This window comes from Engystomops pustulosus, chromosome 6 (genome assembly GCF_040894005.1).
Source record: "Engystomops pustulosus chromosome 6, aEngPut4.maternal, whole genome shotgun sequence".
In the NCBI taxonomy this organism is placed as follows: domain Eukaryota; kingdom Metazoa; phylum Chordata; class Amphibia; order Anura; family Leptodactylidae; genus Engystomops; species Engystomops pustulosus.
Genome location: NC_092416.1, coordinates 159,162,898 through 159,449,379, shown reverse-complemented (window position 1 = coordinate 159,449,379; position 286,482 = coordinate 159,162,898). Strand labels below are relative to the sequence as shown.

The 286,482-nt window shown below is 43.9% G+C and overlaps 3 protein-coding genes and 1 long non-coding RNA gene across 5 annotated transcripts; 3 read left to right on the top strand and 1 right to left on the bottom strand.

Annotated features, from left to right (window-relative positions):
- Nucleotides 1-45,437: 45,437 nt before the first annotated feature.
- LOC140066148 (BPI fold-containing family B member 4-like) lies at nucleotides 45,438-63,907 on the top strand. Its single transcript, XM_072113688.1, has 16 exons — nucleotides 45,438-45,555; nucleotides 46,300-46,786; nucleotides 48,212-48,316; nucleotides 49,144-49,287; nucleotides 49,367-49,430; nucleotides 50,077-50,137; nucleotides 50,669-50,760; nucleotides 52,387-52,572; nucleotides 53,408-53,461; nucleotides 53,567-53,737; nucleotides 56,063-56,130; nucleotides 57,398-57,440; nucleotides 58,677-58,740; nucleotides 62,069-62,145; nucleotides 62,312-62,340; nucleotides 63,804-63,907. Exons 1-15 carry the CDS (start codon nucleotides 45,438-45,440, stop codon nucleotides 62,333-62,335), a joined length of 1,758 nt encoding a protein of 585 aa, XP_071969789.1. The 3' UTR covers nucleotides 62,336-62,340; nucleotides 63,804-63,907.
- A 5,348-nt stretch (nucleotides 63,908-69,255) lies between these two features.
- LOC140066149 (uncharacterized) lies at nucleotides 69,256-146,793 on the top strand. The gene is made up of 17 exons (XM_072113689.1): nucleotides 69,256-69,312; nucleotides 80,205-80,321; nucleotides 92,818-92,944; nucleotides 95,908-95,988; nucleotides 107,675-107,782; nucleotides 108,864-108,998; nucleotides 109,434-109,485; nucleotides 110,175-110,232; nucleotides 112,021-112,112; nucleotides 113,522-113,662; nucleotides 116,200-116,253; nucleotides 116,338-116,484; nucleotides 119,911-119,978; nucleotides 120,258-120,312; nucleotides 121,477-121,540; nucleotides 121,626-121,687; nucleotides 146,665-146,793. Exons 2-17 carry the CDS (start codon nucleotides 80,213-80,215, stop codon nucleotides 146,683-146,685), a joined length of 1,374 nt encoding a protein of 457 aa, XP_071969790.1. The 5' UTR covers nucleotides 69,256-69,312; nucleotides 80,205-80,212; the 3' UTR covers nucleotides 146,686-146,793.
- Nucleotides 146,794-151,241: 4,448 nt separating this feature from the next.
- LOC140064824 (uncharacterized) lies at nucleotides 151,242-186,275 on the bottom strand. The gene is made up of 3 exons (XR_011847817.1): nucleotides 186,070-186,275; nucleotides 168,185-168,422; nucleotides 151,242-155,500 (listed from the first exon to the last, which is right to left on the bottom strand). It is a non-coding gene; the product is annotated as an uncharacterized lncRNA (long non-coding RNA).
- On the top strand, nucleotides 168,608-276,957 carry LOC140064823 (uncharacterized). Of its 2 annotated transcripts, none has more exons than XM_072112071.1 (16): nucleotides 168,608-168,732; nucleotides 234,617-234,732; nucleotides 241,655-241,772; nucleotides 247,224-247,325; nucleotides 252,159-252,290; nucleotides 253,456-253,528; nucleotides 257,498-257,561; nucleotides 261,077-261,162; nucleotides 265,439-265,582; nucleotides 267,438-267,482; nucleotides 268,398-268,538; nucleotides 270,883-270,947; nucleotides 274,200-274,242; nucleotides 274,525-274,588; nucleotides 275,050-275,174; nucleotides 276,721-276,957. In XM_072112071.1, exons 2-16 carry the CDS (start codon nucleotides 234,642-234,644, stop codon nucleotides 276,745-276,747), a joined length of 1,320 nt encoding a protein of 439 aa, XP_071968172.1. In that variant the 5' UTR covers nucleotides 168,608-168,732; nucleotides 234,617-234,641; the 3' UTR covers nucleotides 276,748-276,957. The 2 variants fall into 2 exon arrangements, with proteins under 2 accessions (XP_071968172.1, XP_071968171.1); XM_072112070.1 differs by lacking the exon at nucleotides 168,608-168,732 and adding an exon at nucleotides 226,159-226,182.
- The last annotated feature ends 9,525 nt before the right edge of the window (nucleotides 276,958-286,482 follow it).

The following is a 286,482-nucleotide window of genomic DNA, read 5'->3' as shown; positions in this document are numbered from 1 at the left end:
GAAAGTATGACACCATTCAGACTAGCACCATCGCACTCTCATTCTCCTCCTTTAACCCCTTAAGGACGGAGGGTTTTTCGGCTAAATTCTCGCTCTCCAACTTCAAAAATCCATAACTTTTTCATTTTTACGTGTACAGACCTGTGTGAGGGCTTATTTTGTGCGTAACAAATTTTACTTTCCCGTAATGTTATTTATTTTAACATGCCGTGTACTGCGAAGCTGAAAAAAAATTCCAAATGTGGAAAAATTGAAAAAAAACCGCACGTGCGTCACGTTCTTGTGGGCTCAGTTTTTACGACTTTCACTCTTCGCTCCAAATAACACGCCTACTTTATTCTTTGGTTCGGTGCGATCGCGGTGATACCAAATTTATATAGGTTTTATTGTGTTTTAATACATTTTCAAAAATTAAACGAATGTGTACAAAAAAGAAAAAAGAATTTTTGCCATCTTCTGACGCTAATAACTTTTTCATACTTTGGCGCACGGAAATGTGTGAGGGGTCATTTTTTGCGAAATGAGGCGACGTTTTCATTGCTACCATTTTGAGGTCTGTGCGACATTTTGATCATTTTTTATTTCATTTTTTATGTTATGTAAAAAGGTGTAAAAGTCGCATTTCGGACATTTGGGCGCCATTTCCCGCCTCGGAGGTCACCGCCGGCCGTAACCGTTTTTATATTTTGATAGATCGGGCATTTTGGGACGCGGCGATACCTAATATGTCTGTGATTTTTACTGTTTGTTATGTTTTATATCCGTTCTAGGGAAAGGGGGGTGATTTGAACTTTTAATATTTTATTAATTTTTTTTATTTTTTAAACTTTTTTTTTTCTTTTTTTTTTCACTATTTTTTAGTCCATCTAGGGTACATTAACCCTAGATGATCAGATCGCTCCTACCATATACTGCAATACTACAGTATTGCAATATATGGCGTTTTTGCAGGTCATACATTACAATGAGCCACTGGCTCATTGTAACGAACCTGCATAAACCATGTAGCCTCGTGTCAAAAGAAGACCCGAGGCTACCATGGTAACCGATCGCCGCCCCCCGATGACGTTCGGGGGTGTGGCGATCGAAAAAAAGATGGCGGCGCCCGCGCGCCGCCGTCTTTTAAACGCCGCCCGCGACTTTGCGGGCGGCGTTTAGAGGGTTATTAGCGGTGGGGGTTTTGTGCAAAATGCAAAAACCCCCACCTCTGTATGAAGAGGACTCAGCCCGTGAGCCCTCTTCATACATCCCTTATACCTCTGCGCCGTAGAGCTACGGCGCAGAGCGTTAAGGGGTTAATCATATTTGTAGCTGGAAGAAAATATGCAGGCAGATGGTGTGGTACGTTCCAATAAAGTTAAAATCTATTTCAATTCATTATACTCACAAGAGTCCATTAAAAATGTGCATATCACAAATTCACATAACGGGACGCTAGCTTTCCTATCCACCCGACCCAGGGTTTCACCGATAAAGGCTTCTTCAGGGGCGTTGCTGGCGAAACCCTGGGTCGGGCGGATAGGAAAGCTGGCGTCCCGTTATGGGAATTTGTGATATGCGCATTTTTTATGATGAATTGAAATAAATTTTAACTTTATTGGAACGTATCACACCATCTGCCTGCATATTTTCTTCCAGCTACAAATATAATTAAAGGAGGATAATGAGAGTGCGATGGTGCTAGTCTGAATGGTGACATACTTTCAGCAGGAGAAACTGAAGATTGGTGCTGTTCATCGTTGTTTTAAGATGGAATAATGAGGGAGAAGAAGAATATTTGGAGCTCCGGTCATAGTGAAATAATTTTCTCTATTTCTATAGTTATAACCATTTAAAAGCAGGTCTACAGTAAAACAATATAGTTTTAAACAGCGCCTGAATTCCGGTCACAATGATGAATCTGGCACAGCAAAAGACTAGTGTTGTCACATGTGGATAAATGGTCAAATGGTGCGCCAGCATATGATGTGATTTCCACCCACTGGCAATAGCTGTATCCATCAGGGGTTGCCCCACGGTTCTACGCCAGGTCTGGGTAGTGCTCAGGTACTACCTGGTAAACTCTGCACTGGCTCACTCAGCAGCCGGAATTCCATTTTACTCCCCTCCACATGCACTTGGTGTGGCATAAGGGGGTACATTACACCTATTTCAGGGCTATTATATACCAGAAAACTAACATACGAGAATCCTAATAACTTTCCCCCCTAGATTTTTGAAATGTTCTTAAATTGCCAAAATTTTCCTAAACTCACTCCAGTAACGTGTGGTGTAGAGACTGGTACACACCAACCAATTTAATCAAATGTCTTGTAACAATTTATTAAATTTGGTGAAATTATAGCAACTCTGATAAAACTGCCTCCTCTTATGACAAATCTACCCCATCAAGTTTTACTTCAATGTTGTGTGTCTAAAGAAGCAATAGATGGATCACTGCAATCCAAATTCTCAACACTTTTTTATTTGTAGTTGACTTTTATAACTATTTACCTTGGACACCTTACAGAGTACAATTCAATGTCCTGCCATAATCTTCTGTCATCACCTCTGATCATTTGTTTGAAAGCCCCGACAATCTCTGGGTATAAAAGGAACCCTCCGTTGGATGCATCTTCAGTGGAGAAGGAAGGAAGAAACAAGATTCCTTTGTAAGTTTCGAAGAAATTCCCACTCCAAGACTGAGCAAGGTAAGACTCACTATACAGTAGGTGCTAGTGCTTGATACAATATGGACCTATGCAGGGAAGAACCAGAACTTTCGGCTTCCTGAGGCATTCTATAGATTGGCACCCTCTCCTCCCGAGTAGTCATATATGTATTTTTTTAGTGTGACGTTCTGATTTGTAGCAGGTGACTTCTCTCCTGATGCAGCCCCCATTTTGCTGTAGGTGGTGGTGCTGCCTGAGGCAAGTGATTCAACTTGCCTCCTAGCTAGTGCTCCCCTGGGCAAATGGCAGCAACGTATCCACGGCTGTTTTGTCTTTTTTATCCTTTTTTTAATATGTATCAACTTGTATGTGTGAAATTTTAGTAAGTTACGCAAAATATAAATATTTAATATTTTTTCCTACTTCTTTTTCTAATGTTAAAAAATCGGTGTGATTTGGTCAATATTTGGTCTACTAGTAAAACTAATACCAATCTATCTATCTATGAATGTAAGAAACAGTAGAATGGCACTCACCCAAACCTTCTTTTTTCATTCCGGTTTATTGAGAAATACTCACACAAGAATCGACGTATCCAAAAAACATGACAAAGGGAGGGATGGACGTAGGGACTCACGATACAACAAGGTGCACGTCCATCCCTCCCTTTGTCATGTTTTTTGGATACGTCGATTCTTGTGTGAGTATTTCTCAATAAACCGGATTGAAAAAAGAAGTTTTGGGTGAGTGCCATTCTACTGTTTCTTACATCCATCCTATGTATTGCCCCAGAATCAGAGCACCACCATCCCGGACTACCCTATCCGTTGTGCATTCCTCATAGAAGTCTGACCATCAGAGACTGATATTTTTAGAATACGAAGTAGTGCCCCCTGTATTTTTCTTGTTCTGCCACTATCTATCTATGAAACAGCAGAACACCAATATAGTGCAAAACTGTGATGTTTAGTAGCTATCTATCTATGTATCTAACCTGTCCCTTAAGCTCTATCGACCCAAGTAGACCAGAGGTTACCAAATTTCCTTAGGCTGCACAACAGACACCCAGTCCCCTATTCTTGGACTTGAAGGGGGTTACCAGGAATCCTGAAATACCCCACAGGGCAAGATTAAAGTGTACTTACCTTGCTCCAGTCTGCCAGCTTTTTAAGGCAGGTACTTTTGGGTGTCGCAGAATTCATGGTCCCTGTTATGGTGGATATATGGTGTCTGGATTTGGCACCGATAAATTTAAGGAACACTCCAGTCTAAGCTAATTCATTGAATAATAATGGTGCAGGGCCTGAAGGGAGGAGCAGGACTCATTGTCATTGTATTCCTAGAACCTGGAGTCCTGCTCCTCCCTTCGAGCCCTGCACATGGTAGAATTCAATGAATCAGCTTTGGCTGGAGGGTTCTTTAAAATTCAAATTTGCATGAGATTCTGCAATCTCTCTATCTACACTAACAATCCCAATATACAATCAGACCAGGTTATGTCTCATTTTCTCAAGGCTGTTAAATCATAACTTGAATGTGAATTATTAATTGTAGCCTTGTGTACTAGCTATTGCATACTGATGACAGTGTGACATTGTGATTTTTGTACAGTGCCAAAGGATGATGTTTTTCTGGAAAGCGCTGCTTTTATGCAGCTTCGCCATTCTGTCTCATAATGTTGTATTTGCAAGACCAAAACCATTTGCCGCTGAGGCAGTAAAGGAATGGAATCCAGGTAAGGAAGTTTCTATTAGTGCCAGCAATAAAGTCATATAAGAGAGCAATGTTATGCCACTTGTAGCGGCTGCTTTCTAGTGAATTCCATGTGCAGTACCTAAAGTTACCTGTTTCACCATGATAGGTGAAACTGTTAGGATGGTTTCAAGTATCAGTGACTCCTTTGTCTTGATGGAATGTGACAGAATTGCCATATTGTAACAGCACATGACACAGATCCCCTGGTGGTGCTACCAGTTCATCTTCGGATCTTTTAGAGTCAGGCCTGTGGTGAATAGGCTGATTTTAAGTACTACCCTCAAAGTATTTTATAATGCTAAAACTGTGAGCATCTGCTTTACAACAATTTGAACAGTAGTATTATTTTTTCATATAATCTACAACAGATTTATCAAATTACTAATTGTTTCGAACAAACATGTTTAAATGTATTTTTTTTAATTTTACTATAGGCCATTCCACTACGACTCGGAGTAGTGGTATGAGAGAGGTGCCAGGTCCCACTTGGAGCACATCTTGGGTTTCATCAGGCGCAACAAATGGAGAATCAAAAACATTCAGCATGATTGGAGGGGGGTCTGATCCTTATGGATCAGGGTTGAATTGGAAGAATGGTGGAGGCTCTGAATCTCTAGAATCAGAATTTAGTTGGATCGGTGGTGGAGGTTCTGAATCTGTGGGGTCTGGAACTCACTGGCAGAATAGTGGAGGTGCTGAATCTCTGGGATCAGAATTTAGTTGGATAAGTGGTGGAGGTTCTGAATCTGTGGGGTCTGGAATGAATTGGAAGAATGGTGGAAGTGCTGAATCTCTGGGATCAGGGTTTAGTTGGATAAATGGTGGAGGTTCTGGTGAACTTGTTAGGGAATGGGGAGATAAATGGGGAACAGAATTAGATGGTGAAATGCAACAGCATGGTTTCAAAGGTCAATCTTTTGGGGGAGATGGAAGTACTTTTGTTATGTCAGGAGGAAGTGAATATAACTTGGCAGGTGGTTCAGCTGGTGCAGACCACAGCAAAGGGCACAGAGGCAAAGATCATAAGAGTGGTGTAGGAGGGAGCAAGCACGCAGACCATAAAGACTCAGACCATGTATCTGGTGGAAAGAAAGGTGAAGTTGTTATGGAATGGGGAGAAAAATGGGGAACAGAATTAGATGGTGAAACACAACAATATGGTTTCCATGGTCAATCCTCTTTTGGGGGAGATGGAAGTACTGAGTCAGTGGCTTTTGTTGTGTCAGGAGGAAGTGAATATAACCTGGGAGGTGGTTCAGCTGGGGCAGACCACAGCAAAGGACACAAGGGCAAAGATAAAAAGCATGACAGCAAGCATAAAGAGCATAAAGACTCAGAACATGTAACGGGTGGAAAGAAAGGTGAAGTTGTTATGGAATGGGGAACCGAATTAGAAGGTGAAATGCAACAATATGGTTTCAATGGTCAATCCTCTTATGAGGGACACGGAAGTACTGAGTCAGCAGCTTTTGTTTTCTCTGAAGAAAGTGAATATAACTTGACAGGTGGTTCAGCTGGAGCAGATCACAGTAAAGGGCACAAAGGCAAAGGTAAAAAGCACGACAGCAAGCATAAAGAGCATAAAGACTCAGAACACGAAACTGGTGGAAAGAAAGGTGAACATGGTAAAAAAGCCAGTGGTGGTCTTCTGAGTGGAATAGTAGGAGGAGTGATAACCAGTGATGGATTAGTTGGAGGAGTTGGTGAGGGAATGTTAGGAGGAGGAATATTAGAAGGTGATGTTCTTGGAGCAGGGCTTCTTGGACATGAAGGAATAGTGGGAGGAGTTCTCAGTGGTGAGGGACCAATAGAAGGAATTGTTGGCGGTGGAATATTGGATGGAATAATTGAAACTGAATTATTATCTGGGGGTGATGTCCTTGGACAAGGTCTTCTTGGAGGTGTTGAGGGAGTGGTGGAAGGAGTTGTTAATATTGAGGGAGCTGTTGAAGTAATTGTTGGAGATGAGGGACTAGTGGGTGCACTAGTGGAACAACTTCTTGATGATGATGTACTAGGAGAAATTCTTGATGAAAAAGTACTTCTTGGAGATGAAGGATTAGTGGTAGGACTTATTTCAGAGACTGAAATAGTGGGAGAACTTCTTTCAGTTGATGAACTATTGGGTGTACTTGATGAACTAGAACTAGTAGAAGAACTTCTTTCAGATGATGGACTGTTGGAGGTACTTGATGGAATAGAACTAGTGGAAGAACTTCTTTCAGATGATGGACTGTTGGAGGTACTTGATGGAATAGAACTAGTGGAAGAACTTCTTTCAGATTATAAAGTATTGGGTGTAATTGATGGACTACAGCTAGCGGGAGAACTTCTTTCAGAGGATAGACTGATGGGAGGACTTGTATCAGAGGATGGACTGATGGGATTTCTTTCAGAAGTTGAACTAGTGGAAGGACTTCTTGATGTTGATGTGCTAGGAGAAGGTCTTGAAGGTAATATGGTAGGAGGACTAATGGAGAATGGTGGGCTATTGGGAGGAATAACAGGTGGTGATGTGTTAGGAGGACTTCTTTCAGAGGATGGATTAGTGGGAGCATTTCATTTAGAGGAGGGACTGGGAGTAGTTCTTGAGGTTGTGCAAGAAGGACCTCTTGGAGGTGAAATGTTCGGTGGACTAATGGGAGAAGGTGGGCTAGTCGGAGAACTAATAGATGTGGATGGGATAATGGAAGGACTACCTGTTGATAATTTGCTTGGAGATGTCTTAAGTAATGATATGTTAGGAGTACTAATGGGGAATGATGGGCTAGTGGGAGGAATAGTTGACGATGGTTTGCTAGATGGAATAATGGGGGATAATGGGTTAGTGGATGGAGCACTTGGTGGTGGTTTGCTAGATGGAATAATGGGGGCTAATGGGATAGTGGGTGGAGTACTTGGTGGTGGTTTGCTAGATGGAATAATGGGGGATAATGGGCTAGTGGGAGGAGCACTTGGTGGTGGTTTGCTAGATGGAATAATGGGGGCTAATGGGATAGTGGGTGGAGTACTTGGTGGTGGTTTGCTAGATGGAATAATGGGGGATAATGGGCTAGTGGGAGGAGTACTTGGTGGTGGTTTGCTAGATGGAATAATGGGGGATAATGGGCTAGTGGGAGGAGTACTTGGTGGTGGTTTGCTAGATGGAATAATGGGGAAAGATGGGCTATTGGGAGGACTAACAGGGGAGGGTGGAATGTTGGGAGGACTACTTGGTGGTGATTTACTGGGAGGATTGATGGAAGGAGACATATTGGGAGGCGTTCTGGACACATTAACTGGAACAATAGGGTAAGTTTTATTATTATCATTATATACAAAGTTTCAATTACTATTGTAACTATATTACTGTTTTATAAGTAAACTATAATCATAGATAAATTACATTGTTTCAATATATTATTCCTCTCTAGTCATTTATCTATACAGATCATTTAAGAGTTTAGATTTGCTTAAAACAATAACGATAACCTTAACCAGGTTCATAATTTCCTGGTAACTCTACTGATAGAGCTCTATTTTTAAAAAAAGTATGTTCATCAACGACTATAATATTTGGAAAAAATTTACAGTTATAGCTTTTAGGATTTGGATTTTTTTATTACTTTTTTGCTTTGCAGTCTAAAAGTTGCAACTTTTTTATTTTTTAGTCAGTTTCCCTGGTTGAGGGCATGTTTTTTTTTTTCTTTTTTTTTCCTGGAAAGTAATTTTTTTCAGTTATTTTGGAGAACATAAGTTGAGTATCTTCTATATCCCCTTCCAGTCTGAAGATGCACTTTGAATTTTTAGCCATTCACCATGAGACAGAAATGACACATTGGGGCTCATTTACTAAGGGTCCGAACGCAGCTCTTACGTTGGGTTTCCCGAATATTTCCGTTTTGTGCTGAATTGCCCCGGGATTTTGGTGCACACGATTGGAATGTGGTGCATCGCCACCGGCTTTCACGCGACAGAAATCGGGGGGAGTGGCCATTGGAAAACCCGATGGATTTGGAAAGAACGCGGATTTTTGAAAAAAATTGTGTTGCAAAAATAGCACTCACATACACCGGAAAGAAGGAGGTGAATTCCAGCGAACTCCGGCGGACTTCAGCACAGCAGCGACACCTAGTGGACATCGGGCGTATGACCTTAGTTAATCCAGGCAGAACCCGAATCAGCGTCGGAGAACGAGCCGCTGGATCGCGAACGGACCGGGTAAGTAAATCTGCCCCATTGGGGCACATTTACTAAGATTAGTGCAAACTGCATTAAATGTGGCTTGCCTGTGTGTAATGACCTGGCCCGAAAGAGTGCACCACTTTTTTTAGGGTCTATCTTTAACATTGAGTGTGCGACACATTTCTGTTGGACACCCCTTAATTTGCAACGCATGGTGTCTAGTGCAGCTGAGACCCAAAACGGTTGCGTGTGACACATATGTGGCACGGACACTTCTTAAATACCTGTGCAAGCAGTTCACACATGCAAGAACATGCAAAGTCTGACAGAAAACTTGCGCACAGCCCTTAGTGAATGTGCCCCATTGTCTTTACTCTACTTGTCACTATGCATGCTTTGATACCACATTTCCATTGTGTCTTACAACTTTAGGACCGTGAAACACATTTTTTGGAAGAATTCATTTATTTTTGGGGTCTGTACATTCCATTCTGAAGGCCATAGCTTTAACATTTTTGGTCAATCTAACCTTATACAATGGAGGTTTATTTTTACTGCATAAGCTCCATATTTCAGAAGACCCATTTAAGGGAACATGGGACTCTTTGATCATCTACAATTATTTTTTGTGGGGAGGATTGTATGAAAAAAAAAGCCAATGTTTTTGGCTGTGTTTTGAGGGGGAGGGGGGGGATCATTCACTGATGGTTTCAGTAATATTATTATAACATTTAAGGACCATTACGATCCCCACAAGAAAATGAAAATTTACAGGATAAATATATAATCCTTATGGTTTTAGTTGCACAAGGGGGCATTACATTGGCTTCAGAGTGTTATATGTGTGTGTATTGTGTGTACCTGACAGGTAGCCAATTATGATGACATAGATTTTTTGGTAATCATAAGAAATACCTTAAAATATATTTTACACAAAACTTGATAAACAAACAGATCATTTTAGGTTGAAATATTCCTTTTAAAGTTAGTAGATGTTTTTAACTGCCATGTTAACTGGAAGTGATTCCCCTATCAATATATAATTATTTCATATCTATCTATCTATCTATCTATCTATCTATCTATCTATCAATTCTATCTATCTCATATCTATCTATCTATCAATTCTATCTATCTCATATCTATCTATCTATCTATCTATCTATCTATCTATCTATCTATCTATCTCATATCTATCTATCTATCTATCTATCTATCTCATATCTATCTATCTATCTATCAATTCTATCTATCTCATATCTATCTATCTATCTATCTCATATCTATCTATCTATCTATCTATCTATCTATCTATCTATCTATCTATCAATTCTATCTATCTCATATCTATCTATCTATCTATCTATCTATCTATCTATCTATCTATCTCATATCTATCTATCTATCTATCTATCTATCTATCTATCTATCTATCTCATATCTATCTATCTATCTATCTATCTATCTATCTATCTATCAATTCTATCTATCTCATATCTATCTATCTATCTATCTCATATCTATCTATCTATCTATCTATCTATCTATCTATCTCATATCTATCTATCTATCTATCTATCTCATATCTATCTATCTATCTATCCATCTTCATGATGTTAGTGTAGTATCTTTAAAATTGGCTTATTCAGAAATATGCGCCTATAGTCGTAATATATTGTAAACACATGGTCAATGGGATTCCACAAAACCAATGTCCCCTGTACAATTCATGTTTTTAGAGCCGTTGAAGTAACTTTCCCAAGTATTAAAGTAACCCCGCTACCTGAAGGCATTGGATTTCTTATCGAAGCTAAAGCTAAGGTTGCCCTAGGTGGTGACGCTGGGTAAGATGTCATATTATACATGTATGATTGTAACATGTTATGGATTGGGCATGCTCCTCTGTTGCATATTGTATATAACCCTGTTTAACAGTAATGCTAAACTATATTTTTCATACAGTTTTTGTCCTTTTCTGTTTTTCTGTTAATATGTTTCTTTTTTTATAGTGGATTAGGGCTGGGTTTCTGTGTTGAAGTAGATATCGAATTAATCGTACTTTTGGATGACAAACCTTCAGGCATGGAGTTGGTGGTCGACAGCTGTGAATGTATCTTTTGGGGAATAAAAATGAATGGAATGTAAGTTTCTTGGTACATTAAACCAAATCTGGCCCCATAAAAATTGCTTTTCTTAGTCTTTGGTTTATTGGTTCATTATGGTGAAGGCTCATATTTGGTGGAATGACAACAATCTATCAAGAATCTATGTAGGCAGTAGTATATTTCAGAAGACTCTCTTTCAAAATGGGCTACCCCATCTGGAGTTGGATACATTTTATGGAGAACCCACTGGTAATATACTTATTGTAGCAGATCCAATAGTCGGTCCCAAGCCGGACATACGACAGGGGTTGTTCTAATGGGAAAACCTTGGGAAGAATGAACCAGTGCTACAATAGGAAACTTTGGATAACGTTTTTTTAACTTTACAACCAAATTTAAAGGTAGAAAACAGCCTAAGATTAGTCTATTCAAGGTCACCCGCTTAAGAGAAAAATCTTAAAAACGATGGCTTCTTAGATCACTTTGATTGCTATGGGTGTGAACAAGATATTCTTGTTCCTTGGTCAATTTTAGTTAAAATTTATAATCAGCTGCTAAGTTATTACAATGTGGCCACTACAGGAGAAAACTAGTATATTATATCATGCGTACTAGATCAGCAGAGCCTATCCATCAAAAGCAAAAGCTGCTGCTTGTTGTTCACTCTTAGCTCTAGACCATGAAGTTATGTTTGAAGTGGGGGGATAAAGAAAGGGGGGGGTGGAATATTTTACCTGCTAGGTAGTAGAAATGCCACCCTTGAACTCATACATATTTTACTCATTAATCCTAGGCTCCTGGACATGGGTCAAGGCATTATTCATGGAATGGGACCCAGTCTTGTAAGTAAAAAAGAAAAATGTATAATAATATAATATATAATACATATATATATATATATATATATATATATATATATATATATACATATATCCTGCTAAAAAATAAGCGGAACGATCAAAAAAGGCATCCTAGATCGGAATGAATGAAATATTCTAATTTCATTTCTAAGTGTTGCCTTTATTTTTTTCGAGCAGTAATATATATATTACAAAGTATTTTGTTGTCATAGTTCTCTAAAAATAGCCTTTTCCTATTGTATTGTACTTAACTCAAGGGTATTTCTTGGGAGGGGCTGATAACTTATAGACCCCAATTGCTTGGTACGAATAGACAGCAAAGCATAATATGATTACTATCATTCTCATATTTAGGCCTTGTACACACAACCGTATTTGTATGCCGTGAGATACCCACAATTTGTGCCTTCTATTGCATTCACTGCACTGGAATGTGACAATTGTTCACATCGCAGAGCAGATCCCATTTCTTCCCAGATTTGGGGGCTGGTCATTTTCTAAAGGCAGTGTTGGGCTAAGTGGTGCTCACCTGCTGATGTCAGATGGGCCCCAAAGAATGGCACATGGCCCGCACAATGCACTGTTATGATCTCTATCCAGATGCCTTAAAGGGGACCAGTCACCACATTTTTCACAAATACAGCTAGAGGCTGATTCCCATAGAGAACTATTAACCAACTGACACCCTTCTTTTAGCTAAAAATTGTTTCCCTCAGATCCCATATAATCAACTTTATTATTTTAACTGGTTATGCAGGTACATCTAGGCACAGCAAGTCGAGGGGAGGCATGGCCTCCTCAGGCTGACATCATCACAGGTCCTTTAGCCTCTTAACAAAATATATCCCATGTATATATCTTATCAATGAAATTACAGCATGCCTGCATAGAGGCATGGAGAGGAGTAGAAGTTCATGGAGGCATGCTGTGATTTCATGAGATATATGCATGGTGTACAGTCTTGCCCATTGATAATGGGGTGTAGTCCAGCCCTATACACTACAGTTGTCACTATTTAAAAGGTCCTCAGTAAGTGGAGTAGTGGAGTAGTAGAGGCCAAAATTTTACTCTTGTGCTACCTAACACAAAATTTCTAAAAGCTGACACTTAAATTGGTTAATTTTTCAACAAATTTGGTTATCATAATTTCATATGTTATTGGTGATCCCCATACCTGAGGATAATAATAGAGCTTTGTAACTTTCTTTAAACAGCAACTCTTTCATATACGTGGTTATGTTTTTTAACCACAACTTTGCTCTATTTCTCCAAATACCTTATTTTCTCTGTAAAGACATTTTTAAGATTTGTGTTCAATGTTTTAAAAATTATTTTCTGTTTTTATTTTTTATAAAATAGGTGTGTCCTTTGTTTGAAACAGCTTTGGGCGTGCTAAACACTTTTGTTGGTGTTGCTGGTGGTAAGTTTGTTTTTGTGTGTTATGTGGAATTGAAAAGATAGTTTAAGTGAATTTTTATACTAACCCTATTAAACATTTTCTTTCAGGCCTTATACCTATGGGTGGTGATGGTGGTTTACTAGGGGGGTTACTTGATGGTGGAATTCTAGATTCAGTTACAGGTATAGTTGAAGGAGTACTCGATGGTGGAGTCTTAGATTCAGTTACAGGTATAGTTGAAGGAGTACTCGATGGTGGAGTCTTCGATGCAGTTACAGGTATAGTTGAAGGAGTAATCGATGGTGGAGTCTTAGATTCAGTTACAGGTATAGTTGAAGGAGTACTCGATGGTGGAGTCTTCGATGCAGTTACAGGTATAGTTGAAGGAGTAATCGATGGTGGAGTCTTAGATTCAGTTACAGGTATAGTTGAAGGAGTACTCGATGGTGGAGTCTTCGATGCAGTTACAGGTATAGTTGAAGGAGTAATCGATGGTGGAGTCTTAGATTCAGTTACAGATATAATTGGAGAAGTAGTCAATGGTGGAGTCCTAGATTCAGTTACAGGTATAGTTGAAGGAGTACTCGGTGGTGGAGTCTTAGATTCAGTTACAGGTATAGTTGAAGGAGTACTCGGTGGTGGAGTCCTAGATTCAGTTACAGGTATAGTTGAAGGAGTAATCGATGGTGGAGTCCTAGATTCAGTTACAGGTTTAGCAGAAGGGGTACTTGCTGGTGGAATCCTAGATACAGTTACAGGTTTAGTAGATGAGTTAGTTGATGGTGAAATCCTTATTGCAGTTACAGATTTAGTAGGAGGAGTATCTGATGGTGTTGGATTAGATGGCATGGGCTCTGGGATTGGTGAAGTTTCTGGCATCGGCAATGGCATGACAGATGTAATTGGTGTTGAAATTATTGAAGAAATTGATATAAACTTAGAAGTGATAGATGGTATAACAGAAGGGATGGGTGAAATAACCGGAGATTTTGGGCTTGATATAGAGCTTGATGTGATAAGTGTCGCTACAGATGAAGTGGTAAATTTTGATTTGGACAGTGTTGCAGGGGCTGTTGTTTCAGATGATTTGGGCTTAGCCATTGTAGATACTGTGATTGATTTAGTTGAAACTATAGTAGATTCATCTGATTTAATAGTAGACACGGTTATTGAAGTAATTGAAATTCCAGCAATTGACATTGCATCACAAAACGTTGGATTTGTTGATGTAAATACTTTGGGAGCTGGTGAAGTAATTGACTTTGACGTTGATGTTGTATTTGGTGCAATTACAGAAGTCTCTGAGGGTGCAACAGGTGGAGACATAGGCTTTGGTGGGTTTGGTGCACAAGAAGTTATTGGCTTTGCTGGTGATGTAGTCAGTGAAAGTGTTGAAATCATTACAGATGTAGTTGAAGGATCTGTTGGCGGAGGAGCCTTTGGTTATGAAGGTGGATTTGATGTAGATTCAGCTAGCTGGGTAGAGGGCATGTCAGGAATGTCAATTAGTAAAGGAGGTGGCAATACAAAAGGCATGAACGTTGGTGGTAATGGAGACTTCGGCATCTATGTAGATGGTATGTCAGGTATGACAGGTAATCATGAAGTTGGAACATTTGAGTGGACATCAGAGGGTAAAGATGCAGCTGGCTGGTCAGGTATGTCAATTAGTAAAGGAAATGGTAATGCAGGGGGCATGAAGTTCGGGGATGGTAAGGGATGGTCAAGTATGGCGGGTGATAATGGAATGGAAACATTTGAATGGGCATCAGGTAGTGGTGGCTTCAATATGGGAATATATGACGGAAATTCAGAATCTCAAGACTGGGAATGGATTGGAGGTACACCTGCAAGCGGTTTCGAATGGCAGACCGTAAATGGCGAGTTTTCAGAGAACTTTGTTGGAAACTCAGGTGGTCATAAAGGTTGGAAGATGGACCAGCTAGAGCAAATAAATAACTGACAAGAATTTCAATGAAGCAAAATCAACAGAATGGACTTATGAATTATCGAATCCTAAAATGAATGGAATAAATTGATTATACTTTTTCTGTAAATTAAATGTTTTGATGAAGCGTGTTAAGAAAACCACTAAAAACATATCTGTCCTTTTATAATTTGTGATTTAACTCTGGAAACTAAATTCATTTGTCCAAATTATATTTGCTGTGATCAAAAATAAATTTCACTTTCAATGATCTTTAGAGTTTTTACCATTATTGTAATGGAGGGACTGGATTCGGAATAGTGAAACAGTGAGCCCTGAACTGAGTTCCCAACATGCCAGCTTACCTGCTACTCCCTAACGGGAGGCCAGTTACTGCTTGACGTCCCCTTCCTATGCCAAAGTGAGGATATGAAGCAAGACTAACAAAACATAACACAAAAGAAGGGTCAAAGGTCAAGGCCACAGCAAAGAAAGAAAATATGACACAAAATAGAAATACAAAGGGATAGTCAAAATACGTAAGCAAAGATCAGATAACCATAAATACAGCAAGAGCTGACTGGAGCAAAGGCCTGTCCATCACAGCAGGTTAACTGTTGCTGGACCAGAGCTGAGCTGCAGAAGTACTGGGTGTGGTGTTAGTGGCGGGTTAGTCACTGGTAGCACAGGAGGGGCATACTTTTTCAGAAGGGACTTGTGAAAAACATTAAGAAAAGAATTTGATTTTGATAATCAGAGAGCCTGGGCCTGAGCTCAATAGTTGGAAGTTATTTCTGCAGAAGGATTAACCGGCTATGTCTCTAAATTATGAGAATTTGGTGTTAAAACCATAATTAACAGAACTGCAACATTTTAGTATAGGTGTTAACTCTGTTGTTGCAAATTCAGTAAATGAGAGAAATTACTTCCCTTACTTTGTATTGGAAACAAAGCACCTTAAAAATTTCTCTTACATCTCTCTGTCTACCTTTTAATTTGAGGGTGAAATTGAGAGGAGAAAGATAATAGTTTAGCACTGGGAAGTTTATGGGGAGGTACATAATGACAAATTTTAGGGAATCTATCACAAACCACCCAAACGACAGTTTTCCCCTTTGAGATAGGTAAATCAGTATTGAAACCCATTGAAATATTGGGCTAGGTGTTTTAGGCAGAAGTAAAAGTTGGAGGAGTCCCTCCATTACCTTCAGGGAAACTTAGTCCTGGCACACACGTCACATGCTGCTACAAACTTCTAAACATCAAGTAACCATGATGGCTGCCAGCACAACCTTTCTACTAGAAATTTAGTGCCAGTTATAGCAAGGTGACCAGTTCATACAGAATAATTAATCATTTCCAGCACACAGAGGCGCAGGTTGGGAGGTAGAAAAAATTTACCCACAGGAGTATTTCTAGGCACAAGATCCTGAGAGTTAGCAATAGACATGGCTAGATCATGATCATTAACACTGACAAGACTATCACTAACTAGATATACGACTCTCAAGCGGATAGACCTCAATACATCCTAATAGACAAAGAACAGTCAAAAACTTTAGTAACCGAGGAGCACCACAGGGCACTATACTATATATACTATATTGTTTACTTTATACACTTCTGACTCCTGCTATCACTCTGACACCTGTCACCTTCAGAAATTTGACTGCATTGGATGATTCAGTCATTGTTACCTGCACCCCGGAGGGTGATGAAAAAAACGTTAGGAAAGTCATAAACAAATTTGTGGTATGGAGTGAAGGTAATAACCTCCTACTAAACATGGAAAAAAAACAAAAGAAATGGTCATAAACCTATCGAGGAAAAAAATCATATCTTAATCAAAGGTAGAGCCATTGACCAGGTCCACACCTATAGGTATCTTGGTGTTGTAATCCAATATCCTACAGATGTTTTACGTATGTACTATCGCAAGCATTATACACTACGCCATTGTCTGCTGGGGAGGCTCAATCAAAAAGAAGGAATATAATAAACTGATAAAAAATCACCAGAAGGTAACAAGACATTGTAGGTGATCGCCTGAGCCCAATCGACAGCATTTGGCATGTTAGGAGTCGCAGCAAGTTTATTTCCATTGCATAAAATGCATTACACGCATTGTACCAAGTACTACTCCAACAAAGCACGAAAAATGACCGGTATAGGTAGATCAGCTGCCGAACAATGATGTTTCAGAACTCCTTTATACCAAGCGGCATCGATTTCTACAATAAATGGACTCAAGGAGCAGCCAAACCAACTTAATAACCCCCACTTGCCCCTCCAATGAAAGTACGCCCCCAAGCCATATCGTACCCCTATTTCCTGTGTTACATCTGTGTTCATGACTGACTATGATTTTTCTTTTGTGTACTCTAAATGCTAGAGCTATGTATATCACATTTCCTTAGGGATCATATCATATTTCCTTAGGGATCAATAAAGCTTTATTGTATTGTATTGTATAACAGCAATAACAATACAAGGGGGTAAGATTTTATCTGGAACAACCTCTTGGCTCCTGTCATTACCAAAAATGTGCGAAAGGGCATCTGCCTTAATGTTCTCAGTGCCTGGGCAATATGTAACAACAAAATTAAAACAAGTAAAGTGCCCGGCGAACCTGTCTGGAAAAAGAAACCTGCTTAGCGTTATCCAAATGGTACAGGTTTTTATGGTCAGTTTCTCTGTGTTTCACTACCTTAAAGGGAACCTACCACCACGAATCTACCTATAAAGGTAAATCGGGTGGTAGGTGGATCAATAGGATGTGTGGATAGCCCTTTTAATGGCTAATCCTCTCATCCCCGCACTTTTCTGATAACTTTTATTTTTGTCATATGTAAATTTTGTATAGAGGCTATTTGGGCGTGGAGTAGTCAAAGCTGAGGCTACACAGCGTGGCTACTCCACACCCCAATACCTTCCTTGTTCCTCATACCCGAAATCTTCGGAACGCAGCTCCTCGTAGCTACACGCCCTCGTCCGACGAACCTGCTGTCTGCGTATATTCGTGGTGGTAGCTTCCCTTTAAGGAAATGTCTACATTTATCTATGCCAATATGATGGCCAAAAGCTCTCACCCTCATAATAGTTTTTCGCTTAAGACAACTTCCTTCCTGTTATAGGGACAGGTTAAAATATGAAATAATTGCCATTATAATGGCACTCCATTAATGAATAGCATGAGTGCAGGGATATTCTAACTCAGTGATTTTCAACCAGTGTGCCGTGGCACACTAGTTTGCCGCGACACATGTTCGGGTGTGCCGAGGGGAAAGTTCCCCAAACTATGGTGCCACCTGTGTTTTGTTTCCCAGCAATGCGCAGCGATGTAAAATGAGAAATACTATAGTCATGAGGCTGGAGTACTACAAGTACCAGCCTATATGCTGAGTATATGAGCTGGCACTTGTACTCTGGCCTCATGGCCATAGTACTTCTCATTGTACCCCTTTATTTTGCAGTATATGAGCCACATAATAATCAGCACCATATACTAAAAACAGGGAGAAACTGAGAACTGTTGAGGAAGAGCTTTGTGTGTGTCTTTCCACCATTCCTGCCAGGATATCCCTTTTGTGTTTATCGAAACAGGCCCAGGTTTCACACTCACTCACTGAGTGAGTAAAATAAATTTAGAATCTATATTATTAACCCCTTCCCGACATTTGACGTACTATTACTGCATGGCGGGAGGTGCGTTCCCGCAATATGCAGTAATAGTACGTCAAACTTCTGGCCCCGGCTCCTGAATGGAGCCGGGGCCAGAAGCTGCGGGTGTCGGCTATATATTATAGCCGACACCCTCCTCTAACACCCGCGATCGGAGATTTCTCCGATCGCGGTGTTAACCCCTAACACGCCGCGGTCGCGCTGACCGCGGCGTGTTAGGGGCATTTAACTAGATTCGGACCCCCCCGCGGCGCTTACCGGGGGGGTCCCGCTCCTCTGATCGCAGCCCCGGGACTGCCGGTGCCCGGGGCTGCGCGATCTCCTTCCGGGGAGCCGGGTCCTGCCTCCTGGCAGGACCCGGCTGTGACACACTGAGCATGCGCAGCATGCTCAGTGTTTCACATAATACAGTGTAATACATCTGTATTACACTGTATTAGGTGAAGAATAGCTTGAACAAGTGAACAGTGGATCACTTGTTCAAGCTAACCTGTAAAAGTAAAGAAAAAAAGTTAAAAACACTGAATAAACACAATTTTTAATAAAAATAATTAATTAAATAGAGTTAAAGTCCCCTAAACACAAACATTCCCTATACACATCTAATAAAGTAAAAATACCTGAAAATCACCAAAACCCCCACATATTTGGTATCGCCGCGTCCGCAACAATCTGTACAATAAGTCAGAAACATTATTGGACCCGTACGGTGAACACTGTAAAAACAAAACCCGAAAAACTCGCCAAAAATATAAATTTTCATAAAATCCCTTGACAAAAATGTTCTAAAAAGTGATCAAAAAAAGTTATGTGCCCCAAAATGGTACCAATTGAAAGAACAACTCAACACGTAAAAAATAAGCCCTAAACTAGCTCTGTCAACCAAAAAATATTAAGGTTAAGTTCCCGAAAAGATGGCGATGCAGAAACAAATGAGATTTCCTCTATATTAGTTTTTCTCCAGTAAAATTGTAAAAATAAATGAAAAACGATATAAATGAGGTATCACCGTAATCGTAGTGATCTATAGAATGAAAATATTATAGTATTTTTAGTGTATGGTGTACGACCCCCAAAATATACAAAAAAAAGAAACCCCAAATTGACAATTTTCTTTTCCTCCATACATTAAAGAGTTAATGAAATCTCATCGAAAAGCTACAGATCCACTTAAATGAAGTATTTGTAAAGTGCATCTCATGTCGCAAAAAATAAGCCCTTATATGTCCAAATTGCCAAAAAAATAAAGATTGTATAGCCAATAAAAAGTGACAATGCATAATCTGCTCTGAATGGCGCAGCTTCCCTTCGATGCCCTGGCGTGTGCCCATACAGGAGGTTACCACCACATATGGGGTATTGTTATACACGGGAGAGATTGGGGATCAAATTTTGAGGAGAGTTTTGGAATTTTATCCACTGAGAATTTGTACATTTTATGAAAAACACATTCATTTAGCCAAATAAAATGTAATTTCGAAATTGCATCCGATTTTGTTTTAACCCCTGTAAACCAATTAAAGGGATAACAAACTTCATAAAAGTTGTTTTACGTACGTTGAGGGGTTTAGTTTCTATAATGGGGTAATTTATGGGGTTTTACTTTATTTAGGCCTCTCAAAGTGACTTGAAACCTGAGCAGGTCCCTCAATAGCAGGATTTTGCTTTTTTTATGAAAATGTGAAAAATTGCACCTAACGTTCAAAGCCCCATAACATCTTACAAAAATAAGAGTATGCATAAAAAACCATGGACACATAAAGAAGACATTTGGTGAATGTTAGTTATTACGTTTTTTGGTGTTATGACTCATGTGTGGAAAAAGTAGAAAATTTAGAATTTCGAAAATTGCTAATTTTTCCAAATTTTCACCAAATATCTGATTTTCTCATAAATAAATGCAAAACATACCACCAAAATTTTTTAACTAACATGAAGTACAAAGTGTCACGAGAAAACAATTTCAAAATCACTCGGATATGTTAAAGCGTTCCAAAGTTATAACCATTTATAGTGACACAGGGCAGATTTGAAAAAATGGGCCGTGTCAGGAAGTTGAAAAGTGGCCTCAGCGTTAAGGGGTTAACTATATGTATAATATGACTGTTTAGTGTCATTTTGTGCTATTTTGGTTGGTGGTGTGCCTCAGGATTTTCTAAGTATAAAAAGAGTGCCGCGGCTCAAAAAAGGTTGAAAATCACTGTTCTAACTGATTACAAAGGATTCTACAGCAATACTTGCAAAGAGCAGATAGGATTATTAGCATTTACTGCATCTAAAAAAGTCCTGTCCCTGTATTGTATTCAGCTCCATAAAAATCATCAGCAATCATACCTTGATTGCAAAGTTACTCCTTACAAACATGTATCAGAAAAGTAGTGTCCTCACAGAATAGCGCACATGAAAAAGTGCATCAGAAAAGTAGTGTTGTCAAAAAATAGTTCACACAATTACATGCATCATAATAGGTGGCTCCAGATTCATGATTTGTGTTGCCCGTTTTTCATGAATCTGACGCCCCATTCACTGCTCGATGAACCTATAGCACAAGTGCCAGAGGTAGCGTTTGAGTCCTCTCTGTGGGCACTCAGGCCGTTGCCCTCACACAGACCAGACAGGACTCATGGCCCCTTCCTCCACTTCTAGCCACAAACATTCTTGATTGCCCAAGACTGCAGGATGAGCAAGGAGGTGTGGAGAGGGCTGGTTACCATTGATTTTTTCTGTCATGCTACAATAATCCAAATTTCAACATTCATCCTGACTCGTATTGCCTTGTTATCAAAAATTATTTTATCAGATTACCTGGAATTAAAGATTTATCAACCTATTCCCCTGCATCATATCTTTTTTGATGAGCTGCTTAAGGATAAAGTATTGGATTACTGCATTTCCAGTCCACGTTATGAGAATTTGATAGGTGGATTACAATGAAGGAAATCTACTATTAGAATATATAACGGAAATAAGGTCTTTAGTCTTTACAACACAAAACCAGAAAGGTATAAAAGGCACATTTGATTTGTGCTAATCCCAGGATTACCAAAAAGGTGGAGTTTATCAGAAAGGTTTAAGGGAAGGGAATAAGTAAGTGAGTAAGAAATTAAGTTCTCCTTACTGAAACTTTGCCAATTAAGTCCACCTTGAAGGTATGTGGTGACTTATAGCCATTGATGCTCCACTAGACGATTCAGGGAAATACGTAAATAAGTTTTACCATAAAGAAAGTGAAAAAAAAAAGCCTATTTTGCTAAGTGTAAGGCAGCCCCCTTACCACCTTTGTGCCATTTTGGAACTTCTTTGCTCAAATGAGGGTACCCCTGCACTCTTCAAGGTTACCACTACATTTTTCTGAAGTCTATGTGGGGGATTCATCAAAAGTGTCTGAAAGCAAAACTGTTCTAATTGCTTAAGGTGAGCAATCAGAGCTCAGCATTCATTTTATAAAAAATGAAAGCTGAGCTCTGATTGGTTGCCATCAGAAACAGTTTTGCTTTCAGATAGTTCAGATATATATTCCACACTGAATGAGAGTTTAATTTAGAGACCAATGAATGCATATATGTCTCATTACTAGTGTTGTGTGAACCCAAACTCCCAAATTTGGGTCCATCCCAATCATAGCTGGTGGCATCCACGACCTTGAAGCTGAATGTTAGTCAGACAAGTGACAAGGCTTCCAGTCTCCCCACAAAGGAAGCGTCATTTCCTAATTGTTTGCCTATAAAATGCTACCATTCAGGCTGGTGGAGACATACATCTTTAAAGATCTTATGGTGGCTGCCATATGTCAAATGTCATCTCCAGCTGCTTTTCTCAGCAGAATATGCCCGCCATGCACCAACAAGTTGTGGACAAAGTCAGGTGTCACTGACCAATGTCGTTAGTCCCAAGGTGTACGTGTCAGGCCAGACCACTCAGGGCTCCAAGGGTGGGTTGCTGTACCAGCCAAGGAAAAGTTTTCAAAAAGGAGGAGGTAGATGTGGAGATTTCCTACCAATTTTGTAACACTAAGAGCAGCTCATAAGGCTTTGCTGGAGCATGACTGCGGGAATGAGGATGAGGATGAGACACTTCCCACCAATGACAGCTTGTCCTTTCCTGTGGGCAGCCTTGCTCACATGTGCCAGTAGATGATGCAATGCCTGTGCAATGACACCCAAGTTGCCCCGATAGTCAACAATATTGAATACTGGGGGACTCCTGACTGGAACCATGGTACAAGTAAAGCTTTACATTCTTCATTACATTAGCAGAAGAAGAAAAAATGGGGAGGGACTTTAGTGGTGGCGGTACTGTTGGAGTTCCCATCTGACATTGAGAGATCGGTAGCAGCACAAGGAGGAGAAAGTCTCCAATGCAGCAAGAACACCAGCACTATCTCTGCAGGGTATAGTTAGCATGACTACAATGTGGAATGCCATGATGTTCAGTTCTCCTCAACCTCCACCACCAACATATACAGTTTGTTGTACCAGGAGGCATGCTTTGACATGGTGGAAGATTATCTGTCAATATGTCTCTTGATACTGAAAGATGGGTCCTCCCCATTTCATTTCTGGGTAGGAAAATTGGACACGTGGCCAGATCTTGCTTTCTCTTGCCCTGCGGCAAGTGTGATATCAGAATGCGTGTTCATCACCACCATGAGGTGCCATCATCGATGTGCCAGAGCCTGAGTGAATGGCTAAAGATTTCAATGAAGTCAAATTCTGCATTTACTGGATTCAAAATTGAAATTGTTTTATACTGAAGTACGGTAGTTGTATTTTACCACAGTGAGAGGAAGGGTTGGTGGTTTTCCCATTGTTTCTTAACAAAATTAACTGGTGTCAGACCCAGTTAATTTTGTTAAGTGACATTGACAGCATTTTTTTTTAAAAAAATGTATTCATTATTTCTTTTTTTATTACATTTTTTAATTTTTTTAATTACTTTCAATAGACCATTTTTGTCAGGGCAACTGCACTGTTACTACTCCGATCTTTCAGCCCTCTATTCCTTACTACCCCCCGATTTACAGCCATTTTTGATCGTTAAGATACAGGTCCAATTTACTTCAATAGTGTTCTTTTTTGGGGGTCAATTCCATGCCTCAAACTCGAATTTCGACAAACCCCCTCATCAATAGTCTTTACTTATTTTACTGCGACTAGTTTGATATTAACTTGCCAAATTTAGAACTTGTCTAGCATCAGTGAACTTGGCGGTAAATGCCCTTTAATAATTGGAAATTAGAAAAATTATTGTATAATTATATTAAGGAAAATAATAAGGAAAATTATAATTGATCTGGATAAAAAGAAAATTGGACGCCATTAAAGATCTTTTATAGATAAGTTATCTTCTGTCTTACTAGGTATTTTCTCCGTTGAGAATGAAGTGATTGAAGCCCTAGACAGTATTCTGCCGTCATTGTGTGTAGGTGATAGCACTGACTACAGTCCAGAAATACATCCGATCTCTTATGTCGTAATCCACCTTCATTTCCCAGAAGTTTTTTGTTTAGGAAATGACAGGTGACCCCGATGTATTTATATTGTTCTCGCTAAGAGGGATTATGTGTTGCGGTTGGGTTCAGGATATAAGACTCTCTAACAGGTCAGGGCTCTTTGGACTAGAAGATGAACACAAAGACTTGTGAATTTCTTGCAAGACTTAAAAAAGGTAAGTAACAAAGAATGATATATAGCAAATATACTCTAGACCGCACTAAACCTGTTGGATACCCCCTAATGGGACTGCAGGTCACTAGGTATATAGAAAAATGCGATCAATGTAAATTCCTATGCACTACTGAATTCTGTTATCAACATGTGTTTAATCTATATAAATATACAAATAAAAATAAATAGTCTCGTTATACAACATATGGATGTGTTTTCTGTACAATACAAGGCAATCTATAGCCTTACAGCAGGTTATGTGGCAGCTAAATAACCTCAACATACATAGATAAAAAAGAAAACACTGATAAGGATATTAGTACATGCACATAAAATCTCATAAAAATGTCAATAAATGGAAAAACCAGGATGTGAATACACTGTGTAGTATATAGATCTACCAGACCAGGATGTGAATACACTGTGTAGTATATAGATCTACCAGACCAGGATGTGAATACACTGTATAGTATATAGATCTACCAGACCAGGATGTGAATACACTGTATAGTTTATAGATCTTCCAGACCAGGATGTGAAAACACTGTATATAGTATATAGATCTACCAGACCAGGATGTGAATACACTGTATAGTATATAGATCTACCAGACCAGTATGTGAATACACTGTATAGTATATAGATCTACCAAACCAGGATGTGAATACACTGTATAGTATATAGATCTACCAGACCAGGATGTGAATACACCGTATAGCAGGGATGGTGAACCTTTTAGAGACCGAGTACCCAAACTACAACCAAAATCCACTTATTTACAATGAAGTGCCAACATGGCATTTCAAGCAGTAACTTATTGCTACCTGTTCTTCAACATCATTCAATTGTAGTTGCTCTCCTAAGGCCATCAGTGCAGTTGAAAGAAGGTGGGCAAATTCAGACATCATTGTAGCTTTTCTCCAGGAATGTTGGGTCCAGCAGGACGACCTCCAAAGACAATGCAGCTCAGTCAACACGTTCTCACTTTTCCTGCAGTTTCAAACAGACAGTAAATTGTCACTTTAAAATAGCACTGAGGGCAGTATCTCTTAAGTTGCTTGGGACTGCAGGCAGATTTGGTGGATGTGGTCCTGTTTGGTGAAATTGGGGCGATGGCCTGAGTGCCCACAGAAAGGGCTCCGAGTGCCACCTCTGGCACCCGTGCCATAGGTTCGCCATCCCTGCTGTATAGTTTATAGATCTACCAGACCAGGATGTGAATACACTGTATAGTATATAGATCTACCATACCAGGATGTGAATACACTGTATAATATATAGATCTACCAGACCAGGATGTAAATACCCTGTATAGTTTATAGATCTACCAGACCAGGATGTGAATACACTGTATAGTATATAGATCTACCAGACCAGGATGTGAATGCACTATGTGTCATATAGATCTACCAGACCAGGATGTGAATGCACTATGTGTCATATAGATCTACCAGTCCAGGATAGGAATACATTGTATAGCATATAGATCTACCAGACAAGGATGTGAATACACTGTACAGAATACAGATCTATCATTCACTGCTGTTGTAGATAATGTTTATCTCAAGTTAATGGAAATAGGCTTTAGCCAACAAATTGTCCTGCTAATATTGCATATATCGGTATGGTCGACATTGTGGTCCTATTCGAGGTGGATGGAAATTGAGAAGCTCTGGTTGACCCCATATCATCCAAACGCATTTCTCTGGACCCCGGGGATGACACCATTTGAGGGCCCCTTTATTGGGACCCATAGCTTTCACATTAAATCTACTTTTGGTACCATACACCATCCCAATTGCATAAGATATTCCCCGAGTCCCCTGATGTTTGCTGACGCTGTGGAGAACCGGGGAGAACCCTGCAACACATTTTTTGGTCTTGTAAACTTATCCAACCATTCTGGGAGGAGGTTGGGGAATTATTACCTGAGGTAATAATGACCATGACCATACCCCTTGATCCCCTTTTTCATTTGTTTAATGTCCCGCTGCAACCTGTACCCAAGCTGTCCATAAAACTGGCATTGCATATTCTTAAAGCAGCTAAATGCCTGATTGCACAATATTGGAAGAAGATAACCTCTCCTGCAAAGGGGACCCTCTTGGCAAGGGTGAGAGCAGTGAGAGGCATGGAATCTATGACTGCATCAATGAATGATAGAGTGGACCTCTTCACTAAACCTGGGCCCCATGGGACACTTTCTGGGGAATGAGAGTGGGCCAAGACAATGATTGAGCCAGATGTGAATGCCCACTCTCGTTTACCCTAGTGTATCTTTGTCTCGTGCTCCCTTAGTGTTAGTAAGTGATCTGTTTTTATTTGTGGCTCCCAGTGAGCTTAATCCTTGTTCAAATTATGTTTTGAAAAGTGAAAGAAACACTATTTATCTGTTGATAGCTTTGACTGTTGCATTGAAATAGATTTACGGATTTTGTGTTGGCCCTTACTTTGACTTGTAATCCAGAATATGACAAGACGTGTAGAAAATGTATGAAAACTTTATATTCTAAATAAAAATACAGTTAAACAAAAAAATATTGCACAAATATCATCCGCAGGATAAGGGCTTAATACAGTCACCATCTAGAGACGCTGGGATCTCTCACTCCCTCTTCTGCTCCCAGGAGCTGTCAGCTGCAGGAGTATTGGAACGTGTAGTAGGAGTCCGCTGGGTCCTAGAGGTAGATTTAATGCTGTAGAAGAGTAGAAGCCGGCTTCCTTGGAGTTGATGTTGATGGCTGTATCACATGATTTTAGGTAGATGGCAGAAATATAGTAGCTGTAGGGTAGTAGCTTTCTGCCAATCTGTTTGACAATCCTGTAAATATGGCTATATGGCTGGACACGTTTCTCAATAGCTGTATACATGCTAAATTTGGCCTGGTATTTAAACCCACTATTGTTACAAAACCTGGTCTGGATTTAAGTCCATTTAATTGATCCAGTCCATTTTGTCTTTTGACAGACATAAGACTTACACAATTGGATGAAATCACCATATTGACAGAAACAAATATGTACTAGTTTTACATTACCATGATAACTATAATATCCCTTATATTACACCTGTTATGCTTATAGAAAAACCTAACCCTAAAAGGGTAGTAGTATTAATTCCTATTCTCATATATATGTACTGTCCTACATACCTCTGACCCAACTGTGTATATTAGATTAAAGATCGATATACCATAATATCCTTTTATACAATTCAATCTTTTGTCTAGGTAATAATTAGAGATGAGCGAACATACTCGTCCGAGCTTGATGCTCGATCGAGCATTAGCGTACTCGTAACTGCTCGTTGCTCGGACGAGTATTTCGCCCGCTCGAGAAAATGGCAGCTCCCGCCGTTTTGCTTTTTGGCGGCCAGAAACAGAGCCAATCACAAGCCAGGAGACTCTGCACTCCACCCAGCATGACGTGGTACCCTTACACGTCGATAGCAGTGGTTGGCTGGCCAGATCAGGTGACCCTGGGATAGACTAGCCGCTGCCCGCGCTGCTCGGATCATTCTCTGTCTGGATGCCACTAGGGAGAGAGCTGCTGCTGCTCAGGGAAAGCGTTAGGGTGTTCTATTAGCTTACTGTTAGGCAGGAGTGATTCTAAAAGAACCCAACAGCCCTTCTTAGGGCTACAATAACGTTATGATTTTTTTTATTTTTTATTTGCAGCTAGTACCATATTGTGAGGAATTAGCAGGGGGACTTGCTACCGTTGTGTTTAGCTCTTAGTGACACACATATCCACCTCAAACACCAAAGTGGGAAAATTTATTAGGGGTTTGAGTAGAATTAGGCACAGTCTGCCAGTTTCTTTTTATTTTACGTTTATTTTTTTCATAACTCAGCGTCATCTCATCTGGCATAGTAGTGTGCTGTAATACTTGGCTAGAAAATAGCCATAGGAGAATACAAACGTCTTAATTACGCCTACAGTAGCGTTATATATATTTGATTTCTGGTTGATCTGCTGGTGGCTGTACTTGCTGCAGTGCATCTACTATCAAATTGGGAGCAATTTGGAGTCAGACTTGCGACCACTGTGTTTTAGTGACGCACATATCCATCGCAAAGACCGAAGTGGGAAAATTTATTAGGGCCCGGGGTTGTATTTCAATTAGGCACAGTCTGCCAGTTTCTTTTTAGAGGTTCTTAGAAGTGCTGTTTGGGGAGTAGCCTAGAGACAGGGGCTTGGATTGGCGAAAGCTCGCCTAGCAGCGGAGCGCCAGCTCCATGCGCATCATGCGCTTCTTGCGCATCTGTTTACATTCCCCTCACCCGCCATATCCCAAACTTATAAGAACGCTACTACACTTAACTTGGTGCAGGCTGGGACCGAGTCTGACCCTGGGGCTGGTCATATACTGCCGACGCAGAGGATTGCGGGGCCTACCTCGGTCCAGGTCTCAAAGGCCTACTATACCTCCAAATCCTCCCACCCCTCCTCCACCTCCTCCTCCTCCGCAGGCGGTGCTCAAACTGCTGAGCCTAGGTGATAAAAGGCACACCGCCCAAGAGCTATTGCAGGGCATTCCACATCAAACTTGTTAACTTTGTCGCCACCCTGCTGTGTAAGCCACAAAATATACTGGAAAACTTTTTTCATTTACGGATATTATTTCAGCGCTTCTTGCGCAGATGTTTACATTCCCCTCACCCGCCATATCCCAAACTTATAAGAACGCTACTACACTTGATCTTATCCGAAAGGTTCTTAGAAGTGCTGTTTGGGGAGTAGCCTAGAGACAGGGGCTTGGATTGGCGAAAGCTCGCCTGGCAGCGGAGCGCCAGCTCCATGCCAAGAACCAACTAACATAGTTTTAACTGCAGCACCTTTAATCTACTACTAGTTCACTGCCTCCATACATCGTCCCCTTATCAAACGAGCTGTGTCAGGCAGAATTTTGGATTGTTTTCATGGCTTCCATGTTAACTTTGTCGCCACCCTGCTGTGTAATCCACAAAATATACTGGCAAACTTTTATCATGTACCAATATTATTTGAGCGCTTCTTGCTCACCTCCTTTGGTTCCTCTCTGCTACCCATTGGTTTGAAGCCTGAGTCCATTTAGGGTATGTCGCCATGCCACTCTCTAGCCTTCCGCTGCTGCCGCTGCCTCTGCATGCCGTCCCCTATAGTGTCAGGGTCAATTATTGGATGTTTTAGATGCTATCTAGCTTCATTCTGTCACTCTGTCATGGCCATGCTGTTGCCCATAATTTTGGCATAATGGTGCATTTAAGCAGCCTCAGAGGCATCCATGCATGCTGCCCCTGCTGTTTCCTGTCCATTTCCGTGGTGTTTCCATCCTTTTCTGAGGTTCCCAGGTGTTTGGCCAAGCTTCCCTGTGCAGAGCCTTGGTCCCCTTGAAAAATGCTCGAGTCTCCCATTGACTTCAATGGGGCTCGTTACTCGAAACGAGCACTCGAGCATCGGGAAAAGTTCGTCTCGAATAACGAGTACCCGAGCATTTTAGTGCTCGCTCATCTCTAGTAATAATCAATTTATAATATACTATTATTTAAACTATTCTAGTAGTGGCTAAATTTGAATTACACAAACCTGAGAAGACAATTAGATAGGGAGAATTTTTTTCATTGAAACAAGAACTACAGAAGGACAAACAAATAATAGACAATTAACAATTGACAGAACAAAAATAATATTACCATTTGATTCAAAATACAAACAAATAGAACGTATTATCACACAACATTGGCACTTCCTTCAAGAGGACAAAACGATAGGTCCACAATATAAACCACCGGTAGTCTACAGTAAGTCACCCAATATCAACTATAAAATAGCTCCAACCATTGAAAGGAATAAGAATTTGTCATCACATACTTGGCTAAATTTAAAAGGCTTCTATAGATGCGGCCTTTGTGTAAGATGTCGAAGTACAAACTTTCCCTGGAAAACAGATAAAGTCTCCTCAATGTGGTGTAAATTGAAGCTGATGGGCCCCAGTGCAAAGTCTGTGCCAGGCCCCCCAACTATAATGTATGGTTTATAGCAGTGGTGGCAAACCTATGGCACGGGTGCCAGAGGTGGCACTTAGAGCCCTCTCTATGGGCACCCGCATCATCACCCCAGCGCAGAGTTCGCCAGACAGGACTCAAGGCCTCTTGCGGTCCCAGGCAGCCCAGGACCATAGAAGGAAGCTACAATGATAATACAAGTTTCTTCTCCTCCTTTCTACTGTATTGGTGTCCTCAGGTGCCTATACAATTTAAACATGTGACAGAGCAGGGAGTAATGAGTTACTGCTTAAATTGTCGCATAGGCACTTTGTGAAAAATATGTGGGTTTTGGTTGTAGCTTGGGCACTCAGCGCCTGCCATCACTGGTTTATAGTAATAGTCTTCTCATATGGGAAAGTGAGACTTTATGGGCCCCCAAAGCCTCTTGGGCCCAGGTGCGATCACACCCTCTTCACCCCCTCAAGCTACTGTCTTCAACAGTAAATGAATTCACACTTAATATCGATGAACTTCTTACCTGTAATTCAGTGGGGGTTGTCTATATGATTCAATGCCCATGCGGAAAACATTATACAGGTAGAACCGTAGAACATTTAAAGCAGGAATAGGGAACACATTAGGAACACCACCAGTGGTTTTGAAAATCACACTCTCTCGAACCATTTTGTAAAATTTCACAACAAAGACCGCAAGAAACTACGATTCTGTGCTATTCAGTCAGTTACAAAGAATAGGGGTGGAGGAGACTTCACCGCCAAAATATCAAGAGCGGAGTCCAAACTCATTTTTGAATCTGATACATTGGGCCTAAACACTGAAATAGAAATATTTGTTTTTTTGTAGCGTGACTTCGTGTGAATATCCACCTGATTCACTTTAGGCTACTTACCAAGCACGAGAACCACTGGATCCCACCCCTAGACCCGTTATTTTTTATTATTTATCTTTCATTAATTTCATTTATTTATGTGTTATCCGTTGTCACTTAATATCAAAGGTAACGGTTTTGTTGTACTATTCAGCATGAATTCACATTATAATGCGAGTATATATATTTTTCTCAGATCTGTGTAATTCAAATTTAGTCACTAGTAGAATAGTATAAATAATAGCACAGGCGGTCCCCTACTTAAGAACACCTGACTTACATACAACCCCTAGTTACCAACAGACCTCTGGATTTTGTTAATTTACTGTACTTTAGCCTTAGGCTACAATAATCAGCTGTAACAGTTATCACAGGTGTCTGTAATGAAGCTTCATTGTTAATCCTGGTTCTTATGACAACCCAACATTTTTAAAATCCAATTGTCACAGAGACCAAAATTTTTTTGCCTGGGGTTACAATTATAAAGTATACAGTTCTGACTTACATACAAACTCAACTTAAGAACAAACCTACAGACCCTATCTTGTATGTAACCCGGGGACTGCCTGTATATAAATTGATTATTACCTAGACAGCAGATTGAATTATATAGAAGGACATTATGCTATATCGATCTTTAATATACACAGTTTTTTTTTTTTATAAATGCTTTATTAATGAAGTGAGTTACAGAATTTCCATAGCTTCACTATAATATTCACAAGATATGTCGTTTATAAATACTAATTAAGTTACATATACATAGAAAACATCAAATATATCATCAAGGTTTTCATCTATCCTGTCCTACCCGCCCACCCCTTGCTGGAATTGATCCGGAAGAAGGAAAGAAGGAAAAAAAAAAAAAACCCCAGACCATTAACGATTCCAATGGCACCACAAGTCATTAAGTTTTCTGCCCCTTCTGTATCGTTTTTCATATAAACATTCATATGACCTAATGCGTTCTACTAAATTTTGCCATTCCCTTACCGATGGAGCCTAATCCTTTTTCCAGTGTTTTATCAGCACCAGCCTTGCTAAGAACAGGACCTTTAGAAACAGATCTCATTTAATTCTAGATCCTATATTGCATGGGATATAACCCAAAAGGCCAAGAAGGAAGTTGGTGCAATAAAGAAGATAACCTCTGCCCTAGAAAAGGAGAACGTGATCCTAAAAACTAGATTGGTTCCTGGAAAAAATAGGCAAAGAGCAACTCTCTGACAACTTTGAAATAGAACGAGCACACAGGATACCATCGGTTCTAAAAGTCCCCGGTAATACCCCACGAACCATCATATGTAAAACTCTCCTTTCCAGGGATAGGGATATAATATTGCGACGAGCACGAGATCATAATGATCTCAAAGTTCAAGGAGTGAAAGTTGCGGTGTACCCGGATTTCTCCCGTGACACTGTACAGAAAAGGAAAAGTTATACTGAGGTGAAGAAAAGACTGAGGGAGAAGGGTATTATCTACTCCCTTATGTATCCGGTGAAGCTAAAAGTTCTATATCAGAACCAATCCCATTTTTTTAATACCCCGGAACAAGCATCTGAATGGATGGATTTAAAGGGGTTGTGAGTAATAGTTAACATGCTATAATTGTTGTAGTCAAGTCGGTGCTGGGGGGGGGGGGGGCGGGGCGGGTAAGTGGCTCTAGAAGGAGGAGTTCTACTATGGTAGGACATGGCGGTCGGGGGGTTGCTGGAATTGGAAGGGGGGAGGGGTTCCTTTTTTTTCAGGGGTTCCTTAGTAATGGGGGGCACTAGGATTATTTCCTGGAATATAAGAGGCATGAATGACCGCATGAAAAGATGTATGATTTTTGACTATATATGTAAACAACTTCCCGCAATTGTAATATTGCTGGAAACCCACCTTATCGATGAGTCTCTATACCGAATTCAAAGAAGATGGGCAAGCCAGATCTACAGCTCAGTATTTTCTTCCTTTGCCAGGGGAGTCACCATCCTGATCCATAGATCAATCGAATTTAAAGTGCTTGAATCACAGCATGACATAGATGGGAAATTTGTTTTCCTTTTCAGTATCCTGGAAGGCACTAAATGTGTAGTAGCAGGAATTTATATACCCCCGCCCTTTAGGTATGAGGTCCAGAAAAAGCTTTTACTGTTTGTGGAGAAAGTGGGAGAGTGTCCCGTGCTAGTCATCGGTGATTTTAATTCTGTATTCTCTGACAGACAGGACCGAATAGGGAGAAGACGATCTAACCAGTCGGGGAATATAGGAGTAGGGGATACCCCCTTTGCCAGATTTTGTCAAGAAGTAGGATGGATAGATGTGTGGAGGTCACTGTATGGAGATCAGTCGGCATATTCATGTTTTAGTCGTTCATTTAATTCCCTTTCTAGAATCGATCTTGCTTTGGCAAACGAATCAGCTAGGGGATGGATTAAAAAAATGAAATATGATAACCGCTCAATCTCAGACCATTCTCCGCTGGTGCTGGAATTATCCAGCTCAATTGAGACCCCACGCAGATTCTGGAGACTTAATCCACATTGGCTGTCTCTCATGGCGAATGAAGATAAAATAAAGAAAGAATTTTGCCATTTCATAGCCTCAAATAGATCAGCTGATAATTATGGTTTGTTGTGGGACTCTTTAAAATCCTGTCTGAGAGGGTTATTAAATTCCGAAGTCATATTTCTTCGAAAAGAGTTCTCAAAACAGGAAAGGCAGCTAAAGGAAGAAGTTATTAAGAGGGAGAGGGTTTTTCAGGAGAAAAGATCGCAAAGTTCCTTAGATAGCTATAAACAGGCTCAAGAGATGTATAATAAGTTTTTATCTAATAAAGCAATGCAAAAATTATTTCTTCTGGGCCAGTCTGCACATTGTGAGTGCGGAATATCATCCCAAAGGCTTATGCAGAAAGTCAAGAAACAGCAGGAGGTGAATAGAATAGAGGCGATTAAGAACAATTTTGGAGGAGTGGTACATAGCCAGAGCGAGATTAAGGCTGTATTTTTACAGCTTTTCCAAAATGTCTATTCCTCTGACCTGAATGTGACTGTTGACAGGATAAAACGTTACTTGGACGGCATCTGTATTCCTAAATTACAAGTAGAAAAGATTATCTCTTCCGATTACAGTCAAGGAGCTGGAGGAGACACTGCTCTCATCTAGGCGTAGTGCCTCTCCTGGTTTGGATGGGCTACCATTAGAGATTTATGATCGATTTGGCTCTATTCTTCTCCCATTTTTGGCTGAGGTATGGGATAAGACACAGGCTGCAGGTAGGCTCCATGAGTCCTGGTATGAGGCTGGCATTGCCCTGATAAAATAAAAAAATAAAGATCCAGTAGAGGGAGACTCATACCGACCGATCTCACTTCTGAATACTGATGCTAAGCTGATAGCTAAAGTACTGACAAATAGATTAAAAATAGTAGTATCATCTTTAGTACATAGCGATCAATGTGGGTTTGTTGGAGGCCGACATATTAGTACAAACATTAGGTGGCTCTTTTTGAATATGCAGCTGGGGAGAGGTGAAGCCCGCTCCATCCTGTCATTAGATGCCTCCAAGGCATTTGACAGGGTGGAGTGGGAGTTTCTCTGGGAAGTCTTATATAGATTCGGATTGGGTAATATTTTTGTTGAGTGGGTCAGATTGTTCTACGTTACCCCCAAAGCATGTATCAAAATAAATGGCGATTTCTCCTCTTTTTTTTCCTTAACAAGGTGAACCAGACAGGGCTGCCCCCTGTCCCCCTTGTTATTCGCTATGTTTATTGAACCTCTGGCAATAAAAGTTAGGGCCTGCGAGGAAATCACAGGAGCAGGTATGGGTGGCCCAAATGATAAGATTATGCCGACGATATTTTGCTTTGCTTGAAAGATTCAGGGACGTCACTACCAAAGGTTTTAAGTGTGATCAACGAGTTCAGCAGATACTCCGGCTTTGAGATTAATGTTCAGAAGTCGATATTGATACCTTGACTTAAAGGTCTCCCAATCCTTGGAGTATCTGGGTTTAAAAGTCAGTGCTAATGTTGGCGATTATATGATACTGAATCTGATTCCTCTCCTGACAAAAGTGAAACATAAAGTGAATACCTGGAACTCTCTCCCGCTGAGTCCATCAGAGAGGGTTGTATTAATTAAAAGTATACTAATGCCACAAATTCTTTATATACTGTGTAACTGTCCATGTTGGCTGGACAAGAAATGGTTTGGCTTTATTCGGGCTAGTATTAATAAATTGTTATGGGGAAGGAAAAAGGTGCGTATCAAACAAGAGACCTTAATGAGGGAAAAGAGCAAGGGAGGTCTTTCTCTGCCCTCTTTCTTTCATTATTTTTTGGCCGCCCAGGTTCAATTCATAGGGGAAAATAAAGTAAGTGGGCTTCTCGAGATACTAGCCAATTTGACTGGAAGAAGTTTCAATTCCATCTTAGCCCTATTGGAGTTGGGACAACTTAATAGTTTGGGAATAAGGAAGCTACCTCTAGCTAGATTATTGACAAACTCCTGGAGGGAAGTTAAGAAGATGCTAGGGATTGTGGGGGGCTTTAAATTTACACCTCTGTGGGTTAATCTTAATATGCCAGAACTTTGCAAAATGGAGGATGTTTGTTTTTGGGAAAATATTGGTATTACGTCTTTGGAGCAAATGGGTAAAAACGGGACACTACCTTCCTTTCAATTCTGGGTAGATGCTGGCATCCTTAAGGAGAGAGATTTATTAAGGTATTGGCAATTTTCACATGCATATAAAAAGGAAAAAAATAAAGACTTGTTTAAGATAGAGGGGAGTGAGAAACTCACAAATATTTTTGAGACAGGAGAAATCACAAAAAAATTAGCTAAGGTGTATCGTTTTTTGCGGACTTATACTGATCAAGAAATTAATCACAGCAGTCAAATTAAATGGTCAAATCAGATAGGAGGGATCACTACAGAACAATGGGGTGAGATTTATAGGAATGTTGTTAGGAGCACTATTAACTTAAATCACAGATGTACACAATTAAATATTATATATAGGACCTATTTTTCACCGAGTGTTATGTTTAGGATTGGGTTAAAGGAAGATTCCAATTGTATGCGATGTAATAGAGTTGATGCCGATATTCTTCATGTATTATGGGATTGCCCGGAGATAGGGAACTATTGGCAGGAGTTTTTTGAAATTACTGAATCTCGGTCTGGATGCTCTATTCCACGAACAGTCGCTCTTGGCCAATATACACAGTTAGGTCAGGGGTATGTAGGCAGAACATATTTATGATTATAGGAATCAATACTTCTACCCTTTTAGGTATTTCTATAAGAATAAAGGGTGTAATATAAGGGATATTATGGTTATTGTAGTAACGTAAAACTAGTACATGTTTGTTTCTATTAATATGGTGACTTCATTCAAATATGTAAGTTTTATGACTGCGAAAAGAAAATTGGATCGAATCAATTAAATGGACTCAAATCCAGACCAAGTTTTGTAACAATAGTGAATTTACATACCAGGCCAAATCCATGATATATACAGCTATTGAGAAAGGGGTTGGACACCCCGAAACGCGTCTAGCCAAATAGCCATACTTACAGGATTGTCAAACAATTTTGCAGAAAGCTACCACTCTGGAGCTACTATATATCTATGTCTACCTGAAATCAAGTGATATAGCCGTAGACATCAACATCAACTCCAAGGAAGCCGGCTTCCGCGCTTCTACAGCGTTACAATCTACCTCTAGGACCCAAGGGACTGCTGCTGCACATTCCACTGCTGCAGGTGACAGCTCCCGGGAGCAGGAGAGGGAGTGAGAGACCCCAGCGTCCTGCACCGAAGGGAAGACGCAGGTAACAGATATTTTACATCACAGCAACTAGCAAATTTGTTATTTGTCTTAAAACCCGGTGAGATATATGATTCACCATTTTCATTGTAACACTGGAAAATATATGGTGACTGTATTAAACCCTTATCCTGCGGATGATACAGTGTATTCACATCCTGGTCTGGTAGATCTATATGCTATACAGTGTATTCACATCCTGGTCTGGGATATCTATATAATATACAGTGTATTCACATCCTGGTCTGGGATATCTATATACTATACAGTGTATTCACATCCTGGTCTGGTAGATCTATATACTATACAGTGTATTCACATCCTGGTCTGGGATATCTATATACTATACAGTGTATTCACATCCTGGTCTGGTAGATCTATATGCTATACAGTGTATTCACATCCTGGTCTGGTAGATCTATATACTATACAGTGTATTCACATCCTGGTCTGGTAGATCTATATACTACACAGTGTATTCACATCCTGGTCTGGTAGATCTATATGCTATACAGTGTATTCACATCCTGGTCTGGGATATCTATATACTATACAGTGTATTCACATCCTGGTCTGGTAGATCTATATACTATACAGTGTATTCACATCCTGGTCTGGTAGATCTATATGCTATACAGTGTATTCACATCCTGGACTGGTAGATCTATATGCTATACAGTGTATTCACATCCTGGTCTGGTAGATCTATATACTATACAGTGTATTCATATCCTGGTCTGGTAGATCTATATACTATACAGTGTATTCACATCCTGGTCTGGTAGATCTATATACTATACAGTGTATTCACATCCTGGTCTGGTTTGTCCATTTATTGACATTTTTATGAGATGTTATGTGCATGCACTAATATCTTTATCAGTGTTTTCTTTTATATATATGTATGTTGAGGTTATTTAGCTGCCACATAACCTATGGATTGCCTTGTATAGTATACAAATCGCATCCATATGTTGTATAACGAGACTATTTTTATTTGCATGTTTGTATGGATTAAACACATGTTGGTAACAGAAGGATTTTACTTTACTATGTTGGTGCATAGGATTTTACTTTGATTTATAGAATGACATATGGTTAAACTCGGTTGATCTTTCCCATCATATTTTTTTTTAACTATTTATACATAGATTTTCTAATGATGTAAAAATTTCCTGATAATTGTATAAAACTATTGTCATCAAGTAATATTTGGTGTATTGTTTGGTGTATTGGGGGGTAGGGGGGGCAGAATCAACACCTGTACATAGAGTATCTAATATGTATCTATTCACTGGTGGTCCCACTTGCAACAATCAATAGAGTGTAGGTCCCATTTTGTGGGAAGGAGGGGGGGGGGCGGGTAGTTGTGCATGTTCTCCGTTACTCCAAACAAAAGTCTATGGAACTAACAAGGAAATACAATTATCTGTATCTATATCACTGCCACTAATAGCTATATGGAAGGAGCTGTACTTCTTAGTACTATAGCACTCACTTAACCGGTTTTCCGACAGCATTAAAAAAAAAACAGTCCGTGGCCCATGTAAACAAACAAGGGCATGGAAGCCGCGCTGCGTTTAGCCCCCATCTCTATTCCCAGTGTTGTATAATGTGGGATGGGTGGGATGGGTGGGTCGGGTGGTCGTGACTGGCCACCTTGGCCAGAAGCTGAACGCAGCGCGGCCTCCGTGCCCCTATTTGTTTACACGTGACACACACCGATGGCGTTTTGGGACATTGCGAGGGACCGCGGAGGTAAGTAAATGTTAATTTTTTTAACCAGCCCCCTCCTGGGCACCAATGGGTATTTTTATGCTTTCGGACAACCCTTTTAAAGTACATCTACCACCAGTAGCATGGATTGTAAACCAAACACACTTACATGCCGGTGTGTGCCCTCTCTTCTTTCAGCTTCTTATACCCTTGTTTCTAAAAAAAAAAAGTTACACTGTGCAAATTCTCCTATGGAGTGTGCAGCCCCGCAGGCTCATTTATGTAATTTTAAAACCTTTTTTTATTGTAAAAACCAAGGCGTAAAAATCTTTAAGGACATCTACCATCAGATTACTTGATGGTAGATGATTACAACTCGCCTCCTCGTCCCATCCATGGGTGCACTGATCTTCTTTTTTTTCTGTTTTAATAATTCTTTATTGAACAGATTGATATTTAACAAAACATAGATAGACATCATATGGGATTAGAGGACGTGCAGATCCACAGAGTATAGGACAATGCATAAGGAAGCAAATGTATTTTCATTGTATATAAAAAGCCATTAATATAGATGTCGAAACATGAACCTCAATAATAATCGACTAGCAAATTACCAAGCATATATGATGAGGTCAACAATAAACCAAACATGAAAGACTTTGACTGGTTAACAAAAACTACTCCAAAGTCTTTAGAGAAGTATAATAATAACAGGGGGGTCATCAGGTAGGAAATGAAGGGGAAGGGGAAGCAGGGGGATAGTTGACAATTTACTAGGGCAGTCCTGACGTGAATGAGGTGAAGGAGCACTTTTACGTAAAATCAGGCGATTGCCTAAAAGTGATCCAGGGGCCCCAGAGGGTTGTATTTGAAGTGCAGGTATTGTGTGTAACAGCAGTGAGTTCTTCTAGTCTTACAGGAGGGTTATTTCACCAAACCAGTCTGATATTTGGGGAATTCTGGTAGTTTTCCACAACCCAAGGATAAGGGATCTTGCAGCAATAAGCATGAATCCCATTAGTGATTTTTTGTCTTTAGTAATCGATGTGGGGAGCATTAAGAGAAGCAGGATCAAGGGGTCATCCTCCAGCTGGTGTCCCGTTAGTTTAGTGATAAGCCTACGCACCAGCGACCAAAAGGGAGGAAGAAGTTGGCAACCCCACCACAGGTGAATCATTGTACCCAGAGCCTGGTGACAACTCCAGCAGAGGTCTGAGCAAGTCAGGTAAATGGACCTCAACTTGGCGGGGACCCAGTACCAACGTGATAGTATGTTATAATTTGTCTCCTGGGACTTGTATGAGATAGATTTATGGCATAATTCGAATAACTTTGCCCAATTGTCTGGGGGGAAAGATTTTTCTAGTTCCCTTTCCCAGGCCTTGACATATGGGATTTCAACTTTACCCCATTTATCTAATAACAGGCCATAAATCTGTGAGATTGTGTGTGAGACTGGGTCGTGATGCATAAGGATTCAAAAGGCTTTAATTCCCTATGTAGATTTGCATTAGATTTAATGACACAATAAAAGTGTACCAGTTGGTTATATTCCCATTGAGCACAAGGAGTGCGGAGATTGCTAGCGTATTTCTCCTTGTAGGGAATGAGAGCACCATCCCTGGTGACTGACTGGAATCGTAGAGGGCCCTGATCGCATATCGCAACCAAGAAGTCTGTTGACATTCCCGGAGGGAACTCCGGTTTTCCAGATATTGGGGTTAGGGGCCCATCAGGGGTGAGTAAGTGTTTGGAACCAGAGAAAGGCTTCAGCGCTCTCAACACTTGAGCGGATATATATGGCAAATATCTACTAGACCAGGGGAGTGTTGTGAGGGGTGTCTTGGCTAGCTTTTCTTCCGGTTGTACCCAGAGCTTGTGGTCCCTATTGTGGAACCAGTCCAGTATTCTTGCTAAAGAGGAGGCACTGAAGTATTCCTTGAAATCTGGTAACCCTAGTCCTCTCTGTAGTTTTCTGCAAGTCAGGGTGGTTCTAGCTATACGAGGATGAGAAGATGCTCAGAGAAAGCGACTAAGGATACAGGTGAGTTTGTAAAGAAGAATTTGGGGATGGATAGTGGGATAGTCTGAAATAAGCAAAGGAGTCTGGGGAGTATCGTCATTTTAACGCAACCCTCTTTACCCACCCACAAGATTTTTTTGTGGACCATCTGGCGAGATCAATCTTAAGCGTTCCAAGAACGCTCCATAATTGAGTGAATAAGTTTTGGTTAGGTCTGATGGGATTCGAATCCCTAAATAGGGTATCACCTCTTTCCTCCATGTGAACGGGTATTGACTACTCAGGGATTGTACGGCCACAGGGTCAGTTCCGACCCCATTGCAAGACACTTTGAGGTATTAATCTTGTGGTTGCTGAAGAATCCAAATGTATTCAGTGTTTCCATTACTGTGGGAAGTGATGATAATGGGTGAGTGAGATAGAGGAAAACATCGGCCGCAAAAGCAGAAATTTTATGTGTGGTGCCCCCAACTCTCAACCCCTGTATAGATGGGTTATTACGAATTGCTATAAGCAGATGTTCAATCACCAGTGCATATAGCAATGGAGATAGGTGACATCCCTGTCTTGTACTGATGGAGATTGTGAAGGGGTCGGAGAGGCATCTATTCACCCTAATTTGAGCCCTTGGAGTATTTTATAGGGATTTAATATGTACCATTATTAAGGGACCTAGACCTATCTGATGCAATGTTTCCTTGAGGACTCCCCAATCTACCCGCTCAAACACCTTTTTGGCGTCAGTTGAAAGTGCCAGGAATGGCGCTGAGGATCGCTTTGAATAATGAATCAATGGGAATGTTTTGAGGGTATTGTCCCGTGCTTCTTTGGAGGGTATAAACCTTACTTGATCCGTGTGGACTAGGGAACCCACAAAGCAAGACATGCGAGATGTGGTCAGTTTGGTGTAGATTTTAGTGTCCAAATTTATTAGAGAGATTGGCCTGAGGGGCCTTACCTTCTTTTTGGGATCACAGTAATATGCGCATGTAGGAAGGGGGAAGGAAGAGAAGTCATAGTAGAGACAGAGTTGAAAAGACTGAGCAATGCCGGGGAAAGTTCAGTGAGTAGGGTTGTGTAGAAAACCCCTGTGAACCCGTCAGGGCCGGGACTTTAACCTGTTGGAAGGAATTTCATGACATGTTGTAATTCCTCTGGGGAAAATGGGGCTTCGAGTTGTTCAACCCCTAGGTCAGGAATGGTATCCTTTATGTATTGTTCCAGAGTCTGCATGGGGAGGGAAAGAGGTGGAAGGAGGAGGGAGATTGTACAGGGACTCTGGAGTTTATGTACCTTAATACCCATGTGGTTTCTAATGGAGGGGATATAAGTATCAGTCTGCACTGTAGTAGACAGGAGACCATGCTGGAGGAGGACATAGTCAATCCTACTGTATGAGTTATGGACCAGCGCGAACAATGATTAGTCTCGGGCATCGGTATGTTGGATTCTCCAAGCATCACACAGTTGTAGGGAGTGTAAACTTTTCCTAAGCCTACTTGTTCTTACTATATGGGACGGAGGATCGATTTGTAGATGAATCAAGGAGGGGGTTGAGGACCATATTGAGATCACCACATAGGATCAAGGAACCCCAAGAAAATGCACATAAGTGATCTAGGGCTTTTAACAGGAAATTAGTTTGTCCTGTATTTGGCACATAGACATTGGCGAGCATAGACATTTTGCAGAAGCTTGAATATCACTCTTTAAAAACATATCTAGCATCCGGATCTATGACATTGTCAAGTATTTTAAATTGGATGTTCTTATGTACAAAAATAGATACTCCTTTGGATTTTCCGTTCGGGTAAGTACTATGAAAGTGGGTGGGATAGTACCTGCTGTTGATATTTGGTTCATGACCTGCCTTGAAGTGCGTCTCCTGTATGCACAGTATATGAGTTCTACTTTTATAAAATGTGCATAAAACCTGCAACCTCTTTTCAGGCAAATTAAGGCCTTTCGCATTGAAAGAGATGATGTTCAAGACAGAAATATCAGATGTGAATGAGTATCAGCTCTAATAGGCTACAAAAGTGTTTCTATAGCGGATTGGGGGTAGGGGAGGGAATTAGGTAATACCGACCCTAGAGAGGAGTTGGTGGGTCGGAGCTCATCTAAGTAACTGATATGCAATTAAGCATAAAAGGAACTGTGATGTCTTATCACAGTTCCACCTGTTGGGGGGAAATGTGACAGGACCAAGAATGGCAAAACTCGTACAACAATTATTCTTCACCCGGGTGTAGAGGGAGGGGTCCGGTCCAAGTGAGTAACAGATTACAGAAAAAAGAATGTAACTGAGCAGCACTCATGTATAACATTGAGCGGGGAGATCGGGGGTATATCTATAGCACTCAGACCCATGACCCAATTCACAGCGGGCGTGCAAGCAGGACCCAATGGTTCCACATGCTACCAGCTATTCCGGGGGATAATAAAACCAAGTGGAAAAATAGGAGTACCACTCAAAAGATCTCAATAGCAATTAAATAAGTGTCAAAAACAGCATCACATCACATACGTAACGGTGGATGGGCCTTTCCCATCAGTCTTCCTGATGCTGTTCCCCAGAGGAATTTCTTCAAGGTCTCTGTCTCTGATGTCTCGGCGAGGCAACAAATGGAGAGGCGTTGACATTCCACTGGTTCTCTAATACCGGGGCATTGCAGTCTGGAAGCCGTAGATCAGGCAGGTCCAATGCTTGTAGAAAGACCCGGAGCTCTTCATGGTTAGCAAAAATCACTGTTTTAGTTCCCAGACGAGCATGGAGTGCGAACGAAAACCCCCATTAGTATACTATATTCCTTTCTTGTAGCAGTGACAACAATGGGCGGAGAGCTGCTCTCTGTCGCAGTGTCATCCTGGACAAATCAGGGAAGAGTGTAATCGTTGCATCGTCAAAGTCTAAATCGTCTTTCATTCTAGCTTTTTGCATGATCTGTTCCTTGACGGTGAAGTGATGTATTCTGCAAATTATATCTCTGTGATATCTCGGCCGTGATGGGTCAGAACTCTTTGCTCATAATGCTCTATTTGCTCTGTCCATTTCAATGGGCGTATCCACAGGGCGATTAAGTAAAGTGTTGAATATTCCCGTTAGCTTGTAGCCTCAGGCAAGCCCCTGATGCATATGTTGTTGCGCCTATTTCTGTTTTCCATCAGCCTTAAATGTTTGCAAATCATCATCCCTATCTTGTAACTCAGAAATCTCATCCTGGACTTGCTGGAGATCATGACGCAATGCCCCTTTCAGGTCAGCAGACAGCACATCCTTCTCCCTTTTGGAGAGCAAGAGGACCAGTAGGGCCTGAAGCTCCAGGTGTCCCTTGAAAGTATGAGTCGAAACCTCGGGTGGGGGCAAATCAGAGTGAAGGGATGCACCGTCAGCAGTGGCAGCTATATCTGATGGTAAGATATTAGTACCCTGCTTAGGAGTAATAGTAGGGCTCTGTGTGTTAGAAGCTGCATCACTAGACATGGCAGGAGATGGAGGAGCAGTAGAGCTAAAGAGAGTCCTCTTAGATGGTGGGCTGCGCGTGGTAGCAGAGTGTGCCCCTTTCTTAGAGGGTTTAGGTGAAGTGTTCACTTGTGGGGCGCTTTGCTGTGAGTCTCTAACCTTCTGTGGAGGCGCCATTTGCTCGGCTTCAGCAGGTGGGCCTTGGGGTCTTGGAAAGCTGACCGGTGAGATCACTGCCTGGGAGTCTGCTACTATTGGGGGTTGTAGCGATTCAATCTGGGAGGGCACAGACTGCAAGGTCTGATGTGCAGAGCGTTCACTCTGGGAGCGGTGGTCTTCGATTCGTCGGAATCCAATGCAGGCGAGCGGGGCACAGGCACAGCCGTGTCTCATGCCGCGCGGCAAGATGGCGGCGGCCCAGCTCTGAGCTGCCGGGAAGCACTGCCGAGGAGGGTGAGCGCTTCTGCAAGGGCTGAAAAATTTTTTGTAAATCGGGGTAACCGGTGCAGAGCCCTCTTGCTGGTTTTTAGTGGACCTAAGGTGGCCAGATCTCACCATTAATAGCTGGCATTCAGTCCCATAGGTTGGGCCGGATCGGAGCTCTTTTCACACGCGTCCTCTTTTTGCCATATAACAATGGGCAGAACATTTTTTTTTTCAGACCTGTTCTAGAGCTTATTTTTTGGGGGACTAGCTCTACTTTTTATCGGTATCATGTTGGGGTAAATGATACTTTTTGATCACTTTTTAATGGAAAATTAGGACTAATTGGATATAGTATTTAGTCTACCCATCAAAAATTGTATATAACGTAAAAGAAGAAAAAGATAAATGTGTATACAGGACAGCAAAGTTTTTTATTAGGTACTATTAAATTTAAAAACACTTAAAAGGCCAGCGAGGCTGGACACAATAGTTCAAAATCCACTCTCAGAATGTAATCAATATGTATACATAAGATAATGTAACCATATAGGTCCAAAATGTTAGTACATGTAGTAGTCACACCAAAAAACAAATTGTATAGTTTGGAGCAAGAATATAATACAATCAATTGTTTAGTACATAGTACAGTATGAAATGATATCAGCAAGTATTGGGTTACATTACCAAATTAGAATGAATACTAATTGGAGTCAGAGTGGAGAGATAACAAATATAAGAAGATTATCACAGTGATGGTGCCCGGATCTATGAGTAAGTGTCCCTTGACCTTGATGGTAGATGTCTTTGGGCAGTGGAGACTGATATATAGACATATATGTAATATATATATATAGTATATTATAATCTATAACATCTGTAATATCTATTTTAACAGATTAATTGATCCAAAGATGTTCAGACGGTGGCGTGTCAGCTTAGTATGTATATTGCTTATTCATAGTCTTAGTGGTACCGCAAGAGGAAACAGTGGGGCCAAGCTTCGAGTGTCAAAAGGAGCATTAAATAATGGTGAGAGCTTAAATATTTTATTGGGGGCACTTATAGTTCCTTTATTGGAGTATGAAATTACACAAAAAGATTCCTTACAACAATAGCAGTAATAGAATAAAATGGGCAGGGCCATCAGACTGGTCCATATTTACCATCTTTAACATCAGGACTCATGCTCTTAGTTTTGTTCTATTAGCGGCCTATTTCTTTAAAACTGGACCCACTAAAAACATAGCTGGTCCTCAGATTAGACACTCCAACGCTGTCTATTGCAATACAGTTCTTAAAAATTTTGAAATACCAGAGGCCATTGCTCGCTAAATTATTGTCCAATATAACATGTGGTCATGTTAATATCTACTCATTCTATGCTTTAGAGTCCAGCAGATGGGCCACCGAAGTAATAATAATACAAAAGGCCGCCTACAGGACTCTTAAGCATAGAATGAGCGGACGTGTTCAATGAATTCAATACAAGCTCTAATTATGAGCATCTGCATATCATTAGCATATTTTTAAATAATCATTTTGAGGAAAAGGATAGAATTCCATAAGTGACATGGCTTAATAAAGTATAAATGAGATCACAGATTTTCTTTAAACTCTTCCTGCTCTATGACATGATTCCTTCAGGTTGGACTGTATGTACAGTACAATGTTATAAAGTTGTTATCAATGTACTGACTTTTGATTCAAATCACTATTTTGCTATGCAGTAAGAGGTAGGATGCTAAATAAAATATGTTTATGTTTTATTTACAGCTGTTTCCGGCGAAATGAGAGGAAAAAATTCACAGAACAATATGAACATGCCTGCCATGGGTAGTGGTGGTGGTGACCTTGTTGGGGGTTTGGTTGGTGGACTCCTTGGTGGTGGGGGTGGAGGAGGTGGAGGCCTCTTGGGTGGTGTCCTGGGTGGTGGAAATGGTGGTGGCCTTTTAGGTGGTGTACTTGGAGGAGGACAGGGTGGTGGAGGTGGCCTTCTTGGTGGAGTCCTTGGTGGAGGTGGTGGAGGAGGTGGAGGTGGCGGCGGCCTGCTTGGTGGTCTTCTTGGAGGTGGCGGTGGTGGTGGACTACTTGGAGGCCTTCTCGGTGGTGGTGGGGGAGGTGGAGGCAATCCAAATGATCCTCACATTAATGGTGGCATCCTAGGAAATGGTGGTTTGCTTGGTGGATTGCTTGGAGGAGGAGGACTTCTTGGAATACTTGGAAATGGAGGACTTTTGGGAACAGTACAGGGTATAACCGGGTAAGAGTCAAACAACTCATATTGTGTTGCAATGAGACTCAATTGTAGGTAAAAAATTGTTAAAAACAAACAAAGATGTCTTTGGGATATTTTTTTTAATTTTATTTTGAAAATGACCTCTTCTCCAGATGGGAAAATATATCCATCCAGTGCCATCAATATTTATCTGTTCTCTAAGTTAAAGGAGATGACCAACTTTAGAAAAGTTTAACTGAGTAAGTTAGGGTCATCCATTTTTACTTTTCCTGTTAGACCTTTCTTGAATCCACTATGAGTCTCCAAGACTGGTGGGTCACATTGTTCCACCAGGCAGCAGTGCAGGGATTTTTGCTAGGTCCTGTTTCCTGTTGTTTCCACAAAGACAGTAATGAGTGCACAGCCCCTCCGTCTGCTGGAAGGCATCAGGAAACCCTTATAACGGAAACCAGCATTGCATGGGACATTGCAGGAAGTCGTGAATTTTCTTCCACTCCCAGTGGCTTCCAGCAACGTTTAAGAGTAAATCTATTAGGGTCACCCACTTGCTCTGTTAAAATTTCCTAAAGATGGCTAACTCTTTTAATATGTGACAAATAAAAAATCCTAGAAGCATGATATTTATATAAACCAAAGGGCACATTTATCATAGGCTGGCGCTTAATGCACCAGAGTATAATGCTACCTTTACCCCCCCAAATCCTGGCGGCTGGCAGCAATGCGTTGCACCACCGGAGCTCTTGTAAGCCAGGTATGACCTATAGGTAGCAACAGCCCATACACCACCCTCTTCCCTCCTAACTGGCATAGAGAGGGAAGATGTTGAAATTCCCGGAATGGAATTGCGACTAAATCACAGCTTATGGGGCATATTTATCAGGACCTCTGCACACCGCCAGTGGCGCAGAGGCCCTAAAATAATCGCAAATGCTAGCTTATTGCTAGCTTTTGCGATTATTTTCCCCAATCCGCCACCTTCACGCCAGTGGGGCGTGAAGGGGGGGGGGGCGCGGCCGGCGACTTTTCATAGGCCCTGTCTGGCATAGGATAAACGCTGCGCAACTGGCAGCCCGATACATCAAGAGGCAGAGGCAGAAGCCTCTTGATGTATCGGGCTGCAAATTCGCAGCGGCGGGGCGATCATACGCTGGCACTCGAGCGCCAGCGTATGATAAATATCACCCTATATGTCTGTGTTCAGGTGAACACGTTGTGTTAAATGTGGAACCAAATGTTTTGCTGTTTTGCATAATTTTTGAACATGAAACATAACTGGTAAGATTATATTGTTTAAATGTATCTTAACAATAAGAATCAACATCTCATAGAATTGATGTAATTGAGTTTCCACAATAAAAATAACATACAAACGAGTTCTAAATATAATATACTGTTTCTGATCCATAGTTTTGGGACTACATACAAGAGCTGTTGTATTATTTCTTTCAGATTACGAATTATAGACCTTACACTTCCCCAAGTGTCTTTGCATCTTTTGCCTGGTATTGGGGTCCATCTTAATCTCTACACAAAAGTGGCAATTAATGGCAATAGGTAAGTGAACCTATTTACCTGCAATAACTGTGTGATAATAAGGACATTTTCACATTCAGCAGTTTTCCAGCCAAAACAATCTACATCAGTCCATTGTATCAAAATTCACTATGCAACAATGATGCGCAATGAAGAAACTATTTACTTTAGCTGTGTATAATGGGACTTCCATTAACGCAAAGCCTTCATTGAGTCTGTCTGTGTGAATAAACCTACCATATTTTTTGGACTATAAGGCACACAAAAAAATCCTTTGATTTTCTCAGAAATCAAAGGTGCACCTTATAGTCCAGTGCGCCTTATATATGAACCGCACTTACAGACTACAGCTGCCTTGAACTGTGCACAGGTCTGCCACCTGCTGGTCATTCATCCTTATAATGCGGTGCGCCTTATATATGAACCTAGAGGTTTTAGCAGACATTTATTGATAGTGCACCTTGTAATCTAGTGCGCCTTAGAGTCCTAAAGGTATGGTAAATGAAAAACAGGAGTACTGTACGATAATGAAACAATTCCTAGAAATGGTTGACTGTAAGTCTCACCAATGACGTGCACCCTGTGTGAAGGTCACCACTGAGGTCAGTGATTGGTTCTACCTACAAATGGTCAGCAATTCCACAGCATAGACACGGGTGGAGCAGTACCCGTTAACAGCAAATTTGAGGAACTACAGGGAAGTAATAATTTACACACTTTGCTGCAAGTTTGCAATGGACAACCACTTCAAAAACTGCAAAAGAAAGAGATTTTTGGATAAATATAAGGAAAGTGTGAATTAAAAACTATTCAGGATAATGAATCCCGACTCAATGTGAAAATTTAAGTCTTCTAGGATTTCTAGATATCTTGGTGGAAGTAAACATAACAGCAAGGACAAGACTGACCCAGGAGTCATCAGGAGTCCCACGTTTGGTGATTGAAGATTGCCAAGCTCTACTTGGTGGGATAAACATCAGGCTTCTAAGAGGGTGAGGGACACAGCGTGCTTCTAAACATTTGAGTTTATAATGTTATAAAAACTAAGAAATAATCTATTCTTCACAACAGATTATTATCTGGAATCCTGGATGGGTTGCTTACCAACCTTCTTCGAAATATTTTGCCAGGAGTGGTAAGTTCTAATCAAGGACATTATAGGTCCAATGGGTACAATTTATCATGACAAGTTTGATACATTGGCCTTCATCGATTGCCCTCTGGCACCAGAGGCTCCAAGATTATGAAGAGAATCATGCAGCTTAATGATTTTGGAGCATTTCAGTTGCTCGATACTTCACAGTCTAAACTTTACACCAGGTATGGGCTGGTATTTACCTCTTATGTGCTCCCTTCTTCTGGGGCAAATACTGTTACTTCTGTTGGGTCATAAATAGAGTTGAAATGATCAGATGTTTCTGTTCAGATTTTGCTACATAAACGGAATTGGAAACATTGCCGGATTGCCGGGCACACAGTCAGTGCAGCAAAATTACACCCCTAGCAACTAGCCATGGCTATGATTGGTCAGGTGGTGGCCAATAGTAAATATGGCTAGTTGTTAGGGGTGTCAATTTACAAATCCAGCAATGTGTCTGGGTGACACGGCCCAACCCGTAATGTGAACATTGGGTCTCTCGTCTCTTATCTATAGCATGGGTTGTGGAAGAAGAGTAGAAATATGGACAAGCTCTATGTGAACTTTCTTCATCATATATAGATGATCTTCTAAAAAGATGTCGACTCATTTACCTAAATATCTTCTCACTGTTTCCCCCCAGTTGTGTCCAGTGGTGAACATTGTGCTAGACTTAACCAATGGCCTCCTTCTCACTGTAAACTGTAAGTTATTATGAATATGTGTACTAATATTTTTATTCCTGTATAATAAGCCAATCAGCAATATTACTACTGTTTCAATGAAGGAATCCTCAAATAGGGAATTGTATTCTATTCTAATCTAAAATACCAGATATTTTAGACACATTAGTAAAAAATACTGTCCCAGAGCTCTTTTATTCAGGGGCAAAACCACAAAACATGATAAATATCAGCTGTAATCCCACACCCTCTCCAACATTTAAAGGTATGAAATATTTTTAAATTTTTGAAGGCATTGCAAGTAAAATTTACTATGCAGGACTCACAGTGTGATGGACTCACATCAAATGAGTTGCATATAAGTTTATGAACTGATTTTTTAACATTTAGGGATAAGGGCAATGCTTTTTAATCATAGTTTTATTAACGTATTTATTTTGGGTGGGTGGTTGCATGGCAGGTTCTCTTTAACTGTTGGTGCCCAAACTCAATTAACTAAAAAATATTTTTCAATATTAACTACTGACCTATGTCCCTTCTACTTCTCTGCAGCGCTGGTCCCTCTTGGATTAATTGGCAGTATTCAGTACACAGTATCAAGTCTTCCAATAATTACGGGGCAATTTATTGAATTAGATTTAAATGTAAGTAAAATCACAGGTAAACGTTCTGATGTTTAACACTAAGATTCTTATTTGGGGCCTCAGGTGTGACTTTTATGTGTCTTTAGTGAGACTGATGATTTTAGGCCTCTTGATCTCTGAAGTCTGCTTTTACAATTTAGAAACTGCAAACAAGAAAACAATGCAGTAATTTGTATTAATCTGCTAGAAGGAAGAGGACATCTTCTGTATATAATGTCTTGAAGGGATCCTATATAGTCATGTATGGACAGACTTTGCAGTGTTCAGTGGATTTACTTGTAGGAATTTTAACTGGCTTTACTGCTAAATTAATTCATGAGAGAAATCACAAGGGATCAAGGGAGCTGTGGGCATCCCAAATTTACTCAGATTCAGGGAAAAGACAAGAAGAGGTTAGTCTCTGCCCACTTCACTGCTGCTTCATAACAGAAAATGCCATAATTTTGGAAAGAAAGGAGTGATACGCACAATATATCTACAAAAAAGGTCTATATTACCTCACTAAGACCCATTAGTCATTCTATAGTAAAACTTCACTTTTATTAGAAATCTTTAAAGAGAAACAATAAGTGTTCTTTTGATGTATTGTCGTAGAGTGATATACAGGTTTAAGGTTGTCAACATGGAGATTTTTGTATTTATTTCAAGATTTTATTATCCTTTATCAGCCCAAAAGGGTGTCTTTATTGCTCCATAGCAGTAACTCACTGTTGCAAATAGTATCTTTATTTATACCCTTTATGAGCCAGTAGATGGCTCTATTGTTACATCAAAGTTGCAATATTGTATCTTTGTTGGTGCCCTTTTTGAGTCACTAGATGGCTCTGTTGTTCCACAGTAGTAACTCACTTTTGCAACAAAGTATCTTTTCTAGTGAGGGATCTTTGCAACAGTGGTTATTGTATTACAGAGATTATTGTTTAGACACCTCTCTATGTCTACTTTTGATTCATCTCAGAAGTTTACACTGTGGGTATCTGAGTCAGTAATTGGGCATCAATCTACTCCATACCCATATCAGCTAAATTATTTTCCCATCACACTCTCTGGCTAACATCTACCTGACTATCAATAGTTTTTTCATCTCAATGACTACAATCTAAAAAGATTTTAGATGTAAAGATACACCCTTTTGGGCTCATACAGGATAATAAAAAAGATTGAAGATCTACCTATATACATAATCAGCCTCTGCCTCTCACACGTGACATCTTAAAATGAATACTAAAGTCTCCATGACTACATAAATTTTAACCTTTCACTGTAAATCACTCTATGATAACACATCAAAAGAAAACTTATTGTTTCTCTTTAAGGATGTCTAATAAAATAACTACTGACCTTGAGGTTATATAGAGCTTTTTAGTAAATAGTCTTCCGCACGTTTGGACCCAGTAATATAACTCATCCACAAAATAGTGTCAGAAGCACAATATAGGCATTGTTCTGTTTGTTTTTTAAAGGAGGCGGAGGTCATATATGACAAATTGATATTAATATCCATTTTTTTTACTATCTTGGGATAATTAATGAATTACTTATGTTCACTTTGTATAAGGTATATTTAATTAAAATTGATATATAAGGTACTGTATGTGGTTACAATGATCTTTTCTTTTGCCATAGACAGTGGTCAGCCAACTGGGTGGTGGCCTTATTGACTACCCACTCGGCCACCAAGAACATATTGTCTTGCCACCAATGAAGGAAGCTACTGAATCTCAGCTTGGTCTCTCTGCCAATTTCCTGGGATGTGTTTTAACCGCATTACAAAAAGAGGGGCTGATGGACATTGAGATAGGAAATGGAGATGTAAGTACATTCAGAACAGCAATCCTTAAATAAATCCTAGGCTTATAACTCCAAACTTAAGTTGTAAATGTTTTATTAGAAAGTTGAAAAGTCTGAAGACTCAGATGTAGAGCCGTAGGGAAATCAAGCCTACTCGTTGTCGGAAGATGGGGGGAATACAAAATTAATTTATTTACACATAGGGTAGGGGCACTAGAGGGAACGTATGCCTTTGTGAAAGAAGACCTAACTACCACTCTGTGTTATTCTATCTGGGCATCCGTTGGCTGCCTTGACCATCTAGGTGATACTAGATGTTTAGTAATTGATGAAGATAATAGATGATGATAATTTGAGGGACACTTTAAATAACTGTATTTATCATGATTTCCCAATGATAACTAATTATATTGGTAAAAGAGGAATTTGGAGGGTTGTAGTTGGATGCAGAAAGGCAAGTGGGGCATCTTCCCCAATTCTAATTGTTCAAAGGAGTCCAACTAGCCACTTTTATATGTTTGCTTAGAGGCCGCATAAAACCATTGAACTGTCCCAGGTGAAAGAAAGCCAAGCTACATCTTTGTAATACTCAAACTTACTATGTATGCCGTCAGTATATTAGTTTATAATGGGGCAGTGACTTCTAACCTCTATTGTACTGTAATACTCTATGTCCAATCCCACTATGATAGAAATACTTAAAATAAGATGGACACCGTGTTCTCCAACAGAGAACATCCAGCTGCAGGATAATTTTTAGCAATGTTCCTATTAATGAGTTGCCAGTAATAGAATAATCTTAAAATTAGATAATTCTATGATTTGCACTAATAATCTGAATCATTGAAATCTACAGGTTCCTGGAATCCCACCACTTACCACAACTGTTCTGGGTGGAGTAATTCCCAAGGTAAGAAAAGAACTTATAAATACCTTCTTGTAGGTCTAGCAGAAGTTAATAACGTGACTATCAGACATGATTTGCATTTGTCACGTCTTTTTCTTTTCAATTAAGGTGACAACCATGTTTAAAGATGAAAGACCATTACTGATGAAGATTTCTGTTCCTCGTCCTCCAGTTGTGAAACTGCAAAACAAAAAGGGTGTTGTGACATTATTTGTCAAAACGGAAGTCCTAACTGTCAATCCAGACTCCTCACACACCTCACTCTGTGTCCTTGGTGTTGTAAGTAAAACTTTTATTAGAACTCTTTGAGACAATAGTTGCCCATTTCTCCCACACCAATGTCCTCCTACCATCTACTGGCCCATCAAATATAAGTTTTTCCTTTCATGTGTGTGGCGCTCAACCTAATACAGTGCATATGATGTTGTCCATGAAGAGATTCCAATACAATAATCAATTTGTGAGGTGGAGGTTTTTTGCATTTTTAATTTTAGTCAAAATGGGTGATAAAAATGTAATGGAAAAATATATATCTCCATATATGTACACAATGGGGGTCATTTACTAAGGGCCCGAATCGCGTCTTTCCGTCGGGTTACCCGAATTTTACCGTTTTACGCCGATTTTCCCTGAATTGCTCCAGGTTTTTGGCGCATTCGATCGGATTGTGGCGCATCAGCACCGGCATGCACGAAATCGTGGGGCATGGCTGTAAGAAAAACCGACGGATTCGGAAAAACCTCCGTTTAAAAAAATTTTAAATTTAAAATTTTAAAAAAATTTTTTTTTAAAAAAGTGTCGCTTGGCACACGCTTACCTGCACCCAGGGTAGCTTGGTGAACTCCAGTGAAATCCGATGGACTTCAGCGCAGCAGCGACACCTGGTGGACATCGGGCGCACTACCTTAGTGAATCGCCGGAAGACCCGAATCCTCCACAGAGAACGCGCGGCTGGATCGCGACAGGACCGGGTAAGTAAATCTACTTAATAAGAGTTCTTCTAGTTGGCAAGAGAATTTGCCAATTAAGGCTGCCTTGTAGGTGTGTGGAGACAAATAGCCATTGATTCTGTACTTCGGGATTCTGGGAAATATCCAAATCCATGTTCCAGAATGGGACAAGAAAAACCACGCCTCTTTTTGCTACCCTGTAAAGCAGCTGAATTCAAGCATGAATTTCAAAAAGCCTAATGACGTAATGTAGGATTAACAGGAAACCAGTCTATCTGTTCCAAAAGGAACAGACTCCCAACTGTAACAAACAAATCAGACTTGAAGTAGTCAGGGAACATCCACAGGAATCCGGGTGCTTCACAGATGGATAAAACAAGAAAGATCGACATGTTTTAATGTTATAGCGTCTTAATCTTGATCTTATTCGGAATGCCTCACACAAACAAATACAAATAGTAAAACTTACCCAATGGGGAAGGAAAAAGGAAGAAGTAATCTGAAACTTTTTGGGTAATCCCAAAAATCTAACATCCATATCCCCATAGCATATCTATTCCATCTAACATAGACGGAACTACCATGGACAGCAGATTTCCGTGTCCCATGATCAATTCACATGACTCCTATCATATGGTATTTTACAGACATATGAAGACACCATCCCCCAGAACCACTAATACTATAATGACATGGCAGGGACATGTATATGAATAAAATTGTATAGAACCAGATTCTTGGAACAATAGATGGTACTGATGATATGTCAATTAAGAATTGGGTAAGTGGACTGTTTTTTCTTCTGTCCACGGATTCCCAACTGTAGACTGTGCTGTTTCAATGTGTTTGCCTAGAGAACTCTCTTATTTCCCTCCTTAGACTACAGGACTACAAAGGAAGTGATGTCCTGTGGTCAGATGAAGTGACAACAGTGGTCCAAGGAGGCCAGACATTTGGTGAAGTGGGTCCTGAAACTTCCTCCAAGGACATTAGCCAGACACTGGGGCACATTTACTTACCCATTCCTTGGAGTTCACAAAAAGTGTATTGCCAATGATCATGCACTCTGCCGCGATTCACTAAGATCGTGCACCTGATATCCTCCATGTGTCGCTTCCCCGCTCAGGTCCGCCGCAGATCACGTTCTTCTTCCTGGTGCATGTAAGCGCATTGTTTTGCAACAAAATTTGAATCTTTAATCCCACGCCAAGCAGTCAGATCAGATGGCCGCCCCCTGATTTCTGTGGCATGAAAGCCAGTGCAGCTGTGCCAAAATCTGATCACGTGCGACACAATCCCAGCGAAAACCCCTGTTAAATACCTGTCAAAGCTGTGCAAATCCCAAAACTGGTGAACAGTCCGACGAAAGTGCGATCCGCGACCCTTAGTAAATAAGCCCCACAGTGTTGAAAACCAGACCTGAGCCACCTAGGAACTGGAGCAGGATAAGTATGCTTTCTTTTCTAGGTTCCTGTGACAACTTAAGCTCATACCAATCCACAGTCCATCAATGGTGTAGACGTATTTACTATTACTTTACTCCTTTCCAGAATTAAGAGACCGTCAGAAATGTTTACCTGCGCTTTACTTCATACTCTTCATACATTTTGTAAGCTCTTTTTCTCATTCGACGACTGAACATATCTCATTCTAGGATGCAAATCTTGGAGCTCAGTTTTCTGTAGTTGGAGATAAGCTGAAGATTTCCATGTCTGTGGACAGGTAATAAATAAAGATATGATGGGATAATGTACATCTTGTTTAATCATGAGAAACAGATAATATCCTGTGGATAGGGGAAAACCTGTCTGTCTGGACATCCCCTATAGAATAGGTGATCAGTTTGAGATCAGTAGCCAGCATCCCTGCACTGTCCATGACGTAAGCTAAAGACTTTTACTCAGGCGGCATTTCCTCTTGCCAGTGGGGGCGGAAGAATTGAGGTGATACAGACAGATCGGTATTCAGTTCAACAATCAGGAGAAGGGGTGAAATACATGGAATGATATTGGCATGGCTACTCTGGCTATGTATTTTCTGTATCAAACTTGACAACATTCTCAAACTGGATGTGGGACTCTGAATATCTGATGTTAGGCAAGGAGTAATAGTTTGTGCAATAATTACACATTATAGTACCCTCCTGCCGCATCTACAGGTGGTGGCAAGGTCGGCGCCAGCACTGGGGATACCTAGACAAGTGCAGGGGCCCACATATGGCTGTACATAAGGAATCCATGGGGGTGAGGGAGCTGTTTCTAATGAATACATAGGGGGGGACTTTATATAAAATAACCATGAGGGGGCTTTATATAAAATAACCATGAGGGGGCTGGTTTGGTACCATAAACTAGGGAATATTTTAGGGAACAAGAGACTGTTTTAGTTTCTGAAATTTTAATGCTGCCACATGAGTTCACTGCAAAAGGGCCGAATGACGCTCAGGGGCCTACTGAAACCTGGAGCCGACCCTGGGTGGTTGAGAATATTTCTTTCTGCTCTCAGAAAAAAAAGGGTCAAAACTTTGCTAAAAAGTTAAAGTTGGTCCAATAGGTTGGCTCTCACTTTCATACTGACATTTATAATATACCTTAAGAACGTGTGTGTTTCACAGGCCACAATTTTTTTTTTCTGTGATGGAATCTAATCTGTTTTTGGTGATAAATTGATGATAAACAGATATATCACCTTCTAGATACTGTAGCAATATCATCTCTTGATTAAAAGAATAATCACTATAGAAAATCAAAACATTTTACACACAACCACTAGGTGTCAGGGCAAGCTAATGCAGATGTAGCATATACCTAGTCCTGATCACAGATTATACAGTGCAAGTGCAAGGATAAGGGATGGCACTATGGTCACTATATCACATCTCATGATAATGTGTATGGACAACAGAAAAGATGTAAATCCCAAATTTCAAAGTATATGAATCCTATCTCGTATTACTCCTATCAGTTGACGTTTCTCTCTTTTGTTCTAGTACACATGTTTCTTTACTCTCAACTTCAATTGGAAAATTTGATGTAAGTATTGTTTTAAACTAGGTAACAATCACTGTGTGTGAGAGGAGTAATCAGGACTCTCACTGCAAATCACTGTGTGTGTGGGAGGAGTAATCAGGACTCTCACTGTCAATCACTGTGTGTGTGGGTATAGTAATCAGGACTCTCACTGTCAATCACTGTGTGTGGGTGGAGTAATCAGGACTCTCACTGTCAATCACTGTGTGTGGGCGGAGTAATCAGGACTCTCACTGTCAATCACTGTGTGTGTGGGAGGAGTAATCAGGACTCTCACTGTCAATCACTGTGTGTGTGGGAGGAATAATCAGGGCTCTCACTGTCAATCACTGTGTGTAGGCGGAGTAATCAGGGCTCTCACTGTCAAGCACTGAGTGTGGGCGGAGTAATCAGGACTCTCACTGTCAATCACTGTGTGTGGGAAGAATAATCAGGACTCTCAATATCAATCACTGTGTGTGGAGTAATCAGGACTCTCACTGTCAATCACTGTGTGTGGGCGGAGTAATCAGGGCTCTCACTGTCAATCACTGCGTGTGGGTGGAGTAATCAGGACTCTCACTGTCAATCACTGTGTGTGGGAAGAATAATCAGGACTCTCAATATCAATCACTGTGTGTGGAGTAATCAGGACTCTCACTGTCAATCACTGTGTGTGGGCGGGGTAATCAGGACTCTCACTGTCAATCACTGTGTGTGTGGGAGGAGTAATCAGGACTCTCACTGTCAATCACTGTGTGTGTGGGAGGAATAATCAGGGCTCTCACTGTCAATCACTGTATGTGGGAGGAGTAATCAGGACTCTCACTGTCAATCACTGTGTGTAGGCGGAGTAATCAGGGCTCTCACTGTCAATCACTGAGTGTGGGTGGAGTAATCAGGACTCTCACTGTCAATCACTGTGTGTGGGAAGAATAATCAGGACTCTCAATATCAATTACTGTGTGTGGAGTAATCAGGACTCTCACTGTCAATCACTGTGTGTGGGAGGAGTAATCAGGACTCTCACTGTCAATCACTGTGTGTGGGCGGGGTAATCAGGACTCTCACTGTCAATCATTGTGTGTGGGCGGAGTAATCAGGACTCTCATTGTCAATCACTGTGTGTGGGTTAATCAGGACTCTCACTGTCTCTTAGGTCTCTGTCTCTTAGTCTGGCTAGAATTTTTATTTTTAAAACTCACTGGATATGTTCACCTTTCGGAGATTAGATGTTATAGACTTACATTTCCCTTCCAGGCTTCTGTAGTAGAGGGATTGGTTGGTAACACATTCAACCTTGCCTTCCTGCCATCAATAAACAGTAAGGATTAAATTTATAACCTGTAATAATTCTTACATTGACTTGTTATATGATAAACATGCCACATGCCAAATATATCTTCTTCTACACAGTCTTCCTATATAGCAGTATTTATGTGTGCTTCCTCAAGCAGCAGGGCTGGGTGTGACCGTCACCATTGATATGTTAGGGTCCATATATTGGCATTGCCCTATAGGTCTGCTTTGATTTTTAATATTTATGAAAATAACAAATAGCAAAACATCGTGGTATAACCTTATCAATATGGATATGGCATCAAAATATATCTTACATCGAAGACAATGGTAGACAGATTTCACACTGTTTTGTCTTGATTTACTACTTGATCCATTCATATTGTTAACAGGTTGCTGCTAGATCCATCTAAACCCAGCTCAGCCCAGATAGCGAACAATATATATATATATGTACATTATATATTTATGTATATATATTTATACCATGTATGCGTATACGCCGAATCGAGTATGAACTGAGGCACCTAATTTTACCACAAAAAACTGGGAAAAGGTATTGACTCAAGTATGAGCCTAGGGTGGGAAATGCAGCCACTTCTTGCTAATAAAATGTCCAGTAGTCTCCCCTCAGCAGTAAAATGTCCAGCAGTCTCCCCTCATGAATGAAATTTCCACAGAAGCCCCTCCAATTAATACAATGTCCAGTAGAGTTCCCTATTAATATAATGTCCAGCAGAGTGCCCCATTAATATAATGTCCAACAGAGTGCCCCATTAATATAATGTCCAACAGAGTGCCCCATTAATATAATGTCCAAGAGAGTGCCCCATTAATATAATGTCCAGCAGAGTGCCCAATTGATATGTCCAGCAGAGTGCCCCCATTTAAGTGATATCCAGCAGAGTAAAATTATGGGATGTATCAAGAGAGGAATAGATTCTCATGATAAAGACATAGTTTTGCACTTATACAAATCCCTGGTCAGACCACACATGGAATATTGTGTACAGTTTTGGGCACCAGTGTATAAAAAGGATATAGTAGAGCTGGAACGGGTGCAGAGGAGAGCAACCAGGATTATTAGGGGAATGGGGGGATTAGAATACAATGACAGATTACAAAATTTGGGATTATTCAGTTTAGAAAAAAGACGACTGAGGGGAGACCTCGTTACAATGTACAAATACCTGAACGGACAGTACAAGGATCTCTCCAAAGATCTTTTTATACCTCGGCCTGTGACCAGGACAAGGGGGCATCCTCTACGCCTAGAGGAGAGGCGATTCTACCATCACCATAGACAAAGGTTCTTTACTGTAAGAGCAGTGAGACTATGGAACTCTCTGCCGCAGGAGGTTGTTATGGCGGACTCTATGTACATGTTCAAGAGAGGCCTGGATGCCTTTCTGGAGAGCAGAAATATCACGGGTTATGGGGATAAAACATTTATTTAATTCTTAAAGGTTGGACTTGATAGACTTACGTCTTTTTCCAGCCTTATACACTATGAAAAAAAAAAGAGTGCCCTCATTATTATAATGTCCAGCAAAATGCCCCATTAATATAATAATAATATAATATGTCTAGCAGAGTGCCCCCATCATTATGTTGTCCAGCTCACACTGCCCAGCAGAGTGCACCCATTACTATAATATCCAGCAGAGTGCCCCAATTAATATAATGTCCAGCAGACTGCCCCATTTCTATAACGTCCAGCAGAGTGCCCCATTTACGTAATGTGCAGCAGAGTGCTGATGGCTGGGGACCTGAAGGCATGCTGCGAGTAGAGGAGGATGCTGGGAGTAAGTGCATGATGGTGAGTACTAACGTTATTTTCTTATACTCGAGTATAAGCCGATTGTGGTTTTTTAGCACATAAATTGTGCTGAAAAACTCGGCTTATACTCACGTATATATGGTATATACACTCACCGGCCACTTTATTAGGTACACCATGCTAGTAACGGGTTGGACCCCCTTTTGCCTTCAGAACTTCCTCAATTCTTCGTGGCATAGATTCAACAAGGTGCTGGAAGCATTCCTCAGAGATTTTGGTCCATATTGACATGATGGCATCACACAGTTGCCGCAGATTTGTCGGCTGCACATCCATGATGCGAATCTCCTGTTCCACCACATCCCAAAGATGCTCTATTGGATTGAGATCTGGTGACTGTGGAGGCCATTTGAGTACAGTGACCTCATTGTCATGTTCAAGAAACCAGTCTGAGATGATTCCAGCTTTATGACATGGCGCATTATCCTGCTGAAAGTAGCCATCAGATGTTACAGGGTACATTGTGGTCATAAAGGGATGGACATGGTCAGCAATAATACTCAGGTAGGCTGTGGCGTTGCAACGATGCTCAATTGGTACCAAGGGGCCCAAAGAGTGCCAAGAAAATATTCCCCACACCATGACACCACCACCACCAGCCTGAACCGTTGATACAAGGCAGGATGGATCCGTGCTTTCACGTTGTTGACGCCAAATTCTGACCCTACCATCTGAATGTCGCAGCAGAAATCGAGACTCATCAGACCAGGCAACGTTTTTCCAATCTTCTACTGTCCAATTTCGATGAGCTTGTGCAAATTGTAGCCTCAGTTTCCTGTTCTTAGCTGAAAGGAGTGGCACCCGGTGTGGTCTTCTGCTGCTGTAGCCCATATGCCTCAAAGTTCGACGTACTGTGCGTTCAGAGATGCTCTTCTGCCTACCTTGGTTGTAACGAGTGGCGATATGAGTCACTGTTGCCTTTCTATCAGCTCGAACCAGTCTGCCCATTCTCCTCTGACCTCTGGCATCAACAAGGCATTTCCGCCCACAGAACTGCCGCTCACTGGATGTTTTTCTTTTTCGGACCATTCTCTGTAAACCCTAGAGATGGTTGTGCGTGAAAATCCCAGTAGATCAGCAGTTTCTGAAATACTCAGACCAGCCCTTCTGGCACCAACAACCATGCCACATTCAAAGGCACTCAAATCACCTTTCTTCCCCATACTGATGCTCGGTTTGAACTGCAGGAGATTGTCTTGACCATGTCTACATGCCTAAATGCACTGAGTTGCCGCCATGTGATTGGCTGATTAGAAATTAAGTGTTAACAAGCAGTTGGACAGGTGTACCTAATAAAGTGGCCGGTGAGTGTATATATGTATATTAATGCTGACATAATGTTGAATATATATATATATATATATATATATATATATATATATATATATATATATATATAATCACATTGCTAGCCCCCAAATAGTCAGATGTAAATTTCCAGAATAAATATTAATGAGTGAGTGAACACTGTGAGCCTGACCGAGTTAACCAAAATATTTTTGTCACTGTTTAGCTGTTGTAGGTAATGGAATACCTTTACCCAAGCTGATGGGCATTGACTTTAGTGATTCAACTGTTGATATCCTGGATGTGAGTATTACATGGGATTATGAGTTGTATGGTGTCATTATTATACAAAGCTTCAGAATATTCTCTATAGTATTTACTGTACATACAATAGAGCCCACAGAATTATTAGGTCAAACCAAAGTATATGCAGAATGAAATTTTAATATTACATTTATTTTATTTTTAGAATCTTATTGTATTAAACTCCTGAATGAGGTAAGAAAGCAAATTACCGATTGAATCATCATATACAAAAATAGTCTGCATGCTCAACTGTTCCTCTAACTCCTGTAGAAGTGAAGGGAAAGCCCTGTACAAGATTATTTCCCTTCAGAATTGCTGATAAGTCCTTTCTTACCATTGACAAGAGTTGATTAACCTTTGTTGGCAATGCTGTTTTGTGATAATATAAGAAATTGGAGACCTTATTGGCCTTTCTTATATATATAAGTTGCCAATGTGCTTTTATTATAATCCCTGAATGTTCCTGATACTTACGTTTGTGCAGACTCTCTGTGATTCTTTGTTTACATGTGTGAGCACTGATGAATAGAAGGAGATGCAGCAGCACAGTATGACTCATCCTGCTCCTTCTCCTCTTCATGTTCCTGTCAGTGAGGACAGACAGTGAAAAGAGAGACACAATGGCAGACACCATGAGAACAGCCTAGAGCAGTGAGAGAGAGGAAGCTGTGTATATATACAGAGCCCAGGCAGAATTAGAGCCCTTGGCTGTATGAATATTATAGATCCTACATGTCTATAATTCACTTCCTACATATGGCACTAGAATCAGCTTCTTGGAGTATGGAGGATGCTTCCCTCCTGCCTGATTTCAATGTGCCAACCTGCGGTTTTAGGACCTTCAAAAATCCTGAAATGGCTCTTGTGAACATGTGTATTGAGTATGTGTATATGTATACATATGTATACATCATGTGTATACATAATGAACAGATGTATGATGATTTTATGGGTTGAGAGAAACCTACCATCATGGATCTACCTATGGTAGGTTGCTGTCTCTCATCCCCATAGTATTTTTGAATAAGCAATTTATTCAGTCTAACCAGATAAAAAATTTATCTTTGTCTACGGGAAATTATCAGCAGAGGCTACTGGGGCATGGAGTAGCTTCTGTTTAGAACTGAATTGTTTACTCAAAAATACTATGGTGACAAGGGTTGGAGCAGCAACCTACCATCAGATAAACCTTATTAGGTAGATCCGTGATGGTAGGTTTCCTTAAAGGCCCTTCACAGTATAAAATATGATGGATGGTTTGGGTAGCCATGGGCCACCTAAAACCTGCACAGTCCCTGGAGGTGATGCCCAACATAAATATGGCAATTCGGGACACTGAACCACTTGTCCATAAAGACCTGTGAGTGCTTTAGAGTCTCAAACTGCCTCGATAGGTTCCAAATATATTTGTCTATTGTGATATAAGGACCAGGGAATCTCAAAGTCCTTAAGAAGTCCTTATGCGGTCACTGTAAGGCCTCATGCAACTGGCCAAAACATACGGAAGAATAGGACCTTGCTGCCCGATTGAAGGGTATGGGGGCACAAGCTAGCCACAGAGTTTCACGGAATCTAGTGCATGCGGCCTAACAATTATGTTACGTTGATCCCAAATTCCTTCCTTCCTCTACTGACCGTTTCCTTTTTTTATTCAGATAAAACTTCATAATAATACTACTGAAGATGAATTACAGTCATCCCGAAATAAAATGTGCGCCTCTGTTCAAGACAAGAGTAGAAAGAAGAAAATATTGCTTTGTCTGTTGGATGAAAGAACAAAGACTGTCTAATAATTCCACCAATAAAGAACTCACAGTCTTTGATGTTTTCTTTAAAAGTGTCATTATTTTTATAAACCCAAATCCCTTTAAAGAGAATATACCATTTGCTTCCATGTATTATGAAGCAAACATACCTTGAGAATGCTGTAGTTACTCTGATGCAGAAACATATCTTGTTTAATCTCTGAGCTGAGAGGTTTGGCTGAAAAAAACAATTATACAATTATGATAATGAAGCTCTGTAGCTCCTGTGCCTGGGCTCGGCGCTTTTCCTCTTACATTAGTTATGCACTGCACCGGAGAATGATGTAATCACTGTGTTGTGCCTGAGAGGCAGAAGTAATCAATCACTGCACCATCTCCCAGCTGCTGTGTATGAGTGATCCAGCTCAGGTTGATTAGTCCTCAAACACTACAGATCGGATACCCGCCATTTCCCCCTGAAGTTCCCCATGAACTTCCTCTATCTCTGCAAACTGTGTCTGATGAAGGTCAGTGATTGACTGAAACGTCACGATTATATTTTTTTTGCTAAATAAATTATCATTCACTTTGGAAAAATCTAAATCAGTGTGACTGGATTCTATATTTTGTCTACTTATGGGATTGGGACCCTATCCAGAGCACCTGAACACAAAACCATTGGTGTGCGGCACAACAGGTTGATTAGTCATGTCTGGACAGCTCCGAAAACTCTGTGTTATGTGTTTATCAATGATAGGCTGAAGCAATCCAGCTTTCCCAAGGTACTGAAGGTTATAATTGTTATTTCAGCAAAACCACTCAGCTTAGGGATTGAACAAGATATGTAGCTATAGCAGTCTCAAGGTATGTTTGCTTAATAATGCATGAAATCAAATGGTAGATTTCCTTTAAACTATGTGGTATTAATGGACATACATCCACATGAGTATATGTATACATGAGTATATACATATATATACATGAGTCAAGGAGTTGGGGTTTTTCTATGTTACCCATAATGCATTATGAGAACAATTTGGATCTGTAGCAAGTGTCTTCAGGCCATTGGTCAACCATAGGTCCCAACTCCAATGGTGGCATCCCAGCCCCCATGGAAGTTTAGAAGATGAAGTAACTTCTTGTAAGTGCTTGGAGCCTTTCGAAAAACTCAAAAATGGGACCTGACATAGAATAGTCGGCCTCTTTTTATATTTGGCACAACTAGATGGAACCCGAATGCCTCTTGACTTTCGCGGACTTTAATATATTCACGCCCCTCGCTGCAAGCCTGCTCCTGGCCAGGGAACTAGGAGAGAGCAGAAGCCCGCAAAATCCAAACACAAATCCAAACGTTGAGGTTTGCGTCCGCTCATCACTAGTTAGGATGTAACCATACACTCAGATCATCCAGTCCAAATTTAGTGGCTTAGCAAATATTATTGTGTGTATAGCATCATTTGAAGGAGAATCCAAGGTCTGAAACCCTTCAATAAAGGACTACATGTGCGAGAATATACTGTAAACATTACTGAACACTCAGTAATATTTGCAAAAGCGACCAATAGTGACAGTAAATAGTGAGGAGGTAGGGGTTATATTCTCTATTGCTTCCGGAATTATGTGGGCTTGTGTCTTTATTGCTCTGAGAATGCTGCTGGAATAGAGAAGACTCCGGCTCAGATTTGCTGTACTTGACACATGGAAGAGGTTCAGGTAACAAAGTAAATTCAAGCAAATACAGTCAGTAAATATTGGCTGTCACATTTGCTTACTCTTTAGCTCAGTGATAAGATCAGGACTTGTTATCCTCAGGAACTCTCTGTCACTCTTTGTGCTCTAATTAGTGATATTTTTTCTGAGCCAACAGCTTCAATGTAACAAAGAGGAACTTACATGCGCAAATGTGTATCCAAAAAGAGATAATCCGCGCTCCCACTTCCCTTCTGTAAACACTGTCACACTCAGTGTAGGATTTAATATGTAATTCCAATTAAATGAAGGCAGACATTACTATTCAGCCAGGCTTCAACAGAATTGTTTTTAAAAATAAAACTTGTGAAGCAGACCTGGACAGAAATGATGGTAACTGTCTTCTGCACCTCTCAGTAAGTATTTTGGCCAAACTGCTCCAATTGTCTGGGGTGTGATGCTCAATAGGATTGAGGTCCGGGCTCACGTAATAGTGAGTAGTCCAATGTGAGTAGTACTACTTCTGGATGGTCCAATGTTTTCTTCTTAGCCATTTTTGGGTGCTTTTAGCTGTGTGTTTGGGTCATTATCCTATTGAAAGAACCATGACCTGTTACTGAGATCAAGCTTTCTAACACTGGGGAGCACATTTCTCTCCCTTGATAGTCTTGAGATTTCAATGTACCTTGCACAAATCCAAGACACTGTGCCAGAGTCAGCAAAGCAGCCCCAGAACACAACAGAACCTTCTCCATGTTTCACAGTAGAATCATTGTTCTTTTCAAGATATGCTTTGTTTATTCATTTGTGAATATAGAGCTGATGTGCCTTGACAAAAAGCTTGATTTTAATCTGATAGGACATTCTCACAAAAGCTTTGTGGCTTGTTAACATGTAGTTTTGAAAATTCCAGTCTTTCTTTTTTATGATTTGTTTTCAGCAATTTTTCAATTTTATTCTTTCTTGGTCATGTCCCATTAAGTCCATTTTGGCTCAAACAATGACAGATGCTGCAATCTGACATTGGAAAGTTGTGGGCCCTTGCCGGTCGCCCATAGCACCTATATGAGGATCTTGACATACTGCGATTTATCATGTCCCTTTGCTCACATTTTTTTTAGGAGAACCATCATTTCTGTGCAGGCCTGTTTCATGATTTATTTATTTATTTATTTATTTTTTTACATTATGCTGAAGCATGGTTGAAAAGCAGTGTCTGCCTTTCCTTATTTTTACTTTTGTTAATTCAAGTTATTTCTGTGACCTTATAGGTAGGTTGACACATATAGATATATATGAATCATTTTAGAGGGACAGCCTCATCCCTCATTACTGTATAGTACTAGTTTTGGATTAGAGGGAGGTCACAGTAAGGCCTCATGCACATGAATGTGTGTGCATGCTGGTTGAAAACAACTGGGCGCAACACAGGCAGGAATAGTTGTTCTGTGATTTGCGTTGCGTGCTCCGCAATGTGAAATGCCCAATAGAAGGCTACGGGGCGCGAGCTACCCACATTGTGTCTGGTTGGCTCATGGTGTCACACACAAAAGTTTGGAGCAAATTTTGCCTTGGGGCCCACAGAATAATAATCCTGCCATGTGTGCACAGTGAATTCCCTTCACCCTGGAAGGGAGGAGGATTTTTTGTGACTTGGGGACCCTTCTCCTCTTTGGGGCCCCCTGAACACATTAACACTAAACCCTACCTGATGGCGGCCCTGGACAAACCTACTTTATACAGTTTATTTTGCTGTTTGACTCCTTTGGAAACCTATATATACATGAGCCTAGGAGTATCTAATATGTTACCCATAATGCATTACCACTGGGAGGAAAAGGTTCTCATTTATTCTCAAGTGTCTTTCGGCCATTGGTCAACCATAGGTTCCATCTCTAACAGCGGCATCCCGCTGAAAATGTCATGAGGATGATCTAAACTTTTTCCCAGATATACTTGAAGCCCATGGAAAAACTCACAAAATGTATATATTCATTGATATAAATGGAACATGCTTGATTTGAATTCTACTTGTCCACAGACATCTGACATAAGAGAAGTGTAAGGATTAGTGATGAATGGACTTGTTGAGTTTTAAGTCTCGGTTCCAAACCCCTTACTAGTGACACCTATGATTGATGCTAGCACAGATTGCAGGTGTTAAAGTAAACCTAGTGTCGGACTGGCCCACCAGAGTACCAGAGGATCCTCCGGTGGGCCCTAGCGCAACCCATTACTGAACCCCAGAGGTACTGCAGTAAACACCACAATTTGGAGACTACTAGAGTATATTTCCTTGGGGGATAATGAAGAGTGGGCCACCAAATTGATTTTCTCTGGTAGGGCTAAGGAAACCCAGTACGAAACTGAGTAAACCTATGACCAGGAGCCCTATTTTTATCTCCCCCAAATCCCCACAGAGAATAATTTATACATTGCCAGAGAGGAGGGTCCTGACAGGAGCAGAGCTATGCGGGAGATAGATGATCCAAGGGGAAGAAGATTGGGATTCCACTCTCTCCAGACCGTTGGATGTAGAAAAAAACGGACTTTCTTCTGGCGCAACCCAATTTAGGTTTAAAGCATCTGTGATGCCGTTTATTATACAAAAGGTCGATGTTTAAAACATTAAAATAAAAGGGGATAAAAGACAACGCGTTTCGCGTCCTCACTGGACGCTTCTTCAGGTCTAAAATCTTTTTAGACCTGAAGAAGCGTCTTTTATCCCCTTTTATTTTAATCTTTTTAGACCTGAAGAAGCGTCCAGTGAGGACGCGAAACGCGTTGTCTTTTATCCCCTTTTATTTTAATCTTTTTAGACCTGAAGAAGCGTCCAGTGAGGACGCGAAACGCGTTGTCTTTTATCCCCTTTTATTTTAATGTTTTAAACATCGACCTTTTGTATAATAAACGGCATCACAGATGCTTTAAACCTAAATTGGGTTGCGCCAGAAGAAAGTCCGTTTTTTTCTACATCCAACGGTCTGGAGAGAGTGGAATCCCAATCTTCTTCCCCTTGGATCATCTATATCCTTCAAAGTACCGGAGACCCTTACTGCCGGTGAGGACTAGGCAGCACCCTTTATACTCTGACACAGCGTTGTGCCTGCACGCACAACCCATCAAGGTGAGCACACTACTGTATTTAAAAGGAACATCTCCTTAAGTTTTACCTGCACCAGGAAGCGCCTGTTTTTTCTCTTCTTCTACAGCTATGCGGGAGATGGAAGGTTGAATGATGCATGGGAGGGATGCATGATGGAGTCGTTCCCTGGGGGGGGCTGCTTGTCTCTAGTCACGCCCAGTTGTCAAGGGACTTGTTTCTTAAAGGTAGATAAGTTTGATCCAAACCTGACCCTATTCCAAACATCTAATGACCAAGCCCAGGTTGAGGTTTGGCTCATCACTAGTTAGGATGTAACCATACAATGAGATCATCCAGTCCAAATTTTGTGGCTTAGCAAATATTATTGTGTGTATAGCATCTTGTAGGAAAGAATCCAGGGTCTGACACCCTTCAATAAAAAATCTACATGTCTGAGAATATACTGTAAACATTACTGAACACTCAGTAACATTTGCAAAAGGGACAAGCAGTGACAGTAAATAGTGCGGAGGTAGGGGATATATTCTCTATTGCTTCCGTAATTATGTGGTTTGTGTCTTTATTGCTCAAAAAATCCTGCAGGAATAGAGAGGACTACGGCCCTGACACATGGAAGAGGTTCAGGTAAATTAAATTCAAGCAAATATAGTCTGTAAACCTTGGCCGCCCCATCTGCTTACTCTTTAGCTCAGTGACTTATCCACAGGAACACTTTGTCACTGATCTATTTATTGATATTTTTTCTTAGTCAACAGCTTAAATGTAACAAAGAGGAACCTAAATCCACAAATGTGTAAAACTGTCCAAAAAGAATAATCTGCACTGCCAATCTCCTTGAGTAAACATTGGCACACTCATTGTAGACTTTCATATGTAATTCCATTAACTGAAGACTAATGTTGTGAGAGTACGGCTGTGGTGTTGTTATCCATATGTAGTGATACTTATGGTATACTAGATGTAGATTCCAGCATTGTCTGCTCTTAGCTAAAACAAAATACAATTGGTTAACGAAAAGATATATTTTATATCTATCTATGTATCTATCTCTCACTGTATGTCACTCACTCATTCTCCCTGTCTGTCTCTCACTCTCTCTGCTCATCTCTCTCTCACTCACTCTCCCTGTCTGTCTCTGTCACTCACTTTCCCTGCCTGTCTGTATGTCACTCACTCTCCCTGCCTGCCTCTCTGTCTCACTCTCCCTGCCTGTCTCTCTGTCTCACTCTCCCTGCCTGTCTCTCTGTCTCTCACTCTCTCTGCCCATCTCTCTCTCACTCACTCACTCTCCCTGTCTGTCTCTCTGTCACTCACTTTCCCTGCCTGTCTGTATGTCACTCACTCTCCCTGCCTGCCTCTCTGTCTCACTCTCCCTGCCTGTCTCTCTGTCACTCACTCTCCCTGCCTGTCTCTCTGTCACTCACAGTCCCTCTCTTCCAGTATGTCTCCCGCTCTCCCTGCCTGTCTCTCACTCTCCCTCTCTGCCTGTCTCTCTGTCACTTACTCTCCCTGCCTGTCTCTCTGTCACTAACTCTCCCTCTCTCCCTGTATGTCTCTCACTCTCCCTGCCTGTCTCTCTGTCACTCCCTCTCCCTCTCTGCCTGTATGTCTCTCGCTCTCCCTGACTGTCTCTCTGTCACTCACTCTCCCTCTCTGCCTGTATGTCTCTCGCTCTCCCTGCCTGTCTCTCTGTCACTCACTCTCCCTCTCTGCCTGTATGTCTCTCGCTCTCCCTGTCTGTCTCTGTCTCCATTCATGTTAACTCACACATAAGCTTTAATAAGCTACTCATTGCCTATAGTTACCTATAGTTACACTTCTATGTGTGAAAATAGCAACCAATCACTGCTCAGCTTCTAACTGCCACAGCAGCAGCAGACAATGGCTTCTGTTTATGGTTTTTAATAAGTATATTTTGGAAAGTGTGGGGTGAAAAACTAGTCTATAGCATTTCCTGAGACATAGAGAGGGGCTGTGCAAAATTTAGTTACTGTAAATGTGATGGTTAACTTTAGTGGGCATACATACATACATACATACATACATACATACATACACACACATACACTCAGCTTTATATACAGGCAGTCCCCGGGTTACATACAAGATAGGGTCTGTTCTTAAGTTGAATTTGTATGTAAGTCAGAACTGTATACTTTATCATTGTAATCCCAGCCAAATTTTTTTTGGTCTCTGTAACATTTGGATTTTAAAAATGTTGGATTGTCATTAGAACCAGGATTAAACAATAAATCTTCATTGTAGACACCTGTGATACCTGTTATAGCTGTTTATTGTAGTCTAAGGCTAAGGTACAGTAAATTGCCAACATCCAAAGGTCAGTTTGTAAGTAGGGGTCGTATGTAAGTCAGGCGTTCTTAAGTAGGGGACCGCCTGTATTAGACAACAGAAAGTGGATTGCACTAAGCAATAATCAGTTCTTCATCGGTGAAGTTTTCAAAAGAAAATCATCACTCCCTTAGGTAAAAACAATAGCAATCTTTATCAATTGCAGTTCAAACCAAAATACAGTTTTGTAATGTTTCAGGCCCCAACAGGTCTTTCCTCAGACACAGATCATGAGGGAAGAGATAGGAGAAATAGCAGTAGTAACAGCTCTACAGAACCTCTGGAGCAGTTGTGGTGTCTTAAAGCTACGCTTGATGTAGTGCCCCTTTAAGCCACGACTACTGCTACAGCTGGCCTGTGGAACAGTTACTACCTCTAGTTCTCCTATCTCATGTCTGATCAAAGCCTTGTTGGGTCCCGAAACATTACAAAACTGATTTTTGGATTGCTATATGTCTATCAATGAATATTGTTAAGGTTTATACCTAAGAGAGTAATGATTTTCCTTTAAAACTTACTGACAAAGGATGGTACCCATAGATGGTGAAGATCGGTGAGTGCCATCCAGTCACACCACTTTTAATTTCTACCTCCAAAATTGTATAATACTGTATATCCATAAATAGCTGAATAGCATAAGCATGTTTCTATTTTGATAGCCTGGATTCGGTGGAGATAATAAAAATGGTTAATTCTACATAATACTATGATATACTGAGAAAAGTATTGTATGTGAAGTGAAGTCTCCTGTCTTTTACCTCATCAGCCAGACATTCCTGTCCATAAAATGGCCGCAGATAGAGGGTCACGTGATCTCTATCGCCCCCTGCCAAAACCTTATGTTAGTATTCATAAATGTCAAGGTCCTGGCAGGGCGAGTTGCAGGATTTGTGCAATATTTATGTAACTTTTCAATGTGATTATGCCAATAGGAACTGTGTAAGATATTGCATCATGTCTAGGCAGCATGTTCATCCAACAACAGATTTACTATTAAAGCTAACATACCGATTACAAAAGAGGCTTGATCAGGTTATTGGCACATAAGGGGAATGTAACAATACAGTTTTGGCATAGAAAAAGGCACAACACACTGGCCTGGATCATTTTTCCTCAATTTGCACAAAACTTAGGCTATTGGAGTCTGCAGATTTTAACATTGCTCATGCCAGAAACATGGCATGTAAGCTTGCAAGTCCCATGCTAGAATCAATTGTTGAGAGAACTGCCGAGGCTGTCTACCTAATTAAGGATGAGGCAACCCGCAGGGCAAGAAGACATATACCAGTCTTCATACATGCCCCAAAACCGTATCACTTAAAACATATTGGAACTCATTTACCATGGGTCTGTCAGACGTATTTTCGTCGGGTTTCCCGGCGTTTTCCATTTTGCTGCGAATTGCCCCTGGATTTTGGTCCATGCAATTGGATTTTGGCACATCGGCGCCAGCTTGCACGCTACAGAAATTGGGCTGTCGTTCAACCCGACAGATTCAGAAAAGCCGCAGAATTTAAAAAAGGAATTGTGTCACAATATCAAGCACTCACATGCACCGGGAAGGAGCAGGTGAACTCCGGCGGACCTCAGCGCACAAGCTTAGTGAATCGTGGCAGACCCGAATCCTCGTCGGACAATGCACCACGGGATCGCGACAGCTTTCAACAAAAATGATTCTTTAAAATGACTAATCAGTCATTGGCCATATTAGGGAGTTTGGGGAGTGAGTGACTGCTTCAGGAGCTACTTCACAACAAAGCCAACTCTTCCACAATGCAGCACAGTGATTAAATAACTAAAATAAACTTAGCTGACCCCTCCATTCTAGGATCAGCAGGTCAGGGTGTGTTTAGAAGGTCCCATGCGGTTCTTGGTAAGTAACATGTCTTTTAAGGGCAGGACTCTGGTTCTGCCAATCAGGCCTCAGTGAAGACCTCCGGACATGTGGTCACCACTTGGCCTGTCTTTTAAATTCCCTGGATGGTATTTTTAAAGGCCATTTTTAAAGACCAGTATATTTATGTATGGGGAACTACTGGGAAAAGTTGCAATTCTGGTAACCCTAAAGGCACCCTAATCCTGTGGCCAGTTATTTTCTTTAGCAGTGACCTGCCCTTAAATGGCAATCCGCTAACAGAACCTGGAGCTGGTCGTGCCTGCTGTGATCTTATAACATTATTTTTTCTATTTAAACTCTATGCTGCATATGTATTGCTTTTGGGAATCAGACATGGAGTACATATCCATTTGTTTGCTTAGAATTAATGCTTTGGGACTTCATTAGAAGTTTGGGCCAGGTTCAGCTCAAGTTCCACCTGTTGAATCTTGAAATTGGTGCCGGGGCCGCATGCCGGTATCAAACTGCTGGCGGCACTGGGCACCGGAGGATGGTTGCTCCCTGATAACTAGAAGCTGATGGACCCCAGTGCAAAGTCTGTTCCAGGCCCCCGACTATAATTTATGGTTTATAGTAATAGTTACTCCCCTGATCAAGGGCATTACTGGTTGGGGTTGGGCTTTAAAACCAAAACAGGATTTTAAAATTCAGATCAGGTCATCAGCGGCAAGCAGGCAGCAATGAACCTTACTCCGGACAGAAGGTGACCTGATTAGAAGATTGTAGTTACATTGGGAAACTTCCGAATGACGACTATGGGTGTTACTGGTTGGGGTCTGGGTTGAAGTACCTGAATAGGAATTTAAAATACAGATTTGGCTGAAGTTGGCCAAACTTGAAATTAACGGGTCTGCTAATTACACCAATTACAGTACATGCTAAAATAAAAGTGTTCTAGCAGGCTCAAGATATCAATGACTTAACTTTGAGATGAATCATCAGGATCAGATCACAACTGCGAACAGCTGAGTATGTACAGAGTTGTGTCATCGCTTATCTATTGTGAAAATAGTTAATCAATGTCGTTAACCCTATTAAGTTTTACTGATTTAATCTTCGTTCAACTTTTTAGCTCATTGTATACATTAAACTTTCAGAGATGAATTTGCACGCGTCTTACCATCTGTATATTGTTATTGCTGGTGACCAAGTGCATAAGCAAGAACAATAAGCAGGAGATAAATATGACATTTACTAATCTTTTTTCTTGGAAGAACATCAATCTCTTAAAGATAACAGTGTCTTCATATAATTCATACTTTACTGAACAATGGGGCCATTTTCATGCCCGGGTATATATGAGTGAAACAACCAGGGAGCCTTTTGATAGCGAGCATTGCACAAGACATTGGGACCTTCCATGTCAGAGGTACTTTGCTGTTGTATAATTGGTTATACCTTTTATCATCTATACAAATTATTGTCTTGCTATCTTAAAGATAAACTTTTTTGTAATCATAAGCTGTACATTAATCAGTTCATAGGAATTTGAATGAGAAATGCTTTTTTTTGAAGGATCAATGTTAGGGTCCAGTTATAGTTATTCAAGAACATCAGATAGACACAGTCATTGCTGGCAATGGAGGTAGTGGTTGGGAGAGGGGGGTAATAATAGGACTCCAGTTAAAGGCCTAGTTTGTTTTACAGGTTCTAGAGTCACAGAATCCCCTCTGATGACAACAGTGTCAGATATTCCGATCCAGTGTCCATTCTAGGATATAGTCAGAAGTCAGATTGATAGATCATAACATTGTATTTTTAAGCCATGTAAAACAGCTATTTCTGCATTTACTAAGAACAGTACAGTCTGTACTCCGGGCAGTTTGGCTGTGTAGTGTGCAGGTGGCGCCAGATTCAGGATTTCTACAACATGTTCTTCATGAATCTGGTGCCCTCTCGACTGCTCTGACACAGTGCACCACTGTTTTTGGTGCACCTTTAACATGGGGCGTGCAACATACTTCTGTCAGACTTTGTATGTTAAATCTGGTGCACAGTCCCACTGAGCACCAGAAATCCCCCCCCCCCAAAAAAAAAAGAAATCAGACAGAAAACTGGTGAAATTGCTTTAGTAAATGTGCCCCATTGTACCTATTTCCTAGCTGGCTTAGATACAGAAATGATCTCTGAGTTTGATTTCTGACCAGAAGTCAGAAATCAAACTCAGAGATCATTTGAGCTAGCAATCAAGTAAATAGAGACAGATACAGTAAATCTAATAAAATAAGAAACAACAAATGTGAATTGTAGAGACAAGCATTGATTGACTTTTGTTCTTATAGAAGGGAATTTAACAATTTCTTATAGTATATAGAATTTGATGTAGGTTACAAATACAGTACAGTATGTAGCAACAAAGTCAGAGGTCATAGACAGGTAACTGAGTAAGGTATCAGATTCAGAAGTCAGGTGTCATAGTCAAGAGGTCAGGTGTCAAACGTACCTTAAATATATCATTATATTAATTCTGACTTCTGATAATGTCCTAAAATATAACATGGACACTGAGCTCTGGTAACAGGTTTGGAGCAGGTACAGAAGTCCTGAACACCCAGTCCTGAACAGAAGCTTGTGACTATCACATCTCCATTTCCTCTAAAACTAAAGCAGCACCACATGTTTTGCACTGTTTATTTCCTTCAATCCTTCTTATAATAATAAACCTTTATTATGATAAATTCTATAATCCAACCGTATTTGGTATCCCTGTGTTTGTAACAACCTGATCTTTAAAATAAATCTACCATCAGGATACCTCTGGTATGATGTGCTCTTCATTTATCGTCTTACGCCCTGGTTTTTACTTAAAGAAAGTTTTAAAAATTATGCAAATGACCCCAAGGTGCTCTGAGTTCCATAGGTGTTAATGGAGCATTGAGCCCCTTGGGTTCATTTGCATAATGTATAAAGCCCCTTTTTCCTCAAAACAAGGACTTGTTGGAAGACCAGATCCTGCCTGAGGGGACACATACTTGCATGTCAGTGTGCTTGGTTTACAATCCTTCATCCTGGTGATAGATTTCCTATATAATTTAACCCCTTTAGTGAGCACTGTAAAAGAAATAATCAGCAAATAGTGTAAAACAGTGTTTTTGTCACCTTGTTTAAAATAAAATGTTTCCATAAGTGATCAAAAGTTCACACAAACCATAAATTGTACAATAAATATTGCATGATATCAGGCCAGCAAATACCCTAGAATCTGCCCTGCTTAGGACTACACACACACTGGGGTACATTTACTTACGTGGTAGCTGGAGTTCATCGAAAGTGCTTTGTCCTTGAGTAATTTATGTGCAACACCAATGCTCAATTACTACTTTAATTAAATGACCATGGGCAAGAAGGGAAAAAGTGATTTTTAGTGCATAAGATACAATTTAGCAGTGGGAGACCATCATTAGTTGTGCCAACATTTAATGTTATCCAATATCCACACGTAGAACCGCACTGATTTCAGAGCTCTTGTTCCCTTTCTTTGGGTAGGGGGTTAATAATATGGTGCCTTGGTCAAACCTCTTTAACCCCTTAATGACCGCCCTATCGGGATTCTACGGCGGTCATTAAGGGTACTTCTTCTGACGCGACGCCTACGGCGCCGCGTCAGAAGAAGATTTCGGGACATCGGGTCAGTTTAGTGCCGGTGTCGGGCTGTGATATCACAGCCCAGACCCGGCACTAACACCCGGGATCGGAAAAACTCCGATCCCGGGTGTTTAACCCCTTACACGCCGCGGTCAAGCATGACCGCGGCGTGCAAGTGTGTCCCCCGTGGATCGGACCCCTCCTGCCGCTGCCCCGGGTCCCGACGAGTGACCCGAGGCTGTCGGCTCCTCTTCTCACCGGGTCCTGCATCCTGGCAGGACCCGGCTGTAAGTAACTGAGCATGCACAATACAAGTGTATTGCAGTGTAAAGGCTTGAATAAGCGATCGGATGATCGCTTATTCAAGCCAAGAAGTAGAAAATGTAAAAAAGTTAAAAAAAAAAATTAAAACTTTTTATAATATAATTAAATAAATAAATAAAATAAAAGTCCCATAATCTCCCCAGTAACACATAAAATGCATATACAGTAAATAAAACACAAAAACATACATATTTGGTATCACCACGTCCGTATTAATCTGTACAATAAATCTAAATCAATATTGAACCCGCTCGGTGAACTATGTAAAAAAAAAACTCGGAAAACTTCCCATAATATACAATTTTTCATCAAACACCATCACAAAAAATGTTCTAAAAAGTGATAAAAAAAAGTTACGTTCCCTAATATGATACGACTGAAAAGAACAACTCTTTTCGCAAAAAATAAGCCCTCAACCAGATCTGACAACAGAAAAATACAGAAGTTATGGCCCTGAAAAGTTGTCAATAGTAAAAACAATGCGATTTTCTCCAATATTGGTTTTGCTCAGGAAAATTAAGCAAAAATAAGAAAAACTATATAAATGAGGTATCACCGCAATCGTAGTGAACCAGAGAATAAAGATAAAATATTATTTTTACATTACGGTGAGCGGGGGGAAAAAAAATGCTAACAATCCAAAATAAAAATTGATGATTTTGTTTGTGTCCCCCTTGAAATAGTTAATAAAATCTCAAGAATAAGCTTTAGACTCCCAAAATAAATTATCTATACATTGTATCTCATCCCATAAAAAATAAGCCTCATATGTTTGTATTACCAAAAAAAATAAAAATGTATAGGTCGTACAATGTGACAATACAAATCTGCTGTGAATGGCGCCTCCATTCATTCTATACTCGGCCGTGCGCCCGTACAGCAGTTTACCACCACATATGGGGTATCAGTACACTCGGGAGGAATTGGGCATCAAGCGTTGCAGAGCGTTTCATCATTTAATTTATTCTGAAAATTTCAGTTTTGGCCTAAATCTATGTATGTTCCAAAAAAATTCTATAGTTTCTAAATCGCAGGTCCATATTTTTTAACCCATGTGAAACACTTAAAGGGTTAATAGACTTAATAGAAGTTGTTTTACATACGTTGAGGGGTGAAGTTTCTATAGTGGGGTCATTTATGGGGTTTTACTATTATTTAGGCCTCTCAAAGTCACTTGGAAGCTGAGTTGTCCGTCAAAATGTGAGTTTTGGCAATTTTCATGAAAATAAGAAAAATCGCACCTAAAGTTCTGCACCTCATAACATCCTAGAAAAATGACCGGAAGCATAAATTATCATCCCAACATAAAGCAGATATTCTGTAAATGTTAATTATCAAACTTTTTGGGTAGTTTTACATCTTGTCTGGAAACCAGAACATTTTAAACTTGGAAAATGAAGAATTTTTACAAACTTTTGCCAAATTTTCACTTTTTTTCAGAACGAAATGCAAAATGTATCACTTAAATTTTATAACTAACATGAAGTACAATGTGTCACGAGAAAACATTCTCAAAATCACCGGGATATGTTAAAGCGTTCCGAAGTTATAACCAATTATCGTGAGACTTGTCAGATTTGAAAAATCGAGTCTGGTCATTGAGCTGAAAACTAGTGTCGGTGATAAGGGGTTAAAGATAGATTGAATCTTCTCAGTTTGATTCCAGTGCGTCATTGTACGTGTGTCTACCTGTATCAATATTGGTTAATTACGGCCATAATAATAAAGTAATGTTGCACTTTATGTTATGTGAAAACAGAAGCAAACGCTTTTATGTTTGCAGACATCAAAATTTCTCAAACAAATTGCATCGGGTAAAGCAAATAAAAGTGTTTGCACAGTGCAAAGGAAGTTACTGTTGTCAGTAAGAACAAGTAGCTGGGAGAAGGCTGCTTAAGGCTTCATTCACTTTTCCGACAGGGACTGAGAGGGGACTGGGTGGATCTCTATGATAAACTAGGGGATGACAGGGGGCACCTACTGTATACTGGGGATGACATGGGGCACCTACTATATACTGAGGATGACAGGGGGCACCTACTGTATACTGGGGATGACATGGGGCACCTACTATATACTGAGGATGACAGGGGGCACCTACTGTATACTGGGGATGACATGGGGCACCTACTATATACTGGGGATGACAGGGGGCACCTACTGTATACTGGGGATGACAGGGGGCACCTACTGTATACTGGGGATGACAAGGGGCACCTACTGTATACAGGGGATGACAAGGAGCACCTACTGTATACTGGGGATGATAGGGGGCACCTACTGAATACTGGGAAATGACAGGGGGCACCTACTTTACACTGGGGATGACAGGGGGCACATACTGTATACTGGGGATGACAGGGGGCACCTACTGTATACTGGGGATGACAGGGGGCACCTACTGTAACCTGGGGTTGACAAGGGGCGCCTGCTCTATACTGGGGATGACAGGGGCCACCTACTAAATACTGGGGTTGACAGGGGGCACCTGCTGTATACTGGGGATGACAGGGGGCACCTACTGTATATTGGGATGACAAGGAGCACTTACTGTATACTGGGGATGACAGGGGCACCTACTATATATTGGGGATGACAAGGGGCACCTACTGTATATTGGCGATGACAAGGGGCACCTACTGTATACTGGGGATGACAAGGGGCACCTACTATATATTGGGGATGACAAGGGGCACCTACTGTATATTGGCGATGACAAGGGGCACCTACTGTATACTGGGGATGACAGGGGCACCTACTATATATTGGGGATGACAAGGGGCACCTACTGTATATTGGCGATGACAAGGGGCACCTACTGTATACTGGGGATGACAAGGGGCACCTACTGTATACTGGAGATGACAGGGGGCACCTACTATATACTGGGGTTGACAATGGGCACCTGCTGTATACTAGGAATGACAAGAGGCACCTACTGTAAACTGGGGATGATAGGGGACATTTATAAGTCTGTTTCCATAACTGGTATGTGGAACTGCTTAGACCTCATGCACACAGCTGTGGTTTCAAGCCATGTGCAAGCCATTTCTTCAATGACTAGCACACTGTGCCCTCTCTTTCCGGGGTCTCATGCACACAGCCATGGTTAGTTTTCCATGTCCCCATGCATAAACCACCTGCCGGGGAGACCACAAATCAGAAAGCAGGTCTGATTCCTCCCTATGTTTGTGGCTTGGAAAATCACTTCTCCAATGGGTTTCATACAAAAGACTACGAGTCCAATGTTTAGCAGCCGGAAAGCACTCTATGATTATGCAAATAAGGCCTAAGGATTACTATTTCTGTGCATAAGTAAGTGATAAATCAATTGATTCATTGTTTTTCTTGTTTCATATAGCTGTCAAAATGCTGAAAATCTTAGTGATTGGACTTGTCTATAATGTCTTCCTCCTAAGCCATGCAGCAGGTGAACCCTTGGCAAAATTCCAGATTTGCAGCGATTTTTTTGCAAAAGGTAATTGTTTTCAATATTCTTATATCTGTAAATGTACAGTATATCAACCTTTATGACTTTTGCTCCTGTTCTTTATGGAAGTATTAGTAACATCTGACACTGAGGATATAGGTTCAAATCCTGCAATAACTTAACTCTTATATCATCATGGTCTGTGTCTTACTGTCAATGGGGTTATTCATAAATTCATATTTATCAGGACCTCTGCGCCACGTCAGGCCCTGAAATAATCGCAAATGCTAGCTTATTGCTAGCACTTGCAATTATTTGTTCCATCCGCCACCTTCATGCCAGTGGGGCGTGAAGGGGCGTGAAGGGGCGTTAAGGGAAGGGGCGTGAATCGGGCAGCCTGACAATACATCAAGAGGCGAGCTTCAAATATGCAGTCGGCGGGCCTATCATACGTCGGCGCACGATGGGGGACTCTGAATAATCCAATGCTGAGCAATAATTGAGGACATGAGCTACTTGTTCTTGTGACCACTTGGGTCACAGCTTTGTAATAACCAACAATTAATACCTATTCACCTGATAGAGATTTGTGGGATATACTCTTATGATGTTCTCAAAGAAACATTGAGGGAGATTTATCAGAAGTGCCTGAGAAATGTTCCAGTTGCCCATGGCAACCAATCAGAGCTCAGTTTTCATTTTCCCATTGCTGATTTTAAATTACAACCTGAATTCTGAATGGTTACCATGGGCAACTAGAACGGTTCTGTTCTCAGACTCTGCTGATAAATCTCCCCCATTTTATGTATCTGAATCTTTAATCACATAAATGTCCTGTCTATCATCATGGTATTCCTGTTCATTATGTATTCCAAAGGATCCAAATTACAATTGTTATTAGGATGTTAGACCATTATCAACGTTCCTGTCAATGTTGACACGGTTTAATACTGGACACAAGCTCCTAACTTTACTGATGACTGGAAAGTTGATAAATGTGAATGCTAACCTAACAGTCCATTGGTAATCGGTTTAAAATAGGCTTCAAGGAAAGAAAAATGGCCGACTTATTCAAGTCCTTTAAATACATATATTAGGGCACACACAAAGCGGTGTGGGGTAAAAAGTGAAAAAAGTATCACTCAGAGACGTTTCAAATAGAGATGAGCGAACATACTCGTCCGAGCTTGATGCTCGATCGAGCATTAGCGTACTCGTAACTGCTCGTTGCTCGGACGAGTATTTCGCCCGCTCGAGAAAATGGCAGCTCCCGCCGTTTTGCTTTTTGGCGGCCAGAAACAGAGCCAATCACAAGCCAGGAGACTCTGCACTCCACCCAGCATGACGTGGTACCCTTACACGTAGATAGCAGTGGTTGGCTGGCCAGATCAGGTGACCCTGGGATAGACTAGCCGCTGCCCGCGCTGCTCGGATCATTCTCTGTCTGGATGCCGCTAGGGAGAGAGCTGCTGCTGCTCAGGGAAAGCGTTAGGGTGTTCTATTAGCTTACTGTTAGGCAGGAGTGATTCTAAAAGAACCCAACAGCCCTTCTTAGGGCTACAATAACGTTATAATTTTTTTTTTTTTTTATTTGCAGCTAGTACCATATTGTGAGGAATTAGCAGGGGGACTTGCTACCGTTGTGTTTAGCTCTTAGTGACACACATATCCACCTCAAACACCAAGGTGGGAAAATTTATTAGGGGTTTGAGTAGAATTAGGCAGAGTCTGCCAGTTTCTTTTTATTTTACGTTTATTTTTTTCATAACTCAGCGTCATCTCATCTGGCATAGTAGTGTGCTGTAATACTTGGCTAGAAAATAGCCATAGGAGAATACAAACGTCTTAATTACGCCTACAGTAGCGTTATATATATTTGATTTCTGGTTGATCTGCTGGTGGCTGTACTTGCTGCAGTGCATCTACTATCAAATTGGGAGCAATTTGGAGTCAGACTTGCGACCACTGTGTTTTAGTGACGCACATATCCATCGCAAAGACCGAAGTGGGAAAATTTATTAGGGCCCGGGGTTGTATTTCAATTAGGCACAGTCTGCCAGTTTCTTTTTATTTTACGTTTATTTTTTTCATAACTCAGCGTCATCTCATCTGGCATAGTAGTGTGCTGTAATACTTGGCTAGAAAATAGCCATAGGAGAATACAAACGTCTTAATTACGCCTACAGTAGCGTTATATATATTTGATTTCTGGTTGATCTGCTGGTGGCTGTACTTGCTGCAGTGCATCTACTATCAAATTGGGAGCAATTTGGAGTCAGACTTGCGACCACTGTGTTTTAGTGACGCACATATCCATCACAAAGACCGAAGTGGGAAAATTTATTAGGGCCCGGGGTTGTATTTCAATTAGGCACAGTCTGCCAGTTTCTTTTTATTTTACGTTTATTTTTTTCATAACTCAGCGTCATCTCATCTGGCATAGTAGTGTGCTGTAATACTTGGCTAGAAAATAGCCATAGGAGAATACAAACGGCTTACTTACGCCTACAGTAGCGTTATATATATTTGATTTCTGGTTGATCTGCTGGTGGCTGTACTTGCTGCAGTGCATCTACTATCAAATTGGGAGCAATTTGGAGTCAGACTTGCGACCACTGTGTTTTAGTGACGCACATATCCATCGCAAAGACCGAAGTGGGAAAATTTATTAGGGCCCGGGGTTGTATTTCAATTAGGCACAGTCTGCCATTTCCTTTTTTATTTTACGTTTATTTTTTTCATAACTCAGCGTCATCTCATCTGGCATAGTAGTGTGCTGTAATACTTGGCTAGAAAATAGCCATAGCAATAGGATAGCATCGTTTGGTTTTAAAAACTAAAAAACACAAAAAAAAAACAAAAAAAAAGTTAAAAAAAAAATACAAGTTATAACTCTCATTTTCAAAATGTTTAACCCGAGGGCTAGGGGTAGAGGACGAGGGCGGGGACGTGGGCGTCCAACTACTGCAGGGGTCAGAGGCCGTGGTCCTGGGCGGGGTGAGACACCACCTGCTTATGAGGGAGCAGGGGAACGCCGCAGAGCTACACTCCCTAGGTTCATGTCTGAAGTTACTGGGAATCGTGGTAGAGCACTGTTGAGGCCAGAACAGTGCGAACAGGTGATGTCGTGGATTGCCGACAATGCTTCGAGCAATTTGTCCACCAGTCAGTCTTCCACGCAGTCCACCCATGTCACCGAAATATGCACTCATCCAGCTCCTGCACCTTAGCCTCCTCCCCCCCAGTCTGCCCCCTCCCAGCAAAATTTGCCATTTGAACCGGCATACTCTGAGGAACTGTTTTCTGGACCCTTCCCACAGTCACAAACCACTTGTCCGGTTGCTGATGAGCAATTTTCCGATGCCCAGGTTTTCCACCAGTCGCAGTCTGTGGGTGATGATGACCTTGTTGACGTAGTGGAAGAAGTGTGTAAAGAGGTGTCCGACGATGAGGAGACACGGTTGTCAGACAGTGGGGAAGTTGTTGTCAGGGCAGGAAGTCCGAGGGGGGAGCAGACTGAGGGATCGGAGGATGATGAGGTGACAGACCCAAGCTGGGTTGAGAGGCCGGGTGAACACAGTGCTTCTGAGACGGAGGAGAGTCCTCGACCAGAACAGGTTGGAAGAGGCAGTGGTGGGGCCAGACGGAGAGGCAGGGCCAGAGCTGGTGCATCAGCGCCAAATGTGTCAACTAGTGAAGCTCCCGTGGCGAGGGCTCCTGCGGCGAGGGCTAGATTTTCAGAAGTCTGGAGGTTCTTTAAGGAAACACCGGATGACCGACGGACTGTGGTGTGCCACATTTGCCAAACCAGGATCAGCAGGGGTTCCACCACTACTAGCTTAACTACCACCAGTATGCGCAGGCATATGAATGCTAAACACCCCACTCAGTGGCAACAAGCGCGTTCACCTCCGGCCGTGCACACCACTGCTCCTTCCCCTGTGTCAGCTGATAGTTAGGCCCCTGCCCAGGACCCTGCCACAAAAACCCCATTGTCACCTCCACGTTCCTCCACAGCATTCACCAGCGTTCAGCTCTCCATACCCCAGACGCTGGAGCGGAAACGCAAATATAGTGCAACCCACCCGCACGCCCAAGCCCTTAATGTGCACATCTCCAGATTGCTAAGCCTGGAGATGCTGCCCTATAGGCTAGTAGAGACCAAGGCCTTTCGCAGCCTCATGGCGGCGGCCGCCCCTCGGTATTCGGTCCCCAGCCGCCACTACTTTTCCCGATGTGCCGTCCCAGCCCTGCACCAGCACGTGTCAGACAACATAATCCGTGCCCTGACCAACGCCGTTTCTGACAAGGTCCACCTGACCACGGACACGTGGACGAGTGCTGCCGGGCAGGGCCACTATATATCTCTGACGGCACATTGGGTTAACTTGGTGGAGGCTGGGACCGAGTGTGACCCTGCGGCTGGTCATATACTGCCGACGCCGAGGATTGCGGGGCCTACCTCGGTCCAGGTGTTTGAGGCCTACTATGCCTCCTCCTCCTCCCACCCCTCCTCCACCTCCTCCTCCGAACGACCATCCGTGGGCATGGCGCCATCAGTCGGTAGCTCTAGGCACAGCAGCAGTGCCGTCGCTAAGCGACAGCAGGCGGTGCTCAAACTGCTGAGCCTAGGCGATAAAAGGCACACCGCCCAAGAACTATTACAGGGAATCACGGCGCAGACTGATCTGTGGCTGGCACCGCTGAACCTGAAGCCAGGCATGGTTGTGTGTGACAACGGCCGTAACCTGGTGGCGGCTCTGCAACTCGGCAGACTGACACATGTGCCATGCCTGGCCCATGTGTTAAATCTGATAGTTCAGCGTTTCCTCAAGACATACCCCAATCTGTCTGATTTGCTCACGAAGGTGCGCCGCATCTGTGCGCATTTCAGGAAGTCCAGCACAGATGCTGCCACTCTCAGGGCAGCGCAGCGCCGCCTCCAACTGCCCGCTCACCGACTGTTGTGCGACGTGCCCACGAGGTGGAATTCAACACTGACCATGTTATCCAGAGTTTACCAGCAGCGCCGAGCGATTGTAGACTGCCAGATGTCAACTTCCACCAGAACTGGTAGTCAGGTCAGTCAGCTTCCTCAAGTCTACAATGAGGAGTGGACGTGGATGTCTGATATCTGTCAGGTGCTGAGTAACTTTGAGGAGTCAACACAGATGGTCAGTGGCGATGCCGCCATCATCAGCCTCACCATCCCGCTGCTTGGCCTGTTGAAAAACTCTCTGGTCAGCATGAAGTCGGAAGCTTTGCGCTCCTCACAAGAGACAGGGGAAGAAGATTCCCTTGTTGATAGCCAAAGCACCCTTAGGTCTGTTTCTCAGCGCATATCGGAGGAGGTGGAGGTGGAGGAGGATGAGGAGGAAGAGGAGGAGAATGTTGGCGAGACACAAGAGGGGACCATTGTTGAGTCCTACACTGTTGAGCGTGTATGGGCAGAAGAAGAGGAGTTGGAGGAGTTGGAGGAGGAGGAAATGGACAGTCAGGCCAGTGAGGGGAGTGAATTCTTACGCGTTGGTACTCTGGCGCATATGGCAGATTTCATGCTAGGCTGCCTATCCCGTGACCCTCGCGTTCAAAGAATTTATTCCAGCACCGATTACTGGGTGTTCACTCTCCTGGACCCACGGTACAAGCAAAATCTTTCCACTTTCATCCCTGGAGAGGAAAGGAGTGTGAGAATGCATGAATACCAGCAGGCCCTGGTGCACAAGCTGAAACAGTATTTCCCTTCTGACAGCGCTAGCGGCAGAGTGCGTAGTTCTGCGGGACAAGTAGCGAGGGAGAGTAGGCGAGCAGGCAGCTTGTCCAGCACTGGCAAGGGTACGCTTTACAAGGCTTTTGCCAGCTTTATGTCACCCCAGCAAGACACTGTCACCTGTCCCCAGTCTCGGCAGAGTAGGGCTGATCTTTACAGAAAGATGGTGAGGGAGTACGTAGCTGACCATACCATCGTCCTAAATGATCACACAGCTCCCTACAACTACTGGGTTTCAAAGCTGGACATGTGGCACGAACTGGCGCTCTACGCCTTGGAGGTTCTTGCCTGCCCTGCCGCTAGCGTCTTGTCAGAGCGGGTTTTCAGTGCAGCTGGTGGCATCATCACCGATAAGCGTACACGCCTGTCGACTGACAGCGCTGACAGGCTGACGCTTATCAAGATGAATAAAGCATGGATTTCTCCTAATTTCAAATCTCCAGCAGGTGAAGGAAGCTCAACCTGAATAATTTATCCACTCCTCCTCCTCCTCATTTTCCTCCTTCTCCTCCTCTTTCTACAGTAAAGCAGAGGAAACTGGCTGTTTTTTGACAGGGCCCACTGGCTCTAGGTATAGTACTTTATGCATTTAATTTTTCTGGAGGGCCACCGACACGGTCCTCTGTTTTAAACAATTTTTGGGAGTGCCACATACAGGCACTCAATCTATTCAATTTTTCTGGAGGGCCACCTTTCCGGTCCTCTGTTTTAAACAATTTTTTGGGACTGCCACATACAGGCACTCAATCTATTCCATTTTTCTGGAGGGCCACCTACCTGCTCCTCTGGTTTGAAAAATTTTTTGGACTGCCACATACAGGCACTCAATCTATTCCATTTTTCTGGAGGGCCACCTACCTGCTCCTCTGGTTTGAAAAATTTTTTGGACTGCCACATACAGGCACTCAATCTATTCCATTTTTCTGGAGGGCCACCTACCTGCTCCTCTGGTTTGAAAAATTTTTTGGACTGCCACATACAGGCACTATCCAAATTGAATTGTCTCCATAGCAGCCTCCACACGTTGTCTCCATTGCTACCTCCAAAAGTCGTCCATATAGCTTCCTCCATACATCGTCCCTTTATCAAACGAGGTTTGTCAGGCCGAAATTTGGGTTGTTTTCATGGATTCCACATCAAAGTTGTTAACTTTGTCGCCACCCTGCTGTGTTATCCACAAAATACACTGGCAAACTTTTACCATTTACGGATATTATTTCAGCGCTTCTTGCGCATCTGTTTACATTCCCCTCACCCGCCATATCCTAAACTTATAAGAACGCTACTACACTTGATCTTATACAAAAGGTTCTTAGAAGTGCTGTTTGGGGAGTAGCCTAGAGACAGGGGCTTGGATTGGCGAAAGCTCGCCTAGCAGCGGAGCGCCAGCTCCATGCGCATCATGCGCTTCTTGCGCATCTGTTTACATTCCCCTCACCCGCCATATCCTAAACTTATAAGAACGCTACTACACTTGATCTTATACAAAAGGTTCTTAGAAGTGCTGTTTGGGGAGTAGCCTAGAGACAGGGGCTTGGATTGGCGAAAGCTCGCCTAGCAGCGGAGCGCCAGCTCCATGCGCATCATGCGCTTCTTGCGCATCTGTTTACATTCCCCTCACCCGCCATATCCCAAACTTATAAGAACGCTACTACACTTAACTTGGTGCAGGCTGGGACCGAGTCTGACCCTGGGGCTGGTCATATACTGCCGACGCAGAGGATTGCGGGGCCTACCTCGGTCCAGGTCTCAAAGGCCTACTATACCTCCAAATCCTCCCACCCCTCCTCCACCTCCTCCTCCTCCGAATTACCATCCGTGGGCATGGCGCCATCAGTCGGTAGCTCTAGGCACAGCAGCAGTGCCGTTGCTAAGCGACAGCAGGCGGTGCTCAAACTGCTGAGCCTAGGTGATAAAAGGCACACCGCCCAAGAGCTATTGCAGGGCATTCCACATCAAACTTGTTAACTTTGTCGCCACCCTGCTGTGTAAGCCACAAAATATACTGGGAAACTTTTTTCATTTACGGATATTATTTCAGCGCTTCTTGCGCAGATGTTTACATTCCCCTCACCCGCCATATCCCAAACTTATAAGAACGCTACTACACTTGATCTTATCCGAAAGGTTCTTAGAAGTGCTGTTTGGGGAGTAGCCTAGAGACAGGGGCTTGGATTGGCGAAAGCTCGCCTGGCAGCGGAGCGCCAGCTCCATGCCAAGAACCAACTAACATAGTTTTAACTGCAGTACCCTTAATCTACTACTAGTTCACTGCCTCCATACATCGTTCCCTTATCAAACGAGCTGTGTCAGGCAGAATTTTGGATTGTTTTCATGGCTTCCATGTTAACTTTGTCGCCACCCTGCTGTGTAATCCACAAAATATACTGGCAAACTTTTATCATGTACCAATATTATTTGAGCGCTTCTTGCTCACCTTCTTTGGTTCCTCTCTGCTACCCATTGGTTTGAAGCCTGAGTCCATTTAGGGTATGTCGCCATGCCACTCTCTAGCCTTCCGCTGCTGCCGCTGCCTCTGCATGCCGTCCCCTATAGTGTCAGGGTCAATTATTGGATGTTTTAGATGCTATCTAGCTTCATTCTGTCACTCTGTCATGGCCATGCTGTTGCCCATAATTTTGGCATAATGGTGCGATTAAGCAGCCTCAGAGGCATCCATGCATGCTGCCCCTGCTGTTTCCTGTCCATTTCCGTGGTGTTTCCATCCTTTTCTGAGGTTCCCAGGTGTTTGGCCAAGCTTCCCTGTGCAGAGCCTTGGTCCCCTTGAAAAATGCTCGAGTCTCCCATTGACTTCAATGGGGCTCGTTACTCGAAACGAGCACTCGAGCATCGGGAAAAGTTTGTCTCGAATAACGAGTACCCGAGCATTTTAGTGCTCGCTCATCTCTAGTTTCAAACTCCAATGGATAGTTTCTTGACAAGCTAAACTGTTTCTCACAGCTAAAAACATTTATGGACGCCAGTTACACAGTAACGTTACAGGTAAAACCTTAGTGTGGGAGGTGAGAACATTAATAATAATAATTCTTTATTTATATAGTGCACACAGATCACGCAGCGCTGCACAAAGCTTTGCCAAATCAGTTCCTGTCCCCATGGGGCTCACAATCTAAACAATCTACCAGTATGTTTTGGAGTGTGTGTGGGAGGAAACTGGAGGACCTGGAGGAAACCCACGCAAACACGGAGAGAACATACAAACTCTTTGCAGATGTTGACCTGGGTGGGATTCGGACCCTGGACCCCAGCGCTGGAAGGCAGAAGTGCTACCCACTCAGCCACCGTGCCGCCCTAACATTAACCATTCACACTCCTATATATGTACTTCCAAAACAGAAAAACATCATCTTCTTCATACTGAAATATAAACAAACTAAGGTTACATCACATAGACCCCTACATTCGTCTCACCTATATGTGTCTACAAGAAAAATGTCTTCTGCAGAGGGAGATGGAGAAAAATGCTCTCTATAAAAAGAATAGACTTGAAATACAAAAAAAATCTGTAAGCTTTGGATAGCATGACACAATGGCCATATGTGACCAGTGAGATAACATGTAAATTTGCACAATTGTGCCATATACAGAAAGTCCCATACTTAAGGACGCCCAACTTAAAGACGACCCCTAGTTACCAGGGGTGAACCTAGCCTCTCTGCTGCCTGAGGCGAACTATAAAAAAACGCCCCCTCCTGCGGCCAGCCAAATAGCTAGTTACTATGATTAGTGCAAACAATCAATTGGAACCCCCACGGATCACAAGAAGGAGGGTCCTTGTATTGCAAATTGAAAGAGCAGCTGTTCGCACATGCTCCCTGCTACTTTTCTCATCTCAATGGCACTGTTGTAAATATCCGAGTGCCGTACCCAGCCCTCTCCATCAGTGCCATAGACAATGAACAGAGCGTCAGAGGGCATGTCCTTTCTGGTGTTCCGTTCATTTGTTGTACTACAACCACCGTTCTCGTGGTCCTTGACCCCCACTGATCAACAAGTTATTCCCATATTGTGTGGGGAATCCATTAAAGGGGTTTTCCCACGAAGAAAAGTTAGGGTCTAACTTGCTGATCAGTGGAGTTTTAGAGCTGAGACCCCCACAGATCACGAAAACGAGGGGTCCAACGGGGTCCCATAGACCTCCGTCGGACCACTTGTTGCTCCGTCAGATTAATGGAGAAGCCGAATGGGCATGACGATTCTGCTCCATTAATCTCTATGGAGCTGACGGAGATCGCCGAGCAATGCGCTCACCGATCTCCGCCAGCTGCATAGAGATTAATGGAGCAGAACGGTCATGCGCAGCCGTCTTCTCCATTATCAATGTAGGATCCGACGGAGGTCTATGGGACCCCATTGGATCCCTCATTTTCGGGATCTGTTACTCACACAAGCTCTATGTATACATTACAGACACAAGCACTACATACATGTTACGTACACAAGCTCTATGTATACATTACAGACACAAGCACTACATACATGTTACGTACACAAGCTCTATGTATACATTACAGACACAAGCACTACATACATGTTACGTACACAAGCTCTATGTATACATTACAGTCAGAAGCTCTACTTATTACAGCTCTACATACAAACAATATTGTACACTTACCTCTCCTGCAGATAGTTAGAGGTGGTCAGGCAGCCAGTAAGGGACATTGTCTCTCCCACACTAGTATAAGAGTGCAGGCTGCAGCAGTAGGGGGGAGCACAGGACAGAGAAGACACTCAGAGCACTTCCTGCTCTTCTCTCTTTTCTGTCCCCTGACTCCCTCCTCCCCTCACCTCTGTTCCGTCTCCTCCAGCAGATAGTGTCATGCAGCAAAAGCTTCCTCTGTGAGAGGAGCTGCTTCCTCTGCACCTGAGGTGGTAGGGGACCCCTAGGAGCCACTGTCAGCACTTCCCTGGTACACAGAGGCACGGGAATTGTGGGCGGGGCCTCATCAATGAGTGAAGGAAGCGGAGGACCCTGACTGTACTGAGCTGTGCAGCAGCTTTTACTCCACCTGCAGCGCTGCACAGCACAGTTGACAGTTGACAATCTGTGGCTCCACACTAATGTTGCTCTCTATTGAGCCTGCTACCTCCTACTGACTAATGCCTAGCCAGGACATCCCATGGTCATGATTATTTTATCATGACACGTCCTGGCTCAGACTGGCTGCTCTTTGCCGACATCAGTGACCTGCATGATGCCGCCCTCATTGACCACCAGAGGGCGCCGCCTGAGACGAAAGTCTCAACTCGCCTCATGGGTGGTGCGCCCCTGCTAGTTACAGACGGACCTCTCTGTCCACTGTGACCTCTGGTGAAGCTCTCTGGATGCTCTACTATAGTCCCAGGCTGCAATGATCAGCTGTAAGGTGTCTGTGATGAAGTTGCTGCGTAATCTGTGTGCACTATAAACATAAAGGTATTATTATGATTATTATTATTGATAATCCTTGTACCTGTCATAAGAAACTAGCCTAAAAAACTACGACCAGTTTGTTTTCTAGCAGCTTTACACCTTACAGGTTATGTTTTTTCATAACCCAGCGTGATTCCATCAGCCAGAAAATCAACTTTGAAGTGAAAGGTAAACTGGTTGTATAAAGTCAAGGAGGCAGAGAGTTTAACACTGAAGTCAAGCTCTCCCTGCCTCTGAATGCCTCCTCTCGTGGCTTACATCATGCATCGGACTTCAGGAGATCTGGTTATCAATGTCTCTGGGTGAAAGACCATCAATTACAGTGAAGGCGGCTTTCTGAGACAGGAAAAGCTTGAATTCAGTGTTGAACTCTCCGCCTCCTCGACTTTATACAACAAATTTACACTTACTTCAAAGTTGTTTTTCTGGATGATGCCACCACCCTGGACCATGAAAGAAAGATCATCTGGAAGGTGTTTAGCTGCTTGACAACTTACTGGTAGTGGTTTATTAGGTTCCCTTTAAGGACAAACCTTGTATGTAACCCAGGGACTGCCTGTATGAGGGAGAAAATTAAATATGAATGAGGAATAACACAAAGGACACACAAATAGTCTGCCTAATAGATGAAAATAAGGTCTTTTTTTCCAGTTTAGACATTTTGGAAATCTGTTGTCCAAGTTGAGAATCCAAAAGGCTTCCCTTAAAAACTGTTTCTTGTCACCAAAGAAGGAAAAATATGTTTGGCCTTGGGTTTATTGTTAATGATGTACCTAATGTGGGAAACAGTAAAGCTTGAAAAAGAAATATCCAATGGAGTTTGGAACGCGTCACTGGGGATCATATACTTACCCGGTCCAGTCGCGATCCAGCGGCGCGTTCTCCGACGTGGATTCGGGTTCTGCCGGGATTCACTGAGGTGGTGCGCCCGATATCCAGCAGGTGTCGCTGCTGTGCTGAGGTCCGCCGGAGTTCACCTTCTTCTTCCCGGTGCATGTAAGTGCTGATCTTGCGACACAAATCGTTTGTTAAATTACACGTTTTTTCCGAATCCGTCGAGTTGTCCGACGGCCATGCCCCCTCGATTTCTGTACCGTGAAAGCCAGTGCCGATGCACCAAAATCCGATCGCGTGCACCAAAATCCTGGGGCAATTCAGCGCAAATCGGAAATAGGCGGGAAACCCAATGAAAGTGCGCGATTCGGACACCTTAGTACTGCTGACTGCCGGTCATAGAGTGCAGACATCGGTGGTGCTTTAGTCATAGATTGGATACAGCCAGCGATGTAGGGTGCGTGTTCAATGAACTAGGGCTGAACTACTGTCTTTTTTTCTAGCTTGTACCGAGGCTTCAAAGCAAATGAATACAGCATCTCTGAACGATTACTTTGAGTCTTACGAGACAAGTGGAGAAGGACCCAAAGGAAAAGCTCATGGCAAGAACAGCAAAGCATCAAATGGGAAGTATGTACTATAAGATGCTAGCAGTATCAGTATGCAAGGTGATTACCTGAGTATTCATGAAATGGAGGAATGAATCCTCTACTCACTGAAGTTGTCTCCTGTTAATCACCCTTTGACCCCTGTATGAGGATGTGCTTTTTGCTTCAGGGAAGCCACCAGGTTGCTTCCTCTTGAAGTATTCGCCATTCAGTGCCAGCAAACTCCATCAAGAGATGCAGAAACAGGCAGTTAGGGGACACAAGCCAAGCTCAAGGTATGCAGAGTCCAGGTAGAGGTCAGAGTATTTTGCACAGGGTCTATACAATAATCAGGCAAAAGTCAGGGCAGCGAGAGTAGGTTAAGAATTGTCTAACTCAAACATTACTCAGTCATGCGCACATTGAGAAGAAGCAAACACACTTGTAGAACAAGAGATACAATATTATCTAGGCACCATCCCCCTGTGTATGTATTGTGGGGAATTGTTCTGGTAGTTGCAGGAAGCAGTGACACACGCAGGTTTAAAGTCCAATTTAAGTGTTTATTCACACTTGCAAAACAGAACACAAATTCTGCCTTGGCTTAGGCACATGCAAAAACATTATAAAAGTAACTCCTGCCCGGCTAGGCGCTGTCTAATACATTTGGAGGACCCTAGCTATCCGGGTACCAGGCTGCCTGGCACACGCTCTTGGCCAGCAGCAAGACAGGAGACCCTCAGTTACCTTTGCTGTGAGAATGCAATCTCGCTTTCAGCTCTCCAGGTAGGGCCTCTCCTACTGCTTCTGGCCTGCAGACTAAATCAGGCCCTAACGAGACCTGTGACCCACACCTGTGGGCTATACAAAAGCCCAGGACCGAAGCCCGGGTGGAGTAGGAGTCCCACTACCAGCCTACCCCTACTCCATAATAAGCAGGCCCAGTACGGACATTACCAATGTGTCCATGTTAGCTAGGCCAACACAGACAAAACAGACTATTCCTGCTTATCATGTCTGCATTAACCCTTGGGTTACTGCAGACAAACCCAGGGCTTTTACCACACACCCTTCATCTGCCTGTAGGACAGATAGCGGTTTTCCCAAATGACACCTCTCACTTTCTCACAGTATATACGGTCGGTATGGAAAGTATTCCGACCCCTGTACATTTTTCACTCTTTGTTTCATTGCAATCAAGTTATACAAAGTTCTTTTTTGCTCATTAATGTACACGCCCCATCTAGACAGACAAAAACAGAAATGTAGATATTGCTGAACAAGAAAAACTGAAATATAACATGGTGATAAGTATTCAGCCCCTTTGCTCAGTGTTGAGTAGAAGCACCTCTTGAGCTGGTGCAGCCAGGAGTCTTCTTAGGAATGATGCTACAAGTCTTACACATCTGGATTTGGGGATCCTCTGCCTCTTCCTTGCAGATCCTCTCCAGTTCCCTTAGGTTGGATGGTGAACGTTGGTGCCATTTTCTCTTCAGAGATTGGGTTTAGGTCCGGGCTCTGGCTGGGCCAGTCAGGAATGGTCACAGAGATGTTCTGAAGCCTCTGCTTTGTTATTTTAGCTGTGTGCTTAGGGGCATTGTCTTGTTGGAAGGTAAACCTCCGGCCCAATCTGAGGTCCAGAGCACTCTGGAAGAGGTCTTCATCCAGGATATCTCTGTACTTGGCTGCATTCATCTTTCCTTCAATTGCAAACAGTAGTCTTGTCACGGCAGCTGAAAAACATCCCCATAGCTTGATGCTTCCACTCTTTACCTCTTTCACCAAGGCTCTCCTCACACGATTGCTTAGTTTGGCTGGGTTGTGGTCATTCCAAACATCTTCTACTTAAGGATTATGGAGGTCACTGTTCTCTTAGGAACCTTGAGTGCTGCATAAATACTTTTGTAACCTGGATCAGATCTATGCCTTGCCTCGGGGCGGTGGTTTTTATTTTTCTGCATGAAAGGGGGCCCCTATTTAAAATGCCCCCTTTTCCAGAAACCTGTGTAAAGGGGGGCGGGGGCAATGAAAATCTTCATGACTTACTCATTTGTTAACACAACACCATAGCCTGCCCACAAAGTAGAATACCCTATATTATAGGGAATTATAATTTGAGGGCACACTGAGGTGTGTGGTTAGTAGCTGGTAAGTCATGGGAATGAAAACTTTTGATTCACATCCTTTCCTTCACACAAGCTTTTTTAATGGGGACCAACAGAAAAAGTGCCATTAAACTAGGTGCAACCATTAAGGGTGATCATTATATAGGTAGGGTCTATATAATGAACACCCTTAGTGGCCGCACCTAGTTTTTATGTCCCCTTTTCTGTTGGCAGCCATTTAAAATGCCCCATTTCCTTTTGTGCCCTATTTATATGACTACTTTTCTCTAGCCCCCTACTTTTAATTTCCACCCCTTTTCGGAGCCCCTTTCCTGTTGCATCTATGATGTTCCCTTTCTTGTAGTCCTCATGCTTATGATGCACCTTTTTCTGTTAAATCCCCAACCTCACCCACCCTCCTTCTTTCCTTTTCTCCTATGGTAGAAGCAATAAGGGGGCACTAGCTACTTATCCGCATTGTTATAAGGACTAATAAGCACTAGTAATGTATCGGGGTCACCATTACTGTAAGGCAGCACTATTACCATCTGGACCAACTGTTTGGCACTTTTGTGAGGGCTTCATTATAGCTCTCATTGAATCCCCAATGAATGGAATAACGGGCTGTCCAATGATTTCTCTATGTAATTTGAGAATAGTCAAATAGTCATTTATTTCATGAGTCCTTAGAAGTAAATAAGTAGCATAGCATTTCCATTCTTTTGTAGTTCAATGGCCCCTTTCTCGTAGGAACCGCTAATTAGCAAATTGTCCTTGGCTGGAATAGCCCTTTAATGGGCGACAGAATAGGAAGGTTGTGTAGAGTGTGAAGTATAGGTAGAGAAGGTACTTTTAAAGTAGGGAGGTAAAGCTGTCTTTGCATTAAAATCTGCACCCATAGGTGGTGGCTGGACCTGATAAAAGCCTGGGCACAATGGAATCGAAACAAGAATACGAACTCCAATCAGAAAACAATTTTCCGGTGGGTATCTGGATGTAACAGCACTGTATAGACTTGTATGGTCTACAAAGTGTCCATTTACTGTAGAATTGATATCTGCCAGTATATTCTCACTGTATGTGATCTCAGTATGATGGCTATTCACTGACCAGGCAGTCCCCGGGTTACGTACAAGGTTTTTGTTCTTAAGTTGAATTTGTATGTAAGTCGGAACTGTATATTTTATAGTTGTGACCCCAGCCAAAATTTTTTTGGTCTTTGTGACGATTGAATTTTAAAAATGTTGGGTTGTCAGAAGAACCAGGATGAATAATAAATCTTAATTACTGACAACTGTAATAACTCCTACAGCTGATTATTGGAGCCTGGAAATAAAGTACAGTATATTACCAATTACCAGAGGTCCGTTTGTAACTAGGGGTCGTCTGTGAGTCGGGTGTTCTTAAGTAAAGGACCACCTGTATATGGTTAAATTGATCTCAATATCCAGGCTATTTCTTATTAACAAGATTACAAAGTAATGAGTGAAGTGGCACTCACTAGGTCAGAACCTATGTACAGGGCCGATCCTAGTCTTATTGCTGCCTCAGGCGAAAATTAAAATGCTGCCCCCTCCTTAACCTGCTGACGATCCTGATCCCGGCTATATTCTGCTGACTCCATCCTCCATGCAGCACATCTCCACACTGCGCCACTAAAAATACTACACCAATACTCCTAAATACCATATACTCACAACACAACGGACCACACTGTTTTCCACATATAAAACATCCACGGTGTGACCTAATGTATTAGAATAACTTCTACTCCCCTGAATAAATTAATATATAATACCTTTACTAAATTAATACGTATATGCAGGGTTTCATAAATTTATTATGCCATATCTGCTGGGCCCCTCCCTGGGTATTAGTACTGTATTTGTAAACGCAATACAAATGCAACTTGTGACCGCACTCTTAAATACCGTCCGCTGCTAATTTATTTCAAGGCCTCAATATACAGATCTGTCAATTAAATTATATACAACATCCATAGTTTAGTTAAAATAGGACCCTATATTCCCTACCTAGTTTACAGCCACTCTCTAATTTAATTATAGTTTGATTGAATACAATTTCAATATACAGCCCCCCCCTATTCAAAATTAATCAAAATGTCTACCCTCAATTACAGATGATCCACCCCCAGGAATAATTCTATAAAGTCCCATATACAGGTTCACCCCCACCCCCACCCTGGCCCTGTCACGATCCAGCGGAGCATTCTCTGTGGAGGATTCGGGTCTTCCGGCAATTCACTAAGGTCGTGCGCCCGATGTCCACCAGGTGTCGCTGCTGCGCTGAAGTCCGTCAGAGTTCACTGGAGTTCACTATCCATTGCTGGGTGCAGGTAAGCGCGAGTCAAGCGACGCTTTTTAAAAAAAAATACAGCGGTTTTTCCGAATCCATCGGGTTTTCTGACGGCCACGCCCCCCGATTTCCATTGCGTGTATGCCGGCGCCGATGCGCCACAATCCGATCGCATGCACCAAAAACCCGGGGCAATTCAGGGAAAATTGGCGAAAAACTGTAATATTCGGGTAACCCGATGGAAAAACGCGATTCGGGCCCTTGGTAAATGACCCTCACTGTCCTTATATGCAGATCCCCCAAGTTTTATAATATATCCCCCATTCTCCCATATAAAGATCCTCCAGTGTAATTATATGCAATATACCACATACAGTCCCCATCTCTACCAATTTAGTTAAATGCAGCCCTCCTCCTCCAGCTTAATTAAAATTCTGTCCCATATTAGGATTCCCTATGTATAATTAGTTCAATTTGCCTCCTATATACAGATCCTTCGATTCTGGTATATTGTACAGCCCCCAAATAATGTGACCATCAGTAAAATAATAAAAGTTTACTTACCTTTCCTTTCAGTGCTTCTGGCCTCAGTGCAGAGATGCAGTCCTTCAACATATATTACGTGGCGATGCAAACAGATGGAACTGTGTTGTTCAGTTCTGTCTATCATTTGATTCTGTCTATTATTTGATTATCATTCTGCTGCCTCCCTAAGGGCGCTGGGATCTGCCGCCTGAGGCAAGATTTTCATCTTGCCCTGTGGCAGATGCGGCCCTGCTTGTGTAGCAAACCCCTGCACTACTGCTCAAATAGAAATACATGTAACACATAGAGAATGCAGGCACTAAGGGTGTGCAGTAAATTGTGAAAATCATCTTTCTTGCTGTAAATCCTTCTGTAACCACAAATTGTAATTTAATAGCATAAGAATAAGGGAAACGCTATTCATATTGTGCTTACACACATATAATAACCTAAATGTCACAAACTAAAATACATGACATGCAAGTCAATCTGTATGGAATCAAGGGGGCTTATTCTTAACCTCTCTCAGATCGCCCACTGACTTTAGACATCAGCGGGTGCAGGTCCAAAGTCTGCAGTGACAGCTTTAGACACCGCTGCAATTTTCTACTACTCCTGCGCTAGCCGCTGGAGCAGGACCAAATCTCCGGGTGTCAGAGACACTCGGAGACCCTAGGGAGAAGCGGTTTTATTACCACTTCTCCCTTCTCCACTCCTCAGAGCATTGCACTGAAGTAATGCGATGCACGAAGTAACAGAGCCAGCACTCTAATTAGACCCAGTCCAGCTCTGATCAGCACCGCCATTAACAGGTGGTAGTTAGATGCCCAAGTTAAAGGGCAAAACTTGCAAAAGAAAAGGAATAAAGTAATATATTTTAGTTAATAGTCCGCAGTTAATATAATTAGTATAAGCACACAGCGGGATATGTCTGTGCCATACGTTGTAAGGACATGTTAAAATCCCCTCTGATGTGCCCTTTCAACATAAAGGCATAAAGCGTAATGTGAACCTAGCCTAAGCTGCGAATAACCTAGAACAAAGGCTCTTTTCCCATACATCATCTGGAGTTGTAAGTTGAAACATCTTTTATGCTTGTATATTGGATATATGCTTGAGACAACCATGTCTTATTACTATACACTGGGTACTGCTGACACTTGTATTGACACTTGACACAAAGGGGCACATTTACTAAGGGTACGAATCGCGTTTTTCCGCCGAATTGCCCCGGGTTTTTGGCGCACACAATCGGATTGTGTTGCATCAGCGCCAGCTTGCATACAACGAAGACTGGCTGTACTAATGCCTAAACCCCGCTTAAAATACACCAATCCCACAACCACAAAAAAGGAAAACACCAGACACCGTATTGGATTAAAAAAGGTGGGGGTCGGCCACAGCTTTATTGCTAACAGAAATCAAATCACAGACCTGTGATGAAATCCAGATCCTTTGCCCAAATTCTCCTTGCATGCCGGGCCCCGCCTCCGCGGGGGCATGTCCTAGTTGGTCTGTCAGGTGATTTGGGCTAAACCGAGAGGGTCAAAATTACACCACAGGCCCAAGCTGTGACTACCAACAAACTCCAAACATTAAAATAACAATAAACAAATAACATAAACTTGTAATACAAAATACAAAAATACAAAAAACTAGGGAGGGTGGGCGGGAGTCTCTTGAGCACGGAGTAGTCCAAAGAGGAACAGCGGGCCACTGCCCCCAGTGGCCAAAATGGCAACCAATCGGTGGCCCGGGTTAAAGGGCAGCAGGAGGGGCTGCGCTCCTACTGTATGGAGCACAGCCAGTCCTGCAGCCCCCCGGCTTAAACAGCCTGCGGGCTAGGCAAAACGGGGGGGTGGCCATCGGAAAACCTGACGGATTCGGAAAAATCACGCTATTTTTTTTTTAAAAAAGTGTCGCTTGACACACACTTACATAGGATGGTGAACTCCAGCGGACCCCGAGGGCCCTCTGCGCAGCAGCGACATCTGATGGACATCGGGCGCACGACCTTAGTGAATCACCGGAAGACCCGAATCCTCGTTGGAGAACGTGCCGCTGGATCGCGACAGGACCAGGTAAGTAAATGTGCCCCAAAGTGTTGTAAATGCAGTTTTTCAAGACATCTGATATAACTGTGTATGAAATATAAATCCTCACACTGACACCTTTGGATATCCATTATTGCTGATACTTGCAGCACTGCAATTGCACTTAACAAAAAGTGATGTAATTACAGTCTTAAAGGAAATCTACCACCAGGATGAAGGATTGTAAACCAAGCACACTGACATACTGGTGTGGGCACCCTCTGGCAGGATCCACTCTTCTCTTATACCCTTTTTTTTTTTTTTTTACAAAAAAAAGGCTTTTTTGGGCTGAGGGTCTTTGGGCTCCAAAATGTGAAATGAAACCTGAAGCCCCTCAGGCTCATTTGCATAATTTTAATTTTAGAGCATAGATGGTTCTGGGATTCCGATGAGAGATAAAGCTGTGGCCTGCAGGGGGAAGAGGAGCACCGGAGGTGAGTACCGTGGACTGGACCAGGTATTCCACGGCCCGGTTTTGGGCCGCGGCCTGGCGGTTGAAGACCGCTGCCTTAAAAGATTGTAAACGAAGCCCAGTGACATACTGATGTGCGCCCCCTCTGGCAGGATCCACTCTTCTTTAAACGGGGAATTCCCACTAAGACAAGTTTTTTAGATGTACTCAGGATAACAAAATGACACATTCTCTAATTCACTGACAAAAATACAGCATTTCACAGATATAATTCCAACCTGTCTCTATCAGTCCAGCTGTACACAACTTCAGTATTTTCATTATTATTTTCATTGGGCTGTGGACATTTCATCAGTAGGAGGCAGCTCCCCTGGGGACATTTTATGCTGGGGAAATTTTATGGGGGAGCACAGCTGGGGGCATTTCATTGGGGGAGGCACTGCTGAGGGCATTTCATTGGGGGAAGCACTGCTGGGGACATTACATTGGGGGAAGCACTGCTCGGGGCATTTCATTGGGGGAAGCACTGCCTGGGGCATTTCATTGGGGGAGCATTGCTGGAGGCATTTCATTGGGGGGAGCACTTTTGAGGGCATTTCATTGGGGGCTCTGCTGAAGACATTCCATTAATGGCGGGGAGGCTGCTGTGGACATTTTATTAGTAAAGGGAGGCCGCTGCTGGACATGATGTTAGTGCGGGGAGGCCACTGCTGGACATGTTATTAGTGAGGAGAGGCTGCTGGATATGTTATTAATGAAGGGAGGTCACTGCTGGACATGTTATTAGTGAGGGGAGGCCGCTGCTGGACATGTTATTAGTGAGAGGAGGCCACTGCTGTACATGTTGCTAGTGAGGGGAGGCCGCTGCTGGACATGTTATTAGTGAGGAGAGGCTGCTGCTGGACATGTTACTAGTGAGGGGAGGCCGCTGCTGGACATGTTGGACATACCTGGTTGATCCAGCCAGTAGTATATGCTTGTTTTAAAGATTAAGCCATGCATGTCTAAGTACTGACTATTCTTTACGGTGAAACTGCGAATGGCTCATTAAATCAGTTATGGTTCCTTTGATCGTTCAGGTTAAGTGGGTCCAGTAGTTTATGTATCCTATTGTGGCAACAATACCATAGGATACCGAAAATAGTGTAATTGAGCATGTTATGTCCTGGCATGGGGACCTTTTCATAAATAATAATTAACAGGTACCAGGACTTAACTAGCGTTGTTACGTTTATGTTGGTTGTCTATTTGGAGACAGTTTGTCTCCTTTTTTAAAATGGATTTATTAAAAGTTATTTTTTAGATGTTTCTACTTTTCTGTGATTTTTTATTTTTTTTTGGACATGTTATTAGCAAAGGGGAGGCCACTGCTGGACATGTTATTAGTGAAGGGAAGCTGCTGCTGGACATGTTAATTAGTGAAGGGAGGCCACTGCTGGACATGTTATTAGTGAGGAGAGGCCACTGCTGGACATATCATAAGTGAAGGAAAGACTCTGCTGGATATGTTATTAGTGAAGGGAGGTCACTGCTGGACATGTTAGTAGTGAAAGGAGGCCACTGCTGGACAAGTAATAAGTGAGGAGAGGCCAATGCTGGATATGTTATTAGTGAGGAGAGACCACTGCCGGACATGTTATTAGTGAGGGGAGGCCGCTGCTGGACATGTTATTAGTGAGGAGAGGCCACTGCTGGACATGTTATTAGTGAGAGGGGGCCACTGCTGGACATGTTATTAGTGAGGGGAGGTCACTGCTGGACATGTTATTAGTGAGGGGAGGCCACTGCTGGGACATGTTATTAGTGAGGGGAAGCTGCTGCTGGACATTTTATTAGTGAGGGGAAGCCACTGCTGGACATGTTATTAGTGAGAGGGGGCCACTGCTGGACATGTTATTAATGAGAGGGGGCCGCTGCTGGACATGTTATTAGTAAGGGGGAGGCTGCTGCTGGACATGTTAATAGTGATGGGAGCTGCTGGGACATTTTTTTTAGTGAGGGGGGGTCTGCTGCTGGGACATGTTATTAATTTGGGACATTTTATTAATGAGGGGAGGCTGCTGGACATTTTAAAGAGTAGAAGCTCCTTTTCCCAACTTAGGCCTATACTCCAGGCCTAGTTTTTCAATTTTTTTGGTGGTAAAATTAGGTACCTCCATTCACACTCAAGTCGGCTCTTTTCTCACAGGGTGTGGGGGTTGCGATAGAAAAGGGGGTATTATAATGTCCCTTTTTCTGTAGCCATTTTCTTATTAAGACATTGAAAGGGGGCAACAGAAAAAGGGGCACTATAGAGGAGGGCTACAGAAAAAAGGGCAGCTGCAGGAAAGGGGGCATTTTGGGCCAGGGACTGCAGGAAATGGCACATTATATGGATTGGGGTTAGATATGGACTATTTGCGGCGGACACAATTTTATTTTCCAGGCACCATGTTAAAAGGGTTACCCATCTCAGTCCCTGTTAAAAAATTTTGTTGTAGCCGGTCCCAGATACAAAAAGGTTGGGGAACACTGCTTTAAGGGACACCTGATATCATTGTGAATGATATCTCATTGTGAATGATATCTCATTGTGAATGAAGTGGTAATGCACATACCAATACCATTGGATATGTGAGCTAACAACTAGTACTTGACAAGTAATTGACTAGTTTTTAGAGCCCTGTCAACCGGTTTCTTTTAAGTATAAGCCCCCTTGGATCCTTGCATTATCAGATTGCAAATATTGTGACATTTAGGTCATTATACGTGTATTAGAACAATATACAGTGGCGTAACGATAGCCGTAGCAGCCGTAGCGCTTGCTACGGGGCCCGGGCGGCACAGGGGCCCGGGATGAACAGCCAAGACAAAACTTCTAAATGCTTACTGGGATGATGGGACCGCCATTGGACAATAATATGAGCCCCTGTGCCGTCCCTCTGTCCGCCCACCTCATCTGTGTGCCGACTGACTTGCCTCATTTGTGGCCATTCAGCCCGCCCACTTCTTTAAGCGCGACCGCCCCGACGGCACCAGCAGCGGCGGCATGGCATGGCCACTTCTTCTAGGCTGGCCCCGCCTGTTCTCTCCGCGGCCGCGTTCGCCAGCCCCAGTCTGTGTGTGGCTGCACGGCCAGCCTACTCCTTCTGCAGCCTAGTGTCTTCACGGCCCCCCGGGACGGTCCACTTCTTCTGCGCAGGGCCTAGTCCATTCGCGGCTGCCTGGCCGGCCCAACCTTCCGCTCCATCTGCGCCTGGTTGACTGAAAGGTTTACCGCGTCCGCGATCGCGATCGCGCAGCCGGCATACCTTCGCAGCTTCCCGAAGACACAGCCTTCCACTGCACAGCAGCCGGTCTTCAGGAAATGTAAGTAAGTCCATATGTATATATGTATAGATTGCTGTGTGTATGTATGTGCTGTGTGTATGTATGTGCTGTGTGTTATTATGTATGTGTGTATGTGCTGTATGTATGTGTATATGCTATGTGTATGTGCTGTGTGTATGTGCTGTATGTATGTGTGTATGTGCTATATGTATGTATGTGTGTATGTGCTGTATGTATGTGTATGTGCTGTATGTATATGCTATGTGTACGTGCTGTGTGTATGTGCTGTATGTATGTGTGTATGTGCTGTATGTATGTGTATGTGCTGTATGTATATGCTATGTGTATGTGCTGTGTGTATGTGCTGTATGTATGTGTGTATGTGCTATATGTATGTATGTGTGTATGTGCTGTATGTATGTGTATGTGCTGTATGTATATGCTATGTGTATGTGCTATGTGTATGTGCTGTATGTATGTGTGTATGTGCTATATGTATGTATGTGTGTATGTGCTGTACAGTATATACTTTATGTATGTGTGTATATGCTGTATGTGTGTACAGTATATACTGTATGTGTGTGTACAGTATATACTGTATGTATGTGTGTATATTCTGTATATGCCATATGTATTTGTGTATATATTGCATGTATATGCAGTATGTGTGTATGTGTATACTGTGTGTATGTGTATAAACTGTATGTAGACACATGCATATAAATATTTATATGTATATGGTGTATGTGTGTATCTGCTGTATACACTGTATATATGTGTGTATATGCTGTATGTATATGCATTGTGTGTATACACTATATATACTGTATGTGTGTATATGCTGCATATAGATTCAGTATGTGTATATGGTGTTTTTATACTACATGTGTGTGTGTATACAGTGTATACACAGTGGGTGTATACCATATGTAAAAGAATGTGTTGTATTTATGTATATAAATAGTATGTATGAAACTTTGATGTATATATACTGTATGTATATACAGTTTGAGTTTGTATATACTGTATATGTTAGTGTATAAATATATATATATGAACATAAACTTGTGCATATGAGTGTATACGTATGTATGTGTGTACGAGTATATAAAAGTGAGTGTAGAATGTTATGTGTGTGGTGTATTTAAGTGTATAAATGTGTGTGATAGTATAAACGTGTGTGTATGCATGAATATTTATTTAGCGGGAGGGGGCCCCATGCAGAAATCTGCTATGGGGCCCTGACTCTCCTAGTTACGCCACTGACAATATAAACAGCTTTTCAATCTTATTCTTTTGCTATTAAATTAGAAGTTGCTGTCACACAAGGTTTTATAGCAATAAAGATGATTTTCATAATGTATAGCACACCCTTTATGCTTGCTTTCTTTACATGTTACAGCATGATGATATTATCTAGACAATATATAGCTGTAATACAAACGTGCTTGCCTGTTATAGATATTGTATTGACTTAGTTTACTAAAAGCAAAAAAAATTATGGACATGTGGACCAACTGTATGTGGTCATGGCGTGATGTTATTATTTGCTTATATATGGTGGTATTATATGATTACTCTATGACTCTATTATTGAGAGGTTTTGTACATCACGGCTTATTCTGAAGACGAGAGGATGTGGCTGCCTGTAACTAGCACCCCACTTCTTCCCCGTAGTCAGTGTAGTTTGCTGTACAACATATTTTATTCAGTCACATCCTCTGCAATAATAAAAGCAACTAGAATAATGCAGAAATGCGAAAGTCAGACTTAACCCCTATAACATATTTGTTTCAACCATCCTCCCTACCTTCTGAAAAGTCTGTGGTAGATGTTTTATGCTAAATTGCTTAAATCGGAACCATCATTTCATTTATTTTTCTTATATGTGTAGGGCATGTGCTTTAACCCGTTCACGACTCGTGACGTAATAGCACGTCACGGGTCGGCCGCGGGTGCATGGAGAGGGCTCACGCACTGAGCCCTCTCCATAGCCGGTAAGTCTTTGCTGCATATTGCAGCAAAGGCTTACCGGTAACACCCGCGATCGGTGCCAGCACCGATCGCGGGGGTTTTCCCGCTGATCGCCGCCGACAAAGCTGCCGGCGGCTTCAAAAGGATTGCGGCGCATGGGCGCTGCCATCGTTTCGGGGATCGCCGCTCCCCGTGACGTCATCGGGTTAACCCATGCATTACAATGTGCTATCAGCACATTGTAATGTATGAGTAGTAAAATACACATATACTGCCATACTGTAGTATGGCAGTATATGATAGGATCGTGCAGACACCCTAGGGTTAAAGTACCCTAGGGAGTCTGAAAAATACTAAAAATAAAAATAAAAAAAAGTTTAAAAAAAAAAAATTATAATAAAAAACCCTAAAAACTCAAATCACTCCCCTTTCCCTAGAACTGATATAAATATAAATAAACAGTAAAAATCATAAACACATTAGGTATCGCCGCGTCCGAAAATGCCCGATCTATCAAAATATGATAACGGTTTTTCACTGCGTTTAATCTCGTAACGGAAAATCGCGCCCAAATTCGAAAATGGCACTTTTTTTGTCATTTAAAAAAATTAAAAAATTCTATAAAAAGTGATCACAAGGTCGAATAGTCCTAAAATTGATAACATTGAAAACGTCATCGAATTCCGCAAAAAACTACACCACCCACAGCTCTGTACACCAAAGTATAAAAAAGTTATTAGCGCCAGAAGATGGAAAAATCCCCCCAAAAAAATTTGTACAGCAGGTTTTAATTTTTTTAAATGTATGAAAACATTATAAAACCTATATAAATTTGTTATCCCCGTAATCGCACCGACCCAAAGAATAAAGTAGACATGTCATTTGGGGTGCACAGTGAAATCCGGAAGATCCAAGCCCACAAGAAGACAGCACAAATGCGTTTTTTTACCAATTTCACTGCATTTGGATTTTTTTTCCCGCTTTCTAGTACACGGCATGGAATATTCAATACCATCTCTATGAAGTGCAATTTGTTACGCAGAAAATAAGCCATAACACAGCTCTGTACATGGAAAAATAAAAAAGTTATGGATTTTTGATCATGGGGAGTGAAAAATGAATATGAATAAACAAAAAAGGGCCAGGTCCTGAAAGGGTTAAACATTTTAAGGAGGGTTTGTGAGCCTTACTTAAAAATCTATCCAGAAAGTTTCTCCTATCATGCTCTGTAAAAGTCAATTTCTTTGCAAAAGCCGTTCCCTTCCTGTGCTATACAGAATTAAGATATCTAACTGGTACAATCTATGTATAATCTATGTCTGCACTCTTTACAGATTTACAGATTTAGTAAGCAATCTATCATTTATTTAGACTTTTAACTCTGATAACTGACATCATTCAGTCACACACTAGCGATCTGCCGGGTGAGAGGAGAGCTGAACATTGAGTCATCAGGGATCACTGTGTATCACAGGGAAACTTTAGCTGTACTATAAAATGTCATTATAAATCTGACTGTGACACAAAGTGACCTCTAATGTCAAGCTCTCCTCTCTGTCGGCAGATCACTAGTAAGTGAAGGTTTTCTGAATGAAGATGTCTCACTGGTAAAATCTATTCATAATGTCTGCACTCTCCTTGCTGCTGCCTAGATGTATATTTACAGCTTAATCTTTCCCTGCATTTTGTAAAGTATTCTTTCTTTGTTTATGTAGACTGTCAGCTTTGATAGCCGACATTGTCACTTTGCACACTAGCGATCTGCCATAAGAGAGGAGAGCCGGCCAGTGCGTCATCAGAGGTCACTGTGTGTCACAGTCACAGGGAAACTAGATTTACTATGACATTTTATAGTACCTTGTTTGGGTAGCAACAGGGAAGCTTTCATTGTGTTTTTTAATTCAATAAATTATATTAGAAAAATGTTTTATAGCACTCTCCCTACACATGGGATAAAAATAAGTGAAATAATAGTTATGCTTTAAGATAGATTTTGGTTTTGTCATGAGTAACATAAAATTATGATTTTTCTGATTCAGGATTCCAATCAAAAAGGTCCAGCTGGAAAACATAGATAAAAGTAAAATCGTATCTACTAACAGTTTTGAGATAAGATTTAACTTCAGAGTAGAATATGGGGAAAAAACGTAAGTAAAATCATGTTTTATGTATTAAATAATCCTGCCCGAGCGTATGATTAAAACTCGGCTCTCTGACGGCCCCGGGTTTATCAGGAAGCTTTGGTCTCCCAATAAAGTTTGGTGATTCAGTCCAGTAATTCTTTTCCAGGCCTTGCATGGCGTAGAATTATACTTATAGTCTGGAAAAAGCTATAGATGCTCAGGCATTAGGGCAAGAACCCCCGGTGTTGGCCAACTCCGCCCCTCTTTTCCCACTTGGCATGAAGTTAGTGTAAATGGGTTAATAGTCGCAATTCCTGGCTGTGCACTAGGAATTGTGACTATATCAGAGCTTGTACACCTGAAAGCATACAAGCCCTGATATATCCGTCTCATGGATTCTGAGGGGCAGATTTACTTACCCGGTCCAGTCACGATCCAGTGGCGTGTTCTCCGACGCTGATTCGGGTTCTGCCCGGATTCACTAAGGTCGTGCGCCTGATGTCCACTAGGTGTCGCTGCTACGCTGAAGTCCGACGGAATCCACCTCCTCCGTCTCGGTGTATGTGAGTGCTATTTTTGCGACACAATTTTTTTTTAAATTCCACAGTTTTTCCGAATCCATCGGGTTTTCTGATGGCCACGCCCCCCATTTCTGTCGCGCCGATGCGCCACAATCTGATCACATACCAAAATCCCGGGGTAATTCGGCGCAAATCGGAAAAATTCGGTATACCTGGCGGAAAACATGCGATTCAGGCCCTTAGTAAATGTGTCCCTATGTCTATTGCATGTGCTAGATATTTATATTGATTGTATGTGTTCATTTACAAATGAAAAAAAGAAATCCTCATAAAATGCTTTTCCAGTGTATAGTCCCAAGTGAGTAAAGCCAACCCAAAGCAATCTTCTACCATGCAGTGCAGAAGCACCTACATAGTCTTATGCTCTCTTGCCACTACCTACCTCTGACCACTAGGTAACGGATCACAAATTACTTTCCCATCACTTTAATTTAACTTGGTACAGAGAATATTATATTATAGCATATTATATAGTTGTTCAGAAATGTTCTGCTTTTTATTTTCTGGTATGTTGAAAATGGAAGGAGAAAATCCGAAAATGCTTATCTCTTCCTGGATCTGGAAATAATCGCAGTGCTGCGCTTTGAGGTTACCAAAGAAAGACTTGTTTATTACGTGCAGGAATGTGACGTCTACCTAAGAAAGGAGGACACCAATCTGTAAGTATGAAATAACCTACTGAAATGTGTATAGAGAATATGGTCAAGGCATCACTTGGGCGGTGTCTCCAAACAATCCAAGTCACGCAATCCATGTTCCATCCTCTACATCCAACACCCCAACTGGCATAATAAACTTCAGTGCCCTAAACTTACTGTGACTGGGTAGGGCTTGTAAGTAGCTTAAGCTAGAGATTTGGTGGAGGCCATTCATGTTGTTACAGGAGGGGTGGCCATCACCTAGATGACCTTTTAACGGCAATATACATATAGCGCCAAGTGTATCAAATAAGCGATTCATACATTTTATCACACATGGGGTTTGTTAAAACATCTCTTGTAACCAAGTTTCCCTAGCGCTGTTGTAGATCTACAGGTTTCAGAAGTGAAATACGAAAAATACTATCATTTTTTCTGTTCAACTTTCTTTTTAAGGCCTGACTCTGATCTGGAACTAGGGGAAATAAGTGGACCCTTGAAATCAAGTGTAAGTCAAATTTATTTTAAAGGAACACTCCAGTCAAGGCTAATTCATTGAATAATACATGAAGGGAGGAGCAGGACTCATTTTCATTCTATTCCTAGAACCTCACTAGAACCTAGAGTCCTGCTCCTCCTTTTAGGCCCTGCACAAAGTGCAGTTCATTGAATTAGGGTGACTAGGGGGGGGTTTCCTTTAATACCCCTGTCATGAATCCATAATGTCCCAAATGTGTATATGGTTCTTGGAGCAACCATTAAGAGAGCTAAGAAGTTACTACATAAAAGTGCACCCTCTAGTGGTAGCTGGAAATGTGCAAAATTTGAAGAATATATTCAGATGTGTTTCAAGAAATTGGTGAAATATATTACTAATTCTCAAAAATAATGTAAAAAAGCACCAGTTTTTAGCCCTGTATATGATTCTAAATGATAAATCTTTTACATTATTAGCTGTGAAGTAGTCCAATTTTACACCTCCCATTAAATTGTTTATTTTGTGCCAGAAAACTGCACCATAAATTCAATGCATCATTGGAGCAATGGGGCACAGTTCAGGCCAAGTTAAATGAATCAAATGGGTTCTAAGCCAATAGTCTGTCGAAATAATATTAAATGTACAATTTATTTTATATTTCAGTACAAATTTTGTTCTACTTTTGTGGTTGCTAATTATAATTTCTTAATATATTTCAGTTGTGCCGCATTGTTCGCCAAATAACTCATCTCATGAATGAAAAGGGCAAGGGTTCTGGTAAGTAAAGGCCCTAGGGTATGGAAGGGTACACAATGTGGTGAGACATCAAGATAAATGACAAGTTTCCATAGCAAAAGAGTAAAGTTTTCTATATTACATAGGCCTGAAAGTGAACCTGTCCAATACACTAATTCAGTTAGTGAGAGGTTCCCAGAGAGACCTATTAACTAAATGCCACCCTTTTTTCCTGACCCTAGTCACAAGCCTCTCACTCAGCCAAACCAGTTCCACATTCATGTCATAAGGCTTCCTGAAGGTCATGCTTGATGTCAAGGGAGCTGCCTTACAAGGTAGCTAAAAGAGGCGTGGAATTCCTTACCCCATTCTGGAAAACTTTGTATATTTCCAAGTATCCCCTTGTGGAGCACTCATGGCTATACTCATGGCTATACTCATGACTCCACACACCTACATGGTGGCCTTAATTGGCAGTCTCCGTAAAGAGAACTCTTACTTTCATACCCCAGTTACTAGCCACTCACTCAGCCAAACCCCTTCCCTACGCTGTACTGAAGAGACGCAACCAGGTCGAAACAGTGCTGTCTACATTTGGGAGTCTGATCCTTCTGCAGTAGATATACTGGTTTGGTTTTAATTCCGCTTCAAGTCAGAAGGCTCCCTGAAGGTCATGCTTGATGTCAAGGGAGCTGCCTTACAAGGTAGCTAAAAGAGGAGTGGTTTTCCTTATCCAAGGAAAACTTTTCCTATTTTCCCAGAACCCTTCTTTTTCCACATCCCCAGAAAATCAACATATTGTTATCTCATCTGGCATACAGCCAGATTCCATCAACAATGCAGAGGTGGTGTGTCCTCTTATCCTCACTCACTGCTACTCCTCCCCATGCCTTCTTTTCACCATTTAGCACTTAATGTGATGCGACCATGGAGATCATCTAAGGTCCTGATATGTTTGCAAAGTCTACTCTATGTATTTATCTGATCACATGAAATCACAGCATGGATGATAGAGAGTAGTAAAATATCCATGGAGGCTGCTGTGATTTCATGTGATCAGATAAACACATGGGGGGTCATTCACTAAGGGCCTGATTCGCGTTTTCCCGACGTGTTACCCGAATATTTCCGATTTGCGCCGATTTCCCCACACGATCGGATTGTGGCGCATCGGCGCTGGCATGCACACGACAGAAATCGGGGGGCGTGGCCGAACGAAAACACGACGGATTCGGAAAAACCGCCGCATTTAAAAAAAATATAGTGTCGCGGAGCTTGCACTTACCTTCACTAGGAATAGGCTGGCGAACTTGAGTGCGTTCCGATGCTCTTCGGCGCAGTAGCGCCACCTGGTGGACGTCGGAGGAACTGCCTTAATGAATCCCGGCCGGACCCAAATCCACTGCAGAGAACGCGCCGCTGGATCGCGAATGGACCGGGTAAGTAAATCTGCCCCATGGTGTAGATTTTGCAAAAAAAAATGTTAGTGTGTAAAGGACCTTAGATGACATCACCCTGGTCACATAACATGAAGTGCTGAGATGGTGAGCAGGAGGCTTGGCGCAGGGGACATGGGGAGTTGTAAAAGTGAGTGAGGATGGGAGTGGCTGCTGGACTCACCCAAGTAGGGCACACCCCCTCTGACACGCTTCTGGAATCTGGCTGTATTCCATGGTTGATTTTATGGGGATATGAGGGGAAAAAATTAAGCTGAAAGAAGGGTGGAATTTAGTTAATAGGACTCTATGGGAACCTACTTGTATTTGTGAAAAAATGCAGTATCTAAAAATGTCCCTATTAATATATAAAATCCACTGTTGTTCATTGTAGATTATTTTATCATTGATCCTTCGGGTACTGCAGTCCTGGTTCTAGATTCTATCTCTCAGAACAAACCTGACTGCCTGGAATTATACTTTAATGTAAGTATGAAATGAAAACCTGATATTGCATCAGTGATATATCCTGTAAAATAGAAAGTGGATATTACTAGATTAAACCTCTTGAGCCCAAAGAACTAAATGTAATAGGATCATCAAATTACCAACAATGCAAGAAAAGCAGGCGGTTGGCACCATCAGACATCTGGACCTTGCCTTTTCTCAAAGTTTTACTTAAAGGGGTGTTTACTTAAAGGAATTTTAGCAAATACATATGTTTTCATGAAAAAAAGTAATACAATTTCTCGATATACCCTCTGTATCAATTCCTCTCAGTTTTCTACTTGCTGTTATTCTACAGGAAGCTTCATTGTTTACCCTCTGTAGATAAAAACCGGTACATGGTCATGTGATGTCACACAGGTGCACGGCTTATGATATTCCTGGTCATGTGATGTCACACAGGCGCACGGCTTATGATATTCCTGGTCATGTGATGTCCCACAGGTGCACGGCTTATGATATTCCTGGTCATGTGATGTAACACAGGTGCATCACTCCTTATATCGCTGGTCATGTGATGCCACACAAGTGCACGGCTTGTTATATCCCTGGTCATGTGATTTTACAAAGGTCTGTGGCTCTTTATATTTATGGTCATGTGATGTCACACAGGTGCACGGCTATTTATATCCCTAGTCATGTGGTGTCACACAGGTGCACGACTCGTTATATCCCTGGTCTTGTGATGTCACACAGGTGCATGACTCATTATATCCCTGGTCATGTGATATCACACAGGTGCACGGCTCTTTATATTTCTGGTCATGTGATGTCACACCGGTGCACTGCTGTTTATATCCCTAGTCACGTGATGTCAGACAGGTGCATGTCTTGTTATATCCCTGGTTATGTTATGTCACACAGGTGCACGACTGTTTATATCCCTAGTCATGTGATGTCACACAGGTGCAAAGCTTGTTATATCCCTGGTCATGTGATGTCCCACAGGTGCACGACTAGATATATCGCTGGTCATGTGATGTCACACAGGTGTATGGCTATTTATATGCATGGTCATGTGATGTCACACAGGTGCAAGGCTCGTTATATCGCTGGTCATGTGATGTCACACAGGTACATAGCTCGTTCCATCACAGATAGTAGAGCTGTATGTTATAACAAGCTGTGTACCTAACATGATTATGGATTTCCATCTACTGGAAGTAAACATAGAAGCTTTCGATAAAATGGCAGCAAGCAGAGATCTAGAGAACCGTGAAGGATTTTTACAAAAAGTATAATGCAAAATTTTAGAACTCTTCATTATACAGTGATTTTTATGTGCCGAAACAGGAACACCCCTTCAACAGATGTTGTTTTTATGATAAATTGTACAGCATAATACAAAGATCATATATGATTGTACTATTTTTTGTATTCTTTTCTAGCTGGTTGTTGCCAACTCCAATGTGGTCTCAGACCAAAAACATGACAGTTTGCAAGGAAATGGAATAAGCTTACTTCACTATTACTTGAAACATATGTTTTCTCCTTTTGTTGATGATGTCACAAAACTCAACAAAGACTTGGTAAGCTACAGTACTTGATCAATGGATACTGTTCAGGCCTGTTATAATAAGACACATTAATTCATCCTTCTATAGGCTCTACTTTTAAATCACAGGATGCCTCAGCATGGCATCACATGGGCAGCTAGAATAAATAACATTTCTGCTTGTTGGAGGGACAGCATCATTCTCCATAGTATAGTACAGTGATGGCTAACCTATGGCACTGGTGCCAGAGGTGGCACTCGGAGCCCTTTCTGTGGGCACTCAGGCCATCACCAGAGATGACTCCAGGTATCTTCCTGCAGTCCAGACAGCCCAGGACTTGCTGTGCACAGAGGTATTTTAAAGTGACAGGACTACCTGGGACTATTTTCTGCTTTATTGGTGTCCTCAGGGGCTGGTATCAATGAAAACTGTCACAGAGAAGGGAGCATAAATCACAAATTAAATTTCTGTGTTGGCACTTTGCAATAAATAAGCGGGTCTTTGTTGTAGTTTGGGCACTCGGTCTCTAAAAGGTTTGCCATCACTGGTATAGTATCTCTTTATTCTCTTAAAAATTGTTATAGACCATTAGTATTCTGGTCCGTTGTAACAGTGTGACAGGAGATGTATAATAATCAGGAGGCATTTCGAGGAGTTTTCAGAATAAAACTAATAAATTAAAGTTATACTAGCTTAATTATCTAATTGGCAGAATATGGACTAAAGGTAGAAAAAAATTCAGACAGTTGCTTTGACGTAGCCATCCACCTACCAGGTTGTCAACTTTGACAAGGACTTGAAGAGTAGGTCAAGATTTAAACACATCAGACAGACCAAAAAATGATTCTGAAGGAATAGGGTAATAAGGTGTTTGTGGTAAGTGGCAGGTCAATTGACACGTCCAAAATTAGGGTCTGGAAGTCAGAGTTTTTTCTTTAAGGAGACTTTGCCAATTAAGGCCGCTTTGCAGGCGTGTGCAGACTTAAAGCCATTGATGCTCCACTAGAGGATTTTGGGTAATGTGCAAATAAGTTTTCCAGAATGGGATAAGGAAAAGAATGTCTTTTTGGCTACCTTGTGAGGCAGTCCCCTGAAAATCAAGCATGGCTTTTAGGAAGCCAAATGACAAGATGCAGAATTGAAGCCAAACCAGTATATCTTTTACAAAAGGAACAGATTCCCAACTGTAGACAGCTCTGTTTCAATGTGGGTGCATCTCTTCAGTACAGTGAAGGGAACTGAGTTACTCTGGTTGGAAAGTTACCTTCAAACTCAGATAAACCAGTTCCCTACATTGTAGTAAAATGGCGCAACCAGTTGGTTATCCGCTCCTTTTGGAATAGATAAACTGGTTTTGTCTTTAATTTTGCATCCTGTAATAGGCTTCCTGAAAGTCATGCTTGATGTTAAGGGGACTGCCTTACAAGGTAGTCAAAATGTATTAATTTCTTTATCTATTTATGGAAAACATATTCACATATTTTCTAGGTGGAAATGTAAACATTTTGATGCTCATTTTTGTGTCAGAGCAAAGGGCCCAGTATCTAAAAAAGTAGTAGAAAATAAAGTTTGTGCAGCTCACCTGGTTCAATGTAGATGGTTGCTTGTAAAAGCCTGGAAATGAAAATTTTCATGTGTATTTGACACGCTGGGAGTGCAAACCGCGTTGCCTGCTAGGATTGCAGGTGTGGAGTAGAAACAATGAACAGAAGAGATCGCGGCACTTCCGAATAAAACTTGGGTCTTTATTTGATAGTAGAGTTAAAACATGGTAGATGAAACAGACATATCGCGATATGTCTGTTTCATCTACCATGTTTTAACTCTACTATCAAATAAAGACCCAAGTTTTATTCGGAAGTGCCGCGATCTCTTCTGTTCATTGTTTCTGCCCAGTATCTAACTCTGGCACCAGGGGTTTGATGAAAAAGCTAGATGAGCCATAGAGTCTTAGAAAACTCTAAAATGTAACTGCCCCGAAAATCTTCCTCCTTATAAGTTAAAGGAAACCTACTACTATATGCCACATATGCCAATTATAACCCACATGCCATATTCCGCTTAAAACTGTTTTATTCTTTATATTCCAACCCCCTTTCGGTGCATCACGATATGTGTTCGGCGCACCATGCGCGCGACCGTGCGTGCACCTTATTAGGAGGTGCCGGATAGCCGGTGACGTCACCGAGCTCTTGGGTACACTCGCGCCTGCGCAACTTGAAATTTTTATCCTGGCCGGCTTTGCACACGAAGTTGCGCAGGCGTGAGTGTGCCCGAGAGCTCGGTGACGTCACTGGCTCTCCGGCACCTCCTAATAAGGTGCACGCACGGTCGCGCGCATGGTGCGCCGAACACATATCGTGGTGCGCCGAAGGGGGGTTGGAATATAAAGAATAAAACAGTTTTAAACGGAATACAGCGGTTTCTGCAAATAGTGAAAATGTGTTCCGACATCAGCTCAAGCTGGTGCAAGGTATTTGTGGGTTATAACTGGCATTTTAAAGTTATAGGTTTCCTTTAAGTCTATCCCATAGTGAATAAAAGACATATTCTTTGTTCCTTCTCTTTAGGAAAATAAGAATATAATGATTTCACCCGAAACACTTGAAGCTATAATTCATGGTGTAAGTATCTACCTACTTTGTTACTTTTAGCACTAGCTGTATACATCTTTCTATAACCTTTAATGTAAAATTCTCTGTTTATAGATTCATGAAACAGATTCGACCACCGTGCTGATCACTGTCACAAAGATGCCAGAGCTTAACTTCAATGCCGAAAGAGAATCCACTATTACGATACATTTAGAAGGATTTTCTTCCAATTCACACAAAACGTTCTTTACTGTATTGTTTGTAAGTGACAGCTATATAATATATTATAATTCTGTTGTCTGGTTATTGTATCTTCAAGTAGATACATTTTAGTGAACCTGGAAACTGTGGGGCCTCCCGGTAAGTGGAGGTATTCCAGGATCATAGACACGGGGAACATGACGTGGGACTTTTTCCTCAAAGATTTTATTTGTCCCGCTGAACCCGCCTTAGGCCTCATGCTCACGACGATGTATCAAAATGGTCTGTGGGCCGTTTAAGCTGGGTGGAGATGGGAATGCTAACCACTCCTAGTTTCAAAGTAGCAGAGGCCTGGCATGGTCATGGTTTAGTGATACATGGTTTGCTCACCTTGACCGTGCCCACAGCTCCCAAATACGATCATATGTGTGAGGCCGTAGACTTAGGTAAGACAAGGTCACTAGTTGGGTTTCAGTTGGGGAACATGGATAGGGGGGCAATGACTGATCTCACTAGCCTGGTACTGAAAACTTTGATAAGAGGAAGACAGGATCGGTATTTCCAGGATAAAAATATTGCACAAATACTTCATAAATGGTTCACTGCTTTGGGTGAACAAGTGCCCTTGCATGGGCGCCGCCATCTTTCTGAGGATTGTCGCTCCCCGTGACATCATCGGGGAGCGGCGGTCCTTCGCCATGGTAGCCTCGGGTGTTCCGAAGACCCAAGGCTACTTCGTTTTAACCCATTCATTACAATGTGCTATCAGCACATTGTAATGAATGAGGAGTAAAATCCCCATATACGGCCATATTGCAGTATGGCGGTATATAGTAGGATCGATCAGACAACCTAGGGTTAAAGTACCCTAGGGAGTCTGAAAAATAGTAAAAATTAAAAAAAAGTTAAAAAAAAATTATAATAAAAAAAACCCTAAAAATTCAAATCAGCCCCCTTTCCCTAGAACTGATACAAATCTAAATAAACAGTAAAAATCATAAACACATTAGGTATCACCACGTCCGAAAATGCCGGATCTATCAAAATATAATCAAAAATATAACCCCGTAACGGAAAATCGCGCCCAAAATCAAAAATGGCACTTTTTTGCCATTTAAAAAAAAATTAAAATTCTATAAAAAGTGATAAAAAGTTCATTAAGTCCTAAAAATAAAATCAATGAAAACATCATCAAAAGTTGCAAAAAATGACGCCACCCACAGCTCCATACACCAAAGTATGAAAAAGTTATTAGCGCCAGAAGACGGCAAAATAATTAAAAAAAAAAATTGTACAGGAGGTTTTAATTTTTGTAAATGTATGAAAACATTATAAAACCTATACAAATTTGGTATCTGCATAATCGTATTGACCCAAAGAATAAAGTAGACATGTCATTTGTGGCGTGAAGTGAAAGCTGTAAAATCCAAGCCCACAAGAAAACACTGCAAATGTATTTTTTCACTATTTTCACTGCATTTGGAATTTTTTTCCCGCTACCCAGTACACGGCATGGAATATTCAATGCCACCATTATGAAGTGCAATTTGTTACGCAGAAAATAAGCCCTCACACAGCTCTTTACGTGTAAAAATAAAAAAGTTATAGATTTTTGAAGGTGGGGAGTGAAAAATGGAAACGATAAAAACAGGAACAGTTCATGTAATATATAGATTGACTTTGTATTTATGGTGGGCACTTCTTCCAGTCTTCCGTAGTATACAGAGTGTGGTGGTAGCAACACACAAAGGGGGTCATTTACTAAGGGCCCGAATCACGTTTTTCCGACGGGCTACACAAATATTTCCGATTTGCGCCGATTTTCCCTGAATTGTCCCAGGATTTTGGCGCACGCGATCGGATTGTGTCGCATCGGCGCCAGGTTGCACGTGATGGAAATGGGGGGGGGGCGTGGCCGTAAGAAAACCCGATGGATCAGGAAAACCCGCTGTATTTAAAAAAAAAAAAGTTCGCTTGACACGTGCTTACCTGCACCCGGCCTGGCTTGGTGAACTCCAGTGCACTCCGACGGAATTCAGCACAGCAGCGATACCTGGTGGACATCGGGCGCACTACCTTCGTGAATCGCCGGAAGACCCGAATCCTCCACAGAGAACGCGCCGCTGGATCGCAACAGGACCGGGTAAGTAAATCTGCCCCAAAATATCAGAATGGCCACGAGTAGTCTTGTTATGACTTTACCGTATAAGTCATCAGTGTGGAGCGGATTCGTTAAAAAACGAGAAACACCTACAAAACTTACTCTGAAAAATACTGCTGGTAAAATTTCCAGTGACATTAAAATCAATGGCTCACACTGACCTCATCAGGGAATGGCGATTTTCCCCAAAATTTATTGACTCAATCGTCTTTAAAATGTCACACATTAATGTCCACATTTGGTGCCGGCACCGATTCTGGGCATTACTGTCTGGGAGGGGTTGATCAGAACCCAATACAAACCCGAACTTTGCAATTTTCATGCGCACATCACTAATTATCATCTGTCTAATACAGTGATTTTCAACCTTTTTTGAGCCACGGCACACTTTTTATACTTAGAAAATCCTGGGGCACACCAACAACCAAAATAGCACTAAAACAGTCATAAAAGGCCTCCCTTTACTAATAAAAAAAACCCTAGCGGCCTCCCTTTACTAATTAAAAGACCCCAGCGGCCTCCCTTTACTAATTAAAAGACCCTAGCGGCCTCCCTTTACTAATTAAAAGACCCTAGAGGCCTCCCTTTGCTAATTAAAAGACCCTAGAGGCCTCCCTTTACTAATTAAAAGACCCTAGCGGCCTCCCTTTACTAATTAAAAGACCCTAGCGGCCTCCCTTTGCTAATTAAAAGACCCTAGAGGCCTCCCTTTACTAATTAAAAGACCCTAGCGGCCTCCCTTTACTAATTAAAAGACCCTAGAGGCCTCCCTTTACTAATTAAGAGCCCCTAGCGGCCTCCCTTTACTAATTAAAAGGCCCTAGAGGCCTCCCTTTACTAATAAAAAGCCCCAGCCTCCCTTTACTAATAAAAAAAAAGACCCTAACTTCCTTCCTTATACAAATAATTACCTTATATACTTACCCTTGATGTCTTCTTCCGCGTAACTTCTCTCCTAATGGCGATCCGCCCATCTTCTGTAGCTCCTGCACCGCGCGTCTGGTCACGTGACTTACGCGACCTGACGTCAGGTCGCGTCAGTCAAGTGACATGGGCCGCCCAGTGCAGGAGCTACAGAAGATGGGCGGATCGCCGACGCGGGACTTGTAAGTATGGGGGCAGAAACACGGGGGCGCTGTGGCAGCGCTACACAGGGGGAAGCATAGTTCGGGGAACTTTCCCCGCGGCACACTCAACCATGTGTCGCGGCACACTAGTGTGCCGCGGCACACAGGTTGAAAATCACTGGTCTAATACATCCCCAGGTATTTTCTAGGCTAGTGTCGTATATTGTTTGCATCATGTACTATGTGATTGTTTTCTAGGAGACAAAGGTGAAAATTGAACTTTTGATAATGGACGATAAGCTGCATTTACAATTCCGTGAGGCCGGGTAGGTGTTGATCATAATTATATTCCTCATCAATGTACCTATAGGAACTGTCATGGCCGAAGTATTTTAGTGGAGGCCATCTACTATAATCCATCAGTCATGTATCAGGTATATTGAGATGCAACATTACAACAAAACTATTCGAAAGTCTACGAGATTGTTTTCTCGAATTTTGTCATGTGATGCACCTTAGCCATGAGTTTATGAGGAAGCTATCCCTCTTTGTGGTATATATAACATACTGAAAAGTAGTTTAATATGAAATATTTTGTGTTTTAGAGAACCAGTTATTAAAAGCTGGGAAAGCAATATTGGAACAACCGGTGATCTTGATGTAAGTGACAATGATAGAATGATGTCTGGGCACGTTTCAGGGTCTTTCACTCTCCCAGATCAAACAAGAAGATCTCAGAGTGAGAATCACTGATTTCCTTACAGTGTAGCCTCCCTAAGACTAAACATTAAAGACAACCTGCCATGCAAATTAACCCACCCAAAATAAATACTACAATAAAAAGTATGATTTAAAACCATCACCCTTATCCCTAAATGGTTCCTTTCCATGGCTGCAATGTTAAAACTTCAGTGAGTAAACTTATATGCAACTGCCCTGATGTGAGTCCAATAATAGTAATGGGCTCCAGTATATGCAGTGTCCGGCCTCCCTAGTCCTGATTTACAGGTGTTACTCCTATGGAACATGCTGTGTGGAACTTTGAGAGAGAGCTCTGTTACATCATTGGCCCCTCCATGTCATGTGACGTCTAAGGTCCAAGTGTTACATTTGCACTCAGCCCATGTATGTATCTGATCACATGAAATCACAGCAGCATCCATGGAGGATGCAGAGGAGTAGAGGTCCATGGAGACTGTCCATGCTGTGAACAAGCCATGATACTGTCATGTGATCAGATATATGTATGGGGTAGATGTTGCAAAGGTTACTAGGTGAAGGACCTTAGATGACATCTCTCTGGCCACATGACATGCTGAGAAAAGGCATACAGGACATAGGGACTAGTAGATGTGAGGGGCAGGCCAAGCAGGACATCCCTCTGGCCGAGCCAGGTAATATAAAATAAAGTTGATTTATGTAAGGAAACAATTTTTGGGAAAAAAAGGGTGTCAGTTAATTAATAGGCTTCTATGGGAACCTGTCACTAACTGTATTTGTGAAATTGTGATGACAGGTTCCCTTTAAATGTATCTATAATGTTTTATCAGTCGCTTGATGACTCGGCACAACAAGACACTGGCAGCTACAGCCACTGCCATCTTTGCCTTCCAGGGGGACAGTGTAATCACTATATATACATATATATACAGTATATATATATATATATATATATATATATATATATATATATAAAGCTGCATAACATGTTTAAATTTTCACAGGGTGCATTTCTTGAGAACATTTCTGACTACCACTTAACTAACTTGTCTCACTGAGTCCAGGACGTCTTACATTTTTTTCTTTTACACTTTGTGTTTCTAGTATGAAAACCTTAAAATTCTCATAACACAAATTGACAAGGGCACGATTTTTCCGTCTTTAAATGGTAAGTTTGTAGGCATCATTTATTTTTCTACTCCCAACTCCTTTTACTACCAACTGTTTTTAAATGATGATGTTTCTTTACACAGATCTAAATCTACTTATCAAGATACCCTTCTACAGTCTTGGCTCAAAACTAACTGAGAACAAGGTAATGGGGTACATTTACTTACCCGGTTCTGTCACCATCCCCGATCCGGACTGTCCAACGAGGATGAAGTCCAGCGCGATTCACCATGATCAGGCGCCCGATATCCTGCATGTGTCGCTTCCCCGCTCAGGTCCGCCGGAGTTCACCTTCTTCTTCCCGGTGTATGTGAGTGCATTGTCTTGCGACACAATTTGACATGTTAAATCCCGCGCGTTGTCTGAATCCATCTGATCGTCCGTCTGCCCGCCCCCTGATTTGTGTTGCGTGAAATCCGGCGCCGATGCGGCAAAACACAATCCCCCGCCCATCCCCGAAAACATTGGAAGACCCGATGGAAATGTGTCCACGGGACCTTAGTAAATATGCCCCATTGTCTAGTGCCTTTGGCTAAAAATTCCATCTGCATATACAGGCGGTCCCCTACTTAAGGACACCCGACTTACAGACAACCCATAGTTACAGACAGACCCCTCTGACCTTTGGTGAAGCTCTCTGGATGCTTTACTATAGTCCCAGACTGCAATAATCAGCTGTAATGTGTCTGTAATGAAGCTTTATTGATAATCATTGGTCTCATTACAGCAAAAAATGTTTAAACTCCAATTGTCACTGGGGCCAACATTTTTTTTGTCTGGATCTACAATTATAAAATATACAGTTTCGACTTACATACAAATTCAAGAACAAATTCAAACACAAACCTCCGGACCCTATCTTGTACGTAACCCGGGGACTGCCTGTATTCATGTCCAGGAAGGCACAGGGTCATACAATTGTATTCTCCTATCCCATCGTATGAGCATTTTTAAGGGGTATATATACTGTAAACAGGCATAAAGGTAACATTTGGGTCAGCTCATCCAAAGTGTTGTATTCCAGTTGGGTCCACAGGAGAAGGGAAAGAAAATAAATGTGTGTAATGCCGGCCGTAGCCACAGTAGTGATTGATAACTCAATATAGAAAGAAAGATAAAGCTTCTGGCTTCTTTATCTTTCTTTATCAACCCATAAAATGATGCAAGGATACACGTTCAGTGGGTAAGACCTACGTGTTATCACCCTTTAAAAATGACAAGCCCCTAGTCATTGTCCGTGCCACACATATTGGGGCTCATTTACCAGGGGTCGCGCTGTGCACTTTCATCGGACTGTGCACCATTTTCGGGGATTGATTACGCGGCTTGCACACGTATTTAACAGGTATCTGCACTGGGATTTTGGTGCACGTGATCCTTTTTTGGCGCAGCTGCGCTTGTTTTCATGCATCAAAAATTACGGGGGCGGCCATCGGACGATCCGACTGTTTTGGACAGAGCTCAGGATTTAAGATTCAAATTGTGTCGCAAGATCAGCACTTACATGCACCAGGAAGAAGAAGGTGAACTCCGGCGGACCTGAGCGGGAAAGTGACACATGCAGGATATCGGGCACACGATCTTAGTGAATCGCGTCACCTGAAATCATGAATCTGTCCCTTCCCCGCTCAGATTTTCTGAATCCTACACCAGTCACCAATTGCTGTATGACAGGGGGCTGCATGAAAATTGCTGGCTGATTGAATGAACACAAGGAAGGAGCAATAATAATAATAATCTTTATTTATATGGCGCCATCAAATTCTGCAGCCCTTTACAAATCACAGGGGACATATACAAATATAATATTACATTACAGAATACAAACAGTCATATGGAACAATAGGAGTGACGGCCCTGCTCACAAGACCTTACAGACTATGAGGATGAGGGGGTGACACCAGAGCTTACAGTCTATGAGGATGAGGGGGTGACACAAGAGCTTACAGTCTATGAGGATGAGGGGGTGAGACAAGAGCTTACAGTCTATGAGGATGAGGGGGAGACACAAGAGCTTACAGTCTATGAGGATGAGGAGGTGACACAAGAGCTTACAGTCTATGAGGATGAGGGGGTGACACAAGAGCTTACGGTATATGAGGAGGAGGGAGTGACACAAGAGCTTACAGTCTATGAGGAGGAGGGAGTGACACAAGAGCTTACAGTCTATGAGGATGAGGGGGTGACACAAGAGCTTACGGTATATATGAGGATGAGGGGTGACACAAGAGCTTACAGTCTATGAGGATGAGGGGGTGACACAAGAGCTTACAGTCTATGAGGATGAGGGGGTGACACAAGAGCTTACAGTCTATGTGGATGAGGGGTGACACAAGAGCTTACAGTCTATGAGGGGGGGGCACAAGAGCTTACAGTCTATGAGGATGAGGGGGTGACACAAGAGCTTACAGTCTATGAGGCTGAGGGGGTGACACAAGAGCTTACAGTCTGAGGATGAGGTGGTGACACAAGAGATTACAGTCTATGAGGATGAGGGGTGACACAAGAGCTTACAGTCTATGAGGATGAGGGGTGACACAAGAGCTTACAAACTATGAGGATGAGGCGTGACACAAGAGCTTACAGTCTATGAGGCTGAGGGGGTGACACAAGAGCTTACAGTCTATGAGGATGAGGTGGTGACACAAGAGATTACAGTCTATGAGGATGAGGGGTGACACAAGAGCTTACAGTCTATGAGGATGAGGGGGTGACACAAGAGCTTACAGTCTATGAGGATGAGGGGATGACACAAGAGATTACAGTCCATGAGGATGAGAGGGTGACACAAGAGCTTACAGTCTATGAGGATGAGGGGTGACACAAGAGCTTACAGTCTATGAGGATGAGGAGTGACACAAGAGCTTACAGTCTATGAGGCTGAGGGGGTGACACAAAAGCTTACAGTCTGAGGATGAGGTGGTGACACAAGAGATTACAGTCTATGAGGATGAGGGGTGACACAAGAGCTTACAGTCTATGAGGATGAGGGGGTGACACAAGAGCTTACAGTCTATGAGGATGAGGGGATGACACAAGAGATTACAGTCTATGAGGATGAGGGGGTGACACAAGAGCTGACAGTCTCTATGAGGATGAGGGGGTGACACAAGAGCTTACAGTCTATGAGGATGAGGGGGTGACACAAGAGCTTACAGTCTATGAAGATGAGGGGGTGACACAAGAGCTTACAGTCTATGAAGATGAGGGGGTGACACAAGAGCTTACAGTCTATGAGGATGAGGAGGGACACAAGAGCTTACAGTCTATGAGGATGAGGGGGTGACACAAGAGCTTACAGTCTATGAGGATGAGGAGTGACACAAGAGCTTACAGTCTATGAGGATGAGGGGGTGACACAAGAGCTTACAGTCTATGAGGATGAGGGGGTGACACAAAAGCTTACAGTCTGAGGATGAGGTGGTGACACAAGAGATTACAGTCTATGAGGATGAGGGGTGACACAAGAGCTTACAGTCTAAGAGGATGATGGGGTGACACAAGAGCTTACAGTCTATGAGGATGAGGGGATGACACAAGAGATTACAGTCTATGAGGATGAGGGGGTGACACAAGAGCTGACAGTCTATGAGGATGAGGGGGTGACACAAGAGCTTACAGTCTATGAGGATGAGGGGGTGACACAAGAGCTTACAGTCTATGAAGATGAGGGGGTGACACAAGAGCTTACAGTCTATGAGGATGAGGAGGGACACAAGAGCTTACAGTCTATGAGGATGAGGGGGTGACACAAGAGCTTACAGTCTATGAGGATGAGGAGTGACACAAGAGCTTACAGTCTATAAAGATGAGGGGGTGACACAAGAGCTTACAGTCTATGAGGATGAGGAGGGACACAAGAGCTTACAGTCTATGAGGATGAGGGGGTGACACAAGAGCTTACAGTCTATGAGGATGAGGCGTGACACAAGAGCTTACAGTCTATGAGGATGAGGGGGTGACACAAGAGCTTACAGTCTATGAGGATGAGGAGTGACACAAGAGCTTACAGTCTATGAGGATGAGGGGGTGACACAAGAGCTTACAGTCTATGAGGATGAGGGGTGACACAAGAGCTTACAGTCTATGAGGATGAGGGGGAGACACAAGAGCTTACAGTCTATGAGGATGAGGGGGTGACACAAGAGCTTACAGTCTATGAGGATGAGGGGGTGACACAAGAGCTTACAGTCTATGAGGATGAGGGGGTGACACAAGAGCTTACAGTCTATGAGGATGAGGGGGTGACACAAGAGCTTACAGTCTATGAGGATGAGGGGGTGACACAAGAGCTTACAGTCTATGAGGATGAGGGGTGACACAAGAGCTTACAGTCTATGAGGATGAGGAGTGACACAAGAGCTTACAGTCTATGAGGATGAGGTGGTAACACAAGAGCTTACAGTCTATGAGGATGAGGGGGTGACACAAGAGCTTACAGTCTATGAAGATGAGGGGGTGACACAAGAGCTTACAGTCTATGAGGATGAGGAGAAACACAAGAGCTTACAGTCTATGAGGATGAGGGGGTGACACAAGAGCTTACAGTCTATGAGGATGAGGCGTGACACAAGAGCTTACAGTCTATGAGGATGAGGGGGTGACACAAGAGCTTACAGTCTATGAGGATGAGGAGTGACACAAGAGCTTACAGTCTATGAGGATGAGGGGGTGACACAAGAGCTTACAGTCTATGAGGATGAGGGGTGACACAAGAGCTTACAGTCTATGAGGATGAGGGGGTGACACAAGAGCTTACAGTCTATGAGGATGAGGGGTGACACAAGAGCTTACAGTCTATGAGGATGAGGAGTGACACAAGAGCTTACAGTCTATGAGGCTGAGGGGGTGACACAAAAGCTTACAGTCTGAGGATGAGGTGGTGACACAAGAGATTACAGTCTATGAGGATGAGGGGGTGACACAAGAGCTTACAGTCTATGAGGATGAGGGGGTGACACAAGAGCTTACAGTCTATGAGGATGAGGGGGTGACACAAGAGCTTACAGTCTGAGGATGAGGTGGTGACACAAGAGATTACAGTCTATGAGGATGAGGGGTGACACAAGAGATTACAGTCTATGAGGATGAGGGGGTGACACAAGAGCTTACAGTCTGAGGATGAGGTGGTGACACAAGAGATTACAGTCTATGAGGATGAGGGGTGACACAAGAGATTACAGTCTATGAGGATGAGGGGGTGACACAAGAGCTTACAGTCTATGAGGATGAGGGGTGACACAAGAGCTTACAGTCTATGAGGATGAGGAGTGACACAAGAGCTTACAGTCTATGAGGCTGAGGGGGTGACACAAAAGCTTACAGTCTGAGGATGAGGTGGTGACACAAGAGATTACAGTCTATGAGGATGAGGGGTGACACAAGAGCTTACAGTCTATGAGGATGAGGGGGTGACACAAGAGCTTACAGTCTATGAGGATGAGGGGATGACACAAGAGATTACAGTCTATGAGGATGAGGGGGTGACACAAGAGCTTACAGTCTATGAGGATGAGGGGGTGACACAAGAGCTTACAGTCTATGAGGATGAGGGGGTGACACAAGAGCTTACAGTCTATGAAGATGAGGGGGTGACACAAGAGCTTACAGTCTATGAGGATGAGGAGGGACACAAGAGCTTACAGTCTATGAGGATGAGGGGGTGACACAAGAGCTTACAGTCTATGAGGATGAGGAGTGACACAAGAGCTTACAGTCTATGAGGATGAGGGGGTGACACAAGAGCTTACAGTCTATGAGGATGAGGAGGGACACAAGAGCTTACAGTCTATGAGGATGAGGAGTGACACAAGAGCTTACAGTCTATGAGGATGAGGGGGTGACACAAGAGCTTACAGTCTATGAGGATGAGGGGTGACACAAGAGCTTACAGTCTATGAGGATGAGGGGGTGACACAAGAGCTTACAGTCTATGAGGATGAGGGGTGACATAAGAGCTTACAGTCTATGAGGCTGAGGGGGTGACACAAAAGCTTACAGTCTGAGGATGAGGTGGTGACACAAGAGATTACAGTCTATGAGGATGAGGGGTGACACAAGAGCTTACAGTCTATGAGGATGAGGGGGTGACACAAGAGCTTACAGTCTATGAGGATGAGGGGATGACACAAGAGATTACAGTCTATGAGGATGAGGGGGTGACACAAGAGCTTACAGTCTATGAGGATGAGGGGGTGACACAAGAGCTTACAGTCTATGAGGATGAGGGGGTGACACAAGAGCTTACAGTCTATGAAGATGAGGGGGTGACACAAGAGCTTACAGTCTATGAGGATGAGGAGGGACACAAGAGCTTACAGTCTATGAGGATGAGGGGGTGACACAAGAGCTTACAGTCTATGAGGATGAGGAGTGACACAAGAGCTTACAGTCTATGAGGATGAGGGGGTGACACAAGAGCTTACAGTCTATGAGGATGAGGAGGGACACAAGAGCTTACAGTCTATGAGGATGAGGAGTGACACAAGAGCTTACAGTCTATGAGGATGAGGGGGTGACACAAGAGCTTACAGTCTATGAGGATGAGGGGTGACACAAGAGCTTACAGTCTATGAGGATGAGGGGGTGACACAAGAGCTTACAGTCTATGAGGATGAGGGGTGACATAAGAGCTTACAGTCTATGAGGATGAGGAGTGACACAAGAGCTTACAGTCTATGAGGCTGAGGGGGTGACACAAAAGCTTACAGTCTGAGGATGAGGTGGTGACACAAGAGATTACAGTCTATGAGGATGAGGGGGTGACACAAGAGCTTACAGTCTATGAGGATGAGGGGGTGACACAAGAGCTTACAGTCTATGAGGATGAGGGGGTGACACAAGAGCTTACAGTCTGAGGATGAGGTGGTGACACAAGAGATTACAGTCTATGAGGATGAGGGGTGACACAAGAGATTACAGTCTATGAGGATGAGGGGGTGACACAAGAGCTTACAGTCTGAGGATGAGGTGGTGACACAAGAGATTACAGTCTATGAGGATGAGGGGTGACACAAGAGATTACAGTCTATGAGGATGAGGGGGTGACACAAGAGCTTACAGTCTATGAGGATGAGGGGTGACACAAGAGCTTACAGTCTATGAGGATGAGGAGTGACACAAGAGCTTACAGTCTATGAGGCTGAGGGGGTGACACAAAAGCTTACAGTCTGAGGATGAGGTGGTGACACAAGAGATTACAGTCTATGAGGATGAGGGGTGACACAAGAGCTTACAGTCTATGAGGATGAGGGGGTGACACAAGAGCTTACAGTCTATGAGGATGAGGGGATGACACAAGAGATTACAGTCTATGAGGATGAGGGGGTGACACAAGAGCTTACAGTCTATGAGGATGAGGGGGTGACACAAGAGCTTACAGTCTATGAGGATGAGGGGGTGACACAAGAGCTTACAGTCTATGAAGATGAGGGGGTGACACAAGAGCTTACAGTCTATGAGGATGAGGAGGGACACAAGAGCTTACAGTCTATGAGGATGAGGGGGTGACACAAGAGCTTACAGTCTATGAGGATGAGGAGTGACACAAGAGCTTACAGTCTATGAGGATGAGGGGGTGACACAAGAGCTTACAGTCTATGAGGATGAGGAGGGACACAAGAGCTTACAGTCTATGAGGATGAGGGGGTGACACAAGAGCTTACAGTCTATGAGGATGAGGGGTGACACAAGAGCTTACAGTCTATGAGGATGAGGGGTGACACAAGAGCTTACAGTCTATGAGGATGAGGAGTGACACAAGAGCTTACAGTCTATGAGGCTGAGGGGGTGACACAAAAGCTTACAGTCTGAGGATGAGGTGGTGACACAAGAGATTACAGTCTATGAGAATGAGGGGTGACACAAGAGCTTACAGTCTATGAGGATGAGGGGGTGACACAAGAGCTTACAGTCTATGAGGATGAGGGGATGACACAAGAGATTACAGTCTATGAGGATGAGGGGGTGACACAAGAGCTGACAGTCTATGAGGATGAGGGGGTGACACAAGAGCTTACAGTCTATGACAGTGATGGCTAACCTATGGCACTGGTGCCAGAGGTGGCACTCAGAGCCCTTTCTGTGGGCACTCAGGCTATTACCAGAGATGACTCCAGGTATCTTCCTGCAGTCCCAGACAGCCCAGGACTTGCTGTGCACAGAGCTATATTAAAGGGACAGCTGTACCTGGGACTATTTTATGCTGTATTGTTGTCTTCAGGTGCTGGTATCAATGAAAACTGTGACAGAGAAGGGAGTATAAATCACAAATTAAATTTCTATGTTGGCACTTTGCTATAAATAAGTGGGTCTTTGTTGAAGTTTGGGCACTCGGTCTCTAAAAGGTTTGCCATCACTGGTCTATGAGGATGAGGGGGTGACACAAGAGCTTACAGTCTATGAAGATGAGGGGGTGACACAAGAGCTTACAGTCTATGAGGATGAGGAGGGACACAAGAGCTTACAGTCTATGAGGATGAGGGGGTGACACAAGAGCTTACAGTCTATGAGGATGAGTAGTGACACAAGAGCTTACAGTCTATGAGGATGAGGGGGTGACACAAGAGCTTACAGTCTATGAGGATGAGGAGGGACACAAGAGCTTACAGTCTATGAGGATGAGGGGGTGACACAAGAGCTTACAGTCTATGAGGATGAGGGGTGACACAAGAGCTTACAGTCTATGAGGATGAGGGGGTGACACAAGAGCTTACAGTCTATGAGGATTAGGGGATGACACAAGAGATTACAGTCTATGAGGATGAGGGGGTGACACAAGAGCTTACAGTCTATGATGATGAGGGGGTGACACAAGAGCTTACAGTCTATGAGGATGAGGGTTGACACAAGAGATTACAGTCTATGAGGATGAGGGGGTGACACAAGAGCTTACAGTCTATGAGGATGAGGGGGTAACACAAGAGCTTACAGTCTATGAGGATGAGGGGGTGACACAAGAGCTTACAGTCTATGAAGATGAGGGGGTGACACAAGAGCTTACAGTCTATGAGGATGAGGAGGGACACAAGAGCTTACAGTCTATGAGGATGAGGGGGTGACACAAGAGCTTACAGTCTATGAGGATGAGTAGTGACACAAGAGCTTACAGTCTATGAGGATGAGGGGGTGACACAAGAGCTTACAGTCTATGAGGATGAGGAGGGACACAAGAGCTTACAGTCTATGAGGATGAGGGGGTGACACAAGAGCTTACAGTCTATGAGGATGAGGGGTGACACAAGAGCTTACAGTCTATGAGGATGAGGGGGTGACACAAGAGCTTACAGTCTATGAGGATTAGGGGATGACACAAGAGATTACAGTCTATGAGGATGAGGGGGTGACACAAGAGCTTACAGTCTATGATGATGAGGGGGTGACACAAGAGCTTACAGTCTATGAGGATGAGGGTTGACACAAGAGATTACAGTCTATGAGGATGAGGGGGTGACACAAGAGCTTACAGTCTATGAGGATGAGGGGGTAACACAAGAGCTTACAGTCTATGAGGATGAGGGGGTGACACAAGAGCTTACAGTCTATGAAGATGAGGGGGTGACACAAGAGCTTACAGTCTATGAGGATGAGGAGGGACACAAGAGCTTACAGTCTATGAGGATGAGGGGGTGACACAAGAGCTTACAGTCTATGAGGATGAGGCGTGACACAAGAGCTTACAGTCTATGAGGATGAGGGGGTGACACAAGAGCTTACAGTCTATGAGGATGAGGAGTGACACAAGAGCTTACAGTCTATGAGGATGAGGGGGTGACACAAGAGCTTACAGTCTATGAGGATGAGGGGTGACACAAGAGCTTACAGTCTATGAGGATGAGGGGGTGACACAAGAGCTTACAGTCTATGAGGATGAGGGGGTGACACAAGAGCTTACAGTCTATGAGGATGAGGGGGTGACACAAGAGCTTACAGTCTATGAGGATGAGGGGGTGACACAAGAGCTTACAGTCTATGAGGATGAGGAGTGACACAAGAGCTTACAGTCTATGAGGATGAGGTGGTAACACAAGAGCTTACAGTCTATGAGGATGAGGGGGTGACACAAGAGCTTACAGTCTATGAAGATGAGGGGGTGACACAAGAGCTTACAGTCTATGAGGATGAGGAGGGACACAAGAGCTTACAGTCTATGAGGATGAGGGGGTGACACAAGAGCTTACAGTCTATGAGGATGAGGCGTGACACAAGAGCTTACAGTCTATGAGGATGAGGGGGTGACACAAGAGCTTACAGTCTATGAGGATGAGGGGGTGACACAAGAGCTTACAGTCTATGAGGATGAGGGGGTGACACAAGAGCTTACAGTCTATGAGGATGAGGGGGTGACACAAGAGCTTACAGTCTATGAGGATGAGGGGTGACACAAGAGTTTACAGTCTATGAGGATGAGGAGTGACACAAGAGCTTACAGTCTATGAGGATGAGGGGTGACACAAGAGCTTACAGTCTATGAGGATGAGGAGTGACACAAGAGCTTACAGTCTATGAGGCTGAGGGGGTGACACAAGAGCTTACAGTCTGAGGATGAGGTGGTGACACAAGAGATTACAGTCTATGAGGATGAGGGGTGACACAAGAGCTTACAGTCTATGAGGATGAGGGGGTGACACAAGAGCTTACAGTCTATGAGGATGAGGGGATGACACAAGAGATTACAGTCTATGAGGATGAGCGGGTGACACAAGAGCTTACAGTCTATGAGGATGAGGGGTGACAAAAGAGCTTACAGTCTATGAGGATGAGGAGTGACACAAGAGCTTACAGTCTATTAGGCTGAGGGGGTGACACAAGAGCTTACAGTCTGAGGATGAGGTGGTGACACAAGAGATTACAGTCTATGAGGATGAGGGGTGACACAAGAGCTTACAGTCTATGAGGATGAGGGGGTGACACAAGAGCTTACAGTCTATGAGGATGAGGGGATGACACAAGAGATTACAGTCTATGAGGATGAGGGGGTGACACAAGAGCTTACAGTCTATGAGGATGAGGTGGTAACACAAGAGCTTACAGTCTATGAGGATGAGGGGGAGACACAAGAGCTTACAGTCTATGAGGATGAGGAGTGACACAAGAGCTTACAGTCTATGAGGATGAGGGGTGACACAAGAGCTTACAGTCTATGAGGATGAGGAGTGACACAAGAGCTTACAGTCTATGAGGCTGAGGGGGTGACACAAGAGCTTACAGTCTGAGGATGAGGTGGTGACACAAGAGATTACAGTCTATGAGGATGAGGGGTGACACCAGAGCTTACAGTCTATTAGGCTGAGGGGGTGACACAAGAGCTTACAGTCTGAGGATGAGGTGGTGACACAAGAGATTACAGTCTATGAGGATGAGGGGTGACACAAGAGCTTACAGTCTATGAGGATGACGGGGTGACACAAGGGCTTACAGTCTATGAGGATGAGGGGATGACACAAGAGATTACAGTCTATGAGGATGAGGGGGTGACACAAGAGCTTACAGTCTATGAGGATGAGGTGGTAACACAAGAGCTTACAGTCTATGAGGATGAGGGGGAGACACAAGAGCTTACAGTCTATGAGGATGAGGGGTTGACACAAGAGCTTACAGTCTATGAAGATGAGGGGTGACACAAGAGCTTACAGTCTATGAGGATGAGGAGAGACACAAGAGCTTACAGTCTATGAGGGTGAGGGGGTGACACAAGAGCTTACAGTCTATGAGGATGAGGGGGTGACACAAGAGCTTACAGTCTATGAGGATGAGGGGGTGACACAAGAGCTTACAGTCTATGAGGATGAGGAGTGACACAAGAGCTTACAAACTATGAGGATGAGGAGTGACACAAGAGCTTACAGTCTATGAGGCTGAGGGGGTGACACAAGAGCTTACAGTCTGAGGATAAGGTGGTGACACAAGAGCTTACAGTCTATGAGGATGAGGGGGTGACACAACAGCTTACAGTCTATGAGGATGAGGGGATGACACAAGAGATTACAGTCCATGAGGATGAGGGGTTGACACAAGAGCTTACAGTCTATGAGGATGAGGGGTGACACAAGAGCTTACAGTCTATGAGGATGAGGATTGACACAAGAGCTTACAGTCTATGAGGCTGAGGGGGTGACACAAAAGCTTACAGTCTGAGGATGAGGTGGTGACACAAGAGATTACAGTCTATGAGGATGAGGGGTGACACAAGAGCTTACAGTCTATGAGGATGAGGGGGTGACACAAGAGCTTGCAGTCTATGAGGATGAGGGGATGACACAAGAGATTACAGTCTATGAGGATGAGGGGGTGACACAAGAGCTTACAGTCTATGAGGATGAGGGGGTGACACAAGAGCTTACAGTCTATGAGGATGAGGGGGTGACACAAGAGCTTACAGTCTATGAAGATGAGGGGGTGACACAAGAGCTTACAGTCTATGAGGATGAGGAGGGACACAAGAGCTTACAGTCTATGAGGATGAGGGGGTGACACAAGAGCTTACAGTCTATGAGGATGAGGAGTGACACAAGAGCTTACAGTCTATGAGGATGAGGGGGTGACACAAGAGCTTACAGTCTATGAGGATGAGGAGGGACACAAGAGCTTACAGTCTATGAGGATGAGGGGGTGACACAAGAGCTTACAGTCTATGAGGATGAGGGGTGACACAAGAGCTTACAGTCTATGAGGATGAGGGGGTGACACAAGAGCTTACAGTCTATGAGGATGAGGGGATGACACAAGAGATTACAGTCTATGAGGATGAGGGGGTGACACAAGAGCTTACAGTCTATGATGATGAGGGGGTGACACAAGAGCTTACAGTCTATGAGGATGAGGGTTGACACAAGAGATTACAGTCTATGAGGATGAGGGGGTGACACAAGAGCTTACAGTCTATGAGGATGAGGTGGTAACACAAGAGCTTACAGTCTATGAGGATGAGGGGGTGACACAAGAGCTTACAGTCTATGAAGATGAGGGGGTGACACAAGAGCTTACAGTCTATGAGGATGAGGAGGGACACAAGAGCTTACAGTCTATGAGGATGAGGGGGTGACACAAGAGCTTACAGTCTATGAGGATGAGGCGTGACACAAGAGCTTACAGTCTATGAGGATGAGGGGGTGACACAAGAGCTTACAGTCTATGAGGATGAGGAGTGACACAAGAGCTTACAGTCTATGAGGATGAGGGGGTGACACAAGAGCTTACAGTCTATGAGGATGAGGGGTGACACAAGAGCTTACAGTCTATGAGGATGAGGGGGTGACACAAGAGCTTACAGTCTATGAGGATGAGGGGGTGACACAAGAGCTTACAGTCTATGAGGATGAGGGGGTGACACAAGAGCTTACAGTCTATGAGGATGAGGGGGTGACACAAGAGCTTACAGTCTATGAGGATGAGGAGTGACACAAGAGCTTACAGTCTATGAGGATGAGGTGGTAACACAAGAGCTTACAGTCTATGAGGATGAGGGGGTGACACAAGAGCTTACAGTCTATGAAGATGAGGGGGTGACACAAGAGCTTACAGTCTATGAGGATGAGGAGGGACACAAGAGCTTACAGTCTATGAGGATGAGGGGGTGACACAAGAGCTTACAGTCTATGAGGATGAGGCGTGACACAAGAGCTTACAGTCTATGAGGATGAGGGGGTGACACAAGAGCTTACAGTCTATGAGGATGAGGGGGTGACACAAGAGCTTACAGTCTATGAGGATGAGGGGGTGACACAAGAGCTTACAGTCTATGAGGATGAGGGGGTGACACAAGAGCTTACAGTCTATGAGGATGAGGGGTGACACAAGAGTTTACAGTCTATGAGGATGAGGAGTGACACAAGAGCTTACAGTCTATGAGGATGAGGGGTGACACAAGAGCTTACAGTCTTTGAGGATGAGGAGTGACACAAGAGCTTACAGTCTATGAGGCTGAGGGGGTGACACAAGAGCTTACAGTCTGAGAATGAGGTGGTGACACAAGAGATTACAGTCTATGAGGATGAGGGGTGACACAAGAGCTTACAGTCTATGAGGATGAGGGGGTGACACAAGAGCTTACAGTCTATGAGGATGAGGGGATGACACAAGAGATTACAGTCTATGAGGATGAGCGGGTGACACAAGAGCTTACAGTCTATGAGGATGAGGGGTGACAAAAGAGCTTACAGTCTATGAGGATGAGGAGTGACACAAGAGCTTACAGTCTATTAGGCTGAGGGGGTGACACAAGAGCTTACAGTCTGAGGATGAGGTGGTGACACAAGAGATTACAGTCTATGAGGATGAGGGGTGACACAAGAGCTTACAGTCTATGAGGATGAGGGGGTGACACAAGAGCTTACAGTCTATGAGGATGAGGGGATGACACAAGAGATTACAGTCTATGAGGATGAGGGGGTGACACAAGAGCTTACAGTCTATGAGGATGAGGTGGTAACACAAGAGCTTACAGTCTATGAGGATGAGGGGGAGACACAAGAGCTTACAGTCTATGAGGATGAGGAGTGACACAAGAGCTTACAGTCTATGAGGATGAGGGGTGACACAAGAGCTTACAGTCTATGAGGATGAGGAGTGACACAAGAGCTTACAGTCTATGAGGCTGAGGGGGTGACACAAGAGCTTACAGTCTGAGGATGAGGTGGTGACACAAGAGATTACAGTCTATGAGGATGAGGGGTGACACCAGAGCTTACAGTCTATTAGGCTGAGGGGGTGACACAAGAGCTTACAGTCTGAGGATGAGGTGGTGACACAAGAGATTACAGTCTATGAGGATGAGGGGTGACACAAGAGCTTACAGTCTATGAGGATGACGGGGTGACACAAGGGCTTACAGTCTATGAGGATGAGGGGATGACACAAGAGATTACAGTCTATGAGGATGAGGGGGTGACACAAGAGCTTACAGTCTATGAGGATGAGGTGGTAACACAAGAGCTTACAGTCTATGAGGATGAGGGGGAGACACAAGAGCTTACAGTCTATGAGGATGAGGGGTTGACACAAGAGCTTACAGTCTATGAAGATGAGGGGTGACACAAGAGCTTACAGTCTATGAGGATGAGGAGAGACACAAGAGCTTACAGTCTATGAGGGTGAGGGGGTGACACAAGAGCTTACAGTCTATGAGGATGAGGGGGTGACACAAGAGCTTACAGTCTATGAGGATGAGGGGGTGACACAAGAGCTTACAGTCTATGAGGATGAGGAGTGACACAAGAGCTTACAAACTATGAGGATGAGGAGTGACACAAGAGCTTACAGTCTATGAGGCTGAGGGGGTGACACAAGAGCTTACAGTCTGAGGATAAGGTGGTGACACAAGAGCTTACAGTCTATGAGGATGAGGGGGTGACACAACAGCTTACAGTCTATGAGGATGAGGGGATGACACAAGAGATTACAGTCCATGAGGATGAGGGGTTGACACAAGAGCTTACAGTCTATGAGGATGAGGGGTGACACAAGAGCTTACAGTCTATGAGGATGAGGATTGACACAAGAGCTTACAGTCTATGAGGCTGAGGGGGTGACACAAAAGCTTACAGTCTGAGGATGAGGTGGTGACACAAGAGATTACAGTCTATGAGGATGAGGGGTGACACAAGAGCTTACAGTCTATGAGGATGAGGGGGTGACACAAGAGCTTGCAGTCTATGAGGATGAGGGGATGACACAAGAGATTACAGTCTATGAGGATGAGGGGGTGACACAAGAGCTTACAGTCTATGAGGATGAGGGGGTGACACAAGAGCTTACAGTCTATGAGGATGAGGGGGTGACACAAGAGCTTACAGTCTATGAAGATGAGGGGGTGACACAAGAGCTTACAGTCTATGAGGATGAGGAGGGACACAAGAGCTTACAGTCTATGAGGATGAGGGGGTGACACAAGAGCTTACAGTCTATGAGGATGAGGAGTGACACAAGAGCTTACAGTCTATGAGGATGAGGGGGTGACACAAGAGCTTACAGTCTATGAGGATGAGGAGGGACACAAGAGCTTACAGTCTATGAGGATGAGGGGGTGACACAAGAGCTTACAGTCTATGAGGATGAGGGGTGACACAAGAGCTTACAGTCTATGAGGATGAGGGGGTGACACAAGAGCTTACAGTCTATGAGGATGAGGGGATGACACAAGAGATTACAGTCTATGAGGATGAGGGGGTGACACAAGAGCTTACAGTCTATGATGATGAGGGGGTGACACAAGAGCTTACAGTCTATGAGGATGAGGGTTGACACAAGAGATTACAGTCTATGAGGATGAGGGGGTGACACAAGAGCTTACAGTCTATGAGGATGAGGTGGTAACACAAGAGCTTACAGTCTATGAGGATGAGGGGGTGACACAAGAGCTTACAGTCTATGAAGATGAGGGGGTGACACAAGAGCTTACAGTCTATGAGGATGAGGAGGGACACAAGAGCTTACAGTCTATGAGGATGAGGGGGTGACACAAGAGCTTACAGTCTATGAGGATGAGGCGTGACACAAGAGCTTACAGTCTATGAGGATGAGGGGGTGACACAAGAGCTTACAGTCTATGAGGATGAGGAGTGACACAAGAGCTTACAGTCTATGAGGATGAGGGGGTGACACAAGAGCTTACAGTCTATGAGGATGAGGGGTGACACATGAGCTTACAGTCTATGAGGATGAGGGGGTGACACAAGAGCTTACAGTCTATGAGGATGAGGGGGTGACACAAGAGCTTACAGTCTATGAGGATGAGGGGGTGACACAAGAGCTTACAGTCTATGAGGATGAGGGGGTGACACAAGAGCTTACAGTCTATGAGGATGAGGGGTGACACAAGAGCTTACAGTCTATGAGGATGAGTAGTGACACAAGAGCTTACAGTCTATGAGGATGAGGTGGTAACACAAGAGCTTACAGTCTATGAGGATGAGGCGTGACACAAGAGCTTACAGTCTATGAGGATGAGGGGGTGACACAAGAGCTTACAGTCTATGAAGATGAGGGGGTGACACAAGAGCTTACAGTCTATGAGGATGAGGAGGGACACAAGAGCTTACAGTCTATGAGGATGAGGGGGTGACACAAGAGCTTACAGTCTATGAGGATGAGGCGTGACACAAGAGCTTACAGTCTATGAGGATGAGGAGTGACACAAGAGCTTACAGTCTATGAGGCTGAGGGGGTGACACAAGAGCTTACAGTCTGAGGATGAGGTGGTGACACAAGAGCTTACAGTCTATGAGGATGAGGCGTGACACAAGAGCTTACAGTCTATGAGGATGAGGAGTGACACAAGAGCTTACAGTCTATGAGGCTGAGGGGGTGACACAAGAGCTTACAGTCTGAGGATGAGGGGGTGACACAAGAGCTTACAGTCTATGAGGATGAGGCGTGACACAAGAGCTTACAGTCTATGAGGATGAGGGGGTGACACAAGAGCTTACAGTCTATGAGGATGAGGAGTGACACAAGAGCTTACAGTCTATGAGGATGAGGGGGTGACACAAGAGCTTACAGTCTATGAGGATGAGGGGTGACACAAGAGCTTACAGTCTATGAGGATGAGGGGGTGACACAAGAGCTTACAGTCTATGAGGATGAGGGGGTGACACAAGAGCTTACAGTCTATGAGGATGAGGGGGTGACACAAGAGCTTACAGTCTATGAGGATGAGGGGGTGACACAAGAGCTTACAGTCTATGAGGATGAGGGGTGACACAAGAGCTTACAGTCTATGAGGATGAGGAGTGACATAAGAGCTTACAGTCTATGAGGATGAGGGGTGACACAAGAGCTTACAGTCTATGAGGATGAGGAGTGACACAAGAGCTTACAGTCTATGAGGCTGAGGGGGTGACACAAGAGCTTACAGTCTGAGGATGAGGTGGTGACACAAGAGATTACAGTCTATGAGGATGAGGGTTGACACAAGAGCTTACAGTCTATGAGGAAGAGGGGGTGACACAAGAGCTTACAGTCTATGAGGATGAGGGGATGACACAAGAGATTACAGTCTATGAGGATGAGCGGGTGACACAAGAGCTTACAGTCTATGAGGATGAGGGGTGACACAAGAGCTTACAGTCTATGAGGATGAGGAGTGACACAAGAGCTTACAGTCTATTAGGCTGAGGGGGTGACACAAGAGCTTACAGTCTGAGGATGAGGTGGTGACACAAGAGATTACAGTCTATGAGGATGAGGGGTGACACAAGAGCTTACAGTCTATGAGGATGAGGGGGTGACACAAGAGCTTACAGTCTATGAGGATGAGGGGATGACACAAGAGATTACAGTCTATGAGGATGAGGGGGTTACACAAGAGCTTACAGTCTATGAGGATGAGGGGGTGACACAAGAGCTTACAGTCTATGAGGATGAGGTGGTAACACAAGAGCTTACAGTCTATGAGGATGAGGGGGAGACACAAGAGCTTACAGTCTATGAGGATGAGGGGTTGACACAAGAGCTTACAGTCTATGAAGATGAGGGGGTGACACAAGAGCTTACAGTCTATGAGGATGAGGAGGGACACAAGAGCTTACAGTCTATGAGGATGAGGGGGTGACACAAGAGCTTACAGTCTATGAGGATGAGGAGTGACACAAGAGCTTACAGTCTATGAGGATGAGGGGGTGACACAAGAGCTTACAGTCTATGAGGATGAGGAGTGGCACAAGAGCTTACAGTCTATGAGGATGAGGGGGTGACACAAGAGCTTACAGTCTATGAGGATGAGGGGGTGACACAAGAGCTTACAGTCTATGAGGATGAGGGGGAGACACAAGAACTTACAGTCTATGAGGATGAGGGGATGACACAAGAGATTACAGTCTATGAGGATGAGGGGGTGACACAAGAGCTTACAGTCTATGAGGATGAGGGGGTGACACAAGAGCTTACAGTCTATGAGGATGAGGGGGTGACACAAGAGCTTACAGTCTATGAGGATGAGTTGGTAACACAAGAGCTTACAGTCTATGAGGATGAGGGGGTGACACAAGAGCTTACAGTCTATGAAGATGAGGGGGTGACACAAGAGCTTACAGTCTATGAGGATGAGGAGGGACACAAGAGCTTACAGTCTATGAGGATGAGGGGGTAACACAAGAGCTTGTGTCACCCAGGGGGTAACACAAGAGCTTACAGTCTATGAGGATGATGGGGTGACACAAGAGCTTACAGTCCATGAGGATGAGGAGTGACACAAGAGCTTACAGTCTATGAGGATGAGGGGGTGACACAAGAGCTTACAGTCTATGAGGATGAGGGGGTGACACAAGAGCTTACAGTCTATGAGGATGAGGGGTGACACAAGAGCTTACAGTCTATGAGGATGCGGGGGTGACACAAGAGCTTACAGTCTATGAGGATGAGGGGTGACAAAAGAGCTTACAGTCTATGAGGATGAGGGGGTGACACAAGAGCTTACAGTCTATGAGGATGAGGGGGTGACACAAGAGCTTACAGTCTATGAGGATGAGGCGTGACACAAGAGCTTACAGTCTATGAGGATGAGGGGGTGACACAAGAGCTTACAGTCTATGAAGATGAGGGGGTGACACAAGAGCTTACAGTCTATGAGGATGAGGAGGGACACAAGAGCTTACAGTCTATGAGGATGAGGGGGTGACACAAGAGCTTACAGTCTATGAGGATGAGGCGTGACACAAGAGCTTACAGTCTATGAGGATGAGGAGTGACACAAGAGCTTACAGTCTATGAGGCTGAGGGGGTGACACAAGAGCTTACAGTCTGAGGATGAGGTGGTGACACAAGAGCTTACAGTCTATGAGGATGAGGCGTGACACAAGAGCTTACAGTCTATGAGGATGAGGAGTGACACAAGAGCTTACAGTCTATGAGGCTGAGGGGGTGACACAAGAGCTTACAGTCTGAGGATGAGGGGGTGACACAAGAGCTTACAGTCTATGAGGATGAGGCGTGACACAAGAGCTTACAGTCTATGAGGATGAGGGGGTGACACAAGAGCTTACAGTCTATGAGGATGAGGAGTGACACAAGAGCTTACAGTCTATGAGGATGAGGGGGTGACACAAGAGCTTACAGTCTATGAGGATGAGGGGTGACACAAGAGCTTACAGTCTATGAGGATGAGGGGGTGACACAAGAGCTTACAGTCTATGAGGATGAGGGGGTGACACAAGAGCTTACAGTCTATGAGGATGAGGGGGTGACACAAGAGCTTACAGTCTATGAGGATGAGGGGGTGACACAAGAGCTTACAGTCTATGAGGATGAGGGGTGACACAAGAGCTTACAGTCTATGAGGATGAGGAGTGACATAAGAGCTTACAGTCTATGAGGATGAGGGGTGACACAAGAGCTTACAGTCTATGAGGATGAGGAGTGACACAAGAGCTTACAGTCTATGAGGCTGAGGGGGTGACACAAGAGCTTACAGTCTGAGGATGAGGTGGTGACACAAGAGATTACAGTCTATGAGGATGAGGGTTGACACAAGAGCTTACAGTCTATGAGGAAGAGGGGGTGACACAAGAGCTTACAGTCTATGAGGATGAGGGGATGACACAAGAGATTACAGTCTATGAGGATGAGCGGGTGACACAAGAGCTTACAGTCTATGAGGATGAGGGGTGACACAAGAGCTTACAGTCTATGAGGATGAGGAGTGACACAAGAGCTTACAGTCTATTAGGCTGAGGGGGTGACACAAGAGCTTACAGTCTGAGGATGAGGTGGTGACACAAGAGATTACAGTCTATGAGGATGAGGGGTGACACAAGAGCTTACAGTCTATGAGGATGAGGGGGTGACACAAGAGCTTACAGTCTATGAGGATGAGGGGATGACACAAGAGATTACAGTCTATGAGGATGAGGGGGTTACACAAGAGCTTACAGTCTATGAGGATGAGGGGGTGACACAAGAGCTTACAGTCTATGAGGATGAGGTGGTAACACAAGAGCTTACAGTCTATGAGGATGAGGGGGAGACACAAGAGCTTACAGTCTATGAGGATGAGGGGTTGACACAAGAGCTTACAGTCTATGAAGATGAGGGGGTGACACAAGAGCTTACAGTCTATGAGGATGAGGAGGGACACAAGAGCTTACAGTCTATGAGGATGAGGGGGTGACACAAGAGCTTACAGTCTATGAGGATGAGGAGTGACACAAGAGCTTACAGTCTATGAGGATGAGGGGGTGACACAAGAGCTTACAGTCTATGAGGATGAGGAGTGGCACAAGAGCTTACAGTCTATGAGGATGAGGGGGTGACACAAGAGCTTACAGTCTATGAGGATGAGGGGGTGACACAAGAGCTTACAGTCTATGAGGATGAGGGGGAGACACAAGAACTTACAGTCTATGAGGATGAGGGGATGACACAAGAGATTACAGTCTATGAGGATGAGGGGGTGACACAAGAGCTTACAGTCTATGAGGATGAGGGGGTGACACAAGAGCTTACAGTCTATGAGGATGAGGGGGTGACACAAGAGCTTACAGTCTATGAGGATGAGTTGGTAACACAAGAGCTTACAGTCTATGAGGATGAGGGGGTGACACAAGAGCTTACAGTCTATGAAGATGAGGGGGTGACACAAGAGCTTACAGTCTATGAGGATGAGGAGGGACACAAGAGCTTACAGTCTATGAGGATGAGGGGGTAACACAAGAGCTTGTGTCACCCAGGGGGTAACACAAGAGCTTACAGTCTATGAGGATGATGGGGTGACACAAGAGCTTACAGTCCATGAGGATGAGGAGTGACACAAGAGCTTACAGTCTATGAGGATGAGGGGGTGACACAAGAGCTTACAGTCTATGAGGATGAGGGGGTGACACAAGAGCTTACAGTCTATGAGGATGAGGGGTGACACAAGAGCTTACAGTCTATGAGGATGCGGGGGTGACACAAGAGCTTACAGTCTATGAGGATGAGGGGTGACAAAAGAGCTTACAGTCTATGAGGATGAGGGGGTGACACAAGAGCTTACAGTCTATGAGGATGAGGGGGTGACACAAGAGCTTACAGTCTATGAGGTTGAGGGGGTGACACAAGAGCTTACAGTCTATGAGGATGAAGGGTGACACAAGATCTTAAAGTCTATGAGGATGAGGGAGTGACACAAGAGCTTACAGTCTATAAGGATGAAGTGGGTGACACAAGAGCTTACAGTCTATAAGGATGAAGTGGGTGACACAAGAGGTATTGTAGCTTGTATAATAGTCCAGCATAAAATAATTTAATGAATACAAATTCTGCTGCTTAAACGAGTCATCAGCCGCCATCTTATTTACAGTACGTTTCCAAAGTGAAAGTGACAGCAAAATACCTGGTCTATTGTTGGGGTCCAAAATGATGCGCACACAGAGGGGAGTATACTAAAAATTTTTATTAAAACACAACGCGTTTCGGGGCGTTCTACTCCTTTCTCAAGTTAAAACTCCTCTTTATCTTCTGTCACTGTACTCAGTCTTTTGTTCACTTGAGAAAGGGGTAGAACGCCCCGAAACGCGTTGTGTTTTAAAGACCTTGAATAAAAAATTTTAGTATACTCACCTCTGTGTGCGCCATCCTTTTGGACCCCAACAATAGACCACTTTCACCACATCCTATAGAGTTTGGCAACTCCATTTAGGAGATTATGCTCTAGAGGCAGCACCAGACAAAAATTATCACCACAAAGCCTTCAATAGCCTATCTGCAGCACAACCTAAAACGGTGAGCACAATCTACAGCTTTATGTCCATTTGTTACCCCCTAAGATGTCACACTATTAGCGCTTTCTCCCTGTCCTTTCTTGCCACTTTCTATACCCCAAGCAAAAAACCTGGAACTTGGTACGTATCTCGTGCCAGATATTTGACAGGAGATAGGACATAGGATGGATTAGTAAAGAGAGAGTTGACATTTCATGCAGTTAGCGAGTGTGATAGGCTGCCTAAAAAGATGTGATTTAGGAGCACAGTTGAAACTTCCTGGGAAGGTCATTCCAGAGAATTGGTGCAGCTCGGGTGAGGTTCAAATTAATGTAGCAATTAATCTAATATCACTGGCAGATTAAAGAGCCAAATGGGTAATTAATGAGGGTTATTATTAAAAACTGAATTTAAAAAGGAGACGAGCAGTGCAGTGCAGTGCATCCATGTAGAATTTGGTCTGGAAGACGAGCCTGGCTGCTGCATTAAGAATAGATTGTAGAGGAGAGAGTTTAGTGAGTAGAAGACCAATTAGTGGTGAGTTACAGTGGTCTAGAAGAGAGTAAATCAGAGTAGTAATAAGCATTTTAGAGGTTTCATTTTTAGAAATGTTCGGATTCTGGAGATGTTTCAGAGATGAAAGTGGCAACACTGAGCAAGAGATTGAATATATGTTGCAACCCCAAGACAGCGGCCTACTGCCTCGGTACCATAGTGATCCCACAGACCGAGATGGAGAGGTCAGGGGTGGTTTGGTTAGTAGATGGCGGAAAGATAGTTCAGTCTTAGAGAGATTAGGTTTCAAGAAGAGAGAGGACATGATGTTAGAGACAGTAGAGAGACATTAACTAGTGTTCTGGATTAAGGCAGGGGTACAGTTACATGCAGAAGTATACAAAATGGGGGTCATTTACAAAGGGTCCGATTCGCGTTTTCCCGACGTGTTACCCGAATATTTCCGATTTGCGCCGACTTTCCCTGTATTGCCCCTGGGATTTTGGCGCACGCGATCGGATTTTGGCGCATCGGCGCTGGCATGCACGCAACAGAAATTGGGGGGCGTGGCCGAGCGAAAACCCGACGGATTCAGAAAAAACGCCGCATTTAAAACAAAAAAAGTGTCGCTTGGGACGCGCTTACCTTCACTTGGTCCGGCCCAGTGAATTCCAGTGCGGAAAGATGCTTTTCAGCGCAGCAGTACCACCCGGAGGAACTACCTTAGTGAATCCCGGTCGGACCCGAATCCACTGCAGAGAACGCGCCGCTGGATCGCGAACGGACCGGGTAAGTAAATCTGCCCCAATGTGTTGTTTAAAAAGTTTTTGACACACTTGCATTCACTCTGCCATGTAGCTATATGAGAGGTCCAATTTCTGCTGCAGAAAACATTCCCCAAACCATGACACTTCCTCCACTCCTTTTCACTGACTTTTTTACACACTTTGGTTTCAGTCTTTCCCCAGTTTATCAATGAATATAATCTTTTCCAAACAAATTAAACTTGCTTTCATCAATAAAATGATGTATGGACCACTTCTATAGCCACACAACATGTTCCTCCTGCAGTGTTGGAGCAGCTTCTCCAGATTTTCAGTTTTTTTGTGTCCTCGCTTGCATTTGCCATTCAAGGGTTACCAGCCTTCTTGGGGGACTTGAATGAGTTTGTAATGTTGTGAAGACGGAATATTCTAGAACAACCAACTTCTTTTGCTATGGCTGATAGGGTCACCCCTTTCAGCCCTAGGTGCCAGGTTAATACCAATGACTTGCAGTGTTCTATAATTTTGATCAATGATATGTTACAATTGTCTCAATTGTCTTTTTTATTCGGTGCTTTGGAAGAAATTTATTTATAAAGTAAGCCTAAAATATTGCTATTTTACTCATGTTAGGATATATTCACATAGGACAGTGATGGCAAAGCTTTTAGACACCGAGTGCCCAAACTACAACCAAAACCCAAAACCCAAAGTGCCAATGCGACAATTTAAGCAGTAACTTATTACTCCCTGCTGTGTCACAGGTTTGAATTGTATAGGCACCTGAGGACACCAATACAGTAGAAAGGAGAAGAAGTTTGGATTATCATTGTAGCTTCCTTCTAGGGTCCTGGGCTGCAAGAGGCATTAAGTCCTGTGTGACCAACACTGCCCTTGGGTGATGGCAAGGGTGCCCATAGAGAGGGCTCTGAGTGCCACCTCTGGCACCCATGCCATAGGTTCGCCACCACTGACATAGGACAATGCAAAAACATTGACCTTTGGGAAATTGTGTGTTGTTCTCTAATCTCCAGTGTATGTATGTGTGTACGATAATATTTGTAATTAAGAAACATGTATGAGCTTTGTGCTAAAGGCATAACCAGCATGAAATCATGATAAGCAGAACTAGGATTATTATTGTTGTTATTATTAGTAAAAGTCGACCATAACACAGGTTTTTTCTTCCACAGGAAAACATTCAAATTTGTTAATAAGAAAGAAAAGGTTCGGAAACACTTCTGAACTCTAAAACACAGCAAATGGATTTACAGATTGACCCATTAACTGGTTTGATGCTGATTTACCAACTGTAACTGATTAATAAAAGTGATAATAATTCTAAGCTTTGGCCGGATACAGTATTTTTTCTGTGCTTGATGGTTGCATTTAAACATCTTTTATCTCTTGGATGAATTGGTCGGCCTGGTCAGTGGCGTAACTAGAAGCTGATGGGCCCCAATGCAAAGTGTTTGCCGGGCCCCTGACTATAATGTATGGTTTATAGTACTAGTCTTCTCATATGGGAAAGTGACACCATAAGGGCCCCCTAAACCTCTTGGGCCCAGATGCGACCGCAACCTCTGCACCCCCTCAAGTTACGCCCCTGGGTCTTTTGTTCCCTTTATCTTGTTTATTTACCGAGGGAAATGCAAAATTCCCTCCCCTTGCCATCGCCCCCTTTCTACAGGTAGGAGAAATACAGAAGGAGAAGTGGTTTAAAGCAGTGTTTCTCAACCTTTTTGTATCTAGGGACCATCTACACTCAAATAATTTTTTTTTACCAGGGCCTTGTATCCCTATTACCATGGTCCCTGGAAAATAAAACTGTGTGACCCGCAAATAGTCCATATCTACCCGCAACTTAAGATGCCCCCTTTCCTGCAGCTGCCTTTTTCCTGTAGCCACCTTTTTTTCTGTAGCCCCTCCTCTATACTGTAGCCCCCTTTTAATGTCTTTTATAAGAAAACAGCTACAGAAAAAGGGACGTTTTAATACCCCCTTTTCTATAGCAACCCCCACACACCTATAATGTCCCCTTGTCTTTGAGCTTTACACTGTGAGGAAAAAAGCTGACCTAAGTGTAAACGGAGGCACCTAATTTTACCACCAAACAATTGGTAAAACTTGGCCTGGAGTATTGGCCTAAGTTGGTAAATGCAGCTGCTACTCTTTAATAAAATGTCCAGCAGCCTCCCCTCACTAATAAAATGTCTACAAGCAACCTCTCCATTCATAACATGTCCAGCAGCAGCCTCCCTTTACTAATAACATGTCCAGCAGTGACCTTGCCTCACTGATAACAAGTCCAGCAGCAGCCGCCCCTCACAAATACGATGTCCCCCCTCACTAATAACATGTCCCCCCTCACTAGCAACATGTCCCAGCAGTGGCCTCCCCTCTCTAATAACATGTCCAGCAGCGCCCCCCCCCTTTCTAATAACATGTCCAGCAGTGACCTCCACTCACTAATAACAACTCCAGCAGCGTCCCCCCTCACTAATAACATGTCCAGCAGCGCCCCCTCACTAATAACATGTCCAGCAGCGCCACCTCTAACTAATAAAGTGTCCAGCAGTGACCTCCACTCACTAATATCATGTCAAGCAGTTTACTCCCCTCACTAATCAATGAACATTGTCCTAAAACATAGACCATAACCAAAAAGTTTTTTTTCAATAAATGTTTCTTTTTACTTAGTTTCTTTTAAGTGAACAGTATTCATGAATATACAATAATCTTCATCATCATAACTTCGTCCAGAAAATAGTAAGGCTTGCTACATCTTATTTAGTGAGCGTCACTATAATAGGTACATATTGGTGGGTATTCACTAAGGGTCCGTGGATCGCACATTCGCTGGATTTTAAAAATTTTTGGGATTTGCGCTGCTGTGACAGGTATTTAACAAGGGATTATGTTGCACGCTATCGGATTTTGGCGCAGCTGTGCTGGCTTTCATGCAACAGAAATCAGGAGCCGCGATTTAACACTCAAATTGTGTCGCACTTACATACACCAAGAAGAAGTAGGTGAACTTCGTCCGACCAGAGAGGGGAAGCGACACATGCAGGATATCAGATGTCTGAGGAAGGGGGCGTTTCCCCAAAAACGTCACGTCATGTGGCTTACACCAACTCACCCAACTCCGAGGAGTGTGAGTCTCTGCCCGAGGTCTAAGAAGTTATGTGAGTGTCGATACTATATTGCTACGGACTACGCTGATATTGCACATAATAGGGTACATTTACTTACCCCGCTGTGCTTTGTCTGACGATAATGCACCCTGCCGCGATTCACAAAAATCGTGCGCCCAATTTCCTGCAAGTGTCGCTTCCCAGCTCAGGTCCCCCAGAGTTCACCATCTTCCTCCCGGTGTATGTAAGTGCATGTCTTGCGACACAATTTTAAAGTTAAATCCTGCGGTTTGTCTGAATCAGTCGGATCGTCCGATGGCCGCCCCCCGAATCTGTTGGCACTATTGCACCAAAATCCGATCGTAGAAGGGACTAAATACCTGTCCCAGCGGCGCAAATCCCGAAAATTTCTAAAAGCCGGCGAAAGTGCGATCCGTGGACCCTTAGTAAATAAGCACCAATATGTACCTATTTTAGTGACACTCACTAAATAAGATGTAGCAAGCCTTACTATTTTCTGCACGAAGCTATGATGATGAAGATTATTGTATATTCATGAATACTGTTTACTTACAAGAAACAAAGTAAAAAGAAACATTTATTGAAAAAAAACTTTTTGTTTATGGTCTATGTTTTAGGACAATGTTCATGAATGCGTTTTTGTGAGGAAGTGGAGATCCTCTTGTCCTAGACCAGTTTCTATTTATTATCCCTCTACATATCTTTATATATTCAATGTACTCCCCTCACTAATAACATGTCCAGCAGCGGCCCTCCTCACTAATAACATGTCCCAGCAGTGGCCTCCACTTATTTATAACATGTTCCAGCAGTGACCTCCCCTCACTAATAACATGTCCCAGCAGTGGCCTCCCCTCACTAGCAACATGTCCAGCAGTGGCCTCCCCTCACTAATAACATGTCCCAGCAGCGGCCCTCCTCACTAATAACATGTCCCAGCAGTGGCCTCCCCTCACTAATAACATGTCCAGCAGTGGCCTCCCGTCACTAATAACATGTCCCAGCAGCGGCCCTCCTCACTAATAACATGTCCCAGCAGTGGCCTCCACTCACTTATAACATGTCCCAGCAGTGGCCTCCCCTCACTAGTAACATGTCCAGCAGTGGCCTCCCCTCACTTATAACATGTTCCAGCAGTGGCCTCCCCTCAATGATAACATGTTCCAGCAGTGGCCTCCCCTCAATGAAAACATGTTCCAGCAGTGACCTCCCCTCACTTATAACATGTTCCAGCAGTGGCCTCCCCTCACTAGCAACATGTCCCAACAGTGGCCTCCCCTCACTAGTAACATGTCCCAGCAGTGGCCTCCCCTCACTAGTAACATGTGCCAGCAGCGGCCTCCCCTCACTTATAACATGTCCCAGCAGTGGCCTCCCTCACTAATAACATGTCCCAGCAGTGGCCTCCCCTCACTAGTAACATATCCCAGCAGCGCCCTCCCCACACTAATAACATGTCCAGCAGTGGCCTCCCCTCACTAGAAACATGTCCCAGCAGTGGCCTCCCCTCACTAGTAACATGTCCCAGCAGCGCCCTCCCCACACTAATAACATGTCCAGCATTGGCCTCCCCTCACTAGAAACATGTCCCAGCAGTGACCTCCCCTCACTTATAACATGTCCCAGGAGTTGCCTCCCCTCACTAATTACATGTCCCAGCAGTGGCTTCCCCTCACTAATAACATGTCCAGCAGCTGCCCCCCTCACTAATAACATGTACAGCAGTGGCCTCCTCTCTCTAATAACATGTCCAGCAAAGGACAAGGTCCCTCTGCCCACTATGATAGGATATGGGGATTCACTTAGCTGTGAATGGAGAGTGGTGCCTGGCCCTGTCATGTAAGGTTTTTTTCTAATATTTTTTGTAATAAATTTTATTTTAAGAGCATTATGACAATAGAAGTCAATAGCATTTGTGCTCCTAATATGTGTTGTGCCTGCCCCTGTCAGACTTGTGTTTTAAATGTTGTGCACTGGACCACCCATTCTGTCAGACACTTTTGTGTCGGTGGCAGGCACTTTGCATATGTATTTAAGTGCATTTTCCGACAGTTTAGCCCATGATAAATCTAGGCCACTGTGTTTATTAGCCAGTATTTTAAAGGCATCAACAGTGGTTACAGATAGCAGCCGATTCTTCGTTGATTGTCACCAGCAGTTGCCGTCACTTCAAGAACTTGAATGACTCATGTAAAAAAAATAAATAAATCAAGACACCATAATGAAAATTTTTTATAAAGATATTTATTATTATCTTTTCATATATAAAGCCGAGAAAAACATCCGCTGCCAATAAAGCTCATAAAACACACAAAATAAATTTTAATAAAATATTTTATTTTCAATATTTTCTTACTACCCTAGTAACAGTTGCACCAAAAAACTGTCCTCTCTCAGACATATAGGGGCAGATTTATCAAGCAGTCTGAAAGTCAGAATATTTCCAGTTGCCCATGGCAACCAATCACTGCTGATTGGTTGCCATGGCCAACTGGAAATATTATGACTTTCAAACTGCTTGATAAATCTGCCCCATAGAGAGAGAGAGAGGTTACTCCATACCATGTTTATCCTCCAGACTGCACCTATTGAATAAAACCACTAGATGGCTGTAGAGTGCTAAAAGACTAAACTTTATTCAACCATTGAGATAAAGTAAAACATAACATTACAATTGCATTATAGATATCACTTTCTACATATGGCCTTCTCTTTATGAGAAAAGTGTAGACCAGGTACAAAAGAAGGAAAGGGAAAGGAAAGGGAAAGGGAAAAAAGAGACTAAAAAGACACCATAATGAAAATTTTTTATCATTATCATTTCATATATAAAGCCGAGAAAAACATCCGCTGCCAAAAAAGCTCATAAAACACACAAAATAAATTTTAATAAAATATTTTATTTCCAATATTTTCTTACTACCCTAGTAACAGTTCCACCAAAAAACTGTCCTCTCTCAGACATATAGAGAGAGAGAGTTTACTCTATACCAGTGATGGCAAACCTTTTAGAGGCCGAGTGCCCAAACTACAACAAATACCCGCTTATTTATCGCAAAGTGCCAACACAGAAATGTAATTTGTGATTTATACTCGCTTCTCTGTCACAGTTTTCATTGATACCAGCCCCTGAGGACACCAATAAAGCAGAAAATAGTCCCAGGTAGAGCTGTAATTTTAAAATAGCTCTGTGCACAGCAAGTCCTGGGCTGTCTGGGACTGCAGGAAGATACCTGGAGTCCTGCCTGGTGATGGCCTGAGTGCCCACAGAAAGGGCTCTGAGTGCCACCTCTGGCACCAGTGCCATAGGTTAGCCATCACTGCTCTATACCATGTTTATCCTCCAGACTGCACCTACTGAATAAAACCACTAGATGGCTGTAGAGTGCTAAAAGACAACTTTATTCAACCACTGAGATCAAGTAAAACATAGCATTTCAATTGCATTATAGATATCAATTTCTACATATGGCCTTCTCTTTATGAGAAAAGTGTAGAGCAGGTACAAAAAAAGAAAGAAAGAAAGAAAGGAAAGGAAAGAAAGAAAGAAAGGAAAGAAAAGAAAGAAAGAAAGAAAGGAAAAGAGTGTTAAAAACTATGCACAGGGCATGAGGGATCCCGTCTGGTGTGTAAGGGAAACAAGTATTGCACCATTGCTAATCCGGCCAAATAAATTCATTTACTTTATGCAGGAAAATTAATTATTTTTGTGTCTCTCACTTCTAAATCTTTTTATTTAAAATACAAATAAAGAAAAAAAAATCAAGACACCATGATGAAAATTTTTTATTATTATCATTTCATATATAAAGCCGAGAAAAACATCCGCTGCCAAAAAAAGCTCATAAAACACACAAAATAAATTTTAATAAAATATTTTATTTTCAATATTTTCTTACTACCCTAGTAACAGTTCTACCAAAAAACTGTCCTCTCTCAGACAGAGAGAGAGAGAGAGAGAGAGACAGAGAGAGAGAGAGAGCGAGAGAGAGAGAGAGATATCAGATAACAAATTGAACACACTTGAAATGACTGTTGTGATGAACTTGACACTCAAGAAAGACTTGGACCTTTTTATTTGATTTTATGTTTGGTACTTTTGATGAAATTATCTTGCCTTTATGAACTGTTGAGCCCTGTAGATTTGAGGGAATGCTATCATTGTGGGAATAATTGATTTATATAGACCATATTAGGTATACAAAACACATTGTGGGTTGGAAGGAACAGAAGCATTAAGTTGGTGTTTATGCAGGACGCCACCATGTGGCTGTTCTCAGCATTGCAACCTCCTGACAGTGATCATGGATTCACCCATTAGGTTATTTCATTTGAATCACTTGCCCTAGCTAAGGGCCTTACCCTATAGTATGACCTAATAAAGTGTTGGTTTATTCACCAAATATCCCGAATTTGACATTATATTGTATATATTGCATGTTTTGAAGAAGTTCCCTTACTAAAGATGGCACTGGAGCTACTTCCGCCAGTAGAGGGGAGGATCCTCACCTCACATACAGAGGGCTATGACCAATATGACAGGATGTGGGTGTGTCAGCTAGTCACACACGGAGTAGTGACACATGCGCACTGGGCAAGCAGGAACGCTAATGCAGTGAGTCTGAGAGGGATAGGAGTGGCGACTTCTCTAGGTATTTTCACTTATATGCAATTAACTGCACTTGTTTTGTACTATGAAATAATGTTTGCTATTGATATGCACTGAATTAACTGTATTTATGCACATGTTTGAGATGATGTCACTTCCTTATAAAAAGTTTGTTTGTATCACATTCATTTGGCTTGAGAAAGGCTCCAGATATGGGAGCTGAAACGTAGCACTTTTGGAATAAAAGAATTCCTTTTTCACTGAACTTGGAGTGCTACCATTTTTTGATTTTTATATGTGAAAGGATTTAACAAACCTGAAGGTTGAGCACCCGGTTTTTCTTAACTGGTGCAGCTGAATTGTTTTAATTTTTTTATATATATATATATATATATATATATATATGAGAGAGAGGTTACTCTATAGCAGTGATGGCTAACCTATGGCACTGGTGCCAGAGGTGGCACTCAGAGCCCTTTCTGTGGGCACTCAGGCCATCACCAGAGATGACTCCAGGTATCTTCCTGCAGTCCCAGACAGCCCAGGACTTGCTGTGCACAGAGCTATATTAAACTGACAGTTCTACCTGGACTATTTTCTGCTTTATTGCTCTCCTCAGGTGCTGGTATCAATGAAAACTGTGACAGAGAAGGGAGTATAAATCACAAATTACATTTCTGTGTTGTCACTTTTCAATAAATAAGTTTATTTGTTGTAGTTTGGGCACTCGGTCTCTAAAAGGTTTGCCATCACTGGTCTATACCATGTTTATCCACCAGACTGCACCTATTGAATAAAACCACTAGATGGCTGTAGAGTGCTAAAAGACCAAACTTTATTCAACCATTGAGATAAAGTAAAACATAACATTACAATTGCATTATAGATATCAATTTCTACATATGGCCTTCTCTTTATGAGAAAAGTGTAGACCAGGTACAAAAGAAGAAAGAAAAAGAGTGTTAAAAACTATGCACAGGGCATGAGGGATCCCGTCTGGTGTGTAAGGGAAACAAGTATTGCACCATTGCTAATCCGGCCAAATAAATTCATTTACTTTATGCAGGAAAATTAATTATTTTTGTGTCTCTCACTTCTAAATCTTTTTATTAGGGGGCACTGGCTGCTGGCTATATACTAGAGGGACGGGCACTGGCTGCTGGCTATATACTAGAGGGGCGGGCGCTGGCTATATACTAGAGGGGCGGGGGCGCTGGCTATATACTAGAGGGGCGGGGGCGCTGGCTATATACTAGAGGGGCGGGGGCGCTGGCTATATACTAGAGGGGCGGGGGCGCTGGCTATATACTAGAGGGGCGGGGGCGCTGGCTATATACTAGAGGGGCGGGGGCGCTGGCTATATACTAGAGGGGCGGGGGCGCTGGCTATATACTAGAGGGGCGGGGGCGCTGGCTATATACTAGAGGGGCGGGGGCGCTGGCTATATACTAGAGGGGCGGGGGCGCTGGCTATATACTAGAGGGGCGGGGGCGCTGGCTATATACTAGAGGGGCGGGGGCGCTGGCTATATACTAGAGGGGCGGGCGCGCTGGCTATATACTAGAGGGGCGGGCGCTGGCTGCTGGCTATATAATGGGGGGCTGTGACCAATGCATTTCCCACCCTCGGCTTCTAATCGAGTCAATAGATTTTCCCAGTTATTTGTATTGAAATTAGGGGCTTCGGTTTATACTTGAGTACATATTTTTTTTAATTTAGATATATAATATTCTTAAAGGGGTTCTCAGGAGGTAAAAAACATGGCTGCAGTCTTCCAAAAACAGCACCACACCTGACCATGGTTACTGCCAGTACTGCAGCTCAGCTGTATAGAAATGAATGGAGCTTAGTTGCAATACCACACACTACCCATGGTCAGGTGAGGCGCTGTATTTGGAAGCCTGCAGCCATGTTTTTCCACCTCCAGAGAACCCCTTTAAAGACTACATGAAAGTGGTTTTCTGGGATCAGCAATTTCAGGTTGTGCACAGGAGGTCCTCTCCCCTCCTGGGGCAGTCAGAGGTCAGCCGAGGCCAGAAACTCCATGCTGGACCGGAGAGGAGGACTGAGGAATTACAGCTTTTATATTCACAGCATCAGAGGCCATTAACAAGAAAGATTAAAAACTGGGTGTAGACGGGTATCAGTATGGGCTCCTACCCTGGTGATGCTGTTGCTGCAATATGTCATTTTGCATTTTTCAAAATTATTTAAAATACAAATAAAGAAAAAAAATCCTCTTCCTCAACGCAGTCAACTGATCTGAAAGAGAAAAATATAAAAAAGGTTCATAAAAGTAAAGGAACAAAATAATAACATAACAAGCATAACACATCCCCTCCATGTCACACACAGCCTGCACCCCCACATTCCCCCATGTCTCACACAACCTGCACCCCACATCCCCCCATGTCACGCACAGCCTGCACCCCCACATCCCCCTCATGTCACGCACAGCCTGCACCCCCACATCCCCCTCATGTCACGCACAGCCTGCACCCCCACATCCCCCTCATGTCACGCACAGCCTGCACCCCACATCCCCCCATGTCTCACACAACCTGGACCCCACATCCCCCCATGTCACGCACAGCCTGCACCCCCACATCCCCCTCATGTCACGCACAGCCTGCACCCCCACATCCCCCTCATGTCACGCACAGCCTGCACCCCCACATCCCCCTCATGTCACGCACAGCCTGCACCCCCACATCCCCCCATGTCTCACACAACCTGCACCCCACATCCCCCTCATGTCACGCACAGCCTGCACCCCCACATCCCCCTCATGTCACGCACAGCCTGCACCCCCACATCCCCCTCATGTCACGCACAGCCTGCACCCCCACATCCCCCCCATGTCACGCACAGCCTGCACCCCCACATCCCCCCCCATGTCACGCACAGCCTGCACCCCCACATCCCCCCCCATGTCACGCACAGCCTGCACCCCCACATCCCCCCCCATGTCACGCACAGCCTGCACCCCCACATCCCCCCCCCATGTCACGCACAGCCTGCACCCCCACATCCCCCCCCATGTCACGCACAGCCTGCACCCCCACATCCCCCCCCATGTCACGCACAGCCTGCACCCCCACATCCCCCCCCATGTCACGCACAGCCTGCACCCCCACATCCCCCCCCATGTCACGCACAGCCTGCACCCCCACATCCCCCCCCATGTCACGCACAGCCTGCACCCCCACATCCCCCCCCATGTCACGCACAGCCTGCACCCCCACATCCCCCCCCATGTCACGCACAGCCTGCACCCCCACATCCCCCCCCATGTCACGCACAGCCTGCACCCCCACATCCCCCCCCATGTCACGCACAGCCTGCACCCCCACATCCCCCCCATGTCACGCACAGCCTGCACCCCCACATCCCCCCCCCATGTCACGCACAGCCTGCACCCCCACATCCCCCCCATGTCACGCACAGCCTGCACCCCCACATCCCCCCCCATGTCACGCACAGCCTGCACCCCCACATCCCCCCCCATGTCACGCACAGCCTGCACCCCCACATTCCCCCCATGTCACGCACAGCCTGCACCCCCACATCCCCCCCATGTCACGCACAGCCTGAACCCCAACATGTTACATACAGTCTTCACCCCCACATCCCTGCATGTCACACAAAGCCCGTACCCCCACATCCCTGCATGTCACACACAGCCTGCACCCCCACATCCCTGCATGTCACACACAGCCTGCACCCCCACATCCCCCTCCATGTCACACACAGCCTGCACCCCCACATCCCCCTCCATGTCACACACAGCCTGCACCCCCACATCCCCCTCCATGTCACACGCAGCCTGCACCCCCACATCCCCCTCCATGTCACACACAGCCTGCACCCCCTCCATGTCACACACAGCCTGCACCTCCACATCCCCCTCCATGTCACACACAGCCTGCACCCCCACATCCCCCTCCATGTCACACACAGCCTGCACCCCCACATCCCCCTCCATGTCACACACAGCCTGCACCCCCTCCATGTCACACACAGCCTGCACCCCCTCCATGTCACACACAGCCTGCACCTCCACATCCCCCTCCATGTCACACACAGCCTGCACCCCCACATCCCCCTCCATGTCACACACAGCCTGCACCCCCACATCCCCCTCCATGTCACACACAGCCTGCACCCCCACATCCCCCTCCATGTCACACACAGCCTGCACCCCCACATCCCCCCCATGCCACACACAGCCTGCACCCCCACATCCCCCTCCATGTCACACACAGCCTGCACCCCCACATCCCCCTCCATGTCACACACAGCCTGCACCCCCACATCCCCCTCCATGTCACACACAGCCTGCACCCCCACATCCCCCTCCATGTCACACACAGCCTGCACCCCCACATCCCCCTCCATGTCACACACAGTCTGCACCCCCACATCCCCCTCCATGTCACACACAGCCTGCACCCCCACATCCCCCTCCATGTCACACACAGCCTGCACCCCCTCCATGTCACACACAGCCTGCACCCCCTCCATGTCACACACAGCCTGCACCCCCACATCCCCCTCCATGTCACACACAGCCTGCACCCCCACATCCCCCCCATGCCACACACAGCCTGCAACCCCACATCCCCTCCATGTCACACACAGCCTGCACCCCCAAATCCCCCCATGTCACACACAGCCTGCACCCCCACATCCCCCCATGTGACACACAGCCTGCACCCCCACATCCCCCCATGTGACACACAGCCTGCACCCCCACATCCCCCCATGTGACACACAGCCTGCACCCCCACATCCCCCCATGTCACACACAGCCTGCACCCCCACATCCCCCCCATGCCACACACAGCCTGCACCCCCACATCCCCCCCATGCCACACACAGCCTGCACCTCCACATCCCCCTCCATGTCACACACAGCCTGCACCCCCCACATCCCCCTCCATGTCACACACAGCCTGCACCCCCACATCCCCCCCATGCCACACACAGCCTGCACCCCCTCCATGTCACACACAGCCTGCACCCCCTCCATGTCACACACAGCCTGCACCCCCACATCCCCCTCCATGTCACACACAGCCTGCACCCCCACATCCCCCCCATGCCACACACAGCCTGCACCCCCTCCATGTCACACACAGCCTGCACCCCCTCCATGTCACACACAGCCTGCACCCCCACATCCCCCTCCATGTCACACACAGCCTGCACCCCCACATCCCCCCCATGCCACACACAGCCTGCAACCCCACATCCCCTCCATGTCACACACAGCCTGCACCCCCAAATCCCCCATGTCACACACAGCCTGCACCCCCAAATCCCCCCATGTCACACACAGCCTGCACCCCCACATCCCCCCCATGTCACACACAGCCTGCACCCCCACATCCCCCCATGTGACACACAGCCTGCACCCCCACATCCCCCCATGTCACACACAGCCTGCACCCCCACATCCCCCCCATGCCACACACAGCCTGCACCCCCACATCCCCTCCATGCCACACACAGCCTGCACCCCCACATCCCCTCCATGTCACACACAGCCTGCACCCCCACATCCCCCCATGTCACACACAGCCTGCACCCCCACATCCCCCCCCATGTCACACACAGCCTGCACCCCCACATCCCCCCCCATGTCACACACAGCCTGCACCCCCACATCCCCCCCCCATGTCACACACAGCCTGCACCCCCACATCCCCCCCATGTCACACACAGCCTGCACCCCCACATCCCCCCCCCATGTCACACACAGCCTGCACCCCCACATCCCCCCCCCATGTCACACACAGCCTGCACCCCCACATCCCCCCCCATGTCACACACAGCCTGCACCCCCACATCCCCCCCCATGTCACACACAGCCTGCACCCCCACATCCCCCCCATGTCACACACAGCCTGCACCCCCACATCCCCCCCATGTCACACACAGCCTGCACCCCCACATCCCCCCCATGTCACACACAGCCTGCACCCCCACATGTCACACACAGCCTGCACCCCCACATGTCACACACAGCCTGCACCCCCACATGTCACACACAGCCTGCACCCCCCACATGTCACACACAGCCTGCACCCCCCACATGTCACACACAGCCTGCACCCCCCCCCCATGTCACACACAGCCTGCACCCCCCCCCCCATGTCACACACAGCCTGCACACCCCCCCCCATGTCACACACAGCCTGCACCCCCCCCCATGTCACACACAGCCTGCACCCCCCCCCATGTCACACACAGCCTGCACCCCCCCCCATGTCACACACAGCCTGCACCCCCCCCCATGTCACACACAGCCTGCACCCCCCCCCATGTCACACACAGCCTGCACCCCCCCCATGTCACACACAGCCTGCACCCCCCCCCCATGTCACACACAGCCTGCACCCCCCCCCCATGTCACACACAGCCTGCACCCCCCCCCCCCATGTCACACACAGCCTGCACCCCCCCCATGTCACACACAGCCTGCACCCCCCCCCCATGTCACACACAGCCTGCACCCCCCCCCCATGTCACACACAGCCTGCACCCCCCCATGTCACACACAGCCTGCACCCCCCCCATGTCACACACAGCCTGCAGCCCCCCCATGTCACACACAGCCTGCACCCCCCCCATGTCACACACAGCCTGCACCCCCCCCATGTCACACACAGCCTGCACCCCCCCCCATGTCACACACAGCCTGCACACCCCCCCCCATGTCACACACAGCCTGCACCCCCCCCCCATGTCACACACAGCCTGCACCCCCCCCCCATGTCACACACAGCCTGCACCCCCCCCCCATGTCACACACAGCCTGCACCCCCCCCCCATGTCACACACAGCCTGCACCCCCCCCCCATGTCACACACAGCCTGCACCCCCCCCCCCATGTCACACACAGCCTGCACCCCCCCCCCCATGTCACACACAGCCTGCACCCCCCCCATGTCACACACAGCCTGCACCCCCCCCCCATGTCACACACAGCCTGCACCCCCCCCCCATGTCACACACAGCCTGCACCCCCCCCCATGTCACACACAGCCTGCACCCCCCCCCCATGTCACACACAGCCTGCACCCCCCCCATGTCACACACAGCCTGCAGCCCCCCCATGTCACACACAGCCTGCACCCCCCCCCATGTCACACACAGCCTGCACCCCCCCCATGTCACACACAGCCTGCACCCCCCCCCATGTCACACACAGCCTGCACCCCCCCCCCCCATGTCACACACAGCCTGCACCCCCCCCCCCATGTCACACACAGCCTGCACCCCCCCCCCATGTCACACACAGCCTGCACCCCCCCCCATGTCACACACAGCCTGCACCCCCCCCCATGTCACACACAGCCTGCACCCCCCCCCCATGTCACACACAGCCTGCACCCCCCAATAAGTATGTGCTGGTCTTTCATATGTAATAACTATTTGTTTCTTGGACCCATCCCTCCAGAAGTGGTGGTCTTGTCTAAGAACAGCTGTGATCCCTTCCTAAAGGACCATATGAATTCAACTATGGACATTATCTTCATACAGGTACAGTATTACTTTAATAACAACCAATTGAAGAGCTGTATGTATATGGAAGATGTGTGAAATGAACTGTTAATGCCCCGATGAGAATCCCCCTTTACTGGCAGAGTACATTATGTCCCTGGCCTCATTTACCGGCTTTGTTGCGTGTAGGCAGATGAATAAAGTCAAGGTAAATAGAGGAAGTAGAGGCAATCCAGCACCAGCTAAATGTCATGAATATCCTGAAGCGCATTGTCAACCGGATTAAACAGAAATCTGGATGAGCTCCACAGAGAAACAATGAATCTGTTCTACTGCAACAACTTTGAAGAAAACAGCAATAGGATTTAAAGTTCTGTAGAAGATTTCTCTTACAGAGGTTTTCCACTGGTGGTCTCCACTTTCTATTTGGTGTTTCTGCACTAGAATATCATTTTGAAATCAATCTATTACACACATTGGGGAAGCGCCGAAGTATGAGGAAACAGGTGGCTCTGGGCTGTGCACCATAGCTCTCCACTCCAGACTCTGCCTGGCTATACACTACAGGTGACTGGCACAATATATACAATTGGGGGGCTGGCAGGCTATATGCTACAGGGGGCTGGTAGGTTATATACTACAGGGGGCTGGCAGGCTATATACTACAGGGGGCTGGTAGGTTATATACTACAGGGGGCTGGTAGGTTATATACTACAAGGGGCTGGTAGGTTATATACTACAAGGGGCTGGCAGGCTATATACTACAAGGGGCTGGCAGGCTATATACTACAAGGGGCTGGCAGGCTATATACTACAGGGGGCTGGCAGGCTATATACTACAAGGGGCTGGCAGGCTATATACTACGGGGGGCTGGCAGGGTATATACTACGGGGGGCTGGCAGGCCATATACTACGGGGGGCTGGCAGGCCATATACTACGGGGGGCTGGCAGGCCATATACTACGGGGGGCTGGCAGGCCATATACTACGGGGGGCTGGCAGGCCATATACTACGGGGGGCTGGCAGGCCATATACTACGGGGGGCTGGCAGGCCATATACTACGGGGGGCTGGCAGGCCATATACTACGGGGGGCTGGCAGGCCATATACTACGGGGGGCTGGCAGGCCATATACTACGGGGGGCTGGCAGGCCATATACTACGGGGGGCTGGCAGGCCATATACTACAAGGGGCTGGCAGGCTATATACTACAAGGGGCTGGCAGGCCATATACTACAGGGGGCTGGCAGGCTATATACTACAGGGGGCTGGCAGGCTATATACTACAGGGGGCTGGCAGGCTATATACTACAGGGGGCTGGCAGGCTATATACTACAGGGGGCTGGCAGGCTGGCTATATATACTACAGGGGGGTGGCAGGCTGGCTATATATACTACAGGGGGGTGGCTGGCTGGCTATATATACTACAGGGGGGTGGCTGGCTGGCTATATATACTACAGGGGGTGGCTGGCTGGCTATATATGCTACAGGGGGTGGCTGGCTGGCTATATATGCTACAGGGGGGTGGCTGGCTGGCTATATATGCTACAGGGGGGTGGCTGGCTGGCTATATATGCTACAGGGGGGTGGCTGGCTGGCTATATATGCTACAGGGGGGTGGCTGGCTGGCTATATATGCTACAGGGGGGTGGCTGGCTGGCTATATATGCTACAGGGGGGTGGCTGGCTGGCTATATATGCTACAGGGGGGTGGCTGGCTGGCTATATATGCTACAGGGGGGTGGCTGGCTGGCTATATATGCTACAGGGGGGTGGCTGGCTGGCTATATATGCTACAGGGGGGTGGCTGGCTGGCTATATATGCTACAGGGGGGTGGCTGGCTGGCTATATATGCTACAGGGGGGTGGCTGGCTGGCTATATATGCTACAGGGGGGTGGCTGGCTGGCTATATATGCTACAGGGGGGTGGCTGGCTGGCTATATATGCTACAGGGGGGTGGCTGGCTGGCTATATATGCTACAGGGGGGTGGCATGCTATCAGTTTAGTTCATCGCTCAGTGTCTGATATCGGATGCAGAGGGCTAAGGTGTTAATAAAATAACTGATGAAGCTTCCTGTTGCTTGACAGCAAGCAGAGCTTTTGGAAACGGAAGAATTGATACAGAAAGTACATTGGAAATTTTAAAATACTTTTTATCACACAAACAATATTAATTACATAATGTAATGTGCTTAAAGTAATTGTTTGCTCGCACTTGGAGGATTTCCGCTTGCGTATATTTAAGTAGCCCACACAAAGTAACATGTCTCATTGTCTCAAATAACTCTAATATCTAAACTTATTTTTGCCTTAACAATAAAATTAATTTTTTATTTCTCCCTCATGCTTGCATCATTTTTGAAGTTAGATCATTTTATCGGGGTGTTAGTAGGCCTTCAAATCAAAACTAAATTTTTTTTTTTCAAGAATCCTTTTTTTTTTTTTTTTTCCAAAATTTTTTTGTGGACCATTCAGTGGAGGACACTGCCCCAACACAACCCGATATTTTAGTCCCAACTTTTTGTCCACTAACTCTTCTTCTTCAGGGTTATCCTTTCTTCTGCCACTGCCATAATCTACCAATGCAGGCCGGCTCTTCTCATTTTTAAGATGATTATAAAGGTAATCTATCCTCCCTATAAGGCATTTATGATTGAACTCCAATTTAATCCATGCAATACTGCTATGGTTGCTGCTGCTACTACTGTTCTTACTACCGCTGCATATCACGTTCCAAACACAGACAGATAATTCTTACAGTATTTTTTATTATTAATAATAGAGATGATCAGAACCAAACTTTGGTTTCGGTGTCTCTCTATTCAGCAGCTCCACCTAACCCAGACATGGTGCTTGATAGGCTGCAGGGCAACCAAACAGGAAGGTTTACGCCCCCTAGCAACTAGGCATGGCTGTGATTGGCCAGGAGGACACCTGGTGGAAACGTTCAAATGTCTGAAATGCTGCTTTGTCATCATACAGCCACCGAGGGCCCACGCCAGCCCTGGACATAACTGGGCAAGTGTTGGGGCCCTGGACTGCTGCGGGGGCCACATGAGGATGGCTGTATCTAATCTATAGGGTGTAAGGGAGGCTTATATAAAATAATCATAAGGAGGCTGTTTGATATGATAAATCAGGAAACAGAACATGTTTGTTTTAGTTTCTGAATTTTGAGTGCTGCCACTTGAGTTCACTGCATAGGGACCTACTGAGGCTCTGTCACCCAGGGGCCTACTGAGGCTCTGTCACCCAGGGGCCTACTGAGGCTCTGTCACCCAGGGGCCTACTGAGGCTCTGTCACCCAGGGGCCTACTGAGGCTCTGTCACCCAGGGGCCTACTGAGGCTCTGTCACCCAGGGGCCTACTGAGGCTCTGTCACCCAGGGGCCTACTGAGGCTCTGTCACCCAGGGGCCTACTGAGGCTCTGTCACCCAGGGGCCTAGTGAAACCTGGAGCCGATCCAGCAGACACCCATAAAAATGTGAATTAAAAGTGATTCATAGTTCGTATACTTCTCAAAATGGTTTCAATGAAAATGTGAACTCCCACGAACTGAAGTGTGCAAAAGCTCTGACTATCAGAAAGTTGAAAAATTTGGGATTTTTTTGCACAGAATATCAAATACTGATTCTAGGAAGTGCTATTTGTTTCACATAAAGCAGCGGTGTAATTGCAAAGGGAATAAAGTTGAGGCTTTTGAAAGGTGGGAAGCAAAAAAACGGAATCAGAAAAAGGTAAAGGATAAATTGGAAGACTACTTCCATGAAGTCTATTTAAAAAAGGATTATACACACAGTAATTTAATAAGATAATAATTGTGGTAATACCATATAATGAATATGTGCAACCATGAAAATATACGGTACTAGATTTTCTACTACTGAAGTGTTATCTTCCTTAGCAAACACAAATGAAACCTTAGAATCATCTCCTTTTTGTTTTTCTAACCTATTCCTTCACTTAGTTTGCAATCATTTACAAGACTATTGTGGAAACCATTAGTAATTCGTGCAATGAAGGCGCCTATATGCTCAAATGAAAGTTCAGCAAACATGATGACTTTGCAAAGACTGACCAATTATGTAGGGTAACGTATTATTGGGGACAAAGCATCATTTAGGCAGCTGCTAACTTTCCTCTTCTAACTGGAAACAAACTGTAACTTCCGGCAGAAGAATCTTGGCAAAAGCTTGTTGCAGTAGCTTGGTCTGCTGCGTGTTTTCTGGCAGGTTGGACAGATCGTGGACAGCTTTGTATGTCATAGTTTATATATTTAAAGCCACATATTTCAGCAATGGGTAACCAGTGGAGAGACTGGCAGAGATAAGTAGCAGATGAGAAATGAGGAGAGACGGATTAGCTGGGTAGCAACGTTAAGGAAGGATTAGAGGGATGTATTAGAGTTAACCACAGACATGGGAGATGATGAGCGCATAGAAAAGCAATTTTGTAGACTCTGCTATGAGGAAGGATGGAATTCAAGCAATGTTCTTGAGGTGGAGTCAGTGGGTTGTATTTAGGGCCTGAATGTGGATTTTAAAAAAATCGGTCAAAGGTTGCTCCAAGGCACAGGATGTTTGTGTGGAGCCATCAATGGTGATGGACAGGTCTACTGGAAGGGATGTGTTAAGTAGAGTAAAAATGGTGTGGGAGATTAGGACTGGAGTGCAAGTCTGGAAATAATCTACATCTACCCTAATGACAAGCACTATAAAGCACGGTGTCCTCAAGGGATCACACACGTTTAGGGGGTGACAGGTGTATTATAGAGGAGAAACGCTTCTGATGCCCACAATGAGATCACATAGCTGAAGCCCCTTTCACACAAGCGTTTTTCATGTATGTTTCTGATATCTGAGACTTGCATTGAACACTGACCCATTATATTCAATGGGTTTTGTCAGACAAGTATTTTTTTCATGCACATACATGTAGTATGCGCTTCTTTTACAAGTCATGCACATGAAAAGCACCCAGGGTCGGAGTTAGGGGGTGGCCAACTGGACAATTTCTCAGGGCCCCTTGTTCTAAAAGGAGCACTTGCATATGGACTTTTGTAGGCAAAGGATATATTGCTCCTTTAGAGGATGCATTGATTTTTGTTATATTTATAGTTTTTTTTTTTGTAGCAGACAAAGATGGTGAAGATGCTTATCAACTGTCTCCTGTCTATAAATATCTAACATCTATCTCCTAAAATTTGTCTATTTCCTATCTATCTAGCTTTTTGTCAATCTATCAATCAGTGGCATAACTAGGAGAGACAGGGCCCCCTAGCAGGCTGCTGCATGGAGCCCCCCTTCGCGCTTAAAAAATATACATATTAGTATTCTCACACATGCGAGTTACAATCACATATAACTACACTCATGTGCACACACAGCATATACACACACATACAGTGCTATATGCAACATACTCAAAATATATTATATATATATGTATGTATAATATGTGTGTGTGTATATATGTATGTGTATATATATATATATGTTTCTGTATACAACATATGGTGTATACAGACACCATATATAAATCAGATACTGCATATATACATCACAGTACAGGCAGTCCCCGGGTTACGTACAAGATAGGGTCTGGAGGTTTGTTCTTAAGTTGAATTTGTATGTAAGTCGAAACTGTATATTTTATCATTGTAGATCCAGACGAAAAAATTTTGGCCCCAGTGACAATTGGAGTTTAAACAATTTTTGCTGCAATGGGACCAATAATTATCAATAAAGCTTCATTACAGACACCTTACAGCTGATTATTTCAATCTGGGACTATAGTAAAGCATTCAGAAAGCTTCACCAGAAGTCAGAGGGGTCTGTCTGTAACTATGGGTTGTCTGTAAGTCGGATGTCCTTAAGTAGGGGACCGCCTGTATGTGTTATATACATATTATGCTGGACATGTGCAGTACAATATAGATATAATGGTGCACATCCTCCTTTTTTTTTTTTTTTTGTGTTGGGTCGGATATGGGGGCCCCCTGACACTGGGCACCCCATAGTGGCTGCTATGGCTGCTACCGCTGTAGTTATGCCCCTGCTATCAATCAATCAATCAATCTTCTATCTCTCTTCTTCTGTATCTACAGCATCTGTCATATCTAGCTGTCTATATATTTATGCATCTATCATATGTATCTTCTATCATCAATCTACCTAACATCTGTCTATCGTCTATAAAAGTCTCATATTACAGATACAGGGGCAGATTTACTTACCCGGTCCGTTCGCGATCCAGCGGCACATTCTCTGCGGTGGATTCGGGTCCGGCCAGGATTCATCAAGGTAGTTCCTCCGCCGTCCACCAGGTGGCGCTGCTGCGCTGAAAAGCATCTGAACGCACTCAACTTCACCGAGCCGGACCAAGTGCAGGTAAACGCGTCCCAAGCGACACTTTTATTGTTTTAAATGTGGCGTTTTTTTCCGAATCCATCGGGTTTACGCTCGGCCAGGACCCCCGATTTCCGTCGCGTGCATGCCGGCGCCGATGCGACACAATCCGATCGCGTGCGCCAAAATCCCGGGGCAATACAAGGAAAATCGGCGCAAATCGGAAATATTCGGGTAACACGTCGGGAAAACGCGAATCGGGCCCTTAGTAAATGCCCCCACAGTATTTACCTACTACTGTTTGTAAGCTACACAGTATTATTATTGTACAGAGCTAAATGAGCCTCTCACTGACTGTGACTGGTCATAAAATAGTCTTATTTTGGGGCCCCACTTTTAGTTTTGCCCCTACTTTGTTTAAATCCGGCCCTGAACACATTTTAAACATTTATATGAGGAAACATCAATGCACTGCACTCTGAGATACATTCAAGAGCCATGCAAGTACAATGTCACAGATCCATTGCCATAGAAAACATAGCACACAGTCATCAGTCTTTTGTCACATGCATGAAAAACGCAGTAAATACTGATCACACACGATGGTGAACAAAAAATAACAAACTGAACAAACTTCGGATTGGAGACGTCCAATCTCCAAACGGATTGGAAAAAGTCAGTTTTTCACTGACAAAACCCTGAACCAACTTTGATCAGAAACTCTGTATGAAGAGGCTTAAGACCCATAAATGGAGTTATAGGGGTATTCCGGGAATATGAAAGTCTGTTACAATAAAAAAAAAAAAGCTATAAATAAATGAATATAACAAAAATCCATGTTATTAATCACGGAACATAGATTAAATAGTTTGCTTTTATGATTCACAAAATTTTTTGGCCTCCATAGTAGTAGGTTATCTCCAAGATGGCCACTAGAGGGTATTATGACTCCCATAATCCCTCAGTTCTTAGTAACTCCTCCTCCCTCTTATGCTCTGCCCCCAGTGATGATGTAACAGACTGTCCTGCTGTGTTAACATAGTAATGATGTGTAACTGCCATCCCTGCCCATTATCTCACCACAACACTGGCCATACTGGTCTCCTCCTGTAGTCCCCCGTCTTCCAGCCTCCTACTGTAACCTCCTTTACTCCAGCCTTTTCTTGTAGCCTCCTGGCATCCAAACTTCTCCTATGGCCTCCTCCGGTGGCCCCCTGTTCTAAAGCCTCCTCTTGTGGCCTTCATTCCTCAAGCCTCCTGCTGTCCTCCAGCCTCCTCCTGTGGCCTTCTTTCCTCCAGCCTCCTGCTGTCCTCATTTCTATTAAAAAGAAATGTACATACTTCAAAATAATTCCTTCCTTGTACTTTAGATAGCTGTCATTGGATACAAGCACCACCTAGCTGTTCCAGCAGTGACCAGGCACACACTATTCAAGCTTCCCCAACCAATTGTATTCAGAGCTCACTACTAAAGACTAATTTTGGGAACTGTAATAACTCCTGACTATTTCATAAACTATTTGTTTCTTGGACCCATCCCTCTGGAAGTGGTGGTCACGTCTAAGAACAGCTGTGATCCCTTTCTAAAGGACCATATGAATTCAACTATGGACATTATCTTCATACAGGTACAGTATTACTTTAATAACAACCAATTGAAGAGCTGTATGTATATGGAAGATGTGTGAAATGAACTGTTAATGCCCCGATGAGAATCCCCCTTTACTGGCAGAGTACATTATGTCCCTGGCCTCATTTACCGGCTTTGTTGCGTGTAGGCAGATGAATAAAGTCAAGGTAGATAGAGGAAGTAGAGGCAATCCAGCACCAGCTAAATGTCATGAATATCCTGAAGCGCATTGTCAACCGGATTAAACAGAAATCTGGATGAGCTCCACAGAGAAACAATGAATCTGTTCTACTGCAACAACTTTGAAGAAAACAGCAATAGGATTTAAAGTTCTGTAGAAGATTTCTCTTACAGAGGTTTTCCACTGGTGGTCTCCACTTTCTATTTGGTGTTTTTGCACTAGAATATCATTTTGAAATCAATAATTTACACCCATTGGGAAAGCACCGAAGTATGAGGAAACAGGTGGCTCTGGGCTGTGCACCATAGCTCTCCACTCCAGACTCTGCCTGGCATAGATTGGTGCTAATAACCAGGGACAGTTATAGGGAGTGACCATAGGGGGCACTTTTTCCCCCATTAGCCCCTTCCACAAACCCTGAAAAATCTCCCCCCCTTGTAGTTGAAACAACACACAGACATAAAACAACATCTGCTTATTATTGGAAGTCAATACAGAAACAAGAAAAATGGAGTGTACCAACCCCTAAAAATAACCCAGCAAATAAAACCAGCAAAGTATAAGACCCCAAAGATCTATTTTATGTTTTTAATCACTTTTATCCTAAGGAAAGCTTTATGGTGCCCAAGGGGAGGAACAGTTACAGCCATGGCATCCAATGAACCTCAAGTATTTATGCCCAATCTATCAAATCATAACAACAGTTTTTTCACTGCGTTTAACCCCGTAACAGAAAATGGCCCTTTTTTTCCATTTTGAAAAATAAAAAAAAAAATTAATAAAAAGTGATCAGAGGGTCATAGAGTCCTAAAAATGCTAGCATTGAAAACTTCATCAAAAGTCACAAAGAATGACACCACCCACAGCTCCGTACACCAAAGTATGAAAAAGTTATTAGCGCCAGAAGATGGCAAAATCTAAAAAAAAAAATTTTTGTACAGGTTTTAATTTTTGTAAATGTATGAAAACATTATAAAACCTATACAAATTTGTTATCCCCGTGATCGCACCGACCCAAAGAATAAAATAGACATGTCATATGGGGCGCATAGTGAAAGCTGTAAAATCCAAGCCCACAAGGAAACGCAGCAAATGCAGTTTTTCACCAATTTCACTGCATTTGGAATTTTTTTCCCACTTCCCAGTACACGGCATGGAATAATAAATGCCATCACTATGAAGTGCAATTTGTTACACAGGGCCAAGTCCCTAAAGGGTTCAACAAGATATGCTTCTGCATCATGGTAGCTACAGCATTCTTGAGGTATATTTGGTTCATAAGGCATAAAAACAAATGGTAGATTTCCTTTAAGTCATGGATATCTAACATTCCTGCCACACTTTTATCTGTCTTCCTGGGTACACCAGCATCTTGTTCTGCTTTCTCATCCGGATAAATGCCTTTACATGATGTGGTCCCCATACTTTGAGTCCTCTCCAGACAGTAAAGTGAGTCTCGTCAGACTTTGACCGGGCAAATCCCAGAAGACAGAAGTGTCTCCTAACCACCCCAATGTATAAATGCTACACATATATCACTAAAAGGAAAATATACTTTGATCAAAAACCTCTGTAGTATGTAATATTGGCAGAGTAATCACATAACAGTCTCCGACAATGACGGCTCAGCACAAACAAATGAAAGAAGCAAAAATAAGCTGGTTAGATGAAAATGCAAACTACCAAGACAGAACATAGATATTAGTGCTACACTTATTCCATATACAAATCTTATGAGGAAAATGATACGGATATATCATATATGCCATTATAGTGCAGTGAGACAGTACAAGACCAGATATAACATCATCTTACTTATACGCAAGTAGCAAATAACAATCTACTTATGTGCACAGATCAAAGCTTACAGACCGTGTGGGAGAGTGGATTTTGACATATATATACACAGGTGATGTGTGTATATATATATATATATATATCTATATATATATATCTTAAAAACATTACCTCAGGCGACACTTGTAGCGATAGGATGAAGCAAGTTACTGAGAGGCAGAGAAGCCGGGAGTAATCATCTCCTGTGGCACCAGGGCGTCTGCTGTTCCCTGTCAGTACAACGTCTTGAAGATCCCATCCAGAAGACGTAAGACGTCTCGAGTTACCGGGCGGAAACACCAAAATGTTGTGAAAAATAAACCTCTCAGTCTCCCATAGATCACGACATACAGTTTCTTTAGGTGTCTCTATAGCATATGTAAGGATTCTCTCCAATAAGTCAGAACTCCCCCTACAGCCATCATGGGTACAGGTTATATGCATAAATTGTACAGTGAATCAGCAGTACATTATCCAATCAGAATATAACACACAGTATAGCATTACAGAAGTAAGATTAGAGGGGTGGGTGATGTGTCTGAAAGTGACCTTCTAAGTACATCCCATATTAATGTTGTCCAAAATATCTCTGTCTGGTTCCCATGAATTAATTTGGGTATTGTAGTGTTCTTACATTTTTAAAACCATAAAATGGTGACGTTCCAGGTCAGTCTGGTCATGATATGTCTTAGAGAGGTAAAGGACACCTACTACCAGGATGAAGGATTGTAAACCATGGTGTGACCCCCCATCTGGCAGGATCTGCTCATTTTTAGCTTCTTAAACCTTTGTTTTTAAGGAAAAAAAAGTCTTTTAAAATAATGCAAATGAGCCTGAGGGGCTTCGGTCTTTATAGGTGTTAATGGAGCCTAGAGCTCATTTGCACAATTCTTTAAGCCTTTTTTTTTTTATAAGAAGCTAAAAGAAGAGCGGATCCTACTAGAGGGGGAACACACCAGTATTGGTAGATATCCTGTCTCCTGTCTTCCAGTCTCCTCCTGCAGCCCCCTATCTTCAAGCCTCCCCCTGTGGCCCCCTGCCCTTCAGCCTCCTTGTCTAGCCTCCTGTCTTCCAGCCTCCCCCTGTAGCCCCCATCATCCAGCCTCCTCCTGTAGCCCCCATCATCCAGCCTCCTCCTGTAGCCCCCTGTCTTCCAGCCTCCATCTGTATCCCCGTCTTCCAGCCTCCTTCTGTAGCCCCCTGTCTACCAGCCTCCCCCTGTAGCCCCCTGTCTACCAGCCTCCCCCTGTAGCCCCCTGTCTTCCAGCCTCCTCCTGTAGCCCCCTGTCTTCCAGCCTCCTCCCCCTTTTCTGTCGCATGAAAGCCAGCGCCGCTGCACCAAAATCAGGTCATGTGTGACACAATCCCCTTCTAAATACCTGTTCCCGGGGTGCAAATCCCAAAAATGTCCAAAATACGACAAAACTGCAATCCGCAGGACCTTTAGTAAATAAGCACCAATATGTATATAACATATGTGATGTATATATGCTATGTGTATCTGTGATGTGTATATGGAGTATGGTGTGGTTATACTATGTGTGTATGTATGCTGTACATCTGTATTTGGCACTATATGTGAGTTTATGTGATTTGTACAGTATATGCTCTATATGTGTGCGTATGTGTGTGAGTGTATAAATGCATGTGTATAAAAATGTATAACTGTATGTTTATGTATATAACTATATAAACGTGTGAATCTATAAATTAAATATGTACAGTATATTTGTAAGAGGGAAGGGGGACTCCATTCAGAAGTCTGCTATGGGGCCCTGGCTCTCCTGGTTACGACCTCGGCTGTGTGTACTATCTCTCCATTCAATTTCAATGTGGCTAAGGATAAAAGATATCTTTATTAAAGGGGTATTCTCACCTGTGCATTCACATTTAATTTAATTCATCTGTATATGTATATTATACACATTACATGGTATTAAAAAGAAATGTATCTACTTGAAGATAATTCCATATATATATATATATATGCATGTTGTACCTTACCTGTATTCAAAGTTCACTACCAAAGAATAATTGTTAGAAATGCAGTAACTCCCAACTATTTCATATGCAATAACTATTTGTTTCTTGGACCCATCCCTCCAGAAGTGGTGGTCTTGTCTAAGGACTATATGAATTCAACTATGGACATTATCTTCACACAGGTACAGTATTACTTTAATAACAACCAATTGAAGAGCTGTATGTATATGGAAGATGTATGAAATGAACTGTTAATGCCCCGATGAGAATCCCCCTTTACTGGCAGAGTACATTATGTCCCTGGCCTCATTTAGCGTCTTTGTTGCGTGTAGGCAGATGAATAAAGTCAAGGTAAATAGAGGAAGTAGAGGTAATCCAGCACCAGCTAAATGTCATGAATATCCTGAAGCGCATTGTCAACCGGATTAAACAGAAATCTGGATGAGCGCCACAGAGAAACAATGAATCTGTTCTACTGCAACAACTTTGAAGAAAACAGCAATAGGATTTAAAGTTCTGTAGAAGATTTCTCTTACAGAGGTTTTCCACTGGTGGTCTCCACTTTCTATTTGGTGTTTTTGCACTAGAATATCATTTTGAAATCAATCTATTACACACATTGGGGAAGCGCCGAAGTATGAGGAAACAGGTGGCTCTGGGCTGTGCACCATAGCTCTCCACTCCAGACTCTGCCTGGCATAGATTGGTGCTAATAACCAGGGACAGTTATAGGGAGTGACCATAGGGGGCACTTTTTCCCCTCATTAGCCCCTTCCACAAACCCTGAAAAATCTCCCCCCTTATAGTTGAAACAACACACAGACATAAAACAACATCTGCTTATTATTGGAAGTTAATACAGAAACATGAAAAATGGAGTGTACCAACCCCTAAAAATAACCCAGCAAATAAAACCAGCAAAGTATAAGCTTGCCAGACTTATCTCTACTGCCCCCGAAGATCTATTTTATGCTTTTAATCACTTTTATCCTAAGCAAAGCTTTATGGTGCCCAGGTGAAGGACATGGCTAGGGGTTATGCCTGATGGTACATACATTTCTATAGGGTACATAAATCATAGGATTTTTTAACTTTTTGGTGCCAAAAATGTGGCAAAGAAATCGCAATCGGGGCGTTTGTGATTTTTTTTTAGTGTCTCAATATTCCACCACTGTGTTCTGCTGGTGTAATTCTGTGAAAAGACAGATTTATGACTATTAAAGTCATATAGTCATATAGTGCCTTGGATATGGCCACCTCTGCTGGAGGGATTGCACAAAGAAACAAAAGCTTTTTGTATATGAAATGTCCGGAAGTTACTGCAGGTCCTACAGCCGTCCTGTGGTAATGAACGCTGAATCCATGTGGTCAGGCAGGACTCAATAGCCCATGTCTGGCCACCGCTGCCAAAATGTGAGGTGGTCGTATCCGAGGAAGCTATCTCGTTTCTAAGTGACAGCATGGTTACTTTTATGAGAAATTATCTTCATATGGGAACATATTTTTTAATAACATACAATTGAAGAAATGTTTACATGTGGCAAATTAATTAAATTAAAAGTGAATGCCCAGATGGAAATACCCTTTTAAATACACAGAACAGCAGAGACCCAGGGGTTATTTAAGCAGTCTATACACTACTGGGGGCTGGCTATATACTACAGGGGGCTGGCTGGCAATTTACTGGGGAGGATGTGGCCAATGCATTCCACCCTCGGCTTATACTTGAGTCAATAGGTTTTCCCAGTTTATTGTGGTAAAATTAGGTACCTCGGGTTATATACGGTAAATATAATTTGTTTAATCCTGTTTTACCTAAGAAAGAGGAGTCTATTGAGCTGCTATGGGAATCCCTGGTAGAGCAGGCGAGTTCCTATGATAAGTTGCCTATTGCTAAGCGCAGTGAGTTGAACCAAACGTCTAAGCGGCTACACATGATGGCGAAGCTTGTTTGTGTTTTTGTGGAGGCCAATAGTAAGCTGAAGGAGGCAAATCAAGGTTCAGTTGGTAGTTGTGAATAGCGCCCTCCTCAGGTCAGGAGCTGTTAGGGAGACTGATCACCTCTCTTGGAGTATTGTGTAATTGCAGCTGTAGCTACTGCATGGCAAGGCAACAGTTAATTGTGAAAAGTGTAATTGTCCAATAGTGTTTCTGTAACACAAGCTGGAATGTGATTGGAGAGGTGCTACCACCTGACCAGGGGGAGTATAAACACCCCTGTTGGGTGAGAACACATGGTCTGTTCACTCAGAGTAAGAGACTTCATCTTGGAGTCGGTCAGAGTAGAGAGTCTGCAGACAACACTAGACCTCAAGGTCTGTCTGCCACAGCCAGGACCCTAATTCCAAGAACTTTTAGTGCCTCAGGCCTACTGCCTAGCACCCAGGGGAAGTCCGAAGACTTAGGGTACATACACATGCGGTATGCCTGCCGTGCGGGCATACCGCCACGTGCTGGAGGTGAGGAGGAGGTGGCCCCTCCTCCCTCCATAGAAAACAGCGACACACGGGCGCACACTCGCCAAAAGATAGAGCATGCACTATCTTTTTGCGGTGTGCGGCCCGGATCGGTGCGTGACTCTATTGCCGTCTATGGGGACGTACCTGCGGCTGCAAATTTGCGGCCACATGTACGGCCCTGCAGACGGCAGTGTGAATGAGACCTTTAGCCCAGAACTTCAGCTCCCCCAAATGAACTCAGTTCCACCTGCACCAGCCCAACCTGCACCAGAACTCGCCCAATGTTTGCATATTTGTGCTGGCAATATGATGGTTCTAAGGCCCCTTCCACACTTGCGTTGCAGATCACGTCAGAGTCTGATCAGGGAGCGATCAGGGTTTGATCAGTGAAAAACGCGCATTTTGCATCAGAGTGCAATCAGTTTTCAGTCAGAGTTTGTTCAGTGTCTCAGTTTTTCACGTTTTTGATGCAATTTCAATGCATTTTTCACGCGCAGAAAATGCGCATGAAATGGACTCAGGACTGAGCTCTATCTTTTCTATGGCAATTGATGCGTGAAAAACGCATTGCACTTGCGTGTGTCCCAGAGTGCAATGCGTTTTTGATGCATCTCCATAGACTTGTATGGTGCGTTTTTCACGCGTGTGACTTGCAAAAGTAGAGCGCGTGTGTGTGTGAAAAAGAATGCAAGTCTGAAAAGACCCATCGATTACAATGGGTCAGAGTGCAATGCAAGTTCTGCGCGTCAAAAGCACGCGCAGAAAACGCGCGTGAAAAACGCAAGTGTGAAAGGGGCCTAAAGATAATGCTATACACAGAACTCTTATCTCAGTGATTGGAAGTATTCACCTGGTAACATGGTGGACAGTTATAAAATACTCCACTTTGGTATAAAATACTCCAGATTGGTTGTATAACCCATCTCTAACTTCTAGCACCTCCAGTAATTAAATGCGGGTAGAGGGGAGATTACCTGGCCCTGTCTACAGGGCCCTGTCCCTGTACAATAGATCTCAGGAAAGGTAGTGGGTAACTATCTCTAGGACTTATGTAGCATACAGTGCAATTCATATCATAAACCAGATGTGAGACTATCTACACTTACAGTACTGGGGTCTATCCTGAGTTGTCTTAGTGTGGAGTTATGGGGGGTGGACAAGACCTTCCCACAGGGATATTTAGGCTGGTGAGACCAGAAATCTTACTCGCCTCCTGGACAACCAGCACTTAACATAAGGAACCAGGTTGTATTGTTTGAGCTTTCTGTGTATGTATATAACCTTATAAGATTAATTATAAGATAGTAGACTTTATATGTGTACCTATAGATGTTCCAGGTGTTCTGTGTTTTACAATATATACATAACTGTCTGCAGTGAGTGTGTATACACTCACCGGCCACTTTATTAGGTACACCATGCTAGTAACGGGTTGGACCCCCTTTTGCCTTCAGAACTGCCTCAATTCTTCGTGACATAGATTCAACAAGGTGTTGGAAGCATTCCTCAGAGATTTTGGTCCATATTGACATGATGGCATCACACTGTTGCCGCAGATTTGTCGGCTGCACATCCATGATGCGAATCTCCCGTTCCACCACATCCAAAAGATGCTCTATTGGATTGAGATCTGGTGACTGTGGAGGCCATTTGAGTACAGTGACCTCATTGTCATGTTCAAGAAACCAGTCTGAGATGATTCCAGCTTTATGACATGGCGCATTATCCTGCTGAAAGTAGCCATCAGATGTTGGGTACATTGTGCTCATAAAGGGATGGACATGGTCAGCAACAATACTCAGGTAGACTGTGGCGTTGCAACGATGCTCAATTGGTACCAAGGGGCCCAAAGAGTGCCAAGAAAATATTCCCCACACCATGACACCACCACCACCAGCCTGAACCGTTGATACAAGGCAGGATGGATCCATGCTTTCATGTTGTTGACGCCAAACTCTGTCCCTACCATCCAAATGTCGCAGCAGAAATCGAGACTCATCAGACCAGGCAACGTATTTCCAATCTTCTACTGTCCAATTTCGATGAGCTTGTGCAAATTGTAGCCTCAGTTTCCTGTTCTTAGCTGAAAGGAGTGGCACCCGGTGTGGTCTTCTGCTGCTGTAGCCCATCTGCCTCAAAGTTCGACGTACTGTGCGTTCAGAGATGCTCTTCTACCTACCTTGGTTGTAACGGGTGGTGATTTGAGTCGCTGTTGCCTTTCTATCAGCTCAAACCAGTCTGCCCAGTCTCCTCTAACCTCTGGCATCAACAAGGCATTTCCGCCCACAGAACTGCCGCTCACTGGATGTTTTTTCTTTTTCGGACCATTCTCTGTAAACCCTAGAGATGGTTGTGTGTGAAAATCCCAGTAGATCAGCAGTTTCTGAAATACTCAGACCAGCCCTTCTGGCACCAACAACCATGCCACGTACAAAGGCACTCAAATCACCTTTCTTCCCCATACTGATGCTCGGTTTGAACTGCAGGAGATTGTCTTGACCATGTCTACATGCCTAAATGCACTGAGTTGCCGCCATGTGATTGGCTGATTAGAAATTAAGTGTTAACGAGCAGTTGGACAGGTGTACCTAATAAAGTGGCCGGTGAGTGCATATTAGTGTAACTACATGTACAACCTGGATCTGTGCCCTGCACGTGTATTGCAGGAGTAGATATATAGATGCTGTTGTGCATGAGTCTCTATAGGTACATGTATATGGTCAGGTACTGGATGTACCTTCTGCTTGAGGATATACCCAGGAGCTGCTGTAGTGTTAGAATATATCATATATACTTTCACATTACTGGGGTCCAGGAGCTACGCCTTTGTGTGTAGTTGTGTTCTCTATGTATTTTGTATTGTATTTTATGTAGTTACTTTTATGTAGTTGTAGTCACATGTATGTTGTTAGTAAAGTCTTTTTTATAGCTGTGTAGTTGTGTAGTTGTGTTCTCTATGTATTTTGTATTGTATTTTATGTAGTTACTTTTATGTAGTTGTAGTCACATGTATGTTGTTAGTAAAGTCTTTTTTATAGCTAAGTATCTGCGAGGGTTGTATGTTACTCCAGTGATGTATGAAGGACTGGAGTGGGTGCTTATAATAAAAATCTGTAAGTGGGTGCTTTATTTCTAAATGCTGCTAAAAGAGCAAGGGAGAACCTTATTTAAGATGTCAGCATCTTGAATAATGAACAGAAAAATTAAAGATAAACCTCTTGGGGACCATGTTTTTGCCATTAAGACCCACATTTTTTTTATCACCTTTATGGATTAATAGGAGGAATTCATCAGAGCTTCTGTGCAAATGCAATTTTATTCCTCTTATGCCACCTAATCCAGCAGGAAAGTAAGTGGATGCCTGTCACCAAGTGAGTAGTCACTGACTGCGCCTTTTTCTATGCCCGAAACGCTGCACAGCCCCACGACAGATACATCAAGAGGCCAGAACCACTTGATATATTCAGCTGTGCCAAAGATGCGCTCCTGCACCGTTTTATGATAAATATCCCAATAGACTCAAATCTGCAATTTTTCTGGCCAAATCAAATATGAATATTTTATGATCCACCAATCTGGTTAAATGACGGCTATAGTTTTTTTTAGTAAGGTATGAAGCACAGATGAAGACAGCAGGGGTAAGGCCAAGGGACTAGGACAGGACCAGGGATGTGAGTCTGTTTGGCTAACATGTTGAAAGGTAACCTGTATGAGCCAACCATTGTGAACTGCTGTTAGCAGGAGCCAAAACCAACTCAACGACTGAGGAGAGAGGTCTCGTAGTGCTGGGGAATCAAGTACAGCAGCAGGGCCTAAGTATGCAAAGCCAGAGATGAGCTTGGCCATCTCTGAAGGAAGTGGGATAAAATCTTTTGTGTAGACATATGTAACAACTCAGCGAGGAGACAGCAGCATTACCACCTGCAAGATGTGAAAGAAAAAATTGAGGTCCAACACCTCAAAAATACACACCACCGGTTTGTGGAACCACTTGAAGCACCATCATGCCGTGCAATTGTCAGACCGAGGTGGCTGCCAGCTACGTCAAGAAGAATTCTGTCCTTCTTCTTGCCAGCCCGCATTGAGGTGCAGTACTAGGTCTTAAGCACCTTCGTCATCCATGCATCTCCAGTTCTAACCCCTCCTCTTGGTCACACTCGTCAGGCCTCAATTTCGCAATATATGTTTACACCTCACCGCCTTATCATTTAGTAAATTCTGCTTCCGTTAGGGAGCTGATGGCTTGCTCTCAGTCGCACTGCAAGAGTTCTAGCATCCCTAAAAAAGCCAACCCTGCCTCTAACTGCAGCTGTCATCTTCAGCAACCTGGAGCAGCTCTTATAGCTAGGTTGAATACATGCACTTTACAGGCCCAGATACATGGCAAAGTCCTTTTTCCACCCATACACACCATTTAACCTGGATTCCAGGTCATACACACTTATCCACCTTCTCCTCTGTCACCATCAGGTCACAGACTTGCCATCTATGTCCTATCATATGTGCCAGGCCAGGACACATTTGGAAATAGTCTGCCTTGGTATCCATACTAGTGAGCAGCAACTATAGCACATTAAGCAGCAAACAGCACATTGACTTTTTCCCCACCAGCTTGTAGGTCACAAGGTTGTGATTGATAAAGGTACCAACATAGTGGTTGAGGTCAACAAGGGCAAAATGACACTTACTCTCTGTATGGCACATGGGATAAACCATTTGGTGCAACAGTTCTTGCAACTTACAACTCATGATCGGTGGCAGGTTAACTAGCCAGCACATACTAGAGCAGTAGAAAACAGTGGGTGACATGTAAAACAGCAGGCAGTATGGGAACACATGTCATTTGGATATCTAGCAGTGGAAGCTGGTCCAAGATGCCTGTAGGGTGCTGAAACCCTTGAAGAAGACCACAAAGCCAGTCAGAAGGAACAGCCGTGGTCTTAGCAACCCAATTACCAATAAAGTTCCATCATAGAGGAGGGGAAGAGCTAGAGGATAGGAGGGGGGGACTGTTAAACAAGAATGAGCATGACAGCGACAATAACAGCAGCAACAATGGCGACACACAATCGTCACAGAGGGAGGCAGAAATGACAAGAACCGTTTCCTCGGGCAATCGAAGATGGTGAACTTTTGTGGAACCCCAGCACTGTTTAATTCCTTCCTTTTCTTCAGCTTCACACTATATTATGCCCTCCCACTACTATATACCCTCGCCCCCTACTTGTGTCCCACCCAGTTCTGATAATGCCCTTCTTCGGACTCGCTTACAATTTTTGGACTCCCACCACTCCGGTACTCCTCACACAACATTAACTTCTTTCTGGTCCCCTCCACCATTTATGTTTCCCTATTGTTGCCCGTCTCCCCTTATAATGTTCATCTTTTGTGGTTCCCCGACCTAAAAGACCCCCTATTATGCCCTGCCCTGCCATATTGGCATCTGTTTTGTGGTCATCCCACATATAATGTCCCCATTCTGTGCTGCCTACACTTACAAGGTCCCCTTTGTGCCCGCCTACTCGATGATTTGTTATTATTATAACTACATCCATGCTGAGCCACAGTGGTTACTGTGAGTTTAAAAGACCCATCACTCCTAATCTTCCCATTTTACTTGCTTTCTCCAGGAATTCTAGCTTATTCTTTCTCTGCATTGTGACATTCCTTTGCTATTGCAACTATTAATTTTTGAATAAATTGACAACTGGGTGTAAGCTTCTGTTTGTCACATTGATGTAACCAAATACAGTGCTTTTTTATAGCTCTATGTGCTGCTGGTCATCTGCTTTCCTCTTGAAAAATGGACTGTACAACAACTGTGGAAACCTCCCATTGGACCAGAATATTTACACACAGTTGCATTAAGGCAGCTCCACTATTTTACAGATCCAAGATGAAAAGAAAGATGAAAATTAACCTAAACTTTAGTCTAATTTTTGCAGGACCTGAGGATGGTCAGCTCCAGGTTTCAGCAGACCCCTGGGTGACAGAGCCTCAGTACACCCCTTTGCAGTGAACTCATGTAGTGGCATTCAAAATTCAGAAACTAAAATAGTCCCACTTTTCCTAAATAATTCCCTAGTTTATCATCCAAAACAGCCCTCTCATGGTTATTTTCTATAAAGCCCCCGTTACCCCTGTAGATTCTTTATGTACAGCCATACATGGGACCCCCAATTACCCCTGGGCCCCAGCACTTCTCCTTAAGAGGAGTTCAAGCATTATCTAGCGGGGTTGTCAGGACTGCCAGAGACACACATAGTACAGTCTAGTTGGGACACTTGTCAGGACCTGTATTAGATCTATAATAGGGGACATTTAACATTAGGCTCAGTTAGACAGTTCTTAAACTATCTTTGGAGCACAGCTGTCAGATTTACTAAAGTAGCTTTGACCCTCCAATAAATCTGCGTGAAGTGTTCTCCTGCTCTGCTCTGCTTATTGCAACTAAAAAAAAATAACAAAAAGTGTCAAAAGGTTTAATAGTCTAACATACTACTCATACACCAGGGGACTGGAATGACTCACAGTTTATAAATTCGGCCTCACCAGGTTAGTGCTCCTATCTGTAAGTGCCACTATTTGTCCAGTGCAACTTTTTGACAGTAAAAAGTTGCAAAAAGGCAATGCCACTATATATATTTCTAAATCACATATATCTATTCTCTACAAGAACTACTGAGGTAACAAATTCAGTTGCAGACTGCAAAAATGATGATGTGAATATTAAACATCCTGGAGATAATTCCATCCAAGTCAAATAAACCAGTTCCTCCTTTAAAGGGTAATAAAATGTGTCTGTATAGACATTGGACGCTGCAGAAGGAGCTCACATCACATGTTATGGTTTCGTTATGCAACTTCTCAGAAATGGCAACGTGTCTTTATCCCCATTTAAAGTGAACATCAAGTTTTAACGTATTTCACAGCCATCAACAGTTCACTGTGTGGGCAGAGAAATATCACAGTTTTGGGCATTATGTGACTTGTAACCATCAATTTCTAAAGGATTTCCCGCCTGCAGTCTGTATCTGTAGTTTCTGGTCCTCTCTGAGGTGGATGGTTGAGAGCCAGCTGCATTCTCCTTCCCCTATGCATAGAGCTGCCATGTATTCTATGTGTTCTGCTGTGTTCTATGTGTGGTCTACCCCTACACATGAGCTTGTGAAACTACTAACATATTTAATAGAAATCTACCATCAGACTATGGCACTGTGACTGTAGTAATCTTATATGTGTTATCCTTGGCCTTCATCCTTCTAAAATAAACTTCTAAAATGATGATATTCCATCTATGAGTAGGAATCCCTGGTTTATCATGCATGATAATGATGGTAGATTTACAGGAGCAAAGTGTGATCCGTAACATATGGAGGAAAATCAAAGAACTCACCTAAGATTTCATCAAAAATCATCAGTCAGGGACAAATGTCACTTCTCTGCAGCTCAGTTCCTCCTCTTCATCTTACACCCACATTTGCCATAAGAAATCTAGAGTATTAGTTACCAGAGACCTTCTGTGCTGTGCTGCATAGGTTGTTACACTGTCTCCCCCTCACTCCTTACACCCTCAGCTCCTCCCGTCTCCCTCTGCCTTATGTAATTTCAGCACAATGTGAGCTTATCTCCTCCTCTTCCCTGCACTATGACCTCTATATAGATAACACTGACCTATCACTACATCACTACTGACAATAGATGATGTCACAGCTTATCTCCCCCTCCCTGTACAATGACCTCTGTATAGATAACACTGACCCATCATTACAATAGATGATGTCACAGCTTATCTCCTCCTCCTCCCTGTACAATGACCTCTATATAGATAACACTGACCCATCATTACATCACTACTGACAATAGATGATGTCACAGCTTATCTCCTCCTCCCTGTACAATGTTCTCTATATAGATAACAATGACCCATCATTACATCACTACTGACAGTAGATGATGTCATAGCTTATCTCCTCCTCCCTGTACAATGTCCTCTATATAGATAACACTGACCCATCATTACATCACTACTGACAATAGATGATGTCACAGCTTATCTCCTCCTCCTCCCTGTACAATGACCTCTATATAGATAACAATGACCCATCATTACATAATTACTGATGATAGATGATGTCACAGCTTATCTCCTCCTCCCTGTACAATGCCCTCTATATAGATAACACTGACCCATCATGACATCACTACTGACAATAGATGATGTCACAGTTTATCTCCTCCTCCCTGTACAATGACCTCTATATAGATAACACTGACCCATCATTACATCACTACTGACGATAGATGATGTCACAGCTTATCTCCCCCTCCTCCCTGTACAATGACCTCTATATAGATAACACTGACCCATCATTACATCACTACTTATAATAGACAACACTTCTCCTAAAGACAGGGGCGTTGCTAGGGTTGTAAAAGATCCGGGGCACGGGCCCCAATGCATGTGTATTGCACTTTCAGTAATGCCCCCTCCTGTACATAACCCCCTCACATGTGGTTGTGCCAATAACAAGGTTACTTCTGGTATATACAGCTACAGAGAGCAAAGGAGAAATCCCCATCACCACATCTTATGTTCCTCATTGTCCCTACATCTTATGTTCCTCATTGTCCCTACATCTTTGTTCCCCGGCAGTGTTATCCTGCTGCCGCCCCTAACAATCCCCCCAAATACTGTAAGGCTGCGTCACACTTTGTCTTGCATTTAAACAAAACCAGGTGCGTGTTACCCATCACATGTGTATTACTGGAAAATATATGAGATCAAACCAAGGCCCCCCATGTCCCCCACACAGCCCCCCAGTAGGTAATCTGCCTCACACAGCCCCCCAGTCGGTAATCTGCCTCACACAGCCCCCCAGTCGCTAATCTGCCACACACAGCCCCCCAGTCGGTAATCTGCCTCACACAGCCCCCCAGTAGGTAATGTGCCTCACACAGCCCCCCAGGAAATAATGTGCCTCACACAGCCCCCCAGGAAATAATGTGCCCCACACAGCCCCCCAGTAATGTGCCTCACACAGCCCCCCAGTAAATAATGTGCCTCACACAGCCCCCCAGTACGTAACGTGCCCCACACAGCCCCCCAGTAATGTCCCCCACACAGCCCCCCAGTAATGTCCCCCACACAGCCCCCCAGTAAGTAATGTGCCCACACAGCCCCCCAGTAAGTAATGTGCCTCACACAGCCCCCCAGTAAGTAATGTGCCCCACACAGTCCCCCCAGTAAGTAATGTGCCTCACACACAGCCCCCCAGTAAATAATGTGCCCCACAATGTTCTCCCCCTTCCCTAGTCCCTGTCATGTTTCTCACCTCACAGATGCAGCTCTCTTTCTTTCTGTGCGCTGCTTTCCCCTGCAGGTCATGTGATCATGACATCATCACAGGTCCTTCAGCCTCTGGAACTCCCGGAGGCTAGGTCCTTGCAGGGGAAAGCAGCGCCTGCACTCGTTCTCATCACGATCTGAGGACACAGATCGTGATGAGAACGAGAGGGAAGGAATCTCCCGGGCAGCGGGGCAGATGATCTGCTGACCCGAGGAGATTCGGGGCACTGGCCAAAAGATCCGGGGCACGAGCCCCGGATCTTTTGACCTTGCGACGCCCCTGCCTAAAGAGGAGTTAAAGCATTATCTAGCAGGGTTGTCAGGACTGCCAGAGACATACATAGTACAGTCTAGTTGGAACACTTGTCAGGACCTGTATTAGATCTATAATAGGGGACATTAAACATTAGTTTAAGAACTGTCTCACTGAGCCTATCTTTGGAGCACAGCTGTCAGATTTACTAAAGTAGCTTTGACCCTTCTCTGTAAAGTACCTTTGTTCTCCTGCTCTGCTTATTGCAACTAAAAAAAATAACAAAAACTGTGAAAAGGTTTAATAGTCTAACATACTACTCATACACCAGGGGACTGGAATGACTCACAGTTTATAAATTCGGCCTCACCAGGTTAGTGCTCCTATCTGTAAGTGCCACTATTTGTCCAGTGCAACTTTTTGACAGTAAAAAGTTGCAAAAAGGCAATACCACTATATATATATTTCTAAATCACATATATCTATTCTCTACAAGAACTACTGAGGTAACAAATTCAGTTGCAGACTGCAAAAATGATGATGTGAATATTAAACATCCTGGAGATAATTCCATCCAAGTCAAATAAACCAGTTCCTCCTTCAAAGGGTAATAAAATGTGTCTGTATAGACATTGGACGCTGCAGAAGGAGCTGAAGCAATTATTTTCTTTAAGATAAATATTCCGGGTACACGAGCAAATAACTGAAAAGAACATCACATGTTATGGTTTCGTCATGCGACTTCTCAGAAATGGCAACGTGTCTTTATCCCCATTTAAAGTGAACATCAAGTTTTAACGTATTTCACAGCCATCAGTAGTTCACTGTGTGGGCAGAGAAATATCACAGTTCTGGGCATTATGTGACTTGTAACCATCAATTTCTAAAGGATTTCCCACCTGCAGTCTGTATCTGTAGTTTCTGGTCCTCTCTGAGGTGGATGGTTGAGAGCCAGCTGCATTCTCCTTCCCCTATGCATAGAGCTGCCATGTATTCTATGTGTTCTGCTGTGTTCTATGTGTGGTCTACCCCTACACATGAGCTTGTGAAACTACTAACATATTTAATAGAAATCTACCATCAGACTATGGCACTGTGACTGTAGTAATCTTATATGTGTTATCCTTGGCCTCCATCCTTCTAAAATAAACTTCTAAAATGATGATATTCCATCTATGAGTAGGAATCCCTGGTCTATCATGCTTGATAATGATGGTAGATTTACAGGAGCAAAGTGTGATCTGTAACATATGGAGGAAAATCAAAGAACTCACCCAAGATTTCATCAAAAATCCAATAAAAGTCAGGGACAAATGTCACTTCTCTGCAGCTCAGTTCCTCCTCTTCATCTTACACCCACATTTGCCATAAGAAATAAAGAGTATTAGTTACCAGAGACCTTCTGTGCTGTGCTGCATAGGTTGTTACACTGTCTCCCCCTCACTCCTTACTCCCTCAGCAGTTCCCGTCTCCCTCTGCCTTATGTAATCTCAGCACAATGTGAGCTTATCTCCTCCCCCTCCCTGTACAATGACCTCTATTTAGATAACACTGACTCATCATTACATCACTACTGACAATAGATGATGTCACAGCTTATCTCCTCCCCCTCCCTGTACAATGACCTCTATATAGATAACACTGACTCATCATTACATCACTACTGACAATAGATGATGTCACAGCTTATCTCCCCCTCCCTGTACAATGACCTCTATATAGATAACACTGACCAATCATTACATCACTACTGACAATAGATGATGTCACGGCTTATCTTCTCCCACTCCCTGTACAATGACCTCTATATAGATAACACTGACCCATCATTACATCACTACTGACAATAGATGATGTCACAGCTTATCTCCTCCCCCTCCCTGTACAATGACCTCTATATAGATAACACTGACCCATCATTACATCACTACTGACAATAGATGATGTCACAGCTTATCTCCCCCTCCCTGTACAATGACCTCTATATAGATAACACTGACCCATCATTACATCACTACTGACAATAGATGATGTCACAGCTTATCTCCTCCCCCTCCCTGTACAATGACCTCTATATAGATAACACTGACCCATCATTACATCACTGCTGACAATAGATGATGTCACAGCTTATCTCCTCCCCCTCCCTGTACAATGACCTCTATATAGATAACACTGACCCATCATTACATCACTACTGACAATAGATGATGTCACAGCTTATCTCCCCCTCCCTGTACAATGACCTCTATATAGATAACACTGACCAATCATTACATCACTACTGACAATAGATGATGTCACGGCTTATCTTCTCCCACTCCCTGTACAATGACCTCTATATAGATAACACTGACCCATCATTACATCACTACTGACAATAGATGATGTCACAGCTTATCTTCCCCTCCCTGTACAATGACCTCTATATAGATAACACTGACCCATCATTACAATAGATGATGTCACAGCTTATCTCCTCCCCCGCCCGGTACAATGACCTCTATATAGATAACACTGACCAATCATTACATCACTACTGACAATAGATGATGTCACAGCTTATCTCCTCCCCCGCCTGGTACAATGACCTCTATATAGATAACACTGACCAATCATTACATCACTACTGACAATAGATGTCACAGCTTATCTTCTCCCCCTCCCTGTACAATGACCTCTATATAGATAACACTGACCCATCATTACATCACTACTGACAATAGATGATGTCACAGCTTATCTCCCCCTCCCTGTACAATGACCTCTATATAGATAACACTGACCAATCATTACATCACTACTGACAATAGATGATGTCACAGCTTATCTTCTCCCACTCCCTGTACAATGACCTCTATATAGATAACACTGACCCATCATTACATCATTACTGACAATAGATGATGTCACAGCTTATCTCCCCCTCCCTTTACAATGACCTCTATATAGATAACACTGACCCATCATTACAATAGATGATGTCACAGCTTATCTCCTCCCCCGCCCGGTACAATGACCTCTATATAGATAACACTGACCAATCATTACATCACTACTGACAATAGATGTCACAGCTTATCTTCTCCCCCTCCCTGTACAATGACCTCTATATAGATAACACTGACCCATCATTACATCACTACTGACAATAGATGATGTCACAGCTTATCTCCCCCTCCCTGTACAATGACCTCTATATAGATAACACTGACCCATCATTACAATAGATGATGTCACAGCTTATCTCCTCCCCCGCCCGGTACAATGACCTCTATATAGATAACACTGACCAATCATTACATGACTACTGACAATAGATGATGTCACAGCTTATCTCCTCCCCTGCCCCGGTACAATGACCTCTATATAGATAACACTGACCAATCATTACATCACTACTGATAATAGTTGTCACAGCTTATCTTCTCCCCCTCCCTGTACAATGACCTCTATATAGATAACACTGACCCATCATTACATCACTACTGACAATAGATGATGTCACAGCTTATCTCCCCCTCCCTGTACAATGACCTCTATATAGATAACACTGACCCATCATTACAATAGATGATGTCACAGCTTATCTCCTCCCCCGCCCGGTACAATGACCTCTATATAGATAACACTGACCAATCATTACATCACTACTGACAATAGATGTCACAGCTTATCTCCTCCCCCTCCCTGTACAATGACCTCTAAATAGATAACACTGACCCATCATTACATCACTACTGACAATAGATGATGTCACAGCTTATCTCCCCCTCACTGTACAATGACCTCTATATAGATAACACTGACCCATCATTACAATAGATGATGTCACAGCTTATCTCCTCCCCCGCTTGGTACAATGACCTCTATATAGATAACACTGACCAATCATTACATCACTACTGACAATAGATGATGTCACAGCTTATCTCCTCCCCCGCCCGGTACAATGACATCTATATAGATAACACTGACCAATCATTACATCACTACTGACAATAGATGTCACAGCTTATTTTCTCCCCCTCCCTGTACAATGACCTCTATATAGATAACACTGACCCATCATTACATCACTACTGACAATAGATGATGTCACAGCTTATCTCCCCCTCCCTTTACAATGACCTCTATATAGATAACACTGACCCATCATTACAATAGATGATGTCACAGCTTATCTCCTCCCCCGCCCGGTACAATGACCTCTATATAGATAACACTGACCAATCATTACATCACTACTGACAATAGATGATGTCACAGCTTATCTCCTCCCCCTCCCTGTACTATGCCCTCTATATAGATAACACTGACCCATCATTACATCACTATTGACAATAGACAACACTTCTCCTAAAGAGGAGTTCAAGCATTATCTAGTAGGGTGGTCAGGACTGCCAGAGACACACCTAGTAAAGTCTAGGACCTGTATTATATCTATAATAGGGGGCATTTAACATTAGGCTCAGTTAGACAGTTCTTAAACTATCTTTGGAGCACAGCTGTCTGTCAGATTTATTAAAGTACCTTTGACCCTTCAATGCGTGCAGTGTTCTCCTGCTCTGCTCTGCTTATTGCAACTAAAAAAAAAACTAACAAAAACTGTGAAAAGGTTTAATAGTCTAACATACTACTCATACACCAGGTTAGTGCTCCTATCTGTTCCTATCTGTCATTGGCCGGTGCAACTTTTTGACAGTAAAAAGTTACAAAAAGGCAATGCCACTTTTTGATATTTTTAAATCACGTATATCTATTCTCTGCAAGAAATACTGAGGTTACATTTGCAGACTGCAAAAATGATGATGTGAATATTAAACATCCTGGAGATAATTCCATCCAAGTCAAATAAACCAGTTCCTCCTTCAAAGGGTAATAAAATGTGTCTGTATAGACATTGGACGCTGCAGAAGGAGCTGAAGCAATTATTTTCTTTAAGATAAATATTCCGGGTACACGAGCAAATAACTGAAAAGAACATCACATGTTATGGTTTCGTCATGCGACTTCTCAGAAATGGCAACGTGTCTTTATCCCCATTTAGAGTGAACATCAAGTTGTAACGTATTTCACAGCCATCAGTAGTTCACTGTATATGCAGAGAAATATCACAGTTCTGGGCATTATGTGACTTGTAACCATCAATTTCTAAAGGATTTCCCGCCTGCAGTCTGTATCTGTAGTTTCTGGTCCTCTCTGAGGTGGATGGTTGAGAGCCAGCTGCATTCTCCTTCCCCTATGCATAGAGCTGCCATGTATTCTATGTGTTCTGCTGTGTTCTATGTGTGGTCTACCCCTACACATGAGCTTGTGAAACTACTAACATATTTAATAGAAATCTACCATCAGACTATGGCACTGTGACTGTAGTAATCTTATATGTGTTATCCTTGGCCTTCATCCTTCTAAAATAAACTTCTAAAATGATGATATTCCATCTATGAGTAGGAATCCCTGGTCTATCATGCTTGATAATGATGGTAGATTTACAGGAGCAAAGTGTGATCCGTAACATATGGAGGAAAATCAAAGAACTCACCTAAGATTTCATCAAAAATCATCAGTCAGGGACAAATGTCACTTCTCTGCAGCTCAGTTCCTCCTCTTCATCTTACAGGGGCGATTCTAGCATTTTTGGTGCCTGAGGCGAAACTTGAAAATACACAACCTTCATCCCGTACCCCCCTGTATACACAGCTTATGCCCCTGTGAATACACAGTCTCTCCTCTACCCCCTGTATACACAGCCCCAGCACCCCACCCCCCAGGATACAGTCTCCGCCCCCACCACCCGTATACAGTCTCAGCTTCCCCCCTCTATACAGTCTTAGCCCCCCCCTCACCATTCCCTGTATACCAGGAGTGTTGCTAGGGTTGTAAAAGATCCAGGGCACAGGCTCCAAAGCATATGTAGTGCTCTTACAGTAATGCCCCCTCCTGTACATAACCCCCTCACATGTGGTTGTGCCAATAACAACTTTACTGAGTGTATTCTGAGAGTATTTACAGCTACAGAAACACAGGAAAAATCCCTACGTGTTCCCTCCAGTGACTGCAGATGACTCCATTAGGCTCCAGCATCACCACATCCCTAAATCTTGGTTCCCTGACAGTGTTATCCTGCTGCTGCCCCTAACAATCTCCCCCAAATACCGTAAGGCTGCACTCAAACATTTGTCGTGCATTTTAACATCACCAGGTGCTTGTTACCCATCACATGTGTATTACTGAAAACGCAAATGAGATCAATCCGATGCATGTCCTAGTGCCATGTGTGTACACGCCCCAAGAAATGTGCCCCACACATACCCCAGTAACGTGCCCCACACAATTACCCGCAGTAATGTCCTCCACACAGCCCCCCAGTAATGTCTCCCATACAAACCCCCGAAATTTCCCCCAAACAACCCCTGTTTAATGTGTCCCACAGCCTCCCAGCAATTTCCTCCACAGCCACCCCAGTAATGACCCCGAGTAATGTCCCCCATACAGCCCCCAGGAAGTAATCTGGCCACACAGCCCCCAGTAATTTCCCCCAGACAGGCCCCCAGTAAGTAATGTCCTCACACAGCCCCCCAGAAGGTAATGTGCCCACACAGACCCCCATTAAGTAATCTCCCCGCACAGCCCCCCTTTAAGTAATGTCCCCACACAGCCCCCCTATAAGTAATGTCCCCACACAGCCCCCCAGTAAGTAATGTGCCTCACACAGCCCCCCTGGAAGGAATGTTCTCACACAGCCCCCCAGGAAGTAATGTGCCTCACACAGCCCCCGAGTAAGTAATGTCCTCACAAAGCACCCCAGTAAGTAATGTCCTCACACAGCCCCCCATTAAGTAATGTGCCCACACAGCCCCCCAGTAAGAATTGTGCCTCACACAGCCCCCCAGTAAGTAATGTACCTCACACAGCCCCCCCAGTAAGTAATGTGCCCCGAACAGCCCCACAGTAAGTAATGTGCCTCACACAGACCCCCAATAAGTAATTTCCTCACAAAGCCCCCCAGTAAGTAATGTCCCCACACAGCCTCCCAGTAAGCAATGTGCCCACACAGCCCTCCCCAGTATGCAATGTGCCCACACAGCCCCCCCCAGTAAGTAATGTGCCCACACAGCCCCCCCCCAGTAATTAATGTGCCCACACAGCCCCCAGTAAGTAATGTGCCCACACAGCCCCCCAGTAAGTAATGTGCCCATACAGCCCCCCAGTAAGTAATGTACCTCACAGAGCCCCCCAGTAAGAAATGTACCCCACACAGTCCCACAGTAAGAAATGTGCCTCACACAGCCCCCCAGTAAGTAACGTGCCTCACACAGCCCCCCAGCAAGTAACGTTCCTCACACAGCCCCCCAGTAAGTAACGTGCCTCATACAGCCCCCCAGTAAGTAATGTGCTCACACAGCCCCCCAGTAAGTAATGTGCCCACACAGCCCTCCCCAGTAAGCAATGTGCCCACACAGCCCCCCTAGTAACTAATGTCCCCACACAGCCCCCCAGTAAGTAATGTGCCTCACACAGCCCCCCAGTAAGTAATGTCCTCACATAACCCCCCAGTAAGTAATGTACCTACACAGCCCCCCCCTAGTAAGTAATGAGCCCACACAGCCCCCCAGTAAGTAATGTGCCCACACAGCCCCACCAGGAGGTAATGTGCCCACACAGCCCTCCCCAGTAAGCAATGTGCCCACACAGCCCCCCTAGTAACTAATGTCCCCACACAGCCCCCAGTAAGTAATGTGCCCCACATAGCCCCACAGTAAGAAATGTGCCCCACATAGCCCCACAGTAAGAAATGTGCCCCACACAGCCCCCCAGTAAGTAATGTGCCTCACACAGCCCCCCAGTAAGTGATGTCCTCACACAGCCCCCCCAGTAAGTAATGAGCCCACACAGCCCCCCAGTAAGTAATGTGCCTCACACAGCCCCCAAGTAAGTAATGTGCCTCACACAGCCCCCAAGTAAGTTATGTCCCCACACAGCCTCCCAGTAATGTACCCACACAGCCCCCCCAGTAAGTAATGTCCCCCACACAACCCCCCAGTAAGTAATGAGCCTCACACAGTCCCCTAGTAAGTAATGTGCCCAAACAACCCCCCAGTAAGAATTGTGCCTCACACAGCCCCCCAGTAAGAAATTTCCTCACAAAGCCCCCCCAGAATGTAATGTACCCCCCCCCAGTAAGTAATGTACCCACACAGCCTCCCAGTAAGTAATTTGCCCACACAGCCCCCCCCCAGTATGCAATGTGCCCACACAGCCCCCCTAGTAAGTAATGTCCCCACACAGCCCCCAGTGAGTAATGTGCGCACGCAGCCCCCCCAGTAAGTAATGTGCCTCACACAGCCCCCCAGTAAGTAATGTCCTCATACAGCCCCCCAGTAAGTAATGTGCCTCACACAGCCCCCCCAGTTACTAATGTCCTCACTCAGCCAACCCAGTAAGTAATGTCCTCACTCAGCCAACCCAGTAAGTAATGTCCTCACTCAGCCAACCCAGTAAGTAATGTCCTCACACAGCCCCCAGTAAGTAATGTCCCCACACTGCCCCCCAGTAAGTAATATCCCCCACACAGCCCCCCAGTAAGTAATGTCCTCATACAGCCCCCCAGTAAGTAATGTGCCTCACACAGCCCCCCCAGTTACTAATGTCCTCACTCAGCCCACCCAGTAAGTAATGTCCTCACACAGCCCCCAGTAAGTAATATCCCCACACAGTCCCCCCAGGAAGTATTGTCCCCCACACAGCCCCCTAGTAAGTAATGTCCTCACACAGCCTTCCAGTAATGAATGTCCTTCACACAGCCCCCCAGTAAGTAATGATACCACACAGTTCCCCCAGCAAGAAATGAGCCCACACAGCCCCCCAGTAAGTAATGTGCCTCACACAGCCCCCCTGTAAGTAATGTCCCCCAAACAGCCCCCCAGTAAGTAATGTTACCACACAGCCCCCCAGTAAGTAATGTCCTCACACAGCCCCCCAGTAAGTAATATCCCCACACAGTCACCCAGTAAGTAATGTACCCCACACAGCCCCAAAAAAAGAAATGTGCCTCACACAGCCCCCCAAAAAGTAATGTGCATCACACAGCCCCCCAGTAAGAAATGTCTTCACAAAGCCCCCCAGTAAGTAATGTACCCACACACCCCCCAGTAAGTAATGTGCGCACACAGCCCCCCAGTAAGTAATGTGCCTCACACATCCCCCCAGTAAGAAATGGGCCCACGCAGCCCCCCAGTAAGTAATGTGCCCACACAGCCCCACCAGGAGGTAAAGTGCCCACAAAGCCCTCCCCAGTAAGCAATGTGCCCACACAGCCCCCCTAGTAAGTAATGTCCCCACACAGCCCCCAGAAAGTAATTTCCCACACAACCCCCAGTAAATAATGTCCTCACTCAGCCCACCCAGTAAGTAATGTCCTCACACAGCCCCCTAGTAAGTAATGTCCTCACACAGCCTTCCAGTAAGGAATGTCCTCCACACAGCCCCCCAGTAAGTAATGATACCACACAGTTCCCCCAGCAAGAAATGAGCCCACACAGCCCCCCAGTAAATAATGTCCTCACACAGCCCCCCCAGTAAGTAATGTCCTCACACAGCCTCCCAGTAAGTAATGTCCCCCACACAGCCCCCCAGTAAGTAATATTCCCACACAGCCCCCCCAGTAAGTAATGTCCCCACGCAGCCCCCCAGTAAGTAATGTCCCCACACAGCCCCCCAGTAAGTAATGTGCCCAAACAGACCCCCAGTAAGTAATGTGCCTGCACAGCCCCCCTAGTGAGTAATGTGCACATACAGCCCCCCCAATAAGTAAAGTGCCCACATAGCCTCCCAGTAAGTAATGTGCCCACACAGCCCCCCATTAAGTAATGTTCCACACACAGCCCCCCCAGTAAGTAATGTCCTCACACAGCCCCCAGTAAGAAATGTGCCCACACAGCCCACCAGTAAGTAACGTGCCCCACACAGCCCCCCAGTAAGTAATGTGCCCACACAGTTCCCCCAGTAAGTAATGTGCCCACACAGCCCCCAGTAAGTATTGTCACCACACAGCCCCCAGTAAGTAATGTCCTTACACAGCCCCCAGTATGAAATGTCCCCACACAGCCCCAAGTTACTAATGTGCCCACACAGCCCCCCAGTAAGCAATGTGCCCACATAGCCACCCAGTAAGCTATGTGCCTACATAGCCCCCCAGTAAGTAATGTGCCCAAACAGCCCCCCAGTAAGTAATGTTCCCCAAAAGCCCCCTAGTAAGTAATGTCTTCACATAGCCTCCAATAACTAATATGCCCACACAGCCCCAAAGTAAGTAATGTGCCTCACACAGCCCCCCAGTAAGTAATGTGCTTACACAGCCCCCCTGTAAGTAATATCCTCACACAGCCCACCTGTAAGTAATATGCCCATACAGTCCCCCAGCAAGTAATGTCCCCACACAGCCCCCCAGTAAGTAATGTGCCCAAACAGCCCCCCAGTAAATAATGTGCCTTACACACAGCCCCTCTGTAAGTAATGTGCCCAAACCGCCCCCAGTAAGTAATGTGCCTTACACAGCCCCCTAGTAAGAATTGTGCCTCACACAGCCCCCCAGTTAGTAATGTGCCCCACAAAGCCCCACAGTAAGTAATGTGCCCCACACAGCCCCCCAGTAAGTATTGTGCCTCACACAGCACCACAGTAAGTAATGTCCTCACAAAGCCCCCCAGTAAGTAATGTGCCCACACAACCCCCCAGTAAGAAATGTCCCCACACAGCCTCCCAGTAAGTAATGTGTCCACACAGCTCTCCCCAGTAAGCAATATGCCTACACAGCCCCCCCAGTAAGTAATGTGCCCACGCAGCCCCTCAGTAACTAATGTCCTCACTCAGCCCACCCAGTAAGTAATTTTCTCACATAGCCCCCCCAGTAAGTAATGTCCCCACACAGCCCCCCCATTAAGTAATATCCCCCACACCGCCCACCAGTAAGTAATGTGCCTCACACAGCCCCCCCAGTAAGTAATGTCCACACACAGCCCCCCAGTAATGTGCCCAAACAGCCCCCCATGTAAGAATTGTGCCTCACACAGCCCCCCAGTAAGTAATGTGCCTCACACAGCCCCCCACTAAGTAATGTACCCACACAGCCCCCCAGTAAGTAATGTGCCCACACAGCCCCCCAGTACGTAATGTGCCCACACAGCCCCCCAGTAAGTAATGTGCCTCACACAGCCCCCCTAGTAGGTAATGGGCCCACACAGTCCCCCAGTAAGTAATGTGCCCACACAGCCCCACCAGGAGGTAATGTGCCCACACAGCCCTCCCCAGTAAGCAATGTGCACACACAGCCCCCCTAGTAAGTAATGTCTCCACACAGCCCCCAGTAAGTAATGTGCCCACACAACCCCCAGTAAGTAATGTCCTCACTCAACCCACCCAGGAAGTAATGTCCTCACACAGCCCCCAGTAAATAATGTCCCCACACAGCCCTCCCCCAGTAAGTAATGCCCTCCACACAGCCCTACCCAGGAAGTAATGTGCCTCACACAGCCCCCCAGTAAGTAATGTCCTCACACAGTCCCCCAATAATTAATGTCCCCACCAGAGGTCGCATTAACGCCTCACCACGCGTCATAGGCGCGCGATGAGGCGCCATTACCCCCCAAAATAATTGCCATGCGTAAAGTTATGCTTGGCAATTATTCCCTGTAGCGCGCAGGCTGAGCGGTTCAGCGCCGGGCCGCTCAGCGGGACACGTGACTAAGGGGCGTGTTGGAGAGACCCGGAGTGAGAGCACCGGCCCCAGGGGAGACAGGTGGACAGCGGGGCTGCTGCTCCCCGTCCTGCTCCATCTCTACCTGCCTGCAGCTGCCTGCGTTTGTGATCGACGGGACCTAAGAGCAGTGCCGGGTGAGTGTAGTGTGTGCAGTGCTGTGCGGTGAGTGTGTGCTGTGCGGTGACTGTGTGCTGTGAGTGGGGAGTGTGTGCAGTGTGAGTGTGTGCTGTGCTGTGAGTGGGGAGTGTGTGTTGTGTGCTGTGAGTGTGTGTTGTGTGCTGTGAGTGTGTGTTGTGTGCTGTGAGTGTGTGTTGTGTGTGTTGTGTGCTGTGAGTGTGTGTGTTGTGTGCTGTAAGTGTGTGTGTTGTGTGCTGTGAGTGTGTGTGTGTGTTGTGTGCTGTGAGTGTGTGTTGTGTGCTGTGAGTGTGTGTTGTGTGCTGTGAGTGTGTGTTGTGTGCTGTGAGTGTGTGTTGTGTGCTGTGAGTGTATGGTGTGTGCTGTGAGTGTGTGCTGTGCTGTGAGTGTGTGCTGTGCTGTGAGTGTGTGCTGTGTTGTGAGTGTGTGCTGTGTTGTGAGTGTGTGCTGTGTTGTGTTGTGAGTGTGTGTTGTGTTGTGAGTGTGTGCTGTGTTGTGAGTGTGTGCTGTGTTGTGAGTGTGCTGTGAGTGTGTGCTATGAGTGTGTACTGTGCTGTGAGTGTGTGCTGTGCTGTGAGTGTGTGCTGTTGTTAGGATCAGTGGATCCTCTGGACCACCGCGGGAGATGTAACTAGCCAACACCCGGAACCGGAGCCCAGTGGCACCTGGTATTCACCAGAGCCCGCCGCAAAGCGGGTTGGACTTGCTGCGGCAGGATACCACTAGGTCGTTCCCAGGTGTGACTAGCCCACGGTGGCAGCCGAGGTCGAGGTACCTTAGCGGATGACAACTCGTAGTCGGGTCCAGGCACAGGGTCAGGGCAGGCGGCAGAGATGCAACGTCAGGTCCAAGTCCGGGGTCTGCAACGGGAGGTCCAGGCAGGTGGGAACGGGAACACAGGCACACGGAACACAGCAACACGGAGGAACTCAGGTAACACAGGACTCAGGAGCGGGAACACAGGAATACACAGGAACGCAGGGATACACAGGAACGCAGGAATACACAGGAACGCAGGAATACTCGCTTGGAAGCTTTCTCTAAGGCTATGAGGCACAAAGATCCGGCAGGGGACACAGGAAGAGGCAGGATTCTTAAAGGTGAGGTTCAGCCAGTGCACCAATTAGCGGTGCGCTGGCCCTTTAAATTTTCGGCAGGAGCCGCGCGCGCGCCCTAGGAGGCGGGGACGCGCGCGCACAGCAGTCCGGGGAAGAGCTGGAGCCGGGAGAGGTGAGTCCAGCGACGGGCCTGCAGCGGGGGCAAACGGGGGTGCACGGATGCGCCCGCGATCCGAGACAGGGATCGCGGGAGCACCCGTGACAGTACCCCCCCCCTTCGGCCTCCCTCTCTTCTTGGGCCTGAGAAAACGTTGGAGCAGGCTCTTGTCCAAGATGTTATCCTCTGGCTCCCAAGATCTCTCCTCAGGACCAAATCCCTTCCAGTCTACCAGAAACAACCGCCTACCTCTCACTGTCTTAGTATCCAGGATCTCCTTCACCTCGAAGACATCAGTAGAGTCTGCTTGTGGGGCCGGAGGGAGAGGAACTTGTTGGGTGAAGCGGTTTAAGATGACTGGCTTGAGGAGGGAAACGTGGAAGGAGTTGGGTATGCGCATGCTAGGAGGTAGACGCAATTTGTAGGCTACCGGGTTGATGCGACTGAGGATTTCAAATGGACCCAAGAACCGGGGTCCCAATTTGTAGCCAGGGATCTTCAGTCGGACGTACCTTGAGGATAACCAGACCCTGTCACCAGGAGCTAAGACAGGAAAAGGCCGACGTTTCTTGTCCGCTTGATGCTTGGTCTTGGCAGAGGTTTGGAGCAATGAGGTACGGACTTGTTCCCAGATGGCTTTTAGATCCTGTACCAAGTCCTCCACAGCAGGAACATCTGCAGACACAGGTAACGGAAGAGGAGGCCGTGGGTGCAGTCCGTAATTAATAAAGAAGGGAGCAGAACCAGCAGAAGTGGAGTCCAGGGAATTGTAGGAAAACTCCGCCCATGGTAAGAGAGAAGCCCAGTCATCCTGACGAGCGGACACAAAGTGGCGGAGATAGCATCCTAAAGTCTGATTCACCCTCTCTACTTGGCCATTGGACTGAGGATGATAGGCAGAGGAAAAGTCCAATTTCACTTGCAGCTGATTGCACAGAGATCTCCAGAACTTGGACACGAACTGAACACCTCGATCAGAAACGATGTGCCGGGGAAGACCATGAAGCCGGAAGATGTGCTGGAAGAAGAGACTGGCAAGACGTGGGGCAGAAGGCAAACCTGGTAGAGGGACAAAATGGGACATCTTAGAGAAGCGGTCTGTTACCACCCAGATAACGGTATTGCCAGATGATGGCGGCAGATCAGTAATGAAGTCCATAGCCACGTGAGACCACGGGCAGGTAGGCACGGGTAACGGCAACAGAAGACCAGCTGGTTTTTGTCGTGAGGGCTTATTGCGAGCACAAGAGGCACAAGACCGCACAAAATCCCGAACATCCTTGACCAAATCAGGCCACCAATAGAAACGGGAAATCAGGGCCACAGAGCGCTGCACCCCAGGGTGCCCAGCCACTCGAGAAGAATGTCCCCAGGTCAGGATCCTCTTTCGAAGTCCAGGTCGTACATAAGTCTTGCCGGGAGGTAACTGCCGAAGGTCCACCGGCGCTGCCAGCACAAGCCGCTCTGGAGGAATGATGTGTCTCGGAGCATAGTCCTCCCCCATAACATCGGAAGCACGTGACAGGGCGTCAGCCTTGATGTTTTTCTCGGCTGGGCGAAAATGGATCTGGAAGTCAAAACGGGAAAAGAATAGGGACCACCGGGCTTGACGTGGGTTCAACCGTTGAGCTGTCTGCAGGTACTGAAGGTTCTTGTGGTCCGTGAAAATACTGACTGGAAATCGAGCTCCCTCCAGTAGATGACGCCATTCCTCCAAGGCAAGCTTGATAGCCAGAAGCTCACGATCCCCTATAGAATAATTTCTCTCTGCGGAGGAAAATGTTTTGGAGAAGAAGCCACAGGAGAGAGTTCGGCCCCTAGGCCCCTTCTGGGTAAGAACCGCTCCAGCTCCTACGGAAGAGGCATCGACTTCCAGAAAGAATGGCTTCTCGGTATCAGGTCTGGTAAGAACAGATGCAGAGGAAAACGCCGTCTTTAATCTCGTGAAGGCCTCCTCAGCCGCAGGGGGCCAGAGACGAGAATTGACACCTTTCTTTGTTAGCGCCACCAGTGGAGCTACCAGGGAAGAAAAATGTGGAATGAATTGCCTATAATAATTGGCAAAGCCCAGGAATCTTTGGATAGCACGCAGTCCCACTGGGCGTGGCCACTGAAGAACTGCAGATAGTTTAGCAGGATCCATCTGCAGGCCTCTGTCGGAAATAATGTAGCCAAGAAATGGAAGGCTCCTTTGATGAAAGTGGCATTTTTCCAGTTTGGCATAGAGATGGTTAGTCCTGAGGCGACCGAGCACTTGCCGTACATGGGACTGATGGGACTCGAGATCAGCAGAAAACACGAGGATGTCATCCAGGTAAACCACAACACAGCTGTACAATAAGTCCCTGAAGATATCATTAACGAATTCCTGGAAAACGGCTGGTGCATTGCAAAGTCCAAAGGGCATAACTAAATATTCAAAATGCCCATCACGGGTGTTAAAGGCAGTCTTCCACTCGTCACCCTTCCTGATGCGAATGAGATTGTAGGCACCACGAAGATCCAACTTGGTAAAGACTCTCGCGCCCCGTAGACGATCAAACAACTCCGTGATCAGCGGCAAGGGGTAGCGATTCTTAACGGTGACTTTGTTAAGACCGCGATAGTCTATACAGGGGCGAAGAGAGCCATCTTTCTTGGTGACAAAAAAGAAACCTGCGCCAGCTGGAGAGGAGGATTTACGTATGAAACCTCTTTGCAGATTTTCCTTAATATATTCAGACATGGCGGCTGTTTCGGGTACCGAGAGCGGGTACACCCGACCCCGTGGAGGAGAAGAGCCGGGCAGCAAGTCGATGGGGCAATCATAGGGACGATGTGGAGGAAGAGTCTCTGCCTGTTTCTTGGAGAACACATCTGCGAAATCCAAGTATGGAGCGGGAAGCCCCTCCAGGGGCTTGGGAGGCAAGGTGGAAGTCCAGACAGAGAGCGGACGAGGGACATCCATACAATGAGAAGAACAAGCCGGGCCCCAACGGAGAATCTCCCCAGAGGACCAGTCCAGCACAGGGGCATGTTGCTGCAACCAGGGGAGACCCAACAGGAGGGTGGAAGTGCTTTGGGGCAGTACAAAAAAAGAAAGTCTTTCTTTATGCAAGGCTCCAACTTGCAGAAGCAGGGGTTCCGTGCGAAACCGGATGGGCACGGAAAGGATCTGGCCACTGACTGAGGCAATGGACAATGGTTTCTCAAGACGAACCACTGGGAAGTGATGCCGGGAGACCAGGGCTGCGTCCATAAAGTTCGCTGTAGAGCCTGAATCCAGGAAAGCAGAAACTTGAATCTGGGTGCCGGTGTCTACGCTGAGGAGCACAGGAATAATCAGACGTGGAGAAGCTTTGCACACACCTAGGGACGCTTCTCCCAAGAGCCCTAGGTGCTGGCGTTTCCCGGACGTGGGGGACGAACAGGACAAGTCCCGATGAAGTGCCCTGGACTGGCACAATACAGACAAAGGTTCTCCTGTCGTCTTCTGGAACGCTCTTGCAGAGAGAGCCGGATTCTGTCCACCTGCATGGGTTCCTCAGCAGACGACACAGGCGGAGGCTGGAGCGGTCTTTGGAAGGCAGGTGCGAGGCGAGGAAAACGTCTTACCTGAGCTTGAGGATGCTCAGAGCGAAGTTCCTCGGCGCGTTCCTTAAACCGGACATCTATCCGAGTGGCCAGTGAGATGAGACCACCCAGAGTTGACGGTAGATCCCGAGCCGCCAGCGCATCTTTGACCTGCGGCGAGAGTCCTTTTTTAAAGGTGGCGATGAGAGCTGCATCGTTCCAGGCAAGTTCAGAGGCCAGGGTGCGGAACTGAACAGCATACTCTCCCACAGATGAGTTGCCTTGGCGCAGATTCAACAACGCAGTCTCGGCAGAAGAAGCCCGTGCTGGTTCCTCAAAAACGGCCCGGAACTCCGCCAGAAAAGCCGCAAGAGTAGTCGTGACCGGGTCGCCTCTGTCCCAAAGAGGAGTGGCCCAGGCCAGGGCCTTCCCAGAGAGAAGACTGACGAAAAATGCCACCTTGGAACGCTCCGTGACAAATTGCGAAGGCATAAGTTCTATTTGTAGGGAGCACTGAGTAATAAAACCCCTGCACTGTTTGGGGTCTCCGTCAAATTTGCTGGGCATAGACAGCCGTAGTCGTGGTTCAGCAACAGGAAGGCAGACCGGGGTTGCAGGAGCCACGGGAGCAGACACGGGAACCTGTTGCTGTTGCTGGGCGGCTAGTAGTTGTTGCAGCATAGTGGTAACTTGATCCAGCTGTTCGCGTTGAGCGGCAATCTCCCGGGATTGCTGGACCACTATGGCGGCAAAGTTTGGTCGAGTGGGAAGCGGAACCTCGGCGGGATCCATGGCCGGATCTTACTGTTAGGATCAGTGGATCCTCTGGACCACCGCGGGAGATGTAACTAGCCAACACCCGGAACCGGAGCCCAGCGGCACCTGGTATTCACCAGAGCCCGCCGCAAAGCGGGTTGGACTTGCTGCGGCAGGATACCACTAGGTCGTTCCCAGGTGTGACTAGCCCACGGTGGCAGCCGAGGTCGAGGTACCTTAGCGGATGACAACTCGTAGTCGGGTCCAGGCACAGGGTCAGGGCAGGCGGCAGAGATGCAACGTCAGGTCCAAGTCCGGGGTCTGCAACGGGAGGTCCAGGCAGGTGGGAACGGGAACACAGGCACACGGAACACAGCAACACGGAGGAACTCAGGTAACACAGGACTCAGGAGCGGGAACACAGGAATACACAGGAACGCAGGGATACACAGGAACGCAGGAATACACAGGAACGCAGGAATACTCGCTTGGAAGCTTTCTCTAAGGCTATGAGGCACAAAGATCCGGCAGGGGACACAGGAAGAGGCAGGATTCTTAAAGGTGAGGTTCAGCCAGTGCACCAATTAGCGGTGCGCTGGCCCTTTAAATTTTCGGCAGGAGCCGCGCGCGCGCCCTAGGAGGCGGGGACGCGCGCGCACAGCAGTCCGGGGAAGAGCTGGAGCCGGGAGAGGTGAGTCCAGCGACGGGCCTGCAGCGGGGACAAACGGGGGTGCACGGATGCGCCCGCGATCCGAGACAGGGATCGCGGGAGCACCCGTGACAGCTGTGCTGTAAGTGTGTGCTGTGCAGTGAGTGTGTGCTGTGCTGTGTTGTGAGTGTGTGCTGTGCTGTGTTGTAAGTGTGTGCTGTGCTGTGTTGTGTGTGCTGTGCTGTGTCGTGAGTGTGTGCTGTGTCGTGAGTGTGTGCTGTGTCGTGAGTGTGTGTGTGCTGTGTCGTGAGTGTGTGCTGTGTCGTGAGTGAGTGTGTGCTGTGTCGTGAGTGAGTGTGTGCTGTGTCGTGAGTGAGATTGTGCTGTGTCGTGAGTGAGTGTGTGCTGTGTCGTGAGTGTGTGCTCTGCTGTGTCGTGAGTGTGTGCTCTGCTGTGTCGTGAGTGTGTGCTGTGCTGTGTCGTGAGTGAGTGTGTGCTGTGTTGTGAGTGGGTGCTGTGTTGTGAGTGTGTGCTGTGTTGTGAGTGTGTGCTGTGAGTGTGTGCTGTGCTGTGAGTGTGTGCTGTGCTGTGAGTGTGTGCTGTGAGTGTGTGCTGTGCTGTGTTGTGAGTGTGTGCTGTGCTGTGTTGTGAGTGTGTGCTGTGTTGTGAGTGTGTGCTGTGTTGTGAGTGTGTGCTGTGTTGTGAGTGTGTGCTGTGCTGTGAGTGTGTGCTGTGCTTTGTTGTTAGTGTGTGCTGTGTTGTGAGTGTGTGCTGTGTTGTGAGTGTGTGCTGTGTTGTGAGTGTGTGCTGTGCTGTGAGTGTGTGCTGTGTTGTGAGTGTGTGCTGTGCTGTGTTGTGAGTGTGTGCTGTGTTGTGAGTGCTGTGCTGTGTCGTGAGTGTGTGCTGTGCTGTGTCGTGAGTGTGTGCTGTGTCGTGAGTGTGTGCTGTGCTGTGTTGTGAGTGTGTGCTGTGCTGTGTCGTGAGTGTGTGCTGTGCTGTGTCGTGAGTGAGTGTGTGCTGTGTCGTGAGTGAGTGTGTGCTGTGTCGTGAGTGTGTGCTGTGTCGTGAGTGAGTGTGTGCTGTGAGCGTGTGCGGTGTGCTGTGAGCGTGTGCTGTGAGCGTGTGCTGTGTGTGGTGTGCTGTGAGCGTGTGCTGTGAGTGTGTGCTATGAGTGTGCTATGTGTAATTTTCATACTCCTCCTCTGGTAAAAATACTCCTCAAAAATGGTGAGAGGAGTATTTTTACCCTTCTGGAAAAATATTAGTGCGACCTCTGGTCCCCACACAGCCCCCCAGTAAGTAATATGACATCACAGCCCCCCAGTAAGTAATGTGCCCACACAGCCCCCAGTAATGTGCCCACACAGCCCCCAGTAAGTAATGTAACCACACAGCCCCCCAGTAAGTATTGTGCACACATAGCCTCCCAGTAAGTAATGTGCCCACACAGCCCCCAGTAAGTAATGTAACCACACAGCCCCCCAGTAAGTAATGTGCCCACATGGTCCCCCAGTAAGTAATGTGCACTCATAGCCTCCCAGTAAGTAATGTGCCCACATAGTCCCCCAGTAAGTAATGTGCCCACACAGCCCCCCAGTAAGTAATGTGCCCCACACAGCCCCCCAGGAAGCAGTGTCCTCACACAGCCCCAAAGTAAGTAATATGCCCACACAGCCCCCCAGTAATTAATGTGTCCACACAGCCACCCCGGGTAATTAATGTCCACACACAGCCCCAAAGTAAGTAATGTGCCCACACTGCCGCCCAGTAAGTAATGTGGCCACACAGCCCCCCAGTAAGTAATGTCCTCACACAGCCCCCAGTAAGTAATGTGGCCACACAGCCCTTCCAGTAAGTAATGTGCCCTACACATCCCCCCATTAAGTAATGTGCCCACACAGTTCCCCCAGTAAGTAATGTGCCTTACACAGCCCCCCAGTAAGTAATGTGCCCACAGAGCGCCCCAGTAAGTAATGTGCCCACACAGCCCCCCAGTAAGTATTGTGCCTCACACAGCCCCCCAGTAAGTATTGTGCCTCACACAGCACCACAGTAAGTAATGTCCTCACAAAGCCCCCCAGTAAGTAATGTGTCCACACAACCCCCCAGTAAGAAATGTCCCCACACAGCCTCCCAGTAAGTAATGTGCCCACACAGCTCTCCCCAGTAAGCAATATGCCTACACAGCCCCCCTAGTAAGTAATGTGCCCACGCAGCCCCTCAGTAACTAATGTCCTCACACAGCCCCCCTAGTAAGTAATGTGTCCCAAATAGCTCCCCAGTAAGTAATGTCCTCACACAGCCCCCCCAGTAAGTAATGTGCCCACATAGTCCCCCAGTAAGTAATGTGCACACATAGCCCCCCAGTAAGTAATGTGCTCCACACAGCCCCCCAGTAAGTAATGTGCTCCACACAACCCCCCAGTAAGTAATGTCTTCACACAGCCCCCCAGTAAGTAATGTGCCCACACAGCCCCCCAGTAAGTAATGTGCCCCACACAACCCCCCAGTAAATAATGTCCTCACACAGTCCCCCAGTAATTAATGTCCCCCACACAGCCCCCCAGGAAGTAATGTGACCACATAGCCCCCCAGTAAGTAATGTGCCCACACAGCCCCCAGTAATGTGCCCACACAGCCCCCAGTAATGTGCCCACACAGCCCCCAGTAAGTAATGTAACCACACAGCCCCCCAGTAATTAATGTAACCACACAGCCCTCCAGTAAGTAATGTGCCCCACACAGCCCCCCAGGAAGTAATGTGCCCACACAGCCCCCAGTAATGTGCCCACACAGCCCCCAGTAAGTAATGTAACCACACAGCCCCCAGTAAGTAATGTAACCACACAGCCCCCCAGTAAGTAATGTGCCCCACACAGCCCCCCAGTAATTAATGTGCCCACACAGCCCCCCAGTAATTAATGTGTCCACACAGCCCCCTCGGGTAAGTAATGTGCCCACACTGCCGCCCAGTAAGTAATGTGGCCACACAGCCCTTCCAGTAAGTAATGTGCCCTAAACAGCCCCCCAGTAAGTAATGTGCCCACACAGTTCCCCCAGTAAGTAATGTGCCTTACACAGCCCCCCAGTAAGTAATGTGCCGACAGAGCGCCCCAGTAAGTAATGTGCCCACACAGCCCCCCAGTAAGTAATGTCTTCACACAGCCCCCCTAGTAAGTAATGTCCTCACACAGACCCCACAGTAAGTAATGTGTCCCAAATAGCTCCCCAGTAAGTAATGTCCTCACACAGCCCCCCAGTAAGTAATGTCCTCACACAGCCCCCCCAGTAAGTAATGTGCCTCACACAGCCCCTCAGTAAGTAATGTGCCTCACACAGCCCCTCAGTAAGTAATGTGCCTCACACAAGAATAAACATGCCAGCAACAATAACAGCAGCAGCAGTGGTGACACACAATGGTCACAGAGGGAGGCAGAGATAACAAGAACCATTTCCTCGGGCAATCCAAGATGGTATGATCGCTTCCTCACACACTGCCTCCATGCACCTCTTTAGTCTTAGATCTTTAAAGGTCTCCCTTTTCTGGGACCCCAGCACTGTTTAATTTCATCCAGCCCCAGTTTTCAGCCCCACACTATTTAATGCCCTCCCACTATCTCCCCCTACTTGTGTCCCACCCAGTTCTGATAATGCCCTTCTTCGGACACACTTTTTGACCCCCACCACTCCGGTAATCCTCACATAACATTATCTTCTTTCTGGTCCCCTCCACTATTTATAATGTTTCTCTATTGTTGCCCGTCTCCCCTTATAATGTTCACCTTTTGTGGTTCCCCCACCTAAAAGACCCCCTTTTATGCCCTGCCCTGCCATATTGGCATCTGTTTTGTGATCTTCCCACATATAATGTCCCCATTCTGTGCTGCCTACACTTACAAGGTCCCCTTTGTGCCCACCTCCTCGATGATTTGTTATTATTATTATAACTACATCCTCCGGGCTCTGCTTTCTTCTTTGTCACTCCGGTAAGTACTGAGGCTAGCAACTTGTGGAGAAAGAGCATGTGGTTCTCTACTTCACTTATACATTCATGTATTCACCGGATGCCGGATGATTGCATGTTTACAAAGCATTGGATAAGAATTATCTTCTTACATGACTTTACCATATTGAGCCACAGTGGTTACTGTGAGTTGAAAAGACACATCACTCATAATTTTCCCTGTTTACTTGCTTTCTCCAGGAATTCTAGTTTATTCTTTCTCTGCATTGTGACATTCCTTTGTTATTGCAATTTTTTAATAAATTGACAACTGGGCGTAAGTCCATGTGTAACCCTATACAGCCCTTTTTTTTTATATAGCTCTACATGCTGCTTGTCCTCTGCTTTCCTCTTGAAAACTGTGAAAGGCAAACACCTCCCATTGGACCAGAATATTTACACACAGTTGCATTAAGGCAGCTCCACTATGTTACAGATCCAAGATGAAAAGAAAGAAGAAAATTAACCTAAACCTTAATCTAATTTTTGTAGCTCCTGAGCAAGAGGAACAAGTATTTACAGAAAGGGAAGGGAAAATTGGGATAAACTGTGGCAGATAAAATATAATGTTTATTTGTTATTATGGAAACTGCTTTTACTAAACATGAGAGATTGGGGCCACTGATTCTAAGGGTACATTCACACAGCGGTATGCCCGCCGTGCAGGCATACCGCCGTGTGCTGGAGAGGAGGAGGAGGTGACCCCTCCTCCCTCCATAGAGAATAGCGGCGCACGGCCGCACACACGCCGAAAGATAGAGCATGCTCTATCTTTTTGCAGTGTGCGGCCCGGAGGCACCGTATCTGCGCCGCTATTGCCGTCTATGGGGCAATGGCCGTCCCCGCAGACGGCCATGTGAATGTGCCCTAATAGAATGGATCATAAGAAAAACAGCATGAAATTCAGAGTTTAGAGAGTCATAAGGAGAAGTTAGAGAAGTAGATTTTTTTGTTCAACGATAAATGTAAATTCTTGTTCATGGAAAAATAACACATCCCCCTGAAAATAAGACCTAGTGCCTCTATAGGAGAAAAAATTAATATAAGACACTGGGGGTCATTTACTAAGGGGCTGATTCGCGTTTTCCCGTCGTGTTACCCGAATATTTCCGATTTGCGCTGATTTTCCCTGAATTGCCCCGGGTTTTTGGCGCACGCGATCGGATTGTGGTGCATCGACGCTGGCATGCACGCGACTGAAATCGGGGGGCGTGGTCGAACGAAAACCCGACGGATTCGGAAATTTTTTTTTAAAAAAAATTGGCTGCGCGGGCCATACTCACATGCACCAGGAAGAGATCAGTGAACTCCGACGCAACTCGGCGGACCTCGGCGCAGCAGCGGCACCTGGTGGACATTGGGCGCAGGGCCTTCGTGAATCGCCAGAAGACCTGAACGCTCGTCCGAGAAGCCGCTGCTGGAACGCGAATGGACCGGGTAAGTAAATGTGCCCCACTGTCTTATTTTTGGGGAAACAGGGTATTAAAATGTTTTTGCACAAGAAATATAAAATTTGCAAACATATATATATAACATGTAGGGCAAGATTAGGAAGTTTTTCTGCATACATATATTGACCCTTGTTATTATTAACTTGTTTGATATTCTTTTATAACTCTCTTCTATTTTTGTGCATGCTTTTACTTTCAAAGAAACTGCCTAGGGTCGTTTTTGCAGATTGCTTCTATGTGCTGGTAAGAGCAGAATCAGTGGATACACATACAATGTTGCACTTTATTTGTAACTGCTGTCTACATGCCTTTGTATCACAAGCACTTGGGTTACAAGTATCCTTTTACTTTATTAATTGTGACTGGGTGTAGGCACAAGTAGTGTCTGAATTCTGTTTTGCATGGCTGTGTCCCTGGATTCTAACTTTCACTGCTCCCAGGTAGTTATCTCCACAAGCAGTGTATAGAGTGGATCATAGAGTGAGCCGAGCTCAGCACATTGCTTATTGTATGTTTGATCCTATATCTTTCACTGCTCGTAGTAAGTATCCCCATGAGCAGTGTACAGAGTGGACCTTATCTAGCTGTTACCCGGTGTCTTCTCTGAGCCGGGTTCAGCTTATAGCTTCTTTTGCTCTGTATCCTACACTGCCTGTTGCTGAGGGCAGCGTATTGAAACCAGATGCCGCGATCCTGTAACCTGGGTAACAATTATAACACAGGACCGCGGCACTTGCTCTTACAATTTCTCTTAAGGCATGTTCAGCATATGTATTCTCTGCGAGACTCCAACACTTTCCCTTCCTGTCTAATATACGTCTTGCCCTAACATAACACAAGAGGAGCATGGTTAGCTCCAGGTTTCAGCAGACCCCTGGGTGACAGAGCCTCAGTACACCCCTTTGCAGTGAACTCATGTAGTGGCATTAAAAATTCAGAAACTAAAACAGTCTCCCGTTTACTAAAATATTCCCTAGTTTATCATCCCAAACAGCCCCCTCTTGGTTATTTTCTATAAAGCTCCCCTTACCCCCGTGGATTCCTTATGTACAGCCATACGTGGGACCCCCAAGCACCCCTGGGCCCCAACACTCCTCCTAAAGAGGAGTTCAAGCATTATCTAGTAGGGTTGTCCAGACTGCTAGAGACACACATAGTACAGTCTAGTTGGGACACTTGTCAGGACCTGTATTAGATCTATAATAGGGGGCATTTAACATTAGGCTCAGTTAGACAGTTCTTAAACTATCTTTGGAGCACAGCTGTCTGTCAGATTTATTAAAGTACCTTTGACCCTTCAATGCGTGCAGTGTTCTCCTGCTCTGCTCTGCTTATTGAACTTAAAAAAAAAAAAAAAAAAACTGTGAAAAGGTTTAATAGTCTAACATACTACTCATACACCAGGTTAGTGCTCCTATCTGTTCCTATCTGTCATTGGCCGGTGCAACTTTTTGACAGTAAAAAGTTGCAAAAAGGCAATGCCACTTTTTGATATTTTTAAATCACGTATATCTATTCTCTGGAAGAAATACTGAGGTTACATTTGCAGACTGCAAAAATGATGATGTGAATATTAAACATCCTGGAGATAATTCCATCCAAGACAAATAAACCAGTTCCTCCTTCAAAGGGTAATAAAATGTGTCTGTATAGACATTGGACGCTGCAGAAGGAGCTCACATCACATGTTATGGTTTTGTTATGCAACTTCTCAGAAATGGCAACGTGTCTTTATCCCCATTTAAAGTGAACATCAAGTTTTAACGTATTTCACAGCCATCAGTAGTTCACTGTGTGGGCAGGGAAATATCACAGTTTTGGGCATTATGTGACTTGTAACCATCAATTTCTAAAGGATTTCTGCAGTCTGTATCATATGGAGGAAAATCAAAGTTGTGAACTCACCTAGGATTTCATCAAAAATCGTATACAAGTCAGGGACAAATGTCACTTCTCTGCAGCTCAGTCCCTCCTCTTCATCTTACAGGGGCGATTCTAGCATCTTTGCTTTATACACAGCCTCTCCTCTCTACCATTTATACACAACCTTCATCCCGTACCCCCCTGTATACACAGCTTATGCCCCCCTGAATACACAGCCTCTCCTCTACCCCCTGTATACCTGTATACATAGCCTAAGGACCCCCCCCCCCGATACAGTCTCAGCCCCCCACCACCCTTATACAGTCTCAGCTACCCCCCTCTATACAGTCTTAGCCCCCCCCCCCCCCCATTCCCTGTATACCAGGAGTGTTGCTAGGGTTGTAAAAGATCCAGGGCACGGGCCCCAATGCATACGGAGCGCTCTTACAGTAATGCCCCCTCCTGTACATAACCCCCTCACATGTGGTTGTGCCAATAACAACTTTACTGAGTGTATTTACAGCTACAGAAACACAGGAGAAATCCCTACGTGTTCCCTCCAGTGACTGCAGGTGACTCCATTAGCAGCCCCCCAGTAAGTAATCTGGCCACACAGCCCCCAGTAAATTCCCCCACACAGGCCCCCAGTAAGTAATGTCCTCACACAGCTCCCCAGTAAGTAATGTGCCTCACACAGCCCCCCAGTAAGTAATGTGCCCACACAGCCCCCCAGTAAGTAATGTGCCCACACAGCCCCCCAGTAAGTAATGTCCACGCACACCCCCCCAATAAGTAATGTGCCTACAAAGCCCCACAGTAAGTAATGTGCCCACACAGACCCCACAGTAAGTAATGTCCTCACAAAGCCCCCCAGTAAGTAATGTACCCACACAGCCCCCCAGTAAGTAATGTTCTCACACAGCCCTCCAGTAAGTAATGTTCTTACACACAGCCCCCCTGTAAGTACTGTGCCCACACAGCCCCCCAGTAAGTAATGTCCACGCACACCCCCCCAATAAGTAATGTGCCTACAAAGCCCCACAGTAAGTAATGTGCCCACACAGACCCCACAGTAAGTAATGTCCTCACAAAGCCCCCCAGTAAGTAATGTGCCCACACAGTCCCCCCAGTAAGTAATGTTCTCACACAGCCCTCCAGTAAGTAATGTACCCACACAGCCTCCCAGTAAGTAATGTCCACGCACACCTCCCCAATAAGTAATGTGCCTACAAAGCCCCACAGTAAGTAATGTTCCCACACAGACCCCACAGTAAGTAATGTTCTCACACAGCCCCCCAGTAAGTAATGTACCCACACAGCCCCCCAGTAAGTAATGTTCTCACACAGCCCTCCAGTAAGTAATGTTCTCACACACAGCCCCCCAGTAAGTACTGTGCCCACACAGTCCCCCCAGTAAATAATGTTCTCACACAGCCCTCCAGTAAGTAATGTGCCTCACACAAGAATAAACATGCAAGCAACAATAACAGCAGCAGCAGTGGTGACACACAATGGTCACAGAGGGAGGCAGAGATGACAAGAACCGTTTCCTCGGGCAATCCAAGATGGTAAACTGTATGATCGCTTCCTCACTCACTGTCTCCATGCACCTCTTCAGTTTTAGATCCTTAAAGGTCTCCCTTTTCTGGGACCCCAGCACTGTTTAATTCCTTCCTTGTCTTCAGCCCCACACTATATAATGCCCTCCCACTATAGCCCCCTACTTGTATCCCATCCAGTTCTGATAATGCCCTTCTTGGGACACACTTTTTGACCCCCACCACTCCGGTACTCCTCACATAACATTAACTTCTTTCTGGTCCCCTCCACCATTTATAATGTTTCTCTATGGTTGCCCGTCTCCCCTTATAATGTTCATATTTTGTGGTTCCCCCACCTAAAAGACCCCCTATTATGCCCCGCCCTGCCATATTGGCATCTGTTTTGTGGTCATCCTACATATAATGTCCCCATTCTGTGCTGCCTACACTTACAAGGTCCCCTTTGTGCCCCGCCTCCATGTGCTTTCTTCCTTGTCACTCCGGTAAGTACTGAGGCTGGCGGGCACAATGATCATCTGACCTCAGAGCTGTAGACAGCAACAGCAGCAACTTGTGGAGAAAGAGCATGTGGTCCTCTACTTCACTTATACATTAATATATTCACCGGATGCCGGATAATTGCATGTTTACAAAGCATTGGATAAGAATTATCACCTTACATGGTTTTACCATATTGAGCCACAGTGGTTACTGTGAGTTGAAAACACCCATCACTCCTAATCTTCCCATTTTACTTGTTTTCGCCAAGAATTCTAGTTTATTCTTTCTCTGCATTGTGACATTCCTTTGTTATTGCAACTAATAATTTTTGAATAACTATTGGAGACCTCCTAGGCATAGATGATACCCTCTCCACACATTGACTCCTACACCATTTAACAATGGGCGATAAAACAGTCTGTGACACTTTAAAGGATGGTTCCTTCCCAATCTTCGCTGACTTCCTTAAATTATTCCCCAGGTTCAACTTCATTTGGTACTCACAAATCAAAATCAACTTTAAAAATCTGCTAAAAATAGGCCCATTTGACAGAAACTTAACATGGATAGAGGAATTTCTGTTCACTACCTCACCCAGCGGGGGACTGGGAATTTAAAGTGGCCCTTGAAAAAAACTAAAAGTGACCACATGACATAGGCAGGGCCAACTTTCTGTAGGCGTGGCCATCGCAAGTAGGTGGAGTGAACTAAACTTAAGCGACAATAAGGCTGGGTTCACATCCTGTTTTTTGCATACGACTGACGGACACATTTTTCACTGAGAAAAAAAGGATCAAAACGTGGGCTGATGTGTTTTTCATGTCCTTTCAGAGGACATATTCAAAATGTATACTTTTAACATTGGCGTCTATAGATGATGTATGCATGAAGTGTTACAGCATCTGCATCATTCCATTTTTATGCTTAAATGTGGATCTTAATATTTAATGATTTTAAGTGTAAAAACAGATGTCAACATATGCCACGGATAAGACATATATGTCAAAAGAAAAGACATATGAAGAAAAATGCATACCATAGCAAATCATTCAACGGGGATAGGTGCAGACAAGCAAAGGATTACATTTGTTTTGGTGTGTACTGATAAGTTCCTTTATCAGCTATTTTTTGTGATGTTCTGCAGTAGCTCAAACGTGCCTAATGAGGTTCTGCAGCAGCTCAAATGTGCCTATAAGGTGTTGCAGCAGCTCAGTTGTGTCATGAGCATCTTCACAAGCTCAGGTGTGCATCATGAGGTTCTGCAGCAGCTCAGGTGTGCATCATGAGGTTCTGCAGCAGCTCAGGTGTGCATCATGAGGTTCTGCAGCAGCTCAGGTGTGTATTATGAAATTCTGCAGCAGCTATGTTTTTTCTCTTAAGAGGTTCTGCAGCAGAGAAGGTTTCTCTTATGATGAGGTTCTACACAAGCACAGATATGTCTTATGAGGTTCTGCAGAAACTCAGGTGTGTCCTATGAGGTTCTGCACAAGCTCAGATATGTCTTATAAGGTTTCTGCAGCATCTCGGGTGTGTTGTAAGGTTCTGCGGCAGCTCAGGTGACTAATGAGGATCTGCAGCAGCTCAGGAGTGTCCTATAATGTTCTGAGGTAGCGAAGCTGTGTCTACTGAGGTTCTGTAGCAGCTCCGGTTTGTCTGAGGTTCTGCAGCAGTTCTGGTGTGTCTAATGAGGATGATGCAGTAGCTCATGTGTGTGTCATGAGAATCTGAAGCCGCTCAGGTGTGTTTAAGTTCTGCAGAAGCTCTGGTGCAATTAAAAGGGATTCTGCTGAAGTTATTTTCTGCTGCAGCTCAGGTGTTTATTATGAAGTTCTGCAGCAGCTACGGTGTGTCTAATCAGGTTCTGAAGCAACTCAGGTGTTTCCTATGAGGTTCAGCTCAAGCAACATGAGTTTTGGCATTGCAAAACCCAATGGGGCGTCATTTACTAACGGCCCAAATTGCGTTTTTTCTTCAGGTTGCCAGAAAATTACCGATTTGCACCGAATTCCGACGGGTTTTTGGTGCACGCGATCAGATTGTGTTGCATCAGTGCCGGCATGCACGCGACGGAAATCAGGGGCGTGACCGTCAGAAATCCCTACGGATTCGGAAAAAACGCAGTATTTAAAAAAAAAAAATGTGTCGCATTACAGGCACTTACCTGCACCCAGCCTAGCTTGGTGAACTTCAGTGAACTCCGACGGACTTCAGCGCAGCAGCGATACCTAGTGGACATCGGTCGCACTACCTTAGTGAATCGCTGGAAGACACGAATCAGCGTCGGGGAACCCGCCGCTGGATCGCGAATGAACCAGGTTAGTAAATCTGCCCCAATGTCTTGTATTGTTTAAATGCAAGACACTGGTTGCTGTTTATTGATCACATGTATTTCCATGGAAACTCATATGTGATTATGCCACGGCCTGCCTCAGGGCGCTAGTATTGTGCGTGTAAACGCAGCGCCAGAAGAATGTGTGAAGCGGGAAGCGTCTTTCTTCATTGCTGGAAGTGTAAGCAGCTGTGCGAACATTTTCAAAGCTACTTACACTGAAGGTCGGTCCACACATTGGGGGACATTTACTATGGCGTTTCCGCCAGTTTTGTGGCGCTCTCACCACATGTTCTGCTCTGAGACCTATTTATTAGCTGGCGGCGCCAGAAAAAATGACTTTTTCGGTCTGCTCCGACTCTTCATCGAAAAGGGGCGTGGCTTTGGCGGAGTGGAAACACAATTAATATGTGTTGCAGCCCTTTTTGGGCGCTGTAAACTGGCGGAAAGTAGACCAAAAGAAAACTGGTCTAGCAGGGACTGTTGGACACATTTCTGGTGCTCGGGACAGATTTTGGTCCCAGGGACAAAAACTGGTCTCAGTGCCAGAAATGTCTCTGCACAGCTCTACAATATTAAATGTGTATCTTCTTTCCCAGAGCAGGTCGGTAACAAAGCCAATGCAGACACCGACACTTTAAGTAAATGTCCCCCATTCTGTTTTTCACATGGCTCCAAAGGGTGATGCAACACATGGCGTTTTGAACACGTTTTTGGGCAGTTTTTGAGCAGTCCGTTTTCAAAAACGCATCAATTTTTTTGAAAACACATGCATTTTTGTCAGGTTTTCCGAATTTGCGCAATTAAAAATGGACAAAAACGGATGCGTTTTCAAAAAACGGCCCAAAAACGTGTTCAAAACGCCATGTGTGGCATCGCCCAAAAACTGCTTCTGAAAAACGCAACGTGTGGAGGCACCCTCATAGAAATGAAGAAAAACGCTCTCACAAAAAGCTAAAGGCATGGCAATATGTAAAACAAATTGCAAACAACCGTCCCTTGGAGACATGCATATAATCCACTAGCCGCCAACCTCCAAGCTAGTGGTGTAACCAGGTGTGGAAAACTTGTCTCATATGAACCATAATTACGCGCACGGCAACGCAAGAGCCACATCCCCAGCTCCACATAGCCGCCAACCTCCTAGACCAATCATTGGAGACAATAGCATCAACCAGATAAGACATTATAGAAAATGTACCAAGGACCTGGATATATAGCAGTGATGGCGAACCTTTTAGAGGCCGAGTGCCCAAACTACAACAAAGACCCGCTTATTTATCGCAAAGTGCCAACACAGAAATTTAATTTGTGATTTATACTCCCTTCTCTGTCACCGTTTTCATTGATACCAGCACCCTGAGGACACCAATAAGGCAGAAAATAGTCCCAGGTTGAGCTGTCACTTTAAAATAGCTCTGTGCACAGCAAGTCCTGGGCTGTCTGGGACTGCAGGAAGATACCTGGAGTCATCTCTGGTGATGGCCTGAGTGCCCACAGAAAGGGCTTTGAGTGCCACCTCTGGCACCAGTGCCATAGGTTAGCCATCACTGATATATAGGATCCATTTATCTTACAGAATTAGGTGCAGAAGTAACACTGACCATGTGTCTGGCTAATTCTCCAGCCATAAATGTAATATAATATTACAGTGCTGCTTCACCGTTATAGTCTGAGGCAGCAGGTCCCCCCTCAGCGTTGTACCATCCACCATTCAAGAGTGTGTATATATATAAGTGCACATAAGGTGTATATGGACAGTCCATAATATAGATGAAGCAGTAACATGGAAGCCATGTACACTGAACCAGGCACATAAGCATCTGAATGCAGCATGTGGTGACTATATAGCAATGACCTGGGATGCCCTACTGTAGCATCCATATGTATATCTGTGACATTAAGGTTTTATTTAGCAACCACAATGGGGGACATTTACTATGGCGTTTCCGCCAGTTTTGTGGCGCTCTCACCACATGTTCTGCTCTCCGACCTATTTATTAGCTGTCGGGGACAGAAAAAATGCCTTTTTCCGTCTGCTCCGACTCTTCTCCGAAAAGGGGCGTGGCTTTGGCGGAGTGGAAACTCAGACACAATTACTATGTGTCGCAGCCCTTTTTGGGCGGTGTAAACTGACGGAAAGTAGACCAAAAGAAAACTGGTCTAGCAGGGACACATTTCTGGTGCTCGGGACAGATTTTGTCCCAGGGACAGAAAATAGTCTCGGCGCCAGAAATGTCTCTGCACAGCTCCACAATATTAAATGTGTGTCTTCTTACTGAGAGCAGGTCGGTAACAAAGCCAATGCAGACACCGACACTGTAAGTAAATGTCCCCCAATTACTCTGTACAGGTCAATGCTGGACCACATAGACCAGGAATTTGAGGGACCCGCACCTATCATGGTCAGTAACTAGCAGCAAGGTGTAGCCACCTAGACTACAGAGAGCTGGACTCTCCACGGGCAGTTCCTCTCTCCCTATAATACATTTAACCTCCCCATAACAAGCAGAGTAATGGTGGACATCTGCCCTCAGTCTCTATCCATAAGGACAGAACTCCTGAAGAAGCTCCAGTATGGAGCTTGTGATTGCTTTGCCATATCTGTGCCATGAGGATTGGTACTAAAATAGCCATGTGTACCTGTGTCATGAAGGTACAAATGTAACATTAAACCGTATACAAGAGGTCATTACCCTCATGTAAATTAGTGATATATGCAGTATGTGAGGTAACTACACCCTCATATAAGTGATATGTACAGTGTGTGAGGTAAGTACACCCTCATATAAATCAGTGATATATGCAGTGAGTGAGGTAACTACACCCTCATATATATCAGTGATACGTAAAGTGGGGCAGATTTATTAGAAGTGTTTAAGAGCAGAACTGTTCTAGTTTCCCATGGCAACCAATCATGGCTCAGATTTCAACTTCACACAGCAGTTTATAAAGTGAAAGCTGAGATCTGTTTGGTTTCCATGGGCAACTGGAACAGTTTTACCTCAGATACTTTTGATAACTCTCCCCCAGTGTGTGAGGAAGTTCACCCTCATATAGATCATAGATAGGTACAGTGTCTGAGGTAAGTTCACCCTCATATATATCAGTGATATGTACAGTGTATGAGGTAAGTACACCCCCATATAAATCAGTGATATGTACAGTGTCTGAGGTACCTACCCCTCATGTATATTAGTGTAATATGCAGTATGTTAGGCAATAAGATGACATATCAGCCATGTATGTAGTATGTGAGGTGACCAGGAGCCTGCGATCGGGAACAAGCCGCCGGTGTTTTGCATTAAATTAACGCAAAACACAGGCGACTTGTTCCCAATCGCAGGTGTTTCCATAGAAACGCCGATGCGATCGGGTCGCGGCCCGCCCCTGTAGGCGCAGCTTTGTTTGCGTTTTCAAACGCAGGCAAAGCGGTGCATGTGGCACCGGCCTTAGGGTGAAGACACACGTGCGTTTTTAAAGGGCATCAGCTTTTGACCAGTTTTAGTTAATTGGTAAACCGGTCAAAAACTGATGCATTTTTTTTTACGGCCCAAAAACAGGTTCAGAACGCCACGTGTGCCGCCGAGGGTGGGTTCACATGTTCCGTTTTTCAGATGCAGTTTTTGATGCCCAAACCTAGAATGGAGTGAAAATGGGAGGTGATCCACAGCTGCTTTTGGCTCCAAAAACTGCTTCTGAAAAACACAACGTGTGGAGGCACCCTCATAGAAATGAAGAAAAATGCTCTCACAAAAAGCTAAAGGCATGGCAATATGTAAAACACATTACAAACAGCACGTGGGTGCATTCACACTTTCAGTTTTTCAGATGCAGTGTGGATGATAATGAGTGAGTACATATCATCAAGTGATGCTGCTCTTCCTCTTATTTTCACTCCATTCCTGGTTTTAACATCGGAAACTGCATCTGAAAGCCGGGATGCACCCCATGTACACTGCCAAATCTGAAAATAAGAAAAAAAAAACACAGTAGAGGCTTTATCACACATCCACAGCCACAATGCATGGACCAATTCAGCCATCAAACAGAAAAGGTCAAAAATGAGATCAGCCAGTGAGATAAAATCAGCCACATCTGTATCCATCTGGACCCACACATATAACACAAGGCATAGGAGTCTACATGTACAGACATAGCAATGTAACTCCTTCCTACCCGAGACACGAGCCCCACAAATAACATCCCCTGCTCACAACATGCACCAGCCCCCTCCCCCGCACATACAACACGCAAGAGCCCCAACTCCCCCGCTCACACAACACGCACCAGCCCCCCCTCCCCTGCACACACAACACGCACCAGCCCCCCCTCCCCTGCACACACAACACGCACCAGCCCCCCCTCCCCTGCACACACAACACGCACCAGCCCCCCCTCCCCTGCACACACAACACACACCAGCCCCCCTCCCCTTGCAAACACAACACGCACCTTCCCCCCCTCCCCTGCACACACAACACACACCAGCCCCCCCTCCCCTGCACACACAACACGCACCAGCCCCCCCTCCCCCGCTCACACAACACGCACCAGCCCCCCCTTCCCCACTCACGCAACAGCCCCCCGCTCATGCAACACGCACCAGACCCCCTCCCCCGCTTACACAACACGCAACAGCCCCCCTCCCCCTCTCACACAACACGCAACAGCTCCCCCGCTCACACAACACGCCATAGCCCCCCCCGCTCACACAACACGCACCAGCCCCCCCTCCCCCAACATGCACCAGCCCCCCTCCGCCGCTCACACAACACGCACCTGTGCCCCCTCTCCCGCTCACACAACACGCACCAGACCCCTCCCCCAACACGCACCAGCCCCCCCTCCCCCAACATGCACCAGCCCCCCTCCCCCGCTCACACAACACGCACCAGCCCCCCCTCCCCCACTCACGCAACAGCCCCCCGCTCACGCAACACGCACCAGCCCCCCTCCCCCGCTCACACAACACGCAACAGCCCCCCCTCCCCCGCTCACACAACAAGCTCCAGTCCCCCCCGCACAGACAACATGCACCAGCCCCCCCCTCCCCCAACATGCACCACCCCCCCTCTGCCGCTCACACAACACACACCAGACCCCCCCGCTCACACAACACGCACCAGTACCTGCTCCCCCAACATGCACCAGCCCCCCCTCCGCCGCTCACACAACATCCACCACCCCCCCTCTGCCGCTCACACAACACGCACCAGCCCCCCCTCCGCCGCTCACACAACACGCACCAGCCCCCCCTCCGCCGCTCACACAACACGCACCAGCCCCCCCTCCGCCGCTCACAAAACACGCACCAGCCCCCCCTACGCCGCTCACACAACACGCACCAGCCCCCCCTCCGCCGCTCACACAACATGCACCAGCCTTCCCCCCACGCTCATACAGCACGCACCAGCCCCCCCCTCGCTCACACAACACGTTCCAGCCCCCCCCACCCGCTCACACAACACGCACCAGCCCCCCCTCCGCCGCTCACACAACACGCACCAGCCCCCCCTCCGCCGCTCACACAACATGCACCAGCCCCCCCTCCGCCGCTCACACAACATGCACCAGCCTTCCCCCCACGCTCATACAGCACGCACCAGCCCCCCCTCGCTCACACAACACGTTCCAGCACCCCCACCCGCTCATACAACACGCACCAGCCCCCCCCTCCTCCCCCCCCACACAACACGCACCAGCATACACTACAGGCACCTTCCAGCACTCACCTCTCCCTCCACCAGCCCCCCCCCCCCCCAGGCCCCAGCTGTGTTTTGGGGTGGTGGCCTGCTGGAGCAGCTCTGTGTAATGTGCAGGGACCGAGGAGCTCAGGGCTGCGGCTGACTTCTGCAGGGGAGAACATGCTCCTGCACAGCCACCCCCTGCTGTGCATCCATATAATAAGGTTAGTTTATCATATGCATGCATCAGGGAGGGAGGGCAGTGCAGGAGCCTGTGCATAGGAAGTGATGTACCCAGCAGCCCGGTACACGTGTAGTGAGGGAGAGAAGGAGGGGCCCCGACCCTGCATGTACTGAGGAGGAAGGGACCGGCCCCATAAGCTGTTCAGGAGCCTCAACCCACTGGGAAAACTCCCGGTACAGTCTATGGCCAGTCCGCCCCGGACCTCACCGCTCCCCAAACTCACATCCACAATTTACAAAAAACTACATAGCCAGTACTTCCAACCCCTAATACATTGTAGCATGGGAAAAGGAACTTAACATATCTTTAAAACCAGCTGCGGCCCAACAAAATGCATCACCATGCAAGAAACAAACTTCAAACTCACATCAAAACGCCCAGCACCCTTCACAAGTTCAACTGTGACATCCCTGACACTTGCTGGGTCATGCTCCCATATCTGGTGGAAGTGCAAAAATAATAAAACCTTTCTGGTCCGCAGTGGAATCTATAATGCATAAAATCTGCCCAAAGGCTCCACAAATCTATAATAGGGGACATTAAACATTAGGCTCAGTGAGACAGTTCTTAAACTATCTTTGGAGCACAGCTGTCAGATTTACTAAAGCATCTTTGACCCTTCAATAAATCTGCGTGCAGTGTTCTCCTGCGCTGCTCTGCTTATTGCAACTAAAAAAAAATAACAAAAAGTGTCAAAAGGTTTAATAGTCTAACATACTACTCATACACCAGGGGACTGGAATGACTCACAGTTTATAAATTTGGCCTCACCAGGTTAGTGCTCCTATCTGTAAGTGGCACTATTTGTCCAGTGCAACTTTTTGACAGTAAAAAGTTGCAAAAAGGCAATGCCACTATATATATATTTCTAAATCACATATATCTATTCTCTGCAAGAACTACTGAGGTAACAAATTCAGTTGCAGACTGCAAAAATGATGATGTGAATATTAAACATCCTGGAGATAATTCCATCCAAGTCAAATAAACCAGTTCCTCCTTCAAAGGGTAATAAAATGTGTCTGTATAGACATTGGACGCTGCAGAAGGAGCTGAAGCAATTATTTTCTTTAAGATAAATATTCCGGGTACACGAGCAAATAACTGAAAAGAACATCACATGTTATGGTTTCGTCATGCGACTTCTCAGAAATGGCAACGTGTCTTTATCCCCATTTAGAGTGAACATCAAGTTTCAACGTATTTCACAGCCATCAGTAGTTCACTGTGTGGGCAGAGAAATATCACAGTTCTGGGCATTATGTGACTTGTAACCATCAATTTCTAAAGGATTTCCCACCTGCAGTCTGTATCTGTAGTTTCTGGTCCTCTCTGAGGTGGATGGTTGAGAGCCAGCTGCATTCTCCTTCCCCTATGCATAGAGCTGCCATGTATTCTATGTGTTCTGCTGTGTTCTATGTGTGGTCTACCCCTACACATGAGCTTGTGAAACTACTAACATATTTAATAGAAATCTACCATCAGGCTATGGCACTGTGACTGTAGTAATCTTATATGTGTTATCCTTGGCCTCCATCCTTCTAAAATTAACTTCTAAAATGATGATATTCCATCTATGAGTAGGAATCCCTGGTCTATCATGCTTGATAATGATGGTAGATTTACAGGAGCAAAGTGTGATCCGTAACATATGGAGGAAAATCAAAGAACTCACCTAAGATTTCATCAAAAATCATCAGTCAGGGACAAATGTCACTTCTCTGCAGCTCAGTTCCTCCTCTTCATCTTACACCCAGATTTTCCATAAGAAATCTAGAGTATTAGTTACCAGAGACCTTCTGTGCTATGCTGCATAGGTTATTACACTGTCTCCCCCTCACTCCTTACAGTCTCCCTCACACTGTGGGAGGGGAAAGTGCTCCATGCATAATATAACAGAGCAACATAGAGCCCTCCTGACTCAGTAGCATAATTTAAAAAGTTTATTTTAGAAGGAAGGAGGCCAAGAATAACACATATAAGAAGATTACCACAGTCACATTTTGCAAATGAGCATTGTGGTGTATCAAGGGCTTTGCTCTAGCCCCCACATGTGAAACACAAGGCCCCTGGGGGTATCCTGCCAAGAGTTTGGGTTTTCCTTCAGAAAGAGAATGATAGGGCAGCATGGTGGCTGAGTGGTTAGTACTTCTGCCTTGTAGCACTGGGGTCCTGGGTTCGAGTCCCACCCAAGTCAACATCTGCAAAGAGTTTGTATGTTCTCTCTGTGTTTGTGTGGGTTTCTTCCCACACTCCAAAACATACTGGTAGGTTGATTAGATTGTGAGCCCCATGGGGACAGGGATGTAATCTGTAGGCGCTGTATAAATATAGAATTATTATTATACCACTCTGGAAGGAGTTGATGGGGGTTCAGAAGAGAATGTTACTTTTATAATACTGTATAAATGTAACTGCTTAGTAGTTTATAAAACTGTGAAGGGGAATATTGTGTACAGTCTTACAATTGCAGATGGCAACCCTAAGGCTGATGTGTCTCCTCAATATAATATATATAATATAAGAACTGCCTACCCATGCTGCATCATGCCTTTCGACCTCCACACAAAACACATACCCCAAAGGAAACCCATGGATAAACAGTGCTGCTTATGTACAGGCTTCCCCTAGGCTGCACATAATTGCGTCTTCTCCCAACAATCTACTCCACCTATTTCTTGACACCATCCCTCAACACAACCGACCCACATAGGGAAGATATAGGTGCAGCCCAGTGGAGGGGAGGGAGCGAGAGCCACATGTATATCACATATGTATTTTTCAAAGGTAGCCTTACCCCTAAGGAAGATCAACAGGAAAAGTGAGATCTGTCTCTCCTTCACCACCGGTCTGGTAATGCTACCTCACTTTTCATTTCACCTTGGATGTTGCATATGTTTTTCATTCCAGTGAGTTGTATGTGATATGTTGGTATGCTGGGCATCCAGTGGTCCCCACTCTTGCTTCTAAGTTGCTGATTCTTTTTTATTTTTCAATTGCTTTCATACAGATTTTTCATTGTGGTTGAGAAAAAGGTTTGTTTTCTTTTGACCCATTCATGTATTTGTGCAGTTCAGTAGATCCTTCATCAGTGCAAACAGGGGTGCACCATCCATGACAAGAGTTGAGCCTCTTGCCTCAGGCAGCACAGTCTGCAGCAAGATGGGGCAGCATCAGAGGTCCTATAAGCAGGACCTGATACCTAAAAATAGTGTCTCTTTGCATCTGATGTCAGCATGGATGTGAGGCACTGCCAAAAAATAACTTGGTATATTACTTCTGTATGCGCCTCAGTCATCCCTGACTGCACATATTATAAAATACTCTCCAGTGTGTGTATTAGTCAGGTAAGATGGCTATTACCTAGTCATGGAAATTAAATATGAATATAGATAGATATTTCATAAACATTTTAGTTAAGTTAGGACAATTAGTATGTGTTAGTATGCAGTTCTAGTTAAAAGAATAAACCCACAAGTAAAAAAAAATCCCCAATTAATTTATTGCCATCAAAATCCAACACTGCTGTCATACTGCCATCATGGATCCCATGAATGGAAATGGGATGATAGTAACGAAGCATTTGAGTGTTTTGGCCAATGATTGCCTGACATTTCTGTATCAGAGCTGTGGAGTAGGAAGAATGTGAGTAAATATATATTAATTATTAGTTTTATATGGCTTTTCAATATAGAAAGGCCTCTTAACAACTAGTGGCGTATGTGCAGCCATGGTAAGTCTGTATGGAGGGTGTCTGCTTTTGTACTATACAAAAGACACCTACCATTATGTGTTAAGTTGTCATCTTTATTTTGAATGGACAAAGTGAAAATATCAGATGGTCATGAAAAAATGACACCCGGCTCAACTCCTTTAACAAAAATCTAAAAAAAATGTATGGATGTCAGAATATGGCATTAAGATTTTTTTTTAAAGAGGTAATTTAAACCTCAAAGTAAGAAAATGGAGCAATTATGTATTTAGATTCTACTGGATCAAAAAAAAAAATGCTTCCAACTTTCCAGTGCATTGCATGGAATATTAAAGGTCATCTACCATTCATTTTACTGATGGATCATATACATTCTTAGCAAAGTAGTGACATCTTTTAAACGTTTGAAACATGATAAAAACTCTATTATTGTAAAGAATCAAGGGCAAGCATAATATTTTTACAGCCACCAGAAGGTACAATTTGTCTCAGCTTCCTACAGCTCTGTGAATGAAAATATGTTTTGGCTTTTTAAGTGTGGAGATTGAAAAATGGAAAACGGTAAGGGGTTAATCAAATCAATTTCATTTTATAAGCAAGTACATTGTAAATAACATATTTCTCTGCAAAACTCCTAAAGGGGTTCAAGACTTTACGTATCTGTAAGTGTGGGGGGCAGTATATTAGGAAACTTACCAATATACACCTACTAAAAGTTAATCATCATATTTCAGAAATGTAAAGTAAAGCCCCTGGTTCAGGGGCAAGTGGAGGGTCATGTGATCCTAAAATCCCATGACCTAACTACCTCCCAGGACGTTATGTTAGTAACCATGAATATAAACTTAAGGACCTGAAAGGTAGATTGCTCATGGGCATTTAGGACCACATGACCCTCCCTTTGTGGCCATTTTATGGGCAGGAATGCCTGGCTGAAGAAGTAAAAGAGATTTCAGAACCAGGGACATTACTTTTCATCTAAAAAAGCGGTGCAGAACTATAATTAGATATATACGGTAAATCACCCGATATCCTGCCCCCCGCACTTACACACATGTACAAAAAAACATTAAGATCAACCCTTCTAACCCATAGATCAGTTATGTCCTCTACCACTTTTAACTCTTTAAAGAAAATCTACCATCAAAATCCATCATGGTAAACCAGGGACACTTATAGATCCAGGCAGCATGACTGTGGTGATCCCCTTATACTTGTTATCCATCTTTCATCTCCATCTTTCTAAAATCAACTGTTCAAATTAGGCTAATAATCCAGAAGGGCTCCAGTAGGTGGTTGGGGGGACAACAAGCCTCCCCCAACCCCCTACTCTCTATCTCCTCCCTCTGCCTATGTAATCTAGAACAGCAGGAAGTGCATTGGGATCAAGACCTGCTCTGCTCATTGTAATGTCCTTTGAAGCTACAGCACTATATACCTCTGGAAACACCCAGAGGCCCATAAGAATGATTATACAATTGGATATTAGAAGGAAGGAGGCCATGGATAGACAGATATAAGAAGATTACCACAGTCACCGTGCCTATGAGTAAGTGCCATTGGTTTATTTTGCTTCATATCAATGGTAGATTTATAGACATCTTTGGCCATATGGACACAGTGATTTGTATCATTTAAATACATAATAGTAAAAATAAAAATGATAATAATTACCCCCTCTGTGTTTAGATCCTGTGTTTAGATTTTTACATAGAAAATTATTACGTTTTGACTGATTGGTTTATTATTTGCCCCTTTCTGGACATGGCCCCTTTTAATCTAACCGGAACAATAAGGTAGAAAATATAAGCAAAATGTTACAAAGTAACTGGCTCCAAGGAACTTTCCACCATTGCCTTCGGCTATGTGACTTGGGCGCCGTACAAAAAAGGATGTACTCTAGGCACTTCCTTGAACGAGACCGGTTGTTGGGTATAAAAGTGGAGACCCTGCGCCTCCAAATCATTAGCTGCATTGAACCAATCCAGGTAATACCATTTATCAAATATTGGTCTCAGCTTCTTCATATTTATGGCAGAATGCTTACCAATAATTATTATTATTGCAATGTATCTACAATATAATCTCTCTTTATTTGTTATTCTTACTTAAGGTTTTTATTATTATTATTATTGCTATTACTTTGTATTGCTTTGTACATTTAGGTTGATTTCACATCTTCTTTTAGGATTTTGCCAGAATCTCAGTTGGGGTCAGATATGAGCAGATCTGTACAGTGCTGTAGAATATGATGGTGCTATATAGATAAAGCTGTATTATTATCAGACATATGTGGTAGTGAACAACTGTTCTTTTTACTAACCTTACAATGAATGTGACCCATAATATAATGCATTTTAAGAAAATTATATGTAATTTAATTAATTTTTTTTTTAAATTGTACTTCCTCCATCTTAACATTTGCTACTATTTTTATCTCTAGAGTTAGCTGACCCTTTTTGATTTCTGTATGTCAGATATTAATTTTGCAGCACAGGACTGATATAACATAGGCTCTTTGGTATACACTGTGAAAGCTCCCGGCATATACACTGGGTGTACCCATTGACATATACTGGCATAGTTGTGAACTACCTCTCCTACACAATGTATCCTGTCAAATAGACAAGATAGAAAGACATAGCAATCTATTTCTTTCCATCCTGTTACCTCCTGATGTGCAACATAGTATGCCTAGGTGAGGCAATAGAGGCCTATGCCTATTCCTCCTCCAGTCTGCATAATCAAATACGTTGCCCAACACGAGGGAGGACGCTGGTGATATCACTGTCCAAATAAGGACAGTGACATCACTGGGGAAATACCTCTAACATCGTCAGCAGCCAATCACCAGCTGCTCCCTTTGTACACTACTCCCCCCTCGGGGAGGAAGAGTCACCGGACGACATATCCTACTGTATAAGCAGGATACGTCTGTGCCTTATGTCATTAGGAATCCACCTGATGTGTCCTACCAACCAATAGCAAAAAAACAAGATGTGAACCCAGTCTAACATTTACTAATAATTCACTTCATTGTCATCAGGGGGTCAGCATGTCTTGTAGTACTCAGCACTCTCTCAATAAAATCCTCCCCACAGAAAATCATGACATTGTCTTACAGAACAACCATGTAAATATTACTATTACATGGGTTTTATAATGAGAGTCCACATACAACTGAGACTTACAGTATGTACACACTTTATCCATATGGCATCTCAACATTCTGTACTGTATTACACCAAGTCCAGTGTCTGAAGGTAGAGAGTGTGTGTCATTTAAGGGGTTGTCCACTTTCAGTAAATAATTTAGATTATTTGTGTAATGAAAAGCTATGCAATTTTTCAATATACTTTCTGTATCAATTTCTCACAGTTTTTTAGATCTCTGCTTGCTCTTCTTCTATAGAAAGCTTCTCTATTTACTTCCAGTGGATATAATCTGTTCATGGTGATGTGATGGACAGGCAAGTGCACAAGCTGTTATTATCATAGAGAGTAATAGGAGATGTGTGATAATAACACGTGTGCACCTGCCTGTCCATCACATCACCATGGACAGATTGGGGCAGATTTATCAAGTGTCTGAAAGTCAGAATATTTCTAGTTGCCCATGGCAACCAAGCACAGCTCCCCTTTAAAATATTCATGAGCACTGGTAAAATGAAAGCTGAGCTGTGATTGGTTGCCATGGGCAACTAGAAATATTCTGACTTTCAGACACTTGATAAATCTGCCCCAATATATCCACAGGAAGTAAACATTGAAGCTTCCATAGAAGCAACACAAGCAGAGATCTAGAAAATCACGAGGAATTGATACAGAAAGTATACTGGAAAAATTGTACAACTTTTCCTTACACAAACAGCAACAATTATAAGTGGACCAACCTATCAGACCCTACACAAGTTATAGTACCAGTCATCAGTTGTACGTTTTACTTGAGATTTGATTTAAAGGACACCTGTCATCAGGTCTGTGTCACTAGTCCTGTCACCTCTACCTGTTGGAGCAGATCACAATGATCCCATCCCTGCCTTTATCTAGTTATTTCATACATTATTCATTGTAAAATCATCTATTTTTTATCATGTAAATGAGGCTGGCAAGAAACAGTCCCAACTGTTGGGGGCTGTTTCTTGCCCCTTCTATCCCCAAGCTGGAGGATCTAGACATTGAGGTAAATTGTGACTTTCTATAGACTATATGCTTGATGCTCACCTTGGTCTTTCATTTCTACTTATGTCCATTTTAACTTTAGCCTCAATGACCTATATCTCCATTTACCTACTATATTTTTAGCAGATTTATCTACCATTTGTGATAGTGGGGCATGTGCAGCACAGAATTGTGCTTTTTAAATGTTTTTAAAAATACATTTGTCTTCTGTAATTAAATAAAATTGTGATTTGCATTGAAAAAACTTTCTTAGACATCCGTCTTTTCTCTTTAATTTAAGTTATTATATTGGGTGTCTTATAGTCTGATAGACCCAACTATATAAATATTGTTCAACATAATAAAAAGTAAAGACGCCATAAAACCTATAGAATTTTGAAAGCAGACAACCAGGCGATGCATTTGGTAATTAAGATTCAAAATTTCCTCTAAAATATGTACAAATCCAGATACTTATATAAAGAAAATATACTTTCCTAAAACAGCAAGATGTGAGGAGATCATAAATACCCCACATGTGTATATTCACCAAAATATGCAGCAAAGGGAACGTTAAATCCATTGGGGCACCAAACTGTGTGAGCGTCACACAAATCTATCATTGTGCACGCCCTTACACAATGGTAACCCCAATAAAGAACTACCGTATTTTTTGGACTTTAAGACGCACCTAGGTTTTAGAGGTGGAAAAATAAGAAAAAATGTGTTTTTCCCCAAATAGTGTGCTAAAATATTTAATAAAGTAACAGTAAAGTAGCAGCGCCTTACGGGGCGGTGCAGCCATGTTTCTCTTTGGAAAGGGGTAGGGGCGAGCAGCCCTCACCCCCTCCTCCTCCTCCTCTCCCGGGCATCAACGTGTGCCCGCCGTGCTACGTACGGCGGGCACACGTTCATGTGAATGTAGACTAAGGGGACTGTGTATGGGATACTTTTATTAGGGGCCATTGTGTGACATTTGGTGAAGTTTTAACAGTGTACTGTGTTCGGGGAGAATTAATGGGGAGACTTTATTAGGGGACATTTTATGGGACACTGTTACCTGATGCTGAAGGATGACTCCCGTGCTGACAGTACAAGTGTTCTGTCAGATTCAGCACTACGCAGAACACTTGGTGGTAGGGGAGGGGGGGGGTTGTGGATCCTTTGACCCAACACTGATGGGCTAGCACCAAGCTCAGCCAACCAGTGTTGGGGGCAGAATTAGTGATGGGAATTATGGCTCTTTAGATAGAATTATGCTGACACGTAGTCAGGGGGTCTCAAGAGTTGCCAGGGCTGTATATGTGACGATGGTCACAAAAGCTTACAATCTATGAGGAGGAGGGGCACTGGCGTTGACAATGCTTGTACAATGGTCATAAGAGCTTACAATCTATGAGGAGGAGACGACACTGGAGGTGACAATGCTTGTTCAATAGTCACAAGAGCTTACAATCTATGAGGAGGAGGGGACAGAGGAGGTGACAATGCTTGTACAATGGCCACAAGAGCTTCCACTATATGAGGAGGAGGACACAGGAGGTGACAGCGCTTGTACAATGGTAACAAGAGCTTACAATCTATGAGGAGGGGAGGACAGGCGGTGACAATGCTTGTACAATGGCCCAAGAGCTTACACTCTATGAGGAGGAGGACACAGGAGGTGACAGCGCTTGTACAATGGTAACAAGAGCTTACAATCTATGAGGAGGAGGAGACACAGGAGGCGACAATGCTTGTACAATGAACACAAGAGCTTACAATCTATGAGGAGGGGACACAGGGGGTGACATAGACTGTAAGCTCCTGTGATTTTGTACAAGCACTGTTTGGGAATTGTTCAGTTTCACACACCTGTGAGAAGAGCACAGCAGGCACAGGAGTTTTTCTTTAGTGTTATTTGATGCCCCTACAGCAGGAGCAGCTGGGACTCTGGTAGAAGACAGTGACCTGCCCGATATCAGTCACAGTGACAGCTCCGTGGCTTGTGCTTCCTTTCATCAGATAACCTGGAAGTGGTGTCACAGTCTGTGTGCCCTGCATGAGCTCCGCTGCTCATAGAAACTAAGAGGCAGCAGCTGTGTGTGGAGCCGAGCTCAGCACTGCCCCTGCGCTTACTGCCATGTGCTGTCCTCCATTCTCTCCTGCAGTGGATGGCTGAGACGCCGGCACTCTGTACATTTGGACTATAAGACGCACCACAGTTTTTTCCCCATCTTCTAGGGAAAAAATGTGCGTCTTATAGTCCAAAAAATACGGTATATACCAGTGATGGCGAACCTATGGCACTGGTGCCAGAGGTGGCACTCAGAGCCCTTTCTGTGGGCACTCAGGCCATCAGTCCAGGACTGAGTTCACCAAACAGGAACAAATCCATTAAATCTTCCTGCAGTCCTAGGCAACTTATGAGATGCTTCTCACAGCACAATTTTACAGCGACACTTCATTGGCTGTTTGGAACTGCTTGAGAAGTGAGAAGGTGTTGAAAGAAGTGCATTATCTTTGGAGGTCCTCATGCTGGACCCACCATTCTTTCTAAACAGAGAGACCCTGGAGAGAAGCTACAATGAGAGTCTTAATTTGCTTACCTTGATTCAATTGTATTGGTGGCCGATACAATAAAATAAGTTACTGTTTAAAATGGCACATTGGCACATCAGGGTAAATAAGTGGGTTTTGATTGTAGTTTGGGCACTCGGTCTCTAAAAGGTTCGCCATCACTGGTATATACGGTATATATCCGTATATACGTATATATCCGTATATATCCATAAACCGAGCTAATGAGATAATAAAAGTCACGTTTAGATGTCGCCATTCTATTAGCCGCACAATAACAGAACCCTTCGCGCTTCATAAGAATGAGAGTGAGAACGTCATAACATAGGTGTAAGTAATGGAGGATGGTGGGAAATAAAAACTTTATTCCAGAACATGTGAGTGTTTTTGCTGTTACATATAAGCTTTATGGACATGTTCTGGGTCACGGTGTTAATATTTAGCAACATTAGGCGAAGAGGATTGAATGTTCACCGTATCATTCAATTTTTGCAAAAAAAAAACAAACTATCATGAAATAAAAGTCAATAAGAGAGAAATTGTGTTCTTAAGTAGTTCTGCATAGAGAAGGGCTAAACACATGAATATTAGTTTTTAATGTCCCTTCTCAAAATGTAGTAACATATACTGTAAAGTGAATATTTCCATTATCTGTGAGGTGCAGCAAGAAAGAAAGAAGAAGAGTGTTCTCTTTTATATGAATCTAAATCTGTGTTTCTAAGTGTCAGGAAAACGGAGATATTAACTGTTAAACTGCTGTTGGGAGATTTATACAAATGGCACCTGATATTCTCATTTTAAACCTGAATATCTTTGGATCCATGACACCTAGAAACAAATTTCGCGTGGCCGTGTCTCTGCTGGCTGTTACAGCAAAGAGGCTGGCAGGCTGTTTACTACATGGGGGCTGGCTGGCTGTATACTACATGGGGGCTGGCTGTATACTACATGGGGGCTGGCTGTATACTACATGGGGGCTGGATGGCTGTATACTACTGGGGGCTGGCTGGCTGTTTACTACATGGGGGCTGGCTGTATACTACTGGGGGCTGGCTGGCTGTATACTACTGGGGGCTGGCTGTATACTACTGGGGGCTGGCTGACTGTTTACTACATGGGGGCTGGCTGGCTGTATACTACTGGGGGCTGGCTGGCTGTATAATACTGGGGGCTTGCTGGCTAACTGTATACTACTGAGAGCTGGCTGGCTGACTGTATACTACTGAGGGCTGGCTGTATACTACTGGGGACTTGCTGGCTGTATACTACTGGGGACTTGCTGGCTGTTTACTATATGGGGGCTGGATGGCTGTATACTACTCGGGGCTGACTGTATACTACTGGGGGCTGGCTGTATACTACATGGGGGCTGGCTGTATACTACATGGGGGCTGGCTGGCTGTATACTGGCTGGCTGTATAATACTGGGGGCTGGCTGGCTGTATAATACTGGGGTCTGGCTGTATACTACTGGGGGCTGGCTAGCTGTATACTACTGGGGTTTGGCTATATACTAATGGGGGCCTTCTGGGGGCTGGCTGGCTATATGCTGCTGGGGGCTGGCTTGCTATTTATTACAGGGGGCTGGCAGACTATATACTAATGGGGGCTTACTGAGGGATGGCTGGCTATATACTACAGGGGGCTGGCAGGCGATATACTAAAGGGGGCTTACTGGGGGCTGGCTAGCTATATACTGGGGAGGCTGTGACTAATACATTTCCCACCCTCGGCTCATAGTCGAGTTAATAGGTTTTCCCAGTTTTTGGTGGTAAAATAAGGGGTCTCGGCTTATACTGGAGTATATATGGTAAATAGTAAAATCATGTGCCAGTCTTGATAGTCACCTTCCTACCCAGTGCATGATTCTCCCGATCTGCTAAGAGGTTTCAGGTCCTGACTAGCAATTAATTATTCAGTGACATTTAGCAGGTTCTGCTACAAGCTATGGAAAAGCAGGTCATCGGCATCTCCCCCTACTTAAAGGACACCTGTCATCAGGTCTCTGCCACTAGTCCTGTCACCTCTACCTGTTGGAGCAGATCACAAGGATCCATCCCAGCCTTTATCTAGTTATTTCATACATTAATCATTGTAAAATCATCTATTTTTTATCATGTAAATGAGGCTGGTCACATGGTCAGAGGCAGTGATGTCACCCCTGTTACCCCTCCCCTCTCCTCCCCCTGCTCATGTCTGTGTGTAATGTATAGTAAAGCATGGCTAGTGTGTGCACTGTTTCTGCTGACATGCTGCATCCTCCTAATATACAGGTGATAGACAGACATCAGCTACACATCAACCTGGCATGTTCTGCTGTAACATGGCTGCCTGGAGCTGCTGTATCTCTCCTATACAGACACATGCACACACAGGCTGCAGGGGGCGTGGCCACCAGCACCAGGAAGCACATCATTATACAGCCTCACATCATTATACAGGCTGTCAGTCATGCACTGGGGGTGTGGCTGTGCCTCCCACTCATGAATAGAGTGGACAGCTTGAATATGCTAATGCTTCATTGGACACTTCACAGGTCATTTGCATACAGCTTTAGGACCTCATTGCTTAGGTTTACAGGCATGTAGAGGGACAATGAAGGGATAGAGGCAATGCTCTCTAATGGCAGTTTATGAAAATATATTTAGTTTAGGGGGGTTATTTTGCATGACGGGTTCTCTTTAATGTCCACTCCAGGATATCAAGTAGGAAAAGGTTAAAGATTATTTTATAATTATATATTTATAGAGGAATATTAATTCCGTGGTAATATACATTCATTAAAAATAGTTCATATTCATTACATTATGTCCCCTTTCACACTAAAGTATGATACCTCCCCTCTCCACAGGAAGCTGTACAGCTGCCCCGCACATACAACAAAAGATAGAGCTGTGGCACAGTACGGTCACACAGGTGTGTGTTCACCTGACCCTGCTACCTACCACCTACCATGCTTTGCAGGGTAGAAAGGAGGTCAGTTTCTATTATGTGTAGGAACAAGGTCATTCCAATCATCATATGCATTCATGTAATAATATGCCCAGATTATTTTTAGATATTGTGAATAAATTAGGATGCATCTATATCTTCCTCCTCAATCTTTGGGGCCCCAATCACCACTAATCTTGCAGTATCTAGGGCCTGAAAACAATAAAAGTAACAGGCAGCAGATTACTAACAGGGCTCCCAGGATCATAACAGTTCAGGAAAAGGACCAGGCCACTGCTGTAGGAAATTAGTATTTGAGGAATTAAATTAGAAGTTAAAATAAAATTAAAAAAAAAAATCTTATTGACAAAGACTTTGCTTTTCTTTATTATGGGGGATCTCTAGGTACAGCACACACCCTTGTCTCTCTGGTGCTCCCATTCAGCCATAAGACAAGCCGCTACCACCAGCCACTGTTTGTATGCAAAGTCTGGTGGAGACTCAGCATCAGCATTGTGTAAACCTGCTACAGCAGCAGTTGAAGGCCGTAGCAGGTGTGTGCAATGTCCACATGTCATCAACCTCGACCTAGGGTGGCAGAGACAGGCGGTGCTGCAGCTGAACGAGAGCACCAGAGAGGGTGTACTGCCCTCAGGCCATATGTCCAGAGTTTTCCGAATTTGGACAACCTCTTACAATATAAATGTTTCAAATGATTGTGTACAATGTATTGGCAATTTCTTATTCATATATTTTTTTTTACTTTTTCTAGTGCCGCTGACCCCTACTGAAACAAAATGAAATTCCTGTGGGCCTTTCTGTTGTTGGCATTTACTATAGACTCAGTCTATTCACAGGGATACGCATCTTCACAGCACCAACAAAAACGTAAGCCAAACAGTGATGAATGGTTTGTCAGGGTTATAACTACAATCACAGAGGTGTCCTGGAAATAACCTCCATGACCTACCCACAGTATAATAGCACTTCTGCCTTGCTGCACTGGGGTCCTGGGTTCGAATCTCACTCAGGTCAACATCTGCAAAGAGTTTGTATGTTCTCTCTTTTTTTAAATGCGGCGGTTTCTCTGGGTTATCGTTCGGGCACGCCCCCCGATTTCCGTCACGGAAATATTCGGGTTACACGTCGGGACGCGAATCGGGCCCTTAGTAAATGACCCCCAGTGTCTTTTGTTTACACAGGCCTCAACAGCTAATCGGTACAGACAGACCATCCATCATAATAACTTGAACCGCCTTTAACCTTAGACTATGCATATTTGGGCAGACACACGTTTAGAGGCTTTTAGTGTAAGCAATAACAACTAAACATACCTAAAAGGGTTTGTCCAATTTGAACAAATATGTTTATGATCACGTTGACCAGACTAAGGAAGTAAGCAATGAACAGCAAACAGAGATCCAGTATACATTGCATATAGAAAATTTATTTAAATCACATCATGCAAACAATATTTATACGTTGGAACTAGACAAACCGTTTAAGGCTTGTTATGAGATCTATATGAATAAATTGTAAACTAAGACTTTATGAAAAAGTTGTGAACTTGACTTCCATCAACTTCCAATACCAAAGCACTGCTCAGAGATGTTTATTTTTGACAACACTAAAATGTGCAACTATTCAATGGGGGAGATTTATCAAGCAGTAAGAATGTGCTTAGTTGTCCATGGCAACCAATTACAGCTTAGCTTTCATTTTACCAGTGCTCATGAATATTTGAACCCTTTTTAGTTTTTGCATTTTCATTTTTCACTCCCCTCCTTCAAAAATCTGCAACTTATTTATTTTTCCATGTAAAGAGCTCTGTTTGGGCTTGTTTTCTGCGTAACAAATTGCACTTCATAGTGATAGTATTTATTATTCCATGCCGTGTACTGGGAAGCGGCAAAAAAATTCAGAATGCAGTGAAAATGATGAAAAAAGGCATTTGCGCCGTATTCTTGTGGGCTTGGATTTTACAGCTTTCACTAAGCGCCCCAAATCACATATCTATTTTATTCTTTGGTTCAGTACGATCACGAGGATACCAAATTTGTACAGGTTTTATAATGTTTTCATATATTTAAAAAAATTAAAACCTTCTGTACAAAAAGAAAATTCTTCATTTTGCCATGTTCTGGCACTAATAACTTTTTCATACTTCAGTGCACGGAGCTGTGGGTGGTGTCATTTTTTGCGACTTTTGATGACGTTTTTAACCCCTTAACGCTCTGCGCCGTAGCTCTACGGCGCAGAGGTATAAGGAGTGTATGAAGAGGGCTCACGGGCTGAGTCCTCTTCATACAAAGGTGGGGGCCATCTTTTTTACGATCGCCGCGCCCCCGAACGTCATCGGGGGGCGGCGATTGGTTGCCATGGTAGCCTCGGGTCTTCTTTTGACACGAGGCTACATGGCTTCTGGAGATTCGTTACAATGAGCCAGTGGCTCATTGTAATGAATGACCTGCAAAGATGCCATATATTGCAATACAGAAGTATTGCAGTATATGGTAGGAGCGATCTGACCATCTAGGGTTAATGTACCCTAGACGGTCTAAGAAATAGTGGAAAAAAAAAGTTTAAAAAATAAAAAAAATTAATAAAATATTAAAAATTCGAATCACCCCCCCTTTCCCTAGAACTGATATAAAACATAATAAACAGTAAAAATCACAAACATATTAGGTATCCCCGCATCCCAAAATGCCAGATCTATCAAAATATAAAAATGTATTAAAACACAATAAAACCTATATAACTTTGGTATCACCGCGATCGCACCGAACCAAAGAATAAAGCTGAGGTGTTATTTTGAGTGCAAAATCAAAGTCGAAAAAACTGAGCCCACAAGAACGTCACGTGCGTTTTTTAAAAAAATTTTACACATTTGGAATTTTGTTTTTCAGCTTCGCAGTACACGGCATGTTAAAATAAATAACATGACAGGAAAGTAAAATGTGTTACGCACAAAATAAGCCCTCACACAGGTCTGTACACGTAAAAATGAAAAAGTTTTTTGAAGCTGGAGAGCGAGAAATGAGCGGAAAAACCCTGCGTCCTTAAGGGGTTAATGCTTTCTTTTTCAGGACTGTATGGGCTTTTGATCAGTTTTTATAGAATTTTTTATATTTTTCCAAATGGCAAAAAAGGGTCATTTTCCAATTTGGGCGCCAATTTCCGTTACGGAGTTAAACGCTGGGAAAAATCGCTAATATATTTTGATAGATTGGACATTTTGGGACGCGAGGATACCTAAAGTGTTTATGATTTTTACTGTTTATTTATATCAGTTCTAGGGAAAGGGGGGGGGGTGATTTAAACTTTTACTTTTTTTTAATATTTTTTATTTTTTTTTTTAATTTAATTTTTTTTTTTACCAATATTTTAGATCCTCCAGGGTAATTTAACCCTGCAGGGTCCGATTGCTAATACTATACACTGCAATACTGCTGTATTGCAGTATATAGCTATTTTACAATGATTTTTAATATAGCCTACCATCTGCTGGCTATTAGAAATCATTACACATGGCAAGCCTACAAGTCTGTAGGAGAGCTGTAATTGGTTGCCATGGGCAACTAAGCGCATTCTTACTCTTGGGCAGCTTGCCAAATCTCCCACTATGTGATTCAGTGAATGTTTCAAATAGATCCTTAAAGACACGAGGGCACATTTACTAAGACAATTGCAAACTGTACTGCCATTTTTTTTTTTTGGTGCACCTTTAACATGAGGCATCTGTCAGACTTTGCAAGTTAAATCTGGCACAAGGTCCGACTGAGCCCCGGAACGCTCCCTAATTTATGTTGCATGAAGACTAGTGCAGCCGCGCAAAAAAACGGTTGCGTGTGACACAAATGTTGTGCAGACGCTGTAATTCTGAGATCAGACCCCCATAATTATTTCCAGAATGAATGGAGCTGCAGCAGTTCTTAGACTCTATTTCAGCCACTCAGAAACGATCTATAAGTGATACATTAGGTCATCCAGTTTAAAGGAAATCTACCACCAGGATGAAGGATTGTACACCAAGCACTGACATACTGGTGTGTGTTCCCGCTGGCAGGATCTGCTCTTCTTTTAGCCTCTTATAACCTTGTGTTCAGGTTTAAAGGCTTTAAAGGGGTTATCCGAGTTTAAGAACTAAGTTTGAAGCTCCCATCCTACACCATTTCCCAGCGCCTTACAATGCTGAGAGATAGGGACGGTTGGGCGTGCTCGGCCACCTCGCCATCTGGAAGCTCCCTGTGCGCGCCTTCTGTGCCCCTGTAAATTAACAGGGGCACGGATCAGACGGACCGCGGGGCAGGACATCAGCAGTGCCAAAGCACATGTAGTCAGAGAAATAGGATCAAAATTTAGTACACAAAAATGTCCTAATTACAGGTAGAAAAGGTATTGCACCAGCAATGATGTATAAAATCTAAAACATGACCTATTAAGTTATTAATGCAACAATCAGAACAAGGAAAAAGTTGGATGCGTACAGGGAATCACATAACCAAAAAATCCATTTATTGATACAAACAATAATAATAACAAGACAACAAATACAAAAACACTTAAAACATACACCCAGTGGGTGTATAAAGCTTCCAAGGGTAGTAGTCCCTTACACTCCCCATCCACAATCAGTAATTCGCACAGATAGACAATTATTTATAGGTAAATTACCATAGTCGGTCCTAGAAAAACCTCTAGATGGCGGCAATACAGTAAAGTGCTCTGTGCAAAACAATAAAGTGTGGAGTGAAACCTGGTAAACCCTCAACCTGCTCATACAATACCCAATTGTAGAAGAGACATGTGGTGTCTAGTACCACTTACCCCTGAGGAAGTCACCAACACGGTGGCGATATGCGTGGGGCTTGCTCCACTCCCCATCCAACTGACCTGCCTCCCTGGCTTTCATCCCAGTACTAGACACCACATGTCTCTGTCACACGTTGTGTTTACTGCATGCGTTTAAAAACGCATTGCTACAGGTGAAGGGGTATTTCCCTAATTAAACAGCTGTTAACGCTTGCGTTTACAAAACGCATGCGTTAACATCGCGCTTAACGCATGCGTTAACAATGCGTTAACAACCGCACGCGTTAACCGCGATGTTAACGCATGCGTTAACGATGCGTTACCACTTGCGTTTTGTAAACGCAAGCGTTAACAGCTGTTTAATTAGGGAAATACCCCTTCAGCTGTAGCAATGCGTTTTTAAACGCATGCAGTAAACGCGACGTGTGACAGCACCCTCAGGTCCCAAGCAAAGGATATCATCTCCAATTACCAATGATTTTCTAAAGATCTATATGTATTTATAAATGGGTACTCATGAGGGGATATATATTAAAGTAGCAGACAGTAGGCATACGGGGGAGGAAAAAAATATCACGGGGGACATTAAGTTATTCAAACTATAAACACTACCCCTTTTGTTGAAATCAAGGCTCCAGAGTTACTTCCTTCTCTACACCCAGTGTCTGTATTGATCTCTTATCACAAATTTGTGGGTGCGCCCTGAAACACCACTTTCTCAGTAGTTTAGATAAAAGAAGCATATTGCTGGTGCCCATTTAGGGCATTTGGTGCCACAGTACCACAATTATGCAAATGAAAATCTAAAAATTAAAATCTATGCCCCTCAGGCTCATTTGCACAATTTTCAAATACTTTAAAAAAAAAAACCAAACAAAACAAAACTGGGAATAAGAATCTAAAACAAGATTGGAGCCAGCCAAAGGGGGTGCATACCAGTGTGTCAGTGTGCTTGGTTTACAATCCTTCATCCTGGTGGTAGATATACTCTTAGTTTAACCCCTTCCTGTATTATTACCGCGCACATCGGTCGCATAAAGAGATCTCATGGGCTGAACCTTCTTCATAGGTGGTAAGTCTTGGCTGCATATTGCTTATTACTTATCCCTTTGATAGCGTGGGCGCCACCATTTTGCTGAAGATCGTCGCTCCCAATGACATCATCGGGGATCGGCGATCCATTGCTATGACACCCTCGGGTCGTTTTAACCCATTCATTACAATGTGTTAAATGCACATTGTAATGAATGAGGAGGAAAATCCCCATTTACTGCTATACTGTAGTATGGCAGTATATGGTAGGATCGATCAGACAACCTAGGGTTAAAGTACCCTAGGGGGTCTGAAAAATAGTAAAAATAAAAAGTAAAAAAAAATATAATAATAATAAAAAAACATAAAAATTCAAATCACCCCCCTTTCCCTAGAAGTCATATAAATATAAATAAACAGTAAAAATCATAAACACATTAGGTATCGGTGCATTAAATGCCTGATCTATCACATTATAATAACATTTCTTCACTCTGTTTAACCCCCTAAAACGTTTAACTGCGTTTAAGCCCCGTTTTTTGCCATTTTAAAAAATATTTTAAAAAATCTATAAAAAGTGATCAAAAGGTCCTAAAAATGTCCTAAAAATGCTAGCATTGAAAATGTTATCAAAAGTCGCAAAGAATGACACCACCCACAGCTCCGTACACCAAAGTATGAAAAAGTTATTGGCCCCAGAAGATGGCAAAATAAAAAAAAAAAATTTGTACAGGAGATTTACATTTTTGTAACTGTATGAAAATATTATAAAACCTATACAAATTTGTTATCCCCGTGATTGATCTGACCTAAAGAATAAAGTAGACATGTCATTTGGGGCGCACAGTGAAAGCCATAAAATCCAAGCCCACAAGAAAACGGCGCAAATGCAGTTTTTCACCAATTTCACTGCATTTGGATTTTTTTTCCGCTTCCCAGTACACGGCATGGAATATTAAATACTGTCACTAGGAAGAGCAATTTGTTACGCAGAAAACAAGCCATCCCAGAGCTCTGTACATGGAAAAATAAAAAAGTTGTAGATTTTTGAAGGTGGGGAGTGAAAAATAGAAACAAAAAAAACAAAAATGGGCCAAGTCGTTAATGGGGTTAAGAAGGCAATATAGTCATATGCTGAGGGCGCATTCACAAGATGTGTTGCGTCGCGTTGTGCGTTGCGTTTTTGACACATTTCACTGGCTTCAGCCTTGATTACATGCTAAGGTTACATTGTATTGAAACGCAATGTAACCTTAGCATGTGATCAAGGCTGAATCCAGTGGAATGTGTCAAAAACGCAACGCACAACGCGACGCAACACATTGTGTGAACTCGCCCTTACAGAGCCCATAATGCGATCTATGGACATGGGTTGGCCCATGCTTTATTGTGATCCCTTGTGAACAATATAAAACGCTGATCACTGGGGGCAGTGGCGTAACTAGGAGAGACAGGGCCCCCTAGCAGGCTACTGCGTGGGGCCCCCCTTCCCACTTTAAAAATATACATATTAGTATACTCACACATGCAAGTTACAATCACATATAACTACACTCATGTGCACACACAGCATATACACACACATACAGTGCCATATGCAACATACTCACAAACAGTGTATACAGACACCATATACACATCACAGATACTGCATATATACATCGCAGTATGTGTTATATACATATTATGCTGGACATGTGCAGTACAATATAGATATAATGGTGCACATCCTCCATTCTTTCTTGTGTCAGGTCGGATGACGGGGCCCCCTGCCACTGCGGGCCCCATAGCGGCTGCTATTGCTGTAGTTACACCCCTGTTTGGGGGTCCAACTGCTAGAAATTTGTGTTTTCTTAAAGGGTCTGGGGTCACATTGGTTCCTTAGAACTGTATACATGCTATCTTGTATGCTTCATGTAATCTGAGGAGAACCAATACAATTAACTTTACTTTTCCTTTGCAGTTTGGGAACAAGCAATGAAAAATGCATGTGGTGGGGTGAATGGAGCAAAAATTCCACCACTGATCCCTGGTGGTCTCCTAACATCAGTTTTAGGTCAAATAATAAGTACTTTCACAAAGTAAGTAATTTACTAATTAGAACATAAAATAATGCAGAGAACATCTTACGTTTTGATGACAACTATAAAAAAGACGTTTCAAAGATGATGGTAACGCATGTGCGTTCGGGCCAAGGACCTACCCCTGTGCGCTAGCGTCGCTTATGACAGACGACTAGCGGTACGTGTGACCGCGGCCTTAGGGTGAAGACACGTGGCGTTTTTAGGCCGTTTTTGGGCCGTTTTTAATTAGTGCTTTTTCACATCATAAAAAACGCATGCGTTTTTTGAAACGCATCCGTTTTTGTCCGTTTTTCCGAAATTGCGTAATCAAAAAGGACAAAAACGCATACATTTTCAAAAAACGGATGCGTTTTTTAACGCATGCGTTTTTAACGATGTGAAAACGCACTAATTAAAAACGGCCTAAAAACGCCACGTGTGTCTTTACCCTTAGGCCGGCGCCACACAGGGCGCTTTGTCTGCGCTTCCATAGAAACGCCGATGCGATCGGGCCGAGGCCCGCTACGGTGGGCGCGACTTTGTCTGCGTTTGCGTTTGCAAGCGCAGACAAAGCGCCCTGTGTGGCGCCGGCCTTAGGGTGAAGACACACATGGCGTTTTTGGGCCGTTTTTACTAAGTGCGTTTTCAGATCGTTAAAAACGCATGCGTTAAAAAACGCATCCGTTTTTTAAAAACGCATGCGTTTTTGAAAACGCATCCGTTTTTGTCCGTTTTTCCGAAATTGCGCAAAGAAAAACGGACAAAAACGCATGCGTTTTTAAAAAACGCATGCGTTTTTTAACGCATGCGTTTTTAACGATCTGAAAACGCACTTAGTAAAAACGGCCCAAAAACGGCCCAAAAACGCCATGTGTGTCTTCACCCTTAGGGTATAGACACACATGGCGTTTTTGGGCCGTTTTTACTAAGTGCGTTTTCAGATTGTTAAAAACGCATGCGTTAAAAAACGCATCCGTTTTTTAAAAACGGATGCGTTTTTTGAAAACGCATACGTTTTTTGTCCGTTTTTCCGAAATTGCGCAATGAAAAACGGACAAAAACGCATGCGTTTTCAAAAAACGCATGCGTTTTTAAAAACCGGATGCGTTTTTTAACGCATGCGTTTTTAACGATCTGAAAACGCACTTAGTAAAAACGGCCCCAAAACGGCCCAAAAACGCCATGTGTGTCTTCACCCTGAGGCCGGCGCCACACAGGGCGCTTTGTCTGCGCTTGCAAACGCAGACAAAGTCGCGCCCACCGGGGCGGGCCTCGGCCCGATCGCATCGGCGTTTCTATGGAAACGCCTGCGATCGGGAACGAGCCGCCGGTGTTTCGCGTTAAATTAAGGAAATGCAAGTGTCAAAAAGCCCATTGATTACATTGGTTTAGAATGCAATGCAAGATCTGTGCGTCAAAAGCAGGCGCAGAAAACGTGTGTGAAAAACGCAAGTGTGGAAGGGGCCTAAGGCCGCGGTCACACGTACCGCTAGATGTCCGTTCATAACGAGACGCTAGCGCACAGGGGGAGGTCCTCGGCCCGAAGTCACATGCGTTTCAAGAGAAACGCATGCTATCGGCTTAACAATCCTGAAAACGCTCCCTGTGCGCTAGCGTCGCGTTATGACGGACGCCTAGCGGTACGCGTGACCGCGGCCTTAGGGTGAAGACACCATTTTTGGTCCGTTTTTAGTTAGTGCTTTTCAGATCGTTAAAAACGCATGCGTTTTTTACAGGTTTGACCAATTATCTTAATTCAAACTGGTCAAAAACGCATGCGTTTTTTAATGATCTGAAAACGCACTTAGTAAAAACGGCCCAAAAACGGCCTAAAAACGCCACGTGTGTCTTCACCCTAAGGGTGAAGACACACATGGCGTTTTTGCACCGTTTTTGGGCCGTTTTTGGGCCGTTTTTACTAAGTGCGTTTTCCGATCGTTAAAAACGCATGCATTAAAAAACGCATCCGTTTTTTAAAAACGCATGCGTTTTTTGAAAACGTGTGCGTTTTTGTCCGGTTTTCCGAAATTGCGCAATGAAAAACGGACAAAAACGCATGCGTTTTCAAAAAACGCATGCGTTTTTAAAAAACGGATGCGTTTTTTAACGCATGCGTTTTTAACGATCTGAAAACGCACTTAGTAAAAACGGCCCAAAAACGGCCCAAAAGCGCCATGTGTGTCTTCACCCTAAGGGCGCGTTCACACGTTGCGTTTTGGTTGCGTTTTCATTGCGTTTGGAACGCATATACAACAGCTGATGCGAGGTAATTTGCCTAATTACATTACCGTTTACGTTTGTAAACGCAATGCTAACGCATGCGTTAACAAAACAATGTGTTAACGCTTTGTTAACGCATGCGTTAACATTGCGTTTACGATGCGTTTTGTTAACGCATGCGTTAACAGTGATGAAATTAGGCAAATCACCTCTCCTCAGCTGTTGTATATGCGTTTCAAACGCAATGAAAACGCAGGTCAAAACGCAACGTGTGAACGCGCCCTCAGGCGAGGAGCCTTAACGCAAATCACCGCGGCTCATTACCGATTGCAGGCGTTTTCCCCGGTGGGTGCAGGTTGGTCTGCGTTTGCGTTAGCAATCGCAGCTAAAAAAGGCACGTGTGTCACCACCCTCAGGGCGCGTTCACACGTTGCGTTTTGGTTGCGTTTTCATTGCGTTTGAAACGCATATACAACAGCTGATGTGAGGTGATTTGCCTAATTACATTGCCGTTTACATTTGTAAACGCAATGTTAACGCATGCATTAACAAAACGCATACGTTAACGCGTTGTTAACGCATGCGTTAACATCGCGTTTACGATGCGTTTTGTAAATGGAAATGTTAGCAGTGATGTAATTAGGCAAATCACCTCTCCTCAGCTGTTGTATATGCGTTTCAGACGCAATGAAAACGCAGGTCAAAACGCAACGTGTGAACGCGCCCTCAGGGTGAAGATACACGTGGCGTTTTTGGGCCGTTTTTAGTTTAGTTTGCGTTTTCATATCGTAAAAACCGCATGCGTTAAAAAACGAATCAGTTTTTAAAAAACGCATGTGTTTTAGTCCGGTTTTCCGAATTTGCGCAATTAAAAACGGACAAAAACGCATGCTTTTTTTACGATCTGAAAACGCACTTAGTAAAAACGGCCCAAAAACGGCCTAAAAACGCCATGTGTTTCTTCACCCTCAGGGTGGTGGCACAGGTGATGTTTTGAACCAGTTTTTGGTCCGTTAAAAAACGCATGCGCCTTTGAAAACGCTTGCATTTTTGGAAAACGCATCCGTTTTTGACAATGCGTTTTTTTTAACGGACTGCTTAAAAACGGGCTAAAAATGTTTTCAAAACACTAAGGGTGAAGACACACATGGCGTTTTTAGGCCGTTTTTGGGCCGTTTTTACTAAGTGCGTTTTCAGATCGTTAAAAACGCATGCGATTTGACCTGCTTTTTCATTGCGTTTGAAAAGAATTACAATAGCTGAGGAGAGGTGATTTGCCTAATTACATTACTGTTTACATTTGTTAACGCAATGTTAACGCATGTGTTAACATTGCGTTTACAATGCATTTTATAAACGGAAACATTAACAGTAATGTAATTAGGCAAATCACCTCACCTCAGCTGTTGTAATGCGTTTTAAAACGCAATGAAAACACAACCAAAGCACAACGTGTGAATGCGCCCTAAAAGTCAGTGTAGTGAAAAAACCAAGCTACTAACTCCAATTGCTGTCCAGGCTGATCACAGAAAAAAAACCCACAGTGTCTTGTTTATGTTGCAAATGGAACACAGACAAGTTTCCAATCTGTCCGCACTTCTCCGGTGTAATTTCTTTTGTGTTCTGTTCACACTGGTCGGGATCGCGACAATGAACAGGGGGCGGTCCTCGGCCCGAACCCACATGCGTTTCCAAAGAACCGCATGTGATCGGCTTATCAATCGCATGCGTTTCCCTGGACCTCCCCCTGTGCGCTAGCGTCGCTTTATGACGGACGCCTAGCGGTACGTGTGACCGCGGCCTAAGAAGACACAGTTTTTTTCTGTAAGGGCGCGTTCACACGTTGCGTTTTCATTGCGTTCGAAACGCATATACAACAGCTGATGAGAGGTGATTTGCCTAATTACATTACCGTTTACGTTTGTAAACGCAATGTTAACGCATGCGTCAACACGGTGTTAACACATGCGTTAACATCGCGTTTACGATGCTTTTGTAAACGGACATGTTAACAGTGATGTAATTAGGCAAATCACCCCTCCTCAGCTGTTGTATATGTGTTTCAAATGCAATGAAAACGCAGGTCAAAACGCAACGTGTGAACGCGCCCTTAAGAGCCTCAAATTTTTATTTATTCACTCCCTCCATTTAACATTTATCTGCTTTAAATCATTTTATTATTCTTTGTTAGAATGTTAGGAGGCTAATAACATTAACTCCTTAGTGACCAGCCATGCGTGTTTTCCCATCTGTCACTATGAGATGTTGGGCTTTTGGTTCCTGTCACCCTGGCCTGAGTGCTGCACGGGTCTCCCGTGATGGGAAGAGCAATTGCTCAGTTTTCTTATGACATCTGAAGTGACACTTCAGCTTCTAAAAATGATTCATCTCGGGTAAAATGTGACTCGTTTCTGCTCATTTTCACATGTCTTTACAGGTGATTATTTTTATAGGTAATCTGGCGTGATATCACATAAAAGAGGACGGAGGAAATGACATTTCATACTGTAACTGGCGGGGTTAGTAGTAATGGGGTAGAATCTGCTGACAATGTTTCTGTAAGAGGATAAAAAAAAGTTGCACCACAAGATTAGTCATAATTGTTGATCTGTATCCCCCGTATGAATAGAGCTGTAATTCATCCATGTGCATTGCTGCACCATTCTTTCTCTATGGGTCTGGGTGAGATAATTTGGTGCAGTCTCACGTATTAATCTATGACTTGCTGCTTCATTCATCATGATTGCTGGGTTTTCCAGTGGCCTATCTTGGCTAAAATCTGGATAAACTGCAGTTCCATTCACAATAAAGGACACTTATAAATATTGACTATTAGCATTTCACAGAAAAAAACATTTTGAATATTAACAGGCCAAAAAAAAGAGGAAGGACTGATAGATAGGGGTTTCAGAATATGGACAGAACCTGAAAATGACATCTCCTTCTGTAGTGTAGCGGCTGTTCCTTCTCATTGGTCACATAGCGGGGATGAAGAAGCACTCGCTACACTATGGATGGAGCTGCGTCCGGCTCCATCCGTCATTGGGATGCCTGGTATCACACCTCTTCTCATCACCTAATGGCCTGTAATGCAGATAGATCATAAATGATGAAAACTAAAGCCTCATTGTCTAGAATGTGTAAAGAGACGAAATATGCAATAAGCGTATGACATATGAAACTATATCCGTCATTGTGATTATGATAATGTCTTATTCCCTAATTTAATGTTTTTCTTCATTTTTACAGTGTTATGCTTCTTAACCCAAATGTTGTGAACATCAATGTTAAAGTCACTGAGACAGGTTTATCTCTAGAAGCTAACTTCACCCTTGGAATGTCCTGTGACCAGTAAGTTAAAATTTATAAAGGTTTTTTTTTTCTTAACTGGAAATGTTCAGCAGGAGAATTGTAGATGGAAACACCTGTATTATGTGCAGACAACATAATATACAATTCCAAGTAATACAGAACGCTGACCAGTGGTGTAACCACAGCTGTAGCAGCCGCCACAGGCCTACAGGGGCCCGGGATGAGGCAAAACCAAAGTTTATTATTACCATTCTCCCGGGCCCTTCCCTGCTTACAGTGGCGCCCAGCACGGTAATAATAGCTGTATCCCGACCCCTAGCACATTTGTCGCGCCCCCTCGGCCCTCTCACCTGTGTCCCGCCCCCTCTGCCTTCTCACCTGTGTCTTGCCTGTCCATCCCGCCCATCTTGCTTGTCTCCTGCCTGTCCGGTCTGTGTCCCGCCTGTCCATCTGGTCTGTGGGCCACCTGCTCGGTCTGTGGGCCACCCGCCAGTACACCGCTGCTCCGTCTTGTCTGTGGCTGCCTGTATACCAAAAATGCAAGTAGCTTTACATGTATCTTAAGATGTGTGTGTGTGTGTGTATCTAAATATATTATAATATATATATATATATATATATATATATATACATACACACATATGTATATACTGCATGTGTGTATATATGCTGTGTATATGCTGTATGTGTGTATATATATGTGTGTGTCTGTATAAATATGCAGTATGTGTGTATATGGTGTGTTTGTTGTATGTGTATACATTGTGAGTATATGTTGTATGTCGAAGGATATGATGTACATATAAATACATAAATGTGTGCACATGAGTGTGCATATGTATGTATGTGTGTAAGGGCACCTTCACACGAACAAAATGGGGACCAATATGCGGGCGCACCATTTGCGGCCACATATCGGGACGCATTGCCATCTATGGCGCCTGGTCACATGTTGTCTCACTGCACCGTAATCGTTCACGGCGAAATAATGGACATGTCCTTTATTTCGCCAGCCGCTCGCTTCTCTCTAGAGAAAGGAGGAGCAAGCAGTACTCACCCCTCCTCCTCTCCAGCGGGCTCTAGCCCAGGTTATCCTAGAACAGTGGTGGCGAACCTATGGCACGGGTGCCAGAGGTGGCACTCAGAGCCCTCTATATGGGCACCTTTGCCATCACCCCAGGGCAGGGTTCGCCAGACAGGACTCAAGGCCTCTTGCAATCACAGGCAGCCCAGAACCTTAGTAGGAAGCTACAATAATGATCCAAACTTCTTCTCCTTCTTTCTACTGTATTGGTGTCCTCAGGTGCCTATACAATTTAAACCCATGAAAGAGCAGGGAGTAATGAGTTACTGCTTAAATTGTTGCATCAGCACTTTGCGAAAAATATGTTGGTTTTGGTTGTAGTTTAAAGGTTTGGCAGCCAATGTCCTAGAATAATAATTACTGGAGCACGGTCTTCATTAATCTGTTAGACCCTGCGCAAAAATGTGAATAAACTGAGTGCGCCAGTTTTTTTTTTTTCTGGCGCACGCAGTTTAATGGGCGTGTGCCACAATTATATTGGACATGCTAACATAAATGCGGTGGCCGGTGCGAATGTGCACTGGAAAGCCCCTTTAGGTGCACGGCATTGTGTTACGGTGCACTTAGTGCAGCCACGGCACAATACTGGCAGAAACGCTACATAAATACATGTGCAAGCAGTATGTTCATGTATTTATGTGCAAAGTTCGCCTAAAAACTGGCACAAACACATTAATAAATGTGGGCCAATGTGTGTCTATATAAGTATGTAAATGAGTGTATGAATGTGTGTGAGTGTATAAACGTGTGTGTTAAAATATGTTTACAAGAGGAAGGGGGACCCCATGCAAAAATCTGCTATGGGGCCCAGCCTCTCTTAGGGTGATGCCACACATGCCGTTTTGAATGCGTTTTTGGCCCGTTTTTAAGCAGTCCATCTAAAAACGCATGCGTTTTTGACCATTTTGAATTAACATAATTAGTCAAACCTGTCATAAACGGATGCTTCTTTCAAAAAATTTTTGCTTAAAAATGAGCCAAAAATGTGTTCAAAACATGTGCCATCACCCTTAGGGTGATTTTACACATGGCGTTTTTAGTCCGTTTTTGGGCCGTTTTTAGCTAGTGTGTATTCAGATCGTAAAAAAACACATGGGTTAAAAAACACCTCAGTTTTTAAAAAATGGCCTAAAAACGGCATGTGTGACATCACCCTGAGGGTGAAGACACACGTGGCGTTTTTAGACCGTTTTTGGGCCGTTTTTAGTTGTCTTCACCCTCAGGGCGCGTTCACGCGTTCCGCTATCGCTATGGAAACGCATATGCGATCGCCCCAAACTCCGCCCCCTGTGCGCTAGCGTCGCGTTATGAACGCGGTGCTAGCAGAACGTGTGAACGCGCCCTGAGGGTGGTGGCACACGTGCGTTTTGTCTACGTTTGCAAACGTAAGTGCAGACAAAGCCGCACCCACCGGGAACGAGCCGCCGGTGTTTTGTGTTAATTTTGACATCACCCTTAGGGTGAAGACACACATGGCGTTTTTGGGCCGTTTTTGGGCCGTTTTTACTAAGTGCGTTTTCAGATCGTTAAAAACGCATGCGTGAAAAAACGCATGCGTTTTTTAAAAACGCATGCGTTTTTGTCCGTTTTTCCGAAATTGCGCAATGAAAAACGGACCAAAACGCATGCGTTTTTTGAAAACGCATGCGTTTTTAAAAAACGGATGCGTTTTTTAACGCATGCGTTTTTAACGATCTGAAAACGCACTTAGTAAAAACGGCCCAAAAACGGCCCAAAAACGCCATGTGTGTCTTCACCCTTAGGGTGAAGACACACATGGCGTTTTTAGGCCGTTTTTGTCCGTTTTTCATTGCGCAATTTCGGAAAAACGGACAAAAACGCATGCGTTTTTAACGATCTGAAAACGCACTTAGTAAAAACGGCCCAAAAACGGCCCAAAAACGCCATGTGTGTCTTCACTCTTAGTTACGCCCCTGACGCTGACTTTCCAGGAGAAACACGGTTTTCTCTGGTAACGGCACATAATACACATACAGGGGGAGGTGTCACTGCAGTTACACTGCAGGGAGGGCAATCCTAACTAGCGGACGTATAGCAGGACTCTCTGGACAATAAAAAAACTGATCAATAACAGGTAAAAAGTTAACATGACGCATATAAACAGACTATGAGGCCTATTTCCATGGCCTCTTCACTTACAATATAAAGTTGATCCACAATTTAACGTACAGCGCAGAGCATCAAAGTGGTTGTTTAATTCCACCTCTGTAGTGCATGATAATGTCTACTCATGTGCTCAAATCAAAGGCCATATTTCATGTAATTATACTAGAGTTGGCAGACATTGACAGTAAGATTGCCCCCTCACACACTGGCATTTAGAGTAAGGGTGCGGCCACACATACCTCTAGCACTGCGTACGAGGGTGGCTCTCAGCCCACTCGCATATATGGAATTACATGTGATTGGAAACCAGAACCCGGTGTCTTGCATTAAAACAATTCTGGTTATCGATTCTGGGTTCTCGTTACCATTCTCTTGTGCTTCCATAGAAATGCATATGTGATTGTGCTGAGGCCCGCCCCATATGCTAATGCTGTGTTTGTAAATGCAACGCTAGTGGTACATGTGAGCACACCCTAGGAGTCCTAATTACTCCAGCCCACACACAGTGACTTAGAGTGACTCCTAAGTATCCCGTCCACACACAGACATTGACAGGAAGAGTCCTGATTACTCTGCCCACACACAGTCATTGGCAGGAAGAGTCCTGATTACTCCTCCCACACACAGTGATTGACAGTGAGATGCCTGATTACTCCACCCACACACAGTGATTGGCAGGAAAAATCATGATTACCCCACCCACACACATTTATCTACAGTTAGAGTCCTGATTACTGTGCCCCATAAGGCAGCTCTCCGTGTATCTTGTGTGTACAGAAAAGGCTGTAAATCCTATGATTTGAAAGGAAAGATCTAGGATTTTAATACTTTTAATATAAAATGTTTCATTTATACATTGTGCGTTGTGAAACCATTTAGGTTATAAAATGTCTTAGTAACAACATGCAAGACAATGCTTAAAGGACACCTGTCATCAGGTCTGTGTCACTTGTCCTGTCACTACTACCTGTTGGAGCAGCTCACAAGGATCCCATCCCAGCCTTTATCTAGTTATTTCATACATTAATCATTGTAAAATCATCTATTTTTTATCATGTAAATGAGGCTGGTCACATGGTCAGAGGCAGCGATGTCACCCCTGTTACCCCTCCCCTCTCCTCCCCCTGCTCATGTCTGTGTGTAATGTATAGTAAAGCATGGCTAGTGTGTGTGCTGCATCTGCTGACATGCTGCATCCTCCTAATATACAGGTGAGAGACACAGACATCAGCTACACATGAATCTGACATGTTCTGCTGTAACATGGCTGCATCCTGGAGCTGCTGTATCTCTCCTATACACACACACACATGCACACACAGGCTGCAGGGGGCGTGGCCACCAGCACCAGGAAGCACATCATTATACAGCCTCACATCATTACACAGGCTGTCAGTCAAGCACTGGGGGTGTGGCTGTGCCTCCCACTCATGAATAGAGTGGACAGCTTTAATATGCTAATGCTTCATTGGACATTTCACAGGTCATTTGCATACAGCTTTAGGACCTCATTGCTTAGGGTTACAGGCATGTAGAGGGACAATGAAGGGATAGAGGCAATGCTCTCTAATGGCAGTTTATGAAAATATATTTAGTTTAGGGGGGTTATTTTGCATGACGGGTTCTCTTTAAATCCTTTATTTTTTATTTTTGCTTCTAAGGTTTGGCACAACAATTCCAACCCTTAATATTACCATTAAAGCGAACTTAACGGTAGACGTGGACAAGTATAATGGCTGCATTATATACATCCTGGACGACAAATCAATAACCTTTAAATTATCAATAAACGGGTAAGTATACAGAGAAATGGGTCTAGTAGTTGCAGACCCGACATATAAAATGCCAATTAATGTTTTATTGATAATCACTGTATCTTATGGCTGAACATTTATTGATGTGAAGCTGTGATACAAGGGCCAGCATTACCTAAGGTGTTTAACCCCTTAAGGACGCATACATTTTGTAGCTTAAGGCTCAGCCCGATTTTTTGGATTCTGACTTGCGTCTCTTTATATGGTTATAACTTTTGAACACTGTTACTTAACAAAGCGATTCTGAGATTGTTTTTTCCCCACATGTTGTACTTCATTTTAGTGGTAAATTTTGGCTGATAAGTTTTGCGTTTATTTACAAAATAAAGAAAAAAATATGAATTTTTAGAAAAATTTGCCATTTTCGAAATTCGAAATCATTGAGTTTTTAGGCAGATCGATTTACCACCTAAATAACTTGCAGAATAACATTTCCCATACGTCTTATTTACATTTTCATCATTTTTGAAATGTCTGGATAATTTATTTTGATGCCGCGCGGCTTACAAATCGAATATCGCTTTTCCTGATTTTCAGAATTGACTTTTTTGGGGATAAATACAGTTTTGAATGAAATTTTACATATTTAGCATCAAAACCCCAACACAAAACACAAAACTCTGCACGTAAACGGGTTTTCCGGTGCCGATTTATGTCAGTATTTAATAATCTGGCGCACTCTGCACATCACTCTTGTTAAATAACCGCACCGTGACCAGTTGCCATAGACCTCTATGAGGGCCATGATACGGCCACAGTCATGTCACCGGCCCAATACCGGAATTGTGTTTTGAAATGCAATATAAGTGCATCGACAACTCCCGGACACAGATGGGTTGCGATCTAAACGCTTGCAACACATGCTTTGCCTTGTTAACCTCCATAAACACGGATGCTAGTTCCCAAACGCAAGTGTTGCGCTATAAACTCTGAACCCTATCTAAACCAACTTCCGGGAAACGCTTGAGTTTCAAAATGAGTAAAATGTTTGATTGCCGCCTCAGGGTCATAAATAGTCTATAAATCCGTGATTCCAGGGTGATATCCTGTAATCATTGTAGTAATGGATAACACATTTCTGAAATGTCTTTTACTTGTGGAGAGTCATTACCAGTAATAATTTCATTATTGATTCTTTACACAGAAATATACCTACCCTTATTTTAAACTTGCTCAATGGGATTTTGTCAATTGTTACATCAACACTCAATTCTCTTGTAAGTATGACGTCTTCTTTAACATAAATTAATAAAATGATGAAGGTCAGGAGAAGAATCACAACCCCCAGGCAGTGCGATGTATTATGGCCAAAAGAGGTTTTACCGAAACCAATAGGAAAAAATAAATAAATAAAAAAACATGATACTGGGGAGAAAGGGTGGAGGACGTGGAAACTACAACAGTTTCCAACATTCACTATGTGCAGTGTGCCTGTGTAGTCTGCAGGGGGCGCCAGATTCATGAATTGGGTTGCAGTTCTACGTGAATCTGGCGCCACCTGCACTGCTCTAACAGAGCGCACCAAGTTTTTTTTTGGGTGCACCTTTAATATCGGGCGTGCAACACATTTCTGGTGGTCTTCGCATGTTAAATCTGGCACCCGGTCTGACCGAGCACCGGAACGCCCCCTTCAGTCGCGTAAAGAATAGTGCAGCCACGACACAAAAGTGTTCCACTGCTGACACATACGTGGCGCAGGCACTTTGTAAATACCTGTGCAAGGAGTTTGCATATAAAAGAACGTGCAAAGTCCAACAGAAAACTGTCGCAAGGACCTTAGTAAATGTGTATGGGCCCCTATCAAATACCTGGTACCATGTACAAACATCGGCTAGCACACGGCCAAAGTGCATGTCATTTAACCCCTTGTTTCCAGACTTTTTTTTTTACCATTGCTGCCCAGGTCATTTTTCATTTTTTTTATCGTCATTTGGGTCACATTTACTAAGGCCCCTTCCACACTAGCGCTGCAGATCACGTCAGGGTGCAATGTGTGAAAAACTGACGGTTTTTGCTACGTTTTTGGTCCTTTGTTCCTTGGGGTCTTGATTATTAAATTGGTAATTCCTGGCTTTTTTTCACATCACCCAGCAACCCATCCATTTAAAACGCATTGCACTCGCATTGCACTTGCAATGCTCGCGGGTGCAATGCGTTTTTGATGCGTCTCCATGGACTCCATGCGATTTTGACGCGCAAGAAAACAAACGCATGCACTAGTGTGGAAAAAAAAACGCAAGTAAGGACAAGCCCGGTGGAAACAATGGGACAGAGTGCAATGCCTAAGGCCCGTTCCACACTTACGAGTGTGATGCGATGAACTCGCATCACACTCGCAACGCAAGCTGCCGGGAACGCACGGCCCGAACGCTGCACCGCGGGAGTGAACTCCGCATGTCAGTTCATTTCCGCGGTGCCGCGTTTGTGCCGTGCATTCCCGGCAGCTTGCGTTGCGAGTGTGATGCGAGTTCACACTTACGCACAGTTACGCATGCGTAAAAAAACAGACAAAAAAGCATGCGTTTTACAAAAATGATCTGATGATCTGAAAACGCACTAAGGCCGGCGCCACACAGGGCGCTTTGTCTGCGCTTGCAAACGCAGACAAAGTCGCGCCCACCGAGGCGGGCCTCGGCCCGATCGCATCGGCGTTTCTATGGAAACGCCTGCGATCGTGAACGAGCCGCCGATGTTTCGCGTTAAATTCACGCAAAACACCGGCGGCTCGTTCCCGATCGCAGGTGTTTCCATAGAAACGCCGATGCGATCGAGCCGAGGCCCGCCCCGGTGGGCGCGACTTTGTCTGCGTTTGCGTTTGCAAGCGCAGACAACGCGCCCTGTGTGGCGCCGGCCTAAGGGTGAAGACACACGTGGCATATTTAGCGCGTTTTTGGGCCTTTTTTAGTTAGTGCGTTTTCAGATCGTAAAAAAATGCATGCGTTAAAAAACGCATCCGTTTTTTAAAAATGCATGCATTTTTGTCTGTTTTTAATTGCACAAATTCAGAAAACCGGACAAAAACGAAAGCATTTAAAAAAAACGGATGGGGTTTATAATGCATGCGTTTTTAACGATCCAAAAACGCCACGTGTGTCTTCACCCTAAAAACGCCATGTGTGACATCACCCTTAACAGGTTCCAAACGTCACGTGTGCCTCCTCCCACGTTAGCGATTTTAGTCTGTTTTCAGTCTATTTTTTAGCATGCATTTTCAGTCAATTAAAAATGCATGCGGTTTTTAAAATGCATCCGTATTTGACCGTTTTTGTCCATTTTTTATAAGGAATATAGGGAAAAACAGACAAACCGGATGCGTTTTTAAAAAACCGCATGCGTTTTTTAACGGGCAGTCCGTAAAAATGCATGGGTTTTAAAAACGCATGCGCATATCTTAATGAGGATAATTGGAAAATGGACAAAAACTGTCAAAAAACTGATGCGTTTTCAAAACGGACTTCTTAAAAACGGACCAAAAACGGGTTCAAAATGCCACGTGTGCCCCCGACCCCCGGGTGATGCCACACGTTAGCGTTATTAGTCCGTTTTCAGTCTGTTTTTAAGCATTTTCAGTCCGTTAACGACAAAATGGATGCGGTTTCAATAAAACCACATTTTTAAAAAAGGACTAAAAACTGGTTCAAAAAGCCACGTGTGCCACCACCCTGAGGGTGAAGACACACATGGCGTTTTTGGGCCGTTTTTGGGCCGTTTTTACTAAGTGCGTTTTCAGATAGTTAAAAACGCATGCGTTAAAAAACGCATCCGTTTTTTAAAAACGCATGCGTTTTTTGAAAACGCATGCGTTTTTGTCCGTTTTTTCATTGCGCAATTTCGGAAAAACGGACAAAAACGCATGCGTTTTCAAAAAACGGATGCGTTTTTTAACGCATGCGTTTTTAACGATCTGAAAACGCACTAAGTAAAAACGGCCCAAAAACGGCCCAAAAACGCCATGTGTGTCTTCACCCTAAGGGTGCGGTCACACATACCACTAGCGCTGCGTTTACAAGCGCAGAACCCCTGCATGCAAAAAAAAAAAAAACGGGTTCTGGTTACCGAGGCCCACCCCTGTACCCTAACTAGCGTTTTGGTTGTGTTTTCATTGCATTTTATAACGCATTACAGCAGTTGAGATGAGGTGATTTGCCGAATTACATTACTGTTAACATTTGTGTTTACAAGACGCAGTGTTAATGTGTTTACATCTGCGTTGTGTTAACCCATTGTTAACATATACGTTTACATCACGTTTACACTGAGTTTTGTAATCGCTAATGTTAACAGTAATGTAATTAGGCAAATCACCTCTCCTCAGCTGGTTTAATGTGTTTCAAAATGCAATCAAAACGCAACGTGTGATCGCAGCCAACGGACGCGTTCACACGTTGCGTTTTGACCTGCGTTTTCATTGCATTTCAAACACATATACAACAGCTGAGGATGGGTGATTTGCCTAATTACATCACTGTTAACATTTCCGTTTACAAAACGCATTGTAAACGTGATGTTAATGCATGCGTTAACATTGTGTTAACAAACGTAAACGGTAATGTATTAGGCAAATTACCTCTCATCAGCTGTTGTAATGCGTTTCAAACGCAATGTTTAAGATGCATTACAACAGCCGTGGAGAGGTGATTTGCCTAATTACATTACTATTTACATTTGTTAACGATATGCTAACGCATGCTTTAACAAAACACATGCGTTAACAGTGATGTAATTAGGCAAATCACCTCTCCCCAGCTGTTGTAATGCGCTTTAAAACGCAATGAAAACGCAACCAAAACGCAACGTGTGAACGCGCCCTAAATGTTTGTGATTCGGAAAAAAAGTACTACATGTTTTGCGTGTAATCAATACAAGACATGTGGTGTTGTCCTAGATCACAAGTGTTTAGTCTAACGTGATCAGGCGATAACACTCCTCGCTTCACTTAAATTGGGTCTCCAAACACGACTCAGACGCAGAGTGTGAACTTGGTCTAAAGGCCGCCACTTGAATCCGCTAAACAGTTTACTGAATTCTGTACTTAAAACTGACACAAAAACATAATTCATTTTTTGTCCTTAAATGTATAAAGCCGCATTAATGTTCTGTTATCTCTGTTATACTAATGTTATAAATAGTCCACATGTTACCGGCTTTTTTACTATGTATTTAACCCTTTTATCTCTACACTTCAGTTCAAAGGTGTCATTGTTGTAGCCGTGAGTTTGATAAATGAAGGTAGCAGAGCCATACCTAGTAGTAAGTAATTTATTTTCTCATACAACTATGTGAAGTCCCTCCTGCATATTCTGCTAACACTTTCTTATCATAGAGAACGTATAGGGTGCGGTCACACGTCGCGTTTACTGCATGCGTTTAAAAACGCATTGCTACAGCTGAAGGGAGATGTGCCTAATTAAACAGCTGTTAACACTTGTGTTTACAAAACGCAAATGTTATTGCATTATTAAAGCATGTGTTAACATTGAGATTAACACATGCATTTGTTAACATATTGTTAACACGTGTGTTAACAGCACGGTCAACGCATGGGTTTTGTAAACACAAGTGTTAACGTCTGTTTAATTGGGCACATCTCCCTTTAGCTGTAGCAATGCGTTTTTAAACGCATGCAGTAAACGCAATGGGGGACATTTACTTAAAGTGTCGGTGTCTGCATTGGCTTTGTTACCGACCTGCTCTCGGAAAGAAGATACACATTTAATATTGTAGAGCTGTGCAGAGACGTTTCTGTCCCCGAGACCATTTTCTGTCCCCGAGACCATTTTCTGTCCCTGGGACCAAAATCTGTCCCGAGCACCAGAAATGTGTCCAACAGTCCCTGCTAGACCAGTTTTCTTTTGGTCTACTTTCCGTCAGTTTACAGCGCCCAAAAATGGCTGTGACACATATTAATTGTGTCTGAGTTTCCACTCCGCCAAAGCCACGCCCCTTTTCGGAGAAGAGTCGGAGCAGACGGAAAAAGGCATTTTTTCTGTCCCCGACAGCTAATAAATAGGTCTGAGAGCAGAACATGTGGTGAGAGCGCCACAAAACTGGCGGAAACACCATAGTAAATGTCCCCCAATGTGTTGGAAAAATGTCAAGAAACTGTCTTAAAGACTTGAAAAATGTGGCGCGAGGGATTGTTTTATGGTGGGAATAAGTCCTGAAGTCTGGTGCTGGTAGATTAATAAAGCGCACGCAAGTTTTCCATCTGTAGGTAGCATGTTATAGAGCAGGAGGAGCTGAGAAGATTGTTCATAGTGTCGTATGGACAGGCAGCATGTTATAGAGCAGGAGGAGCTGAGGGCGCGTTCACATGTTCCGATAGGGTCGCGTTCATAACATGACGCTAGCGCACAGGGGGCAGGGCATGGAACGATTGCATATGCGTTTCCCCGGAAACGCATGCGATCGATAACCCAATCACGTGCGTTTCTCTAGAAACGCACATACGATCGGCCCAAGCCCCACCCCCTGTGCGCTAGCGTCCCGCTATGAATGCAACCCTAGCGGAACGCGTGAACGCGCCCTGAGAAGATTGTTCATAGTGTCCCATCTACAGGCAGCATATTATAGAGCAGGAGGAGCTGAGCAGATTATACATAGGGGGACATTTACTATGGTGTTTCCGCCAGTTTTGTGGCGCTCTCACCACATGTTCTGCTCTCAGACCTATTTATTAGCTGTCGGGCACAGAAAAAATGACTTTTTCCGTCTGCTCCAACTCTTCTCTGAAAAGGGGCGTGGCTTTGGCGGAGTGGAAACTCAGACACAATTAATATGTGTCACAGCCATTTTTGGGCGCTGTAAACTGGCGGAAAGTAGACCAAAAGAAAACTGGTCTTGCAGGGACTGTTGGACATATTTCTGGTGCTCGGGACAGATTTTGGTCCCAGGGACAGAAAATGGTCTTGGGGACAGAAAATGGTCTCGGCGCCAGAAATGTCTCTGCACAGCTCTACAATATTAAATGTGTATCTTCTTTCCGAGAGCAGGTCGGTAACAAAGCCAATGCAGACACCGACACTTTGGGGGACATTTACTTAGAGTGTCGGTGTCTGCATTGGCTTTGTTACCGACCTGCTCTGGGAAAGAAGACACACATTTAATATTGTGGAGCTGTGCAGAGACATTTCTGTCCCCGAGCCCATTTTCTGTCCCTGGGACCAAAATCTGTCCCAAGCACCAGAAATATGTCCAACAGTCCCTGCTAGACCAGTTTTCTTTTGGTCTACTTTCCGCCAGTTTACAGCGCCCAAAAATGGCTGTGACACATATTAATTGTGTCTGAGTTTCCACTCCGCCAAAGCCACGCCCCTTTTCGGAGAAGAGTCGGAGCAGACGGAAAATGTCATTTTTTCTGTCCCCGACAGCTAATAAATAGGTAGGAGAGCAGAACATGTGGTGAGAGCGCCACAAAACTGGCGGAAACACCATAGTAAATGTCCCCCTTTAAGTAAATGTCCCCCATAGTGTCTTATCTACAGGCAGCATGTTATAGAGCAGGAGGAGCTGAGCAGATAGTATATAGTGTTCTATCTGCAGGCAGCATGTTATAGAGCAGAAGGAGCTGAGCAGACTGTACATAGTGTCCCATCTGCAGACAGCATATTATAGAGCAAGAGGAGCCGAGAAGATTGTTCATAGTGTCCCATCTGCAGGTATTATGTAATGTTATAGAGGAGGAGGAGGAGCTGAGCACATTATACATAGTGTTCGACCTGCAGATAGCATATTATAGAGCAGGAGAAGGTGAGCAGATTATACATAGTGTCCTATCTGCAGACAGCATGTTATAGAGCAGGAGAAGGTGAGCAGATTATACATAGTGTCCTATCTGCAGACAGCATGTTATAGAGCAGGAGGAGCTGATAAGAGATGGCATATAGTTTCCTATCTGCAGGCAGAATGTTATAGAGCAGGAGGAGGTAAATATATAGTACATAGTGTCCTATCTGCAGGCAGCATGTTATAGAGCAGGAGGAGCTGATAATAGATGGCATATAGTTTCCTATCTGCAGGCAGAATGTTATAGAGCAGGAGGAGGTAAATATATAGTACATAGTGTCCTATCTGCAGGCAGCATGTTATAGAGCAGGAGGAGCTGATAATAGATGGCATATAGTTTCCTATCTGCAGGCAGAATGTTATAGAGCAGGAGGAGGTAAATATATAGTACATAGTGTCCTATCTGCAGGCAGCATGTTATAGAGCAGGAGGAGCTAGAAATATATTATTATAAAGTTTTGTAGATGGAGATGCAATATAACTTGCAATTTACTCATCTTTTCTCAATGCGAATCCTTCCCAGCCACAGGCAAACACAGGTAACAAGAATCCCCATCTTGTAGAAATTATCCTAATTTCCCAAATACACAGAAAATTAGGGACAAGGACGGCACAATCCTGCACCCGCTTTGCCCCACAGCAGTCCCCTGGTCCGCCTGCAGGCTATGCTCATCGCTGTTCTCAGCTCCTCCTGCTCTGTAACCTGCCAATCATGAGAGTTTAGAAATGAAGATGGAACGGTCATGTGAATAAGGACCTAGGAGATGTAGCATTTTTCTTCATTGGACTATATTCACACCTTTGTTTTCTGTCCTGTCCTTTTTGGTGTCATCTATGCCTCTCCATTATCTTTGTAATGACATTTGTCACCCACTAAACAGGGGGTCGGCCCCCAAGTGTGTGTCCCATATGTTGTAAAATCCTGCACTTCATGAACACAACAAAATAATCGTATTTTACCTTTTATTGTTATTTTGCAGTTCCTTTTATGCTCGGTAATGCAATGTGTAGTTATGTAGTGTCTGGAATCCAGTATAACAATGGCGCCCACAATGTCCTATTCAATGTAAGTCTATTTCCATTTCCATATTATCGAGTTAAATCTTTTCATAAACCTGTTTCTCCTAAAATTATATTTTCATCAATTGTGGCGCAGGGTGGCGCTGGAAGTGCGCTATAACTTTCATAGGGATGTAAGTTTGTTGCACAAGGGATTATTAATTTGGCGCACAAAGGTATAGAACAGTCTCCCCATTCACGAAGATGAAAGAGAACTCCCCAGACCAGCTTTAACATGCTCTAATTTTGCGCCAACAATTGCACCAAAAAATAATCTGAAAATTAGAAGCGCCGGAAAAGTGTCAGACTCACAAGCGGAGCCACAATTTTGCACCCAAAACAAGAACATGTCGTGAGTGTCTGAAAACACCCATATTGTGGCGCTGACGTCTCATAGATGCGCAGCTAGTGGGAACATTTTTTTTGCCAGTTTTCCGTTTGAAAGTGGATCATAAATGACCCCCTGGCAAGTCACGTCACACAACGTTTTTGAAAGTTGAATATTGATTTATAGGTAGCGACCAGCGCAAAACTCGGGGTGCGTCCACGCGTGGCAGTAACACATGGGTTTTCAAACGCATCACAACAGAGTAAATTTCCCTAATTACATTGCTGCCAACATTGCATTTACAAAACACATGCATTAGCGCCGTGTTATCACACAAATGCATTAATGCCTGCATTTTGTTAACGCAACACTGACAGCAATGTATTTAACCCCTTAATGACACAGGGTTTTTCCGCTCATTTTTTTCGGTTTCCATAACTTTTTCATTTTTCCGTGTACAGAGCTGTTTGAGGGCTTATTTTCTGCGTAACAAATTGTACTTCTCAGTGATGTTATTTATTATTCTATGCCGTGTACTGGGAAGCTGGAAAAGCATTCCAAATGCGGTGAAATCGCCAAAAAAACACATTTGCGTCACTTTCTTGTGGGCTCAGTTTTTACGACTTTAACTGTGCGCTCCCAAAAACACCTCTGCTTTATTCTTTGATTCGGTGCGATCACAGTGATAGCAAATTTATATAAGTTTTATTGTGTTTTAATACATTTTTAAAAATTAACCGAAAATTGTACAAAAAAAAAAAATTACCATCTTCTGACGCTAATAACTTTTTCATACTATGGTGTACGGAGCTGTGGGAGGTGTCAAATGAACTGGCGTTTTCATGGCTGAGGACTGACGCCCCACAAAGTTTGATACCCAATTTCTCCCGTGTATTCCAATACCCCATATGTGGTGGTATCCTATGGGCACACGCCAGGGCGTTGAAGGCGAAACTGCGCCACTCCGAGAAGATTTGCATTGTCACTTTTTTAGGGCTATACAGACGTTATTTTGTTGGCGATTTGGACATAGAAGGGCTTATTTTCTGCGACATTAAATGCACTTCACAAATACTTCATTATAGTGGATCTTAAGCTTATTGATGAGATTTTATTAACTCTTGAATGTATGGAGGAAAAAAAATCATCAATCCTGGTTTAGGTGCATTCACCGTACCATAGAAATATGTTATCTTTATTGTATAGATCACTACGATTATGAAAAACTATTATAAAGAAAATCTCATAATCTCGTATCACCTCTCATTGGAGACATAACTTTAATATTGTTCGGTTGACAGAGCTGGTTTAGAGCTTATTTTTAAGTGTTGAGTTGTTCTTTTCAGTGGGGCCATTTTGGCGCATGTAACTTTTTTTGATCATTTTTTGGAACATTTTTGTGAAGGGATTTTATGATAAATCTACATCTTTGGCTTTTTGAAATTTTATGTAAAATTTTCATTTTTAGTTTTTCGCTTTTTTTCATGATGTTCACTGAGCGGGTCCAATATTGTTACCGATTTATTGTACAGATTGTTATGGATGCAGCGATACCAAATATGTGATTTTGTGTTTTCTGTACTTTATTTGCTGTGTATAGGGAATGTTTGTGTTTAGGGGACTTTTACTTTACTAAATTAATTATTTTTATTTAAAAGACTTTATTAAGTGTTTTAAACTTTTAGATTTTTTACATTTTAGTTTGAACAAGCAATGCTCTTGTTCAAGCTCTTATTCATCTAACCAATGGCGTAACTAGAAGCTGATGGGCCCCAGTGCAAAGTCTGTGCCAGGCCCCGACTATAATGTAGGGTTTATAGCAATAGTTTTCTCATATGGGAAAGTGACACCATAAGGGCCCCCTAAACCTCTTGGGCCCGGGTGCGATCACATCCTCTGCACCCTCTGCAGTTAGAGCCCTGCATCTAACACAATGTAATATAGATGTATTGCACGGTGTTATGTAAGTACACTCAGCATGCTGCACCACTTGGGTCCTGGAAGACATCACACAGACGTTTGCCAGTGCTCGGGAGCTGCCATTATAGCAGTACCGCCCCCACGGTAAGCGCCGCAGCCCCTCTCCATAGGGATACATGGCGCACGGCGCTGTATTAAGGGAAAAGATAGGACATGACCTATCTTTTTCCCGGGTACGGAGTGGTACGGTGCCGCACGTGTGCAGCACCGTAACGCTCCCGTAGGGTGCCGTGCACCCATTGCCGTCTATGGTGGACGTATATCGGCCGTATATACGTCGGCCGTATATACGTCCCCCATATGGTTTGTGAATGTAGCCTTAAAGGGGTATTCTCGTCTGGGCATTCACATTCAGTCTCACTTATCTTCCATATATAAACATTTCTTCAATTGGATGTTATTAAAAAAAATGTTCCTGTGTGAAGATAATTTCCTATAAACATAGCCATGTTGTCCCTTAGAAACGAGATAGCTTCCTCGGTTACGACCACATCACATTTTGGCAGTGGTGGCGCTGGACATGCGCTATAGAGTCCTGTCGGACCACCAGGATTCAGCATCCATTACCACAGGACGGCTGTAGGACCTGCAGTAACTCCCGGACATTTCATATACAAAAACTTTTTGTTTCTTTGTGCAATCACTCCAGCGGAGGTGGTCGTATCCAGGGAGGCAGTCTTGTTTCTAAGGGACCATATCACTATATTTATGAGAAATTATCTTCACACAGGAACATTTTTTTTAATAACATCTAATTGAAGAAATGTATATATATGGCAGATTTATCAAACTGAATGTGAATCTTATATAAATATATTATATATACAAAAAATAAAGATTGTCAGCAATCTTTATAGTTTGTATATTGACGGGCCGAGAGGAACACCTGGGAGTTGCACCCACTCGTATTATAATTTTTAAGTTATCCACTCTCTTCTGGGCCTCATTTGTATCATGTGAGCAATCCTCAGACTCGCCTACAGACTTGGCATCTTGCCTGTGAACAGAAAGTTTGTTTCTCTATTAAATTTAATAGGAATGAGGCTTTGAAAAAAAAAAACGAATAGAGAAACATGTGGGTTATTTGTTATGACTGTGTGCATTGAGGACCAGTCATGCTTTTCCCCCCATCAGTGCGTCCCATATTTTAAAAGGCTCTGGTCTGGATTAAGCTTACACCAGGTCCAGCCTGTGCTGACCTGTCCCATAGCCCCAACCCATTATTCTCAGCGCCGGCATTAGGGTTCGCCAAACTGTGTATGTGCTCAGGGGACAAAATCAAAAGTTGTACAAAATGACATCACCCACAGCTCCGTACAAAAGTATAAAAAAGTTATTAGCGCTAGAAGATGGCAAAATCCCCCCAAAATTGTTTGTACAGGAGGTTATAATTTTTGTAAATGTATGAAAATATTATAAAACCCATAAAAAATTTGTCATCCCGTGATCGCACCGACCTAGCTTTTTGCAGGTCTTATTTTGAGCCAAAAATTGCGCCCAAAAATGTGTCAGAAAAGTAGATGCAAAAAAAAGTGATTCCCAAATGGCATCCAAATTGGGTGCACAAAAGAGAACAATTCTTGGGTGTCGGAAAAACCACCGATATTTTGGCATCAACAATAAATTGGTGCACCAGACGCAGCAAGGAATAAAACGCAAGTTTGGTAAATGCCCCCTGCGTCGCTGGGTGATGGACTGGTTGTTGGTCACAGGACACAGCTAAGGAGCAGACGGCAGTGCGTGTCTCACATATACACCAGGCCAATAGATATTTACCTGTATTATATCAAGCAGATCAGAGAATAGCAGTGTTTGTATAGTCCATAGGGTGAGAGGAGTTGCCCAAATAAGTGACTTCCCCATTTCCAGCTTTAGAAGGAAAACAGGCTGTTTGCTTCTTCCCTTCACTGATCTCCTGAGATAAATGTATAAAGTTTGATTTCTGAACAATAAAGCTTTTATATTTCTGTTCTAGATAATATACAACGGAGGAAAAATAGAGTCACCAGGATCTCCTACATCCATCCCACCTGCTCCAAATACAGGCTACTCTATGATATTCACAACTTATATGGTTTCAGGTGGTATAGGACTTACACTAAACGGATTGTCTGTCCAGGTAATATAATATGGATTATACAGAACAATATTGTGCAGGAAATCTTCATGTATATAAGTACAGTAATATCTGTGCGCTGCCTGTGCTGTTCTGTATTATCCTCACATTCCCTCATGTATTGCTTATTTCAGAAGAGGTGGGGCTGTGGGGATGTTGGAATTACTACATTATATTATTGAATCCACTGTTTTTGTCGGCTGATTCCCATCCTCCCATCATTCTAACCACCATTGGTATAACCATGAGTGTAACTGTAGACTCCGAGGACCGGGGCAAAAGCTAAGCTCAGCTCCCTGAGGCAAATTTTCCTAATAGCAGAACCTTTCACAAGCTTACACGACCCATCCGTGCAGCACTAGCAGCCAGGTTCATGGTCAGTCTTAATAAGTTAGGGGCATAGGATCAAATATAAGTCTTACCCCCTTATCCACACAGAATCCATGTGTATTTTGGAAACAGAATATCAGTGATTCTTCAATTACACGACTATGTATCAGCCTACTGCTATTTCTGACTTTTGAGAATAATGATCTTTAGAGAGGGGACATGTATGGCAGCTTGTGCCATAAATCTTAGTGTGCAGATAAGTTTGGATATTTAAAGTTGTATTCTCATCTGGGCATTGACATTTAATTGAATTCAGCTAACATAAAGCTTCATTTCTTCAACTGGATGTTATTAAAAAATATTACCTTTGTGAAGATAATTTCCCATAAAGGAAGCTTTGTTGTCCCTTAGAAACAAGATTGTATCCTTGGATACAACCACCACTGCTGGAGTGATTGCACAAAGAAATAAATAGTTGTTGCATATGAATTGGCCGAGGGTTACAGCATGTCCCACATCCATCCTGTGGTAATGATCGCTGAATCACTGGTGGTCGGGCAGGACTCAATAATGCCTGTCTAGCCACTGCTACCTGGATGCAGTGGTGGTCGTATCCAAGGACAATTATCTAGTTTCTAGGGTATAACTTGGCTGCATTTATTGAAATTTATCTTCACACAGGTACACTATATTTGATAACATGCAATTGAAGAAAGGTGTATATATATATATATATATATATATATATATATATATGGAAGATAATTTAAATAGTAATTGAATTAAATGTGAATACCCAGAAGAGAATATCCCTTTAACTTGTGAGTCTTAACAGCAGATGATGTGGTGTACTGAGGCCTGTGGGCTCCACTATAAAGTACACATTCCCCCTGCAGCCTCATCTTGGGCAAAGTATGACTTTTCTCGGCTCTTTATCACATGACTTTTGTGAAAATTTTGTGATAGGTAAATGGGTGATTTTATTTAAAAAACAGGGGATTCTAGAAAGGACTTTCATACCCTACTTGATAGGTCACAGTTTCATGGGGTAAAGTCTGCTGATAGTCTCCCTATAACACCATAAAAGTATAAGGGAAGATAATTGGACGTATTGGCTAAAGGGAGACGTGACAGGAACATAATCGCTGGGTGCACCTCTCTAAGGCCAAAGATTACAGAAAAGTGACCACCAGGAAGACTTTGTGGCACCTCTAGAAGCTTTGACTTGTTCACATGTTTGTCATGTGAAAGTATAAAGAGGTAAAATGTGCAGTAATCTCCCAGGGGTGAGAAATGAGACCCATAGGAACTTTCACAAACCTTTTTAGTACATGTACACAAAGTCCTCAATACAAAGTCCTCTTTAGGACGTCTCCGTATCTGCGACCTCCAGTCCTTACCATTATACGTGGTCTCACCAATACAAATATGAACAAATTGTACTAAACCAATGACTGCTGAAAATATAGTGAAACCAGGATATGAAAAAGTGCAATTACATGTAACATAACATTTCTTTGGTTTACAGATTACTTTAGATATTTCTCAGGTGAAAGCAGGCCTTCCCGGCACAGTAAGTGACTTTAATGTTATTTGCAATACACTGCATAACTCGTGTCGTATAAACATACCAAATGTGTCAGTCATTAAAGAGAACCTGTCATCAGAAACTAAACTAATAAACCTTTACCAGCATCCAGAAAATCAACTTTGAAGTGAGATGATTGTCTAAAGTCAAGGAGGTGGAGAGTTTAGCACGGAAGTCAAGCTCTCCCCACCTCAGAACCTCTCTGCTGTATTATTTGGTGCCCTTGTGTCCATCACTAATAGGCTCTCCTGAAGTCTGGTGAATGATGTCAGCCAGAGCAGAGGGGGAAGTTCTGAGATGAAGAGAGCTTAACTTCAGTGTCTCTGTGACTTTATACCACCAATTTACGTCTCACTTCAAAGTAGATTTTCTGGATGATACCACCACCCTGAGCCATGCAAGAAACATGATCAGGAAGGTGTTAATCTGCTTGACAACATATTGGTAGTGGTTTTGTAAGCCAATTTCTGCTGACAGGTTCCCTTTAAGTCTCACCCATTTTGCTGTTGCTGTATACCCTGCAGTCTTTTCCCCATCGTCACCTCATTCCAATGGCAGAATATCTGCAGCATATCTCACTGTGTGCACTTACATACTGCTCCCTGTAGTCTGTACTATGGAGCTATAATTGTTCTGTGCCCCATTCTGAAGATTTATAAAGTTTTCTTACCCTGAAAGGATAATTTTACAGGAAAATATCTGCATAACACGACTTCTGAGCATCTTACAATTTGATTCTCTACTTTGTCAGCTGGGAGTGTAGATTTCTTTTCTCTCACTAATAATGAGGTTTCTTCTTGTATCCCCAATATACTGCTCCGTCATTAAAAAATATCATTTTATATGTTTTTTAAATAAGAAGTAAATGAGATAACAAAACGTTTTCCTTTCTTTATACAGGATCCTAATGCTAACTACCATGTTGAAATCAAATTCACTGCCGTCAAAGATTGTAAACTACAAGAAGGATCTGGTTCTGTGACAGTTTCACTGAATGTTAGCCTTAAAGCATCAGAAAAAGTCATTGCCAATGTCGCCGCTGTAAGTACAAAATAACCTCAACTTAAATATAGTTATAATATAGACTACAGAATCTAAGCATGTGCACATAGGTTTAACTATTAGGATACCCCAGAGCACATGCCAAACATTTACTGGCAGCAGCTAAAAGGGGTTGTCCACTTTACCTCATGCCTTCTGTAATGTGTGTGCAAGTATGAGGGGCAGGATATTCGGTAATTCACCAATATACATATATTAATAGTTCTGCGCCGCTTTCTTGATATGTAAAAGTGAAACCTCCTGTCTGTTACCTCATCAGCCAGAGATTCCTGACCATAAAATGGCCGCAGATGGAGGGTCATGTGATCTCTAACTGTCCATGAACAATCACCCTGCCATGTTTATGGACAGATAAAGATCACATGACACTCTATCAGTGGCCATTTTATGGACAGGAATCTCTGATTGATGAGATAAAAAAACAGGAGGCTTCACTTTACATATCAGGGAAGTGGTGCGAAACTATTAACCCCTTAAGGACACAGCCATTTTGTAGCTTAAGGGTGATGCCACACATGCCGTTTTTAGTCCCTTTTTAAGCATGCGTTTTTGACCGTTTTCGTCCGTTATTCCCAATTATCTCAATAGATAAACAGGTTGTAAGCAGCCAAACGCATTAAAAATGGATGCATTTTTAAACGGACTGAAAACACATGCTTAAAAAACGGACTAAAAACGCCATGTGCGGCATCACCCTAAGGCTCAGCCACGTTATGTTGTATTCTGACTTGCGTCGCTTTATATGGTTATAACTTTTGAACACTGTTACTTATCAACGTGATTCTGAGATTGTTTTTTTCCTTACATGTTGTGCTTCATTTTAGTCGTAAATGTTGGCTGATAAGTTTTGCGTTTATTTTTAAGAAAAAAAGAAAAGATGATGAATTTTTTTAATTCAAAATCATTGCGTTTTCAGGCAGATAGATTTACCATCTGAATAAGTTGCTGAGTAACATTTCCCATATGTCTATTTTACATTTTCATGATTTTGGAAATGTCTAGATACCATTTTGGGGTTGGTATCACCTATTGTTGAAAATATAGGACCTTTTTTTGAGGGCAGAAGTAGAAAAGCATCAATTCTGTACTGGATTTTTTACTTTTTTTTTTTTTTTTGTGTTCACCGTATAGACTAATAATCATGTTCTCTTTATTCTATGGGTCAGTACGATTACGGGGATACCAGACATGAATATTTTTTCTTATGTTTTACTAAATTTGCCAAATAAAACCCTAATGTGGGGAAAAATCTATCATTTTTGCATTGCCGTCTTCCAAGTGGCATAACATTGTTACTTTTTTGGCTAAAGAGCTAGTTGATGAGTACATACGTTTTTTTGATCACTTTTATTGCATTTTTTGTGGGATTAAATAGGTAAAAATCATAATTTTTGGCAAGTTTTGAACAGTTTTTTTTAATGGCGTTCTTCGTGTGGGTTCAATAATGATTTACTTTTATTCTACGAGTTGTTACGGACGCGGTGATACTATATATGTGGGGTTTGTGTTCTGATTTAGACTTTTTTTTGCACATTATATGTCTCTTTGTATGTTATGGGGCTTATGGGCATTTTTATTCATTTATTTTTTAACACTTTTTTATTACTTCCACCATGGGACATGAACAAGGAATCACCTTAATGCTTGTTCATGATAATACTCTGCAATACTGATGTATTGCAAGGTATTAGCAGTGTGAGCCTATGCACATGCATAGGTGACACTGTGTCTTTAAGATGACATTATAGACGCCGCCTTGCAGGCACTGCCTGCCGGCAGCTCTGGGGTCCTGATCGGAGCCGGCCCGGGGGAACGATCGTGGGGAAAGACACCCAGAAGGCAGTTTAAATGTTGCGGTCACGCTGACCGCAGCATTTAACAGGTTAAACACCTGCAATCGGAGCCCACTCTGATTGTGGGTGTTACACTGTGGTGTCAGCTGTTAGTCACAGCCGGCACCCTGTGTATCCCAATGCCGGTTCAGTGCAGATCTCGAGCTGAATCGGCATCAGCTCAGCGTCCGATATATTGGACACTGAGCGTTAAGTCACTGCGCTCAGTGTCCGATGTATCGCTAAGGGGTTAATAGATGTAACTTGGTAAATTACCTAATATCCTGCCCCCCCCACACACACACACACTTACACTCACATTACACAAAACATGAGGTAAAGTGGCCAACCCCTTTAAGTGTTACAACTCTCGGGATGACAGAAGCTCCTGTGCTATCACCATTTAAGTGGTCATTCAGCAGAAAGCACTTTTATAATCAAAAATGTGAAATGGCAACAATGCTCCAAAATATATATTTTTTTCCATGCAGAATGTGAAATTGGATTTAAGGGTTGAATACAAAGGAGGATCAATGTCACTAAACGTCAATGTAAAGTAAGTTTCTGCAATTTATAGCTGCTGAGTGAAACTAAAAATTAAAGGAAATGTCCTACTTATTTAGTGGTAGATTCTCCTTTAAAACTGCCGAGTACATCCCAGAAGTGTGATTATAATCATATCTTTAGCAGGTACTGTGTACCAATATTTTCCTTAAAAAAATCTATGTAAATTAAGTGCAAGGGCTCTAGGGGCATACATCCCAACCATCCCAGATCCAGTGGGATGTTCCCGTTTCTTTTTGGCTTTGTTCCATTGTGCTGTCCAGAACACCAACAGAGCTGCATACAGTAAAATGCAGAGTGCCAGCAGCTCCCTGCATTATCCCTGTGAATGTAGCAGAACCGCCAGCCAGACGCAATGTGATGATGTCATCTGACTGCCAGCTTCAGAGCTACATACAGCAGAAGGGGAAACATGGGAAGGTAAGTATATATGTTTATTATTTTACTGTGGGGGCACAAAAAGAGGGGGGGAACTGCTCGGAGGTGGGGTTAAAATAAGACGGGAAGCTAGTTAGGGGTCACAATTAAAGGGGAAGCTAGTTTGGGGTCACTATAAAAGGGGGAGCTGTTAGGGGGCACAATAAGAGGGGAAACTGCTGGGGCACAATAAGAGGGGGAGCTGCTGAGGGTTAAAATAAGAGAGGGAATTGTTGGGGGGCACAATAAGAGGAGGAGCTTCTGGAGGGTACAATCTCGGAGCTGCTGGGGAGCACAATAAGAGGGGGCTTTAACATGAAGGGGAGCTCCTGGAGGGCACAATCTGATCTTGTGCGACGCAATCCCTGGCGCGATCTCCGAAAATGTCGGAAAACCCAACGGAAATGCGGCCGTGGGACCTTCGTAAATAAGCCCCAATATTCCTGGCATACACCAGCGGGAGATACACATCATTTACATAAAAATTTACTTTTTATAAATGGCAGATATCTAATAAAGTATCTAATAAACAAATTGTTATAAATACGCTGCTGGGATCTACCCAGCAGTGTTTAAGGCCAATCGACCACTAAATAAGTAGTAGATTCCCATTAAAATAAAGAAAATATATCAGCCTAGACCATGGGTAATATTTCAGTAACATCACTTATATATACACACACACTAGTTGTAGCCCCCGGCGTTGTCCGGGATCTGCTCTGCTCTTAACTATACCAAAATAGAATGGGTTAACAAAAATATTTTGCACATAAAGATCACAAATCAAAGACAGACATTTTATTATGAAAAAATCAAAAAATGATAAAAGCATTTCAAATATTCACATATTACCTTGATCAGATTGATATTTTAGTCACAGCCAGGGCTGTAGTCATCTGAAAAGAAATAGCAGTAGATAGAATATTGCAGCTCTGGATGTGACTGGAGTATATAATAGCATGGATAAGACTTCAGCCCTTAATATAAATGGAGTATCACATATGATGTAAGGGACACAATTGAAAACATACTACCTCACACATACGCTGCCTTATACTAAGAATGATAATGGCAGATTGATACTCCAGTGACAACCAGAGCTGTAGGCATCTAGAATAATCTAACAGTAGATAGATGATTGCAGCTCTGCAAGTGAATGGAGTATCACATATGATAAAAGCATCAGAATTGAGAATATATGTCATAGTACCTCACATATTACCTCACATCCCCTTACATATCACCTCACTCATAAACGTCTTATACTCAATGCCTATAGTAACCAATTAAAAGCTCAGGGCTCATAGTAATGAAAATAGAAACTAAGATTTCTTAATTTGCATTTAGGTCTGCTCAAAAGAAAACAGGCCACATTTATTACACAGTTTGCGGCAGAATTCTGGCATAGACAGCATATTGATACATGTACATACTGGCTGCACATGTATTTATGAATGCTTGCTCTAGTATCTTGTCCGCAGCTGCACTATGCACACCGCGACAATCCAGTGCACAGAATGGGGCGTTCCGGTGCCTATTTGGGTGTCCCAATGTGTACAACTTGCCGGATAAAGGCCAACATGTACTATCGTGCGAGTGCGGCAGATGAAATTGCACTCTACGCGCATCGGAACGCCCTATTCTGTGTGCAGTATTGCGTTTGCACTGTGCATAGTGCGACACAATACTAGCGCAAACACTTCATAAATACATGTGCAACCAGAATAGTGGCGCAGACTGCATAATAAATGTGGTTCAAAGTGTCCAATAAAGGCATCAAACATTTACATTCTCCAAGACATACAAACATTTATGCCTCTTAGGACGTGTTAAACACAACCTGGGTCAGATATGGCAGTAAAAAGCACCAAACAGGTTTCCTATAATATATTCGTATGGTATTACAGGAGAACTACCTGTAGTTTTGACCAAATTTTGACCTGCAGTAAAACAAAAAAAAAATGCATTTATATTCCAGGATTGTAGCTTGACTTTGTGCAATTTGGTGCACTCTGTACAATTGCTCCATACACCCGTCCATCTATGATCTCACCAGATGCATGCTACTGCTTTTACACAATACAGAAAGATAAACAGCACCAGTATAGCAATTGAACACAATTGTCCAATGGGTGCACGTAATCTGATAATCCTGGTTCCATGGATCCTAAATGAATAATTCCATATGAAAAAAGTAGCCGAACTCCAAGAATTTGCTGCAGAGTGTTCCTTTTTTCACCCGGCGCAGAGCAACATTTCGACATCTTGATAATTTTGTGCTTGAAAAAGACAAAGATGTTGAAACATTGCTGTGTGCCGGGTGAATAACAGAACACTTTCTTCACCAAATTCTGGCACTTTTGTTGACTCTTTACTTTGAGAAGTTTGATTGCAAAAATTAAGGTAATCAGGAGATGCCTCCCGCACACAAAGTCCAGCTGCAATCCTGGAATATAAATCCAATTTTCACAGTCCTGCTGCTACAATACACACAATGGTATGTTCTCCAAGACTGCTACTTAACATTGTCTGATGTTTTTTATGGTCAAATCAAGTGGTAGAAACCGGCTCGGCGCAGGTTCAAAATGTATCATTAATACTACGACATGATCTGCGCATGGAAAAGAAAGCGACATTTCCGTTATTCTGGGTAGAATTGAGGCAGTTGCCGCACAGAATATACAGGAGATGGACAGGAGATTTTGACATTAGACCCAGTTTCTGTAGTGGTAAATCCAGGATAAATACTGCCATGTGAACTGAGGCTGAAACACAGGAGATAGATGTGTGTTACTAATCCAGATGCACATGTTCTCTCTCATTATAGCGCTGGCGCTGAGATAACTTTCACTAGTGGCGATGGATCTGCTGTAAGTATACAGACCTCCCCTGCTTTATTATGTGAGGAAATATTTAGCTGTTCATGTTTATAATGTTATATATACACAAGTGCGATTGTAAAACGAGGAAATGTTTTCTGTGATCACCATAATTATCTTCTGCCAGGAAATTGATCTTATCTATGTAAATATCACAAGTAGCATTACTGCCAGGTATTGTAACAAAACTACAGTGAAGGAGGGAAAGATAGTAATAAAACTAATGGCTTTCTACTAACCACTTCACTAACTAACAATTCTGTCCCTTTATAGGCTGGAGAATTCCTGAAAAAAGTGTGTGGAATGTATCTTGGAGTCTGGGTGGATAAAGTGAACTGTAAGTATGAAGGGGAGGTGGTGAGAATGGCGCGAGCCGCATCTGCTCTATGGTCCGAATGATGTGGAATAAGGGGCCACATGTCAGTGGCTGCTGCTTATATGACCCCAGTGATCGCTCTCACAGGATCAGAAATATTCACACGATTCTGTTACCAATTGTGTCAGAGCCCCAGCGCCTTACAATGAAATCTGCGGAGCTGTCATTGTTCATTGTGACGGGTTAAATATAATTTCCTGCACAGGGATTGGATTGATACTTTTCTCTCCTTACAGACTAATGTTTATAGGGATAAAATAATCTCATATGTTGGATTTCTGAAGATTCTTGTTTCCCTGAATAAGCTCCATGTCAGAGGAATGTGGCTCCGGGATAATACACTGATCATTTTATATGTCTTGTTAAACTAACATGAATCCTTCATATTTAACTAATCATATATTTTATGGTGTTTTCTGTAGGCAATTTGGGAATATTCCTCCCAGTGTGGTCATTTCTTGGACCAGGTTACTCAGCAATGCCACTACCACCAGCATCCCCTCCAACATCTCCTGTGTCACCAACAGGACAATGTGTTTTCGGAGATGTAAGTCCTTCTGTAATTTCTTTAAAAGAACAGCCCTGCGTCACCACTATACAGTGTACTGACAATATACAATAACAAGCGAGAAAGCTTCTAGTGATAGCGTCCTGCATATATGTGTATATATGTATATACTTTACTGCCTTCCCTTGTAACTATATGTCAGGGATCCTCCTGCTTTATACTTACAAAGGAAGGAAACATCTAAGTCAGTGATGGCAAACCTTTTAGAGATTGAGTGCCCAAACTACAACAAAGACCCACTTATTTATCGCAAAGTGCCAACACAGAAATGTAATTAGTGATTTATACTCCCTTTTCTGTCACAGTTTTCATTGATAGCAGCACCTGAGGACACCAATAAAGCAGAAAATAGTCCCAGGTAGAGCTGTCACTTTAAAATAGCTCTGTGCACAGCAAGTCCTGGGCTGTCTGGGACTGCAGGAAGATACCTGGAGACATCTCTGGTGATGGCCTGAGTGCCCACAGAAAGGGCTCCGAGTGCCACCTCTGGCACCAGTGCAATAGGTTAGCCATCACTGATCTAAGTGGTGTAAATGTAGATGGACTCAATGGGGCAGATGTATTATCGTACTTGTGCCCCAAAAAATGTCAGTTTCGTGGGTTTTTTTTGGCGCAAAAGTGTGTCATATCATTTATAATGAGTTTGCGGCAGAAAGAACAGATGTTTCAGATGATCCCGACTCCTCCGTTTTTTTTGTGGCGCGAGTGGGCGTGGCCTAATTTTTCCACATTATCCGTCACATTTATGTGTATTTTGTCGGCATTTTTTGGCGCAAATTTTGGCGCACAATAGACCTGGAAAATAATGGTCAGAGAGCAAAATTAAGGCGCAGCCCATGTAAGATTTAGGCGCACATCTCATTGATATCGGCATTTTTATACATCGGGCTGTGCTTTCCGGAGACTGATCTCATATGCCGACAGTCGTGCTTGCGCCAGAATTAGAAAATCCCTACAGTGGGGCAGATGTATTATCGTATCTGCGCCAAAAAATGCCAGGATTTTACGATTTTTTTTGGGCGCAGAATTTCTGCGAATCATTTATAATGAGTTTGCGGCAGAAAGAACAGATGTTTCTGCCTAGCCTTACTTCTCCTTTTTTTGTGGTGCAATTGGCGTGGCCTAATTTTTGCACATTATTTGTCACATTTATGTGTATTTTGTCTGCAAATTTTGGCGCACAATAGACCAGGAAAATAATGGTCAGAGAGCAAAATTAAGGCACAATCCATGTAAGATTTTGGCGCACATTTTATCGATGTCGGCATTTTTATGACGCACGACTCCTTAGATCCGCCACTTTAATACATCAGGCTGTGCTTTCAGGAGACTGATCTCTGATGCTGACAGTCGTCTTTGCGCCAGAATTAGTAAATCCCCCCCAATGTCAACATTCAATAGCAGGAATCAATAGAGAAGCTTCACCTTCTCACTGCACATCAGATGGAGACATGTAACGTGATAATAGCTGCTGTTACGATATGCACATACAGTTGTCTTATCATTTTATGTTGTTTTATTACAGGATTCCTGCATATGTACAGCTACATAATAATAATGATTCTGACTCAACTTCCAGGAGGATGAAACAAGGAATAATCCGGCTCATGTTCCCAATGTCATTTCTATAATCCTCCTAATGCTCTTTTCTCTTTCTCGCGCGCACAGACATTTCTCAGTAACTAATCATTATAAGGCTTGTACACGCTCCTTCTCTATATAATCTACAAAGAATCATTATCAATAAATTACTGCAAAGCAAGTTACTGTGTCCTGTGGTGAATCAAACTAGTATTACAGTAGCACTTACCTGAGACAAGTCCAAATATATTTGGCAGCAGAAGTCCCATCACCTCCTCCCCCAGTCCCAGCATCAAGTGACCTTCCCAGTTCTCTCTGCTGGACTGCACTGGGACAGTGACGACCATCAGATATTTACATCTTTCTTCTTCATGTAATACCACACATATTGGAATATGGAATATTCGTCGGAAAAGGAGTACATTGTTTGTTTTTTTGCAGGCTATATACTACAGGGGGCTGGCAGGCTATACACTACGGGCGGCTGGCAGGCTATATACTACGGGCGGCTGGCAGGCTATATACTACGGGCGGCTGGCAGGCTATATACTACGGGGGGCTGGCAGGCTATATACTACGGGGAGCTGGCAGGCTATATACTACAGGGGGTGGCAGGCTATATACTACAGGGAGCTGGCAGGCTATATACTACAGGGGGCTGGCAGGCTATATACTCCAGGGGGTGGCAGGCTATATACTACAGGGAGCTGGCAGGCTATATACTACAGGGGGTGGCAGGCTATATACTACAGGGGGTGGCAGGCTATATACTACAGGGGGCTGGCAGGCTATACAATTATTTAACATTTTGGAACAATTAATACTATTTTTTGAAGGTGGTGGATTTTTACTAATATAAAAATCTAATATTGGATATAATAAGTTTTGTTTTATAAAAAACAGCTAGAACTGAATGCTGTTCACAAAATGTTTATATGAAAACTAAATGTTAAAATTAAAAAATGAAACATTTCTTTTATTTCTAAACAAAGCTTCTGGGAATTTTGACAATTATTAAAGGGAACCTGTCACCAGGAGAGCCATTTTTTAGCACTCCCGCCGTCCCCACAGAGCATAGTACATACACAGTGTTTTTGTATAAAAAATAGGTTTTACAGAAAAAAAAGATATGTTATATAGTACCTTGCTGTGTGACTAGGAATTAGGCACCTGGGAGTGGCTGCAAAGGAGCAGTCCCCCCCCCACCCTTGGGAAACATCTCCTTCATGTGTCCTTTTCAAATATATGAAAACGCCCATCACTTGGCTTAGCGACGCCCCCTGCTCCTCTACAGCCAATCCCGAGTGAGGGGAGTTATTCATATATTTGAAAAGGACACATGGAGGAGCAGTTTCCCAAGCTTGGGGGGGAAACTGCTCCTTTCCAGCCACTCCCAGGGGACGAGTGCCTAGTCACACAGCACATTGGGGGACATTTACTATGGTGTTTCCGCCAGTTTTGAGGCGCTCTCACCACATGTTCTGCTCTCAGACCTATTTATTAGCTGTCGGGGACAGAAAAAATGACTTTTTCCGTCTGCTCCGACTCTTCTCCGAAAAGGGGCGTGGCTTTGGCGGAGTGGAAACTCAGACAGAATTAATATGTGTCACAGCCATTTTTGGACGCTGTAAACTGGCGTAAAGTAGACCAAAAGAAATTTGGTCTAGCAGGGACACAGATCAGTGCTATTGCACTGCTGCCTGTTGTCTGACTGTTGGACACATTTCTGGAGCTCGGGACAGATTTTGGTCCCAGGGACAGATTTATCTGCACAGCTACACAATATTAAATGTGTGTCTTCTTTCCCAGAGCAGGTCGGTAACAAAGCCAGTGCAGACACCGACACTTTATGTAAATGTCCCCCATTGTATTGAAAGGTACAATATAACATATCTTTCTTTCTGTAAAACCTATTTTTTACACAAAAACACTTTGGCAGTGTATGTACTATGCTCTCTGGGGACTGGGGGAGTTCTAAAAATGGCTCTCCTGGTGACAGGTTCCCTTTAAATTCATCAGAAATCTATAAGGCTGACTGTGCACCTTGCGTACTCCATGTGGATTGTACACACAGATCCATTGCGCAATAGAGTAGCATTGGAGTGAATGTCATATAAAGTCATGTAGACAATGGGGCACATTTACTAAGAATGTGGGAAACTGCACTACAAGTGCTCTGCCCGTGTATAACGCTGGGTGCGCCAGATTCATTAAGATCATGCGGCAGAAATCATGAATCTGGCGTTTTCCTGCGCTGGCCCGACAGAGTTCACCAACTTTTTTGTGGTGCACCTTTAACTTCTGTCTGACTTTGCATGATAAATCTGGCGCACAGTCGGAATGAGCATTGGAACAATCCCTAATTTGTGTCACATGCGCCAAAAATGTATCTCAGACACTTCTTAAATACCTGTGCGAGCAGTTTGCACTGAAAAGAACGTGCACAGTCTGACAGAAAACTGCTGCAGGGTTCTCAGTAAATGTGCCCCAATGCGTTTTTTTTCCTTTGGGGAAATTGATTTTCTGTGCAGAAAACAAAATAATGATCATGTTACTTTTCTTGTGCTTCCTCGCAGATTTCTGCTTGCATTTTTTACATTGAAGTCAATGATACAGTGAAAATCTGCATAAAAAATGCACATTGGTGCAGTTCAAAAGAAATGGGGGGAAAAAATTTAAAAAATGCATGCGGAAAATCTGTGTGAAAAACACACATATTAGGGCAGATTTACTTACCCGGTACATTCGCGATCCACGTGCGTTGCCATTTCTGAGTGGCGGGTAAAGACTCTTGCGATTATTTTGGCCACTTTTTTATGACACAGAGTCAATAATAAATCTCCCCCATAAAATCTGCTTTATACAGTTCTCAACCAAAAATTTTTTGAAATACTTGTACTTCCTCTGAGGCCACTGGAACAACCGCAATATCCGGACATATCCCGTCTTTTACTTCCCGGCTTCTTTGTGGAGACTAAGACCAGCGGCACACGTGGCGTTTTGAACCCGTTTTTGGCCCGTTTTTAAAAAATCCGTTTAAAAAGGCATGCGTTATAAAAATGCTTGCTTTTTTGAAAACAGAAATGCATTTTTTGAAAACACATCCGTTTTTTACAGTTTTTTTTCCAATTATCTTAATGAGGATAATTGGAAAACGGACAAAAACGGTAAAAAAACTGATGCATTTTCAAAAACTTATGTGTTTTTAAAACGCAAGCGTTTTTAATTGACTACTTAAAAATGGCACAAAAACGGCCAAAAAACGGGTACAAAACGCCACGTGTGCCACCAGCCTAAGCAGGGCCGCATCTGCCATGAGGCGAGATGAAAATCTCGCCTCGGGCAGCAGAATGCGGCCCTCTTTAAAAGCGGCATTTTGCAGCTCCAATGTGGGCGATTCGGGCGCCCGCTGGCACCCGAATCTCCCTTCAGATAAATCGCACCTGTTTCTTTAAGAAACAGGTGCGATTTACATGCGGAGCGGCGCAGAGCCTTTACGGCTGCTGGCATCGCTCCGTACAGTGCAGTGACACAGGCGGCGGATGATAACGTCACGCGCCTGTGTCACTCAGCGGAGCCGTGGCTGCCAGAAGAGCCGCGTGAATATGGGAGCCGCGCGCCGTGGGAACAACCTTCCGTGAGGTAAGTACAAGTTTTATTATTTTTATTGTCCAATTATTAATTAAATATACATATTAGGGGGCGATTACCGCTGTAACGGGGGGGGGTGTCTTCTATATATACTTTTTTACTGAGGAGGCTGTGTATAGTTATAAGGGGCCAGATCCCATTTTTCCTGGGGGGGGGGGGTTGTATATATTTATATGAGGGGCCAAATTCTTATTACACTGGGGGGGGGGGGGGGGGCTGTATATATTTATATGGGGGGCCAAATTCTTATTACACTGGGGGGGGGGGCTGTATATATTTATATGGGGGGCCAAATTCTTATTACACTGGGGGGGGACTGTATATATTTAAATGGGGGCCAAATTCTTATTACACTGGGGGGGGGGGGGGGCTGTATATATTTATATGGGGGGGCCAGATTCTGTTTATTCTGGGGGGCTGTATATATTTATATGGGGGGCCAGATTCTGTTTATTCTGGGGGGCTGTATATATTTATATGGGGCTGGATACTGTTTATACTGGGGGGCCTATAAAAATAAATTATATATATATTCATTAGGGGGTGATATATATTTACATCAATCAGGGTAGTACTCTATATAAATTCACATGTAACATAATAACTGGGTGGGATATATTATTCATAAGATACAATAGATTACTTTGCATCATGTAAACCAAATGTTGGGGGGGGGGTCTGTATTAATAAATTGGGGGTGTTGTATATTGATTGGTGCTGTACACGCTATAATTCCAGTAGAATATTTATATATAATGAAGGGATGTTTTGTATGTGGGGAGAGTGCGATCAGTTGTGTTGTGAGGGGTATATATTATTTAGGAGCGCAGTGTTGTTATCCAGAAGACTTTATACTGTAAGTGACTGTGGTATTTTTAGGGACGCCGGGGGGAGATGCTGCACGGAGCTGAAGATATCTGGCCGTGAATTCAGCAGTGATACGTTATGGATTGGAGAACCTGGAATAAAGTCCTCCTGATGGAAGAAATTGTCATCTCTAAGGTACTAGATGCCACTAATGCCTCTCAGAACCTGTAGTCAGTCACACAGTGTCAGGGAGCTGCCTGTGGGGATATTAATTGTTAAAGTTTTCAGCATTTTCTGAACAGGGAGCAGCGGGGGGGGGGGGGGGGGGGAGCATTTCAATATTCGCCTCAGGCAGCAAATATGCTAGAATCGGCCCTGAGCCTAAGGGTTTATATACAGGAGCCGGCAACTGTGTGCCACATGGGGAGGGGTGCCCAGCAATGATGCCGCAGTGTTACTTTGAAAAACGGAATGGTCTGTGCCCATACATCATGTACTGTAATTTGCATTAAGGTCTGCTCAACAGAAAACGGGCCACATTTATTACACAGTTTGCGGCAGAATTCTGACATAGACAGCATATAGATACATGTACAAACTGGCTGCACATGTATTTATGAAGTGCTTGCGCTAGTATCTTGTCCGCAGCTGCACTACGCACACCGCGACAATCCAGTGCACAGAATGGGGCGTTCCGGTGCCTATTTGGGTGTCCCAATGTGTACAACTTGCCGGATAAAGGCCAACATGTACTATCGTGCAGAGTGCGGCAGATGAAATTGCACTCTACACGCATCAGAAAGCCCTTTTCTGTGTGCAGTATTGTGTTTGTGCTGTGCATAGTGCAGCCACAACACAATACTAGCGCAGACACTTCATAAATACATGTGCAACCAGAATAGTGGCGCAGACTGCATAATAAATGTGGTTCAAAGTGTCCAATAAAGGCATCAAACATTTACATTCTCCAAGACATACAAACATTTATGCCTCTTAGGACGTGTTAAACACAACCTGGGTCAGATATAGCAGCAAAAAGCACCAAACAGGTTTCCTATAATATATTCATATGGTATTACAGGAGAACTACCTGTAGTTTTGACCAAATTTTCACCTGCAGCAAAACAAAAAAAAAATGCATTTATATTCCAGGATTGTAGCTTGACTTTGTGCAATTTGGTGCACTCTGTACAATTGCTCCATACACCCGTCCATCTATGATCTCACCAGATGCATGCTACTGCTTTTACACAATACAGAAAGATAGACAGCACCAGTATAGCAAATGAACACAATTGTCCAATGGGTGCACGTAATCTGATAATCCTGGTTCCATGGATCCTAAATGAATAATTCCATATGAAAAAAGTAGCCGAACTCCAAGAATTTGCTGCAGAGTGTTCCTTTTTTCACCCGGCACAGAGCAACATTTCGACATCTTGATAATTTTGTGCTTGAAAAAGACAAAGATGTTGAAACATTGCTGTGTGCCGGGTGAATAACAGAACACTTTCTTCACCAAATTCTGGCACTTTTGTTGACTCTTTACTTTGAGAAGTTTGATTGCAAAAATTAAGGTAATCAGGAGATGCCTCCCGCACACAAAGTCCAGCTGCAATCCTGGAATATAAATCCAATTTTCACAGTCCTGCTGCTACAACACACACAATGGTATGTTCTCCAAGACTGCTACTTAACATTGTCTGATGTTTTTTATGGTCAAATCAAGTGGCAGAAACCGTCTCGGTGCAGGTTCAAAATGTATCATTAATAGAGATGAGCGAACATACTCGTCCGAGCTTGATGCTCGATCGAGCATTAGCGTACTCGTAACTGCTCGTTGCTCGGACGAGTATTTCGCCCGCTCGAGAAAATGGCAGCTCCCGCCGTTTTGCTTTTTGGCGGCCAGAAACAGAGCCAATCACAAGCCAGGAGACTCTGCACTCCACCCAGCATGACGTGGTACCCTTACACGTAGATAGCAGTGGTTGGCTGGCCAGATCAGGTGACCCTGGGATAGACTAGCCGCTTCCCGCGCTGCTCGGATCATTCTCTGTCTGGATGCCGCTAGGGAGAGAGCTGCTGCTGGTCAGAGAAAGCGTTAGGGTGTTCTATTAGAATAGTGTTAGGCAGGAGTGATTCTACAACAACCCAACAGCCCTTCTTAGGGCTACAATAACGTTATACTTTTTTTTTTTATTTGCTTGTGGCTGGGCTTGCTGGCACTAGTAGTGCAGCTAGTACCATATTGTGAGGAATTTGCAGGGGGACTTGCTACCGCTGTGTTTAGCTCTTAGTGACACACATATCCACCTCAAACACCAAAGTGGGAAAATTTATTAGGGGTTTGATTTCAATTAGGCACAGTCTGCCAGTTTCTTTTTATTTTACGTTTATTTTTTTAATAACTCAGCGTCATCTCATCTGGCATAGTAGTGTGCTTTCATACTTGGCTAGAAAATAGCCATAGGAGAATCCAAACGTCTTACTTACGCCTACAGTAGCGTTATATATATTTGATTTCTGGTTGATCTGCTGGTGGCTGTAGTTGCTGCAGTGCATCTACTAGGAAATTGTGAGCAATTTGTAGTGAGACTTGCGACCACTATGTTTTGCGCTTAGTGACGCACATATCCATCGCAAAGACCGAAGTGGGAAAATTTATTAGGGCCCGGGGTTGTATTTCAATTAGGCACAGTCTGCCATTTCCTTTTTTATTTTATGTTTATTTTTTTCATAACTCAGCGTCATCTCATCTTGCATAGTAGTGTGCTTTAATACTTGGCTAGAAAATAGCCATAGGAGAATCCAAACGTCTTACTTACGCCTACAGTAGCGTTATATATATTTGATTTCTGGTTGATCTGCTGGTGGCTGTAGTTGCTGCAGTGCATCTACTAGGAAATTGTGAGCAATTTGTAGTGAGACTTGCGACCACTGTGTTTTGCGCTTAGTGACGCACATATCCATCGCAAAGACCGAAGTGGGAAAATTTATTAGGGCCCGGGGTTGTATTTCAATTAGGCACAGTCTGCCATTTCCTTTTTTATTTTACGTTTATTTTTTTCATAACTCAGCGTCATCTCATCTGGCATAGTAGTGTGCTTTCATACTTGGCTAGAAAATAGCCATAGCAATAGGATAGCATCGTTTGGTTTTAAAAACTAAAAAACACACACAAAAAAAAAAACACAAAAAAAAGTTAAAAATAAAATTAAAGTTATAACTCTCATTTTCAAAATGTTTAACCCGAGGGCTAGGGGTAGAGGACGAGGGCGGGGACGTGGGCGTCCAACTACTGCAGGGGTCAGAGGCCGTGGTCCTGGGCGGGGTGAGACACCACCTGCTTATGAGGGAGCAGGGGAACGCCGCAGAGCTACACTCCCTAGGTTCATGTCTGAAGTTACTGGGACTCGTGGTAGAGCACTGTTGAGGCCAGAACAGTGCGAACAGGTGATGTCGTGGATTGCCGACAATGCTTCGAGCAATTTGTTCACCAGTCAGTCTTCCACGCAGTCCACCCATGTCACGGAAATCGGCACTCCTCCAGCTCCTGCACCTCAGCCTCCTCCCCCCCAGTCTGCCCCCTCCCAGCAAAATTTGCCATTTGAACCGGCATACTCTGAGGAACTGTTTTCTGGACCCTTCCCACAGTCACAAACCACTTGTCCGGTTGCTGATGAGCAATTTTCCGATGCCCAGGTTTTCCACCAGTCGCAGTCTGTGGGTGATGATGACCTTGTTGACGTACTGGAAGAAGTGTGTAAAGAGGTGTCCGACGATGAGGAGACACGGTTGTCAGACAGTGGGGAAGTTGTTGTCAGGGCAGGAAGTCCGAGGGGGGAGCAGACTGAGGGATCGGAGGATGATGAGGTGACAGACCCAAGCTGGGTTGAGAGGCCGGGTGAACACAGTGCTTCTGAGACGGAGGAGAGTCCTCGACCAGAACAGGTTGGAAGAGGCAGTGGTGGGGCCAGACGGAGAGGCAGGGCCAGAGCTGGTGCATCAGCGCCAAATGTGTCAACTAGTGAAGCTCCCGTGGCGAGGGCTCCTGCGGCGAGGGCTAGATTTTCAGAAGTCTGGAGGTTCTTTAAGGAAACACCGGATGACCGACGGACTGTGGTGTGCCACATTTGCCAAACCAGGATCAGCAGGGGTTCCACCACTACTAGCTTAACTACCACCAGTATGCGCAGGCATATGAATGCTAAACACCCCACTCAGTGGCAACAAGCGCGTTCACCTCCGGCCGTGCACACCACTGCTCCTTCCCCTGTGTCAGCTGATAGTCAGCCCCCTGCCCAGGACCCTGCCACAAAAACCCCATCGTCGCCTCCACGATCCTCCACAGCATCCACCAGCGTTCAGCTCTCCATACCCCAGACGCTGGAGCGGAAACGCAAATATAGTGCAACCCACCCGCACGCCCAAGCCCTTAATGTGCACATCTCCAGATTGCTAAGCCTGGAGATGCTGCCCTATAGGCTAGTAGAGACCGAGGCCTTTCGCAGCCTCATGGCGGCGGCCGCCCCTCGGTATTCGGTCCCCAGCCGCCACTACTTTTCCCGATGTGCCGTCCCAGCCCTGCACCAGCACGTGTCAGACAACATAATCCGTGCCCTGACCAACGCCGTTTCTGACAAGGTCCACCTGACCACGGACACGTGGACGAGTGCTGCCGGGCAGGGCCACTATATATCGCTGACGGCACATTGGGTTAACTTGGTGGAGGCTGGGACCGAGTCTGACCCTGCGGCTTGTCATATACTGCCGACGCCGAGGATTGCGGGGCCTACCTCGGTCCAGGTGTTTCAGGCCTACTATGCCTCCTCCTCCTCCCACCCCTCCTCCACCTCCTCCTCCGAACGACCATCCGTGGGCATGGCGCCATCAGTTGGTAGCTCTAGGCACAGCAGCAGTGCCGTCGCTAAGCGACAGCAGGCGGTGCTGAAACTGCTGAGCCTAGGCGATAAAAGGCACACCGCCCAAGAACTATTACAGGGCATCACGGCGCAGACTGATCTGTGGCTGGCACCGCTGAACCTGAAGCCAGGCATGGTTGTGTGTGACAACGGCCGTAACCTGGTGGCGGCTCTGCAACTCGGCAGACTGACACATGTGCCATGCCTGGCCCATGTGTTAAATCTGATAGTTCAGCGTTTCCTCAAGACATACCCCAATCTGTCTGATTTGCTCACGAAGGTGCGCCGCATCTGTGCGCATTTCAGGAAGTCCAGCACAGATGCTG

What these genes read in the sequence shown, in the direction of transcription:
- LOC140066148 (XM_072113688.1), top strand. Translation starts at nt 45,438, where the DNA reads ATGTTCAGACGGTGGCGTGTCAGCTTAGTATGTATATTGCTTATTCAT. An exon ending in AACATCAGGCTTCTAAGAGG is followed by an intron (nt 49,288 to 49,366) that starts GTGAGGGACACA and finishes TCTTCACAACAG; the next exon opens with ATTATTATCTGGAATCCTGG. An exon ending in GAAATATTTTGCCAGGAGTG is followed by an intron (nt 49,431 to 50,076) that starts GTAAGTTCTAAT and finishes GTTTCCCCCCAG; the next exon opens with TTGTGTCCAGTGGTGAACAT.
- LOC140066149 (XM_072113689.1), top strand. Translation starts at nt 80,213, where the DNA reads ATGCTGAAAATCTTAGTGATTGGACTTGTCTATAATGTCTTCCTCCTA. An exon ending in CAGCGATTTTTTTGCAAAAG is followed by an intron (nt 80,322 to 92,817) that starts GTAATTGTTTTC and finishes CTTTTTTTCTAG; the next exon opens with CTTGTACCGAGGCTTCAAAG. An exon ending in GAACAACCGGTGATCTTGAT is followed by an intron (nt 120,313 to 121,476) that starts GTAAGTGACAAT and finishes TTGTGTTTCTAG; the next exon opens with TATGAAAACCTTAAAATTCT.
- LOC140064823 (XM_072112071.1), top strand. Translation starts at nt 234,642, where the DNA reads ATGAAATTCCTGTGGGCCTTTCTGTTGTTGGCATTTACTATAGACTCA. An exon ending in TTTAAATTATCAATAAACGG is followed by an intron (nt 252,291 to 253,455) that starts GTAAGTATACAG and finishes TTCTTTACACAG; the next exon opens with AAATATACCTACCCTTATTT. An exon ending in TAAACGGATTGTCTGTCCAG is followed by an intron (nt 265,583 to 267,437) that starts GTAATATAATAT and finishes TTTGGTTTACAG; the next exon opens with ATTACTTTAGATATTTCTCA.